At 45.1% G+C, this 288,358-nt stretch overlaps 4 protein-coding genes across 5 annotated transcripts; 2 read left to right on the forward strand and 2 right to left on the reverse strand.

Moving 5' to 3' along the window:
* The first annotated feature begins 401 nt into the window (after nt 1–401).
* MELTF (melanotransferrin) lies at nt 402–148,672 on the forward strand. 2 transcript variants are annotated; one of them, XM_029616069.1, is made up of 16 exons: nt 402–540; nt 34,101–34,249; nt 75,006–75,105; nt 91,299–91,481; nt 102,502–102,655; nt 103,448–103,515; nt 105,051–105,238; nt 107,795–107,975; nt 109,634–109,785; nt 119,739–119,835; nt 121,126–121,317; nt 130,414–130,570; nt 143,309–143,376; nt 143,479–143,666; nt 145,827–146,016; nt 146,918–148,672. In XM_029616069.1, exons 1-16 carry the CDS (start codon nt 492–494, stop codon nt 146,986–146,988), a joined length of 2,187 nt encoding a protein of 728 aa, XP_029471929.1. In that variant the 5' UTR covers nt 402–491; the 3' UTR covers nt 146,989–148,672. The 2 variants fall into 2 exon arrangements, with proteins under 2 accessions (XP_029471929.1, XP_029471930.1); XM_029616070.1 differs by lacking the exon at nt 402–540 and adding an exon at nt 4,178–4,336.
* Nucleotides 148,673–167,988: 19,316 nt separating this feature from the next.
* On the reverse strand, nt 167,989–169,440 carry NCBP2AS2 (NCBP2 antisense 2 (head to head)). Its single transcript, XM_029615319.1, has one exon. The coding sequence runs from the start codon at nt 169,273–169,275 to the stop codon at nt 168,955–168,957; it is 321 nt and encodes a 106-aa protein (XP_029471179.1). The 5' UTR covers nt 169,276–169,440; the 3' UTR covers nt 167,989–168,954.
* A 42,143-nt stretch (nt 169,441–211,583) lies between these two features.
* NCBP2 (nuclear cap binding protein subunit 2) lies at nt 211,584–243,047 on the forward strand. Its single transcript, XM_029615318.1, has 4 exons — nt 211,584–211,738; nt 213,237–213,418; nt 214,996–215,134; nt 241,491–243,047. Exons 1-4 carry the CDS (start codon nt 211,667–211,669, stop codon nt 241,560–241,562), a joined length of 465 nt encoding a protein of 154 aa, XP_029471178.1. The 5' UTR covers nt 211,584–211,666; the 3' UTR covers nt 241,563–243,047.
* A 36,196-nt stretch (nt 243,048–279,243) lies between these two features.
* On the reverse strand, nt 279,244–280,863 carry LOC115099486 (sentrin-specific protease 5-like). Its single transcript, XM_029617166.1, has 3 exons — nt 280,750–280,863; nt 280,078–280,128; nt 279,244–279,980 (listed from the first exon to the last, which is right to left on the reverse strand). The coding sequence occupies exons 1-3, from the start codon at nt 280,858–280,860 to the stop codon at nt 279,870–279,872; spliced, it is 273 nt and encodes a 90-aa protein (XP_029473026.1). The 5' UTR covers nt 280,861–280,863; the 3' UTR covers nt 279,244–279,869.
* Between the last annotated feature and the right edge of the window lie 7,495 nt (nt 280,864–288,358).

Below are 288,358 nucleotides of genomic sequence, written 5' to 3' on the forward strand. Positions count from 1 at the left end.
TCCTCAGCAACCACAGAATAACTGACCACAAATTAGCATACAGAAATGTGCAGACATAACCTGAATGGGAAACCCCACGAATCCAGACTCTGCCTGTAGTACAACACCAGAGAAGTAGAAACAGAAATGCATTTCCTCGGAGATGTACATTTACCAAAGCTGACAGAGAAAATCAGAGAATCCTGTGATGAACGGCAGCTGTAGCAGTAAAATATGTTGTATCCTGCCACATGACACGTGGACCAGCACCAGAACTGGGAATAGTCCTTCCCATGGCTTTCCGATATTTGCGCCAGTATGCTTAGCTCTTTCTTTCTCCCTTTTCTTTTAACGCGCTTTCAATTGCTTGGAAACCCACTTGCCGGTCTGTATGCCAATAAGCTTTCCTGAAGCTGACCCTTGTTCCTCTGGCTCCAGCAGGGGGCTGGAGGCGACACTGGCGATCTTATTAAAGCCACCCCAGGCAGAGTGAAGCCTTTAGCGCTCTCGCCATGAAGCTCTGCAGACGCCTGCTCCTCTTCCTGCTCTGCCTCCACATGGGTAAGTGCCCTCGCAATTTGGGGCTGCTCCTTTCATGGAGGTGTCCCTAGGACTTCCCTGCTCTAATATAGCAGGCAAACTCGGAGCCACGGGTCTACAGTTGTTCCTAATTATTAACACCTCACCCCTGGGATGCGAGCAAAGTCTAACCCTTTTTTTCATTTTCTTCTGTAAAGGCAGGGACTACTTATCAGAGTGATTTATCCAGCCTTGTACCGTTTTTGTTTATTTTTTTTTCCTCACTTGACCACAGTCTTGGAATCAGGATTTGATTTTTTTTCAAGTATTGTTTGCCCCTCGGTCAGTTTTGTCTGCTCCCCTCCCCCGCCTGTTCTTTTAAAGTTTGTGATTCTTTTTTTTCCCCAAGTAAAAATGTTCAGAGGTCTTCTGAAGCCCTGTGTGTGCTTGTATTAAGTCCCCGTCCCCTGTAGTGCAGCAGAGCTTGTGGAAGCTTATTTGGCGCCCTAGGCAAACCTTTGTTCATTCACCCCCCTCAACTTAGCTACCGGTGGCAGTGGCTCCAGCACAGTGCTCCCTTCTTTGACTATACTGGCTGTGGCAGTGCCTCTTTAGACATCACATTGGCAGGATTTTGCCACCCCCAAAATCTCGGCGTTCTAAGTGACTGCCTAGTTTCCTTAATGAAATCATCAGCCCTGCAGTGGAGAGTTTCATGGAACACTCAATCCTGTGCTTGGAGACTAAGTCACTGAGCAACACACTGAGGCGTGAGTAATGCTCACTTCTGCACTTAGGGCCTGAGTTTAAAAAGTATAATACTCTGTTCTGTACTTAGAAATGAAGGCACTACCTAACGCACATTAGTCCTGCACTTAGAGTGACTGTGCGTAACGCATTAGACACTCAGGGGTGAATTTTCAAAGAGTTACGAGCATAAAAATTAGCATGTACAGGCTAGTTACGTGCATATTTGAATAATAGCTATTTAATAAACATTGAAAGTATACGTGTACTTTATATGTGTGTGCACACGTACAAGCGAAAAAAAAGGGGCAGTCTAGGAGCAGGATGAATGGTTACACACGTAAGTTGCTATTTTGTAAGAGACTTGGGCGTGTATCTTTGGCAGTGTATTCGTGTACTTTTATACTTGCTAGTTATCTGGCATAATTGATATCAGACTTGTTTATTGTGTGGTACTGACTTGGGTGGGAGGTCTGGGTGACCTGGAGGAGTTAAGGCTGAAGAACCAGGAGGGTCTCGATGACCTGGAGAAGGACTGGGTCATTCCAATTATGTGCACGTACCGACTTCCACATGTAAAGTGGCTTTTATGCGAGCACGTCCTGCCTATTTTTCACATGGAAAATATGTGTGCACATATTTTTTAAATTGGTAGGAAACGTTTGTGCATTCAGTGCATTGAAATACTTGCTTTCGAAGCATTGCATGTATTCGTGTGTAAGCATACATAGGGGGGCAGACATACCCGTATTTTATGATGCGCATGGGTGGCCATATACATGTGCTCATGTGGCCGCGGGGAGTTGTTTGAAAGCTTTCCTCCCTATGTGAAATGCATGGAGATGTAATGCTCTGTCCTGAGACTAAGTCGCTGAGTAACACACTGAAGTGTAATGCTCAGACCTGCACTTAGAGAGACTCAGTCTGTAACACACAGAATTATAGCACTCTGTCCTGTGCTTAGAGACTGTCACTGTGTATCATATGCTTATTCCACTGGGCACAGAATGTCTTTGTGCTCAGAGATGGGAGATGTGGACGTGGTTAACTCCCAGTAACTCAAAAAGCCCCCTCTGTTCCTGAGTGGCCGCTAGCCAGATGCCAGGAGAAATGCTGTTTGTAGAGGTCTGGCAAAAGCTGGAAGCTTCCCCTGTGCCTGCTGAATGTATCGAGTTTAACCGGGCGAGGGAAAGCAGAGCATGATGTCACAGGACAGATGTTTAGGTAATTGATTACTAGGAAATAAATCAGCTAATTATGTCAAAATGGACTGAAATTAAAACAATCAACACTCCTTTTGAGAACTGAACGGAACAAGGCTAACTGAAGATGCAGTGTGAAAAGATTATAAAAAGTATGATCTAAAGCAGGGGCAAGCATTCCCGTCTTCAAATGCTGCAAGATATCCACAGTGAATACTCATGAGATGCATTTGCATGTACCTCCTCCTTTGCATGCAAATGCATCTCATGAATATTCATAGTGGATGTCCTGAAAAATCTACTGGTTTGTGGCACTTGAGGACTGGCGTTGTCTACCTCTGCTCTAAGGACATCCTATCTCTTTCTATTCTGACTTCAAAATGGTGAATAGATTTATGACATGTACAGACTAGCACTGCTTCCTTTGTATTTTGGGTATTTTAAAATCCTTTTTTGCTAAGAAATTCTAGGACTGTTTTACCAGGAAACATCTGTTAATACAGCTTCCAGCAGAACTATCTCTGTCTTGGTTGTTACCACCTGGTGTATGCCTTCCTGAGGCAGGACTGTTGATCATGTTACTCTGCGTTATCACCTGGTGTACGCCTTCCTGAGGCAGGACTGTTAATCGTGTTACTCTGCGTTGTTACCACCTGCTGTATGCCTTCCTGAGGCAGGACTGTTGATCATGTTACTCTGCGTTACCACCTGGTGTACGCCTTCCTGAGGCAGGACTGTTAATCGTGTTACTCTGCGTTGTTACCACCTGGTGTATGCCTTCCTGAGGCAGGACTGTTGATCATGTTACTCTGCGTTATCACCTGGTGTACGCCTTCCTGAGGCAGGACTGTTAATCGTGTTACTCTGCGTTGTTACCACCTGCTGTATGCCTTCCTGAGGCAGGACTGTTGATCATGTTACTCTGCGTTACCACCTGGTGTACGCCTTCCTGAGGCAGGACTGTTGATCGTGTTACACTGCTTTGTTACCACCTGGTGTACACCTTCCTGAGGCAGGACTGTTGATCGTGTTACACTGCTTTGTTACCACCTGGTGTATGCCTTCCTGAGGCAGGACTGTTGATCATGTTACACTGCGTTATTCCTACCTGGTGTATAGCTTCCTGAGGCAGGACTATTGATTGTGTTAGTCTGCATTGCCTGAAGCAGGCCCTTACATTTACTGTCACTTTGCAGATTGTGACATCTTTGATTGAATCAATATAAGAATAATCCCTCTGTGAGGTTCAAGAGCTGAGAGCAGCAAGAGCCCTTCTTCAGATGTCTAGAAGCTAAAATTAGCTTAAAAGGAATCAGCAAATTATTTGTGTGGCTGGTACTTTTACTAGGTAAATAAATGTTTAAAAAAAACAGATTCAGTACTGCTAAGCTAAGTTAGAAGATGACCAGTGATTGATTGATTTTTGGTGAATTTTTGTTTTGTGCATAGTTATTTATCTGCCAGGCTAGGTGGTCAGTCCTGCCACACTCAAGACCAGATCTCTGAAATGATCAGGCTCCTGTTGGATTTACTTCCTTTCCATCTTATGTGCCTGTTAACTGAGCTGCCAAGCTACCCAGTTCCTGGTGAGAGACCGCCCTGGGTTTGAACTTGCATCCCACATCATGGTGGTATTTGTAATCTCTGATTCTACCCCCATCTTATTCAAACTGCAGGTCCCACACTGCATGAGAATGGGGCTGTCAGAAATCCCAGGCTGTGCTGAAATCTCCCTCCTAGAACTGGGTAACTTGGCAGCTCTGCATTTATAGCAGAACATCTGGTTCCTGTCAGCTTGTACAGCGGAGCCTGAGCTGTGTTTGGCTTTTCCTTTATTAAATGGCACGTCTTAATCTTAATTGTGAGCGACATCGCAGACGGGATAGAAGGTAAGGTTTGTCTATTTGTGGATGATGCTAAGATCTGCAACAGAGTGGATACGCCGGAAGGAGTGGAGAGAATGAGAAGGGATTTAAGGAAGCTCGAAGACTGGTCAAAGTTATGGCACTGAGATTCAATGCCAAGAAGTGCAGAGTCATGCATATGGGGTGTGGAAATCCGAAAGAATTGTATTCGATGGGGGGGTGAAGGGCTGATGTGCACAGAGCAGGAGAGAGACCTTGGGGTGATAGTGTCTAATGATCTGAAGTCGGCGAAACAGTGTGACAAGGCGATAGCTAAAGCCAGAAGAATGCTGGGCTGCATAGAGAGAGGAATATTGAGTAAGAAAAGGGAAGTGATTATCCCCTTATACAGGTCCTTGGTGAGGCCTCACTTGGAGTACTGTGCTCAGTTCTGGAGACCGTATCTCCGAAGGGACAGAGACAGGATGGAGGTGGTCCAGAGAAGGGCAAGCAAAAAGGTGGATGGTCTTCATCGACCGACTTATGAGAAGAGATTGAAGATCCTCAATATGTATACCCTGGAGGAAAGAAGAAGCAGGGGTGATATGATACAGATGTTCAGATACTTGAAAGGTTTTAATGATCCAAAGTCAACAACAAACCTTTCCAAGATGGACCAAGGGTCCATCTTGGAAAAAAATCAGCAGAACCAGGGGTTACGATTTAAAACTCCAGGGAGGAAGACTCAGAACCAATGTCAGGAAGTATTTCTTCACGGAGAGGGTGGTGGATGCCTGGAACGCCCTTCCGGTGGAAGTGGTGAAGACCAAAACTGTGAAGGATTTCAAAGGGGCGTGGGATAAACACTGTGGATCCATAAAGCCTGGCGGATGGGAATGAAAAGAAGAGGTATGGGGAGGCTTGCGGGATTGACGGCTACCAACTGGTGATTAATACCCTTATTTAATAAACGGTCACACAGTTAATGCGACTCCAACATTGCTCTATGCTTCAACGGCAAGAGGAAATAAGGATAAGAGGATTTGCATTCGGGCAACAATCAACAAGGTAGCACAGACTGGGTAAACAAATAAGCATGGGAGTAGCTTGCTTGTTGCGGCGGTTAGTACCCCAAACCAATTAAGCCTGATACTTCACTTTCAATGCATATGCAGCATAGATCTATGCATCAATGGCAGGGGGGAATGAAGATAAGAGGTTTTACTTTTAGACAACAACCAAAGACAGAATTGCTCAGTCTGGGTAAACAAGTGTGGGATTAGCTTGCTTGTTGCGGAGGTTACTACCCCAAACCAATTAAGCCTGTTACTTCACTTGGAAAGCATATCCAGCGCAACTCACTGTTTCAACAGCAGGGAGAATGAAGAAAAGAGGTTTTACATTCAGACAACAACCAGCAAGGACAGAATTGCACAGTCTGGGTAAACAAATAAGCGCGGGAGTAGCTTGCTTATTGCGGCAGTTACTACCCCTAACAAATTAAGCCTGTTACTTCATTGGAAAGCATATCCAGTGCAGGGGGAAAATGAAGAAATAGGATTTACATCCAGACAACATCTAACAAGGCAGTATGAGTATACAAACATCTGGGTAACTTGCTCAATACGACGGTTACTACCTCAAACATTAAGCCTTATACTTCACTTAGATGCAGCTCTAACACTGCTCTCTGCATCAATGGCGGGGGTGGAAGGAAATTAGAATCTAAAGGTTACAATAGGGGCCCTGAACTCAGTGGTTGGAGTAACAGATAAGTATGAGAAAATAAGTATGAAAGCTTGCTAGGCAGACTGGATGGTCTTCTTCTACCATCATATCATTTCTATAATCTGAGCTACCTGCAAGTTCATCCTCCAAGTCGAAGTGGAATTGGTGGCTTTATAGCAAGCATCCTTCTTGTAATAAGGAATAGGCTTATCCAGTCCTGGTTTTATACTAGATCTGATTTTCTTGGGTAAATCAATGGGACCATCAGAACTACAAGCCTCTGCATGCAATAGGGTAAAGCCAGGATTGGATTAGCTTGTTCCTTATGACATAGAGCCAGGTGACAACCGTACTTTAAGAACATAAAAACATAAGAACGTGCCACCCTGGGTCAGACCAAGGGTCCATCAAGCCCAGCATCCTGTTTCCAACAGTGGCCAGTCCAGGCCATAAGAACCTGGCAAGTATCCAAAAACTAAATCTATCCCATGTTACTGTTGCTAATAATAGCAGTGGCTATTTTCTAAGTCAACTTAATTAATAGCAGGTAATGGACTTCTCCTCTAACAACTTATCCAATCCTTTTTTAAATGCACTAACTACATCCTCTGGCAACAAATTCCAGAGTTTAATTGTGCGTTGAGTGAAAAAGAACTTTCTCTGATTAGTCTTAAATGTGCCACATGCTAACTTTATGGAGTACCCCCTAGTCCTTTTATTATAGAAAGAGTAAATAACTGATTCACATTTACCCGTTCTAGACCTCTCATGATTTTAAACACCTCTATCATATCCCCTCTCAGCCGTTGTTATACTTAATCCCTGGGCCCGGGCCGGGCCCTCCTCCTGCGTGGAGTTCTGAGGTCGGAGGGCCTCCATTGCAGCTAAAGCAGGTGTGAGCCTGCCAGCGTGCAGGACACCACCGGCACCACCCCCGGCTGACTTTCTGTCTAGGTGCGCACACGTGCTTTCTGGGCAAATTGAAAGAGTCCGTGGCAGGAAGACGCTGCCAGCCCTTCCCCCTTGATGTCAGGGCTCTGCCTTGACATTTCCCCAGCGACTGGGCAACAGGTCTGCTTTACTATGCTTTGGTGCTGTTCTTGTCCTGCGTTCCTGCTTCCAGTGCTCCTGTTCCTCTCTCCCGAGTTCCTGTTCATCTCTCCCGAGTTCCTGTTCCGGTCTCCCTTTTGCCTGCTCCTGCCTCCTCGCCCGATTCCCGTTCCTGCTCCCTCTTCTCTTCCTCGGACAGATCTTCCTGGCTTTGACTTCGGATTGGACTTCACGCCTCTTGCTCGCCGCCTGCCCCGGACTTCGGATCGGACCTCACGCCTCTTGCTTGCTGCTGGCCCAGGACTTCTGATCATTGCTCATCGGAGCTTCCTCACAGGGGCCCACCTAAGTGAGGAACAGGGTTGGTAGTGGTGAAGTGTCCGCCTTTGGCCCCTGTCGCCCGTCAGCCTCACCTCCTGACGTTGGGAACCTGTGGTGGGACCTCCTCCCAGGTAGCGACAATCCGAACTCAGGCCAAGGGTCCACAACCCCCATCGGGATCGCAACAGATTGCCAAGTCCAAGGACCCGACAGAGGCCTCTGCCCGACAGGCCATACTAGGTCTCGCCCAGAAGATCCTAGAGCAGCAGAAAGTCCTTGAGTCCCTCGCCTCAGCCAGTGTCTGGAGTCCTCCATCCAACAGGGGGCCTCCGCCCCCCCCCCCCTGCTGGGCATCTCCTGTTCCCTCCACATGATTGGTCCTGCCGCTCCCGGCTCCTCCACACTTTCGCCGGGGACCCTCAGCTGTGTCTTGGCTTCATTAATCAGTGCCACATGCACTTTTGTCTGCAGTCCATTCTCTTTTCCACGGACCTCACCAAAACCACCTACATGCTCTCCCTTTTGGACGGTAAGGCCTTGGCCTGGGCCTCCCTGCTTTGGGAGTGAGCTGATCCAGTTTTGGAGGATCTTCAAGCCTTTCTTTCATTATTCTGAACTGTATTCGATGACCCCAGATGGCAAACAGTCTCCAGTGGAGCAAAAGTACACAATAAGCAACCAAATGTCCGATCTTGTACACCTTTATTATGTGGAAACAAATGTGTGCAAATGAGCCCGACTCCAACCGAGTTTCACCCTTTTTCAATAGGGCTGCATCAGGGGAAGAATTCGCTAGTCAATGCAGTGCAAGGACCATGCCACAGAACATCAACTTCGTCAGAGACAATACTCCGGACCTCAGTAGTGCACATTCGCAGTGGTCACTCTCAGAGCAATTTGGAAACGCAAATTGCGTTTCTAAATTGCTCTGAGAGTGACCACAGCGAATGTGGTCACGGGCACGTCTACCACAGGGTAGACGTGCCCACGGGCACGTCTATCCTCTCTCCCTTACAGAAACCAAAGCCATGTCTGACTACATACAGGAGAATTTGGCTAAGGGATTCATCTGACGGTCTACATCCTCCGCTGGAGTGGGATTCTTTTTAGTGGGAAAAAAGGATGGGTCTCTGCGACTCTGCATAGACTACAGGGGTTTGAACGCCATTACCCTAAAGGATCGCTATCCATTGCCGCTCATATTGGAGTTGTTTGACCGCCTGCAAGGAGCCAGAATTTTCTCGAAGCTTGATCTCCGCGGGGCCTACAACCTGATTCGTATACGAGAGGGCGACGAGTGTAAAACGGCATTCAATACTCGAGATGGGCACTAGGAGTACCTTGTAATGCCGTTTGGCTTATGTAATGCTCCTGCCACTTTTCAAAACATAATGAACGAGACCTTCTGCGATCTTTTATAAGGCTGTGTCGTTACCTACTTAGATGATATCCTGGTTTTCTCCAAGGACTTACAAACACATTGCCAAGATGTCGCCCTCATACTCCAGTGTCTCTGAAACAACCATCTGTTTGCCAAACTGAAGAAATGTTACTTTGAAGTAGAAAGTTTACTGTTTCTGGGTTACATTGTCTCTCCCATGGATTCCAGATGGACCCAGAAAAACTCAAAGCATTCTGAACTGGCCCCAGCCAGTCGGCCTGCAGGCCCTGCAGAACTTCTTAGGATTCACCAATTATTACCGGACTTTTATCCGTAATTATGCAAAACTAGTGGCGCCTCTCACTGCTTTGACCGCAAGGCAGCGAATCCAAAACAGTGGCCTGCTGCGGCCGTATTGGCTTTCCAACGCCTAAAATCTGCCTTCCTCCAGGAACCGTGTCTCCGGCATCCCAATCCATCGCGGCCCTTAGTAATCTAAGTGGACACCTCCTCGGTGGGTGTGGGGCAGTCCTGAGCCAGCATTCTCTGGGCACTCTTCATCCATACTCCTTCTATTCCAAACAATTTTCTCCTGCAGAACGCAATTACGGGATTGGCAGCAAGGAGCTCCTGGCAGTGAAACTTGCTTTAGAGGAATGGCGGCCTTGGCTCGAGGGGGCACAATTTCCCATCACTCTATACACGGACCACAAAAACCTAGAGTATCTACACCAAGCCCAGAGATTGAAACCTCGTCAGGCCCGCTGGGCCCTCTTCTTCGCCCGTTTCAATTTCTGTCTATGTTACCATCCTGCTACTAAAAACCTCAAGGCGGATGCCCTCTCTTGTTCCGGTCCAGGTGATTTACTACTCTTCAATTTTTCAATCAGGCCTTCTAGGTTAACCGTGATTTGATTCTGTCCATTTGAATCATTACCCATGAAAACCTTCTCCAAAACGGGTATCTCCCCAAAATCTTCTTCAGTAAACACCGAAGCAAAGAAATCGTTTAATCTTTCCACGATGGCCTTATCTTCTCTAAGTGCCCCTTTAAACCATCGATCATCTAACGGTCCAACTGACTCCCTCACAGGCTTTCTGCTTCGGATATATTTTTAAAAGTTTTTACTGTGAGTTTTTGCCTCTACGGCCAACTTCTTTTCAAATTCTTTCTTAGCCTGTCTTATCAATGTCTTACATTTAACTTGCCAACGTTTATGCATTATCCTATTTTCTTCTGTTGGCTCCTTCTTCCAATTTTTGAATGAAGATCTTTTGGCTAAAATAGCTTCTTTCACCTCCCCTTTTAACCATGCCGGTAATCGTTTTGCCTTCTTTCCACCTTTCTTAATGTGTGGAATACATCTGGACTGTGCTTCTAGGATGGTATTTTTTAACAATGGCCACACCTCTTGCACACTTTTTATTTTTGTAGCTGCTCCTTTCAGTTTTTTTCTATTTTTCTCATTTTATCAAAGTTTCTCTTTTGAAAGTTTAGCACCACAGGGCTTGTTTCTATTCAGCTCCCATTTTGTGAGGAGAAACATTTCCCCCTATCATGACATTTATTGTAGTAAGGAGGAGACATCCCCTATGAATATATCAAGATTCAAGAAGAGAGCTGAGAATCCAGGATTAGAGATGTTACCCAAGCCTTGATGATGATCATGTCGAGCATCATCTCTGAATATTAGGGGTGTGCATTCGTTTCCAACGTATTGGTAATCCGCAACGTATAGGGCCATATTCGTTGCATTCGTGGGGAAGCGAAACGTATTGCGATTCCCCACGAATACAATGAATCTTCACCGAATTATTCAGCCGTCTAAAGGAGCGAACCCCCCCACCCTCCTGACCCCCCCAAGACTTACCAAAACTCCCTGGTGTTCCAGCGGGGGGTCCAGGAGCCATCTCCTGCACGCATGCCATCTGCTGCCGGTATTCAAAATTGCGCCGATAGCCTTTGACCTTACTATGTCACAGGGGCTACCGGTGCCATTGGTCGGCCCCTGTCACATGGTAGGAGCAATGGATGGCCGGTAGCCTCTGTGACATAGTAAGGTCAAAGGCTATCAGTGCCATTTTGAATATCGGCAGCCAACAGCGTGAGTGCAGGAGATGGCTCCTAGACCCCCTGCTGGACCACCAGGGAGTTTTGGTAAGTCTTGGGGGAACAGGAGGGTGGGGGGTTGCAGTTAATTCAATTTTAGCCGGGAAATGAATAAGAATGAATGCATTAACGTATCGGGGTCCCCCTTGCCGAATGCAACGTATCTGCCCCCCGACCAATACGAATTACGAATGCAACGTATGCCGTCCCTCTGCACATCCCTACTGAATATTCCATTAAGACTGTATACCCAGTATAGTAGGTTTCTGCTTCATTTTCACTTTCCATAACATATTTTTGTAATTTGAGGAGTAGACTAGTGGTTACATCAGCGGGCTGAAAACCACGTGAGCCAGGTTCAAATCCCGCTGACGATCAGCTCATTGGGTAAGTCACTTCAATTTTCATTGTATCAGGAACAAATGTAGGGCCTGATTTGCTAAGGCTTTTCTCCCATCCTGTGAAAAATGCTTAGTAAATGAGGCCCTTGGATTGTAATCCCTCTGGGACAGGGACAATGCCTGAATGTAACTGACCTTGAGCTACCAATGAAAAGGCATGAGCTTAAATCTAAATAAATAATTTCACAATTCTGTCTCGAATCAGTCTTGGCCTAATGCTGGGCTGCAGTACTATTCTTGCTGTGTACGCAGTGGAATGAATAATGTGCATTTGGTTTATGTGATGCAGCTCATTTACAAACCAGGCTCACCGCAGTAACCTGAGTAATGGGCAGGCTGCCTTCCCCATGCACGTTCAGAGATCCTCAATCCTACAATGTACAGCAGAATGTGTGTTCCAGAAGAGAGCCAGCTTTACCTTTTGTACAGAAAAACAGAAGTGCTATGCTGGGTCAGACCAAGGTCCACCGAGCCCAGCATTCTGTCTCTGACAGTGCCCAACCCGGGTCCCATAAAATACATCCAATTCCTGTTACTCACTCCCAGGGATAGCAATAGCTTACTTTAGGTTAGCAGGCTAATAATCAGGGAACTTCATTTTCCGTTTTTATATTTTATTTTCCATGGGAGATTATCAGAGTTTATTATAACCACAAAAATGGCAGAAAATCAGTTGGGAAAAAAAGTCCTTATTTTCCCCAGCGAATCTCTTCCACTAGAGAGATAACGTTCCTGGATGGAATAAATGATAGCTTTATGGAGCAATTGGTTCAGGAACCGACGAGAGAGGGAGCAATTTTAGATCTAATTCTCAGTGGAGCACAGGACTTGGTGAGAGAGGTAATGGTGGTGGGGCCGCTTGGCAATAGTGATCATAATATGATCAAATTTGATTTAATGACTGGAAAAGGAACAGTGTGCAAATCCAAGGCTCTCGTGCTAAACTTTCAATAGGGAAACTTTGATAAAATGAGAAAAATTGTTAGAAAAAAACTGAAAGGAGCAGCTACAAAAGTAAAAAATGTCCAAGAGGCGTGGTCATTGTTAAAAAATACCATTCTAGAAGCACAGTCCAGATGTATTCCACACATTAAGAAAGGTGGAAAGAAGGCAAAACGATTACCGGCATGGTTAAAAGGGGAGGTGAAAGAAGCTATTTTAGCCAAAAGATCTTCATTCAAAAATTGGAAGAAGGATCCAACAGAAGAAAATAGGATAAAGCATAAAACATTGGCAAGTTAAATGTAAGACATTGATAAGACAGGCTAAGAGAGAATTTGAAAAGAAGTTGGCTGTAGAGGCAAAAACTCACAGTAAAAACTTTTTAAAATATATCCGAAGCAGAAAGCCTGTGAGGGAGTCAGTTGGACCGTTAGATGATCGAGGGGTTAAAGGGGCACTTAGAGAAGATAAGGCCATCGTGGAAAGATTAAATGATTTCTTTGTTTCGGTGTTTACTGAAGAGGATGTTGGGGAGGTACCCGTAATGGAGAAGGTTTTCATGGGTAATGATTCAGATGGACTGAATCAAATCATGGTGAACCTAGAAGATGTGGTAGGCCTGATTGACAAACTGAAGAGTAGTAAATCACCTGGACCGGATGGTATACACCCCAGAGTTCTGAAGGAACTAAAAAATGAAATTTCAGACCTATTAGTAAAAATTTTTAACTTATCATTAAAATCATCCATTGTACCTGAAGACTGGAGGATAGCAAATGTAACCCCAATATTTAAAAAGGGCTCCAGGGGCGATCCGGGAAACTACAGACCGGTTAGCCTGACTTCAGTGCCAGGAAAAATAGTGGAAAGTGTTCTAAACATCAAAATCACAGAACATATAGAAAGACATGGTTTAATGGAACAAAGTCAGCATGGCTTTACCCAGGGCAAGTCTTGCCTCACAAATCTGCTTCACTTTTTTATTTATTTATTTATTTATTTTTAATTTTTATATACCGGAATTCCTGTATGCAATACAAATCAATCCGGTTTACAAGTAACGAAAAGGTTGCCCTGGTCTGGGAGGTTAGACTGGGGTTTTTTACATAGAACATTGAACAATAACAATCAACCATTGAACGTTATTACAAGGAACAGTGAAAGTAACAATAGTATTTAACAAATAAATAATATTATTATAACGTTAACATTATTCGTGTTGTGAGCTGAGTGTGTGTGTTCACATTTTACAAGAACTTTAGTAGCGTATATAGTCTGCAAGTAATCGGTTAAATAATATGATATGAAAAGGATGACTGTTAAATAGATATTGCGAATAACCAAGTCCGTGTATGAAATTAAGTGTCAATGTGTTAGTGACACCTTGCAAAGGTTGGATCTGAAAGACAGGAGGAGGTGCCTAGTTACACTCCATGTTTTTTGAAGGAGTTAATAAACATGTGGATAAAGGTGAACCGGTAGATATAGTATACTTGGATTTTCAGAAGGCGTTTGACAAAGTTCCTCATGAGAGGCTTCTAGGAAAAGTAAAAAGTCATGGGATAGGTGGCGATGTCCTTTCGTGGATTGCAAACTGGCTAAAAGACAGGAAACAGAGAGTAGGATTGAATGGGCAATTTTCTCAGTGGAAGGGAGTGGACAGTGGAGTGCCTAAGGGATCTGTATTGGGACCCTTACTGTTCAATCTACCTTATAAATGGCCTGTGACCGACGGCCCGCAAATGCGCTGTAGAGCACAGCTCTACTGCGCATGTGCGGGCAAGGACGTCGGTCAGAAAAAAAAAAATGGCGGTGGGGCCGCAGGAGCGGGAGGAGAAGCAGCGGCGCGCGCGTGGCGTGCGGGTGCCGCTACTTCTCCTCCCCAGATCTGCCGGCAGATCTCGGGGGGGGTCCCTGCCGCGCGCGCGGGAAGTGACACACCCCCCCCCCCCCGAGATCTGCCGCAGGAGCGGGCGGAGTTAATGGAGCCGGGGAGGGTTGCGGGAAGTCGCGCTTACGGCGCCGGGAGGAAATTGAGGTGGGGTGTGGGCTGCGAGGATGTCCGCGAGTACGGCGTCGGAAGGAAATGGAGGCGGTGAAGGGAGGGACTGAGTGTGAGGGAGGGAGGGACCTGACGTGGGGAGGAGGGAGAGGGGGGACTGAGTGAGTGGGAGGAGGGAGAGGGGGGACTGAGTGGGAGGGAGTGAGGGAGAGGAGGGGAGTGAGGGAGAGGGGGGAGAAAGGGAGGGAGGGAGGGACTGAGTGAGAGGAGAGGGAGGGTGGGAGGAGGATGGGTGGGGGAGAGTGAGGGGAGAGAGAATTAGGGGGAGGTGAGAGACAGAGGGATGTAGCCCGTTTTAACGGGCTTAACGGCTTGTATATTTATAAATGATCTGGAAAGAAATACGACGAGTGAGATAATCAAATTTGCAGATGACACAAAATTGTTCAGAGTAGTTAAATCACAAGCAGATTGTGATAAATTGCAGGAAGACCTTGTGAGACTGGAAAATTGGGCATCCAAATGGCAGATGAAATTTAATGTGGATAAGTGCAAGGTGATGCATATAGGGAAAAATAACCCATGCTATAATTACACAATGTTGGGTTCCATATTAGGTGCTACAACCCAAGAAAGAGATCTAGGTGTCATAGTGGATAACACATTGAAATCGACGGTGCAGTGTGCTGCGGCAGTCAAAAAAGCAAACAGAATGTTGGGAATTATTAGAAAAGGAATGATGAATAAAACGGAAAATGTCATAATGCCTCTGTATCGCTCCATGGTGAGACCGCACCTTGAATACTGAGTACAATTCTGGTCGCCGCATCTCAAAAAAGATATAATTGCGATGGAGAAGGTACAGAGAAGGGCTACCAAAATGATAAGGGGAATGGAACAGCTCCCCTATGAGGAAAGACTAAAGAGGTTAGGACTTTTCAGCTTGGAGAAGAGACGACTGAGGGGGGATATGATAGAGGTGTTTAAAATCATGAGAGGTCTAGAACGGGTAGATGTGAATCGATTATTTACTCTTTCGGATAGTAGAAAGACTAGGGGGCACTCCATGAAGTTAGCATGGGGCACATTTAAAACTAATCGGAGAAAGTTCTTTTTTACTCAACGCACAATTAAACTCTGGAATTTGTTGCCAGAGAATGTGGTTCGTGCAGTTAGTATAGCTGTGTTTAAAAAAGGATTGGATAAGTTCTTGGAAGAGAAGTCCATTACCTGCTATTAAGTTCACGTAGAGAATAGCCACTGCCATTAGCAATGGTTACATGGAATAGACTTAGGGGCGGATTTTAAAAGGCGCGCGCGAATAGCCTACTTTTGTTTGCGCTCCAGGCGCAAACAAAAGTACGCTGGATTTTAGTAGATACGCACGGAGCCGCGCGTATCTGCTAAAAACCTGGATCGGTGCGCGCAAGGCTATCGATTTTGTATAGCCGGCGCGCGCCGAGCCGCGCAGCCTACCCCCGTTCCCTCCAAGGCCGCTCCGAAATCGGAGCGGCCTTGGAGGGAATCCTCTAACGCCCTCCCCTCACCTTCCCCTCCCTTCCTCTACCTAACCCACCCCCCGGCCCTGTCTACACCCCCCCTTACCTTTCTCCGGGGATTTACGCCTCCCGGAGGGAGAAGTAAATCCCCGCGCGCGAGCGGGCCTCCTGCGCGCCGGGCCGCGACCTGGGGGCGGGTACGGAGGGCGTGGCCACGCCCCCGGACCGCCCCGGGCCGTAGCCACGCCCCCATACCCGCCCCCAAAACGCTGCCGACACGCCCCCGAAACGCCGCGACGACCGGGCCCGCCCCCCCGACACGCCCCCGACACGCCCCCCCTCGGAGAACCCCGGGACTTACGCGAGTCCCGGGGCTCTGCGCGCGCCGGGAGGCCTATGTAAAATAGGCTTCCCGGCGCGCAGGGCCCTGCTCGCGTAAATCCGCCCAGTTTTGGGCGGATTTACGCGAGCAGGGCTCTGAAAATCCGCCCCTTAGTTTTTGGGTACTTGCCAGGTTCTTATGGCCTGGATTGGCCACTGTTGGAAACAGGATGCTGGGCTTGATGGACCCTTGGTCTGACCCAGTATGGCATTTTCTTATGTTCTTATGTTCTTATTTTTATTGGCAATAATTCGGGACCTTCATTTTCAGTTTTGTTTGTTTTTTTTTTATTTTCCCAGGAATTTATCAGGGTTTATTATGACAAGAAGAAAAAACAGGAGAAAATCAGTAGAAAAATGTAACATAATTTTTCTGGGAAAGTATCAGAGTTTATTTTGGTGGACAGAAACCAGGACAATAAAACAATATTAGGTAGATTCTCCCACCCACTCACTCAGCAGCATCCCTATCTCTACCCCCATCTCCTGCTTAGTATGTCTTTCTCTCTTCTCACACCGTCAAGAATCTCCCTCTTTCCCCCACGTCCCAATTGCAACAGAATTCATCCTTACTAATGCTGGCTTCAAATATCTCCTCTCTCCTTTGGCAGCATGCTTACTGAGGCTTCCGTGCTCTGCAACACTGCATTTCTACTTTTGTGAGAGGTCAGGGAGCCTGCCAGGAAGTGCTTCTGATGGGCGTGGCCATCTTCAAATGGTGCATTGACGGCACCATGGAGCAGGCGCTTTGGCTGCTTGGTGGGAGGGTGAAGGGAGTCTTGAAACAGCACATCAGTGTGCCAGCGCTTTTGCTGGTGGGGAGCAGGACTTAAAAAGTTGCAAGTGTTTTGGCCTGCAGTGGCTTCCAGCAGTTGCTGGAGCCCTTGAGATGCTGCATCTACAGCTCTGGAGCTGCTTTTTTTATCATCCTAAAATTATGATGGAAATCTTTTTAAACCAACTGTCACTTTTGGAAACATCTGGGAATTTATGGGTGAAAAATCTGCTTAAACTGAAAACCAATGTCCCTAGTTATAATAAACAGTGATAAATTAACGTAGTAACATGGTAAATGACAGCGGATAATGTCCAAATGGTCTTCCCAGTCTGTCCCGCAAGTTGCTCACAGTAGTAACTGCCGCACTCTGCAGGTTACCCCATGCCTTCTGTCAAGGGGAGTAACTGCCACCCCATGCAGGTTTCCCCCATGCAGAAATGTTACACCCAAAGTTAACGTAGGTCACACCATTTCTTAATTTCTAGCCTCTAGGGATCCACAGTATTTGTCCCATACCCTCTTGAATGCTGTTACTGTTATCGTCATCCACACTCCTCCGGGAGGGCTTTCCAGGCATCCACCACCCTCTTCGGGTAGAAATATTTCCTTATGATGGTTCTGAGTTGTCCCCTCTGGAGTTTTATATCATAACCCCTAGTTTTACAATTTCCTTTCCAACAGAAAAGGTTTGAAGTTCATGTATTATTAAAACCTTTCTTAAGAACATAAGAAATGCTATACTGGGTCAGACCAAGTGTTCTGGAACCGATGGAGGGAGCGCTAGGGGGCACTCCCGATTCCGAGAAGATGTACCCTTGGGCCACGATGCCCCTGCAGAGGGCTCCGGGAAGCACTGAGACAGGCAAGGAGTGCCCAAGCATGGGCGGACAGGCTGGAGACGAGTGGCCCTGGCCTCTGCCGAACCTGACGCATCAAAGAGACCCAGCAAGACAATGCTGGTCTCTGGAGTAGCCCTCCTGCTACTTGATAGCCCTTTTGTACCTGCCGCATGGGAGCAGCAAATGCGACAGGACGGACAGTGGCTAAAGGGCGAAGACATCAGACGAAGACTCAGATGAAGTTGTAGACGAAGACTCAGACGTGGATTCAGACATAGACTCAGACATGGATTCAGACATGGACTCAGACGTGGGCTCAGGAAGGAAGAAGGATTTGGAAGGAGTGCTGCCACGCCACGCATCCTACACAGCCAGTTAAAGCAGGTCACGGACCACATTGGAGGCGAAGAAGACACTGACATCGACTCAAATACATTAGAGTTCAAGATGGCGATGAGTACTGAAGGAAAGGAAGACGGACATCTAGAAAACTGGGACGAAGGACGTCAGGATAGATGGATGAAGGTAACCAGCCACGACTCCTGGTAGCCATGTCCTGGACTGAGCCTCGGGAACCCAGCGTGATCAACACACCTGACAGGTCAGTCGATGGAGGACGAAACCTCCGACCCGGTGTGGAAGATGCATCTGAAGGTATCCCAAGGTTGGACTGAAGACAGACCACAAGGAGGTAATATCTGGAAGCAGGAGCATGATGATGATCAGATGGAAGACATGGAGAATCCTTGGCTATGACAGATGGACTAGTTCCACCAAGCGCCGTACACATCCCAGCCGGAATGGTCGCAGACCACTCTGTCCTCTGCGCGCCCTATACAACCCAGCCGGGCTGGTTGCGGACCACACAGGGATGGGACAAGCGAAGCCTCGGAGACTTGGAGACATCAGGACATGAAGACATGGGAAGAGACAAGAGACCAGGTCGAAGACACAGGATCCCACGAAGAACAGAGTGCCAATGAGGAGCTGGGTTCGAGGAGTCCAAAGGTAGGACTGACTCCTTGCAAAGGCAAAGTTGGAATGACAACTGAGTCCTTTTGTAGGGCTGGACAGGAAACACCCATGTGATGTAATCCAGATGGAGCCAATCCCTTGCTGGCCCTTTAAAACAAGGAGAGAAGCGCGGCCCCGCACTTATGGAAGGAAGCAGGAAGTGCAGGACCACAGACAGCTGCCCTGCTGACGAGGCTGACGCAGGAGCCAAAGCAGGAAGCTGAACGGGCAGCAGACAGGCCCCGACGTGGAAGGCAGCATCTGAGCCGTGAAGAGAAGCTGGGAGCGGCTCCTGCCATGGAGGTGGAGCTTCAAAGCGGCCTCCAAGCCGCGACCAGGCCCAGGGATTTCGGTGGCTCCCTGCCACCATGGAGGAGGCGAAAGGCGGATCCTGCCACGGGACAGCCTGCCACGAGTGGCTCCATGCCGCAAAGAAGATGACGTCATTGGCTTCCTGGTCGGAAGTAGGAGCAGCGGCGGTGGCAGGCCTGCTGTGGAACACTGCGGCGGCTCCTGCCGCAAGAAGACAGCGACGGCGGCCTCCTGACTGCATTGGAGTACAGCGGACATCGGTGGCAAGATGGCGGCCTCCCGGCCGCGGAGGTAAGAGGCTGCCCGTAGCTCTGGCTGCGGGCAGCATCGTAACACCAAGGGTCCATCAAGCCCAGTATCCTGTTTCCAACAATCCAAGTCACAAGTACCTGGCAAGAACCCAAACATTAAATAAAACTCAAGCTACTATTGCTTATTAATTAATAGCAGTTTATGGATTTTTCCTCTAGGAACTTATCCAAACCTTTTTTAAACCCAGTTACACTAACTGCTGTAACCATATCCTCTGGCAATGAATTCCAGAGCTTAACTATGCGCTGAGGGAAAAATAATTTTCTTTGATTTGTTTTAAATGAGGTACTTGCTAACTTCATGGAGTGCACCCTAGTCCTTCTATTATCTGAGAGAGTAGCTAACCAATTTAAATGAACTTGTTCAAGTTATTTTATGATTTTGTAGACCTCTATCATATCCTCCAAACTGAACAGCCCTTACTTCCTTATCCTTTCCTCATAGGGCAGCCATTCTATGCCCCTTATCATCTTGGTCGCCCTTCTCTGAATGTTCTCTTTCCTGGGTGACATAGTGGATAATACATTGATAGATAATAGATAGAACCTAACATTGTTTAACTACAGTAAGGGTTATTTTTCCCTATATACATCACTTTGCACTTGTCCATGTTAAATTTCATCTGCCATTTGGAAGCCCAATCTTCCAGTCTCGCAAGATCCTCCTGCAATTCATTACAATCCGCTTGAGATTTATTTATTTACTTACTTACTTAATTGTTTTATATACCGCCATTCCATGTGAGAATCTCTAGTTTATAACGGTGTACAGTTTTAACACTCATAAATAAATGATGAAAAGCAAAGGTGGGCAGACATACAGGTAGTAAACTAGGTAAACATTTAGAGACAAAGGGTGCATTTCAAGGACTGATAGATTAAGGAAAGCATAACTGGTTTGGAGGGAGGTTAAGTGAAGGGAGGCATTGTTCAGAACCCATTAGGATATTTGAGTCATGGCGCTGAGTGAAGAAGAACTTTCTCTGATTAGTTTTAAATGTGCCACATGCTAACTTCATGGAGTGCCCCCTAGTCTTTCTATTATCTGAAAGACTAAATAACAAATTCACATCTACCCATTCTAAATCTCTCATGATTTTAAACACCTCTATCATATCCCCCCTCAGCCGTCTCTTCTCTAAGCTGAAAAGTCCTAACCTCTTTAGTCTTTCCTCATAGGGGAGCTGTTCCATTCCCCTTATCATTTTGGTCGCCCTTCTCTGTACCCTGTCCATCGCAACTATATCTTTTTTGAGATGCGGCGACCAGAATTGTACACAGTATTCAAGGTGTGGTCTCACCATGGAGCGATAGAGAGGCATTATGACATTTTCCGTTTTATTCACCATTCCCTTCCTAATAATTCCCAACATTCTGTTTGCTTTTTTGACTGCCGCAGCACACTGAACCGACGATTTCAATGTGTTATCCACTATGACACCTAGATTTCTTTCTTGGGTGGTAGCACCAAATATGGAACCTAACATTGTGTAACTATAGCATGGATTATTTTTCCCTATATGCATCACCTTGCACTTATCCACATTAAATTTCATCTGCCATTTAGATGCCCAATTTTCCAGTCTCACCAGGTCTTCCTGCAATTTATCACAATCTGCTTGTGAATTAACTTCTCTGAACAATTTTGTATCATCTGCAAATTTGATTACCTCACTCCTCATATTTCTTTCCAGATCATTTATAAATATATTGAAAAGTAAGGGTCCCAATACAGATCACTGAGGCCCTCCACTGCCCACTCCCTTCCACTGAGAAAATTGTCCATTTAAATCTTTGGACACATGTTTATTGACACCTTAAAAAAATGTAGGATATGTGTGAGGCAAGACTTCCCTTGGGTAAATACATGCTGGCTGTGCTCATTAAACCATGTCTATCTAAATGTTTTGTGATTTTATTCTTTATAACAGTTTGCACGATTTTTCCTGGCACTGAAATCAAGCTCACTGGTCTATAGTTTCCCAGATCACCCCTGGAGCCCTTTTTAAATATTGAGGTTATATTGGCCATCTTCCAATCTTCAAGTACAATAGATGATTTTAATGATAGGTTACAAATGAATTGAAATAGGTCTGAAATTTCATTTTTTAGTTCTTTCAGAACCCTGTGTACCATCTGGTCCAGGTGATTTACTACTCTTTTGTTTGTCAATCTGGCCTACCACATCTTCCAGGTTCACCGTCATTTGGTTCAATTCATCTGAAACATTACCCTTGGAAACCATCTCCGTAATGGGTATCTCCCCAACATCCTCTTCAGTAAACACCAAAGCAAAGAAATCATTTAATCATTCCGCGATAGCCTTATCTTCTCTAAGTGCCCCTTTTACCCCCTCACAGGCTTTCTGCTTTGGATATATTTTTAAAAGTTTTTATGTGAGTTTTTGTCTCTATGGCCAACTTCTTTTCCAGTTCTTTCTTAGCCTGTCTTATCAATGTCTTATATTTAACTTGCCAATGCTTATGCTTTATCCTATTTTCTTCTGATGGATCCTTCTTTCAGTTTTTGAATGAAGATCTTTTGGCTAAAATATTCTTTTTCACCTCACATTTTAGCCACGCTGGCAATCGTTTGACCTTCCTTCCACCTTTCTTAATGCGTGGAATACATCTGGACTGTGCTTCTAGGATGGTGTTTTTTTAACAATGCCCACACCTGTTGCACACTTTTACCTTTGTAGCTGCACCTTTCAGGGTTTTTTTTTAACTATATTTTTTTCATTTTGTGAAAGTTTTCCTCTTGAAAGTTTAGTGCTAGAGCTGTGGATTTACTTACTGTCCCCCTTCCAGTCATTAATTCAGGTATCTGAAGGTCTGCATCATATCTCCCTTGCACTTCCTCTCCTCCAGGGTATACATATTCAGATCCTTCATCCTCTCCTCATAAGTCTTTGGATACAGACACCACACCATTTAGTCATCTCTCTCTGGACTGCTTCCATCCTGTCTTTAACCCCTTCAGATACAGACTCCAGAACTGAACACGTTAATGCAACTGAAGCCTCACCAAAGACCCGTACAAGGGTATTATCACCTCCTTTTTCCTGCTGCTTATTCCTTTCTCTATACAACCCAGCATCTTTCTGGCTTTGGCTACAACCTTGTCATATTGCTATGCTGCCTTCAGATCATCAGGCACTATTGCCCCAAACTCCCTCTTCTAGTCCGTCTACATTAAGTTTTCAACCCCCATCGCATACGGTTCTTTTGGACTGCTGCATTGAATCCCAGTTGCCAAACCTTTGGCCACTCTTCAGGCTTTCTTAAATTGCTCTTCATTTTCCTGGAAAAAATAAAATAAAAACTGAAAGCAAGGGTCACTTGTGTTTTGAACTTTTTTGTCTTTTAAACCCTGTTATGCTAGTCATTTTGGTCACATCCGCTGGCAACAGATTCCACAGCTTGATTATGTACTGAGTGATAAAATACTTTTCTATGATTTATTATGAATCTGTTGGCTAATAGTTTCATGGACTGACCCCTTATTTTAATATTTTTTGTAAAGATAAACATCCTTTAGTTACCCATCCACCCCACTCATGATTTTATAAACTTCTGTCATGTCCCCTCCCAGTCATCTCTTTTCCAAGCTGAAGAGCCCTAACTTGTGTAGCCTCTCATCGTAGGAGAGATGGATGTCGTCATGTATCAGAACCAGGAAAGCGACATGTTTATCAACAAACAGACCAGCATTTGTGCATTACGGAAACTTTTCAGGAAGAAGCAGGGGAAAGAAATCTAAAGTGACCAGAGTGTTCCAGCCTCCGTCACTGGGAAGAATGAGTCTCCTTGTTCTTTGTCTGCTGGCGAATCTCTCACCTAAACATTTCTGATTCCGTTACTCTGTTCCTTATCTTTCATTTTAGTCAGGCCCCAACTCTCCATCTCTTTCTACCTCCATCTCCTCTCTGTCTTTCATGTTCCTTTTTTCTGTTTTCTTTCTTTCTCTCTCTGCTTTATAGGCTAAAGACTTGTCTCTTTGAAATTTATCTCTAACATTTTTTACTGGTTAAAAACTACTGGGGTCATTTTCTATTGATATCGCACGTGAAATGTCCCTTTTAACACGCGATAGCTTCATAGGAGTGGAGTCGGGGCGGCGGCGTCACTGGAAGAGGAGGAGTCAGGACGGCACCGGGGTGGACGCGGCGGAAACATCGCTGGTGGCGAAAAGGTAGGAACCCTTATCGCTGCCAGTAGCTCGCCCAATAGCACCACCTTTCACGGTGGCGCTATTGGGTGCGAAAGCCGGCAGCGATAACACCGCGGTGGTGCGATCGCTGCCGGCTTTCACAGGCTCACCTCCCGCTTCGCCCCCCTGCCCCCCGTTACCTCGAAATTCATAGAGCTCTGTGTCGTTAGAAAATCTAGCCCACTGTTTTTGATAAAGTTGTATATTCTATATAACATATGACCAAGTTTGCTGTTTCTAAATACTTGGCTTTTTCTAAATACTTTCTAAATACTTGGCTGTTTCTAAAAACTTGGCTTTTCAAAAAAGCATTTCCAAGCCCTGAATAAAACTTCACGCAACAGCACAATTGGATCCAAATTCTGTGTCATATTTATTCATATTCTGTGTCATACTTAGCCTTCTGGTTACATATGTTCCATCTCACAGTGATGTACCGCCACATTTATTCGCATAGTCTTATTTACTCATCTTGCTAATTTTTTACATTAATTGGCTGAAATGTAAATATTGCTCTGTTCTTTTCTCTCCCCCCTTCCAGTTCCAAGTTAATTTTTCCCTGTTTTATTGTAACTTTCTCACATCCTTTTTCTGATTCCCTGTATTTAAAGTTCAAGGTTTTTATTGAGAATATTGTTTACTACGCTACGTTATGCTTTTCACACTTTGTTAATTGTAAACCGGGTTGATGTGATGCCTGTCATGAAACTTGGTATAACAAAAAAAATAAATAAATAAATAAATAAATATTTATATATATATATATATGCAGCTATGAGACTTATTTTTAAGTGTGACCATATAAAAATATCTTAGGGCCCTACCAAAATTGTGGGCTGAACTTCAAATAATTTCAGCTAACAGGCAAAACAGACAAAATTGTGAAAAAGTAATGTTGATTTTTATAAATTTTTATTTTATAATTGAGTCCTTGCCTTTCCAAACCTAAGCTCAAGGTAAATTACAGTGAGGTACAGTAGGTATTTCCCTATTCCCAAAGGACTTACAATCTAAAGTGTAGAGCAAGTGACTTGCCTAAGGTCAGAGGGAGCGTGAGTGATAGAAGCAGGGTTTCAACCCTGCAGTCCAGCCCGCTGCTCTTATCAAGTGCTTCTCAAACTTTTTTTCCATTGTGACATACCTAATGGACGATTCTCACGTGCACAGTAGAATCGACTGAACTAAAAAAAATTAAAATACTAATTATTACTGTTTAAAAATGACTACAATTGATTCATGCCAACGCATGAGATTCATATCATACTGTGTTTGGTATCTGAATGGAAGTGAGGGATGTCACAGTGATACCAATGAGCATATACTCAAGAACCCCAGAAAAAGAGTGCAAGCCTCCGAAAGTGAGTTGCCTTAGGGGTAGATTTTCAAATAGCGCGATTTGGCGTACTTTTGTTAGCGCATCAGGCGCAAACAAAAGTACGCTGGATTTTAGTGGATACGCGCGTAGCCGCACGTATCCGCTAAAATCCGGGATCGGCGCGCGCAAGGCTATCGATTCCATATAGCCGGCGGGCGCCGAGCCGCGCAGCCTACCTCCGTTCCCTCCGAGGCCGCTCCGAAATCGGAGCGGCCTAGGAGGGAACTTTCTTTTGCCTTCCCCTCACCTTCCCCTCCCTAACCCACCCGCCCGGCCCTGTCTAAACCCCACCCTTACCTTTGTCGGGGGATTTACGCCTCCAGGAGGGAGGGAGACGTAAATCCCCGTGCGCCAGCGGGCCGCTAGCGCACCGGGACGCGACCTGGGGGCGGGTCCGGAGGGCGCGGCCACGCCCCGGTCCGCCCCGGGTCGTAACCACGCCCCTGGGCCCACCCCCGAAACGCTCCTGACACGCCCCGAAAACGCAGCGCGGATCGGGCCCGCCCCCGACACGCCCCCTCTGAAAACCCCAGGACTTACGCGAGTCCTGGGGCTCTGCGCGCGCCGGTAGGTCTATGTAAAATAGGCCTACCGGCGCGCAGGGCCCTGCTCGCCTAAATGCGCCCGGATTTAGGCGGATTTAGGCGAGCAAGGCTCTTAAAATCCGCCCCTAAAATTTTAAGATTTGTGCATATGAACCACATATTTAAGTATTATCAGTCTCTCTCTCTCTCTCTCTCTCACACACACACACACACCCCTGAGAAGGGAATCGCATCCTGCCTGCTGGTATAAATTTACCATGACTCGCCTCCTGGGTCCTCGTGACTGCATTGATTTATATTGTAAGAAATGTAGTTTATCAAGAAGAAGAATAGACGAAATAATAAACTAAAGAGTCTGAGAACAAAAGCACTGAGGCGACCTGCCTAGAGCGGTGGTTAAAACCTTAAACAGCACCGATATGACTGCATTGGGCTTCCAAGAAGGATGGAGGATTCATGGTTAAAACCCAAACTTCAATGAGTATGGGAGGGAGACCTGAATTTTTTTTTTTTTAACAGCCTCCTCACTATTTTAGTGGCTGTGAGGATTATTACAAAACTTGCTAATAAGATATAGGCGGAGGAGGGGTGCTGAGCATTGCATTATGTATTGGGCTTGTAACAAACAAAACTAAAGATGGGCAAAGCCTGAATGGCCTGCTAGCCAAGCTGGTGGAGGCCCAACACTTCTGACAGTTTTTGGACATGCGTGGGACAGATGTGGAGGGTACTGGGACGTAAAAGTTGGAGAAGTCAGGTAAAAGACTAGATTAGGCAAGGGGGGGAGGCAAGTTGGTGTTGGCTTGCATATGGAATTTCGTAAGCTCATCTGCCCAAAGCAGAATAATCTCAACTAGGCAGACTGGATGGGCCATGTTGGTCTTTATCTGCTGTCTTCTATTTTTTTTATTTATTGATTTGTTACCTGCCTTTTTGAATAAGAAATTCACTATATTATAGAACAATACATAGTAACATAGAAAAAAATGGTCCATCTAGTCTGTCCAGCATTCACACTAGAGTTCCATATTCCTCTTCCATACTTTTTCTGTCTCCATGGGTTGAGGCCAGTAACAGGTCGGTACCTTAGAAGGGGAGTCATCATGAAGCTTTTCCTTTGGAGAACAGCACCGGTAGGTGTAAGGGCAAAAGGACTGAACCCGGAAGAGTGGGCGATTCGACTCCGGCCCCTCCTCCCGACGTCATCAGGGAGTGACTTCTGTGCTATTTAAATCTGTGCACAGTGGCGTGAAGCCACCTGCACGCAGCCAAAGCCACGCGCCAAAGGGGTGAACCCCCTGGGAAAGATTTTGGAGAGAAAGATTTTTCATCGAATTCGATGGGGAAAAAGAGAAAAATGAAGATTACTGCATCTACACCAGTGGCAAAGGAAGTGAGAGGCCCTATGGATAATCATCTAGTAAGAAGGGTGAGTCACACCTCGAGAGAGGCTATCCCTGATACGTCTTTCTCATCGGGGGCGTCTGTGAGTCCCACCCAGAGCCATGTATCCAAAATGCCCACTAGAAGTAATGGGGTTAGTGGAACTGTAACTACTCCATCTATGTTGGATTTAACATCTTCTGACGTCAGAGGGAATACATTAATGGATCAGGTATCAGCTGTTAAGGAAGCCGGTGAAAGCAATACAGAATTGTGTGCAAGTAACACGCTTCCTGAATTAGAACTAGAAATGACTGAGCCTGAAAATATTTCCTTGGTCGATCTGTGGAGAGCTGTAATGAAAATGGAAAGGAGGTTAACCCAATCCATGTCTCATTCCACCAATTTTGCCTCTGAAACTAAGAAAACCCTAGAAAACCATGGAAAACGACTAGAGCAACTAGAGTCATCTAATACAGCTGCAGCTATGCAAATTACTTCTTTGCAGTCAACAGGGTCCGTGTTTATTTATTTATTTATTTATTTATTTATTTAGTATTTTTCTATACCGACCTTCATGGTTAAATACCATATCAGGTCGGTTTACATCGAACAAGGGGATAGTAACAGAGAATACATATTTAAATAAGTGGATAAACAGAAGAATCAAAGTTACATTCAACAGGGATGGTAAAAACTTGGAAGCTTAAGCAGCTGGAAAGAAAGGCCTAAGAAGGCATAAAGTTAAGTAAACATAAAAGCATAAAAACCAACACGGTAACATGGTTAGTGCTAGATTAAGTGGTTAGAAGAGACTTGTGCTTGTGGGAGTTAAAGGATGTCAAAGTCCATAGGTCTTGGGAAGTGTTAATCATCTATTGTGTGTCCGATGGATCTGGGAAGGCTTGTCGGAACAGCCAAGTCTTGAGTTTTTTCTTGAATGTAAGTAGGCAAGGTTCCAGCCTGAGGTCTGAAGGGATGTTGTTCCACATGGCTGGGCCTGCTATTGAGAAGGCTCGGTCTTTGGTCGAAATGAGGCGCGTGGCTTTGGTAGGAGGGGCTTGTAGAGTGCCTTTATGGTTTTCTCTAATCGGTCTGATTGACGTATGAGGTTTGAGTGGAATTTCGAGATCAAGTTGCAGGTGATTATGGATGGATTTGTGTATTATAGAGAGTGATTTATGTAGAACTCTGTAGTTAACTGGTAACCAGTGTAGATAACGGAGGATGGGAGTAATATGTTCTCCTCGCTTGGTATTGGTCAGAGTTCTGACTGCCGCGTTCTGTATCATCTGTAACGGCTTAATAGTTGAGTTGGGGAGGCCTGTGAAGAGAGCGCTGCAGTAATCTATTTTGGAAAATAGTAAGGCTTGTAGAACTGTCCTGAAGTCGTGGAAGTATAGTATAAGTATTTATAAAGGACATTTTGATTATATATAAACAAATAGAAAGTTTGGAAAATGTTATGAGAAGTAAGAATTTGTGTTTATTGAATTTTCCTGTTACAAGATTAATGTCAGCACAAGAGCTGTTCAAAAAATACGTGAAAGAAATTTTGTGTATTTCAAATGAATTGCTTATTTCAAATATATATTATGTATCTAATTTAAAGAGAACTATGGCTGCATTTGAGGGGGGTATGGATGTTTTATTACCTGAAAGCCCCAATTTAACATCCTTTTTGGAGGCTTCAGCAGATAATATTCAAACTAGATCCATCTTGATTATGGTTTTTAGTCTAGAACAGCAAACAAACTTAGTCCTACAGAAGTATTTTAAAAATAAGGGCTTTAGTTTTTGTGGTCAACCGGTGCAGTTATTTCCAGATGTTTCCAGGAGTTCACAACTAAGGAGAAAACTGTTCTTATTAATGAGACAGAGAGTATTGGCCCTAGGGGCCACTTTCTTTCTCAACTTTCCCTGTATATGCTTAATTACATACCAAAAGAATACATTTGTTTTCACTGACCCTGGGCATCTGGAAACGTTTCTTGTAGATAAAGTGGATAGGGCCATAACAGCTCTCTAACTGGATACTATAATTGGCAAAAAAAAAAAGTATATCTCCTAAGTATATTATTATTGATATTTTCCTGCATTTTGTTATGTTGTGTTTGTGGCATTGTGTGGACCCTTAGTCGCAGTGGAGGGGCCCTGTGGGAACCACAGAGAGCAGACACTTGTAGGTGGAAAGCTTTATTGTACTGCTGTAGATAGATGGTATGAGGCAGGAAAGAAAGGCACTGACGTCCGCAAGGTGCCAATACGTTCAGAAAGTCTCAGATGTAGATGTCTCACCCAGATGTTCAAAATAGCTAGGATCCCACAGGAACCCACCAGGCCGAGCCTGGTGGGTGGAGTTGGAGCACCGGATCGTAGAGGTACTCACAGGAATGTAGTGCGGCATCTTCCTGGTAATGAGGATGGTGGGACCAAAGGTCTATGTGCAGGATACACAGACTGGTAGGCCCTCGAGGAGCGAGTACCCGATAGTCCAGAAGATCCTGAAATAAATAGAGAGAGAGACCCCCAAGGAGCGGTTGTCTAGTTAGTAGAAACCCCGGAGAGTGATTGGAAGCGAGAGACCCCCGAGGAGCGGGTGCCTAGAGCTTTGTAAGGAGCGAGATCCCCGGAGGGTAGCGAGGCGTCTAAGCGTCCAGCTTAGAGCGGTCAGAGTACCTTAAACCGAAGTCCTTGCTAACTCAATGATGGTAGCGTAGTGGAGGCTTTAAATACCTGGAGGTATCGACGTCATGCGGTGGGGACGCCCCCGAGGTTCCCGCCATGATGTGTATTTGAGCGTAGGCAACGTGTGCGCGCGCCCTAGAACGCCACAGGAAGGAGCATGGCAGGACGCCCATGCTGAGTTGGAGATGCCGAGGGTTTCGGCACTCGGCACCGGATGCAGCCATCTTGCCCAAGGAGGAGGAAAAGGGAAGAAAAGAGGTAGGGCAGAGTGGTCGCAGCCATCTGTGACCGACGTACGCAACATGTTAATAATGGCTTCTCGTAAAGTGGACTGAATTTGTTGATAATATACTTAGTTTTTCTTCCTTTTATATTTTACGGATGTAAGTATGCCTAATGTATTTTTGCAATGTAATTCACAATATTCTTATTTTCTTATTTCATTTTTCATTGGAAAAATATTTAAGAAATTTAATAATTATAAATTTAAAAAAAAAAAAAAAGGGGGGAGTCATCATCTTGCTGCTGTTCCAGTTGGAGCAACTGTGAATACCTTTAGCAGATGCATAAAACTGAATAAGCCTAGATAGGTCAGATGAATCTGACCTATCTAGGCTTATTGTGTGACCAGAGAATTTGATTGGGTGGGTCCTGGATATGGTGTACCTAAATTTCAGAAAAAAGTTTGATACTCTCTCACATAAGAGGCTCTTAAATAACCTGTGTGGCCTAGGGTAGTAGGACAGAAGATGGCTGACTTGATTATAATATAAACTAGTAGAGGGATAGATAGAGCATGTGGTAAATGGAGTTCTCAGAAGAAAGAAAGTTGCTCAGTGGAGTGCCTGGGGCCAATTCTGTTCAGAAGAGCTAAGAGGAAAAGTTTTGTTTGCAGATGACGCTAAGACCTACAACAAACTGGACATGTCTAAAAGACCAGATGGTATAAAAACTAAGGGCCGGATTTTAAAAGGGTTACGCGCATAACTTATGCGCGTAACCCTTAAAACCCACCCCTGCGCGCGCCGAGCCTATTTTGCATAGTCTCGTCAGCGTACGCAAGCCCTGGGACGCGCTTAAGTCCCAGGGCTTGCAAAAAGGGGCAATCGGGGGTGTGGCCAGGTGGCGTGGTGTCGGCTTGGGGGCGTGTTCGGGTCGTGGGGGCGGTCCGGGGGCGTGGCCGAGTACCCAGACACAGCGGGCTGTGTTGGGGCCTGCTGCGGCAGCAGACAGCCGACGCGCATAAGTTACGACTGCCCGGAGGCAGGTGTAACTTCGTGGATAAAGGTTAGGAGGGGGATTTAGGTAGGGCTGGGGGTGGGTTAGATAGGGGAAGGGAGGGGAAGGTGGGGGGAGGCAGAAGGAAAGTTCCCTCCGAGGCCGCTCCGATTTCAGGAACGGGCAGCACACGCAGGGCTTGGCACGCGCAAGTTGCATAAATGTGCAACCCCTTATGCGCGCCGACCCCGGATTTTATAAGATATGTGCAGCTACGCGCGTATCTATAAAATCCAGCGTACTTTTGTTTGTGCCTGGTGCACGAACAAAAGTATGCGTGCACGCTGTTTTTTAAAATGTACCTCTAAGGGATGTTTAAGGCTAAGTCGTCCCCCACCCCCCCTGCCGCCATTAACATGGTGGAGGGAGGGGCATCGGTTCCTTATCCTCGTGGTTGTGTGGGTGGGGGGGTTGGGACACTACACCTCAGGACATTGCAGTATTTATAAATAATTTTGAAATGCTGAGTAGCCGTTGGTTTCCTGAGGGCAGTGCGAAGTTTCTTTTTGGTTATTGTAGGTTTTCTGGTGCAGTGGGGTGGAGACTGCCCGCATATCGGTGGTTTTCCCTCCCTCCATCTCTCCCTACGTTAGGTGTTATGTGATTGATTGTTTTCATGAGGGCGTAATGTCACAGTTTTGGAGTTGGAAACTCGAGTTATGTTGTTAAGGGGATGGGGAGGGGGTAGGACTCGAGTAGCCAGGGGGGGAAGGGGGGCTGCTTCGTGAGGCAGCTGGTGAGCAATGGGGGCTGATCAGGCTGTAGACTCACCCTCACCTGGATGTGGCGGGGTGAGGAATAATGAAGGACTGTATGTCACTGAGGGCATGCGGTCAGGGAGGGGCTAGGGTAATTATTGTTTATGTGATTGTTGTTTGGGCTCAGGTTATGTTTTATTTCACAATAAACTGTGGCCTTTTGTAAGGCTATACCTTGTGTATTGTGTTTTTGTGGGGGAAAGGGGAAAAGCAGACAATGCACAAGTCCCGCCTTGCACATGTTAGTGCCTTCATTTTATTTTCTTTTGTAAACAAAATTGTTTTAGTTTCCAAAAAAGCAGCAACCACCAGCACCGGCTCCAGCCATCCCCCCACCCTAAAAAAACACTGGCCCTGGTGCAATCAAAATGTAATTACTCCAGTCCTCCAGGCCTTCCTCTATTGAAATCCCTACCTCTCCTCTTGACTCATTTTACCCTAACTATGGGGTCTATATGCCCAAATCGGGCAGGAGCAATTCCTATCCAGATGGTGGACCAAGAGCAATCTTATCTAGATAAAGTTATCTGGATAACTTGGACTTTATCCTGCTTTATTTAGCAGAATGCAAAAACGATTGCACTGCAGAATGTGTGTGTGTAAAGTTAGCTGGCTCGCTTTACACAGATAATTTACCTGCTTGCCGGCTCTCTGAATATGGACCTTTAGAAGTCCTAGTGGAAATGCAGTCTGTTTGGTAGGCTACACATTCCTCATGTTGACTAGGTTAATGCGGCAGGTTGGTGGTGGGGGAGACTCTTTCTGGAAAGGCCATATGAACCTGGGAGACTGGTTGCTTGGGTAACAGCCTGTGGTGGTTGATTGGACATGGGAGGGGGAAAGGTACTGAGTGAAAACTAAAAAGGGGATCTTGCATGCAGAGCTACCCAGAAGATGGAGATACAACAGAGGAAAATGACAAAAAATGCCTTGAATAAGGAGTGATGATATGCAGGTAATCATGCTCTGTGATTGGCAACTGGGATGTATCTTTGGCAGTGCAGATAGGATAACTGGGCAGACTGGATGGATCAGTTGGCCCTTTTTCTGCTACCAATAACTGACAGCAGCTGGGCATGGTCACTACCTAACCAACAATTTTCAGATGGCCCTGGGTACCTCCTTCCCCTGTGAAAGTGGTGCCCCTTCACAGACATCTAATCATGTTGTTATGGAAGAACTAGTTTTCAACTGTTCTAGTAACATATCTCTGTTCAATGATCTGGCTTTATTCTGGTCCTTGTGAAATAGGACTGATTTTTCTGTAATATAAATATATATAATAAATATTTTCATATGTGTGTATGTAGCTAGATAGATAAATGATATGATAAAAATGATGGGAGAACCCACTAAGATCCCTCATCAAAGAAGAATATAGAGTCCTTGCCCAGGTGTGGCGCACAGGTTCCCTGGAGCTGTGGAAAGTGCAGGGTGATCTCTGGTATTACCTGAGAGTCGCTGGCAGTAGTGTGAAGTTCCATTTTCCATGGCTGCAATGAATTTCATAAGGCAGAAATGGAGGGTCAGGGCTGTCTTACTTTTTAAGTCTTACCTAAACGTGAACGGATATGCATGCAACAGATTCACCAACCCGTGCCCTAGACTGGGGAGTGCATTTCTCCGTTTATCTCGGACAGAACTGACCTTGATATTCTAGACTTGTTACTCTACATAAGAGAGACTGATTAGCAGCAACGTAATAACCCGAGTTCTCCTCAAAACATTTTCTGATCCCCCTGTATCATATTTGATGATGCTCAGAGCTGCCTCTTCCTTAATTTAACCCCACCCTACTTTAAAGCGTCTTAGGCATGGCCTGCTGCTCTCCTATCTTAAAGCCTCTTATTTGTTTTGGTGTATGTCTTGTTTGTTGGTCTTGACTAGATTGGAAGTTCCAAGTATGTCTATATAGCGCTGAGTATATCTGACTGATTAATAATAATGATGATAAAGTGCAGCTGGGGGATTTCACTTCTGAAGCTGTTAGTGACTGTCCCAGCCACCTCTATACTGCCATCATTAATTCTTGCAGAGCCTTCCCTGCCTTGTGTTGACTTACAAGGAAACATTTCTTGCCTTTTCTCCCAAGAATATTTTTGACTCCCTAACTCCAATCCCATTGTAGAATTCTGTTTCCATTTTGAAAATAAGGTGAACTTGACCAATAAACCTGAAGCATCGGTCAATGAACTCAAACTGCCACCTACTGGTGACTGTAGTGAAGTAACGCAAAAAGACTTCATCCTGTTATAAGAGGACCATCATGCACCTTGAACTGAAAGTGTGAGGAAACCTGGACTCTGGTCTGGTCAAAACGGGCCAATTATCAGGTTGATAACCTGACTTTGTGTCAGTCCTAGCAAGGGGTTTCAAACTGGGGTTGACCAAGTCTCTTGTTGTGATAAAGCTGCTTATATTTGGCGTTACACTAGAATCACCAGCATGCTCAGTACATCATCACCAGGTTCTAATGAATTTTCGTCTTTTATTGGCTGTAGGCATCGGTGAAGTCAGGTGGTGCACCACCTCCGAACAAGAGACCAAAAAATGCAGTGCTATGAAAACAGCCTTTGCAGGAGCCGGCATCACTCCCTCCTTGGCCTGTGTGCAGGGCAGCTCTGCCATAGACTGTGCCCAAATGGTTTCTGTAAGTGCGAAATTAGCCTATGTGTGCATGCAAAATGTATATTTGAAAATGAATGGTTTAAATAGAGGGCTGCACTTGGTTGAGAGATTTCTTTACTTGAAGGCAGGCTCACTTGTTGCTTCTCTCACTGTAATAGGGTCACACTCAGATATTGGAATCGCTTATGGCCCTTGGGATCTGAGCACTTTTTAAAATGCAGCAGTTTCTCCATTAGTTAAAACATATCCATCTCCTTTAACTATGAAATGGAATGAACAAGTATTTCAGGCACAGATTGTTTTATTAGGTTTATGAGACCCAGCTGCTGAGCGTGCCTGTGCTATTAGCCAGGATGCCCTTTCCTCACATAGCTAATGGCAGTAAAATTCCTCCCTTAGTGAACTGCAGTTTACATTAGGTATTTTATAGAAGGCAGAATGTGAATCAGACCTTAGACTTTGGCCAGGACACCTGATTCAACACCATGTCTCATGATTTATATGCTTGTTTGAAGGACGACAGCACCAGCATTGCTCAACTCCCTTAGTATTGCTCTGCAAGACTAGATTCCAGTGTCGAATTAGGTCCTTATCTTTCTGGCCCCGACAGGAGAGCTGAGAACCAACAGAATAGTAATACCCCATGCAACAAAGAGTAAGGTGACATAAGGTACAATGTTCTATTAGTACATCTTGTTTCTTTATTGAGTTTATCACCCAAAGAATTGAACCAAAATGTCATGCACAAGGAAATGACAAAAATATGTAAGTGTAGCCATGCTATGAGGCAAATAAGTGGAAAACAGACTCCCAGTATAGCCACATTAAAAAGAGAATAGCCTTACCATTATTGTAACCAGCTTAAGATGTTTGAAGGTTTCCCATTGCACAAGGCTTTTATATGCTCCGTGTCCTTGCTGGCTTAAAAAATTGCTTCACAATACAGATTTTTGCACTGTATTACAAGCATCCATCTTTCCGATCATTGACTACTACAACAGTTTGCATCTTGGAATTCCCTACTCTATCCTCCGTCCACTTCAGTTTTACTAAATGCTGCTGCACGAGTACTCTCGGGTTTAAAGAGGACTGATCATATTACGCCTACATTGATTGAACTGCACTGGCTATCAATCCAGGAAAGAATCAAATATAAGATTGCAATGTTGATTTTTAAACTATTAAACGACCAGACATGCCATTGGGCTAACTCAATGTTAAAAGTTTACCAGCCTACAAGAGTCCTGCGTTCCATTCAATGAGATCTACTTGAAATTCCATCCCCGAAATTAGCACGTTTACATACAACCTGTGAGTGCGCCTTTTCTATGGCTGGACCTGTTGCGCCAGGAGGTGAACCCTTGGCCTAGTGCAGGATTGGTAGGCTCCCTGGTCAGACCCAGAGAGCGCCTGCCACCAGGAGGCGGAGCACAGGAGGAGACAAAGGCTAGCTGGAGCTTCGCCACTAGCAACCCTAGATACCCCCGGGTTGAGCCTTTGGGTACCCGGGCCGCCTGGTCTTAAGTGGGCCTTGCAAGATCTCCTTGACAGGACGTTCAGGAGTGTGCCCACTATGATCAAGGGTGCACAGTCGATACTCAGACCAGAAGTCCTGGGTGCCTAAGAAGGCCAGAAGAGAGTCTCTGAATGTATGGCAAGGATCAAGGCCAGGTTCAAGGAAATGTGGTCATCCAATGCAAGGGTCAGAGCCAGTAATCAGTCCGTGGATAGTCAAGCAAAGCAGGGGTCAGTTACCAGTAGTCAGTCCGTGGGTAGTCAGCCAAAGCAGAGGTCAAGTTCCAGGAGACAGTAAGACATGGTCGAGTTCAGGCAGAGGTCAGTTCCGGCAGCATGCAGACGTGGTCGGTAATCAGGCAGAGGTCAGTTCCAGGCAGCGTGCAGATGTGGTTGGTAATCAGGCAGAGGTCAGTTCCAGTCAGCGTGCAGACGTGGTTGTAGAACAGGCAGAAGGTCAGAGGCAGGCAGCGATCAACGTAGTCAAAGGGAAGCCGAGGTCAGTACCGAGAAGGCAGTCCGAAAGGTACTACTTGGGGAGATGAGGAGACAGAAGGAAGCTGGAACAGGACTGGAATGAGACTGGAACAAAGGCTGGAACGAGACTGGAACACAGACTGGACCCGATTGCCAAGGCAAGGAAGTCAGGGCAGGAGCTTTCTTTTATAGGACGGTCAATCAGGGCGTGCCACGGAGCTCGGATCCGCCCCATGAGGCCTGGCTGGAAGACGAAGGCCCAGCGACTGCTGCCGCGGGATGCGGAGGCCTAGCTGTGCTTGCCACCACTGCCAGAGAGGACGACCCGGGGCCTTTGGGAGAGTTAGAGAGGTGAGCAGGCCCAGGCGTGGGCCGAGCGTGGACAGGACGTGCAACAGTATCCCCCATTCTAGGCCTCCCCCTCCTTGGGTGAGGTTTGTCTGGGTGCACCCCATGGAAAGCCCTGAGGAGGTCCTTGTCCAGCATGTTCTGTTAGGGTTCCCAAGAGTTCTCCTCGGCCCTGTACCCCTCCCAAAATAGTAAATACTCCCAACATCCTCGACGCCGACGGACATCGAGGACCTCTCTTACCTGGAGGGTATGATCTGGCTCGGTGGACACTTGAGGCAGAAGTGGAGCTTTGCGGGAAGGCCAAGATAGCACGAGTGGTTTCAGTAGAGAAACAAGGAAGGTATTGTGGATACCCATGGATCGCGGCAACGGTAATTGGTAGGTGACTGCTCCTACTCTCTGGAGGATGGGAAAAGGTCCAATGTACTTGGGTGCCAGGCGGTGAGGGGAGACGCAGCCTAATGTGCTTGGTATTTAGCCATATCTTTTGACCGGGTCTGAAGAGTGGGTCTGCTCTTTTATGGGTGTCAGTGAACTTCTTGGAACGTTCTGCGGCTTGGGTGAATCGTTCTTTTACTTGGTTCCATACATTACGGATACTTTGCGCCGTGATCTGCGCTACTGTCGAAGGCACAGAGAGTGGTACCGGCAATGGTAGTTGTGGATGGCGCCCGAATACCACAGAAAATGAGGAGACGTCTGTGGCGGCAGCAAGATGTGTATTATTTATTTATTTGTTTGTTTGTTTGCTTTTGTATACCTACTTATCAAAAAAACAAGAGAACATAAGTGTTCTGCTCACCTATTTATCTATCTATCCTTGTATACTGTATCATGAATGAATCTTTTATTTCAAAATCATATATAAAATTTCAGCTATATCAAACTTTTCTTCTGTTTAGATTGACACACCTGTACCTCACTCGTACTATTAAATATCCCTTGCTTACACTATCCCATCCCACTGAATATATTGATTTATTCAAAATCAAACTACACCCCTTATTCATACAATCCCGCCCCAGTAAAAATATACTCGTCTATTGAAAACCCACTTTAAAGACTTATGAAAGACTTATCAAATACCCCTAACTATTTGTCAATGTTTTTAACTTTTTATTTTAACATAAAAATCTTGCAAAAAAAACCAGTTGTTATTACAGAATACCTTCTTATTTTAAAAGACATCTTTTGTTATACAGTTCCCAATGATGAAAATATTAAGATGGTGTTCCAGAGAACCAGTTCTATTCCAGATAATGAAAATGAACAAATTTTATTTCAAAAACACTCTTTTTTCTCAAAAACCAATTCCCAATGGTGGAAATATCCAAACAGTATTCCAGAGAACCAGCTAGATTCCCAAAAAGTAAATGTGTCCAGGTTTTATTTCCAAAAGTCCACAGTATTCCAAAGACCCAGTTCGATTCCCAAATGGTGAATGTGTCCAGGTATTATTTCAAAAGCCCGACACCATGGCATTTCGGCAGAGTCCCGCCTGCATCAGGAGCACTTCAACCAGACGTAGACATATATATCCACCAAAGAAGATTTTTAAACCACCATTTCCACTCTTTTTAAACCACCATTTCCACTCTTGCTCAGAGTTATTGTAAAATCTTCTATTGCTGACTCTACACAGATGTGCATCCACTGTTTTTTTACAGTTGCATTAAAAATGATTTTACTTTTGTACCTTTTGTGTTCAATGTTCTCCTTTTGTATACCGACATTCATTGGGGTACATTACATCGGTTTACATGTTAGTGTGGAGAAATAGTAGGACAAGTGTGCCTTACTATTTTACATGGAACGGAGGCAAATCAACAGATAGTACAATTACATTTTAGCAGTGGTGAACATTGAAAAGGAATTGATTCAAACAGCTTAACAGGGCGATTTGATTCAACAGCTCAACAGGTCAATAACTATAGTTACATAGGGAGGTAGGCATCTCTAGTTATTTACAAAGGGGGGGAATCTGTACATGGGAGGCAGGATGGGGTTTATTGAGGTACGCAGGCATGTCTAAAGGTTAATTGGGATTGTGACGTTTCTCTTTTATTGTGAGGTTGGGGTGGGTATGAGGGGGGGGGGGGGAGTTAGGCTTGAGGGCTGAAAGGCTTTTTGGAATAGCCAGGTTTTTAGATTTTTTTGAAAGACTGGGTGGAAGTCTCCAGTCTGAGCTGTTCAGGGAGTGTGTTCCACAGAGAAGGGCCAGCTATTGATATGGTGTGATCTCTGATTGCGGTTAGGTGTGCTTGTTTTGCGGAGGGTATGTTTAGCAGGCCAGTGTTTTTAGATCTGAGGTTTCTTTGCGTGTGGTGGTGGTGGAGGGCATCTTTAAGCCATTCGGTGTTTTTATTGTGTATTGATTTGTGTAGTAGGGTAAGGGTTTTGTATTGAATTCTGTGGGATATTGGGAGCCAGTGAAGTTCTTTGAGGATGGGTGTGATGTGGGTGGAGCAACTGCTGTTTGTTAGGGATCTGGCTGCTGCATTTTGGAGTAATTGCAGGGGTTTGAGGGTGGATGAGGGGAGTCCAAGTAGTAGGGAGTTGCAGTAGTCCAGTTTGGAGAAAAGGAGGGATTGAAGTACTGTCCTGTAGTATTGGTTGAAGAGGAGGGGTTTGATTTTCTTGAGGACTTGTAGCTTGAAGTAGCCATCTTTTATTGTGGCGGTGATATGTTTTTTTAGGTTGAGCTCGGAGTCCAGTGTAATACCTAGGTCTTTTACTTCGGTAATGCATCGGCTGGGTGGGTGTGGTAATTTGGATGTTCTTTGTGCGGTGCTTGTTTACTATGTGTAGTATTTCGGGTTTTGAGTGATTGAGTGTGAGGGAACATTGCGTGCGGAGGTTATTTATTTGGGCTGAGTAGGTTTCCCATTGTAGTAGGGTGCATTGTAAGTTTTCTTTCATGGGGAGTAGTATTTGAACGCCATCTGCGTAGATGAAGTAGTGGAGGTTTAGGCTGGAGAGGAGTTTGCAGAGGGGGAGCATGTATATATTGAATAGGGTGGAGGATAGGGAGGAGCCTTGAGGGACGCCATGAGGGAGTGGGAAGAGTTTTGATTCACAGTTGTTTAGTCGCACTTTATATGATCTGTTAGATAAGTAGGATTTGAACCATTTCAGGGTTTTGTCGCCAAGTCTGATTTCTGTTAGCTGTGATAGTAGAGTGTTGTGGTTGATGGTGTCGAATGCAGCAGAGATGTCCAGTAGTATTAGGAGGTAGGAGTGTCCGGCATCAAGACCTCTCAGGGCGGTGTCTGTGAGGGATAGTAGTAGGGTTTCAGTGCTGAGTGATTTCCTGAATCCGTGTTGAGAGGGGAAGAGGATTTTGTGTGTTTCGAGGTGTTCCGAGAGTTGGCGGTTGACAATTTTTTCTAGGATCTTCTAAATGAAGGAGAGGTTTGAGATGGGTCTGTAGTTTGCAGGGTCGGAAGGATTCAGTTGTGGTTGTTTTTAGAATGGATTTAATTACGGCGCATTTGAGCGCATCCGGGTAGAGATCTTGGTTGAGGGATGTATTTATTATGTTGGTTATTGGTTTAGCGATAACTTCAGGGATTAGCTTGAGAGATTTTACTGGGATAGGATCAAGGGGGATGAGACAATTATGAGACAATTCAGCCAAGGGGGATGAGACAAATATGGGACAATTCGGCCCAAGGGAGCAAGTCGGCCCAATTATTTTGCTGGTCGTTTATGTAAGATCTGAGAAAGTCTTTCAGGGCCCAGTTAGTTCTTTCAGCTTGGCTGTTCGCCTGAGGATGGTATGCTGAGGTAAAGCTTAGCTGAATATTAAACTTTTGACATAAGGACCGCCAATACTTTGCAGTGAATTGTGGGCCTCTGTCTGATACAATTTCCTTAGGTAGCCCATGAAGTCGAAAATATGAGTCAAGAACAGCTTGGCAAGTTTGGCAGCCGATGGGAAGCTCTGGAATGGGATGAAATGTCCCATCTTGGAAAACGGTCAATGATGACCCAGATGAGTGTTGTTTGCAGAGGGTCGAAGATCGGTGATGAAATCTGTAGATATGCTGGCCCATGGTTCAGTGGGCACTGGTAGTGGCTGCAAGAGTCCCCATGGCCAGCCGGTGGGCGGCTTCTATTGTGCACATATTGGGCACATATTGGGCATGAATCCACATAGTTATGAGAGTCTATCACCACGCTGGGCCACCAGTAATAACACCTCAGCATTTCTAAGGTTCATGCTTGACCAGGATGTCCAGCTAGTTTCGAATCATGGGCCCAGCGGAGCACGCATTCAAGTAACCAATGTGGGACGACTGTTTTACCAGTCAATGATGTGCCTTGGGATGTCTGGGGTATCTTCAGACTTGAGAACATAAGAACATAAGAAGAACATAAGAAAATGCCATACTGGGTCAGACCAAGGGTCCATCAAGCCCAGCATCCTGTTTCCAACAGTGGCCAATCCAGGCCATAAGAACCTGGCAAGTACCCAAAAACTAAGTCTATTCCATGTTACCGTTGCTAATGGCAGTGGCTATTCTCTAAGAGAACTTAATAGCAGGTAATGGACTGCTCCTCCAAGAACTTATCCAATCCTTTTTTAAACACCACTATACTAACTGCACTAACCACATCCTCTGGCAACAAATTCCAGAGTTTAATTGTGCGTTGAGTAAAAAAGAACTTTCTCCGATTAGTTTTAAATGTGCCCCATACTAACTTCATGGAGTGCCCCCTAGTCTTTCTACTATCCGAAAGAGTAAATAACCGATTCACATCTACCTATTCTAGACCTCTCATAATTTTAAACATCTCTTAGGGATGTGAATCGTTTTTTGACGATTTAAAATATCGTCCGATATATTTTAAATCGTCAAAAATCGTTAGAGCCGCGATACAATAACAATTCCCCCGATTTATCGTCAAAAAATCGTAAATCGGGGGAAGGGGGAGGGGAAGGGGGAGGGCGGGAAAACCGGCACACTAAAACAACCCTAAAACCCACCCCGACCCTTTAAAATAAATCCCCCACCCTCCCGAACCCCCCCAAAATGCCTTAAATTACCTGGGGTCCAGAGGAAGGGTCCCGGTGTGATCTTTTACTCTTGGACCTCCGGTGCTTGTAGAAATGGCGCCGGCGCTACCTTTTGGTTTTTCCGTACGGAAAAACGATTCGCGGCAGGAGATCGCTCCCGGACCCCCACTGGACCCCCAGGGACTTTTGGCCAGCTTGGGGGGGCCTCCTGACCCCCACAAGACTTGCCAAAAGTCCAGCGGGGGTCCGGAACGACCTCCTGCAGTCGAATCGTGTTGTCTACGGCCGGCGCCATTTTGCGCAAAATGGCGGCGCAAAATGGCGCCGGCCGTAGACAACACGATTCGACTGCAGGAGGTCGTTCCGGACCCCCGCTGGACTTTTGGCAAGTCTTGTGGGGGTCAGGAGGCCCCCCCAAGCTGGCCAAAAGTCCCTGGGGGTCCAGCGGGGGTCCGGGAGCGATCTCCTGCCGCGAATCGTTTTTCCGTACGGAAAAACGATTTGCATGCAGGAAGTCGTTCCCGGACCCCCGCTGGACTTTTGGCAAGTCTTGTGGGGGTCCGGAGGCCCCCCCAAGCTGGCCAAAAGTCCCTGGGGGTCCAGCGGGGGTCCGGGAGCGATCTCCTACGCTCCTGACCTCGGGGGACAAAAAACAAAATGGCGCCGGCGCTACCTTTGACCTGTCATATGACAAGGCAAAGGTAGCGCCGGCGCCATTTCTACAAGCACCGGAGGTCCGAGAGTAAAAGATCACACTGGGACCCTTCCTCTGGACCCCAGGTAATTTAAGGCATTTTGGGGGGGGTTCGGGAGGGTGGGGGATTTATTTTAAAGGGTCGGGGTGGGTTTTAGGGATGTTTTAGTGTGCCGGTTTTCGATTTACACGATTTTCACGATATTTAAAAAACCCAAACGGCGACGATCCGATTCCCTCCCCCTCCCAGCCGAAATCGATCGTTAAGATGATCGATCACATGATTCACATCTCTAACATCTCTATCATATCCCTCCTCAGCCGTCTCTTCTCCAAGCTGAAAAGTCCTAACCTCTTTAGTCTTTCCTCATACGGGAGCTGTTCCATTCCCCTTATCATTTTGGTAGCCCTTCTCTGTACCTTCTCCATCGCAATTATATCTTTTTTTGAGATGCGGCGACCAGAATTGTACACAGTATTCAATGTGCGGTCTCACCATGGAGCGATACAGATGCATTATGACATTTTCCGTTTTATTCACCATTCCCTTTCTAATAATTCCCAACATTCTGTTTGCTTTTTTGACTGCCGCAGCACACTGAACCGACGATTTCAATGTGTTATCCACTATAATGCCTAGATCTCTTTCTTGGGTTGTAGCACCTAATATGGAACCCAACATTGTGTAATTATAGCATGGGTTATTTTTCCCTATATGCATCACCTTGCACTTATCCACATTAAATTTCATCTGCCATTTGGATGCCCAATTTTCCAGTCTCACAAGGTCTTCCTGCAATTTATCACAATCTGCTTGTGATTTAACTACTCTGAACAATTTTGTGTCATCTGCAAATTTGATTATCTCACTCGTCGAATTTCTTTCCAGATCATTTATAAATATATTGAAAAGTAAGGGTCCCAATACAGATCCCTGAGGCACTCCACTGTCCACTCCCTTCCACTGAGAAAATTGTCCATTTAATCCTACTCTCTGTTTCCTGTCTTTTAGCCAGTTTGCAATCCACGAAAGGACATCGCCACCTATCCCATGACTTTTTACTTTTCCTAGAAGCCTCTCATGAGGAACTTTGTCAAACGCCTTCTGAAAATCCAAGTATACTACATCTTCTGGTTCACCTTTATCCACATGTTTATTAACTTCTTCAAAAAAGTGAAGTAGATTTGTGAGGCAAGACTTGCCCTGGGTAAAGCCATGTTGACTTTGTTCCATTAAACCATGTCTTTCTATATGTTCTTTGATTTTGATGTTTAGAACACTTTCTACTATTTTTCCTGGCACTGAAGTCAGGCTAACCGGTCTGTAGTTTCCCGGAACGCCCCTGGAGCCCTTTTTAAATATTGGGGTTACATTTGCTATCCTCCAGTCTTCAGGTACAATGGATGATTTTAATGATAGGTTACAAATTTTTACTAATAGGTCTGAAATTTCATTTTTTAGTTCCTTCAGAACTCTGGGGTGTATACCATCCGGTCCAGGTGATTTACTACTCTTCAGTTTGTCAATCAGGCCTACCACATCTTCTAGGTTCACCATGATTTGATTTAGTCCATCTGAATCATTACCCATGAAAACCTTCTCCATTACAGGTATCTCCCCAACATCCTCTTCAGTAAACACCGAAGCAAAGAAATCATTTAATCTTTCCGCGATGGCCTTATCTTCTCTAAGAGCAAGAGAGTGCGTCAACACAAAGGTTTTTGGAGGCTGGTCGGTAACACAACTCAAAGTTGAATCATTCGATGAATAATGCCCAACAGGCTTGTCTCGGATTTAATAATTGCGCTTCCTTGAGGTGCTCCAGATTCTTGTGATCTGTAAATATAGTAAATCGGTGTTGGACACCCTCCAGCCAGAGGCACAACTCCTGGAGTGCAAGTTGAACAGCTAGGAGTTCGCAATCACCGATGGTGTAGTTCTACTCCGCAGGTGAAAATTTATGAGAATAAAAAGAGCACCTTACCAATGTACCCTTGGAGGAGTACTGGCTTAGTACTGCACCGGCTCCGATAGCGGATGCATCTACTTTGACGACAAATGGATGACTGGGATCAGGATATCGCAAACAGGGTCTGGAGCAGAATGCTTCCTTTAGGCATGGAATGCTGATTGAGCTTGAGGGCTCCAAACCCGGAGATTGGTCCCTTTCTTAGTCATTACGGTGAGTGGAGTGGCTAATGTTGAGAAGTTAGCTATAAAGCTTCTATAATAATTTGTGAATCCAAGAAATCTTTGCAAGGCCCGGAGGCTGACTGATTGGGGCCAGTTATGAATTCCCTGAAGTTTTTCGGGATCCATACTAAATCCTTGATTAGAAATAATGTAACCTAAGAATGGTAGATGATTCTGCTTGAAGATGCATTTCTCAAGATTTGCGTAAAGGTGATTTTCTCGGAGGCGTTGGAGAACAGTTCTGACATGAGAGTGATGGGATTTCAAGTCTTTTGAAAATATCAGGATGTCATCTAACTACACCACCACGAATGAATAAAGGAGATCTCTAAGAATTTCATTCATCAGGCGTTGGAACACCGCAGAGGCATTGCAAAGGCCGAAAGGCATCACTATGTACTGTAGTGGCCATCCCTGGTGTTAAACATAATTTTCCATATGTACTCAGGCTGGATGCGCATGAGGTTGTACACTCCTCGCAGATCGAGCTTCGTGAAGATCTGGTCTTGTAGACGATCGAATAATTCACTGATGAGAGGTAATGGGTAGCGATCTTTACAGGTGATGGCATTTAACCCTCGGTAATCGATGCAAGGACGAAGTCCTCCATCCTTCTTTTTAACAAAGAAGAAGCCTGCTCCTGCTGGAGAGTCAGAATGTCTAATGAATCCTGTCTCGGTTTTCCTTTATATATTCAGACATCGCCTGGGTCTCGGGGAACGAGAGTGGATAGGTCCTACCCTTGGGAGGAGTAGTACCAGGTAGAAGTTCGATAGGACAATTATATTTTCGGAGTGGAGGTAATGTGTCTGCTTTCTGTTTCGAGAAAACGTCCTCAAAGTCAGCATACTGAGCCAGTAGGCCGGCGAGGGTGGTGGTCTTCAGGACGGTCACTGCTGGGGATACTTGTTTCAAGCAGTGTTTCGACATTGTGGACGCCACTGAACTAGCTGGAGGGATTGCCAGTCAAATTGAGGTCCATGAGTCTGGAGCCAGGGGAGGCCCAGTATAACTGGGTGTGTGGAATGCTTTAGAATATAGAGGGATATCTCTTCTTCGTGTAGAGTTCCCACTGTGAGATAGAAGGCCACCGTGCGGTGCGTGATACGTCCGGGGAGATGTTCCCCTTGAATAGAGGTTATGCAGAGAGGAACTTCCAGGAGTTGTACTGGAATTTTCAGAAGGTTCACTATGTCATCCATTTTGAAGCTGCCACTAGCTCCTGTATCGATGAGAGCAGTGGTGGTAAAGGAGCGGGACTCCATGGATAGTGTAACAGTTAGTAGAAGTTGGGGGCTGGTGACAGTAGGCAGGCAGCGATCAACATAGTCAAAGGGAAGCCGAGGTCAGTACCGAGAAGACAGTCCGAAAGATGCTACCTGGGGAGACGAGGAGACAGAAGGACACTGGAACGAGACTGGAACAGGACTGGAATGAGACTGGAACAAAGGCTGGAACGAGACTGGAACGCAGAGGCAAACTAGAAATCACTAGGATCGACCCGATTGCCAAGGCAAGGAAGTCAGGGCAGGAACTTTCTGTTATAGGATGGTCAATCAGGGCGCGCCGCTGAGCTGGTATCCGCCCCTGGCCCTTTAAGGTGCCAGGCGGTCTGCGCGTGCCTAGGGGCGGGGCCGATGCCATGGAGGATGCCGAGCCCTGCCGTGAGGCCTAGCTATGAAGGCCCTTTGACCGCAGCCGCAGGACACTGAGGCCTAGCTGTGCTTGCCACCGCTGCTGGAGAGGATGACCCGGGGCCCTTGGGAGAGCTGGAGAGGTGAGCAGGCCCGGGTGGGGGCCGAGCGTGGACGGGACACGCAACAGGACCTAGCTTTTGGAACTTACTCCCTTCTGACCTGAGGCAATCAGATTCAATAAAACCTTTTAGGAAACAGGTCAAAACCTTTTTGTTTAATTTAGCTTATTTTTAATTATTTTTATTGTTGAATTTTATTTTGTTTTTAACTCATATATTATTTATTCTGTGATATCATTGTAATATGACTTTATTTCACGCTGAGGCTTAAGATATTTTATGATTTTATGTCTGTTTTTCTGTTTTAACTTTGTCTAATTTTGTTAATTTTATGATTGTATGCATGTTTCCTATGTTCATCGCTCAGGCCTATTTTGTGTTGAGTTATTCGTAAATCCAATAAATGTAAATGTAACCATTTTAATAATGAGACTATTGCCCTTGAGCAGGGCCGCCATCAGGAATTTTGAGGCCCCATACAGCCAAAATGTCTGGGCCACAAGCATTCAGTGGATAAAGTATATGCAACAATGTTTATACCTATGTGTAAACTCCACCATAGGTGTAAAAAAATAAAAACAAGTCAACAAACTCAAATCACTTAGATAAATGCACAGTATCTGAGAAATCCAGTGGGTTCTATCCAATAAAGCAGTTCAGTGTGAGTACTGAATTGTGTCCATCTCGACTCATAGTGGAAATAACAGCAAATTCAGGTTTATGAAGCAATCAGTCTTCTTACTTTCTGATTTGCAAAATCTTTAATTAAGTCTTTGTAACTGAGTTGTCTGGCAAGCTCATGCTCAATAGAGAGAATTGCCAGGCCGTTTAGACGTTGTTCACTCATTGTAGAACGCAGATAGTTCTTGATTGATGAAAGTTTGCTAAATGCCCTCTCTCCTTCCGCCACTGAAAGTGGGAGGGTGGTGAAAATCCGAAGAGCAATACACACCTCTCCGAATATTCCTTGAAGCTCTAGTTTGTAGATTGAGTTAAGCAAATCTAAGGGACCCATGTCTTCTGGAAATGTAGCTTCGTACACTTTCCGAAGATGTTGCAGCTCACTGAGTAAAGATGATGTAAAATCTTCAGGGTATGCTGAGATCAATTCCTCAGTCGATGCCATCAGATCTTCTTCACTCATTGTTCTCACTTTTAAGATTGGAGAAAATAGCTTGCAGACTTCCTCCATAGACTGGAAGCGTTGATGAAGATCATACACATTATGTGCTTGATTACGGAAGCCGAAAATTCAATGTAAACCCTCCCTCATGTGGCCATTCATTCAGCGGTTGACTTGTTAGGCCTAGTTCACCCTAATAAATAGATAATGCACCAGCCCCCCAGTAATAAATAGATAATACACCAGACGTCCCCCCAGTAATAAATAGATAATGCACCAGCTCCCCCCAGTAATAAATAGATAATGCACCAGACGTCCCCCCAGTAATAAATAGATAATGCACCGGCAAAACAAACTTGTTACTTACCCTTTGTGCTCCGGGGACTCCGCGGCTCCTCGGCCTCCAGCTAGCAAGCAGACAGCGACGGCCCGCGCGCTTTGCCGGCGCATACTGTCTGACGCGGCGGTGACGTCACAGCCGCGTCAGACAGTGAACGCTGGCAGGACAGAGCGCGCGGACGAGTCTCTGTCTGCGGTGCTCTGTAAATCAATGCTATGTGTGTCTAAAAGACACGCATAGCATTGATTCTCTCCCTTCTCTGGGGCCCGCACCCAGGGCCGGCTCCAGGTTTCAGTAGGCCCCTGGGCGACAGACTGTCGGAGAGAGCCTCAGTGGGCCTCTTTGCCATGAACTAATACATCCCCCAAGCGCACCTGCCGCCTGGCGGCTGCAGGCCCCCATATGTGGCAGTAGATCCTGGGGCCCCATACTGCAGGCCCAAGAATACTGCCCTGATGGCGGCCCTGCCCTTGAGTGCTGGTTGCCAGTATGGAAGAATCACTGTGGTGCACCCTACTAGTTGCACCTGATGCCTACTTTGTGCCTTGAAGAATTCCCGCACAGGAGAAGCAATCATTTCTGAACTTGTGCTGAAGAGTATTCTTCTTGTCTTACATGACCGGGTACAGAACTGGCACATTCTGCCCTGTATCTGCATAGTAATAGACTGAGGCCCTTGTCATGGAGAAGACGCATTGGAGGAAAGCGAACTAGTTTGAACTCCAAGCATTCTCCAAGTGCTTAAAACTTTAAGAAAAATGCAGGGGCTGGAGATAACCCACTGGTATTTGCTACCTGTAATATTTTTGCCATGGAAATACTTAGCTACAGCACTAGAACCAGGAATATTTAGAACTGCAAAACAAAAGGGAAAAATTGAGTACAAAAAAAAATTGAAAGACCTTCAGTTTAGTGGAAGGTAACAATGAACCATTATCTGCTCTCATTAACAGAACTGTGAATCTGTGAATCTTTAATTGGTTATCTCATTCCTCTCTGCTCACCTGTGCTTGGCGGTTTTATGAGAGAATGGCAGAACAGTAATGTCACGAGGACTGGATATTTTTCTCAGTACTACTGTTACAAATGAACAGAAAGTGTAGCTATACCTGCTTCTTACTTGTACATGAATGGTTTCTCAACGATCACATCCAATTTATCTTACCCTGCAAAACATATATACAACATGATTCTTACAAAAATACAAATGGGACCAGAATAAACAGTCAAATTATGTTTCAGTTATTATTTTTCATTTCTGATCATTTATTATTATTGGAATTAATTTCCTTACTTTTAATTTTGAAATATGGAAGAAATTTCAAAGAAAAAAAATCACTATTTTATGTTAAGTGCCTGACACTATAATTAACACAGAAATGTAATGGCAGAAAAAGATCATATGTGCCCATCCAGTCTTTCCATCCACACCAACTATTCCGCCCTACCTCTCTCACAGTTATCTCCTGTATTTATTCCATGCTTTCTTGACTCCAGATACTGTCCTTGTCTCCACCATCTTCTCTGTGAAGCTGTTCTATGCATCCACCAGCCTCTCTGTGAAGAAATTCCTTAGATTACTGATGTCTTCCCTCCATGACTCCTCATTCCAAAGTTTCCTTTCCACTGACTGGCTCATCTCCTGTGGATTGTACCTTGGAGGTATTTAAGTGTCTCTATCATATTACCCCTATTCCCTCTTTCCTCTAGGGTAAGCATGTTTGGATCTTTAAGCCTATCTCCATATGCTTTAGAACAAAGACCACTGACCATTTTAGTAGCCACCCTCTGGTCCGACTCCATCCTGTTTATATCCTTTTGAAGGTTCAGTCTCCAGAATTGTACCCGGTATTCCAAGTGAGATCTCACCAATGACCTATGCAGGGGAAATATCATCTCCCTTTTTCTGCTGACCATCTTTCTGGCTTTTACCGTCTGTTTATCCACCTGTTTGGCCACCTTTAGCTTTTCAGACATAACTGCCCAGATCCTGTGCTTGTTTTGTGCTTAGAATTTCACTCCATATACTGTACTTCTCCCTTGGGTTTTTGTAGTCCAAATGCATTTATCTGTATTTTTCAGTTTTAAATTTTAGCAGCCAGCTAAGGGTTTCATATGCAAATGCTTTTTTACTTGTGACTATGTCAAGTTATTTTACATAACACAGAGCAACAATATTTAAATCTGCCTCTGCCATTTAGATTTGCAAATCTGGAAGGCTGTTACCTAGATTATGAGCATTTGTGTTGATAGCCATCCAGATACTTCTCCTTGCCTTTTCTTCCCTTTATATAATCTCATACCTGTTATCCTTCTCTCTTGCTTATAGGTCACATTGTAAGGTCCTCACTTTTGAGGTTTTTCTGTTAACATCTTGATTTCTTTTTTTGGGCGGGCGCAGAGGTGACAGTTCAATTTAATTGGCTTCCATTCTCCACCCTCTCCCCCATCCATATCTAGTCTGAATGTCTGTCAGTGTATGATCTGACTCTCTTACCTAGGATCATAATTCTCCTCACAGATAAACATAGGCCATTTTTGCATTATAGTCTTTTGTTCTTCCATGTACAGCCCTAGCCTCCTGAGATATCCAAAACTCTCTTCTTTACATCAGTTCTTCCGCCATGTGATGCAGCTGCAGATGTGACAAGGCCTGACTTTCCTTTTGCCATAAACAAATAACACCTCACTGACTTGGTTTCTGGTCAGATCACTGGTCCCCCAAGTGAACTGTGGCATCAAATTTCAGTTCTTTTGAAATTGATCCATTGAACATATGTGGCTCAGGGTCAGAGAGGGCTGGTGTTAGCTTCATTGCTGCCCTGGGTGAACAATTACTGCGATGCCCCTGTTGCGACCGTCACTTCCTGACGGCTTCACTCTGCCTACCTTTCCTTTTTTGCGGCTCCTCCTACTCTTCACGGACACCTGGTTGCCGCGGCGTCCACCTGCCATCCTCTCCGGCGTTCCCGGACCGGCTTGGGCGCTACCTCCCGCCATGTTCTACAGGTACCTTAGGGCGTGCACGCCGTGCGGCTCTCATTCTTATTTCCTCATTGGCGCGTACCTCAGGAGCTTCCCCCTGTGATGACGTCATGCTGCCCGGATATTTAAGCCTACAGTTTATTGCTAGCCGTTGAGTTAGCAAGGGGATTCTTACGGATGGGATTCGCTCTCCGTACCCAGTTACTCTGCCTCTCCAACTTCTATTGGACTCTTTCTGCTAACAGGGTACCCGTTCCTTGAGGGCCTCTTTGCTTCTTTCAGGCCGCTATCAGGTAACCGGTACTCGCTCCTCGAGGGCCCATGTTCCCTGACCCGCTGCCTGCATCTATCTCCTCTTCTACTTGGAAGAGTTCGCTACAGACACCATCTGTGAGTACTACTATCATCCACTCCTCAGAGCTGTCTCCCTGGAACCAGGTACTCGCTCCTTGAGGCCCTGCCTCCGTTCCAGCGCCAGTGCCATCTCCTACATGGAACCACTGTGTGAGTACTTTGCCAATGAGTCTCTCTGCTCCCAGGGATCTGGTACTCGCTCCTCGAGGGCCAGCTCTCCCTATCCCGGGGCTTCTCCATATTTGGGACTCTGTGAATGTTCTATTGTACTCATTTTCTCAGTTCTCTCCACTACAGCACTGCTACCGGAGGAACCGCTGTTCCAGCGCCCTAGGGAATACTAGCCCAGCCGGGCTACATCTTCTACTCACTTCTGCCACCTCTGGTGGCTTCTCAAATTTCTAAATAAAGAAATATCTGTGTTTGTATGTCCAGAGATGAGCCTGACCTGTGGCCCCTCACGGGACGTCCCCCTGTGGGCGTGGTCAGCTGCCACATTGTCCAAGGGTCCACCCAAACCTCACTAATTATAACAGATTGCTAACTCCATGGATCCGGCACAGCTCAATGCCCTGCAGGCCATTCCGGGCCTGGCCCTGCGCATTGCTGAACAACAAGACGCATTGGAGAAACTCACTTCTGCGTTCCATCAGCTGCACGCACAGAAAAATCAAAGCGCTGCTTCCAGTTATGAAGGTCAGTTACCTGAAGTAACTATAAAGACTACGGTACCTCTGGCTGCTCCAGTTCGTTTCTCTGGAGAGATTCAAAGAACTAGAGGTTTCCTAAATCAGTGCTGCATGCATTTTGCATTATAGCCTTCTCACTTCCCCAAAGCTTACACCAAGACTACTTATATTCTATCTTGTCTTGATGGAAGGGCCTTGTCTTGGGCCTCAACGCTGTGGGAACGTAAGGATCCAATCCTGCAGGATATTGACGGATTTTTGGATTTGTTTAAATCCGTTTTTGATGATCCTGCTTGAGTGACTGTTGCTGGTTCTGCTCTGGTGGACCTGAAGCAAGGCAACCGACCACTGGCTGATTTTGCAATAGAGTTCAAGACTCTTGCTACGGAATTATGCTGGGATCCCAAATGTCTGAAAACCCTCTTCTTCAGAGGTCTGGATACTCGCTTGAAAGACGAGCTTGACCGCTCATGAGACACCTGACTCGCTGGATGAACTAGTGGCTTTGGCTACTAGAATTGACCACCGGCTTCGTGATAAGGTGAAAAAACTCAGAGGTAGGTTCGTGCTAAACCTGCACTTCGGATGGTTCCGGCAATACTTGTCGCCAGTGGAGAGGAACCGATGCAACTTGGTCGCAGTCACCTGACTTCAAAAGAGAGAAGACTTCGGAGGAGGCATGGTCTGTGTATGTACTGTGGACAAGTTGGTCATGATGTCCCAACATGCCCAATTCATCCGGAAAACGGACGGGCCTAGGTCCTGCGGGAGGACTGTTCTTAGGCCTTACTACGCCCTCTCCTCTGCTCTCTCTCCCAGTCTCCTTGATCTGTGGACCGTCCGAATTTCAAACTCTTGCCTGGTGGATTCAGGGGCAGGAGGCAACTTTATACTTCGACGCCTAGTGGAACATTTGAGGATTCCCCTCGTCACTTTGAAGATTCCACTGCTCTTATCATCTATCCATGGAGAGCCTTTGCCGGGTGATGTGACCTGTCGCACTGAACCGGTAACCCTCTGCACCGGAGCCCTCCGTACTGAGTCAATTCCCTTTTTTGTGTTAGAGAAGGCTATGCACCCTATCGTTCTGGGGTTACCCTGGTTGCAGTTGCATCAGCCTCAATTCGACTGGGCCACCTTGGAACTCTCCCGCTGGGGCCCAGTTTGTCATGGCAATTGCCTTAAGGAGGTTTCTCCTGTCCTCTGTATGCCTACAACTCCAGTGATGTCAGGACTGCCACTTCAATATGCATCATTCTGTGATGTGTTCTCCAAAGAAGCTGCTGACATCCTTCCTCCACATAGATCTTACGACTATGCCATAAGGCTGAAACCGAACACTGAACCTCCTAAAAGACATGTCTATCCACTCTCTATAATAGAGAATAAGGCTATGTCCGAGTACATCGAGGACAATTTACAGAAAGGATTCATTAGACCATCAAAGTCTCCAGCCGGCGCAGGCTTCTTCTTTGTGGGGAAGAAGGACGGTACTTTACGTCCTTGCATCGACTATCGAGGTCTGAACGAGATCACGATCAAAGACCGATATCCCCTGCCTTTAATCTCAGAGCTGTTCGACCAGCTTCAAGGTGCCAAGATATTCTTGAAACTTGACCTGAAGGGAGCCTATAACTTAGTTTGCATTCGCAGTGGCAACGAATGGAAAACAGCTTTCAACACTCGAGATGGTCATTGTGAGTACTTAGGAATGCCCTTCAGCCTATAGAAACATAGAAATGACGGCAGAAGAAGACCAAACGGCCCATCCAGTCTGCCCAGCAAGCTTCACACTTTTTTCTTCTTCTCATACTTATCTGTTTCTCTTGGCTCTTAGTAACCTTTTGGTTCTATTTCCCTTCCACCCACACCATTAATGTAGAGAGCAGTATTGGAACAGCGTCTAAGTGAAATATCTAGCTTAATTAGTTAGGGGTAGTAACAGCTGCAATAAGCAAGTTACACCCATGCTTATTTGTTTACCCAGACTATGTAATTCAGTCCTTGTTGGTTGTTCTCTGTATATAGATCCACTAATCTTCATTCCCCCTGCCGTTGAAGCAGAGAGCTAAGCTGGATATGCGTGAAGTATCGGTCTTCCTCCCCTGTCATTGAAGCAGAGAGCTATGCTGGATATGCATGAAGTATCGGTCTTCCTCCCCTGTCGTTGAAGCAGAGAGCTATGCTGGATAAGCGTGAAGTATCGGTCTTTCTCCCCTGCCGTTGAAGCAGAGAGCTATGCTGGATATGCGTGAAGTATCGGTCTTTCTCCCCTGCCGTTGAAGCAGAGAGCTATGCTGGATATGCGTGAAGTATCGGTCTTTCTCCCCTGCCGTTGAAGCAGAGAGCTATGCTGGATATGCGTGAAATATCGGTCTTTCTCCCCTACCGTTGAAGCTGGATATGCATTGAAAGTGAAGTATCGGTCTTTCTCCCCTGCCGTTGAAGCAGAGAGCTATGCTGGATATGCGTGAAGTATCGGTCTTTCTCCCCTGCCGTTGAAGCAGAGAGCTATGCTGGATATGCGTGAAGTATCGGTCTTTCTCCCCTGCCGTTGAAGCAGAGAGCTATACTGTCCTTCACAGTTCTGGTCTTCACCACTTCCTCCGGCAGGGCATTCCAGGCATCCACCACCCTTTCCGTGAAGAAATACTTCCTCATATTGGTTCTGAGTTTTCCTCCCTGGAGCTTCAAATCATGACCTCTGGTTCTGTTGATTTTTTTCCGACGGAAAAGGTTTGTGGTTGTCTTTGGATCATTAAAACTTTTCAAGTATCTGAAAGTCTGTATCATATCACCTCTGCTCCTCCTTTCCTCCAGGGTGTACATATTTAGATTCTTCAATCTTTCCTCATAAGTCATTCGATGAAGACCCTCCACCTTTTTGGTCGCCCTTCTCTGGACCGCCTCCATCTTGTCTCTGTCTCTTTGGAGATACGGTCTCCAGAACTGAACACAGTACTCCAGGTGAGGCCTCACCAAGGACCTGTACAAGGGAATAATCACTTCCCTTTTCTTACTCGATATTCCTCTCTCTATGCAGCCCAGCATTCTTCTGGCTTTAGCTATCGCCTTGTCACATTGTTTCCCCGACTTCAGATCATTAGACACTATCACCCCAAGGTCTCTCTCCTGCTCTGTGCTCATCAGCCTTTCTCCCTCCATCGAATACAGTTCATTCGGATTTCCACTCCCCATATGCATGACTCTGCACTTCTTGGCATTGAATCTCAGCTGCCATATCTTCGACCACTCTTCCAGCTTCCTTAAATCCCATCTCATTCTCTCCACTCCTTCCGGCGTGTCCACTCTGTTGCAGATCTTAGTGTCATCTGCAAAAAGACAAACCTTATCTTCTATCCCGTCCGCAATGTCGCTCACAAAGATATTGAACAGGACCGGTCCCAACACCGATCCTTCAGAGAGAGTTCCATTTACCATCACACATTGTCTTCTGTCCGTCAACCAGTTTGCAATCCAGGCCACCACCTCGGCACTCACTCCTAAGCTTCTCATTTTATTCACCAGTCTCCTCTGCGGGACCGTATCAAAAGCTTTTCTGAAATCCAAGTAGATGACATCGAGTGCTCTTCCTCGATCCAATTCCTTGATTACCCAGTCAAAAAAGTCAATCAGATTTGTCTGACAGGATCTTCCCGTGGTGAATCCATGCTGCCTCTGGTCCAGCAATTCTCCCGACTGTAGATAGTTCACTATTCTCTCTTTCAACAGTGACTCCATTACTTTTCCCACCACCGAAGTGAGGCTAACTGGTCTGTAGTTACCAGCCTCTTTTCTGTTACCACTCTTGTGAAGTGGGACCACCACCTCCAATCACTCGGCACCACTCCCGTTTCTAGGGATCTATTGAACAGGTCACACAGCGGACCCGCCAGCACATCTCTGAGCTCCCTCAGTACCCTGGGATGAACCTCATCAGGCCCCATAGCTTTCCACTTTCAGTTTCCCCAGCTCTTCCCATACATTGTCTACTGTAAATGGAGTTACATCTACTCCACTCCCCTCCAGTTTCTTGTTAACTAGCGACTGTCCTTCTCCAGGGTCCTCTTTAGCGAACACAGAACTGAAGTATTCGTTTAATATTTCTGCCATTTCTTCGTCTCTCTCCACACATTGATCCTTTCCACCTTTCAATTTCACTATACCACTTTGAACTTTTCTCTTTTCACTGATATATCTGAAAAATGTTTTGTCACCTCTCTTCACGTCCTTGGCAATCCTCACTTCCGCTTAATGGCAATCCTCTCACCCGCTGTGTTCCAGAACATGATGAACGACATCCTGTGGGACCTGTTGTACAAGAGTGTCGTAGTGTACCTAGATGACATCCTGATATTTTCTCAGGACTTGTCTACTCATCTAGAGGACGTCAGACAAGTACTACGAAGACTTTGAGAACATAGGCTCTACGCCAAGCTATCCAAGTGCGAATTCCATAAGGACTCTGTGCCTTTTCTTGACTATATTGTGTCTAAAGATGGCTTCCAGATGGATCCACAAAAATTAGAGAGTATTAAAAATTGGTCACAACCTACCAGCCTGAAGACCCTGAGATGATTTTCGGGGTTCACTAATTAGTATAGAAGCTTTATAAAGAATTACTCTTCTTTATCTGTGCCCTTAACTGCAATGACCCGGAAAGGGGTCAACGCTTCTAAATGGTCTGCAGAGGCCATTTCCGTGTTCGAGGATTTAAAGACTGCCTTTTCCACCAAACCATGCCTGCATCATCCAGACCCCAACAAGCCATTCATCGTGGAGGTTGATGCTTCTGATGTCGGCGTATAGGCTATATTGAGCCAAACCGGAGACTCCAAATCCTTACGTGCCTGCTCCTTCTTCTCGCAATGTTTCTCTCCGGCAGAGAAGAACTATGAGAACGTAGATAAAGAGCTCCTGGCTATTAAGTTGGCATTTGAGGAATGGCGGCCTTGGCTCGAAGGTGCTCAACATCAAATTACCGTGTTTATGGATCATAAGAATCTAGAGTATCTCCGCCATGCGCAACGTCTTAAACATAGACAAGCCAGATGGTCCTTATTTTTTAACTGTTTTGACTTCATGCTCAAATATCACCCTGCAGACAAGAATACCAGAGCTGATGCCTTATCACGTTCCTTTCTCTTGGAGGATGTTCTAGAAGAACCTCAGCATATTATCAACCCGAAGAAAACCGTCTTGGAGGCTACTCATACTGTGCCCTCTGGTAAAACCATCGTGCCTAAACACCTCAGGAAGAAAGTGCTCTTTTGGGCGCACAATTCTAAGCTGGCTGGCCATCATGGTCAACACTGTACCCTGCTGAAGCTACAGAATTATTATTGGTGGCCAACTATCAAGGAAGATACACTCTCCTACGTAGCATCTTGCGTCAACTGTGCCAAGCACAAACCTACTTCTGGCCAACCGTGGGGATTGCTGCAACTGCTTCTAGCTCCAGAACTGCCCTGGACGCATATTGCTACTGACTTTGTAGTCGATCTACCCCGTTCTGGAGGTATGAATACCATTTGGGTCACAGTCGACCGCTTCAGCAAGATGGCCCATTTCGTGGCGCTGCCTGGCTTACCTTCAGCCTTGGAGCTTGCGAAGCTCTTCATAGCCCACATCTTTTGCCTTCATGGCCTACCAAAGCACATAGTCTCGGATCGAGGATCACAGTTCACGGCAAGATTCTGGAGGGCTTTGTGCAAGCTTTTCGACATCTCTCTAGATTATACATCAGCCTATCATCCTCAATCAAATGGCCAAACAGAACGGATGAATAGGACCCTGAAATGGTTCATTCGGGCCTATGTGAGTTGCCGCCAGAATAACTGGGCCGAACTGTTACCATGGGCTGAATTCGCCATTAATTCTCATCCAGCATCATCCACTGGATCAACACCTTTTGAAGTGGTATATGGATGTTCACCATCACCGCCACTTCCACTGAAGCTCTCAGTGACGTCCCCAGCAGCTCAATCCACTGCTGATGATATCCATCAATTATGGACTCAGACGAAAGAAATGCTATTCAAAGCGAGTGATCGAGCCAAAAGGTTTTATGATGCTCACCATTCCAAAGCCACCTGTCTTTCAACCTGGTGACAAAGTCTGGCTATCCACTAAGCACCTTAGACTGAAGTTACCCTCCACTTGATTTGCTCCTTGCTACGTTGGACCATTTCCAATCCTCCGACGTCTTGGCAACATCACACAGTCTGAAGCTACCACCTGGATTAAACATCCACAACGCTTTCCATTTTTCACTTTTGAAACCACTCATTCTCAGTGAATTCTCTTCCAAGTCTCAGGAACCATCTCCCATCAATGCAGAAGATGACCTAGAATACAAGGTTGAAGCCGTCCTTGATGTCCGAAGACGAGGCAAGACTTGGGAATACCTTCTTTCATGGGAAGGTTTTGGTCCAGAAGAAAATTCTTGGGAGCCTCTGGCTAATATCCTTGACAAAGAGATGATCCATCAGTTTTATCTCTCACATCCTTGGAAACCAAAACCTGGTACCCGCAGAGGAGTCTGCCCTTTGAATGGAGGTACTGTTGCGACTGACATTTCCCGACGGCTTCACTCCGCCTACCTTTCCTTTTTTGCGGCTCCTCCTGCTCTTCACGGAAACCTGGCTGCTGCGGCATCCGCCGCCTGTCTTCTCCGGTGTCCCCGGACCGGCTTGGGCGCTGCCTCCCGCCATGTTCTACAGCTACCTTAGGGCACGCACACCGCGCAGCCCTCAGTCTTATTTCCTCATTGGTGCATACCTCAGGGGCGTCCCCCTGTGATGACGTCACGCTGCCCGGATATTTAAGCCTACAGTTTATTGCTAGCCGTTGAGTTAGCAAGGAGATTCTTACGGATGGAATTTGCTCTCCGTACCCAGCTATTCTGCCTCCCCAACTTCTATTGGACTCTTTCTGCTAACGGGGTGCCCGCTCCTCAGGGGCCTCTTTGCTTCTTTCAGGCAGCTATCAGGTAACCAGTACTCGCTCCTCGAGGGCCCATGTTCCCTGAGCCCCTGCCTGCATCTATCTCCTCTTCTACTTGAATTCGCTACAGACACCACCAGTGAGTACTATTATCATCCACTCCTCAGAGCTGTCTCCCTGGAACCAGGTACTCGCTCCTCGAGGCCCTGCCTCTGTTCCAGCGCCAGTGCCATCTCTTACGTGGAACTGCTGTGTGAGTACTTTACCAACGAGTCTCTCTGCTCCCAGGGATCTGGTACTCGCTCCTCGAGGGCCAGCTCTCCCTATCTGGGGCTTCTCCATATTTGGGACTCTGTGAATGTTCTATTGTACTCATTTTCTCAGTTCTCTCCACTACAGCACTGCTACTGGAGGAACCGCTGTTCCAGTGCCCTGGGGAATACTAGCCCAGCCGGGCTACATCTTCTACTCACTACTGCCACCTCTGGTGGCTTCTCAAACAGTCTAAATAAAGAAATATCTGTGTTTGTGTGTCCAGAGCTGAGCCTGACTTGTGGCCCCTCACGGGACTTCCCCCCGTGGGCGTGGTCAGCTGCCACAGTGTCCAAGGGTCCACCCAAACCTCACTAATTATAACAGCCCCCTCTATTTGTTTTCTTTGTAATGCTTAATTTGTATTTTTTTCCAATCAGGGCCTGTGCAAAAAGGTATTACACACCCTAAGTGAACCTTACAGCTTTGTGCTCAGCCCTCCTCCCCCCCCCCCCCCCCCAACCACCACGGTCCTCTCCACACACAATTTTAAATGATGCGTTTGTAATAAAAGATTTTACATGGATAAAGGACACAGTCTTTGAGGTACAAATATCACAGCAGCATATGTATTATATTTACATGCCCTACTGTGGTGCCAACCAGACAACCCTGCAAAAAAGCCAAAAAGACACTTGGAACACATATGACATTTGGCCTATTATAACACATGTTGGGTGTGGGTTTGCTCCTCAGAAAGCCGACACAAATAAACTGAATTACATTTACAATATAGTAAAACTTCTATACCAAAACAGCACTAACTGTCAGCATTCAACCAGTAACAATCCTACCTATGAAAAGGCAACCTTGCAAATATCACACCAGGCCTTAAAATAATACATCTTCTATTAGGAAAACAGGCTACTATAGAATAGAAACAGCACGTTAGCGTACTGGGTAGGAAAATTGGTGGATATTTTGTCATAGAATACTCAACATACTTATTTATAAATATAGAAGTTTTACTCTTAAGTCTGAGAATAAGCAATAAAAGCATACAAGATTAGAATTTGCATTAAAGAATATATATAAAGATACTTCCTCTCACAGTTTACAATGTGAGTCTTATATATCTTTGGAAAGATGGAAACACAGCACTGGAGATCAGGAACAGTTCATCAGGCACTTCATTAACCACTGTAATGTCCACCAAACGTTTCCTCTGATCTGATCTTTCTCTGATTTCAAACACTTAGAACATAAGAAATTGCCATACTGGGTCAGAGCAAGGGTCCATCAAGCCCAGCATCCTGTTTCCAATAGTGGCCAAACCAGGCTACAAAAACCTGGTGTTACGCGCACTGCCCCCTCACCTCTTTCAAAGTGATCCAGCACCTGGTCCCTGGTCTCTGGCGGCTGTGGACTGCCGGCTCCGTCCTCGAGCCGCCCCTGGGGCTTCCGGCTCTGCTACAGCTCCTGATGCTCTGCGTCGGGCCTCTCCACATGGTTCATGGAGAGATGCCGTCCCGACCAGCGCCTCGCCTCTCCCTAGGCACGTGCGTGCACACAGCTAATCCTTTAATAGGTCCCGCAGCGGGAACCTGGCCGCAGCCCCAGATAATGATGTTGGCTGAGCTCCAGTATATAAGGCTCCACTCTCTCAAATTGCCTTTGCAACTGGTCCCCTTGCTAGTTGAGTACTCGTTGCGTCTTCTGTTCCTGGTTCCCGATCCTGATTACCTTCGTTCTGGTTTCTATGTTTGTATTCCTTCGTCTCTCCTACGGATTGCTAACCTGCCTGACTACGTCATTGCTTCTCTCCAGCCCTGGACTTCTGCTTCATCTGACCATCCTTTGACTCTCTCCTCATCCAGACTTCAGCCTTGCTTGCCACTGCTTCCAGACTGCCACCAGCCCTGATCCCAGCTTGCTTCAAGATGCCTCTTCAGATTTTGTCCTGGATGTGGTCCATTCAGGCTTCGGCCTGCTCTTGCTTGGGCTCCCTCTGTCAGACTGTGTTCCTATTAGCACCTGAGTCTCCGGGACTCTGCCTCATACAGTACAGACTGATACACTTTGATCCACCCATCGACGACCACTGATGGAGGCCACCTAAGTCTAGCCGGCCCCGGCACCCAAAGGCTCAACCCGCGGGGAGCGAGGGCTGGTATTGGTGAAGCACCAGCTGGCCTCCGTCTGTCAGCCCTCTCTGCCTGCTGACGGTGGGGACCCTTGGAACCCTCCTTCGGGTAGCATCAACCCCACCTCGGCCCAAGGGTCCACCTCTGGTGCAACAGATTGCAAAGGCCATGGACTCGGCAGAGCTGCGTGCCCTCTAGGCTATTCCTGGCCTGCCCTAAAGGTACAAGAACAGCAACAGTTTCTCGAGGCCCTGGCCTCTTCCCTCGATTGTCTGCATACATGGCTAGATGCCATGTCCAGCAACTCAGTTCCAGCGATGGCTTCCTCTCCGCCACAGCCGTCTATTTCCTCCTCCAGAGTCCTACTGGCCCTGCCAGCCCCGCCTCATTTCAACGGTGACTCCAAACTGTGCAAAGGGTTTATTTTTTTTTCAATTTATAATTTTTTATTATCACAATAAACAAACAAACAGGGTTGTGAAAATACACACCACAGCATTGTAACAATTATAACATGAATAACAACATACCCTGTAACCCATATGTCCCCTCCTTCTCTCCCTCCCTCCCCCACCTGTCCATGAGCTCGTTCAATCGTCATACACTATGTGGTAAGTACACTATAAAAATAGTGATAAAGAGAAAAAGTCAACACATGACCCTTGAGGGGTCGGAGAGGTCAATGGATCACAATGTATAAATAAATTAAATTAAATTACTGGTTAGCCTGTTATTTCTCCCATTGTATATATGGTGTCCATATCGCTTGAAATTTTGATGAGGAATCATGTATCTCTGCCGTAATTGCTGCCATTTTACAATATAAATGCATCTTCTGTTGTATCATGCGAAGAGATGGCAATTCAGGCCGCTTCCAGTGGCTGGCTATTGCTATCCTTGTTGCAATAAATGCTTGTTGGCAAAACGATTTTTGTGGTTTATCCAGGGCTGGTTGTGGGTAGTGAAGCAGCATGAAGCCAATGTCCTGGATGCCTTGTACACCTAAGAGGCCTTCAGTCCATAACGTTACCTCTGACCAAAGTCTTTGCACTCGATCACAAGACCACTACATATGAAGAAATGTGCCTATCTGTCCACAGCCCCTCCAGCATAACTCACTGACATGCGGGTATCTGCAATGTAGAGTGTGCGGAGTAATGTACCACTGAGTGATCAACTTATAACAGTTCTCTTGTTGCGTGCTGACACTGAGCATTGATGAGCAGATATATAAATCTGTGTCCATTCAACCAGTTTGCAGCGTTCGGCCCAGATCTGCTTCCCGGTGCATAACATATGTGTAGGACTGATTCTTAGTACCAATCAGCAGGGTGTAAAGCTTGGAGATCATGCCCAGTTTTTTATCAAAATGCTCTAACAATGTCTTACCCTGATGTAAAGATGAGGAAATCAGAGGAGAGTGTAAAAAATGTGAGATCTGGTACCCAGCAAGAAAGTCCCCTCTTGACAGCTGATACGTTTGATGAAGTTCTGACCATGGCAAATAGAAAGTCCCAGGGTGCCTCCCCTCATGAGATGTTCTATATGATGAATGCCCCTTTCTTGCCATGCTCTAAATGAGTGATTTTCACGACCCGCTGCAAATAGAGCATTATAACACAGACGGGTGGAATGGAAATATACTCTAGTACCCACTAAATGTTCTTTCCATTTGGACCACAATGTCATAGTGGTTTCTAAAGCCATGGACAGTTTACCCCATATTATCCAAGTATCTCGTGGTTGCCACACCATCACCGTCAGAGGCATCCCCCCCACTATTTGTTCTTCAAAGTGCACCAATTGCTTCACATATTCCCGTCTATGCAGATCAGTGATTGCAGTCAGCTGTGCCGCTGCGTAGTACCATTCCAGATTAGGGACCACTAAACCCCCATCCCGTGATTGATACAGCAGCTGCCTAGCTACACGGGGAAATCGGCAGTGTATTAGAAAGGTACAGTAATCGGGGTAACTCATTAATTTTCACAGCCTAACCAGGAATAATGTTCTCTGTCCCATTTTTGAAAATTTCTTTTTATGGAGTGCAGTAGTGGGGTGTAGTTAAGATGAAAAAGGTCCTTCACATCTGGGCTGAGGTGTACCCCTAGATATTTAAGGGAAGAGTGTGCGACTTTGAAAGGGTATCGTCCCTTCAATTCCTGAATAGTTGTCTGATCGGCTGAGATATTCAATAATTCAGTTTTATCTAGATTGATTTTAAACCCAGATACAGCACTAAAAGCATGCAACTCTTCTGTCACACCTCTAATAGATTTAATAGGGTCAGTTAGGGTCAGCAGAATATCATCCGCAAAAATTGAGATTTTGAGGTGTAAATTCCCCAGTTTGAGTCCCTCAATCTTTTCCGTGTCCCGAATTGTGGTGGTAAGCGGCTCCAAATATAGAGCGAACAAGAGTGGTGACAGGGGGCAACTGTCGAGTTCCTCGTTGTACATGAAATAAGTCCCCATATCCACCATTAACCTTAATCCTAGCTACAGGCTCGTGATATAAACTTTTTATCCATCCCATAAACTTAGGCCCAAAATGCATTTTAAGTAATATAGCAAATAGAAAGTCCCAGTGTACTAAATCAAAAGCCTTCTCGGCGTCAATGGCTAAAAGGACTAATGGGATCTGTTCTGATTTAGCCCACCATAAGATACCTGTGTCTTTACGGACATTATTCACTGCCATTCTTTGTGGAATGAAACCAACTTGGTCCCTATGAATTAAGTGAGGTAAGATTGTATTCAGACACGCCGCCAGGACTTTTGCTAAAATCTTCAAATCAATATTAAGCAGCGATATCGGACAATAAGACCCACATTGAGTGGGGTCTCGCCCTGGTTTCGCCAGAATTGTAATGCCTGCTATGTTGGTGTGGAGAGGTAAAGGATCACCATTTCTAAGACTGTTAAAAAATTCTGTAAGTGGACCTAAAAGCTGTGCACTACATGTCTTGTAATAACCACCCGTGAAACCATCGAGCCCTGGGGACTTCCCAGCCTTAAGAACATAAGAACATGCCATACTGGGTCAGACCAAGGGTCCATCAAGCCCAGCATCTTGTTTCCAACAGTGGCCAATCCAGGCCATAAGAACCAGGCAAGTAACCAAAAATTAAGTCTATCTCATGCTACTGTTGCTAATAATAGCAGTGGCTATTCTCTAAGGGGTAGATTTTCAGAGCCCTGCTCGCCTAAATCCGCCCAAAACCGGGCGGATTTAGGCGAGCAGGGCCCTGCGCGCCGGGAAGCCTATTTTACATAGGCCTCCCGGCGCGCGCAGAGCCCCGGGACTCGCGTAAGTCCCGGGGTTCTCGGAGGGGGCGTGTCGGGGGCGTGTCGGGGGGCGGGCCCGGTCATCGCGGCGTTCCGGGGGCGTGTCGGCAGCGTTTTGGGGGCGGGTACGGGGCGTGGCCGCGCCCTCCGTACCCGCCCCCAGGTCGCGGCCCGGCGCGCAGCAGGCCCGCTGGCGCGCGGGGATTTACGTCTCCCTCCGGGAGGCGTAAATCCCCCGACAAAGGTAAGGGGGGGGTGTAGACAGGGCCGGGCGGGTGGGTTAGGTAGGGGAAGGGAGGGGAAGGTGAGGGGAGGGCAAAGGAAAGTTCCCTCCAAGGCCGCTCCGATTTCGGAGCGGCCTTGGAGGGAACGGGGGGAGGTAGCGCGGCTCGGCGCGCGCAGGCTATACAAAATCGATAGCCTTGCGCGCGCGGATCCAGGATTTTAGTGGATACGCGCGGCTCCGCGCGTATCTACTAAAATCCAGCGTACTTTTGTTTGCGCCTGGAGCGCAAACAAAAGTAGGCTGTTCGCGCTCGTCTGAAAATCTACCCCTAAGTCAACTTAATTAATAGCAGATAATGAACTTCTCCTCCAAGAACTTATCCAATCCTTTTTTAAACATAGCTACACTAACTGCACTAATCACATCCTCTGGCAACAAATTCCAGAGTTTAATTGTGCATTGAGTGAAAAAGAACTTTCTCCGATTAGTTTTAAATGTGCCACATGCTAACTTCAAGGAGTGCCCCCTAGTCTTTCTAATATCCGAAAGAGTATATAACTGATTCACATTAACCCGTTCTAGACCTCTCATGATTTTAAACACCTCTATCTTATCCCCCCCCTCAGCCGTCTCTTCTCCAAGCTGAAAAGTTCTAACCTCTTTAGTCTTTCCTCATAGGGGAGCTGTTCCATTCCCTTTATCATTTTGGTCGCCCTTCTCTGTACCTTCTCCATCGCAACTATATCTTTTTTGAGATGCGGTGACCAGAATTGTACACAGTGTTCAAGGTGTGGTCTATCGCTCTATGGAGCGATAGAGAGGCATTATGACATTTTCCGTTTTATTCACCATTTCCTTTCTTTTTTGTAATTGAAATATTTTTATTGAAAACCAAATAGGACAAATGGAAACATAAGTCAGTGCCCCATGTACATACAAATAAGTAAACAGTGTAACAGGCTCGAGGAAAAAAAACATCAACAAATAATAATATCGAAATGCGAATGGAACCTCAGCATCACCGAGCAAATAAAGATATTATCATATTCCATATGTCTCATAATACATCCATTGTTTACATTATACCCCCCCAAACCCCCCCCCCCCAAAGATGCTATTGGTGATAATGTCAATGTTAATGGTAGGACAGTGAGTATATCATACAATGACAGTTGATAAGATGGAGATACTTGGCAAGCAATACCCCTCACCAAAGACTAAAGAGCCAGCAGAATATACCTCAGCTTTCCCCTGCACAGCAGGATTGCAACTTCCATGTGGAGTAGCCTGACCAAATATCTTGAAATCGTTTAAGTTGTTTCCTCAACCTTGCAGTGATCTCTGACATAACATACAAATGATTCAATTTAACTTGTACTTCGGCCAATGACGGTGTATGAACTAATCTCCATTTTCTGGCAATTTCGATCCGAGTAGCTGTACAGACATATGTGATTAGTCTATTTGAACCAACCTTGCCTGGGATCATATCCATTCGCAGTAATGCATGTTGTGGTTTTAGCCCCACTGAGACCCCGCACATCTGTTGAATCCAAAGTTCAATGGCCGCCATTTCCTTTCTAATAATTCCCAGCATTCTGTTGGCTTTTTTGACTGCCATAGTACACTGAACCGACGATTTCAATGTGTTATCTACTATGACGCCTTGATCTCTTTCTTGGGTGGTAGCTCCTAATATGGAACCTAACATTGTGTAACTATAGCATGGGTTATTTTTCCCTATATGCATCACCTTGCACTTATCCACATTAAATTTCATCTGCCATTTGGATGCCCAGCTTTCCAGTCTTAGATGGTCTTCCCTCAATTTATCACAATCTGCTTGTGATTTAACTACTCTGAACAATTTTGTATCATCTGCAAATTTGATTACCTCACTTGTCGTATTTCTTTCCAGATCATTTATAAATATATTGAAAATTACGGGTCCCAATACAGATCCCTGAGGCACTCCACTGCCCACTCCCTTCCAATGAGAAAATTGTCCATTTAATCTTACTCTTTGTTTCCTGTCTTTTAGCCAGTTTGTAATCCACGAAAGGACATTGCCACCCTCCAGTCTTCAGGTACAATGGATTATTTTAATGATAGGTTACAAATTTTTACTAATAGGTCTGAAATTTCATTTTTGAGTTCCTTCAGAACCCTGGGGTGTATACCATCCAGTCCAGGTGATTTACTACTCTTCAGTTTGTCAATCAGGCCTACCACATCTTCTAGGTTCACCGTGATTTGGTTCAGTCCATCTGAATCATCACCCATGAAAACCTTCTCTGATACAGGTATCTCCCCAACATCCTCTTCAGTAAACACTGAAGCAAAAAAATAATTTAATCTTTCCGCGATGGCCTTATCTTCTCTAATTGCCCCTTTAACCCCTCGATCATCTAATGGTCCAACTGACTCCCTCACAGGCTTTCTGCTTCTGATATATTTTTAAAAGTTTTTACTGTGAGTTTTTGCCTCTATGGCCAACTTCTTTTCAAATTCTCTCTTAGCCTGTCTTATTAATGTCTTACATTTAACTTGCCAGTGCTTATGCATTATCCTATTTTCTTCTGTTGGATCCTTCTTCCAATTTTTGAATGAAGATCTTTTGGCTAAAATAGCTTCTTTCACCTCCCCTTTTAACCATGCCGGTGTTGCGTCCGTCGGTCTTCGACGGCTTCACCCCGCCTACCTCTCTCTACTTGCAGCTCACCTTGGACTGATGGCCACCGCAGCGTCTGCTTGCTATTCTCTCCGGCGTCCCCGGACCGGCTTTGGTGCTGCCTCCCGCCATTCTCCTTCAAGTACCTCTAGGGTGCGCGCGTGCACGCCGCCCTCATCTTTAACTTCTCATTGGCATGAACCTCAGGGGCGTCCCCCTGTTCTGATGCCTACAGTATTTGCTAGCTCGTTGAGTTAGCAACAGGATTCATACGGATGGGATTCGCTCTCCATTCCTAAAGCTACTCTGCCACTCCAGCTCTATCTGGAGCTCTTACTACCCTTCAGGGTCGCTAACGGGGTACCCGCTCCTCGGGGATCTCTCTGCTTCTTTCAGGTGCTATCAGGAAACTGGTACTCGCTCCTCAAGGGCCCATGTTCCCTGTGTCGCTGCCTGCAACCTCTACCCTTCTACTTGGAAGAACTACCTTACAGTCACCATCAATGAGTACAGAAGACATCTCTCTCCACAGTACTGCTTCGCTGGAATCAGGTACTCGCTCCTTGAGGGCCTGCTCTCTGCTCCGGTGCCAGACCTCTCGTCTAGTGGAATCTCTGCTAGTGCGTACAAACACCACTGAGTCTCTCTGCTCTAAGGGATCAATTACTCGCTCCTCGAGGGCCTGCTCTCCCTGTCTCGGAGCTCTCCTATTTCTATATGGGACTCTGAATGCTAATCTTATTGTGTGCTCATAACTCTCAGTCTCTTTCCACTACAGCACTGCTCTACAGAGGATCCGCTGTTCCAGCGTTCTGTGAGAGATGCGCCCAGCCGGGCTCTACAATCACTACTCACTACTACCACCTCTGGTGGTTCCATAAATTGTTTAATAAAAGATTCAAATCTGTGTTTGTCTGACTGGAGTTTAGCCTGACACTGTGGTCCCTCACGGGACTGCCCCCCGTGGCGAGGTCAGCTGCCACAGTGTCCAAGGATCCCCCCAAACACCATTAACCATAACAGCCGGTGATCATTTTGCCTTCTTTCCACCTTTCTTAATGTGTGGAATACATGTGGACTGTGCCTCTAGGATGGTATTTTTTAACAATGACCATGCCTCTTGCACACCTTTTACCCTTGTAGCTACTCCTTTCAGTTTTTTTCTAAATATTTTTATCGTTTTATCAAAGTTTCCCTTTAGAAAGTTTAGCACGAGAGCTGTGGATTTGCTTACTGTCCCCCTTCCAGTCATTAATTCAAATTTGATCACTATTGCCAAGCGGTTCCACCACCGTTTTGTCTATCACTAAATCCTGTGCTCCACTGAGAATTAGATCTAAAATGGCTCCCTCTATCGTTGGTTCCTGAACCAATTGCTCCATAAAGCTGTCATTTATTCCATCCAGCTGTCTACATTCCTAATAATCGAATCTCCAACTATGACGGCCGACCTAGCCCTTCCCTCCTTGGCAGTAGGCGTTGGAGACACATCCTTGGTCTTGTATTGCTGCTTGTACTTCCATTATGTTGATGGGGTTGTCTAGGTATTGTTGTTGGGTCTCCATAAGATTAGGTAGAGTAACCAATCTTAAATATTGGTCTATAGCTTCAGTAGTGATAGTCTGGGCCTTACTAAATAATAAGGAATAGAAATGCGTAAAGCATTCTCGTATGTCCTGCGTAGTAGTCAATATCTTGCCCATACTATTCTTAATCTTCGCAATATTGTTCTGGGCAAGACGTTGTTTCAATTGCCTGGCCAGAATACGGTCTGCTTTATTATGTCCCTCAAAGTACCTCTGGTGTGTACGATCTAAATCGTGAGCTATTTGAGATGAATCTAGCAGTTTCAACTCAGTGTGTGCTGCTCGTAAAATTTCAGAGTGATAGCACAAAGAGTGTGGGAGTGTTGTTGGGCCAATAAGCTTATGGGACGTGTTAACTCATTTCGGTTTTTTTCCCTCTGTTTTTGTAAAGCTGAGGCTAATGCGATAATTCTCCCTCTAATCACTAGTTTTGAGCATTCCCAATGTAATAATAATGAATTGCATATATCCTGCACATGTGTCACTAGCACTATGGAGCACTATGATAGCTAAACTTACCAGAGAATCAGCCAGCACAGATGACATCATTCCTGGGAAAACGGATGTTAACTTGGTCTTATTCTCTGCTAATGATAACAAGAGGCTCCTGCCCATAGTAAGAGCACACACACACACATGCTAAAATTTATTGATTGGCTATAAGGGAATGGGCGGGTTTTTGGAGACATCTGTTAATTGGTTGGATGAGACCCTTATATTGTTGAACACGCACGTCAGATCTTTGAGCAGGCTTAGAATTATATTCCACTTGTTTTGTGTTGCTTCTGCTCCTGGAGGAATCCCGCCTTCCTCCATGAATAAACCACTTACTTCTATGACCTTTTTAGAGCTGGTATTTATTGGGTCAATTAGTCAGGGGTTGCTGCCCTTTTTAACACCATATTAAGCTTAAAATAGTCCTTAAGTGAGGCAAAGATCACATTATGGTTAGCAGGGTTCCACAATAAATCTTCACAAAGCCGCCAATAAAGGAGGCCCAAATCCTGGGCAGTTACCATAACTGAGGATCATACCGGTGCATGATCAGACCAAGTAATGTCACGATGCCTACATCTGTGACCTGATTTTGCATACTTTTATCTATGAGTAGGAAATCTATCCTTGAATAAGAATTGTGAGGATTTGAAAAAAAGGTGTATGTCCGAGAAGTTGGATACCGCTGCCTCCATATATCTACAACACCCCAATTGCACATAAGAGTAGATAGTTGTAATGTAGCCTTCCAGGCTCCTGCGTTTCTATAATTAGATGTGTCGAGTCTTGGATTGCGTACCAGATTATGATTCCAACCCCCCCCCCCCAAATTAGGTTACCTTCTGCAAAAGTAGTGAGTACATCCGCTAAAGAGCGAAAAAATGTGCCCTGATCAATATTTGGGGTATATAAATTCACAATAGTGAGTACCTTTTTATCAAATTGTAATTTCAATAAAAGATAACGTCCTAACGGGTCTGCTAAATGGGACCTATACTCGAAAGTTACCTGTTGTGCAATGAAAATACCTACCCCAGCATATCTGGAGTTTTTTCTACTAAATAATAGTGGGGGTACTCTTTAAAATGTAATAATGTTTCATGGCGCTTGCGAACATGTGTTTCCTGGATCAATGCTATATCCACATGTTGACACTTGAGATCACGCAACAAATATTACCTTTTGGTATGCGAGTTAAGACCCTTAATGTTAAGGGACCATATTTTCAAAGCCATCTCATACTCCAAATATGCCGCAGAGTGGACGGCCGGCGCCATCTTTAAAAATGTCACCGGCTGTCCAGTGCTCCTACCATGTGACAGGGGCCAGCCAATGGCACAGTTACCCTGTCACATTGTAAAGGCAAAGGGCCATTGGCGCCATTTTTCTTAGTGGCAGCCAACGGCCCGAGAGCGGGAGATTGCTCCCGGGGCCCACTGGACCACCAGGTAATTTTTAAATGTTTTTGGGGGGGGTCGGGAGGGTGGTGGAGGCTAAGGGAGCGGTTTGAAAGGGTCGGGTTTTTTGTTTATTGGCCGAAAGCCTGAGCGCAAGAGAACGCTCCTGGGACCCCTGCTGGACCACCAGGTAATTTGAAAACGTTTTTGGGGGGGTCGGGAGGGTGGTGGAGGCTAAGGGAGCGGTTTTAAAGGGTTGGGGTGGGTTTTTAGGTTGTGTCCTAACTCCCATTAGTGTGCACTAACCCGATTAACGATTTTTTCACGATAAATCGGTGGAATTTCTATTGTATCGCACTCTTTAACGATTAATGACGATTTAAAAAATATCGAACGATATTTTAAATTGTCAAAAAACGATTCACATCCCTATTATACAGTAGTGTCTTTTCTTGATATGACTGTAAACAAACCAGCATGTCTCTAGGCTTCTCTGCTACTCTTGGCCCTAGTGTTCTGTGAGCCTGTTCAATATGAAATGCTGGCATTTCCGCCACGCTCTCCTTATCTTTGGGACTCTGCCTCGTCCAGTACAGACTGATACCTATACTAGTTGCTGCCTCTGGGCTGACTACGATCCACCCACTGACGGAGGCCACCTAAGTCCAACCGGCCCCGGCACCCAAAGGCTCAACCCGCGGGGAACGAGTGCTGGTATTGGTGAAACAACAGCCGGCCTCCGTCCGTCAGACCTCTCTGCCTGCCGACGGTGGGGACCCACAGGATTCCTCCTACGGGTAGCATCAACCCCACCTTGGCCCAAGGGTCCACCTCCGGCGCAACACCTAGCAAGTACCCAAACACTAAGAAGATCTCATGCTACTGATGCCAGTAATAGCAGAGGCCATTTCCTAAGTCAACTTGATTAATAGCAGTTAATGGACTTCTCCAAGAACTTCTCCAATGACTTAGGCCATTTTCTAATTCAACTTGATTAATAGCAGTTAATGGACTTCTCCAAGCACTAACCACATCCTCTGGCAACAAATTCCAGAGCTTAATTGTGCATTGAGTGAAAAAGAATTTGCTTCAATTAATTTTAAATGTGCTACTTGCTAACTTCATGGAGTGCCCACTAGTCCTTCTATTATCTGAAAGAGTAAACCGATTCACATCTACCCGTTCTAGACCTCTCATGATTTTAAAGACCTATTTCATATCCCCCACCTCTGCCGTCTCCAAGCTGAACAGCCCTAACCTCTTTAGCCTTTCCTCATAGGGGAGCTGTTCCATCCCCTTTATCATTTTGGTCGCCCTTCTCTGTATCTTCTCCAGTGCAACTATATCTTATTTTTTTGAGATATAGTCACCAGTACTCAAGGTGCGGTTTCATCATGGAGCGATACAGAGGATTTATGACATTTTCCGTTTTATTCACCATTCCCTTCCTAATAATTCCTAACATTCTGTTTGCTTTTTTGACTGCTGCAGCACACTGAGAATTTCAATGTATTATCCACTGTGATGCCTAGATCTTTTTCCTGGGTAGTAGCTCCTAATATGGAATCTAACACTGTGTAACTTCTGCATGGGTTATTTTTCCCTATATGCAACACCTTGAACTTGTCCACATTACATTTCATCTGCCATTTGGATGCCCAATTTTCCAGTCTCGCAAAGTCCTCCTGCAATTTATCATAATCCACTTGTGATTTAACTACTTTGAATAATTTTGTATCATGTGCACATTTGATAACCTCACTCATTGTATTCCTTTCCAGATCAAGTACAGATCCCTGAGGCACTACCCTTTTCCACTGAGAAAATTGCCATTTAATCCTCTCTGTTTCCTGTCTTTTAACCAGACGTATTAGGCTGAAGTTACTGTAACCGGTGCTAGGGCAGTTTGTATGTATGTTAACTGGTTAATTTGTGGTTTGCAATCCCTAAGGTTGGGAATGCTGAAGCCATGTAGCCAAAGTTCATTACTTTGGAGCCATGCTTGATCAGCTCTGTCCTCAAATGCTTTTGGGGAGTCTGTGATGTTTAGAAAACCGTGAACACTTAAGTTTGAAATCGGAGAAAATTCTTTTTCACTCAACGCACAATTAAGCTCTGGAATTTGTTACCAGAGGATGTGGTTAGTGCAGTTAGTCTAGCTGGGTTTATAAAAGGATTGAATACGTTCCTGGAGAAGAAGTCCAGTGACTGCTATTAATCAAGTTGACTTAAGGAATGGCCTCTGCTACTACTACTGGCATCAGTAGCATGGGATGATCTCAATGTCTGAGTACTTGCCAGGTTCTTGTGGCCTAGATTGGCCACTGTTGGAAACAGGATGCTGGGCTTGATGGACCCTTGGTCTGACCCAGTATGGCAATTTCTTATGTTGTTATGTATATACAGCTTAGTCTTTCTGCTGCCTCTTATATTGAGCTTGTCTCTCTCTCTCTCTCTCAAACTATGTTCTAGCCAATACCTTAAAGTAGAAAAAACATTCCTCTCCTTGTTTCATCTCTTTTCCTTTTAGAGCTGTCACTCTGACTTTCTCAGGAGTTATGCAATATCAGAGCTAGTGTGCCATAGTGACTTCTATTACAATGATGCAAAGTCAAACCATCTGCTGCTTCCTTAATATGTTCCAAAAATCCCTAATAAAATAGCCACAGTTTCTCTGCTGTTTTCTGGGCAAGGCTTAGAAATGGGAATCTCCATCTGGTTCTGTCTCCTCCTCATCAGCATTGTACTTCATTATTAGCCTGGTGCCCTTCTCTGTCTCTCTCTCTCTACCTCCTTCCTTAGTCTCCGTCTCTGCTTGCTGTTCCCTTCTGGTTCCTTGTCTTGGAACTAGTAGCCTATTGATAAGCTGAGGGAGCCTCCCTCTGACTCAGCCTCTTTTTCACACCACCTTTCTCAAACTAGGTGATTGGAATCCTGGGATTTGTAGTCCTAGCCCACTTAACCCCAGTTCTAAGCTGTTTCTGCCTTTTGTTAAAGGCTATCCTCTTGTGCAGAGATCTATACTAATATGACTATATCATCACAGAACACAAACACATAAGTGCTCCTTCTCTCTCAGGTGGGTGCAATGGGATCCCCAATCCCCTGGTGGCTGTAGCTGGGCCACTAGGTAGGATGAGATTACCCCAGTGATTGTGTATTCTTTCTTCTGCTGATTCAGTCTCCAGTGTGATGGGCTCGGATAGTGGTCCCCAGGTCACCGCTCCCTCAGAGCCGCCACTCTATGCAAGTGCACAGAGCTTGAAGTCAGGAAGCCATGGTCTGTGCTGACATGACACAGGGAGTCAAGTGTAGTCCCTGCTACTTTAGGTGTACAATGAATATCTGTACTTGAGGACTCTCTAAATCAGAAAATATGCCTCACAACTCTCTGCCTGACACTGTGTGCCCTTGCACCAAGCTAAATAATAATGCCCTAAGGAGATGTCCAGTTTTGTGAAATATAGTAATGAATAAAGTACAGAATGAAGTAAGAGTTCACATAGTGATTCTAGTATAATGTAGAAAATGCTTTTACTTGGTGGTAGCAACTCCCCAAACTTTAAACAGTGCCTTATAGATTCTTAGCAGGTCCCCCAACACGGAACCCGTGTTTTGCCGCGAGGCTGCGTTAGGAGGGACAGAGCAGTAAAAGCATTTTCTGCATTATACTAGAATCACTGTGTAGACTCTTACTTCGTTCTGCACTTTATTCATTACTGTGTATTATTCAAGTGCAGCACTTGCTCTCCTTTGTTGTTTGCAGTTTTGTGATATATACACCACATCCTGTTATTTGTTTTTCAAAAAGGGGCCAATATTTTAAACAAAAATGACAACACATTTTAAGGCAAAATAAATTAGAGATTTTTAAATGTTAAAAATTAAATTCGTTCACTGAATGCCTAGTGAGTGTAGCTTCTGCTCCTGCTCTGTGAACTGTTCACATTATTCATATTTATATATGGCTGGAGAGAACCAATTTAAACACTTGTCTTATAGTAGAAGTTTTAACTTGGTTTATAATCCAGTATGCCCTTCCACAAGTGCCTAAAACAGGCTCCCAGCATTGCTCTAAAAATTTGCCGCAGCCTGCAGATGTTCCCCATCATGTACATCAGTAACTATCCATTAAAAATGAAAGCTGCTTTCCAGTATCATGCAAGATGCTGTGCACAGAATTAATAGTCTGAAGAGTCTGCCCTTCTTAAGGAATCTCAATTGTGAAAGGACTGTTGTGGGTTGAGTAACGTTGTGTATACTTTATTTTCCTCCAGGATCACAAGGCAGATGCAGTGACGCTGGATGGGGGCATCATTTACCAAGCAGGGAAGGACTACAGCTTAAAGCCGGTAGTTGGAGAATCATATGGACAAGGTACTTGAAGATAAAACAGAAAAGTGAATAGATCATGTGTTCAGCTGATTCCTCATGTATTGGACCTGGAGAAAATAGGAATGCAATCACAACATGCTTTAGTTTAGATGTAACTGTGTCACAGTGCAGCCCTGCAAAAATTAACCAGAACCTGAGCTATGTAAAGAATTGCTTTACATGTGCTTACTTAATGAACCTTTGCTGATCTTTGAGCCTGGATAGTGATGTGCTGTTCACAATGATACGGTAATTGTAAAGGTCCTGTGGTGCTAAATGCAAGCAGAAAATGTGGAAAACCTGTAGTAATATAGGCAGAAGTCCTGAGAAGACTGGCAGAGATGCAGATGAAGCCCCAAGATGGAGGCACCATCCAATGATTTAACAGCAACAAACAGTGGGACAAAAAACATATTTTTCTAAAAGTGTTTTTAACACATCAGCGAAACCGTTGAGGAAAAGAGACCCTATAAATATTGGTGTGGCCCATGAAGTAGATTGGGACATATGTTCCAGAGAATCTAAAGTAGAGAGAGGAGCACGAACACCAAGAAAAAAAGGAGAGCCAAGAAGGAAAAAGTGGTACAACCAGTAAGCAAATAGCACAAGAAATAAAAATTCTAAATAAAATGCATCTATCAACCTCTATTTAATTGATACATGCATTGTATTTGTATTTTTATTTCTCTGCAGACAAGCAGGACAAAGATGCAGAAAAGCTCTCTCACCTTCTAGATTTTTCTGAGCATACACAGCCATTTCTACACAGTCGCAGCCACCCAAATTCCCCCATTGTTTTTCTTCTGCCTACTGTGCCTCAGGTACCACTGCTTAGCCTTTCATCTTGCACATTGTGCAAAGGTAAACACACAAAGAGAAAACCCCTAATGGGTGTATCTGGGGGATAAAGTGCTGGGAACGTTTACAGTGCTGGACAGTGTTAGACGTATGGATGACATGAACAAAATTTATAATCCAGTGCTGTGGGCCACTAACCAGATTTGATGAGAGGTACACAGAGCAGCAAAGATCTCACATGAATTCTCACTAGTGGCACTACTGTGGAAGAATTCAGCTCTGAAAATAAATGGTAAAAGTCTCCTTTGAAAGAGTGGGATCAGTTTGGAATCTTTATATTAAACAGCTTTTCCAATGAAAGGTCCTGAAATCATTTCTGGCGTTGCAAATTGAGTATGGCCTACATAAAAGTTTTTTTTAATTATTTTCAATTTCTAAAACAATTAAATAGGCCTTTCTGTTTGAGAGAATAGAGTAGAATAGAGTAGAATTAGCACTTTATGTTTCTATGTTTCTAGAGTAGAATTTCTAGAGTAGAATTAGCACTGTTTCTATGTTTCTAGAGTAGAATTAGCACTTTATGTTTCTATGTTTCTATGTTTCTATATTGTATGTTCATTAAGAGTCATCTTGAGAAATTGGAAGATTATCCATAATAATTTGTTTAGGGAATGGATGGATTTGATTTCTCTTATGGCATCTTATGAAGACATGATTGCCAAATTTTGGGAGGAATCCACAAGTTTTCAGAAATTGTGGGGCACATTTTTAAAGTTTATGAAAGTTAATTTTTTTTGGGTGTTAAGGAGGTATGCATGAAGGGTACTTATCTAAAGATAGGTCGATAAATGTTCTAATAAGTTTTCTCTTGAAAGTTGGGTGGGTAGGTGAAAGGGTTAAAAATGGATAGGAGAACTTTTGCATTTGTCAGAAATTATAATTTATTTTGTGATTACAAAAAATGTATTGAACCTCCAACACAAGTTGTAGCTGTACCAATACAACCGGAGTTTGACAAGAGCGTGGCAGCCAGAATTGTCATTGCTACCAATGTGAAACAAACCTAGATATTAAATATAAAGTTCAATCTTGTCCAAGTCATCAGAAATTCCAGCTGCCCAACCAACCAGTGGTCATGGAACCAGCCTGCAAAAAAATAAAAAACTCATTCTAATACTCCACTGCCTTGTGGATGCCACAACTAAAGATATTCCAATCAGCTATGTTAAGTTCCAGCAGGTGCTATCAACCCACCTCTTGACCAATGCAGTAGAACCTGTTCTGTCACAGGAAACCACATGCATTTCTCCTCCATGTACTTCCCAATTCCAAAAAAGAAAGAAGGACCTCATCCCATCTTGGACCTCTGAAACCATAACAATCATCTCAAGAAAGATAAGTTCAAGATGAACTCCTTAAGCATCATCCTCCCTCAATTGGAGATCAATGACTCTCTATCTACTTTAGGGGGTCATTTATCAAAATGCTATAAGGCGTTTTTGCATGTGTTAAGGGTTTATTGCATGCGAAAAGCGCTAACTCATGTAATAAGTTCTTAATGCGTGTGAAAACGCCTTTACTGCACGCGATTGCACCATAACGTATGGATGTGGTGCAAATCTGAAAAAGAGGAGGAGTTGGGGGTGGGCTTACTGTTTTGTGAAGCACTATTGCACAGCTTTAATGCTGATGTTAGCTACACCTTTTTCAGTAGTGTTAAGTTGTGTGATAGCTTATGTTACTCAGGTAGAGAGTCCATCAAGCTAGGTTGAGAGAACATTGCACAAATCTCATCTTTGGGTGAGTTTCCTCACTCCGAAGGTAATCAAATCTTCACAAGAGAGCACTGTTCTGTTCGTACGTCTCACTTTGAATGTCAAAGTTGCCCCTAACCCCTACACTAATACCTAAACCTCACGTCGAGTGACTAGGTGGGCCTCCCATAGAGATATAAATACCTATCTAGGGTGAGGGCATCATGGCTAGTCTCTCTCTCTCTCTCTCTCTCTCACAACATGGTCCCCCCAGTGACTATATGCAGGAAATACCACATTCTGGCACTTATCAAAAAGTAATCCAATTTGTAGTAACTTAGCTCTTTGCATAGGTATTAGCACAAAGTGCCTATTACCATAAAACATGCCCCTTTTTCTATCTCAGGTGATATTTAGTGCATTTTGATAAATACAGGCCTTAGATCTCAAAGATGCTTACATATGCATTCCAGTTCACAAGAATTACAAGAAATTTCAGCATTTCACCAGAGAAAATAATCACTGTCAGTATTGAGTTCTTCCTTTCGGTCTCTCATTGGCTTCCAAAATCTTCATGAAATGCTGCTCATTTAAGACTGCACAATGTATTTGTTTTCCCTAGACATCTGGCTCATGGGAGGCCAAATCCGTCTGCAGCCCTACTCTTTACTTTGTACAATGGAAATTAATCCCTAAATCTCCCAAAATCCAAGGTAGAACATTCTCAAGTAGTACAGAGAAGGGCGACCAAAATGATAAAGGGGATGGAACAACTGCTCTATGAGGAAAGGCTAAAGAAGTTAGGGCTGTTCAACTTGGAGAAGAGACAGCAGAGGGGGGGGGCGGGGTATGAAAGAAGTCTACAAAATCATGAAAGGACTTGAATAAGTTAATTTAAATTGATTATTTACTCTCTCGCATAATAGAAGGACCAGGGGGCACTCCATGAAGTTAGCAAGAAGCACATATAAAACAATTCAGAGAAAATTATTTTTCACTCAGTGCATAGATAAGCTCTGGAATTCATTGCCAGAGGATGTGGTTATGGCAGTTAGTATAGCTGAGTTTAAAAAAGCAGAAGTCCATAAACTGCTATTAATCAATAAGGATTAGTAGCTTGGGATCTATTCATTTAATGTTTGGTAGGTTCTTGTGACTTGGTTGGCCACTGTTGGACACAGGATACTGGGCTTGATGCTCACTTGGTCTGACACAGTATGGCATATCTTATGTTTTTAAGTAGTAGACTTTATAGGAGCTAATCTTGACACAACTTAAGAGAAAGATTTCTTTCTCAAGAAAGAATAAATATCTTGATGAGGATAATCTTGACAATCTTCAAATGGAGATAAGTCACCAACTGGCTGATTATGCAGATATTGAGACACATGGCAGCAACAGTCCATGTCACTCCTTTTTCTCACCTTGCCATTAGACATGCTCAATGGCACTTAAAATTCCAGTGGAACCAACATTTTCAACTGCTCTCTCACAAAGTGAAAATATCTATCACTCTTAATTCTCTGACATGGTGGTTAAATTCTTCCAAACTATGAAGAGGTAATTTTTTTTACCAACTCCAGTTTTAGGAAATAATAACCACAGATACTTCCAATCAAGACTGAGAAATTCATTTCAGCCACTTATATTCTCAAGGAACCTGGTCACCAATAGAACAATTACTTCACATGAACCATCTAGAACTGAGAACCTCAGTGCTCTCAAAATATTCAGTCCTTGGTTACAAAACAGAGTAGTCTTAATTCAAACAGGCAACCTAGTGGTCATGCTCTATATTAATAAACAGGGAGGGGATAGGATCCACCAACCTTTGTTTGGAAGTCTGCAAGATTTGGAAATGGGCAATTTCCCAAAGAATCTTCCTTCAAGCAGTCAGTCAGTTAGGGAAAGAAAATCATATAGCAGACAAATTAAATCTCCAAATGCTACCACGCAAATAGTCAGTAGACAGTTAAATAGCTCAGGAACAGCTTGCATCTCTGGTGTATCCTGATCACAAATTTATTTGCAACACCATTAAACAGACTTCCAATAAGCTTCTCTAGGATGACAGTGGAGGACAGTCTGGCAGCAGATGCCTTCTCAATTCCTGTTATGCTTCCGGGATGTGAACCCTTGGTCCAGCGAAGAACGAATGTTCAGTCGCTGATTGGCGAAACCTCGACTCGGACTGTCACGAAGATCTGGATGCAGGCACCTCCAGCAGGACGAGGTATAAAGCTGAGCTGGCGCCTCCAGCAGGTCGTGGACTCAAAGGTGGATGTCCTCAGCAGGTCGTGAAAAGTAAAGCTGAGCTGGCGCCTCCAGCAGGTCGTGGACTCGAAGGTGGATGTCCTCAGCAGGTCGTGGAAAGTAAAGCCGAGCTGGCGCCTCCAGCAGGTCGTGGACTCGAAGGTGGATGTCCTCAGCAGGTCGTGGAAAGTAAAGCCGAGCTGGCGCCTCCAGCAGGTCGTGGACTCGAAGGTGGATGTCCTCAGCAGGTCGTGGAAAGTAAAGCCGAGCTGGCGCCTCCAGCAGGTCGTGGACTCAAAGGTAAAATAGTTCAGGGAATGAGAGTTTGAGGGAGTTCCACAGCCAGTCCAAGGGTCGAGAGCCAAAGAGTACCTCGCAGCCGGTCCAGGGGTCAGATGCCAGAGAATACGCCAAAGCCAGTCCAGAGGTCGGAAGCCAGAGAAGATGCCGCAGCCGGTCCAGGGGTCAGATGCCAGAGAATACGCCAAAGCCAGTCCAGAGGTCGGAAGCCAGAGAAGATGCCGCAGCCGGTCCAGGGGTCAGATGCCAGAGAATACGCCAAAGCCAGTCCAGGAATCAGGAACCAGAGAATACGTGACAGCCGATCCAGGGGTCAGGAGCCAGAGAAGAAGCCACAGCCAGTCAGAAGTCACTACCGAAGATCAGGAACCACAACAGGAACAAGCCAGGAGCCGAGATGAAGTCAAGGCAGAGTCTGAGGTGCAGGACCTGCCTTTAAATAGCTCCCACCAGCTGGCACACCAGGGAAGAGCCAATCCTGATGCAGGAGGCATCCTGCAGCGAATCAGAGGCAGCGAAGTAAGCCCCTGAAAGGGGGCGGAGCCAGCAACCCGGAAGAGGAGCCGAAATGGCGCGGCCATGTTGTGCCGCGGTCCGCGGCCCCGGACCCAAGACCCAGCACCTTCTCAAAGTAAACGCGGCGGTCTGCCGCGCTGGTAAGTGGCGGTTTCCGGTCGCGGCTCGCCGCGAGCGCGGCTCCTAACAATTCCATGGAATCAAGGACTGTCGTACCCCACCCCCACCCCAATTCCTCTAATAACCAAAGCACTTCAGAAGTTAAGAAGGGAAAGTGTAAAATTCTGTATCTGATTTTATATTCCTCTTTTGCGTACTTCAAAACATATTACATTCAGGTACTATAGGTATTTCTCTGTTCCCCAATCTGAGGCAACAGAGGGTAAAGTGACTTGCCCAAAATCACAAGGAGCGGCAGTGGATTTGAACTTTGGTTACACTGGTTTATAGCCTGCTGCTCTAACCATTAGGCTACTCCTCCATTTTGGCCCCCTTTTGGCCTTGCCAAGTTTTGGTTTCTATGGCTACAGTGCTTAGTGGTGCATATTCCCATCCCTGATCACAAAGAACAATGGAAATTTCCTACATCTCAACCTTCAATTATTGAATCTGCAAGGATATTGAAAGCAAGTTAATATCATCTCTGAAGTTGTCTTCTGAAGTAGGCAAAGTTCTCCTAGCACCTAGAAAATGCTCAATGAGAACATCGTCAGCAACAACCCTTTACATGTCCTGTTCTCCTGTTACTTCCATACTTGTTAAGTCTTCAGTCCTGACTGAGAAAGGCTTAACGTTGTCAGAGTCCATCTGCATGTAATGAAAACTTAAAGGGTCTTCCTGTTTCTCATCAATTTACAGGTATCAGATTCATGAAAAACCTAAATCATTTTAAATCCTCCCATTCAATTTCCTCCTTATACCCTTGGATCTAAATGTAGTTCTAGCTCATCTCATGAAACCACCATTTGAACTTTTGGTGAAGGCAGAACTAAGGTTCTTTTCTTGGAAAATGTTATATTTAATAATAGTGGCATCTGCCCAAAGAGTAAGCGAGCTACAGGCCTTAATATTTTACTCTCTTTATACTCAAATTTTTAATTTTCCATAAAAGTAGAAACTCATCCTAACTTTCTGCCAAAAGCTCTCTCTCGCTTTCATTTAAATCAATCCATTGTCCTGCCAAAATATTTTCTAAGACTACACGCTAAGCCTTGTCATAGAGTGGACTGCAGAAGAGCTTCGTTGTTCTATTTGGAAATAAAAAAGTCCTACAAAGTCTTCACAATTGTTTGTCACCTTCAACTCAGTCAGACAAGGTTCTTCAGTTTCAAAAAGAACTCTTTCAACTTAGGTATCTGATTGCATTTCAGGACAACATCAAAGTAAAGTGAAAGCCCATCAAGTCAGGACTACAGCAGCTTCCTTGGCAAGGCTGGCACTTGGCCTTCCATCCAAACTTTTACTTCTCTCTACTGACTAGAAAAGGAAGTAGTTTTGGAGAGGCAGTTCTAAAGAGCTTTTTTGACTTTGGAAAATAGTTTATAGCAAGTGTTTGTGAACTAGTTATCTAACAAAGGAGAAAGCCTTTATTCCCAACCTGCTCACTTTCATTTATAGGGAATAATTATCATACTTTACCTCATCTGTAATCATAAATATACTTTTCATGTTGCCATTTCTGACCCTTGACTGTCACTTGTAGTCTTATTAATGTCAAAAGATCCCATACTGCCAGGAGTCTAATTAGAGCAATGGTGGTTAGAGCAGTAGCTTCACGCTCATGCATTCCAACTATCCCTGTATAACAAGGTAGCTCTTTGTAGCCTCATTGAAATAATGAAATGCTAAACCCAAGAAGTTATTGATGCCTTTAACCCAGTGAACAGAAACAAGAACTACTCAGAACAGCTTGTGGCATGGGCATTGTTCTCATTGGCTGTCTCGGTACAAACTACCTTCTCATTGGTTTCTCAGTAATCCATACAATAAGCAGTAGAATGTTATGTTTTCAAAACCATTTCTCTGGAATAGATACCCTTGATTCCTATTTAAGAACAAAGGACACAGGATACTATGATCACCTACTGGCAGAATTGGGCTGTATCTGAAAAAATTGTAGCCAATGCTGAGAACTGCATTAAGTAATTAATTACATTATTAGCAAAGTAAAGAATCGAATGTACTGAGGCTGATGAATACTAAATTGAGCTTCTACCCGAAAACAAGAACAGACACTTCTGCTGTTTAACTATTTTCAAAAAACACTCATGGGATGCTACAGCACGAAACTCTGAGGTTACCAACAACAAACTGTTCACTATTTCCTGAATGGGACTGAAATAGAGAAGGTGATGGAGGAAATGACCAGATGCTGGAAATCTGTGTATTGAAGCAGATAGGACACAACTGAGATGCATATAGGAGCAAATGAGGGAAGGGAGCAAGTCACACTAGGGCAGGGGGTCTCAACCCAGTGCCCCCTAATCAGTCAGATTTTCAGTATATTGTTCAGTATGCGTTCATTCAATACTGACTCAAAAATATTTGTGAAACAAAATCTTTATTATAACAAGAAAGGCAAGTAATGCAGTTTCTTGGGAGCAGCACACTTCACTAGCAAAGGGGGGAAGTCCCAAATCTACTGAGTTCTACCTCCACGTAGCCTTTACTTATATGTAACATATCTCTACAGTTCCTTTGTTTTGCACTCATCACGCCTTGGCTGGTTTCGACATCTCTCTCCAATCACAGGCTGCCAGCGTTCAACTCAGGGTTCTGTATATGTACAGCTTTCTTCACTTCAGCTCAGGTTAATGTGTATAGGGCAGCTCTCCTGGTTCTAGCTTGTATCATTCTTTATCATGATCAGTGTACAAAATCCAATACTTTGAGTGAGGTTATCAAATTTGCGGATGATACAAAATTATTCAGAGTAGTTAAATCACAAGCGGATTGTGATACATTACAGGAGGACCTTGCAAGACTGGAAGATTGGGCATCCAAATGGCAGATGAAATTTAATGTGGACAATTGCAAGGTGTTGCATATAGGGAAAAATAACCCTTGCTGTAGTTACACGATGTTAGGTTCCATATTAGGAGCTACCACCCAGGAAAAAGATCTAGGCATCATAGTGGATAATACTTTAAAATCGTCAGCTCAGTGTGCTGCAGCAGTCAAAAAAGCAAACAGAATGTTAGGAATTATTAGAAGGGAATGGTTAATAAAATAGAAAATGTCATAATGCCTCTATATCGCTCCATGGTGAGACCACACCTGGAATACTGTGTACAATTCTGGTCACCGCATCTCAAAAAAGATATAGTTGTGATGGAGAAGGTACAGAGAAGGGCAACCAAAATGATAAAGGGGATGGAACAGCTCCCCTATGAGGAAAGGCTGAAGAGGTTAGGGCTGTTCAGTTTGGAGAAGAGATGGCTGAGGGGGGATATGATAGAGGTCTTTAAGATCATGAGAGGTCTTGAACGAGTAGATGTGAATCGGTTATTTACACTTTCGAATAATAGAAGGACTAGGGGGCATTCCATGAAGTTAGCAAGTAGCACATTTAAGACTAATCGGAGAAAATTCGTTTTCACTTAACACACAATAAAGCTCTGGAATTTGTTGCCAGAGGATGTGGTTAGTGCAGTTAGTGTAGCTGGGCTCAAAAAAGGTTTGGATAAGTTCTTGGAGGAGAAATCCATTAACGGCTATTAATCAAATTTACTTAGGAAATAGCCACTGCTATTAATTGCATCAGTGGCATGGGATCTTCTTAGTGTTTGGGTAATTGCCATGTTCTTGTGGCCTGGTTTGGCCTCTGTTGGAAACAGGATGCTGGGCTTGATGGACCCTTGGTCTGACCCAGCATGGCAAATTCTTATGTTCTTATGTTCAGCAGTTCAGTGTCTTTCAGGTTTGCAGCATATACAGTTATATACATTCCCCTCTTGGAGGATTCTTGCCTAGAGATCCTTCACAAAAAGTCTTGGCCCGTATCTGGCTGTCTTAGGTTGTCCCCTGCAAATATTCTAATAATATTCCCAAGAGATCGTACCCGTCATAGCCTAGCATACTGTTTATACCGAGTCTTATATGACATAATAGGGGTCTGTATAAATCGCAATTTCATTTTCCAGACAGGGCTGCATAGGTTGAAGTGATCTGTGTTTCCACAGTGTTTGCATACATCACTTTACCAGGTGACACTGATGAAGTTAAACGATGTTGATATTGTGAAATAAATGACATATACATGGCGTACACAAACAGCCAAGCAACAAAAGTCCACCTAAGCCAATGGTGAAACTTACAAAGCCCTTTAGGCCAGAACCTAAACCTGCAAATCACGAAGTAACCGTGGACCACCAATTAATATCTAAACCACCCTGAAAATCTTCTACCTTCAATCTCGCCAAGTTTTGGATTTTTTCCATGGCATTCTTCACAATCTCTTAACGATTAACCACTACAGTGCAACATTATGTGCTAGTAAGCATAGTACATAATTCTCCTTCGTTGGCAAAAATATAATCTAGTCCTTGTCTATTATATTTGGTAACAATATTAAGCTCATCAATTTGTGACTGAAGAGCTATCATTGCCTTATTCATTTCAAAAGTCATAACATGGAATAATGATTGCAACCTTCGGATTGCCATTCCCAACTCAGCAGCTATTGCAGGAGGCTGAAAAATGGGAATCCAGGCTGTCCAAGATAATCCATCTAATCGGGCTTTAGTAAGAGGGTATGTGGAATTTAGATATATAAGAGACATTTCAATCGCCTCTCCTTCAGATATTGCTGATGGAATGCTCCTACGTATACGATGTTGAAGGTGAGCTGTGTTTGCAAAGTTATTATCCTAGTGAAATAGTTAAAAGTCACTAGAACACAGAAATAATAATCCTCAAGCAAAGAAAGATACACCGATTCGTCACATACCCATTAACTAATAGTGTCCTACAAACAAATTAGTAAAATTACTAATAAAAGTTGCATTACCACTATAAGGTCCATATATAAAAGGACTAGCAAGCCCATCTCGGTCTGCACGTTGTATAGAAGAGGTCAAAGTCAAATTGATTTCATTACTGTTCCTAAGAACGCTACAGGCTATATAACTAGATTTAAATCATACGGTCGCAAAGGTCTCTTTTGCTCTTTTAACAGTATTTGCAAGGCTAAGAACACACTGTAAACAACCATCAGAACCATTGGTATCATTTGCATTAATAACTACAATAGAGTTGGGATGCTGGGCTTGATGGACCCTTGGTCTGACCCAGTATGGCATGTTCTTATGAGTTGGAACAATTACACTGCTGTAATTGGGAATGGCCAATTGGGGGTCTGGACAGAACTGTACCTTCAGTTACCACCCATAAATTATTAGTTCTACAATATGTATAATTACATGGAATAGGATTAGACTCTGTATGACTGTTAGTACAGAGGTATCCTCTAGGTGGCAAACTAGCCGACAATGGTGGGAATTTCGTTCTCCCTACATATTCTGACCATAATTTACCTGCCAAAGGGTCCAATGACACATTTGCTTGACCGCACGCATTAAATCCTATAATCTGGCATAATCCTACAGGTGAGTCAACAGCTGGCAAATGATTCATAGCAATTGGAAAAGGGGTACAAATAATACAATTTGAAATATTCTCAGGTAAAGCTTTAGTCAATTCCTGGACTGTTTGAACCCACATTCCACGTCTTGTGTGTAAAATGTGTGCGCCAGACTAGATCACCAATCTTGATAGTAGTCTTCCCCTTCTCCTTAAGTGGGGATTCAGGAGCTGTTAGAACAGAAGAAATATATTTCAAAGCAGATAAAACATTTGGAATGGCCATGGGATATCATTCCCTGGCAAAGGGGCATTAACATACATCGCATGTTGTAAATCCTGTAAATTCCTTCCCTCCAGTAAATCTTGTTTAGCCACCGTAGCAGGAGACTGTAAAACCCCATTGTTTGCAATTTGTAAAGAACATAATTTAGTTTGCGATTTAACTAACTGATCTCCTGGTTTTGTAACCCCTTCTTCGTATTTCTGCAAATAATGAAGGAAATGACTATTCATAGTGGGCCAATCCATGTTCTGCAAACCTACAACATTTAAAAGAGGAGTCTGCATTTTCTCTGGTAATGATTGCACAAACATATGACAAAAAATTGGCAATTGATTAGTAGAGCTGAATGGCTCTCCCATTTCCTGCTGATAAATAGTTTGAAACCCATGCAAATGCTCATCAAATGTTTTTAACTTTGGATTCCAGCGTGCTGCTGTTAAACGGGCAAAATCACGCTGCTGTGGATATAACTGGTGCAGGCTCTGCCATAAGGCAGCTCAGTGCTAGTTAAACCCATCCCCATCATATAAATTAGAATCTATAACTCTCGACCTCCCAGCGGATGTCCACACAAGTGTCGGATTCAACCCAGGAGTCTGTGCCAAAACTGCCTTTAAATTTCCCACTGCCAATTAATATCCACTTGTATGTTTCTCAAATTCACTTACCCATGGCCCTGCACCTCGCAAAATACTGGGTAACTTATCTAACAATGTCTGCAAATCAGTAAAAGACCACAGGGAATATACATTCATAGTTGGCTGTACTGGAGAAGTTTTATCAAAATAGGTAAAACTTTAACAGATTCTGACACACCAATAGGACTAGTGGACGGATATTTACCCTCATATTTTTCCCAGACAACCAATCCCTTATGCATATATGATTGCAACTTATGCGACCAGCCAGGATTGGGCATGCCCCAGATAGCACTACGGGCAGTATTCATTCCTTCATGTGTTAAATCACCTTCTAAGGGGTACGTGGACATCTGGTGGGACAATTGTGATGTCCACATATTTAGGTGAGTAACCCATGGCACAACATAAAAGTTTGATGATTCTTCCCTAGCAAAATAATCATGGGGAAGGAGGGGCTCTCTCTGGGCACACGTAACTCCTATGAATTCCTTTTCAGAATCCTGCAAAAGAGGAACTGCTCTGGGTCCCATCCTATCTCACAGCTCTATAGAATGTGTTTTCAATGGCTTAGATTTTGATATTTTGGGTACAGCGCCAGAGGTAACAGGCGCTGCAGGAATATGCATCTGTGTTATAGGGGTATTCATCTGTGACTTTAAACAATGTTCCAGCAATTCTACCTGCTTTTCTAACTGCTGAAGCTCCAATGCATTACTCAAATGAATCCTTTCTACAGCAATTTGATCTTCCTTTATCTTATCCCAATCTTCTTTGGTAGGCATATTAATACTGCGATGGGATCTCTCTTGACCATGCCTTACATTAACATTAAAATTATTTATCCCCTTAATCTGCTCATCCAGCCCACAGTCTGGTTCCACAGGCATACATTTCACTCGTCCTACAATATCTGGGTAGCACTATCTTGCCCATATGTCATGATCACGTCGGGGTCACCAAAATGTTCAGTATGGGGCGGATTTTAAATGCCCTGTGCGCGTAAATCCGACCGGATTTACACTCGCAGGGCCCTCGCGCGCCGGCGCGCCTATTTTGCATAGGTCGCTGGCACACGCAGAGCCCCGGGACTTACACTCGCAGGGCCCTCGCGCGCCGGCGCGCCTATTTTGCATAGGTCGCCGGCACACGCAGAGCCCCGGGCTTCATAAAAGGGGCGTGTTGGGGCATTGCGGAATGACGCGGCATTTTGGGGGCGGGCCTGGGGGCGTGGTGCTGGCCCAGGGGCGTGGTCGAGGCCTCCGGACCAGCCCCCGGGTCGGGTGATGGCGCGCCAGCAGTCTGCTTTCAGCAGGCGTAAATCTGCCAACAAAGGTAAGGGGGGGTTTAGATAGGGCCGGGGGGGGGGGGGGTGGGTTAGGTAGGGGAAGGGAGGGAAAGGTGGGGGGAGGGCGAAGGAAAGTTCCCTCCGAGGCCGCTCCGAAATCGGAGCGGCCTCGGAGGGAACAGGCAGCGCGCGCTGGGCTCGGCGTGCGCAGGTTGCACAAATGTGCACCCCCTTGCGCGCGCCGACCCCGAATTTTATAAGATACGCGCGGCTACGCGCGTATCTTATAAAATCCAGCGTACTTTTGTTCGCGTGCGTGTATGTTTTTAAGATCTACCCCTATGTGTTCATTCAATACTGACTCAAAAATATCTGTGAAACAAAATCTTTATTATAACAAGAAAGGCAAGTAATGTAGTTTCTTGGGAGCAGCAGACTTCACTAGCAAAGGGGGGAAATCCCAAATCTACTCAGTTCTACCTCCACGTAGCCTTTACTTATATGTAACATATCTCTACAGTTTCTTTGTTTTGCACTCGTCACGCCTTGGCTGGTTTCGGCATCTCTCTCCAATCACAGGCTGCCAGCTTTCAACTCAGGGTTCTGTATACGTGCAACTTTCCTCACTTCAGCTCAATGTGTATAGGGCAGCTCTCCTGGTTCCCGCTTGTATCATTCTTTATCATGATCAGCGTACAAAGTCCAACAGTTCAGTGTCTTTCAGGTTTCCAGCATATACAGTTATATACAATATCCACAATGAATATGCATGAGATAAATTTGCATGCACTGCCTCTATTGTAATCATATTCATTTTGGATATCTTGCAAATCCAATTGGTTTGAATGCTCAAGGACTGCCCCTGTCCTACGGTGAGAGATCCTAATGTTACTGCCTTCTCTTTCATCCTGCAACAAGATGAATATTCAATGCTGGACCATGGCTGAGGTCTTCCACCTTGTTAGCTCTTTGGGCTGCAAAATTCTTGCTCCTTAACTGCACCTTGTATTTTATCTAGCAACAGCATGGAAAAATTACTTAAAGATGGTATAGAAATTGAATTACTTAAAGATGGTATAGAAAATGTATTTATTGTATTTATATACTGCTGTTCTGTAATCAATCACAACGGTTTACAAACTAAAATAAATAATATGATACAATAAATAACATCAGTATAAAACAAGCAATGGAAAGGTAAAACATTATGAATTCAAAGGTAAAAAATAAAATCAGATTTGGATAAAAGATTAAGATAAAAAACAAGATAAAATAAAAAGTAAAAGTTAGCCTCACTCAATAATCCATTTTCCAAGGCAACATGCCAGCCAGTGTCAAAAACTGCCTTATTTTAAACATTAGTCTCATGGGCTAGTTTAAAAAGCCAAATCTTCAATCCTTTCTTAAAAACAGAAAAGTCTTTTTGCAGCCTTAATTCCGCGGGCAGAGAATTCCACAGATTAGGACCAGCAATTGAAATAGCTCTCACTCTTACTTCACTCAGATGTGCAGTTCGAACTGAAGGAACTGTCAACAAGCCTTTATTTGCGGATCTTAAATTCCATTGAGGGGTTTGCAAATGATCGGCTGTATTTAGCCATTCAACCTTATTGTTATGCAATGATTTGTGGAATAAGCATAAGACTTTATAATCAATCCTAAATTTTATTAGTAACTGATGTAATTAATATGGGAATGATATGGTCATATTTTCTTCCACCTGTTAACTCTTGCTGTGGAATTTTGAAATAGTTGTAGTGATCTCGGAGAACTCACTGGAAGACCCATTAAAAGGGCATTGCGTAATCTAAATTAGAAAAAAGTTAATGTTTGGAGCACGGACCGAAAATCATTATGATTGTGAAGAGGCTTTAGTCATTTTAGCATGTGCAATATATTGTAACCTTCTCTGATTCTAAGGTTAATGTGCTTTTTCATATTAAGGTCAGAGTCAATTATTACTCCAAGATCCCACGCATAGGTAGAAGATTCAATTTGTGTCAAACCATAATTAAAAATAATAGGTGTATTCAAAGAGACTTTTCTGTTTAGTAATAAAATTTCAGTATTTTCAGTATGTGGTTTGAGTTGCTGAATAGTGGACATATATACCTCTGTGAGTTTCAAAGTTTTTTCTATAGCTTCATTAATCGGAATCAGTATTTGAATGTCATCCGCATATATATAATAAGTAATCCCCAATCCTTATAATAATTTACAAAGGGGTAGCATGTAGACATTGAAGAGTGTGGCTGACAAGGATGAATCCTGGGGCACCCCAGTCACCAGATCGATTTTTTCAGATACAGAATTACCAATAATAACCTGAAATGAGCGGTCCTTAAGGTAAGAGGCAAACCATCGAATGGTCTTACCACATAGTCCAATTTCAGATAATCTTTGAATCAATGGCCTGAGGAGGAGGCATGAACGTTTGTACAGTAACAGTGTAAATGTGCAGTAGGCAAATGTTTTATGTAATCTGCCATGCACACAATTATGCATCATCATTTTTACTTTCTATAAATAAAGTATATTTTGGATAGAATCCGACCCCAGCCCTTAAACAAGAAGTAATCCCCCTGTTCCCTCCTCCCCAGAAAAATTAACAAAAGAAACATATTCACCGAAAGTAAACTTTTTGTTAAATGTTTTTCCTTCTCAGCTTGGTTCCAGAAGTGCTGCGTTCACAGGGTTAAAGTGGAGGCCAAGCTTGTTAATGCTGTCCTTGACTGTTATATTATAAATGATGGATTTATTTGTGGGGTGTTTTTGTCTTAAAGAGCTCGGCACCTCATATTACGCAGTGGCCCTTGTCAGAAAAGATTCCACTATCACCATCAACAGCTTAAAGGGGGTGAAGTCCTGCCACACAGGCATGAGCAGGACGGCCGGATGGAATGTCCCGGTTGGTTATCTCATCGACAGTGGCCGAGTGTCTGCCATGGGCTGCAATATTTCTAAAGGTAAATAGCCTCCAAGGCTGGCACTTACACTTCAGCCTGTAAAACAGTTCATCCTACTTGGTAGATGCTGCTAGCCTATACCACCTTTCAAGGCATGGGGGACGTTGGCGTGGACACTGGATATTTGTTGTGGAACCAGCTCTTCGTGACATTTTCCATAATTTTCCCATCACGTGATATTTTCCCCATGATTCCTGCTATTTTGTATGATTTCTATGACCCCTCCAGCATAACCCATAAATTCTGGAGCAGCTCTGGAATTGAATTTAGATTTTTGCCATCCCCTTGTATATGGTTTATAAATGTTTGCATCCCTGAGCTGGATTTATCTGTAAGATATCCTCTAAAGAAAACAAGCTAGCAATAACATAGGACAGGGCATGCCTTGGTTTCCTATAGTCCCTGCTAAGTTAGGAAGCTGGAAGTCAGGAGAATCTGACCACTTGATTCATGCAGCTTTATGGCAACAGGACAGCATCCAGGACGTCTTTGTCATTAGCCAAAAGGTCTGTGGGGGGTGACATAGTCAAGCCTGAGGAAGGATGGAAGACTGATGGCTGTGTTGCAACTGCCCCTGCTGGCATAGAGTGGTACTGAAGATGATTCCTGGTGGTTACTTTCCTCCAACCATGGCAAGGGTACTTTAATGCTCTGGGCATATATCAAAAAGGGAAAAGTGGGTATAAAGAATAAAAATAAAGGGAAAAAAAAGGTTCTGGGTTGCAGTAACTGGTTTCTTACACCGTACCATTCGTAGGGGTCAGGCAATCCAGACGGGAGCTATATAAAAAACTATAAAATAAATAAATAAAATGGAGGAACGTAAAATAAAATATATATATTTTTATTGCATTTTTGTAAATGGCAAAAACTTCAGGCAGTGTGGTACAATCCCTTCACATAGTATGTAGAGAATTCCTTCTTAGCATTTGCAAATAATTTCTTGTGAAATGTGTTGCAAAGAAATATTCTTTCTTTTGAACAAACGAGTAAGAGTGAACCTTAACATGTGATAAAAATGAAAAAACTAGAGAGCTTTTTATTTTTATTTCCAATTATGCTGCTGGAAGATCGTACGTCCAAATGGCAGATGAAATTTAATGTGGATAAGTGCAAGGTGATGCATATAGGGAAAAATAACCCATGCTATAGTTACGCAATGTTAGGTTCCTTATTAGGAGCTACCACCCAGGAAAAAGATCTAGGCATGATAGTGGATAATACTTTGAAATCATCGGTTCAGTGTGCTGTGGCAGTCAAAAAAGCAAACAGAATGTTAGGAATTATTAGAAAGGAAATGGTGAATACAACGGAAAGTGTCATAATGCCTCTGATTCACTCCATGTTGAGACTGCACCTTGAATACTGTGTACAATTCTGGTCGCCGCATCTCAAAAAAGATATACTTGCGATGGAGAAGGTACAGAGTAGGGCGACCAAAATGATAAAGGGGCTGGAACAGCTTCCCTCTGAGGAAAGACTAAAGAGGTTAGGGCTGCTCAGCTTGGAGAAGAGATGGCTGAGGGAGATATGATAGAGGTGTTTAAAATCATGAGAGGTCTAGAATGGGTAAATGTGAATCGGTTATTTACTCTTTTGGATAATAGAAGGACTAGGGGGCACTCCATGAAGTTAGCAAGAAATACATTTAAAACAAATCAGAGAAAATTATTTTTCACTCAAACACAATTAAGCTCTGGAATTCATTGCTAGAGGATATGGTTAAGCAGACAGTGTAGCTGGGTTTATAAAAGGTTTGGACAAGTTCCTGGGGGGGTCCATAAACTGCTATTAATCAGATTGACTTAGGGAATAGCCACTGCTTATTACCAGTTTTGGTAGCATGGGATCTATTTAATGTTTGGGTATTTGCCAGGTACTTGTGACCTGGATTGACCACTGTTGGAAACTGGATGCCAGGCTTGATGGACCCTCGTTCTTATGTACCTCAGATACAACTGTAATCGCTTTCATTTCAGTTTTTAACTCTCTCGATTGCAGATTTTATAATTGCTGTCCACAGGCTCTTGTTCAGAGCTCTCAACCTGTCCTATGCACCCTAGAGTTAGTAAAGTTTTCAGGATATCTGCAGTGAATGTGCCTGAGAAGGTTTTGAAAAGCCCACTGCCTTGGAGAGGACATTGCTTTGATTCCATTCCCTGGACCAGCCAGGGCTGGGGATGCTATGTGTGTGTGTGTCAGGGGGGGGGGGGCCACAGTCATTGTGCAAGGGCGACACCTAGTGGCTGGATTTAGGAAGGACTGCCACTGCGATAACTGTACTAATTAAGAGAGGGAATAAGAAACAGGTGACACATACCCTGGGCACCAGTGAATGAAGGCTCATGCACTAAATCCCAACTCCATTCCAACTGAGCTGGAAGCTGAAAGGAGCATGAGGAAACTGCCTCCCTCCCCCCCCCCCCCAAAAAAAAAAAGAAATTGTAAAATCCATTCTACGTTTGCCTGGGGCGAGTGAATTTTCTGGCCTGGCAAAACATCATCTATAACCTGCGAGGAGGAAGTGTCTTCTTAGATGCTAACTGGCTCCCCTGGAGGAACAAGCAACATCTCTGGCCTCAGTCAGGGCCTGCGGGGAATGGGGAAGAAAGCATCTTCAGCCTTGGGAAGACAGAGAGAGCGGGTGGGGAAATACAGCAGAAGAGTGCAAGGGCTGTGGACAGGGAGGGGAAAAGGTGAAGATAGAGGTGAGGGGGCGGAGAAGAAGAAAATGAGGGAGTGGGGGTAGAGGAGAAAGAGAGTCCTACATGGGGATGGGATGAGGGGTGTGCATTCACTAGGAGCTAAATACATTAGAACATAAGAAGAAAATGCCATACTGGGTCAGACCAAGGGTCCATCAAGCCCAGCATCCTGTTTCCAACAGTGGCCAATCCAGGCCATAAGAACCTGGCAAGTACCCAAAAACTAAGTCTATTCCATGTTACCATTGCTAATGGCAGTGGCTATTCTCTAAGTGAACTTAATAGCAGGTAATGGACTTCTCCTCCAAGAATCTATCCAATCCTTTTTTAAACACAGCTATACTAACTTCACTAACAACAACCTCTGGCAACAAATTCCAGAGTTTAATTGTGCGTTGAGTAAAAAAGAACTTTCTCCGATTAGTTTTAAATGTGCCCCATGCTAACTTCATGGAGTGCCCACTAGTCTTTCTACTATCCGAAAGAGTAAATAACCATTCACTATGTACTGCTGTCACCAGGGGCGGATTGAGGGAAAACAGTGGCCCGAGGGATTTTTCTCCATACTGGCCCATGGGTATTCATTTACATATACAATATAATTTACATATATAATTTACATATATATGTACACACCCCTATATTTCGGCATGATCCTCCCGTATCAACACAGTACTATTTACCAAAACTCAAAGAATAACAACCCCACCTATGAAAAAGAATACCACAAATATTACACCAGAATCTAAAATATCAATACACCTCCAATCAGGAAAACAGAACAGGCCAAGCTACTACAGATACCTACAGACAAACCAGATGCTAAAAGAATGCTTCATCTCAGTCTTTGCATGCAGAACACAAACTCTCACCAAATACAGAATAAAGCAACATAAAGTATAAATACAAATGCGCAGACAAAACCTAAACTTTAAAACGTATCACGCCAGACTCTATACAGTGCAATAATGGGAAAACAAAATGTCACCATTCTTCATGAAACAATCAATAAAATCAAGATATATAAATCATGAATCATAATTATAAAATCATACTAATAAAATAATTTCAAAACAGCTGATGAATAGAATATCCAATAATTAAAGACTCAAGCAAATTTTGAAACCTTTACCAAACACCAATAAAATATTTCAACAGCAGACATCACATACTACCCAATAATTAAAATGGTAGTCAGTCAAGAAAAATGAACTTAAAAAGCCACCTTTACTTACCCTCTCCAGCAGTTCTCCTACTTCTTTCCCTTGCAGGCCACACCAGAAGCAGCAGTAGCTGCTGAAGCTGCCCTCATGGTCCTCTTCCTTAGGGACCACAACCAGTCTCTTCTCTCTCTCTCTCTCTCTCACACACACACACACACACCAGTCACACCCTCAAGACAAGTTTCTGTCTCTCTCACACACCAATCATCTCCCCAACCAGTATCTCTCTCTCACACATACAAGCACACACATACCACCAGTCATCTCCCTGATCAGTCTCACACATACACACGTCGCCTCTATGGCCAGTCTCTCTCAATCACACAATGCTCTCTCTCCCCTAACTTATACACAGGATTTCAATCACACACATGCTCTCTCTATTTCACTTAACACACAAGCTCTCAATCACACACATGTTCTATCTCTCACAGCCACAAGCCAGCCAAAAACATGCTCCATCTCCCTCTCGCACACATGCATTGACTCACACAAGCACCATTCCTTTCTCACACATACACACACTCACAGAAGCACCATTCCTTTCTCACACACACACACACACACACACACACAAGCACCATTCCTCTCTCTCTCACACACACACAAACTCACACACACACAGAAGCACCATTCCTTTCTCACATACACAGACAGAAGCACCATTCCTTTCTCACACACATACACACACACAGAAGCACCATTCCTTTCTCACACACACACACACACACACACACACAGAAGCACCATTCCTTTCTCACATATACAAACACACCCAGAAGCGCCATTCCTTTTTCACACACACACACACACACAAAGAAGCACCATTCCTTTCTCTCTCACACACACACACACACACACACACAGAAGCACCATTCCTTTCTCACACACACACACACACAAGCACCATTCCTTCACACACAAGCACCATTCCTTTCTCACACACACACACACACACACACGCACAAGCACCATTCCTTTCTCTCACACACACACACACACACACACACCATTCCTTTCTCTCACACACACACACACACACAAGCACCATTCCTTTCTCACACACACACACACAGAAGCACCATTCCTTTCTAACACACATACACACACACAGAAGCACCATTCCTTTCTCATACACACCCACACCCACACACACACACAAGCACCATTCCTTTCTCACACATACACACACTCACAGAAGCACCATTCCTTTCTCACACACACACACACACACACACACACAAGCACCATTCCTTTCTCACACACACACACACTAGCACCATTCTTTCACACACAAGCACCATTCCTTTCTCACACACACACACACACACACACACACACACCATTCCTTTCTCACACACACACACACAGAAGCACCATTCCTTTCTAACACACATACACACACACAGAAGCACCATTCCTTTCTCATACACACACACACACACACAAGCACCATTCCTTTCTCACACACACACACACACACACACACACACACACACAGAAGCACCATTCCTTTCTCACACACACACACACAGAAGCACTATTCCTTTCTCACACATACAAACACACCCAGAAGCGCCATTCCTTTCTCACACACACACACACACACACACACACACACACACCATTCCTTCACACACAAGCACCATTCCTTTCTCACACACACACCACACACAAGCACCATTCCTTCACACACAAGCACCATTCCTTTCTCACACACACACACACACACACACAAGCACCATTCCTTTCTCTCACACACACACACACACACACACACACACCATTCCTTTCTCTCACACACACACACACACACAAGCACCATTCCTTTCTCACACACACACACACAGAAGCACCATTCCTTTCTAACACACATACACACACACAGAAGCACCATTCCTTTCTCATACACACCCACACCCACACACACACACAAGCACCATTCCTTTCTCACACATACACACACTCACAGAAGCACCATTCCTTTCTCACACACACACACACACACACACACACAAGCACCATTCCTTTCTCACACACACACACACTAGCACCATTCTTTCACACACAAGCACCATTCCTTTCTCACACACACACACACACACACACACACACACACCATTCCTTTCTCACACACACACACAGAAGCACCATTCCTTTCTAACACACATACACACACACAGAAGCACCATTCCTTTCTCATACACACACACATACACACAAGCACCATTCCTTTCTCACACACACACACACACACACACACACACACAGAAGCACCATTCCTTTCTCACACACACACACACAGAAGCACTATTCCTTTCTCACACATACAAACACACCCAGAAGCGCCATTCCTTTCTCACACACACACACACACACACACACACACACACACACCATTCCTTCACACACAAGCACCATTCCTTTCTCACACACACACCACACACAAGCACCATTCCTTCACACACAAGCACCATTCCTTTCTCACACACACACACACACACACACAAGCACCATTCCTTTCTCTCACACACACACAAACACACACAGAAGCACCATTCCTTTCTCACACACACACACAAACACACACAGAAGTACCATTCCTTTCACACATACACACACACACACACACAAGCACCATTCCTTTCTCTCACACACACACACAAACACACACAGAAGCAACATTCCTTTCTCACACACACACACAAACACACACAGAAGTACCGATCCTTTCACACATACACACACACACACACAGAAGCACTCTGCCAATCTGAGGCCCTAAGCTGAACAGCTGTTCTCTGGCGGCGGCTAGCAGCATCGGTGTTCACTTGTTTGGCTCCTGCCGGCACCCATCTTCATTTTTTTGCCCCCGCTGGCCACGATTTTTATTTCTTCGGTCCCCGCCGGCCATGATTTTTATTTCTTCGGCCCCCGCCACTTGGTCTTCAGCGGGGGCTGGCTGGGGGGCGCCCATCTTCATTTTTTCGGCCCTCGTGGGCTTGGTCTCCCGCGTGGGCTGTCTGGGAGGCACCGGGCCGGCCCATCTTCTTTTCTTCAGCCTCCGCAGACCACGATTTTTATTTCTTCGGCCCCCGCCACTTGGTCTCCCATGGGGGCTGGCTGCGTGGCGCCAGCCCATCTTCTTTTCTTCGGCCTCCGCCGGCCACGATTTTTATTTCTTCGGCCCCCACCACTTGGTCTCCAGCGGGGGTTGGCTGGGCGGCGTCCATCTTCATTTTTTCGGCCGTCGCGGGCTTGGTCTCCTGCGAGGGCTGTCTGGGAGGCACCGGGCCGGCCCATCTTCATTTCTTTGGCCTCGGCCGGCCACGATTTTTATTTCTTCAGCCCCCGCCGTTTGTGGTCCAGCAGGGGCTGGCTGGGCGGCGCCGGCTCATCTTCTTTTCTTCGGCCTCGATTTTAATTTCTCCGGCAGGGGTTGGCTGCAGGGGCGGATTGAGGGAAAATAGTGGCCCGGGGGATTTTTCTCCATACTGGCCCATGGGTATCCATTTACATATACAATATAATTTACATATATAATTTACATATATATATACACACCCCTATATTTCAGCATGGTCCTCCCGTATCAACACAGTACCATTTACCAAAACTCAAAGAATAACAACCCCACCTATGAAAAAGAATACCACAAATATTACACCAGAATCTAAAATATCAATACACCTCCTATCAGGAAAACAGAACAGGCCAAGTTACTACAGATCCCTACAGAGAAACCACATGCTAAAAGAATGCTTCATCTCAGTCTTTGCATGCAGAACACAAACTCTCACCAAATACAGAATAAAGCCACATAAAGTATAAATACAAATGTGCAGACAAAACCTAAACTGTAAAACGTTTCACGCCAGACTCTATACAGTGCAACAATGGAAAAACAAAATGTCACCATTCTTCATGAAACAATCAATAAAATCAAGATATATAAATCATGAATCATAATTATAAAATCATACTAATAAAATAATTTCAAAACAGCTGATGAATAGAATATCCAATAATTAAAGACTCAAGCAAATTTTGAAACCTTTACCAAACACCAATAAAATATTTCAACAGCAGACATCACATACTACCCAATAATTAAAATGGTAGTCAGTCAAGAAAAATGAACTTAAAAAGCCATCTTTACTTAACCTCTCCAGCAGTTCTCCGACTTCTTTCCCTTGCAGGCCACACCAAAAGCAGCAGTAGCTGCTAAAGCTGTCCTCATGGTCCTCTTCCTTAGGGACCACAACCAGTCTCTTCTCTCTCTCTCTCTCACACACACACACCAGTCACATCCTCAAGACCAGTTTCTGTTTTTCACACACCAATCATCTCCCCAACCAGTATCTCTCTCTCACACACAAGCACACACATACCACCAGTCATCTCCCTGATCAGTCTCACACATACACACGTCGCCTCTCTGGCCAGTCTCTCTCAATCACACAATGCTCTCGCTCCCCTTACTTATACACAGGATTTCAATCACACACATGCTCTCTCTATTTCACTTAACACACAAGCTCTCAATCACATACATGTTCTATCCCACTTACATACAGGCTCAATCACACACATGCCCTTTTTCTCACAGCCACAAGCCAGCCAAAAACATGCTCCATCTCCCTCTCACACACACGCATTGACTCACACAAGCACCATTCCTTTCTCACACACACACACACACACACACACACAAACACACAAGCACCATTCCTCTCACACACACACACAGAAGCACCATTTCTTTCTCACACACACACACACAGAAGCACCATTCCTCTCACACACACACACAGAAACACCATTACTTTCTCACACACACACACACACACACACACACACACAAAAGCACCATTCCTTTCTCAAACACACACACACACACACACACACATAGAAGCACCATTCCTTTCTCACACACACACACTCACACACACACACACATAGAAGCACCATTCCTTTCTCACACACACACACACACACACATACACACACACACACAGAAGCACCATTCCTTTCTCACACACAAACACAAAAACACACACAGAAGCACTCTGCCGATCTGAGGCCCCCAGCTGAACAGCTGTTCGGCGGCGGCTAGCAGCATCGGTGTTCACTTGTTTGGCTCCTGCTGGCACCCATCTTCATTTTTTCGGCCCTCGCGGTCTTGGTCTCCCGCAGGGGCTGTCTGGGAGGCGCCGGGCTGGCCCATCTTCTTTTCTTCAGCCTCCTCCGGCCACGATTTTTATTTCTTCGGCCCCCGCCGCTTGGTCTCCAGCGGGGGCTGGCTGGGGGGGCGCCCATCTTCATTTTTTTCGGCCCTCGCGGGCTTGGTCTCCCGCAGGGGCTGTCTGGGAGGCACCGGGCTGGCCCATCTTCTTTTCTTCGGCCTCGGCCGGCCACGATTTTTATTTCTTCGGCCCCCGCTGCTTGGTCTCCAGCGGGGGCTGGCTGGGCGGCACCGGCCCATCTTCTTTTCTTCGGCCTCGATTTTAATTTCTCCGGCAGGGGCTGGCTGGGTACAGCTACTACCTGTGTCGGCCCTGCTTCGAGGGGGGAGTACTATACTATTAGCCACGCGGTCGAGACCACGTGACTAGCTAGACCGGCCCACCGGGGGAAGCCCGATCCCCCGATAGGTCAATCTGCCCCTGGCTGCCACCACCACTTTTCAAAAGAAATTGAGTGGGGGTAGCAGGAGATGGGAGCAGGAGATGGGAGCAGGAGATGGGAGCACATGGCAAGAGGGTAGCAGGAGATGGGAGCACATGGCAAGAGCATTTTGACCCTGGCGAGTAAGTCCTGCAAGAATTTTAGAGCCCCTGTGCATGAGATTAAATTTGCATACAGTGGGGCCGCTGCAAAAAAAAGCGCGGAAAGCGGGCGCTGAAAAGTCAGCACCTGCTTTCTTAATGTGCGCATGGCGCCCGCAAGGGAGGCGCCATGCTATATTGTAATTAGGGGGTTGCAACCCTGCGGTTACCAGCATTCTGCCGGTTATGAACACCGATGCCGATAAACCCGGCATCGGTTTTCATAATGCAGCTGCCGGTTATGAAAACCAACATGAGCATATCGGTGTTGGTCTTCAATGCAGCCAGCTGAGGTTTTTTGTTTTTTTTTAAACTTTTAAACAGTTTTTTCTGCTTTTCTGTACTTCTTTTTAATGCGCTCAGCTATTAACGTCTGTTCCAGGCAGGCATTAATAGCTGAGTGATAAATGTGCGTCTGAGACGCACATTTATTTTTTTGCATTGGAGTGAATGAGTAATAGCCTCATTCACATGCATTTGCATGCGATGAGCGCTATACCATTCACTCCGTGTCGGATGCATGTTAAATAGGTACTAATCCCCCTATTGCATTAGGGGATGGATTAGCGCCTATTTGACCCGTGTCCAACTGCGGGTTATACAGTACGCTCGGTTGAGCGCACTGTATTGCATCGGCCCCTGTATATGGAGTCTCTGCTGTATGCAAACATCTCATGCATATTCACTAGAAGTCTGATATAACATAACTTTATGGACATCCTGAAGATCAGGACAGTTCTGGGAAGGTGGCAGACTGGGTCATGCTGGGCTGTTTCTGGCAACAGCTGAGTTCGCCCTCTGGTATAAAATGCCAGATTGAACTTAAATAAAATTAATGCGGTGACTCAGACATCTGCTTCATAAAATCAGTGAGGAGAGAAACCAATTCCACTGTAGGTGAATGGTCACTCTGTGAGAGCCACGGGGCTGTAGATACACTGGGGCCGATGCAATACAGTGCGCACAGCCTAGCGCTCTGTTCAACCCACCGATATGCTTGGCGTCAGTTTTCATAACCTTGCGGGCGCCATGCATGCGTTAAGAAAGCGTGCGCTGAAAAGTCCGTGCCCGCTTTCCGCGAATAATATTGCATCGGCTCCATTGTGCTGCCAGCTCTGAGCTCTGTCTGAGACATTGCTCGATTTAATGCCCTTATTTAAGGAAAAATATAACACTTATCTTGCGCAATGGTTTTTTGTTTTTTTTTTCATTCCTAGAAACAGATACATTTTAACCAAGAGTTTTTCCTGCGTTTATACTTTAGCTGTCGGTGAATTTTTTTCCAAGAGCTGCGTCCCTGGTGCCCGGGGCACAAACATTACATCACTCTGTGAGCTCTGCGTAGGGGACGGACGCGGGCAAAGTAAATGCGAGCTGGGTCCTCAGGAGCTCTACTCAGACTATGGCGGGGCGTTCAGGTAACAAATTTTAAAAAATGGCATTCAGAGACACTGCAGCAAAGCAACGGGGCTTTCAATCAGAAAAGCTTTCAACATACATCAGCCAAAAAAAAAAAACAACTTCAAAAGGTCAGCCCTCTTAGAACAGGGCTTCCCAAATCTGTCCTGGGGGACCCCCCACCTCCTGTCTGATTTGCAGGATCTCCACAATAAATATGCATGAGATACGTTTGCATCCTTGGTGATCCAGCATATGCAAATTTATCTCATGCATATCCATTGCAAATATCCTGAAAAACAGGGACAGATCTGAGAATTAATGGGTTAGGGAAATGGAAAAGAAGAATCTCATTTTACCCCCAAACCTAAACTGTCAACACGTGATTCACAGAGATCTCAGACCTGCTTCACGGAGAACTGGCCCACATTTTGTGTCCTATCCATGAGGGTTTCCTACTTCCTTCTTTTAATCACCATCAGCATCAGCCTGCATGAAAACTAAAAAAAAATTGTTCTCTTAGAAACATTTCCTGCTCTTGCAGCAGAGGCCACACACACTGGCATGGGATGCACCAAAAACGTCAGCAGGTTTCCCCCGTCCTATGTCTGCATGTAAATTAGTGGCCCTTGCCAGATGTGCTCCAGGCTTAAGCTGCACCGAGCGACACATGGTGCTGAGAGCAGAAAATTACTCGGGATCACAGAGGCCAAGGTTGGAGGGAGATGGATGGGGCCTGCAGTTTTATTGGGAGCAGCACGGCGAGCTATGCTGGTTAACGAGGCAGGTGGCCACCATGTCATTTACTGCAGGTGTCTGGCCGAGGGAGCGGGAGATGTGGCTTTTGTGAAGCACAGCACAGTATTTGAAAACACAGACGGTAAGCGACCTCTGCTTTCTTCTCTCTACTGTGCATCCACCTAACATTTCTGGTTTACAAGAAGATATTGAATCAAAAAAAAAATTAAAAAATGGGTTCCTCACTAGGGACAGCGGAGGCTGACGGAAGGTTTTCTTGTGAGAACTGAAGCAATTGGTCCTTTTTATCCTAGTTCTGATTTTTGTATAACCGCCTTCAGCAGAACTAAGGTGGTGGGGAGAGCTGAACTGAATGATCTACCAATTTATTTATGTATTTACTTTCATATTTTACCCATCCCATCAAAAACATCCAGAAAGGGTTATATCATAACATTCATAATAAAACACATACTAAAATAAAAATCAGTCCCCTGCCGGAATAACCTACTGACTTCGCAACACAGAGGGCTGACTAGACTGACAGGCCACACAGCACACCCATAAAATCTGTCTTTTGATTATTTAGTCTCAACCTAGTTGCAGTTGTCCAGCTCTTAATGGCCTGCAGACAGCTCTCCCCCAACTTTCCTAACCAATCAGCTTGATTATCACCAAGAGGAATCATTCACAAATATGTGATATGAAACAAAGCAGAGATGACTGTCGCTAGAGGCTCTAAGTTTATGTTAAATAATAGTGTTGAAAGCAAAGCTCCCTATGAAACCCCTATCGACAGAGGTGGAAGATTTATTTCCCGCTACCCCCCCCCCCCCCCCCCCCCACCGCCATCTCACAAACTGTGATCTTTCCACTGAGAAAGAATCAAACCATAGCAGCACCAGTCTCCCCACCCCTGTTGCTTCCAGTCGATGGAGCAGTATAGAGCGGTTGATTGTATCGAATGAGTCCACCACCTTTATCAAGGTATTTCCATAGATCCTCTGAAACAGCGGTCAAGACTGTTTCACGACTATGGTACCGTCTAAATTCTGATTGCCCCTCTGTTAACATCCTTTTATCCTCTATAGATTTTTGAAACTGCCCCATGTCTGCTTTTTCAAAATGGTAATCGGGAAACTGGCTGATAATTTTCCCACTTCGATGGATCAATAGAAAACTTCTTAAGAATAGGGTGAATTGTGGCCATCTTTAACAATAACGGAAAAAACTTCAGTAATCAAAGAGTTTTATTTTCCATGTTTGGCAAAGTCTAATAACTGTATCTGTACACTTATATAAATCAAATAAATAAATAAATAGAATAATATACTGGAGAGGAGGGGACAGATTAGTGATTACAGAATTGAATGAGTCAGAAGAAAACCTTGGGCAGGACTATCAAACCCTACGCCATTATTAACTCTTTTGAGTGACCTTGACGATGCCCTTGCCTGTATCTTGCCAACTGTAACAGTAATAGGAGTAATAGGTTAATGGTTCTTCCCTGCCTACTCTGAAAGCTTCTGCATAGTGTAAACCTCAAAAATTTAATGACAGGCCATCGACCCTAGAAGTAGCTGCCAGTGTATCAAAGTGCAAAAACCATAAAGCATGTTGGGATACTGTTTGGATGAAAACTAGCATTACTGTTTTGTCCATTCGCTCTCCTTGAAGGACAAAACTCCGACATTTGGGCCCAGGACCTTCAGTCTCGAGATTTCCACCTCCTGTGCCGGGATGGTAGTCAAGCTGATGTTACTGAATGGAGAAGATGCAACTTGGCTCGTGTGCCAGGTCATGCTGTTGTGGCTAGGCCTGATGCCGATACATGGACGATCTTCCAGCTGCTCAATGAGGGGCAGGTTGGTTGGTATTTTTATTGTTACTGTAATTTTATAGGTTTCCAATGTAAAATAGTAACATTGTAACTCTTTATGTTTTTCGTATACTGATCCATTAAAAGTCATCACACCCTGCAATGAGAACCAAACCTCAAGTTTTCCGTACACAACTTTACATTTTTCTACTTTTCTACTATTCTTTTATTTTCCATATTAATTAATTGCATTTCCCTATGCATGTAAATGAATTAATAGTAATTATTAGTAGCCTTGAATTTTGGACTACACCTTAATAATTAATTTAAAGAAAAGCCTTCAAAAAACTTTCAGAATCTTTTCTGCAAATTGTATTTTATTTTTATGATTTATGTTTCTTATGAAGTTAACATCTCTTGCTGTGGAAAGATCACAAGGGAGAACCAAACGGGCTCAAATCATTCTGAGTGTTATACAGTGCCAAAACCCTTTACAGAAGCAGCACAAGCCCAACATCAATACAAACACTTTTAGTTGAGTTAGTGACAAATTGATGTACTAAAAGATTCCTCCCATTTTGTGTCCATCAGGAAAATGCTCTCTAGCCCTAAATCATTAAGAATCCTGGGGAGATGCCACTATTTAAAGATCATGATAGCTGCTTCCTGTTGATCATTTCCAACATTTTGAATCTAACTCCAGGACCCTGCCTCTAATTTCAGGGACCTGTGCCAGCAGGACTGGTGTTGGGGGAGGGGGGAGCATGTAAGGCAGTTGCCAGGGTTCCCTTGGTGAAGTTGAGTCACATTTCAGAGGCACAGTGAGATACAATCAGAGCTTGTAATTTTGCTGTCTTTAAACAGCTCCGATGTTCTATGAGGCGTGTTCTGATGGTACGTTTTGTACGTTCCACATAGTATAGGTTGCTTGGGCAAATAATTAAGTAAACCACATTACTGGAGGAGCAATCCAAATAATGATAAGCTTGGTATGTTTTTCCTTTAAGATCAGACCAACAAGGGCCTGTGATGGCTTGCTTACAAAGATCACATTTCAGACATGGCCAATGGCCTTACTTGCAAGTTATCTTCTGGCATCAGAATAGGTTTTAGAAAAGAATGGACCACAAAATCTCTGATGTTCCTGCCTCGGCTGTATGAAATCACCAGTCTTTCCTTGAAGACCTGATGGATTTTTAAAACTGGCCAGTGTTATAGAATTACTGCCGCAATTGCTGGCGCTTTTACAGAATATGTCAATATACATACTTATGGGATCGATGTCTGTGGCTCTTTCTCAAGTAATAACCATTGTCGTTCAGCGTTGTAAAGCCCTCTTGTAGGCTTTCTTGATGGTTGACATTGGGTAACCTCATTCCAAAAGTCTGCGGAACAGTACATCAGATTGAGTAATGAATTCTGTTTTATCGCTGCATAATCGACATAAGCGTAAAAATTGACCAACTGGTAAATTCTTGCGTAGGTGGAGAGGATGAAAACTAGTGAAATGTAGTAGAGTGTTTCTCTCTGTGGGTTTTCTATAGATGCTCATGGACATTGAAATTGACGGCTTCTAAAAAATAAGATGTGGATTTGAAATAACATGAAGTTTTTCAACATCCCCATTTGATATATTGTGCACAAAAAATTGGATATACAAAGGGTTGTTTATTCACATGAATGGGACACTGGCTCACCCCATAAAAAAAAAAAAAATGACCGATGATTAAATATAAGGCTGAGTTTTAAAGTTGAATCTCTATACTATATGATGAAGCCTATTATGAAGATCATAAATATTCACCATATGTTGTTTGACAATTGATAATGTGAATACTGGACTTTTTAGTATTTTTAAGGTAGTAGTACTAGTCATACATTTACCAGCTGTCCAATATTGCAATTTTTGAGGTTAATGTGGTTGGAAGCGTCATCTTTTATTATGGCCACATGTCCTGATCTTTTTTTCTATCTCCTCTTTTAATTGGTTCATGCTATATTTAGATCTTCCTCCTGCAAGGTATCCTGATAAGGATCAACACAGCCATGCCCTCTGTTACTCAAGAGTCCCAGCAATGGTCTTTGTAGCTGAGGAGGCACTTTCAAAACCTTTAAGCATTAATGATTTTGTATTGTCCTACCTGCTGACTGAAGCAGTTAAAACAAAGTTTTCACTAGCAGCAGGAGCTAAAAAAACAACTTATCTTGGGTCCAGTGTTCACCTTTTTGAAGGTTGACCTCAGTTGTCACGGTGACTTTTTAAGCATTGGGAAACATGAAGTCGTCCCCACTGTATTCTGTATTCCCAAAGCTTTACAGTTCCACAAAAAGCACCCCTTGCGTGAGAAGAAGCATATCTCCTACACATACACATTGCTGAATTCTCAACAATCCTTTATGTGTGGGTCCATAGACTCCTTCACTCCCTGCCTCAGAGAGCTTGCAGTCTGAGTAGGTATCTGAGGCAGTGGGAGAGAAAGTGACTTGCCAAGGTCACAGTGAGTATCACAGTGTCAAAGTCTAGATTTGAACCCCAGTCTCTTGGTTCCCCTGTCCATTATTCTGACCATAAGACTTATAACCTCCTTTCTTAAAATTGCAGCAAAGATTTGGAGCTGGAAGCTTGGACTTTAAGATGTTTGACTCAACAGCTTATGGCGGGAGCAACCTTCTGTTCAAGGACTCCACCACAGAGCTAATCCTGATTGCAGACCCAACCTACGAGGCTTGGCTGGGTCACGAGTACCTGCGTGCAGTGAGGGGCCTGAGCTGCGACCCTGGCAGTAAGTGGCTCCTTGCGTATTCATGCTAGGGACACTTTGAGACTATGTGCAATTAAAAAAAGAAAGCTCAGGTGGAGTATGGGTGAATTTCTAGAAATATGTAACTTGGTGCAATAAAACCGCCTTTGGAGCTCTTCCTTGCCCTGGTGCTTATCAGTAATCAGTCAGAAGGTGCAGTTTACCTGTCAGCGGTCATTAGTATGCTCTGAAATCTAAGGAGTACAGAGAGTGTCAGCAAACCAAGAAATAAAATTAGCTTAAAGAAATGATTACACTTGAGATTTTTAAAGTTTATTGCCTCAGGAAGAGACTTGAGGAAACTGTAAGCCGGCCTTTTCTTTTTTTAAATAAAGAACATCAGATAAAGAAAAGAACACATTTTCAGTCATAAAATACTTCTTAGCAGCATTGCAGTGGAATACATTACAAAAATATCTTTTGCGTCATTGATGTACTTGAGGTATTGTTTGGGGCTTCCTGGAATAACTTCCATGAAGTTCTGACTTTTTTCTGATTTTGGAAATGTAATTTTGGATTTTAAGTAGGAACTCTTTAAATATGCAGGTTTGAGCCTTCCAGCCCCAAGAGCCATGAGATGTGTCAAACGTAGTGAAAGATTCTTGGCCAATTGACTTACGCAGCTATTAATGTGTTGGCTATGATCAGGCTCCATAGACCAGCTTTTCTGATAGGTTCAGGGGGCAGTTTCTTAAAAATCCATTCTAAAGACCCCCAGGGACCAGACTGCTCCTTAGCACCCCAGGTTTGCAGAGACAAGTCTAGTAGCCTGCCCACTAATAGAGTTTTACATTTGGAATGGCCATAACCACTTTGTTTTTGGCCCACAATGGCCACCTGATCATTTTTTTTATTTCATGTAAATCAAGAAAGTGCACAGAATAAGGAATGTGTGAGCATGAGTATAAAATGCGCTTAAAAACATTCATTTTGAATAGGTTTATTCTCCCTACCCGGATCAGTAAAACTCGCGCCTTTAAATATTTCTTAGCTGTGTAATGATAGCGTCCCTTCTCAGATGCTTTGCTGGTTTGCTTTTCATTGATGTCTGCTGTTCGAAACCAGGCTTTTTGCCTTAATCTGACTTTATAGCTCAGCAAACTTAAATATATTGAAATAAATGAATTAGATGTTCATGGCAGAGTGATAGCTCTATTTAAAACAGGGTAAAAATGTTTGGTTGGAATATGTCAATGTGGCTTTCAGTTTTGTCAGATGGGAAGTTCTGTTCTGGTTGGTGATACTTGGGTCCTCTTTCTCGAGTTTTATAACGGTCCTCGGAGGCCCACACTGAAGCCAAAGCCTTAGATGGTAACATGTTATTGAAGGCTCAGAGCACTAAAAATGTGCACATACCACCCCCATGGCCCAAGGGTGTAGAGGGGACCACAAGCCCATGCGCACAGGAAGAACCCACACTGGGGCTTTTGTGGTCTGTGCGCCCTGGATCTGTGGGTTTGATATGGACCAATAATTTTACTTCTCACGAGCGGGCAATCGCTGTTGCAGTATAGACAGAGCTCCCATGTGCAAGCCACTGAATCACAGGCCTCAGCGGCTGAGTGCTGCCTTTTTCTCTGTGGTTAGATCTTCTTAACCCTCGCTGTTCGGTGACCTAATCTTCTGTTCTTCGTATGCAGGAGTGCCACAAAACCTGCGCTGGTGCACTCTGTCCACACCAGAAATCTGGAAGTGTAGTGACATGGCCGCAGCCTTTTTAAACCAGACGTTGACTCCATCCATCCAGTGTGTATCTGCGGACAGCACTGAAGCGTGCATGCAGATGATCCAGGTACTGTCGGCTGTGATGACGTTTTTCTAAATAAATAGTCCATTTCAAAATTGCTTCTTAGTTTTAGCCAGATTTTCTAGGGAAGACGACATGAGAGAGAGTGGCTGACTGACGCATCAAAGACACCAATACCCATACCTGTTTCTAGGATATAAAATGACTCCAAAGGCAGTCCTGGGGCGTGACGCTTAAAGAAATGACCCATCTGAAATTTTCCTTCCTTAAATGCAGCTAAAGGTCCAGGTTGCCCGTAGCTCTGTGATGCGGAGGTGGGTTGGGCGGGGGCGGTGACATGTAATTCCGGGCTGAGGAGGCGGAGCTGAGCGGGATGAGAGTGAAGAGGGGTATGCGGCAGTGGTGATTGGGGGGGGGGGGGAGGGAAGTGGGGGTAATGATAATAATGCTTGTTGCACCATCCACTTTTTTCCCCCCACCAGCCACCATGTGGGAAACGTGCCACACCCCTCCCCCTTTCCCCACCTTGCCTCCTCTTGGAGGGAGAGTGACGCAACTGCGGTGCCGCTCTGTGCCTGGATGCATGAGCAAGAGGAGGAAGCCAGCAACTGGATAGGGGTTGGGGGAAGTGGAGGAGGCCAGGAATGAAGGGGGCAGCAGCTGCTCATGTGGGTGAGGACCAGGGAAAAAAAAAAAGGGAAATAAGAGAGACTGAGAAAGAAAGAGGGGACGACATAATGAGGGGGTGAGAGTGAGGGAGGGAAGGGAAAAAGGGACACTGGAGGACTAGGGGAGGGAGAATGAAATGGAGAATATGGAAGGAGAGAAGCAGGTAGTAGTGAGGGAGAGCTGAGTAAGAGAAGAGAAGAAAGGACATGACGAAATGAGAAAGTAATGAAAAATAAAAGACACAAAACTGAAATACAAACGGAAAAAAATACATTTAAAGGTGAATTTTAAAAGCCCTACACACACCAAAGCCGAGAGATACACAAGTGTCTTGGGCCAGCGCACGCTGTGCAGATTTTAAGATGCACCCGAGTACACGCACAAATCACAAAGTTTTTTTTAAAAGGGGTGGGGCGGGGCGTGGTCTGGGCAGAGTGTGGGCAGGACATGGGTGTTCCGGGAAGGTCACTTGAAATGTGCGCGTATTTACGCCCATAACTGCACACCGGGGTCCCCTACAACATAACTTTACTTCTGCTATGGATGGTGGGTATGTTTTAAAATAAAAAATCAGGGACCACATGACCCGATGAGCCAGTGAGCAATGCAGATCACTTGCTCCTGGTGCTCCCTTCCAGAAAAGCCTTTCATACCCTCCGTTGTGATCCGAGGATGACACCAAATCAGACCCGTGGCTTCCCAGACCTCCATAGAGGGATATCTGCTCCGTGGCGCAGGCGATATGGCAGCAAAACTGCCGAGACAAAAAAAGGCACCCAGCAAGTCAGGGGAAAGCAAAATGGCCGATGGACCTCCCAGTCCCCGATCCTGCACGGTAAGCAACCACCACAGGGGCTTGGTGGAGGAAGGCAGCAGTGGTAGTTCAGGCCCTGGATGGAAAATTCCTTGAACTTTCAAATCCAATCGCTTCGGGTAATGAAACACTACAAACCATAAAGCAGCAAGTGAAGATATACAAAAGAGAGTATCTGACATGGAGGATGGTGCACAGGCTATGCAATGTAAACAAACAGCAATGGAACAGCAAGTGCAAGCCCTGGAACAAAAAGTAGATGACCTAGAAAATAGGTCTCGGTACAATAATTTATGCTTTTTGGGCTTTGCAGAACCATGGTCCCATAACAGCAATAATGTCAAGTCTGCTTTCAGCATTAGGGCTTACAAATCGGGGTCTTTATTGCCTAAACTAGGAGTGCTCAAACCGGCCCTCTAGGACCCCCAGCCAGTCAGGTTTTCAGGATATCCCTAATGAATATGTATAAGAAATATTTGCAAATACAGGAGGTAGTGCATGCAAATAAAACTCATGCAAATTCATTAGGGATATCCTGAAAACTGAACTGGCTGGGGGGGGGGGCCTGTAGGACCAGTTTGAGCACCCCTGGCCTAGACTAGGTGCATCCTTGTGATCTTGGGCAAGTCACTTTACCCTCTATTGCCTCAGGTACAAACTTAGGCCTAGATTTATCAAAATGTGGTAAGTATCGCATGTGATAGCAAAAGGGGCTTGGTTTATTGCAATTTGTGCTAATTACCTATGTGAAGAGCTAAGTATGATAACATTATCAGACTTTGTGATAGGTGCCAGACCAATTGTATTTCCTGCATACAACCATGAGAGAGAGAGAGAGAGAGACTAGACATAAAACTTTCCATCCTCAAACACCTCAAACCCTTACTCAACCACTCCGACTTCAGAACCATTCTCCAAACCCTCATATTTTCTGGCATCGACTACTGCAACTCCCTTTTATTAGGGCTACCAAAATCAGCCATACACCCGCTACAAATTCTACAAAACTCCACTGCACGAATTCTCACCGGCCTCAAAAGAACAGATCATATCACACCTGTACTGAAGGACCTACATTGGCTCCCCATTGAAAAAAGGATAGAGTACAAAACCCTGACGATCATCCACAACACTATCCACCACAACAACTCTGACTGCCCCGAATCCCTAATCCAAACTCACCAATCCCAACGATGCACTAGATCAACCAACAAATCTCAACTCGAAATCCCACCAATCAGCGCAGCCAAATTAACCACCACCAGAAATAGAGCATTCTCTATAGCCGGACCCCACTTCTGGAATTCCCTCCCATCCAACATCCGGACACAAAACACACATCTTTGTTCAAAAAATTACTCAAACATGGCTCTTCAAACGAGCATACAAAGATGGGATTGGAAAAACCACAACACCTCCCTCCCTCCCCCACCGCCCTCTCCTTCTCTCCCTCACCTCCATGTATACCCTTCATTCTCCTCCTTCTGTTCCCTTCCAGTCCACCCCTACACCCCTACTGACCCTCCGACATCACCTTACTCTCCAACTCAACCCTTTGTCTATACTCGTCTAACTACTCCCGCAGACGCTACCTGTAGATACACCTGTTCAATATTATATGTTAATGTTAACATCTGATTGTCTTAGTTAAAGTTATACGTTAAAGTTATCTTTTGATTGTTTCTTGTATCTCGTTGTTTAAAATGTAAACCAGAGTGAAGGCCTTCCCCAATACTTCGGTATATAAAAAACCTATAAATAAATAAATAAATAAATAATGTCATCTCCCTAGATAGGTATTTGTATCCCTATGGTAGGCCCACCTAGTAACGTGAGGTGAGGTTTAGGTATTAGTAGAGGGGGTTAGGGGCCACTTTGACATTCAAAGTGAGATGTACGAACAGAACAGTGCACTCTTGTAATGATTTGATGTCCTTCGGAGTGAGGAACCTCACTCCAAGATGAGATTTGGGCAATGTTCTCTCAACCTAGCTTGATGGACTCTCTACCTGGGTAACATCCCTGCACTAAGACGGCCAAATTTATGGGGGTTGGTATATTATTTTTGCAACATTTAGTGTTTGAAACTCAGAAGTGCATTAAGGATCCACTCGGCAGGTTCATTTTATTGCAAATCTAGGTTGATGGGAAGGACTATACATTGGTAAATGTGTATGCACCAAACCAGGAACAGGGCCGGTATTTCATGCAGTTACGCCACATCCTAATGAATCATTCTCAAGTTAATTTAGTTATTGGCGGGGATTTTAATTTAGTCAAAATTCCTACATTAGATTCCTCATGGGATTGTGTAGCTACACTCCCTTCCCATAGACATAAATTAAAGGATCTAATGGAACACTGGCAATTAATAGATGTGTGGAGGACACATTTCCCGAAGTCCAGGTCGTACACCTTCGATTCTGTTCCCCACCAAACTCATGCGAGGATAGACTCCTTCTTGGTTGATAAAGCAATGTTTAACTTTGTTTCCAAACCTGATATTTCACCAGTAGCATGGACAGACCATGCAGCAGTAACACTAGATATCACCTTTGCCCATTATGATAAAGGGATTTGATTTTGGAGATTAAATGATTTGCTATTAATGGATGAACAGTTCAATAAATCCCTTATTAATCATATTAAGGAATACATAGACTGCAATGATAGCGAAGAAGTGTCGCTGCCAACTGTATGGGACTCCCTAAAGGCATACCTGAGGGCGTTATTGATCTCCAGGGCTACCTATGTCAAGAAGAGGGATTCCATGGAAGCACACACACTCCGCCAGGAGATCACTAGACTTGCCCGAGAGCATCAAACACGGGGGGTCAAAGCATATTTAGAATAAAGTGACTAAAGTAAGAGAAGGCCTAAAGAGGTTATCTATTAAATTTAATGAAACAAGATCACTTCGAAGGGGGCAACAAAGCAGGCCGTAATCTAGCCCGCAAATTGAAGAAGGTAACCTTTCAAAATTCTATTGCTAAAATTAAAGATGAAGGGGACATTATTCTGACAAATAACACAGATATACGATGTAGATTCCTATCATTCTACAGTAAACTACATGCTCCTGAGACTTCTATTCAGTCTGAAACAATAGACATGTATCTAGAACCACTACTTCTTCCTTCATTGTCTGAGGAGGCGCAACAGGCTCTGGATGAGGAGATCACTACTATAGAAATCCTAACAGCGATCAAAGCGCTAAAACTAGGCAAATCTCCTGGTCCACTTGGCCTTAGGCAAAGTTCTATAAACGTTTTACACCATTTATAGTCATATATTTACAGAAAGTGTTTAATTATTTAAGGAAAGGGGGAGAGTTAACCCACAATTCTAATATAGCGGGTATATAACTGTACTTTTAAACCAGGCAGAGATCCCGCAGTTTGCGGATTATATTGTCCAATCTCGCTCTTAAACTTGAATCTTAAACTATTGGCGAAGATATTGGCAGGCCGACTGAATAGATATATAACCACCATAGTTCATCCAACATAGAAACATAGAAACATAGAAATGACGGCAGAAGAAGACCAAACACCCCATCCAGTCTGCCCAGCAAGCTATGCACTTTTTTTTTTTTTTTATTTCTCTCATACTTATGTTACTCTTGGCTCTTAGTAACCTTATGGTTCTATTTCCCTTCCACCCGCACCATTAATGTAGAGAGCAGTGTTGGAACTGCATCCAAGTGAATATCTACCATAATTAGGGATAGTAACCGCCGCAATAAGCAAGCTACACCCATGCCTTTGTTTACCCAGACTATGTAACTCAGTCCTTGTTGGTTATTGTCTGTATATAGATCCACCTTTCTAGGTTCCCCCTACGTTATCTCCTGCTAACCTTCCCGGCATGAAGCCAGCTTGATCTGGCTTCATGCCGGGAAGGTTAGCAGGAGATAACATTCGTAAATTAATTCATCTGATGTAGCGGGCTAAGGGGCAGTGGGCGGATGCCGAAAAGGCTTTCAACATGGTTCATTGGCCCTTCCTCTTCAGGGCATTACGGAAGATGGGGTTTGGTCCGGCTTTCTGTAAGTGGATAACTGCTCTATATACCAACCCCAAAGCATATCTGAAAATCAATGGGGGATATTCGGACTACTTCATGGTGGGCAGGGGTACTAGACAGGGGTGCCCTTTATCACCACTACTTTTTGCCATATTTCTTTAACCCTTAGCTACTATTATTCGAGGGGATGCAGGGGTATCAGGGTTTACTTTCTCCCAACATACCTTTAAATTATCCCTGTTCGCAGGCGATATCATGTTCACTTTAACTGAACCACATCAATCTTTAAATGTTATAGAAAAGAATATAAGGGAGTTCAGTGCGGTTTCAAGGTTTAAGGTGAATTGGAAGAAATCAGAGATCCTAAATCTTACGTGTAGCCCTGAGACAGTACTTACACTGAAAAAACAACACCCTTTTCGATGGGTTTCCCATAAAGTCAAATATTTGGGTGTTTACCTCTCCAATAATCCTAAGGAATTATTTAACTTGAACTACACCCCCCTCCTGAAGAAAGCATTCGCCGATTTGGATCAGTGGTACAGATTTCATATATCATGGCTAGACCGAATAGCGACTATTAAAATGAATTTCCTATCAAGGTTACTATATCTTTTTCAATCCCTGCCTATACCTAGCTCCAATGACATGCTTAAATACTGGCAAAGAAGAATTTTCAGCTTCATCTGGAAACGGAGGCCTCCTAGGGTCAATAGATTGGTTCTCTATCAAGGCAAGGCAGATAGGGGGCTGGGCGTTCCCAATCTTTCCTGGTATTATGTGGCGGCACAGCTAAAACCATTAGTGACATGGCACCAAGTAACGGACGTTAAACATTGGGTGATTATAGAACAATCTCTGATGCCTACGATGCCTCTGGCAGCCATACTGTGGCAAACCAGAAAAACCTGGAGCCCATGCCCAAATATGCTCCCTACCACAAGACACACACTAAATATGTGGGAAAAAATGGAAAACAAAATTAGTGGGGAATAAATCCTTCTATTTCCTAACCTATTTGTTCCATAATATAACCTTCCCACCATGCCAACCGCTTCCAGCCTTTTTAGGTTGGAAAAACAGGGATATTTGTCGAGCTGAGTATTTATGGGGGGGGGGTGTGAGAAGACATCGTATCTTTTTGATACTCTACGTCAGAAATACAAGTTAGTGCACTCGGACTACTTAGCATATCTCCAAATCCGACATTTCTGGAAGGGCAACCAGATAACACTTGCTCTGTCTCAGAGGGAGGTCTCTGTTCGAAGGTTACTGCTCAGCACCATTATCCATCAAAGGCCTCATATCCAAGATATACAAATTACTAAATGTAAAACTTACCAATAAGCTGGCATACCTACGGGCCTGGGACAGTGACTTACCTAGAGTTTATACACAAAATGATTAGGATAGGATATTTGAACAAATCACCTAAGATTTCCATATCATCTCTCCTGGTTGAAAATAGCTATAAACAATTGAATAGATGGAATGCTTAATGAAAATTCTACCCAATTTTGATGGAAAATGTTGGAGAGGCTGCGATGCCCTGGGCACATGTGTTTATATGTGGTGGTCAGGGGATTGTATAAGTACCTTGTGGAAACAGATTGAAGATAAGATTTCATATATTTTAAATGTAAAAATACAACTAATGATGGAATTATTCTTATTGAATGTATCTGACACATCCATTTGTTCTTCAAACATGTGCTGCCACGTGGCTAGAAATTACACAAATGTGGAAAGCACCATACTGCCCTTCAATCCATCTAATACTGAGGAGGTTAGACTGTGTCTGTACTATGAACAAGTTGACAGGTGAAAAGCAACATGCCATGAACAGATTTCACATGACTTGGGATGCCTACCTTCGATGGCAAGCCACAGGACTACCGGAGGTTAATATCATAAACTGATTGTGCTAGAAAGACTATACACTTAAAACTGTCGTACAACATTTCTGATTCAATGCATTCGTGTATCATATCTAAGGTCATGTGCAGTTGGGAATGAGGGGAGGGAGACAGGGGAATCAAAACTCGTGGTGAATAATGAGACTGAGACCATACAGTTGTTGTGCAATATTTATTTCGTGTTGTTCATCAATAAAATTGTTCATTCAAAAAAACCCAAAAAAAACCTTGAGGAAGAGCTAGAAGGCTGGGCAGAGATGGCTGAAATGGAATAACAGTGGACCAAACTAAGAGAAGCTATAATAAAGGTGGCTATATAAGAAAAGGAAATTACAGTAAGAAGAAAAGGAAACCGGTACAGTTCTCCAAAGAGGTGGCTGGAAAAATAAAGGCAAAAAGTTCAGCCTTCAAAATTATATAGGATTTCAAAAAGAAGAACACAGGGCGAATATGAAAGATATTAAGGAAAGAAATCAGGACAGCAAAGCACAAGTGGAAGAAAGGATTATTAAAGAAGAAAAAAGAGGTGATAAAACATTCTTCAGATATGTTGGAGGAAGGCCAGAGACAGCACTATAAGACTGAAGGGAAACAAGAGTCACTGTGTGGAGAACGCTGAGGGAAAAAAGCAGAAATATTAAACAAATACTTTTGTTTGGTGTTCACTAAAGAAGACCTGCTGGCTGACAAGAGAACAGATGGCGGTGGGGAAGATTCCACACCGCTTACAGAGGAGAGTGTTTGGATGGTGCTAGCAAAACTGAGAATGGGCAAGGCCATAGGGTGAGATGAGACACTAAGAAAGCTCAGCGAGTTGCTAGTGGGTCTGCTAGAGATGAGAGTGGTGCCGCAGGACTTGAGAAGAGCGGTGGTAGTCCTGCTTCACAAGGGGTGGTAGCAGAGAGGAGGCTGCAAGCTACAGGTTAGTTAGCCTCACCTCCATGGTGGGAAAATTAATGGACACCCTGCTGAAGGAAAGGATCATGACCCATCTACAGTCCAAAGGATTGCAGGATCCAAGGCAACATGATTTTACCAGAGGAAGGTTGTGTCAGACAAAGCTGATTTTTTTTCCCCCCTTTTTTTTGATTGGGTGATTAGAGAATTAGATTGAGGGTAAGCACTTGATTTGATTTACTGGATTTCAGCAAAGCTTTTGACACAGTCCTGCACTGGAGGTTCATGAAAAGAATGAGCAATCTAGAAGTGAGCCCCAAGGTTGTGAAATGGATTAGAAATCGGTTCACTGACAGATAAAAGCACATAATAGTAAATGGAGCTCACTCAGAGAAGTGATAAATGGAGTGCCTCGAGGACTGGTTCTGGGACCAGTCTTCTTCAATCTCTTTGTATCTGATATTGCGGAGCCGTTAGCAGGAAAGGTTTGTCTTTTTGTGGATGGCACTAAGATCTGCAACAGCGTGGGCACTCCTGAAGGAATAGAGAGAATGGGAAGAGATCTAAAAAAGCTTGAGGAGTGGTCAAAGGTGTGGCTACTAAGATTCAATGTCAAGAAGTGCAGGGTCATGCATTTCGGGTATGGTAATCCAAAGGAACCATACGTTTTTTGGGGGGCAAGCTAGCAGGAGAGAGACTTCAGGGTGATAGTGTGCAATGATCTGAAAGTAGCAAAGTGATGTGACAAGGCAGTGAATCAGGCTAGAGAGATGCTGGGTTGCACAGAGAGAGGCATAACCAGCAGGGAAAAGGAAGTTATAATGCCCCTGTACGGGTCATTAGTGAGGCCTGGAATACTGTGCTCAACTCTAGAGACTGTAACTCAAAAAGGATAGAGGTAGGACGGACGTGGTCCAGAGAAAGGCAACCACAATGGTGTGGGGTTTGTACTGAAAGACATACGGGGCCTGAGGAACTAAAGAGGGGAATGGGAGGCGCGGGCTCTATCCAATACAGACTTTTAAACTGAAAGGTATTAATGAATGCCACAACTTAAACCTCTTCTGATGGAAAAGAAGCTCTAAAACTAGGGGTCATGATATTGAAACTCCAGGAAGGTAGAATCAGGAGCAACATCAGGAAACATTTCTTCCTGGAATGCCTTCCTGGAAGAGGTGGTGAAGACAAGAACGGTACCGAATTCAAAAGGAAATGAAATAAACACAGTAACTAATGGATGGGAATGGAGACGTGAGATAACTATTGGAGTAATATTTCTGCATGGGGGTAGCCCACACGGAGCAGCGGTTATAACCCTAAACACCTTACCGGGCAGACTGGATGAGCCACGTTGGTCTTTAACTACCGTTATTTACTCTGTTACTTTAGTACCTGTTGTTTGTGCAGAGCATGCACTGTTTTTGCACCTCTGACCTAAACATGACCATGCAAAAGCTTTTTTTCAGTCTGGCAAAAGCGCATGTGAACTATGGGAACCTACAAACAGTTTTAGCTTGGCAGTGGAGAGCAGTTTTCTGACAGCAGTTTAGCCGGCTAAAAACCTTTGAAAGTTGTCCTTACTGTGATTGTTTTCACTGCAACACCACTGAGGATCAAAAAGTTTCTCTTTTTCATTTCTACAAAACCACCTCCCCCCTGATTCTTTGTCCTTGCAGAATAAGGAGGTCGATGCAGTAACGCTGGATGGAGGTGATGTATACAAGGCTGGGAAGGTGTATGGCTTAGTGCCAGCCGCTGGAGAAAGGTACGCAGGTAGGTATGCGCATCGATCTTCCTTTTTCTTAAGCGGTTAGAACTTTTAAGTTATCTGGTCAACCCCTGCCCCAAGATTTGAATTTCCTGCCCTCTTGCTAGGAAAGTCGTTACTTGGCTAGAATTTAGCCTGATAAAAAGAGGCAGAGTGGGAGCAGGGCTAAAATGTTTCCAGCTAGTTAGTGCCAATATTCCACATTAGCCAGATAAACGTATCTGGGTAAGTCTAACCGGGTACTTGAGCCAGCTACATGCAGTGATGCATTTATTCAACTGAGTGCCACTGAGTAAGTTGTTTTATTGGAATACAAGCAAATTAACTCTAAATGATCTTGACATGAGCTTTTGAGAGCATATTAGGGTTCCCTAAGAGTTCTCTTGAATTTTGCCTCCATGGTATCATCCGCTTTTCCTCTAGCATCATGGAGGCATGGCTGCTCTTTCTTGGCTATTCTCCATTGAGAGAAAGTGAGATCTGCAGCCTCAGCATATCTGCATCTCCAGTGCTTGCTTGACTTGACTGCCCCCTGCAGGTGGCTACAGAAATACGCTGCACCTTCCCTCGTCTGAAGGGCTGAGTGAGCAGAATCATGCAGCCATCCCCAATGTGAGCCACAGAGACTTTTGTGAGCTGTACAACTGTTAATCATTGCAGCAAAGGTGGCGTATTCCCTACTCGTTAATCTTAGAAACCTAGAATAAGTCAAACAATTTTCATTATAAGTCTGTGCAAGAAAAGAACATAAGAACATAAGAAATTGCCATGCTGGGTCAGACCAAGGGTCCATCAAGCTCAGCATCCTGTTTCCAACAGAGGCCAAACCAGGCCACAAGAACCTGGAAAGCACCCAAGCATCAAGAAGATCCCATGTTACTGATGCCAGTAATAGCAGAGGCCATTCCCTAAGTCAACTTGTTTAATAGCAGTTAATGGACTTCTCCTCCAAGAACTTATCCAAACCTTTTTTAAACTCAGCTACACTAACTGCACTAACCACATCCTCTCGCAACAAATTCCAGAACTTAATTGTGCGTTGAGTGAAAAAGAATTTTCTCCGATTAGTCTTAAATGTGCTACTTGCTAACTTCATTGAGTGCCCCCTAGTCCTTCTATTATCCGAAAGTGTAAATAACCAATTCACATCTACTCGTTGAAGACCTCTCATGATTTTAAAGACCTTAAAAAGATTATCCATATTTCTCCCCTGTAGCCTATGATGGCATCAGTGCTACTCGACCACATTGTTGATTCTTTTAACAAGTGTTATTTTTTTTATTTAAATCAATTAGATGAGCCAAATGCTAATTATTATGCTGTAGCAGTGGTGAAAAAAATCAGTTCTGAAGCCTTTACCATCAATGACTTGAAAGGGAAGAAATCCTGTCACACAGGCTACGAGCGGACAGCTGGATGGAACATCCCAGTCAGTGTCCTCATCAACAAGGGCTTCATTACCCCCAGGGGCTGCGATACAGCTACAGGTGAGGTGGGCAAGGAGGGCTTTCTGTGACCCTAGCAGGACATGGGTGCAAGGTGCTGATGCCTTGTGTGTGCTTTGGAAATCAGTAATATAATTCTTATACTTTATTATTATTACTAGGAGTAAAAGCCCATCCAAGGACAGGGAAAGGCTGTGAAGTGTAAGAAGTGCATAACTGAGATATGCAGTAGTACAGAGTGCGCACTGAACGCGGGAGTACCGTGTGGCAGCAGAAAGTGGATTGACAAATCAGAGAGAGAGAGAGGGGCGGAGCTTAGTTTCCATATGTGGTAGTAGAGAGTGGATTGGACAATACAGAGAGAGGGAGGGGCAGAGCTGGAGAGTATAGGCAGAGAGAGGGGTGGGGCTCAATTTGCATACCCACGATGCAGGTACGGGGCAACTTTATTCTAATTAGATATTGCAAAGAAAAATATAGTCAGGCTTGTCAAACATTGGTCTGGTGCCAACTGAGAGAGGAGGTGAAATTTTCAAAAGCTAATAGAAGGTTAGATGCCTGTTTAGCTATGTAAAAATGTGATTTGAGATGCAATGTTCTCTAGCATTATCTCATAGTGGGTACAAAGCACATGGGGGCAAAATTAGCCACTTACTCCTGTCGGCCTGCAATGTCAAAGGCAATCTCTGCAGGGAGGTCCCCTCTGAAAATGAGCTTGCAGACCCACGGGCAGTCTGAAGATTGCCCTTTTAAGAATCATATTTAGTCAAGAAAACTGGAGGATTTTGCAAACAGGAGAGCAATGCACATAAATTAAGTTCAGCAGCAACTTTTCTAATGTGAAATCCTCAATTGCTTGCCCTGCCAGCTGTAAGTTATATTCTATACAGAAAGTTTGCCTAGAACTGTGGCTGAAAACTTAAGGTAATCATTGTCAGACATCCATCTGGGTGAGTGTTCCACGCTGTGCCAGTTCTCTTTCCTTGGCACACTTATATGTGCTGCTTTGGTTTGGAAAATTCAGTTGTAGCTATATTTGATTATTTATATGTGCCATCAGCCATTGTACCCACCTTGACAGTATGCAAATAAATAGATCCACAAGATTCTTTTTTTTTCTCTTTATTGGTTTTTATTACACCGGAACATATTGATGTCTAACAATGACAAATATAACCGTAACAACAATGAGAACTGAGAGAACTCTCCCAGACCCTCCCACTCCTCCCCCCCTGCAAGAGCCAGAGTCTATCTTTCACCCTCTCAGGGTGTAGAGACACACGTTGCTGAGTTCTTGTATGTATATTTGGTAACGGTTGCAATGAAGACTTGTTTGGAGCATGGTAGGGATGTCCAAAATTTGTTCCATATGGCATAAGTGTCATGTCTGGCAGCCAGCGGCCCTAGCTGACATGTATTCATGCTGTAGAAGTTGAGTCAACCAGGCATGCCAGTGATCCCCTGTCGGTCGGTCACCTGTAATCCATAGATGCATTATCATTTGTAAGGCAACCAGCAGAACTTTCTTCAAAACATTTTGCTCATGAATCGATAGTTCATCCAACAGGACATGGATTAGTCGAAATAAACATAATTTTGGATCTCTAGGGATCGGCGTCCACAGTACGTGCCCCAGACTGCTCAATATCTCCTCCCATAATAGAACCAACTGGTTACATTCCCATAAACTGTGAAAGTAAGAACCTCTTTCCTTCTGGCATTTCAAACACAGATCGGAATCGCATAATCCAGCTGCAAACAGTCTAGTTCTAGGCATATACATACAGTGAAGGATCTTAAATCCTGTCTCTCGAATTGCTACATTTTCAGATACCCTATAACATTCCCCCAGAATTGTGACAATATCATCCAATGATAGATATAAATTGGCCTATATTACCCACTGATTTTGAATGACCCGCAAGGCGGACTTATCTGGGAGGCTCCGTAGGGCCTTTGAGAACATAGAACAGGAATTGCCCCTTCTGGGACTTGGATTAAAAATCTCCCTAAGCCCCTCCCATCATATTTCCAGTGGTTGCGTTCCAAATAAGGCCTGGATATAATGTCTCGCTTGTAAAAAAGCAAAGAAGTCTTTCGGGGGGAGATTATATAATACTTGGAGATCAGCAAAGCATCGGAACACTCCCTTACTAGGATCATAAAACTGACAGACTCTTTCCAATCCTTTGCTACTCCATTGTTGAAACACCTGATTGTCAAGACCCGCCGGAAATTGTGAGTTCCCCCTCAAGGCCAGCAGCGGCGTAACTTGGCTACGTAGGCGTAGTTTAGAAACGCATAAAAAACGCCATGCCCTTCTCCCCAATGTGAGTATCAAAAATCTGTGGAAGAATCAGGACCAAGGAACCTGGTAGTAGCATTATATTTTCTGGAGCACTCGGTTTCAGCCTTCAAGGATAAACTCGCGAGGTGTGAATTTTCCTGTCCTGTCCAGCCAATCTTGAATATGCCTTAAAAGGCAAGCTAAATTATAGTCTCGCCAATTTGGACAACCCAATCCCCCTTGGCTCTTATGCAGTTGTAGAGTCTACAATGTCAATCTGGCGGCACGTCCCCTCCATAAATATGTGCGGACTAGACTATTAATTTTAGTAATCTCCCTTTTGAATAGCCAAAACGACACTTGCTGCAAAATGTAAAGCCACCGAGGAAGCTCCATCATTTTCAGCAAGAATATCTTTCCCGTCAATGACAGTGGCAGAGCGCCCCTGGTTTTCAACTTTTTTTTTCCATATTCTTGAACAAAGGGCCTATATTTGCCGCATGTAACTTGGCAGTATCCCGGGTAAGCTGTATTCCTAAATAACGCATTTCCTGGGCTACCCACCATAGAGGAAAAACCCCCTCCCACCTCTCACGGACCGAATCTCCCAAATTCATAGATTCAGACTTATCGACATTTATTTTTAAACCTGCAAAAGCATCAAAAAGCATTTGGTGTTGCAGGATCTTCTCTAATAACCTTTGGGGTGTGGTTACAAAAACTAGGACATCATCAGCGAAAGCTGAGATCTTAAATTCCTGAGTCCCCATTGTGAATCCCTGGATTAGAGGGTCCGCCTCGATTTTCCGAAGAAGTGGATCTATAGATAGAATATAAAGGAGTGGGGATAAGGGGCAACCCTGCCTGGTCCCCCTAAAGAGCTGGAAATCTGCAGATATGTGCCCATTAGCCAGTATTGCTGTCTGTAGGGCCCAATACAGCAGAGAGATGGCGCATATAATATCCCCAGAAAAACCATAACGGTGCAGGGCAGAAAACATATAATCCCATAGGGATGTGCAGAGGGACGCCATACGTTGCATTCGGGATACGTATTCGTCGGGGGGCAAATACGTTGCATACGTCCTTATGGCGCCCCGATACGGTTTTACGTCTAATCCTATTCGGTACCCGGCTAAAATTAAATTTACTACAACCCCCCACCCTCCTGAACCCCCCAAGACTTACCAAAACTCCCTGGTGGTCCAGCGGGGGGTCCGGGACCCATCCCCTGCACTCTCACACCCTCGAACCAGTTTCAAAATGGCACCGATAGCCTTTGACCTACCATGTCACAGGGGCTACCGGTGCTATTGGTCAGCCGCTGTCACATGGCCATCGGCGCCATCTTGTGCTCCTACCATGTGACAGGGGCTGACCAATGGTACCGGTAGCCCCTGTGACATAGTAAGGGCAAGGCTATCGGCGCCATTTTGATTCCTGGCACCCGACGGCACGAGTGCAGGAGATCGCTTCCGGATACCTTTGCCCTCACTATGTCACAGAGGCCGACCGTCGGCCGCTGTGACATAGTGAGGGCGAAGGTAGCGCCGGCGCCATTTTGAATACTGGCAATACATACCAAGTGCAGGAGGTCGCTCCCGGACCCCTGCTGGACTTTTGGCAAGGCTTGTGGGGGTCAGGAGGCTCCCCCAAGCTGGCCAAAAGTCCCTGGGAGTCCAGCGGGGGTCCGGGAGCGATCGCCTGCATTCGTGCCGGTGGGTGCCAGGAATCAAAATGGCGCCGATAGCCTTGCCCTTACTATGTCACAGGGGCTACCGGCGCCATTTTGAAATGTAGCGAGGGTGTGAGCGTGCAGGGGATGGATCCCAGACCACCCCGCTGGACCACCAGGGAGTTTTGGTAAGTCTTGGGGGGATCAGGAGGGTGGGAGGGTTGTTTAAATTGGCGGCCGAATAATTCGGGGAAAATGCGTTGTATTCGTGGGGAATCGCGATACGTTTCGCTTCCCCACGAATACAACGAATATTGGCACATCCGTTGCGGATTGCCAATACGTAGGGACTGAATGCACACCCCTATAATCCCATGACACCCTGTCAAAGGCTTTTTCTGAGTCAAAGCCTACTATCAACGCTGGTGTGCCCCGTGACTGACATTCCTCCATGGCTGTCAATAGTTTGGTCAAATTGGTACTGATTCCTGGTTATGATGGTTGGGAACACTGTACTAAGTCTGTCTGCCAGAATCTTGGCATACAATTTAGCTTCAAAATTTAATAGGGAGATTGGTCTGTAAGATGCCGGAGGGGACAAGACCTTACCGGGTTTTTCAAGGACCATAATGTAAGCCCTAGTGACCCCCTCTGGAAAGTGACCATGACGGTGGGCTTCCTGATAAAAATTTAAAAGATCTCCAGTAGCCTGATTTATCAAACACTTGAAATATTCAGTGCTAAGACCATCGGGTCCAGGCGCCTAATTCGATTTACTTCCCCTAATCGCCCTTAATAGTTCGTCTAGCCGTATGGGCTGATTCAAAAGTTCTAACTGTGCTTTTGTAACCTGTGGGATCAGCAAATCTTGAAAAAACTCTGCCTCTTTTTGGGGTCCCCCTTTCCAGTCCTCAGTGTATAAACGCTCATAAAAGGAGTGAAATTCTGCGCAAATTTCCCCTCCCAGTCGCAGTATTTTACCAGACTTATCCTTCAGTTTATCTATGACCATTTTCCCCCTGGCTAGGCGCACCATGTTCGCAAGTAATCGGCCTGATTTATTTCCAAACCGAAATAGTTTATGTGCCCCCATGCAAAGCATTTGTGTGCCCGCTCATGGAGTAGTGAATTCAAGGCCTGAAGGGTGTATTTATAGTCTGTTTGTGTCACGCTAGTGTTACTCTGAGCCATCCTAGCTTTAGCCAATTCAAGTTTCTTTTCTAGCTCCAGTATATTTTTGGACATTGCTTTAGATCTCGCAATCATATATGATGTAATCTCCCCTCTCATGACCGCCTTACTGGCCTCCCAGTACAACCACGGGTCAGATTTATGTTCAAAATTGCATGTTTCGTAGGCTTTCCATTTTTCCTGTAGAAAGTCTGTGAATTTCTGATCTCCCATCATGTGACTGGGGAAGCGCCATAATCGCACTGATTGATGCCCGGACCCCCCACCGATATCTGTCCAGATCAGGGCATGATCCGAAATTTCTATCGGCCCAATTTTTACCTGCCCCACTTTCGTAAGTAGGGACTCCGAAACTAGTAAATAGTCGATGCGTGACATAGTGGAGTGGGCCCGGGAGACATGTGTGTAATCTCTTTCGGTCGGGTTTAAGGTACACCAAATGCCTAGTAACTGCAGCTCAGCGCAGAGATATGCCACGCCTTTACCGGTTAAATGAGGCAAGATGATAGGGGGGGGATCTGTCAAGATGGGGCTCATGAACACAGTTAAAGTCCCCCATCATAGTTAGCGGACCCCTTTGCACTTGGAGAATTTGTTGGACCAGACCTTGAAAAAAGGCATGAGTATATGAATTAGGGGCATAGAGATTACATACCATGATTTCCTTCCCTTGCAATGAGCCCACTACGATAATGTTTCTACCCTGGGCATCTGAAAGTTGTTGATGAATTTCAAACTTAAGGCTTTTATGAATTAAAAGTGCTACCCCCGCCTTATGGCCATTGGCTGGTGTGAAATAGCATTGGCCTACCCACTGTCTTTTTAATTTCTTACTTTCCTCCACTGACAGATGAGTCTCCTGAAGTCCCGCAATTCCAACCTTTCGTATCTGTAGGGCACTAAGCACTTTCTGTCATTTGATTGGAGTTCCTATTCCTCCCACGTTCCAAGATATAAATCTCACATTATCTATCCCGTTACCATCTGAGTGGTGTACCAATGTAAGTCCCCATACCACACCTGGCTCGATGACCTCCCAGCCTGGATCATCAGCCGTCCGTCACCCTGTGTCTCTACCCTGATCCCCTTTGCATCCGTCCAATCTAGTAGTTTCAAGCCCTGCAGTATCCCTCCCTCCCTTCCTCTCCCCAAAAACATAGTAAATACCACACCAAATCTCTCCCTATTGTGGGATAATCGCAAATACCCAAGGAAATGGGAGAGAAGTCAGTAATTGGTGCGCTCGGGTGCCAGCCCTCCCTTTTTGGATAGTGCACCCTCTGTCCAAAATCAGAACCTAAAAAGAAATATGTCCCGAAGCAGCAAGCCCCAGCATTAACCTGTGATCGCTCCCTCTGTGGATGCTTCAGTACATTCAAACCAGTCCCCTCCACATAGCAATGTCAGCAAAGTTCTCGCAGGCATCCTCTGAGCCCATGTCACACAGGCCCCTGCGAAAGAGAAACTTCAAAGCCATCCATCAGTATTCCAATATCAGGTAGAGCCAGCTGAATTGTCAAGCCATCTGGCCGCCTTTTCTGGCGTGTCAAAAGAATACACCTTGCCTTCTGTCCAGATTTTTAAGGTCGCAGGGTATTGCAGCGCGGACCTTATGTTCTTGTAATACAAATCATTACAGGTCGGGGAGAAAAGCATCTGTTTGGCTGCTACTGCAGCTGAAGAGTCTTGAAAAATCACAATTTTATGATCGTGATAGCGCAGCTCCCTGCTTTTCCTGTAAGCGGAGAGCACTTCCGACCTTTGTGCCCAGTTCAAAAACCGAGTGATCACCATCCTCGAGCGGCGGTCCGATTCCCTCCTGGGGCCCAATCTATGTGCACGCTCAATGGCGAGCTTACCTTCCAAGGCCTCCAGTTTCAGCGCTCCAGGGAGCCACTGCTCCACTAAAGTTTGCAGCTCACCCTCCTGCACTGCTTCTGGGACCCCAGGAACTTTAAATTGTTTCTTCTTGCCCTGTTTTCCAGGTCTTCGAATTTGTCTTCAGCCACTCTCACCTCCTTTTCCAAGGTGGAGACCCTGGTCACGAGGGCTTGCTGATCTTCTTCCACCACAGCGATTCTGCCCTCTGCGATCTCTATTCGCCTGCCTATATCTCCCAGCGTTTCTTTTACCACAGTGAAATTCTCAGTGATGCTGTCAAATTTATGCTCCAACGCCACCACTACCGCGGTAGTCAGGCGCGTGACCGCCGCTTCATCGAGGCCCACTCCGTCGGATGCTCTCCTGCCGTCGGCCATTTTGTAGTCACTACTGCCGGGTTTCACTTTCTCCTTCTCCTTCCGTTGCGGCTTTGCAGACATCGCCACTGCACTCCAGTCAGCTGGGAACTGAATCGGGGTTGTTTCGCAAGGCTGTCTTCCTTCCCCAAGGCTAGTTTTACAATTTGACTCTTTTGTTTGTCAGGTGTAGGAGGGCCGGCACCGGAGCTCTGCTGAGACAGGTCTCACCAGGCTCACCGCATCATATGACTTACCCCACAAGATTCTTTACATGTTGGTGTACCTACCCCAAAGAGCTTACAAGCAGAGTTTATACATGGGGCAGTTTTTTGAGTGGCGGAGGGGTCTCCAGGCACACAGCACGATGTGAGGTGGTCTTCCTGCATTGTTTCTACTGTCTCATGATGGATTTTCTTTCACTTTCTAGACACGAGAAGCCTCTGCTGTGTCTCCTTCATGCAATCCAGGGAACTTTCCATTTTGTTGAAAACTAGTGTAATGTAACTCAGTGAATGAAAAAGAAGCACAGAGCTGGTCCGATGGTTCAGTGGCAGTGCTGGGTGTATGCTATGCCACTGTCATGTGGGTGACCTCAGTTTGACTCCTGGGCCCAGAGGAGACTGAGAACACTAGAGAGGGAACAGTCATTGCTCCTGGCGAGGCAGGAGGTCCTATTACCAAGGTGCAAAAGTGGACTTTGATGACTGCATAAGAGCTCATTTATGCCAGGGTCTGCAGGGACCTGAAGGACATGCCTCTTGGTCAGAGGACTGTTGCTGCAGTAGTTGAGCTCGGCAGTGTTAAAAGTGAGGAGGAAACCCTCTCCCTCCCCACACGTAATTGCAAATAAAGGTTTGTATTATTTTTTTTTTATCAGCTTAGCAGTTTTCCTCTGCTCCTTTGGTCCTCCATTTCAGTTGGTAGCAGGGCTGGGATGTGGTGCCATGAGCCATTATTCACAACTATCTGGGGACTTCCCTCCTATTTTAATTCCCCTCCCTATTCATGCTCAATCCAGTGTTCGCAGTGCAAGCCCCTTAGCATCAGGGCCCCTTCCAGAACCCCACAATCATAGGCCCTGTATCCGGCCACTATTTGTCGCTGTTGTGTGATGATGGAGGCTCGCCTCCAGGAAGCAGGAGGGAACTGCTGGGCCAGAATAATATAGCCAGAACCAAAGTGTTTGCATCTTATACGTTACCCTCCTTTTTCATGCCTTTTTCCCTTATTTGCTAGTTTTCCCTTTTTTTTTTTGTTTCCATCGAGTGCTTCTTTCTTACAGCCTTCTCCATGTCATCCCAGTGTGTCACACACATGTAGCAGTTCTAGTGATGCAGTCATTTTTATAGTGGAAATGGATTTGTGTGAAGATATAATCGTTTCTTAGTTAGTAGGGGTGTTTGTGTGCATTTGTCATGAATTCAGTCTACTGTATTTAAATGTATTTTTTAATGTAAATGAATGTGCTGGCTTGTCTAATTATGGATGAATTCGGAAAAGGTGATGTTAACCTGATCCAGAATATACACAGTATGGGTAAATGCAGACTTCCCTTCTCCGCTCCCCAAACTCACGCTCTGTCAGTGCTTGGGTGCAAAATGATGTACGACTTAATCTATTCCAACAGCAATGGCCCTGGCTGGACTATTCAGACTCGCTGCAGCCTGTTTCATGTGTCTGTCTTTATTTTATATTTTGACTTTTGTTGGGGGGTGTGTGTGTGTTTTCTTTTGTTTTTCCTTCAGCTGTGAGTGAGTTTTTCTCCAAAAGCTGCATTCCTGGAGCCAATCAGAACGGTTTCCCAACTAACCTGTGTGAGCTCTGCAAGGGTGATGAGAAAGAAAAGAAGAAATGTGTCAAAGGGGTGGAGGAGCCATACTTTGACTACAGTGGTGCCTTCAGGTAACACAACTACGGAACCCTCTGGGCCAGATTTATCAGGACATGCACCACTGGCAGTCCCATTGGGGCACATCATTCACTGTGCTTGCCTAGAATATTCAGTTTGCGTATTGCCTTTCCTTGTGCATCTTTAATTCCTTTGAGATATTTAAAAGTCTGTATCATATCTCCTTTGAAAGTACTGGTGAGCCACCCCTGGATAATAAGACTGGTGCCGCCTTACAATAATTAGTCAGCAAACCTTCCAAAAATTAACTCACTTCAGTGGAAGTGTCAGATGCAGAATGGTATTGAGTTTGTCCCAACTGGCCATGAATTGCATTTGCATGGCTATCACCTCTTAAGGCCAACTAAACCCTTTAGCATAGGAACCTGTTAAGGTCTTTAAATCTTGCAAGGGGATGCAAAGAAGGCAGTAACAGATTATTTTTCAAGTGAAAAAGCTGTTTAACTCTTCAGTTCCAGTTTAGATTTAAAAATTCAGAAATACTTCTGCAAAGGCTGCTGGGAAATGACAGGGTGCACATGTCACTGGGATATGGGGTATTTTGGCCCAGCCAACCCAGAGTCCAGCTCAGCTAGGAATGTGTAGGATTATAAGCATAAAGGCTGCTGGTTCAGAGAAGATGGCCATTAATAGCCATTTATGATCAGAAATGACATTTTTGCTGTGTAATTGATGCAAGAAGTGTCATATTCTTATCATTTCCCATTGTTGTGAAGGAAGTTTGAGCCCAATCTAAAAAAAAAAATTGGCCATAAAAATAAGAACTTGTTTTAAAAGCATTGACCTATTTTTTGCCTAATTCTGTATGCACTGAGCATCCAGAATGTTCTGATAAGTTTTGATTTGATTCTCCATTTCATAATGCTTTATCAAAGCACAAAAGTTTGTATAAAGATTTTTAGAACAATAATAACAATTTACACATTGAAAGTTTATTCTGTTCATGAATCTATATATTGTATATACAGAGAGATTATGCATATGTATTTGTAGCATATTTTAGATTGCACCTTTAAAACATAATTATGGTTGCAGCTAGTATAGTGCAAGAAATGCATCAGTGAGGAGCAGCAGAAAGTGTAAATGCATGGCAATAAGTGGATAATGTAGGGCAGAAACTCTTTCACCTCTCCTCTCCCACCATTCCCTCTGTCACCTGGAGCAAATCCTGGGCCTTGAGCACATCTGGCTCTTAGATTTTTAGCTCTGTGCAAGGATCCTGTAACTGTATAATTTAAGCTCCATAAATAATAAGGGAGAGAAGGCTAGTGTCTGCTTGTATAGAAAAAGAAGATACTTCAGAAGAGAATAATCCCATGAGCATTTCTGGACAGGTGACGCAGGATTCAGCTTTGTGTGGGTGCGCAGTTATTACATGTCCTGCATTCTCAGCGTGGTGCACTGCTGTCAAGCTTTCAGCATGGCCCAGAAGAGCTGGAAACATACAGTTCTTGGTATGCACTAAATCTGACAAGCTTGGAAAGGATACACAATTTCTAATGGAATACTTTGCATTGAGCACAAATTTCAAAAATGGTGTCGACCTTGGGAAACCTCAGGAGTTCCTTCGTCGCGGGGTCCAAGAGGTAGAGAGCTTCTAGGGCTCGGCGGCCCCCCTTGAAGGTGGCCTCTGGGGCGTCCCATTCCAGGTCGATCAGTTGTTGTACGGCCTGTAGCATAGGGAAATGGCGTGAGGTTTGGCGGAGCCCGGCCAGGAAGGGGCTTGCCTTGGAGTCTGCTGTGTTGCATGTGTCCAGAATGACCAATGCCTTCAGACTCGTGGCTATGAGATCTGATAATTCGTCTTTTGGGAAGAAGCGAGTCATGGTGCGATGTGATTCCATTCCTGGAGGGAGTTCCCCCTCTTCCAGGGGTTCTGGTTCCTCCTGCAAATCATCTGTGTCCCCTAAGGGGAGGTATTTGTCCAGGGGCGGCTCATCTGGTGGAGGCTGGGAGGGCCCTGGGAGGTTCTGGGCCACTGGCGGGGGTTGTGGTTGTGCCGCTGGTGGTCCTGTCTATGCATGGATGTAGGATTGTAGTTCCGCGAAGAATCCCGCCCAGGTGAAGTTGCCTGAGACCGCATTGGGTCTGGCGGCGCTCCCTGAGGGGCCCCACTGAGGGGGGCCGAGTCGGGAATAGAGAGGTCCAGGGTAGTCTCGCTGGTAGATCCGTCTCCCCCCGAGCTTCTTTGCACAACAGGCATAGGGTGGAGGTCACCTCGGGCTGTGCCGCTCTCAAGTGGCATGCCTGGCAGAGGACTGGGCCTTTAGCTGTCTTGGACAGCGGTGCCATGATCTGCGCGTGTTCCGGGTGCACCTACGTTGTGCGCCTAGGAATGGAAGATGCGCGCGTGGCTGTGCACACGGGCCTAGTTGTGCGCGTCACTGTGTACCTGGCGTATATGCGCGCAGCACTGTGCGCACAAGTATTTTATGTGCCCGGCTCGCTGCTGTGCGCACGGCTCAGTTGTGCGGACAAGCGGCGACTAAGGGGGGAAATGGCGCCGGCAACCACACGGGCAAGATGGCGGCCCCCCCGGAGGGTCTCCACATGGGAGGACCCTCGAGCCAGATTGGGGAATAACCCAGACGGGGCTGCTCAACCCGATTAGACAGACACCGGAGGGGCGATCTGTGCGGTTATCCGAGCCTCGGAGACCAGAGACTTAGAGAGAGGTTTTCTACCTTACCTTGTCTCGGCGCTTCCCAGTCTCTTGCCGGGTGGTCTCCGGCTGCGGGGGGAGAGGGGAATACCTTCACCGTCGTGCTCAGTCTTGCATCCGCTGCCTCTCAGCCGCTCCCTTTTCAGGGGGCTAAGTCCATGCCGGGTCGGCGATCGGACCGAGGCTGCCTCTCAGCCACTCCACCGGGGGCTAAGTCCACGCCGGGACCGAGGCTCACCTCTGAGGGATCTCGGAAATCACCTCAGGAATTCTTGACTGGGGGAGGGACCCTTAAGAATCACCGCAGGAGAGCGGAGCTCGTCTGTAGGTAAGATTCTTTCTTTCTTTCTTCTTTGAATTTGGAATTTGGGTTTCTAATGCTGTGCAAGCGTGTGTGAAGTCCTGAACTGCTATGGAGATGGAAAAAAACTGAAGAACAGAGCCTCGTGCACGGGTATATGTAGTGCTGACGTCAGATTGAAATCTGACTCCATCTCCAATTGCTATCAGGATCACACCATACCCATTGGTCCTGAGTCCATCTGCTACACGCTAGGAAAGGGTTTGTATGTGTAAGAGACATGCGGGAAGGCTGCGATGGTGTATGTGAGCAAGAGTGAGATGATGTGGGTGGTTCTTGTGTGAGAGGGAGGCTTTGTTTGTTCAGATGAGAAAGGGAGACTGTGTATGTGTGTGAAATCAAAGCTGTTTGTGAGCGTATTTGAGAGAGAGCGCTCCCAAGGTGGTAGGATGGATTATAAATTGATTGACTGAGTGACGTCAATGAGCAGTGGTAATTGGAACCTATCCTGAAGAAAGAAGAGCAGAGTTCCTCAAGGTTCGGTTCTGAGACCGGTTCTGTTCTGTATCTTTGTGTGCGATGTTGCGGAGGGATCAGAAGGCAAAATTGTTCTCTTTGTGGATGATACAAAGATCTTCAACAGAGTGGACATGCCTGAAAGAGTAGAGAGAATGACCTAAGGAAACTTGAGAAGTGGTTGAAGGTTTGGCAGTTGAGATTCAATGCCAAGAAGTGCAGAGTCATGCATCTGATGTGTTGTGGGGTGGGGCTAAAGGCTGATGAGCACAAGCTGGGACAGAGACCTTGGGATGATAGTGTCTGATGATCTGAAGGTGGCAAAACAATGTGTCAAGGTGTTGGCTAAGGCCAGAAGGATGCATCGAAAGAGGCATAACCAGCAGAAAAACGAGGTGATAATGCCCCTGTACAGGCTCTTGGTGAGGCCTCACTTGTGTTCAGTTCTGCAGAGCTCATCTCAAAAAAGATAAGGATGGAGTTGAAGTGGTTCAGAGAAAAGCAACCAAAATGGTGTGGGGGTCTGTACAGCAAGCTGTGTGAGATGAAACTGAAGGAGCTGAATATGTATACCCTGGAGGAGAGGAGAGACGGGGAGATAGGATACAGACCTTCAAATACCTGAAAGGAATTAATGGTAAAATATTTTCCAGAGGAAAGGAAGTTGTAAAACTAGGAGTCATGATATGAAACTTCAAGGGGGAAGGCTTAGGAACAATGTCAGGAAATATTTCTTCATGGAAAGGGTTATGTGGAATTCTCTCCCGGAGAGGTAGTGAAGACAAAAACGGCATGTGACAAACACAGAAGATCCCTGCTGGCTAGAGAATCGAAATGAAGATATGGGATAAATTTTCTACTACACCTCGGGGGTAAGATGAACATGCCATACTCGGTGAAACCAAGGGTCCATCAAGCCCAGCATGCTGTTTCCAACAGTGGCCAATCCAGGCTATAAGTACCTGGCAAGTACCAAAACACTAAGCAAATCCCATGCTACTGATACCAGTAATAGCAGTTCTAAGTCAACTTGATTAATAGCAGGTAATGAACTTCTCCTCCAAGAACTTATCCAAACCTTTTTTAAACCCAACTGCACTAACCACATCCCCTGGCAACAAATTCCAGAATTTAATTGTGTGTTGAGTGAAAAAGAACTTTCTCCGATTAGTTTTAAATGTGCTACATGCTAACTTCATGGAGTGCCCCCTAGTCCTTCTATTATCCGAAAGAGTAAATAACGGATTCACATTTACCCATTCTAGAACTCTCATGATTTTAAACACCTCTATCATATAAGAACATAAGAAATTGCCATGCTGGGTCAGACCAAGGGTCCATCAAGCCCAGCATCCTGTTTCCAATAGAGGCCAAACCAGGCCACAAGAACCTGGCAATTACCCAAACACTAAGAAGATCCCATGCTACTGATGCAATTAATAGCAGTGGCTATTCCCTAAGTAAACTTGATTAATAGCAGTTAACGGACTTCTCCCTCTCATCCGTCTCTTCTCCAAGCTGAACAATCCTAACCTCTTTAGTCTTTCCTCATAGGGGAGCTGTCACATCCCCTTTACCATTTTGGTCGCACTTCTATGTACCTTCTCCATCGCAACTATATCTTTTTTGAGATGCGGGGACCAGAATTGTACACAGTATTCAAGGTGAGGTCTCACCATGGAGCAATACAGAGGCATTATGACATTTTCCATTTTATTCAGCATTCCCTTCCTAATAATTCCTAACATTCTGTTTGCTTTTTTGACTGCTGCAGCACTCTGAGCCGACGATTTTAAAGTATTATCCACTCTGATGTCTAGATCTTTTCCTGGGTGGTAGCTTCTAATATGGAACCTAACATTGTGTAACTACAGCAAGGGTTATTTTTCCCTATATGCAACACCTTGCACTTGTCCACATTAAATTTCATCTGCCATTTGGATGCCCAATCTTCCAGTTTTGCAAGGTCCTCCTGCAATTTATCACAATCCGCTTGTGATTTAACTACCCTGAATAATTTTGTATCATCTGCAAATTTGATTACCTCGCTTGTCGTATTCCTTTCCAGATCATTTATAAATATATTGAAAAGCATGGGTCCCAGTACAGATCTCTGAGGCACTCCAATGCCCACCTCCCTCCACTGAGAAAATTGTCCATTTAATCCTACTCTCTGTTTCCTGTCTTTTAACCAGTTTGTAATCCATGAAAGGACATCACTACCTATCTCATGGCTTTTTACTTTTCCTAGAAGCCTCTCATGAGAAACTTTGTCAAATGCCTTCTGAAAATCCAAATACACTACATCTACCAGTTCACCTTTATCTACAAGTTTATTAACCCCTTCAAAAAAGTGAAGCAAATTTGTGAGGCAAGACTTGCCTTGGGTAAAGCCATGCTGACTTTGTTCCATTAAACCATGCCTTTCTAGATGTTCTGTGATTTTGATCTTAAGAACATTTTCCACTATTTTTCCTGGCACTGAAGTCAGGCTAACTGGTCTGTAGTTTCACGGATCACCCCTGGAGCCCTTTTTAAATATTGGGTTTACATTGGCCACCCTCCAGTCTTCAGGTACAATGGATAATTTTAATGATAGGTTACAAATTTTTACTAATAGATCTGAAATTTTATTTTTGAGTTCCTTCAGAACCCTGGGTTGTATACCATCTGGTCCAGGTGATTTACTACTCTTCAGTTTGTCAATCAGGTCTACCACATCTTCTATTACTCCCTCTGTCTCTTCCACACAGTGGCTCAGCTTCCGCAAATCTGATCGCAAAGTTTCGATATTGGCCTGCATGTTCTCTTTCAAGGATCTAATCTCTGTCTTCAGCCCCTCAAACCATGCCTTGAAATCCTTTTTTGTCAGCGTCTCGGTCGGTGATGCAAGGGCCTGGTTTCCCTGAGGGCTCACCTCTGGCAGAGGCACCTGGCCTGCGGTATCAGGATCCTCCGATAAGGCCGCGAACCTGGATCCTCCTGCATCAAACGAGAATTTCGCTAGGTCGACGGCTTTTATTTTTGCCAGGCATAATCAGAAAGCTGTACTTCGACCGGCTCGTTAACTGAAAGAAATTTCCGCACGGAATGCTGGAGAGCGGTTTTAAGTGGTGTACCGCAATGATCGGTGTTGGGACCGGTCCTGTTCAATATCTTTGTGAGCGACATTGCGGACGGGATAGAAGGTAAGGTTTGTCTTTTTGCGGACGACACTAAGATCTGCAACAGAGTGGACACGCCGGAAGGAGTGGAGAGAATGAGACGGGATTTAAGGAAACTGGAAGAGTGGTCGAAGATATGGCAGCTGAGATTCAATGCCAAGAAGTGCAAAGTCATGCATATGGGGAGTGGAAATCCGAATGAACTGTATTTGATGGGGGGGGAAAGGCTGATGTGCACGGAGCAGGAGAGGGACCATGGGGTGATAGTGTCTAATGATATGAAGTCTGCGAAACAATGCGACAAGGCGATAGCAAAAGCCAGAAGAATGCTGGGCTGCATAGAGAGAGGAATATCGAGTAAGAAAAGGGAAGTGATTATCCCCTTGTACAGGTCCTTGGTGAGGCCTCACCTGGAGTACTGTGTTCAGTTCTGGAGACCGTATCTACAAAAAGACAAAGACAAGATGGAAGCGGTACAGAGAAGGGCGACCAGGAAGGTGGAGGATCTTCATTGGATGACGTACGAGGAGAGATTGAAGAATCTAAATATGTACACCCTGGAGGAAAGGAGGAGCAGAGGTGATATGATACAGACTTTCAGATACTTGAAAGGTTTTAATGATCCAAAGACAACAACAAACCTTTTCCGTGGGAAAAAAATCAGCAGAACCAGGGGTCACGATTTGAAGCTCCAGGGAGGAAGATTCAGAACCAATGTCAGGAAGTATTTCTTCACGGAGAGGGTGGTGGATGCCTGGAATGCCTTTCCGGAGGATGTGGTGAAGACCAGAACTGTGAAGGACTTCAAAGAGGCGTGGGATAAACACTGTGGATCCATAAAGTCAAGAGGCCGCCAATGAAGAGTGGGTGACTCGCCAGAATGATGGCTACTGCCTGGAGACAATACCCTTATTCAATAAACATATACATGCTTACTGTGACTCCAACATCGCTCTAAGCTTCAACAGCAAGAGGAAACGTGGAAAAAAGGATTCGCACTCACAAAGAGGGGAGTAGCTGGCTTGTAATGGCGGTTACTACCCCAAACCAAATAAGCCTGATACTTCACTTTCAATGCATATACAGCATAGTTCTCTGCTTCAACGGCATGGGAGAAAGGCTGATACATCACGCATTTCCAGCATAGCTCTCTGCTTCAACAGCAGGGGAAAAGAAAAACTGATGCTTCACGCATATCCAGCATAGCTTCAACGGCAGGGGAGAAGAAAAAAGGATTCGCACTCACAAAGCGGGGAGTAGCTGGCTTGTTACGGCGGTTACTACCCCAAACCAAATGTGCCTGATACTTCACTTTCAATGCATATCCAGCATGGCTCTCTGCTTCAACGGCATGGGAGAAGACTGATACATCACGCATTTCCAGCATAGCTCTCTGCTTCAACGGCAGGAGAGAAGAAAAACTGATTCTTCACGCATATCCAGCATATCTCTCTGCTTCAATGGCAGGGGAGAAAAAAAAACCTGATACTTCACGCATATCCAGCATAGCTCCCTGCTTCAACGGCAGGGGAGAAGAAAAACAACCAATAAGGGCTGTATAACATAGTCTGGGTAAAACAAGCATGGGTGTAGCTTGCTTATTGCGGTGGTTACTACCCCTACTACCCCTAACTAATCAAGCTAGATATTTCACTTGGATGCAGCTCCATCACTGCTCTCTACGTTAATGGTGGGGGTGGAAGGGAAATAGAACCAAGAGCTAAGAGAAACAGATAAGTATGAGAGAAAAGATGTGTGAAGCTTGCTGGGCAGACTGGATGGGCCGTTTGGTCTTCTTCTGCCGTCATTTCTATGTTTCTATGTTTCTATGTAAGTTGTGCTGCTTAGTCGTGGGGAGGGAGGAGAGGCAGGCTTAGGCGCCCATCCTGAATAATGACATCATTCCTCCTCAATAATTTTCCCTTTGGCTATTATTAATTGATGGGAACTTATTAAGCACTGTCCCCCGTTTGGGTTTGCCGCCTGCAGAAAGCGAAGGGGGGGGGGGGGGGGGAGAAGAAGAGGCTGCAGAAAAGGGATCCCAACCGGCAGCAACTCTCCCGGGTCACAAACAACAACCTCCCGAGTGCCTATTGCCTACTTTTTATCTTGTTTAAATGTTTATGGGTGCTTGGCTCACCTGATTCGAGGCTGTAGCGAGGTTCCAACTTCTGTGCTCCCTCTCCGCATCCCCGCTGATGTTTGCACGGCAAAATGGCATCAGGTGAAAAGCAGAGCCCAAGCTGTACGCCGCTCTCCGCGAACTGCTTGTCCAACATTTTGTGGATTTCCGGAGGCAACAACTCCTGCCCGATCAGACGGTGCAGCAGGAGTCGGGGTAGTAAGAATTTAGGGTGGCGAGATCGGTGGTCTGGGGGAGAGGCTGTGCACAAGTCTCAGATACCCCCAGCCATCCTGTGTCGCCCTGACTTTTTTTTTTTTTGTTTGTTTCTTTTCCCGCTGCAATATGGCGGTCGGGGAGAAGGCAGATTGGGGACTTCAATCTATTACAGCTCTCCCTTCCCGTGGTGAAACAGTGCTCCTGTGTTCCCCCTTTTATGTCCCAGTGACTCTGGCCCGATCTGGTGCTGCAGCCGAGTTCTTACTTGGAATTATATATTTTCTTTTCCCCGCAGCGAAAATGGCGGTCAGGGAGAAGCAGAGTGAGGATTTCAAACGCTATCTGCTCTCCCGTCCTGCGGCGATCAGCGCTCCTTTTCCCCTGATTTTGTCCACGATTCTTGCCCAATCTTATGCTGTGGGAGGATTTAGGTGTTTGTAAATTTTCAAGGTAAAAATGTTGTTTGGGAAAAAAGCTGAGTGGGAGCTTCAATCGCTAGCTGCCACCCCATCTCACACCAAACAGCGCCCCTCCTCCCCGCCTACCACATCTTCTAAGATTACTGTGACTTAGTTCAGTCCATGTGAATCATTACCCATGAAAACCTTCTCTGGAACGGGTATCACCCCAACATCCTCTTCAGTAAACACCAAAGCAAAGAAATAATTTAATCTTTCCGCAATGGCCTTATCTCCTCTAAGTGCCCCTTTAACCCCTCGATCATCTAACGGTCCAACTGACTCCCTCACAGGCTTTCTGCTTCGGATATATTTTAAAAGGTTTTTACTATGAGTTTTTGCCTCTACAGCCAACTTCTTTTCAAATTCTCTCTTAGCCTGTCTTATCAATGTCTTACATTTAACTTGCCAATGTTTATGCATTATCCTATTTTCTTCTGTTGGCTCCTTCTTACAATTTTTGAATGAAGAACTTTTGGCCAAAATAGCCTCTTTCACCTCCCCTTTTAACCATGCCGGTAATTGTTTTGCCTTCCTTAATCTGTGGAATACATCTGGACTGTGCTTCTAGGATGGCATTTTTTAACAATGTCCATGCCTCTTGTACACTTTTTACCTCTGTAGCTGCTCCTTTCAGTTTTTTTTCTATTTTTCTCATTTTATCAAAGTTTCCCTTTTGAAAGATTAGCACTAGAGCCATGGTCCCCCTTCCAGTCATTAATTCAAATTTGATCATATTATGATCACTATTGCCAAGTGGCCCCACCAATATTATTTCTCTCACCAAATCCTGTGCTCCACTGAGGATTAATCTAAAATTGATCCCTCTCTCGTTGGTTCCTGAACCAATTGCCCCATAAAAATGTCATTTATTCCACCCAGGAACTTTATCTCTCTAGCATGTCTTGATGTTACATTTACCCAGTCAATATTGGGGTAATTGAAATCTCCCATTATTATTGCACTACCAATTTGGTTAGCTTCCCTAATTTCTCTTAGCATTTCACTGGCTGTCTCACTATCTTGGCCAGGTCGATGGTAGTATACTCCTATCACTATAATCTTTCCCAACACACAAGGGATTTCTACCCATAAAGATTTCATTATATATTTAGTATCATGCAGGATCTTTATCCTGTTGGACTCTATGGCATCCCAGACATAAAGCGCCACACCGCCTCCCGGGTGCTCCTCTCTGTCATTGCGATATAATTTGTACCCCGGTATAGCACTGTCCCATTGGTTGTCCTCCTTCCACCATGTTTCTGAGATGCCAATTAAGTCTATGTCATCATTCATTGCTATATATTCTAATTCTCCCATCTTACTTCTTAGACTTCTGGCATACAAACATTTCAAAGTGTGTTTTTTGTTTGTATTTTCATTCTGCTTTTTAATGGATAGAGATAAATTGGAATTTTTTAGCTCAGGTGAGTTTTTAATTACAGGCACTTGGACTACTTTTCTTATTATTGGAACCTCTCTGTCGGGATGCCCTAATTCTAATGCATCAGTAGTATCCTTTGAAGATACCTCCCTCCGAACTAAGTGCTGATAAGCGACTGTCAGCTTTCCCCTTTGTTCTAGTTTAAAAGCTGCTCTATCTCCTTTTTAAAGGTTAGCGCCAGCAGTCTGGTTCCACCCTGGTTAAGGTAGAGCCCATCCCTTCAGAAAAGACTCCCCCTTCCACAAAAGGTTCCCCAGTTCCTTACAAAACCAAATCCCTCCTCCTTGCACCATCGTCTCATCCATGTATTGAGACTCCAGAGCTCTGCCTCCCTCTAGGGACCTGCGTATGGAACAGGGAGCATTTCAGAGAATGCTACCCTGGAGGTTCTGGATTTCAGCTTTCTATCCAAGAGCCTAAATTTGGCTTTCAGACCTTCCCTCCCACATTTTCCTATGCGTTGGTGCCAACATGTACCACAACAGCTGGCTCCTACCCATCACTGTCTAAAATCCTATCTAGGTGACGCATGAGGTCCGCAACCTTCGCACCAGGTAGGCAAGTTACCAGGTGATCTTCACGCCCACCAGCCACCCAGCTGTCTACATTCCTAATAATCGAATCACCAACTATGACGGCCGACCTAACCCTTCCCTCCTTGGCAGAAGCCCTGGGAGACATCCTCAGTACGAGAGGACAATTCACCACCTGGAGAGCAGGTCCTTGCTACAGGATCCTTTCCTGCTGCACCAGGTTGATGCTCTCCGATCATGAGACTTTCTTCCTCCAAGGCAGCACCAGGACTGCCAGTCTGAAGTTGGGACCTGGTTACTATGTCCCTGAAGGTCTCGTCTATATACCTTTCTGTCTACCTCAGCTCCTCCACGTCTGCCACTCTAGCCTCCGGAGATCTGACTCGTTCTCTGAGAAACAGGAGCTCTTTGCATCGGATGCACACGTACAACTTCTCACCCTCGGGTAAAATATCATACATGTGACACTCGATACAAAAGACTGGGAGCGGCAGTTACTACTACACAAAAAAAACCCCAAACAAAAACTTGCTGGGCAAACTAGATGGAGTTTATTTGCCATCATTCACTATGTGACTATGTTACTATTTGTTCACCTGTGTGTCGGTGACAACGATGCTGTCGTCATTTGCATGTGAGATACAAGATGTCTGTGAATGTGTATATCAGAAAGGAAGTGTGTTTGTGAGTTTGAGAAATGGAGTGTGTGAGTGTGTGCGACCCTTTGCCAATTTTATTCTCTGTGTGCTTTTACAACTTACGTGTGTAACTTTCCGTTACTGGTTGATTTACACATGTAAATTGTTTGGTATAGGGAAAGCAGGTACTTCTGTGGACTCGGATGCGGGAAGCAGGCTCTGCCTTGCTATATCCAATGTCATGGACCTGTTTTTCTGATGCCCCGGAACTTGTATGCAGAATTGTCCTAGCAATGGGAAGTTATACATACAAGCTGAAAAAGGACACAGTTGAAAATCAGTTTTGTCAAAAGGCATTCTCCAGCACTTCCTGTAAAGAACACCTAAAAAAGAAGTTTTCAGGGGCAGAAATGGGTTTTGGGTTGTGGCGTTTATTTGTATTTTTTTTTTTTTTTTTTACTATCAGTAAGCGCAAAATTCACAGGCAGGATAATGCAATACGATTAAAATGCAATGAACAGCAGCCCACGTTTCTGGCATGAGCTGAGTTTTGGGGTGGTGAATTTGGGTTGAATTCTGTTTTCACGGGGGATCATAATGTAAAAAACCGTTAGCTGTTCAAACCCAGCAGTAGATGCTAATAACTCGGTGCACTTCTTGTTTCTTCCCAGGTGTCTCGTGGAGGGTGCTGGAGATGTGGCCTTCGTCAAACACTCCACGGTCATTGAAAACACTAACGGTACTGTATACAGCAGGCATCGGTGGATATTACTAGTGATGGCTGTGAAGGAAAACAAAACCCCTCTTATCCACTAAATGGTAAAATCCTTCTCTGTTTCAGGCAAAAATCCTGCGTCCTGGGCTGCCGGTGTGAATTCCAGTGAATTCCAGTTGCTGTGTCCAAACGGAGCCCGAGCTGAAGTAGACCAGTATGCAGCATGTAACTGGGCCCCAGTACCTGCACATGCAGTCATGGTCCATCCCGACACCAACATTTTTGCTGTATTTGGCCTGCTGGATAAAGCTCAGGTACCATAATGAATATGTTATGGACTGGTCAGATCAATCCTCGAAACAAAAATGCACCTTCAGACTGCTTACAGGCAAGGAATCACAACCAGTGAATGGGTCGCCTTTTGGTCTTTTAGGCAAGGATTGGACAGCATAGGCAATGAACATCTCTAACGCCAAGCTGGGTTTGCTTTTGGCTCTACTGCCAACAGCTTTTATAATTAACAAAAGGGCGCCAATCCTATTTTCAAAAAGATTTTTTTACAAGCCCTTCCAGAAACAGGAGGCAGACAGCATCTGTTAAGCAAACGTGAGGTAGCGTAGGTCCTGAGGGGATCACTCTGCAAGAGCCTCACTTTGCAGAATGGTCACCAGCTGCAAATTCATCCCTGCCACAGGCTGAAGTGGATTGAGTCAAGCTAGACACTAAAATGCTCCTTTTAGGAGGAATTTGTGACCAAGGCGCTGATGTGGTCTTGATCAGTTGATGCTTCCCATTTCTGCCCCACTACTTTTTGATGACAAACTGTAGTCCAAAATGAATGATCACTAGTGGGCCAGTATGGGTGTATTCTCTAGCCAGAAAAGTCCACTGGAACACCTCTCTGGGATTTATGCTGAAGAAATAAATCATTCACTCCCCAGGGTGGCAAAGAATTTGATCGGGTGCAGATGATATTCTTAATATGCTGCCCAGGTTTGGCTGCACAAAATCATTCATTTCCAAACTCCCACTTCTAATGGATTTGGGGATTCTACAGGCAAAATTCTGTTACTTGCTATTTTTTAAAACTGTTTTGGTGATGCATCTTAGTCTGGAACTGAAGAAAGAAAATCTCTTCTCATAACTTAACAATCATTTATTTATTTTTGTACACTTGATAGGCTACAATTGTAAGATAGGCAAAGAGATGTACAATAAAGCAAAAATGCAATAAAAAAAACACGTTCCAAATGCAAACAACTATTATTTCAATAAAATGAGTAAAATAGAATAATAACTAAGCATACATCATTTGATCAAGACCAAACAAACAATTCAGACATCATTAAACTAAAAGGGGCGGATTTTAAGAGCCCTGCTCGCCGGTGAGCCTATTTTACATAGGCCTACCGGCGCGCGCAGAGCCCTGGGACTCGCGTAAGTCCCGGGGTTTTCTGAGGGGGGCGTGTCGGGGGCGGGCCCGAACCGCGCGGCGTTTTTGGGGCGGGCCCGGGGGCGTGGCTATGGCCCGGGGCGGTCCGGGGGCGTGGCCGTGCCCTCCGGACCCGCCCCCTGGTCGCGTCCCGGCGCGCGGGGATTTATGTCTCCCTCCGGGAGGCGTAAATCCCCCGACAAAGGTAAGGGGGGGGGGTTTTAGACAGGGCCGGGCGGGTGGGTTAGGTAGGGGAAGGTGAGGGGAGGGCAAAAGAAAGTTCCCTCCGAGGCCGCTCCGATTTCGGAGCGGCCTCGGAGGGAACGGGGGTAGGCTGCGCGGCTCGGCGCGCGCCGGCTATACGGAATTGATAGCCTTGCGCGCGCCGATCCAGGATTTTAGCGGCTACGCGCGTATCTACTAAAATCCCGCGTACTTTTGCTTGCGCCTGATGAGCCAGCAAAAGTACGCCAAATCGCGCGGTTTGAAAATCTACCCCAGCCTGAATAAAGTCAATTAAGAAAATTCCAGGTCTTAAAACTTACATCATTAATAGATTACTGTCCAGAAAAAATGAAAAACGTGTGTGGTGGACAGGGTCATGCAGGCTGATTTGCCCAGACCTCACACATCCTTTGACACATGGCAGTTCAGGTGCTTGTAGTTGCTTTACAAGATTGTACGATAGTTACTTTTCTAGTTGTGTGGCTCAGAGTGCAGGCTCACTTCCCAGATGATGTCACTGCACGTGGCATGGATGGTGCAGTTTCATGCATAGATCTTCTGTACAGGCTGGTAGCTGCAAGGACATTGCAGGAAAACCAAAACAGTCACAGAATTCAAGGATGGCTGGGACGAGCACAGGGGGTGTTGAGTTGCAAGGAAGTGAAGGAAAGCCAGGGATGGAGATCAACTGGGGCTAGAGTTATTGCAACAGAAAGGAAAGGAAATTGAGCAGAACCTTATCCACCGTCAGATTCTGTGCACTTTTGGAACAGGTTGCAGAAATGCATGCTTAATTATGCATAAATCCTCTTTCTAGGATATCTTTGGAAATGGAAATAATGAAGCATTTAATATGTTTAGTTCATCGAAATATCATGAGAAGGATCTGCTCTTTAAAGATTCGACAATTAAAATTATACCTGTCGAAGAAAAAACAACTTATTTGGAGTGGCTTGGTAAAGAATACATCGAAACGCTGAAAGGAGTGCACTGCCCTTCTGTGGCAGGTAAGGAATGCTGGAAGGAAAGCGTTGCCCTTCCATGGCAGGTAAGGAACGCTGGAAGGAGAGCGTTGCCCTTCCAAGGCTTGTAAGAAACGCTAGAAGGAGAGCGCTGCCCTTCCGTGGTAGGTAAGGAACGCTGAAAGGAGAGCGCTGCCCTTCCGTGGTAGGTAAGGAACGCTGGAAGGAGAGCGCTGCCCTTCCGTGGTAGGTAAGGAACGCTGGAAGGAGAGGTTTGCCCTTCCGTGGCAGGTAAGGAATGCTGGAAGGAGAGCGCTGCCCTTCCGTGGTAGGTAAGGAACACTGGAAGGAGAGCGCTGCCCTTCCGTGGCAAGAAAGGAACGCTGGAAGGAGAGCGCTGCCCTTCCCTAGCAGGTAAGGAATCTGGAAAAGGGCACTGACCACCTGGGGGTAGCAAAACCGTTGCTTCTTCCTGCATTGCTGTAATCGATCATCTACTTGAACTCCAGTAACTGTTTTGTAAATGTTCACACTTTGTAGACTGCTGGTATACTGTCCAGTCCTGGTGTGGTAACGCCTATCCCAGCGCTGCCTATTTCTTGCAATCTTTCTGAATACATTGGGATGGCAGCTAGAAAATCTCACAGTGACGTGGAGTTATTCTGGCAAAACCTGTGCAGTCTACTTGTAAGATACTTGTTGGGTCTTGATAAATCCAGACTCTCAAGTTGGCATGATAACTACTTGAACAGCATTTTAGGGATCCTGTTATAACTGAACTGATATATACAGGTGCTCCGTATAGAGAAATATAATTGCTCTGCTTGTATTTTCTACCAAAGGTATTATGGAGTTGCTCCTGTGACCCTACCTTCAGTTTGTCCCTCCCCCGTGCCCTTCCAAGATTTCTGTTCAGTAATTTGTTTATATTTTTTTCTCTCCGCAGTAGCTGTAAGTTCGTTGAACATTGTCCCACTGCTGCTCTCCAGCATCCTTCTGCTCAGCCTCCACATGTGAACTTCTGCCACAGGATGAGCCGAGCCAGTCCAGGATTAAAGAACGCTTAGTGACCACTGGTACTGATCACCAATCCTGCAAGCACTGGGGATGGAAGGGAACATGGGGCCCCCTCAGACCTGCAGCAGGAGTTTTTATATTGTACTAAACTAGTCTAGGTGATCATGCCATGAGACTTTCGGTCCTGCCTTCTCTAAAAGAGACTTGTAAAGGAAATCACGTTGCCGCTTGCGTCTTCCAGCAAAACATGTTGGGCCCCTAAAAGAGGCAATAATACCAGAAAAGAGTTGCCATTCCAGTCCTTGAGCCAGCATCTTCTAGTTAACGTCTCCAGGGCCAGTGCAGGCATTTTTGGCACCCTAGGCAAACCTTTAGTCATTCACCCTCCACCAACTTAACTACTGGCGGTAGTGGCTTCAGCCCAGTGCTCCCTTCCTTAGAGGTGTTGGCTCTGGTATAGCATCCCTCTGGACCTCACACTGGCAAGATTTTGCCACCCCCATAATCATTGCGGTCTAGGCAACTGCCTAGTTTGCCTAATGGCGCACTAGCCCTGCCCGTCTCCCAAGCAATCCAGTGTCATTGAAATATCATCTTTAAAATTGATAATTTGCTATATTTGTATATTGGTCTCTCTGTCTCTCTTCAAAAAGGTTATTTGCACTGCTTTTTCGGGGACATTGATGGGGCAGTTTTCAGCTTGGCCATAGGGCTTGCAGGCCTGTAGAAATATTATTCCTGCAGCCTCATTTTCTGAAAACGAACAGGGCTTCCACATTGCACACAAATGAAAGCTCTGCACGTACCTTTCTTCCCGCCCAACCTCTCTCTGCCCTGTCTCCACCCTGTACTGCAGATGAGCAGAAGAGCAGGTAGAGTTATGCCCACTCAAAGGGGGGTGCAGTTTTTAAAGGAGGGGTTTCCACAGGTAAACCCCCATTTACCCCTGAAAATTCCTAGCGAAAATTACCCTCTTGGAAAGTAATATTCAAAGTCATTTCCATGGGCCAAGCTGCTTTACCTGTGGAAAAATGCCTGCCCTGCAAGTGGCTAAAAGAACGTGTGCAGGGTCTCTACGCGCACGCTCCCTCCTGCAGTCACAAAAAGCATTCCTCAGTGAAGGGGTTTGGACCTGCACACGTCTCTGCAGGTTCGAAAGTCTGCCTGTCCTACTTTTCTGCATAAACTACTGCAAAAAGCGGCAGGTGGAACAGCGGGCGGGTGACTTTCCTGGCATCATTTTCAAAGTGAAAATCAGGGTAAAGTCTGCAAATTAAAAACTACCCATGGACCTTGCACTGACCTGGGCCAATTCCGACCGAGTTTGTTTCCTTACCTGTGTTTTCAGTATCCCTGCAAAAACTGTGCCTTAATAGCTTTAACTGAAAATGAAAAAGAATAAAAGCGATTTTCTCATCCGACACAAAGACGATAGTTTGTCTCCCGCAGGTGCGCATGTGCTTCAGAACATCATCCAGCCTGCATACGGGTAAAAGGACGCCGCAGAGTAATGGGTTGTGCATTTCACCTGCCTGGGGGAGTGACTTTTATGCATGTAAATGTCTTCTCGCAGCATCAGTTTTGCTTGGCCTTTACACTAGTACATACATAAAACCCAACAACTTTTTTTTTTCTGAAGTATCGTTAGCGCTAATAAACATTGGCCAAATCTCTTTATTCCTAACCTTGAACTTGCTGCTTATTAGATGACAAGCGACACTGTCCTCTCCAGGAGTCCTGGACTATTATTGGTGTGATAGATCCCAGGAGAAGTACTTTCCTTTCCACCTTAGAGCAGCAGGAAATGTCAGTGTATGCTTTGCAGTTACGTACATCACTGAACAAATCCAAAGTTCATTCCTGCAAACTGAAACAAAAAAACATAAAAGGAAAATGAGCTTGTGTTGCAGTTTTTACTACCCAGGCTAATAAGAAGCCCTGACTGCCTCTCTCCAGGGTGAGCAAGACATGCGGGACTGTGCACATTTGCTTAACTCGCTCTTTTTTGTGGCTTTAAGGCAGAGACTTATCAAATGGTGGAAGAGTAGGACTGAGTCCCTCACAGTTAAATCAAGCAAGGAGGTGGCATGTTGCACAGAGGGATGTTCTTCTTTCACACTGACCACTAGGTGGCGGAAGGGGAGGCATTACATGGAAGCATGACACTCAGACCTTAGGTAGGGTTATGCTTTCATTGAAACAAAATGGAAAATGTTAACTAGATTTCCCATTTCGATCTACTTTTTGGGATGTGCCAAGCTCTGGTTACCTGAACTGGCCGCTGTTGGAGCAGGATGCTGGGTTTAATGGACCTTGGTCTAACCTAGCATGGAACTTCTTATTGAATTGGGTGCAAATTTAGATGCTTTCAGGATCATTCATCAAAATGCATTATGGCGTTAACGCATGCAATAATGCGTTAACACATGCGATAATAGCAATATTGCACGGCGCAAATGCAAATTTTGAGAAGGGGCGGGATTAAGGAGGAGTTTGAGTGGGAGTTACGAAAATGAGGGGCAATATTGCACCGTATGATAGCATAGGAAAATGTGGGAGGGAGGTTCTGGAAGCCAAATTTAGGCTCTTAGGTAGAAAGCTTAAATCCAGAACCTCCAGGGTAGCATTCTCTGAAATGCTCCCTGTTCCACGTGCAGGTCACCAGAGGCAGGCAGAGCTCCGGAGTCTCAATGCGTGGATGAGACGATGGTGCAAGGAAGAGGGATTCAGTTTTGTTAGGAACTGGGGAACCTTTTGGGGAAGGGGGAGTCTCTTCCGAAGGGATGGGCTGCACCTTAACCAGGGTGGAACCAGACTGCTGTCGATAACCTTTAAAAAGGAGATAGAACAGCTTTTAAACTAGAACAAAGGGGAAAGCCGACAGTCGTTCAGCAGCGCATGGTTCGGAGAGAGGTATCTTCAAAGGATACTAATGATACATTACAATTAGGGCATCGTGACAGTGAGGTTCCAAAAATAAGAAAAGTAGTCCAAGTGCCTGTAACTAAAAACTCACCTGAGCTAAAAAATTCTAACTTATCCCTATCAATTAAAGCGCAGAATGAAAATACAAACAAAAAACAAACTTTGAAATGTTTGTATGCTAATGTCAGAAGTCTAAGAAGTAAGATGGGAGAATTAGAATGTATAGCAGTAAATGATGACATAGACTTAATTGGCATCTCAGAGACATGGTGGAAAGAGGATAACCAATGGGACAGTGTATACCGGGGTACAAATTATATCGCAATGACAGAGAGGAGCACTCGGGAGGGGGTGTGGCACTTTATGTCCGGGACGGCATAGAGTCCAACAGGATAAACATCCTGCATGAGACTAAATACAAAATTGAATCTTTATGGGTAGAAATCCCTTGTGTGTCGGGGAAGACTATAGTGATAGGGGTATACTACCGTCCACCTGGTCAAGATGCTGAGACGGACAGTGAAATGCTAAGAGAAATTAGGAAAGCTAACCAAATTGGTAGTGCAATAATAATGGGAGACTTCAATTACCCTAATATAGACTGGGTAAATGTATCATCGGGTCACGCTAGAGAGATAACGTTCCTGGATGGAATAAATGATAGCTTTATGGAGCAATTGGTTCAGGAACCGACGAGAGAGGGAGCATTTTTAGATCTAATTCTCAGTGGAGCACAGGACTTGGTGAGAGAGGTAACGGTGGTGGGGCAGCTTGGCAATAGTGATCATAATATAATCAAATTTGATTTAATGACTGGAAAAGGAACAGTGTGCAAATCCAAGACTCTCGTGCTAAACTTTCAAAAGGGGAACTTTGATAAAATGAGAAAAATTGTTAGAAAAAAATTGAAAGGAGCAGCTACAAAAGTAAAAAATGTCCAAGAGGCGAGGTCATTGTTAAAAAATACCATTCTAGAAGCACAGTCCAGATGTATTCCACACATTAAGAAAGGTGGAAAGAAGGCAAAACGATTACCGGCATGGTTAAAAGGGGAGGTGAAAGAAGCTATTTTAGCCAAAAGATCTTCATTCAAAAATTGGAAGAAGGATCCAACAGAAGAAAATAGAATGAACATTGGCAAGTTAAATGTAAGACATTGATAAGACAGGCTAAGAGAAAATTTGAAAAGAAGTTGGCTGTAGAGGCAAAAACTCACAGTAAAAACTTTTTTAAATATATCCGAAGCAGAAAGCCTGTGAGGGAGTCAGTTGGACCGTTAGATGATCGAGGGGTTAAAGGGGCACTTAGAGAAGATAAGGCCATCGCGGAAAGATTAAATGATTTCTTTGCTTCGGTGTTTACTGAAGAGGATGTTGGGGAGGTACCCGTAATGGAGAAGGTTTTCATGGGGGCAAATAGTGGATTAGACACCAAATGTTGTCCAAAAATTCTTTATTTGAATGGAGACACAAGATTCATACTATCGCCCGACTCAGGCCGAGTTTCGCCCCCCACGGGGCTGCCTCAGGGGCTGTATGTAGATTTATATAAATTCTATATTCAATATATTCTTATATCATGATTCGAGTGTCTGATAGCTGCCAAAAACGCGATGTTTGCTCGGGGCAAAATCACTCCTCTAAGCGCTACACGATCGTAGCTTTGGATTAAATGAACCTGAAAACTCCTGCAAAAATAGACGATCTCCGCTCAGTGCAGAATACTTGGCCAATGGGCAATGATTCAGATGGACTGAATCAAATCACGGTGAACCTAGAAGATGTGGTAGGCCTGATTGACAAACTGAAGAGTAGTAAATCACCTGGACCGGATGGTATACACCCCAGACTTCTGAAGGAACTAAAAAATGAAATTTCAGACCTATTAGTAAAAATTTGTAACATCATTAAAATCATCCATTGTACCTGATGACTGGAGGATAGCAAATGTAACCCCAATATTTAAAAAGGGCTCCAGGGGCGATCCGGGAAACTACAGACCGGTTAGCCTGACTTCAGTGCCAGGAAAAATAGTGGAAAGTGTTCTAAACATCAAAATCACAGAACATATAGAAAGACATGGTTTAATGGAACAAAGTCAGCATGGCTTTACCCAGGGCAAGTCTTGCCTCACAAATCTGCTTCACTTTTTTGAAGGAGTTAATAAACATGTGGATAAAGGTGAACCGGTAGATATAGTATACTTGGATTTTCAGAAGGCGTTTGACAAAGTTCCTCATGAGAGGCTTCTAGGAAAAGTAAAAAGTCATGGGATAGGTAGCGATGTCCTTTCGTGGATTGCAAACTGGCTAAAAGACAGGAAACAGAGAGTAGGATTAAATGGGCAATTTTCTCAGTGGAAGGGAGTGGACAGTGGAGTGCCTCAGGGATCTGTATTGAGACCCTTACTTTTCAATATATTTATAAATGATCTGGAAAGAAATACGACGAGTGAGATAATCAAATTTGCAGATGACACAAAAGTGTTCAGAGTAGTTAAATCACAAGCAGATTGTGATAAATTGCAGGAAGACCTTGTGAGACTGGAAAATTGGGCATCCAAATGGCAGATGAAATTTAATGTGGATAAGTGCAAGGTGATGCATATAGGGAAAAATAACCCATGCTATAATTACACAATGTTGGGTTCCATATTAGGTGCTACAACCCAAGAAAAAGATCTAGGTGTCATAGTGGATAACACATTGAAATCGTCGGTACAGTGTGCTGCAGCAGTCAAAAAAGCAAACAGAATTATTAGAAAGGGAATGGTGAATAAAACGGAAAATGTCATAATGCCTCTGTATCGCTCCATGGTGAGACCGCACCTTGAATACTGTGTACAATTCTGGTCGCTGCATCTCAAAAAAGATATAATTGCGATGGAGAAGGTACAGAGAAGGGCTACCAAAATGATAAGGGGAATGGAACAACTCCCCTATGAGGAAAGACTAAAGAGGTTAGGACTTTTCAGCTTGGAGAAGAGACGACTGAGGGGGGATATGATAGAGGTGTTTAAAATCATGAGAGGTCTAGAACGGGTAGACGTGAATCGATTAGTAGAAAGACTAGGGGGCACTCCATGAAGTTAGCATGGGGCACATTTAAAACTAATCGGAGAAAGTTCTTTTTTACTCAGCGCACAATTAAACTCTGGAATTTGTTGCCAGAGGATGTGGTTAGTGCAGTTAGTATAGCTGTGTTTAAAAAAGGATTGGATAAGTTCTTGGAGGAGAAGTCCATTACCTGCTATTAAGTTCACTTAGAGAATAGCCACTGCCATTAGCAATGGTAACATGGAATAGACTTAGTTTTTGGGTACTTGCCAGGTTCTTATGGCCTGGATTGGCCACTGTTGGAAACAGGATGCTGGGCTTGATGGACCCTTGGCCTGACCCAGTATGGCATTTTCTTATGTTCTTATGTTCTTAATGCATGCTATCGCACAGTTTTAACACCGGAAATAACTACACCTTTTTTCCTGGCATTAAGCTGTGCGATATGACCAAAATGAACATAACGCAATTCGCGATAATTTTCTCAAATTGCATTTCGGCCATTTCTGGACTGGGGAGAGGAGAGAGAAGAGTAGAGTGGGGTAGAGAGAGAGAAAGAGAGCCTCTGGGGAGGCCTTCACGGTATGCAACTATTTATTTATATTCCTATAGGAGGGGCAGCTAATAGCTCGAGGTGAGGTGTTAGTGGTGATTTAGGAGCCAGTTTTACATGCAGACTAAGACATACGAATAGCACAGTAAACCTCAGTGAAGATTTAATGTCATCTGGAGTGAGGAAAGTCTCACAAAGATGACATTTCTACTGTAATGACATCAAATCTTTACTGAGGTTTACTGTGCTATTCATACGTCTTAGTCTGCATGTAAAACTGTCTCCTAAATCCTAAACCACCAGCAACAGCTCACCTTGAACTATTAGCTGCCCCTCCTATACGCATATAAATAGTTGCACACTGTGAGGGCCTCCCCAGAGGTTCTCTCTCCCTCTCTCTCTCAGATGCAAAATAGGAAGCCTGCAGTGCCATTGTGATTAAGAGTGTCTAAAAGTACACAGTGTTCTTGTCTTGTGCATCATTGGTGCTTAATCCTACTGTCTACCCTCACTTCTCAACTCTTGAGTAGGGAAAGAGACAAGAGGTCGATTCAGGAGACTGTAATGCTTGGAAGCTGAATGTGCCTTGCCATGTGTTTTGGTCTCTTATCAAAGTTGTGCCTCGTGACGCAGCACTGCGTTGAGCACTCTGTGATTGTATGGTCTTACTGCCCGCCACTAAAATTATTACAGTGCCAAAGGACAATTCCAGTAAGCCAATGCCATGTAATTTTCCCTAGTATTTTCATGGGGAACAGTCAGCCCATCACTGGGAGGATGGAGCTGCCTGTTACACAATTTGCTTGGTAGCCTCTGTTGAATTAAACTTCCATGTTTTTGCCCAGACACAGTGGAGTTGGTTTTCAAAGGGTTTGGGAGTCAGGCACCTAAATTGGCCCCTTTGAAAATTGACTAGGGCTGAGCAGCTGCAATTTTCAGCACGAGGCACCTAACTTAGGAACCCTAGACATATGAATTGCAGTCCTAAATTTAGGGGCCTAATAAATTTTTAGTAAACTTTGACTGAAAATATTTCTAAATTTAGGCATCTAATTCAGATACTGAGCATTTTTTGAAAATTGATTTGCATCTTTCCATCTCATACTTCTCTTTCTGCTGCACAGAACTAAAAGGACTGCTTTACTGGGGGACCTCAAAATGCCTTCATCTACTGCATCATATTATCATCTACCAACTATGTTGTTGTCCCAAAAGTTATCTAAAAGTTTTTAAACAGATTTATATATTTTTAAAAATGTTATAAACACACATGAATGTGTAACTTTAATTCAAGTGACAAATAGCGATCTCATTAATACAAATGTCCTATGTAAAAATTGTTAAAAATGCACTCAGTACTTTTCCAAGTCCCAGTTGTTTTGTGGCTGCTGTATTAATGGAGCATTTCCTCAGGTTAAAACTACACTAAGGCAGTGATGGCGAACTCCAGTCCTTGAGTGCCACAAACAGGACAGGTTTTCAGGATATCCACAATGAATATACATGAGATAGATTTGCATACAGTGGAGGCAGTACATGCAAATTTTTCTCATGCATATTCATTGTGGATATCCTGAAAACCTGGCCTATTTGTGGCAATCGAGAACTGGAGTTCACCATCACTGCTCTAAGAGATATGTTTTTGTTTTTTTCATTTTTGGTGCACACTAACCCCATTGGTGTATATTAAAACACGTAGGGCCTGATTTTCAAAAGCATTTACACACTTAAACTGGGTTTTACACATAAGAACATGCCATACTGGGTCAGACCAAGGGTCCATCAAGCCCAGCATCCTGTTTCCAACAGTGGCCAATCCAGGCCATAAGAACCTGGCAAGTACCCAAAAGCAAAGTCTATTCCATGTTACCGTTGCTAGTAATAGCAGTGGCTATTCTCTAAGTCAACTCAATTAATAGCAGGTAATGGACTTCTCCTCCAAGATCTTATCTAATCCTTTTTTAAACCCAACTACACTAACTGCATTAACCACATCCTCTGGCAACAAATTCCAGAGCTTTATTGTGCGTTGAGTGAAAAAGAACATAAGAAATTTGCCATGCTGGGTCAGACCAAGGGTCCATCAAGCCCAGCATCCTGCTTCCAACAGTGGCCGATCCAGGCCACAAGAACCTGGCAAGTGGCAAGTACCCAAAAACTAAGTCTATTCCATGTTACCATTGCTAATGGCAGTGGTTATTCTCTAGGTGAACTTAATAGCAGGTAATGGACTTCTCCTCCAAGAACTTATTCAATCCTTTTTTAAACACAGCTACACTAACTGCACTAACCACATCCTCTGGCAACAAATTCCAGAGCTTTATTGTGCGTTGAGTGAAAAAGAACATTCTCCGATTATTTTTAAATGCGCCCCATGCTAACTTCATGGAGTGCCCCCTAGTCCATCTATTATCCGAAAGAGTAAATAACCGATTCACATCTACCCGTTCTAGACCTCTCATGATTTTTTTTTTTTATTTAAAATTTTTTATTATCCAGTATATTGTAAAGCTTACACAAGGATTAAATAGAGATGAGAATAGCAGTACAAAACATATAGGCAAATTCAGAACTTTTGTTTTGCTTCCTAAGTATAAAATACATAACAGTTCCAGTGTATTATCATTTCCTCAGGTGAACAGATATCCATATGTAGAATTGCAATTTCCCACTCTTCCCTAGTAATCCCCCCTACCCCCCTCTCCCCTTGCCATTTCTCAGCACTTCCTCATACTAACAGTTACGCTATTCCATCTGTGCTATGTACTGAATTAGCGGTGCAGCAACAACACAAAGAGCAAATATTCACGAACCTGTCGAAACTAGTGAGAAAATACAAAAGGTATCGCCAAAAATTGTGCAAATGAACACACCGTCTACTCAGAAAACGGACAAAAGTTATTTTAGAAAACAGGACTGCATCAGCAAGCCTTTTGACAACGTGCTCAGTATTGAGCCATCCGGTCTTATCAATCACTTGCAGCCTGTAGGTATTCAACTGTATTATTATGTTTTACAAAACATAATGTTTTACAAAACATAATAATAGTTTTACAAACATAAAACATAATAATACAGTTGAATACCTACAGGCTGCAAGTGATTGATAAGACCGGACGGCTCAATACTGAGCACGTTGTCAAAAGGCTTGCTGATGCAGTCTTGTTTTCTAAAATAACTTTTGTCCGTTTTCTGAGTAGACGGTGTGTTCATTTGCTGAATTAGCGGTGTCCACATCCTATAAAATTTGCGTATGGTGTCTCGTCTGTGGGCCGTTATTCTCTCCAAATAATGTATTTGTCTTACTTTGCTGTACAGCTGCATGAGTGTGGGTGGGTTTGTACATTTCCACTGAGTGGCGATCACCGATCTAGCAGCAGTAATAAGATAATAAAACATTTTTTTGTTTTTCATCATCTAGATCTGGATAGGGGAGGCCGAGTAGCCAGAACTCTGCTTGTAAGGGAACCTGAACTCCCCACACTTTATCCACCAATCTTTGACAAGCACTCCAAAACCCCTGCAGCTTAGGACATTGCCACCACATTTGCCAATAGGTACCCCTCTGGGAACACTGTCGCCAACAATTAGGTGAGCGGCCTGGGCACCATTTGGCCACTCTCTCTGGGGAATAATGCCAGCGATAAAAGAGTTTGTATCTATTCTCCATCATGGATGCGGACATGGAAAATTAGCCTAGAGGCTGAAAACATTCCTCCCAGTTGTTGCGATCCCAGTGAGGGCCCTGGTCCCGGTCCCGAGCCAACAGATGGGCAGCTCTCCCGTCCATGTTATGTATCAGTAACCGGTAAAGCTTAGAAATCCCTTTTCGGAAGTGACGTGCCTGGAGGCAATACCCTTCAAACATGGAACGTGGACTGCTTAAATCGGAACAAGGACCCTGAGATCCCAAAAAGTGTCACAGCTGGGCATATGCTAAAAAATCGGCAATAGGTATCTGAAACTTGTCCTGTAACTCTCTAAAGGGAACCATCCCTTGGCACCAAACCTGTCCTAAATGTATCAACCCCCAAGATTCCCAGCGCTTAAAAGTCGGGTTTTTCTGTCCCTCAATGAATTCCCGGAGGTGTCTGATTGGGGACAGGGCAGAGTTTTTGCTGCCTATCAATTTTTGTTTCCATTTTTCCCAGACCATCAGAGTTGTCTGGTGGTGCTAGTCATTGGCCAGAATAAAACTGGAATGGGCGTGCCCCCCCATCAATTGGCTCTCAATCCCGACCCATTGTTTAGGTGATTGTAAATCATGGCTATCGACAATAAATTTTAACTGAGCTGCGGCATAATAGTGTAGTAGGGAAGGCAGTCCCAACCCTCCATCTCTACGTGTTTGGCTGAGAATCAGACGGGAGACCCATGGGGGTCTTCTACACCATATAAAGGCAAATATTTTACGCTGAAGAGGTCTCATATCAGTGGCAGGAAAGGGGCATGGTAAAACCTGAAATAGATAGCTAATTTTCGGTAAAAGATTCATCTTAATCGCATGGTTTGGCATCTTAATTCTGCCAAACCATGAAAAAGGTAGTCGTTCCCATCTGTCTATCACCCATCAAGTTGCAAATCAGAGGTTTATAGTTTAGAGATATTAATTGAGAGGGATCCAAACTAAGATTAACCCCCAGATACCGTATAGGACCTGGGGTCCACCGAAATAGGAACTCACTCTTACCTTTCCACATCAAGTGCTCAGTAAAATGCGACCTCTCATGATTTTAAATGCCTCTATCATATCCTCCCTCATCGTCTCTTCTCCAAGCTGTGTAAGTGGACTTTTGAAAATTGCTACAATATAATGCCATTGAATTGTCCATAGGTTTTACGTGTTTAAGTGCACTTAAAGTGGGTAAATGGCTTTTGAAAAATGCTATAATAATACGATACATTTACATGTGTAACTCCTTTGAAAATTCAACTGATGGCATGCACTAAATCCAACTTTAAATGGGCTTTAATGTGCACTATAATTTAGTGCACATTCACTCAAACTGAAATGAAACAAAATATGATACTAATAGAAAAGCAAAAATGAAAAACAAAAGCAAAATATATATTTTTTTGGATGCAAAACCCTCATGGCTCTGACTTCTCATAGTGGCTGCACATCTCTGCATTATTAGCTGAGAATGGCCAAATGAGCCAGTCCTATTGCTGAGAAATATATCTGTGATTTGCAGTCACACACAGAAAAAGACACCCTTCTAAAAATGCCTCCAGATTAGAGCATTCAGGCTAGATCTTGAGCCCAGTGTTAGATTATCAAGGATGGTTATGCTTCAGTTGCAAGGGGAAAAGCATAAATTATGATCTGATAGGTAGTGAACAGTGAATCTGCCTAGATAAAAGCCTCTTCCAATTGAATGGGGTGGCCTGGCCTAAATGCTTATACAGACGTTTACTGCTTATAATTTTTCATTTTGGGAATGAAGAGTATTTTATTTTCAATCTGAGCTAATTTATCAGATAGTTAGTGAATGCAGACTGGTCAAATATGCCTTCAGTTCTAATTGAAGACCAGTGTATAATACCAACTGTAACTAGGTGATCTATTTATTAAACTGAACACTCCAATGCTGATACTGGGAATGTTTCAATTTGTATTTTTGTTAATGAAAAAATATACAGTGATACCTCGGTTCTCGAACATAATTCGTTCCAGGAGGACGGTCGAGAACCAAATTGTTCGAGAACCGAAGCAATGAAACCCAATAGGAAATAATGGAAACTGGATTAATTCGTTCCAAGCCCCAGAAAATGCCTATTTACTGGCCTAATTTGTATATAATATGTATGTCTGCATTACCACTTCTGGCTTTCTTTGGACCCATGTCTAAGGGTTAAATTCAGTGTAAAGCGTGACTCTCTCCACAAAGCGTGACTCTCTCTCTGCACTCACACTGATGACGCAAGCAAGGCGCGCTGGGCCGAATGAACGCCATTCGGCTCAACTCGGCTCATCTCGGAAGTTCGAGTTCCAAATATTTGTTCGGATTCCAAGACAAAAGTTTCTCGAATCTCCTGGTCGAATACCGATTTGGTCGAAAGTCAAGCGTTCGAGAACCGAGGTATCACTGTATATACCTAATTCAGCTGCCAGACAGCTGCACTGGATTAGCACTGGTGGGTGTTTAGCTACAGATATAACAGAAATGAATGCGGCAGTTTCTCCAGCCTGCAGATCCCTTTGTATAATTAATATTTAGTTGCTGGGCCAGGGTGCCTGCTTCTACCATGCACAGATGTCATAACTGACAGTGAAAATGGCTCTGCTCCTCTGCCCCTTAACAAATTATAGTTCAAAAGCACATGGTAGGAATTTGTTTCTGTTCTTCAGTCTGAAGTAATTCTTTGGATCTGCCTTAGCTTTTTAAGCCTCTTCAAATTGCTGAAGCCCGCATATAGTATTTGTATTGCTAGAAACAGCATCCAAGCGGTACAGAGAGATTTCCAGTCTCTCTGTGAAGCAAATTAGTCACATGGCAACAACCATCGCCTTTTCAGAAGCGTTACCTGTTCAGGGAAAGGAGAAGGAGAGGCTAAGCCATATTGATAACTTCAATGTATGGCTCAAATCCTGGTGTAAGGAACAAAGTTTTGGATTTATGGGGGCTGGGGCCGTGTATGGAACAATAAAAAGCTATATGTCAAAGATGGTTTGCATCTCTCTCTGGCAGGAAAAAGGATCCTAAGAGATAAATTCAAATCTTATGTCATAAGGCATTTAAACTAGAAGCCGGGGGTGGCAGAAAGAAATTAGAATGTCACCCCCCAAATACAAATGCAATGGAAAAGGGTGAAATGGATAACAAAACTCAACTAAATAAGTCACAAAAGGAGTCCAAGAAAAGCAGTAACCTGAACGAGAAAAGCTGGAAAGCTATGAGCACAAATGCTCATAGTTTGGGCAATAAAATCCCAGATCTGCAAGCCCTAATGGTAGAGACGGACTTGGACGTTGTTGCTGTCACGGAGATGTGGTTCACGGAATCTCATGACTGGTGTTATAGCCCTACCTGCGGTGAGCCGTGGGCAGCCCGTCCACCCACCTGCTTTTCTTCATGGCAGTCCGACACTGCCGCCGTCCCCCGCAGCCCAGAGGCCGCAGCAGTCTCCTGCCTTGTTCGGCAGGGCTGAACCCGCCGGGAATCATCCTTCGCGGCTGTGGCTGCTGATGCTGTTTCCTCTTCACGGCCGGAGCTGCTGTCGGGGGTCCTAGACGGCAGGGAAGCCGTCCCTGCTTCTGTCTCTGCTTCACCTTCTTCGTGGCTGGAACGCCGCCAGCAGTGCCTCCCATGCGGCAGGGATGCCGCCGAGGTACTTCTGCTTTTCTCCTGCTTCTCCATAGGCGCTGGTGAGCGCCTTTCCTTCTCTCTTAAAGGGCCAGAGGCTGGAAAAGCCCCGTGGCCCACTTTGATGACATCACCAGCCAGCTCCTGGACTAGCCCTATAAAAAGGCCCTGCCTCAGTTCATCAGGGCCTTCGGACTGAGTCTCACAGTCGTCTGTGTCTTCATCTTCAGTCCAGGTCCTCTGTGGTCTTCTCCTGCTTTGACGGCTCCGTCTTCATGTTCCTGATGTCTGATGTTCCTTCGTCCGTACCTCCAGATGTCTTCATGTTCCTGATGTCAGATGTTCCTTCATCCGTATTCCAGGTGTTTCCACATTCCTGATGTCCGATATCCTTGTTTCCTGATGCCTTGTCTTCGCCTTTGCTTCCAGAATACCTGGCTCCTTGATGGCACCCTTTCCTGGCATGCCATGTGGTGGTCTCGTCTTCTCGTGGCACATTGCATGTCTTCTCGTTCGCAGCTCAAGTCTCCAGAGGATCATCCTTGCCTGAAGCCAAGTCTCGTCTTGGTCCTGTTTCCTGTTTGAAGCCAAGTCCTGTCTTGGTCATCTGTCCTGACTCTCGTTCCGGCCCTTGGATGTTCTTGGGGCTGCTCTGTCCATGCCTAAGACTCTGACTGAACCTGTTCCGCTTCAGCGTGGTCCATGACCAGCCATGGGCGGCTGTGTAGGGCATGCCTCGGTACAGGCTTCTACTGAATCTTCATCATGTTACCAAATTCATCTTCCACGTATCCGTCTGGAGTCTGCCTATAAATTAAAGGCTGAGCTAGGGGTGGGAGGGTTGGGAAATACAGTCTAACTTCAGTTAGTCAGCCAGAGTGACTCACTGCTCTCTTGATTAACAAATGTTGGTATCTAATCAAACCAATCACACTACCTCAACACCTTTCCAAGGTGAGTAACTAAACTGAACTTTTCAACCTATTTACTTGGGAATACACTGCTCCTAGCTTATTTCTAGCTTCTGGGCACCAACGACATAGGAAAATGTGGGAAGGAGGTTCTGGAAGCAAATTTAGGATTTTAGGTAGAAAGCTGAAATCCAGAACCTCCAGGGTGGCATTCTCTGAAATGCTCCCTGTTCCACATGCAGGTCCCCAGAGGCAGGCAGGGCTCCGGAGTCTCAAGGTGTGGATGAGGGGATGGTGCAGGAAATAGGGATTCAGTTTTTAAAGGAAATGGACAACCTTTTGGGGAAGGGGGAGACTTTTCTGAAAGGATGGGCTCCACCTAAACCAGATTGGAACCAGGCACCAACTTTTAAAAAGGAGATAGAACAGCTTTTAAACCAGAGCAAGTGGGAAAGCAGACAGTCACTCAGCAGTGCATGGTTTGGAGGAATGTATCTTTAAAGGATACTAATGAAACAGGAGAGATAGGGCATCCCAACAGAGAGGTTCCAATAAAAGCAAATATAATCCATTTGCCTATAGTAAAGAAGCACCTGACCTAAAGAATTCCAAATTATCCCTATCAACTGAAAAGAAGGTTGTTAATACTTTGAAATGTCTGTATGCCAATGCCAGGTTGTTAATACTTTGAAATGTCTGTATGCCAATGCCAGAAGTCTAAGATGGGAAATTTAGAATATATAGTAGTGAATGATGAGAAAGACATAACTGGCATCTCAGAGACCTGGTAGGAGGAGGATAACCAGTGGAATAGTGCAATATCAGGGTACAAATTCTATCGCTATGATAGGGAGGATCAACTTGGTAGGGGTGTAGCACTTTATGTCCGGGAGGATTAAGAGTCCAACAGGATAAAGATCATACAAGAGACTAAATGCTCAGTAAAATCTATATGGGTAGAAATCCCCTGTGTGTTGGGTAAGAGTATCATCCACCTGGTCAAAATGGTCAGACAGATATGTAACATCAGGACATGCTAGAGCCATAAAATTCCATGATGGAATAAATGACTGCTTCATGGAGCAATTGGTTCAGGAACCAACAAGCGAGCAAGCTATTTTATATTTAATTCTTAATGGAACACAGGATTTGGTGAGAGAGTTAACAGTAGTGGGGCCACTTGGCAACAGTGATCATAATATGATCAAATTTGAACTAATGACTGGAAGGGGAACAATAAGTAAATCTACAGCTCTAACACTAAACTTTCAAAAGGGAAACTTTGATAAAATGAGGAAAATAGAAAAGACTGAAAGGTGCAGCTGGAAAGGTTAAAAGTGTGCAACAAGCATGGACACTGCTTAAAAATAATCTTAGAAGCACAGTCCAGATGTATTCCATGCATTAAGAAAGGTGGGAGGGGTGGGGGGGGGGGGGGGGGGGGAGTCAAAACATTTACTGGCATGGTTAAAAGGTGAGGTGAAAGAGGCTATTATAGCAAAAAAAAAAAAAAAAAAATCCTTCAAAAATTGGAAGAAGGATCCATCTGAAGAAAATAGGAAAAAGCATAGGCATTGTCAAATTAAGTGTAAAACATTGATAAGGCGGGCTAAGAGAACATTTGAAATGAAGTTGGCTGCAGAGGCAAAACCTAATAAAAACATTTTAAAATATATTTGAAGCAAGAAACCTGTGAGGGAGTTGGTTGGACCATTAGATGACCAAGGGGTTAAAGGGGCTCTTATGGAAGATAAGGCCATTGCAGAAAGACTAAATTAATTCTTTGCTCCTCTGTTTACAAATGAGGATGTTGGGGAGATACGGGTTCTGGAGATGGTTTTCAAGGGTGATTAATCAGATGAACTGAACCAAATCACTGTGAACTTGGAAGATGTAGAAGGCCAGATTGACAAAATAAGAGAGTAGCAAATCACCTGGGCTGGATGGTATGCACCCTAGGGTTCTGAAGGAACTCAAAAATGAAATTTCAGATTAGTTAAAATTTGTAACCTATCATTAAAATCATCCATTGTACCTGAAGCCTGGAGAGTGGCCAATGTAACCCCAATATTTAAAAAAGGCGCCAGGGGCAACCCTGGAAACTATATACCAGTGAGCCTGATTTCAGTGCAGGGAAAAATAGTGGAAACTATTCTAAAGATCAAAATCACAAAGCATATTGAAAGGCATGGTTTAATGGAACACAGCAGGATTTACCCAAGGCAAGTCTTGCCTCACAAATCTGCTTCATTTTTTTGAATGGGTTAATAAAATGTGGATAAAGGTGAACCAGTAGATGTAATGTATTTGGATTTTCAGAAGGCATTTGAGAAAGTCCCTCATGAGAAGCTTCTAAGAAAACTAAATAGTCATGGGATAGGATGCAATGTCCTTTCGTGGATTACAAACTGGTTAAAAGATGGGAAAGAGTAGGATTAAATGGTCAGATTTCTCAGTGGAAAAGGGTAAACAGTGGAGTGCCTCAGGGATTTATATTTGGACTGATGCCTCTGTATGGCTCCATGATGAGACCGCACCTTGAATACTGTGTACAATTCTGGTTGCCGCATCTCAAAAAAGATATAGTTGCAATGGAGAAGGTACAGAGAAGGGCAACCAAAATGATAAAGGGGATGGAACAGCTCCCCTATCAGGAAAGGCTAAAGAGTTAGGGCTGTTCAGCTTGGAGAAGAGACAGCTGAGGGGAGATATGATAGAGGTCTTTAAAATCATGAGAGGTCTCGAACAGGTATGTGTGAATCGATTATTTACACTTTCGGATAATAGAAAGGCTAGGGGTAATCCATGAAGTTAGCAAGTATCCTTTTTCACTCAACGCACAATTAAACCCCGTTGCCAGGGATGTGGTTGGTGCAGTTAGTGTAGCTGGGTTTAAAAAAAGGTTTGGATAAATTCTTGGAGACGTCCATTAACTGCTATTAATCAGGTTGACTTAGGGAATGGCTTCTGCTACTACTGGCATCAGTAGCATGGGATGATCTTATTGTTTGGGTACTTGCCAGGTTCTTATAGCCTGGTTTGGCCACTGTTGGAAACAGGATGCTGAGCTTGATGAACCCTTGGTCTGACCCAGTATGGCATGTTCTTATGTAAAGGGAAAATAAATTTAAGAGAAATTCAACAAGGCCTGGTGACTTTCTTTCATTCTACCACAACACACTGAAGTTTACTTTTTGTCTTTGCAGTAACTATCATGGCACTTAGGAGTGTTATGTCTTTGCAGTGTCTTTCATGGTACACAAGCATTTTGTGTCTTTATAGTGACTCATGTTTCACAGGGGTTTGTCCTCTTTAGTGCCATAGTGTCTGCTTGAGAGTTCTGGAGAATAGTTTTTGGTCCTAAGCATCCTTGCAATTTAATACACTCCTTTTTGACAGAAGTTTTGAAAACAGAAATGCTTTTAGCTTCAAAAATATCTTAGATAATAAAATCCTATTATGTGGTGGTATGGAAAAGGTGCAGAACAAAATGCTAAAGTGTTACAGCACGCGACCTGGCTTTTAATCCACCTCACTCAGTAAAACTGAGCTCTGAAAGGTTCTGAATATGTTGCACCTTGAGGCTAATGCAGTTATATCAGTGCTAAAGGTTCGGTATTACATTTGCTCTCCTATGAGTTGGGGGAGGCACACCAGTTATTAGTGTTACTGCTGAACGAGTCTGGGCATGACCAGCTCAGACTTTGTTGGGGATTTCTAGGGATGGTTCAGGTGACTATTAAGAATCAACTTCTGCTGGTCAGAAAGGAACAACTGCAACTTTCACACCTTGAAGTCACCTTAGCAATTTGAACAAACCAAGCCAGCTCTGTAGTTCACTGTCATGTGAAGGGACTTGGGCTTGCTTCTCAGCTCATGTGTGGAGGTGGTGTTAGTCACTGTGCAATGGTAACACATAAGTGGATGAATTTAGGGCTCATGAGTGCAGGACTCTGGCAAGAGCCCAGGTCCATGGCCCCCAACTGAGGACTGCTGGGAGGGGATATAAAATAATTCCTAAGCAGTTGTGAATGAAGGCTCCTGCTGCCAGATTTCAGTCCTGGTTCCATCACGAATGGGAAGATACAGCTGGCTCCAAAACCAAGATTGGAACTTTGAATGAATTAATTCACAAAGAACAGCTCAGCTGAAACAAATGTAGAACCACCACTGTAATGGTGGATATAGGACCTTAATGAAATCACTTTGCTATTGTGCTATTTTTTTTTTTGCCCATGTTTACATCTGAATTTTAAATATATGAAAGAAGATATGGCTAACAGTAATAAAGAAACAGGACCTGTTTGCAGCAAGTGAGAGCCAAAGCCTGTGCAAGCTCTAGTAAACAGTAGGGGTTTGGCTTGAACATGTAATACATAGCAATAGCTGTAGGAATTCACTGACCAGACAAGTGCTTTACATCATCCCTCACAGCAGATACTCCTTGAAAATGGCAAAACCATATCTGGACTCTTAGTTTCTGAGATTAATTTGAAGCTTGAGGAAACGGAGTCGAATTATCAGTTAATTATAAAGCATTTGTTTCAAGAAAAATATACTCCTAAGTTACTTGAACAAAGAAACTTGTCAGTTTTCCACAGGCACAATACTGTTGACAATTTATTAGCGGCTGCTTGAGCATTTTTCCATATTCTTTTGATTAGTCATCTTAAGCCTCCTACCAATCCCTGCTGTCTCCACCAAATGTTCAGGCCGTCGATCCTGGCTGTCTTCCTATTTTCCCCTCATATTTGCATGATTTCTGCTTTCCCTGGCACATGCAGAAGGTACTCAGTTTGCCAATCAGATGTGAATCTGAGTTGCTGCCACTGTTAATCTCAGAGCCCCAACCGCACTGTACTTATCTCCCACTTGCTTTTCTATAACAAATTCTAGACAGAGGCAAAGTCAGCTTTCACCCTATTATAGGAATCCCTTCTTGGAAAATTCCATTAGTTAGAAAGCTTTTCTTATCCCAAAATTAAATCTTACATGATTTGTGTCAGAAAGGTCAAATTCCATTGAAACTGATCCTGGTAGGCCCTTTTCAAAATAGACTGGGAGCTGTCATTTTAGCCAATTTACTACAATGCACTAACATTGACCGTTAATGTGCATAAATACAGTGTTTATTGTGCATACTCACTGCCAATGTTAATGATATGCAAATGAGGCAAATGCTAAGGTACATAATACTTTACTTAGTGCTAGTATTGCAAAAGCTTAACTACTCCTCCGTGGTGAGGTTCTGTCTTGATACATCTCAGAAGCAATTTACACACATTTTCAATATGCTAATAATTAAGTGAGAAGTTTTTCATCTTGTTACTTTTGTTCAAAGGTAATGAGATGAAAATTGTTTGTTACAATAGCATTTTTTGTGTTAAAACTCTTGCCAGTTTGTTTACATATGTTAAGGAGCTGTTAACACACAAACTGGTTTTGCCTGTGCTACAAGTGCCTTTAATTGCTTTAATGTACTTTTAGTACACTGAAAGAACGCAAGGGTATGATACTATATGGGTAAACACTTCACAAGTGTATGGAGATATACCTGCACTTTTAATGTCTACACTTCCTGTTTTAATTTCCTATTATCTCCACTTTGCTCTTTGATTTTGATAGATCCTGGAGCTGAATAAAGAGAAGAGCAGCAGACCTGCCATGGTGTTTTTCAAGAGATTAGTGTTTGACAAATGCCAATCTGGCTGCCTTGTTTAACATGGGCTTCTGATCTCTTACCAAGATTTTGCTTGTTTCTGTAAAATTGTCTAGTGCTACTTGCTATTTATTAAAATAAAATTGCAAAAAGTGATGTTTGCAAAGGCTTTAAAATACAAAAATTAATCTGTAGCCTGCTTGCATAAAACACAAACATTTTTATGTTACAGATGTAAAATCTGTAGCTTTAGCACGTTAATCTACTGCACCACCATGTGGCCAAACTAAAATGTAAGGAGAAAACAGTACTGCATAAATTACATTTTTGTTTGTTCGGCTGTAAACTAATATACAAGACTGGAAATGGCTTTCCTGTTATTTGGGATCCTCCCTTTGCAAGAATAGATGGTTTATAACCTAATGCTTCCAATAATGGTGTTTCTCCTGAACAGAATTCATCTGATTTAAAAAACAAAAAACATTTAAACCCACCCTTTAGGAAGTGGCTGAGGAAATGTAAAGCCCCCCCCCCTTTAATGGGCTGTCTAGGTTCCACTTAAATATTTGAACAAAAGGGAAGAAAGCCAGTACACAATAATGCCTTTTTTAATCAAATTAATAATATATCCATGACTCTCCTTTTTGGGAGTTCTCCCTTCATCAGGTCAGCAGAGGCATCAACATTATTTGCTCATTTTGCAGTGATTAACAAGAAATTCAACTTTTGAAACTGGTCACAAATGTATTAGGTTAGAGACGTTAGACCAATACATAAAAACCTGAAATGTGTTTGCTAATCATTAAATAAGCAAGTGAAAACTTTTAATTAGATCGCTCAACCTTGAACATTTCTAGTTTACTGCCCCTTGTCCTATGACAAAAGTTCAATTGATTTGTAAACATACAAATACCTTATTTGATAATCCAGTTGTTAAAACGAGCAAAATGATTAAACTTTGTTTTTGTTTCATTACAGTGGTGGTGGTGGTAGTAGTGTCAACATTTGAAGATAAAAATGTATATGAATTTACAAGACTTATTGGTCTTTTAGAAAGGTATCACAGCCTCTAAGAGCCGCAACAGAACCACTAAAACTGCATCTGAATGTCATTCATATACCCTCAAAAAACTGAAAGAAAGTATTTGCTCTGTCCGCTTTTTCCCCCGTGTCTCGAAGTCGGGTTTGAACAGGAGAAAGCGGGGCCTTCCAACGTATCTAGAGAGAAGTTTCCATTTTAAAACCGAGGCCACCAGTGAATTTATCACGGGAATAGCTCGTGGACTGCGAACAGCTGGTTCTGAATGTGAGGCGAGATACTGTACAAAGCCGTTTATGAAACTCTCGGTGGTGCAGCGCCTGAAGTTTCCGGAGAAACGCTCTTCTATGACACGGGAGCGAGAGTCGTGGAGCTTCCCGGAGAAGAAAGAATTATTTCTCCTAGGCCTTTCCGCTTGCAGCATTTGTTGGAGGGAGCTGCGCTTTCCGTCTCCCGGAGCCAAGTCGGCAGGGGTACAGCGGGAGACCCTGGGGCGATCAGCGGGCTCCTCCAGGCCTCACTTGTCGCCTCGCCCCTTGCCCTGTTGCCTCGCCGCCTCCAAGCCCTCCCGCAGCTCCCGGAGAAAGGCCCGTCGGACCCTATGCATCCTGTGGCCAAGCTCCGCCGCGCTGCCGGGCGCCCGGGCGGCTTCCTGCCGGATCTGGCGCAGCGTGTCGGAGGCCATGAGCCGCCGCGCCGCGTCTCTGCCCCTCAGCTGGGCCTTGGTGAGGGCGAAGGCGGTGATCTGTGCGGCCCACCGGATGGGCCGCGACTCGGCCAGCCTCTCGATCAGCCGCGGGTTATTGAGCAGAGTGAAGAGCAGCCGCCTCAGCACCATCTTCTGCAACTCTGCCTCGCGCGGCTCCAGGTCCCCGCTGTGCGCACGCCGACGACCCCCCTCGAGCCTCGCCGCCAGCGATCGCACGCGCTCGGCTTCAACCGTAGTGACAGAGCGATGACTCGGCAATCGATTCAGATTGCCGAGTCAGAGCGGAAAGCGGAAGTGGATATGCGGCCAATAAAATCGCTCAGTTGATTCCCCACTTCTCCGTTTCTCGTACGATTGTCATGGCCACCACCACCTCCACTCTATGAATTGTAAGAGGAAGCGTCTGAAAATCCGGAGTTTATAGGTGCTTTATAATACGTTCAGTTGTTTTTGCTTTAAGCGAGGAACTTCCTAATGTTTTTTTAAAATAAAAATCAACAAATGAACAGTAGGTGACTTCTTTTTATTGGACTAACGTAGGTTATGCAAGATGTATTTGTGTCGCAATGGAAGCACTCCATGCACTAACACAAAGCAAAGCAGCTTATTTGCCAAGTCAGATAAAAGCATTCCCCAGGCTGAAGGGTAGGTTTTACACCCCCAAGCAAATTGTGAGGTAACCTTGTTATGTCATGAGGAGCGTTGGAGGGTAAAATATTACAAGTTGTTTTTTGTTTTTACATTCATGCTTTTTCATTGGTAGCTCAAGGAGATTTACATTCAGATCCACTAAATATTTCCTGCACTCCAGAGAACTTACAATCAGGGATGGTAACTTTCAAATGAGGGTGTGGGTGCACATATACATGTGGCAATTTTATATCCTGCATGCACATACATACGCATGTTAGAAAATAGCCCTCTCATGTGATTGTGCACTCCTAATTTTAAGCTTGCGCGTGCACAGCAGCATAAGACAGCTTTGGGCGGCGCAAGTGAGGGAATTTTATAATAGATGTGTCCAGATCATGACCAGTTCACCAGTTCATCCAACAATTTTCCCAGTCTAGAGCTAGGTCCTCCACACCCCATTGGTTCTGTAGTCTGCACTCCTCCCAGACCTGTCAAACACTTCAGAGATGCCAGGAAATAGTTTTATAAAGACTTACACCTCCTCCGTAGCAAAAGTAAATTTGCGCCCAGGAGCGTAGCTACTTGTGCGCCTATCTCTTGGTTCCGCCATGTAACACCCACATTCTACCTCTTTTTTCCCAGGTGCGAGATATTCACATATCAGTAATTGTGCACACAGATGGGCAGCTTATAAAATCAGGTGGAAATGTGCATGTGCTATATGGGCGCCCGACTCTTGATTTTGGTGCGTGCCTGGTTTTTAAAATTTACCTTTAAGGTTTTACCCAAGGCAACGGAGGGTAAAGTGACTTGCCCAAAGTCATAAGGAGCAGCAGTGGGATTTGAATCTTGCCTTCCCAACTCCCTACTCCAATTAAAAGCTAAGGCCTGTGTATTTTGCTAACATAGATGCACAGAGTCAGAGAGCTGCTGCAGCAGATACAAACAAGATAATAGGCTACACTTGAGAATGGAGCTATCATTACACACTAGGCTAAAGTTTACTTGGAAGATGCTTGTTACTGCTGTTGAAATAATCAATTTTATGTCAGCAACAGAGCAATCAAAGATAACATAAAATTCCTTTTTCCCCCCCCAGTACTTTCTGATATCACTATTTTGATACTACTAGCACTAAATGGATGCAGGGCTGGAATTAAAATGTTGGCAACCATAGGCAAGAGGAGAGGAATGGGAGGATTGTTCTCTGCTCAGACATTGGATGGTGGTGCAGACAGAATGCCATGGGAGTAGGAACAGGCTTCTCTTTAGCCCAGCTATTTGCCACCTTCAAAATATTGGTGCCGTAAATTAGAACAAAATCCACATGATATTATTTCATGTCTTGCCTTATATTTCAGAACATCAAGGTGAGTTACATAAGAAAGGAAATATATACGGCATCAATCAACTACAACTAACTTTAAAACACCACTTCCTGTAACAATCGAAGACAAAAGGTAACAGAATTCAAAAGAGTATGGAGGGGAGGGAGGGAGAGAGAGAGAACCTAACCTAACCATAATGCCCTCACCCTAGATAGGTATTTATATCTCTATGGGAGGCCCAGCTAGTCACTCGAGGTGAGGTTTAGGTATTAGTGTAGGGGTTAGGGGCCACTTTGACATTCAAAGTGAGACGTACGAACAGAACAGTGCTCTCTTGTGAAGATTTGATTACCTTCAGAGTGAGGAAGCTCACCCAAAGATGTTGGGTGAGTTTTTAACATATAATGTTAAAAGCCTTGGTGTCACATTAGACAACCATCTTAATTTTAAAAATCACATCAATAATACTATTAAAGATGGTTATTTTAAATTACATACCCTAAAAAAACTAAGACCATTACTATATCAACATGATTTCTGTACAGTACTGCAATCCCTTATATTTGCAAAGGTTGATTACTGTAATGCCCTCCTGGGCCTCCCCAAAACTACCTCGCTGCCATTACAAATGCTGCAAAATGCAGCAGCACGCATACTCACCAACACTAAAAAATCCGAGCATATTACCTCCATACTCAGGGATCTACATTGGCTCCCCATTGCACAAAGAATCATGTTCAAAACCTTATCATTAATACACAAAACCCTGCACAATGAAAATATGACATGGCTCAAAAATTACCTTTACTTCCATAACCATTCTAGACCACCCAGAACGCAACATGCTTGAATCAACTAGAAAATGCGCAATAACTATAGCTGGCCCACTCTGTTGGAACAATATGACACCTGAGTTACGTCTTGAAACATGCCCAATAAAATTTAAGCAAAAACTTAAAACATGGCTATTTTCTCAAGCCTATACTTAATATACATGCTTTCTTCTCTCAATAGAATATTCCTAAAATCTCTACTGCAATTTCATGCAGTCTACCTTCCTCTTCTGTTTTATAATAGATCTTACAGTTATTCATCTGAATAACACATTATGCCAATCTTATCTGCCTCCCTCCCACTTATTATATCCCAGAGAGAGAGACTTGCTATAGTGCCTCCTCCCTAGACAGGTATTTGTATCCCTATGGGAGGCCCACTTAGTAACTCGAGGTGAGGGTTAAGTATTAGTGTAGGGGGTTAGGGGCCACTTTCACATTCAACATGAGACGTACGAACAGAACAACAAGCTAGGTGGAGAGAACATTGCACAAATCTCATCTTGGAGTGAGTTTCCTCACTCCGTAGGTCATCAAATCTTCACAAGAGACCACTGTTCTGTTCGTACGTCTCATGTTGAATGTGAAAGTGGCCCCTAACCCCCTACACTAATACTTAACCCTCACCTCGAGTTACTAGGTGGGCCTCCCATAGGGATACAAATACCTGTCTAGGGAGGAGGCACTATAGCAAGTCTCTCTCTCTCTCTTCCCCCCCCCCCCCCCCCAAATTGGGCTAATAGTGCACCATTATTCCCCCTCCCTTGGTTGAATCATTATTATTACTTGGTTAAACTCTTCATTTGTAATGCACTGTTGCTAATCTCCTGTTCGCTTTAGCACTGCTGCAGGTTTCTGTTGTCTGTAAACCGATGTGAGGTTACTAAACAAATGTCGGTATATAAAAATTGCAAATAAATAAAATAAGATTTGTGCAGTGTTCTCTCAACCTAGCTTGATGGACTCTCTACCTGGGTAACATCAAGCTAGGTTGAGAGAACATTGCACAAATCTCATCTTTGGGTGAGTTTCCTCACTCTGAAGGTCATCAAATCTTCACAAGAGAGCACTGTTCTGTTCATATGTCTCACTTTGAATGTCAAAGTGGCCCCTAATCCCTACACTAATACCTAAACTTCACCTTGAGTGACTAGCTGGGCCTCCCATAGAGATATAAATACCTACCTAGCATGAGGAAACCCACAGTGCTTTGAATTTTGCAGAAGAAATGCCCCTTCTTTGATTCATTATATCTATTTAGTTCATACTTTTTCAGTGGTAGTTCAAGGCAAGTTACATTCACAGTAAAGCAGGTAGTTCCCTGTCCCTAGAGAGTTTATAGTTTAAGCTTGTACTGAGTTAATAGAGGGTGAAGTGGCTTATCCAAGGTCACAAAGAGCATCAGCAGGATTTGAACCCTGGTATTCCTGTTTAGTAATCTGATGCCCTAACTACTTGGCTGCTCCTGCAGAGAAGTGGATTTTTAGAGGTTATAAGACCTTTTTTTGATCCCAGCCTAAGAATTTTTTTAAGCAGGAGGTTTAATCCTTTTGCTTTGGCAATGGTCATACAATCGTCATGTATCGAATGGGGTTGGGTAGCAGAGCATCAACACCTCTCCCATGGTGTACAGGTTCTCAATATCAGTTTAAAGGTCAAGAAGCAGTTACAAACATGTCACAGTAGTACATGAGCTTTAAAGATCTTACAGATTCTATCTTGAGATATCACATACATGAAAATATATACTTCTATCTTGGGGTCAGTGGGTTCAGGCAGCGCCTTGTGAGAAAGCTGCTCCCAAGAAGATTTAGTGATTCTTTGTTTCATAATTCATTTACCTTGAATTATAACTTTGGTGCTCCCTATTATTTTTGTTTTAACTTTTTATTGATCATTTTATATATTATACACAAGCATAACTTGCTACAGAAATAGCATTTGCATGTTGTAATTCTAACAGGAAAAATAAACAAAAGGGCAATAGTTACTGTCAATTGCTTGTAGACCACCACAAATTGGGGGGGCCCAGAAAAGGAGAAAATCGAAAGAAAAAGGTGAACAAACCCCCAAAGAAGGAAAAAAAAGATCTTCCAGCGAGGACAATACACACCGTCCCCATTATTTTGATTTGCGTCTCTCCATTCGGCATTTTAGAATTTGATGCTGTTTGAGATTCTGCTGATACAGATTAGCCACTTGACTTTCAGTCTTGAAGTTTATAATGTTGCCAGCCCACCACAACAAAATGACACCTTTATAAGATAAACATGGGCTTTCCTTTTCAGTTTATATTTTATCTGTCCTGTGAGTTTATTAGTATTTATTTCCATACTACCTTCAAGTTATTTCAAGTTATTTCCAAACTACCTTCAAGATCTCCATACTACCTTCAAGTTCTGAATAAGAGCCTCCCATGATTCTTACTGTTTATACTATTTAAACATTACGTTCCTTAGGCCTTTTCTTTCTAGCAGTTCAAGCTTCCAAGTTTACTAACCTTGTTATATGTAACTTTGTTCTTCCTGTTCTACTTATGGTTTTAGTTACAATTCCCCTATTCGATGTAAACCGATCTGATATGGTCTTCAACCATGAAGGTCGGTATAGAAAAGTGTTAAATAAATAAATAAAATAAATAAAATATTACAGCAAAAGCAGGAGAAATCAATGGAAAAAAAAGACAATTTTTCCAGGTAAATATCTTTTTTTAATAACTTTTTATTTTATAAGGCACAAAAATTACAATCAGTTTCAGGCAGAAAGGCACGAAAATAATATGAAACAAAACAAAGCAAAAGAAAACAAAACTCCGAGGCAAAAATAATCATGCAAATAACAATACCAGCAAAAGACCTTTGAGAATACCCAGCTTTCCATTAAAAGAAAAATAATATGTTAAGAAGTACAATTTATGTGTCACCAAGTCTAACAGCAACCCCAGATCTGATTATATCCCTTAAATGTAATTCCTCCATGGAGGAAATTTTGCTATTGTAGATTTCCAGTGATGCAGTTGAGAAGCTGAATTTCAGAAACAGGCAATTGTCAAGCATGTAGCATGTAAGAGGTAGGAAATAAGTTTTTTCACTCTGAAAGAAAGAACAATCAGATCCCATCTACCTAGAAGACAAAGTTTAGCAGTCATGGCAAAAGTGACAGTTTGCATTTCTCTGTGATCCGCGTCCCAAAAATTAAACACCACCTCACAATCTCGTCACATATAAAAATAGAAAGCAGCCTGCCCGCAACCATGCCAGCACAAAGGACTAGATTGACTACATCTGGCAAAAATGTAAAGGGTACCTATGCATACTGTAGGATGCAACAATCTAGGTCCAAAGAAACAGATCGGAAATTGATCCAATATTGCAGTAGCGACCAAAGAAAAGAGAGGATCAATGAATTTACCCGAGAAAGTTCACCCGATGCATGGAGATTTTTTGACAAGAATAGGTACAGTCCTTCCCATTTTTTGATAGCAAGCACTTTATATAACTAATATTTATATGTGAACATATATCAATTATATATATATAAAAATTGGCAAATCATGGTCAAATGACATTTGTTTGTTTTTTCTGTTGTTTGATTAAGTTTGTCAATATTCTTTTAATTGATATGATTTCATATGATTTATTTATGTATGGTGTATATGTTTTTATTTGTATTTATATGTATTTATATGTTTCTATACATGTTTTATTTTGCTAGCCCCTGAAGCAGCTCAATGAGCGAAACTCGGCCTGAGTCGGGCTTTTAATACGTTCTGTGCTCAATAAAAGAACTCGTGGTGTTCATTGATCCTCTCTTTGGATGCAAAAATCTATACAGTAACTCTCTAGTTACTGTATAGAGAGCACCAAATAACAAACCAATCATCAATTACTAAATCAGTGGAAAGGTCCTCATTCCAATTAGCAATTAAAGCATTGTTGGTCATACTAGCTCTGATGTCATTGCACAAATACATCTGAGAAATTATTTTGCCTGGCAATTTTTATTTATTTATTGATATTTAGCAACCACTTTACTGATTAAAAAAACACTCAAAGTAATGTACAATCTTAATACAATACAATACAGCATATAATAAAATACATTTTTTTAAAGAAATTTCTCCAATCCATCCTTTGTATAAAGTGTATCAGTTTCTCATTTGCACTTAAGAATATATTTGTGAAGTTGTAAAAATAAAAAAATGAGGTTATGCAGGGAAGCCACATTTTTCCTCTAAGTCCGAAAAAGCTTTAAGTTTATTACCCCTGCAGAGCTGGTCAAGATAGTTTAGCCCACAATCTGATCATAACTGAACATCTACTGAAAAAGTAGCATGAGAAAGATAAGGATTATTCAGCAAAGGAGAAAAGGGAGAAAGATTAATCAACCCCTTGCTTAGAAACCTAGCAACATTAGCATCATATTTTTAAAGTGTGCTATTTTTTTTATTTATTTATTTAGCATTTTTTATATACCGAGGTATAGCAGAGTTGCCTTCACTCCGGTTTACATTATAACAAACCAGTTACATTTAAATTTGACAGATTACATTAATCAGACTGAGAAACAGACATAAAAATTAGTCTAACAAACAGCAGGATATATTACAAGTAAGGTATACTGAAAAAACAGGGTTCATAGATAATAGGATATATCTGTAGTTAGAGGGCGGGATAAATTGTCCTATCGGTAGACTGATAGTTATGAGATCAAAAGTCCGAGCTGTCAGTAAGAGATTGGCTTAGTAGCCAAGATTTTAGTTCTTTTTAAAAGATTTAGGGTTTTCTTGACCAGCGAGGTACTGAGGGAGTGAGTTCCATAATTTTGGGCCGATGATGGAAATGGCTCTATTTCTGGTGGAAGAGAGTTTGGCGAGAGGGAGAGATGGAATCACAAGTTGTATTTTACTAGTTGTTCTTGTAGTGCGTAGGGATTGGTGGATATGTATGACGTCAACAAGAGCAGAGTAATCTGCTTTGTAAATTGCTTTCTGCAGTATTGAGAGGACTTTGAATTCGATTCTTTTCTCAATTGTGAGCCATTGTAGTTGGTTGAGAATGGGAGTGATGTGTTCAGATTTTCTTTTCCCCGTTAAGATTCTGGCAGCGGTATTCTGAAGAAGCTGTAGTGGTCTTAGGGATGACTTGGGTAGTCCAATTAGAAGAGAATTGCAGTAGTCCAAACAGGAGAATATTAGGGCTTGAAGGACTGTTTTGAAGTCATGGGGATGAAGCAGTGGTTTTAGGTGTTTGATTACCTGTAGTTTGTGGAATCCTTCTTTTGTTCTAGTAGAGATGTGTTTTTTAAAATTTAGATCATTGTCCACCCAGAAGCCTAAATCTTTAACATTGTCTTTAAGTTGGATGATGGAATTGTCAAATTGGAAGGGTGGAATAGTTTTAGGTCCGGAGTTTTTTCTGGCGATGAGTATGCATTCAGTTTTGTTCATATTTAAACATAATTTAAGTTGGATTAGTCTGTTTCTGATTGTGTCCAGGAGAGAGGCTGCACTAGACATTGTATCTTCTAACGAGGAGGAAATTGGAATCAAAATTTGTATATCATCGGCGTACATGTAATATGTTATGCCAAGACTGGATAAAAAATGGCAAAGGGGAGTAAGGTAAATGTTGAATAATATGGGTGAAAGTGCTGATCCTTGCGGTACACCTGTTTCAAGGGGGATGGCGTTTGATAAAATGTTGTTGTAGGTGACTTTAAAATATCTATTTTTGAGGAAGGATGAAAACCAGCTGAGGGTTTTTTCTGTGAGCCCGATGGATTCAAGACTAGAAATAAGCAATTTGTGGTCTACAGTGTCGAAGGCTGCAGAGAGGTCCAGAAGAATCAGAAGGTATCCTTTTTTGTTGTCGAGTCCTCTTAATATGGTATTGGAGAGGTTGAGTAAGAGTGTTTCGGTACTGAAGTTTTTCCTGAAACCGAATTGTGTGGGATAAAGTATTTTATTATCATCTAAATGGTCATTTAGTTGTTTCAACACCGCTTTCTCTGTCAATTTGGCAAAGAAGGGTAGGTTAGAAATTGGGCGGTAATTGTTTAGGTCATCTGGGTTAAGGTTTTTTTTCTTTAACAAAGGTGTGATTGTAGCGATTTTTAGCATGCTATAGTTAGGGAGCTTCATTTTCAGTTTTTATTTTTTTAATTTTCCAGGGAATTTATCAGGGTTTATTATGACCAGAAGAAAACAAGAGAAAATCAGTGGAAAAATGTGACTTACTACTTTTCTGGATAAATAAGAACATAAGAACATAAGAAAATGCCATACTGGGTCAGACCAAGGGTCCATCAAGCCCAGCATCCTGTTTCCAACAGTGGCCAATCCAGGCCATAAGAACCTGGCAAGTACCCAAAAACTAAGTCTATTCCATGTTACCATTGCTAATGGCAGTGGCTATTCTCTAAGTGAACTTAATAGCAGGTAATGGACTTCTCCTCCAAGAACTTATCCAATCCTTTTTTAAACACAGCTATACTAACTGCACTAACCACATCCTCTGGCAACAAATTCCAGAGTTTAATTGTGCGTTGAGTAAAAAAGAATTTTCTCCGATTAGTTTTAAATGTGCCCCATGCTAACTTCATGGAGTGCCCCCTAGTCTTTCTACTATCCGAAAGAGTAAATAACCGATTCACATCTACCCGTTCTAGTCTTCTCATGATTTTAAACACCTCTATCATATCCCCCCTCAGTCGTCTCTTCTCCAAGCTGAAAAGTCCTAACCTCTTTAGTCTTTCCTCATAGGGGAGTTGTTCCATTCCCCTTATCATATTGGTAGCCCTTCTCTGTACCTTCTCCATCACAATTATATCTTTTTTGAGATGCGGCGACCAGAATTGTACACAGTATTCAAGGTGCGGTCTCACCATGGAGCGATACAGAGGCATTATGACATTTTCCGTTTTATTCACCATTCCCTTTCTAATAATTCCCAACATTCTGTTTGCTTTTTTGACTGCCGCAGCACACTGTACCGATGATTTCAATGTGTTATCCACTATGACACCTAGATCTCTTTCTTGGGTTGTAGCACCTAATAAGGAACCCAACATTGTGTAATTATAGCATGGGTTATTTTTCCCTATATGCATCACCTTGCACTTATCCACATTAAATTTCATCTGCCATTTGGATGCCCAATTTTCCAATCTCACAAGGTCTTCCTGCAATTTATCACAATCTGCTTGTGATTTAACTATTCTGAACAATTTTGTGTCATCTACAAATTTGATTATCTCACTCGTCGTATTTCTTTCCAGATCATTTATAAATATATTGAAAACTAAGGGTCCCAATACAGATCCCTGAGGCACTCCACTGCCCACTCCCTTCCACTGAGAAAATTGCCCATTTAATCCTACTCTCTGTTTTATGTCTTTTGGTGTCAGAAGCCAGTACAATAAAACAATATTGGAGAAATTACTTACCTGATAATTTCGTTTTCCTTAGTGTAGTCAGATGGATTCAGGACCAGTGGGTTTATGCTCCCCTGCCAGCAGATGGAGACGGAGCAAGCTGACGTCACAGTAAATATATAAAATCCTGCAGTGACCCCAGCCTGCTAGTATTCTCTTCAAAAACAAATGTGAACAGACTATCAAAAAACTTGATTAAAAACATGATTAAAAACAGATAACCAACCATAAACACGGAACTCACATAAGATTCTAGGTACCCCCAAGCCAGGGACTGGATGAACACTTACCAGTAATCCCTTGGGACCCAGAGCCCCACAGGAGGACTATTGACATATTCATGTGGCAGCCGAGGGCGGGAAGCTGAGTCCATCTGTGTACACTAAGAAAAATGGACCAGTGGGATGTACCAAAGCTACTCCCCAACAGCTTTCGAGGCTGCCCGTAGTCTAGTCAGCACCACATGTGCAAAGGCTGAGTCCTCTTGGGCCTGCACATCTAGATGATAAAACCTGGAAAAAGTGTGTAAGGAGGACCATGTCGCAGCTCGGCAGATATCGACAGAAGACAAAAGACTAACCTCTACCCATGACACTGCCTGAGCCCTAGTGGAATGAGCCCTAACCTGAATAGGCAACGGCTTTCCATCATCCACATATGCAGCCGTGACCACATCTTTAATCCAATGAGCTATGGTAGCTCGCGAAGCCGGAGTGCCCTGCTTACTCCTGCCATGGAGAACAAACAGGCGATCCGTCTTTCAAAAAGACTCAAAGACCTCCAAATACTGCACATCAAGATGCTTTCATCCAAGGAGTGCAAAAGGCAAAACTCCTCCGCACCTCTGACTTTATCCAGGGTTGGCAAGGAGATAGACTGATTCACATCAAAGTCTGAGACTACCTTGGGCAAGAAAGATGGAACAGTACGCAGTACAGTATACCCCCGGAGTCACCTGAAGGAACGGCTCCCAGCAAGACAAGGCCTGCAGCTCAGAAATCCGATGCGCAGAACATATAGCCACCTGGAACACAGTCTTCAAAGTCAACAACCGTAAGGAAAAGTTACGCAGTGGTCAAAACATAGGGCCCACCAAAAAGTCCAGCACCAATTAAGACTCCACAATGGAGCCGGTAACCTCAAAGGGGGGGGGGGGCCTAAGGTGTTTCACTCCCTTCAAAAAATGGGCCACATCAGGATGAGAAAACAAGGAACCACCATTCACCTGGTCTCTGAAACAGGCAAGAGCCGCAACCTGAACCTTCAAGGAATTAAGGGCCAAGCCTTTATTCAATCCATCCTGCAAAAACTCCAGAATGAGTGAGATATTAACTGAATGAGGAAGAACACCCTGCTCCTCACACCAGGCCTCAAAAACTCTCCAAATCCACACATAAGCCATGGAAGTGGAGAACTTGTGAGCGCGGAGTAAAGTGGCAATCACCGCAGAGGAATAACCACGCTTTAACAGGCAAGCTCTCTCAAGGACCAAACTGTAAGAAAGAATCAAGTCAGATCCTTGTGAAGAACCAGTCCCTGCTGAAGCAGATCCATGTGCGGTGGAAGATGAAGGGGGACCTCCACAAGGAGTCGTCGCAAATCCACATTCTGCAGATGCCTGGGCCAGTCCGGCGCCACCAGGAGTACTAGCCCCCTATGTCCTTCGATCTTGCGAATTATCCTGCCCAGCAAGGGCCATGGAGGAAAGGCATAAAGCAATCTGTCTCCTGGCCAGACCTGTATGAGAGTGTCTGTTTCCAAGGACCATGGATCTCTCCTGTGACTGTATGTTAGGGATCTGTTGCTGAAGACTCCTGTTGGGGGAGGAGTCAGCAATCTGATTAGAATCTGCTCCTGTAGAAGGAGGAGTTAGCAATCTTGTTATGCTCAGCTCCTGAAGTGGGAGGAGTAGCCATCTGTAGTGACCTGCTAAGGAGTGAGCAATCTATTAGTGACCTGCTGCTGGATACTCCTGTAAGGGGAGGAGTTAGCAATCTGTTATGAGTCACAGTGCGGAGTTAGCAATCCGTTAGGGATCTGGCTCCCATGGAAGGAGGAGTTTAGCAATCTGATATGCTCCGAAGGCGGAACTAGCAATCTTGTTATGATATAGACTGCTGAGTTGGCAATCTGTACCAGCGGAGTGCTAGAGAGGGTACTCAGCTGGAAAGGAATGTAAATAGGTAAATTCTTGGGCCGATGGCAGATGACAGCGCCCCCAGGAGGATATCCTGAGAGGGACCACCGGCTAGGCTTGGGTATGGAGACAAACACAGATAGTTCTTTTATTAGACAGGTTAGTAGAACCACCAGAGGTGGCAGTAGTGAGCTGATGTGCCCAGCAGGGCTGAAGTCCCTCAGATACTGGAACAGCGATGCCAGGGTTGCTGAGCTGTAGAAAGACTATAGATAGTGAGTATACAAAGTATACTGTGTTCATAGCCAGAACTAGATGACAAATCTCACATAAGTTCTTAAGTAGGCTCAGTTGCTGGAAAGGGTTAGGCCCTCGAGGAGCGAGGACCTGGTTCCAGGGAAAGCTGGAAGAGAGCAATGGTAACTCACAATTGTCTCTATCTGTGATAGCTTCCAGGCAGTAGAGAATCTTCAGAGTATTCAGGAACATGGGCCCTTGAGGAGCGAGTACTGGTTCCTATCTGCAATCTGAAATAGTAACTCACAAATGTCTGTAACTGCAATCGCTTCCAGGCAGTAGAGAATCTTCAGAGTGTTCAGGAACATGGGCCCTCGAGGAGCGAGTAGCGGTTCCTATCTACAATCTGAAATAGTAACTCACAAATGTCTGTATCTGCGATGGCTTCCAGACAGTAGAGAATCTTCAGAGTGTTCAGGAACATGGGCACTCGAGGAGTGAGTACCGGTTCCCATCTGCAATCTGAAATAGAGAAAAGAGAGCGAGGCCCCCCGAGGAGCGGTAAGTCCGAGGAGTGGTAAGTCCGAGGAGGCAGAATAGCTTAGAGAGACTAGCGAGTAAAGGCAATTGTTACGGTTGTGGACCCTTGGGCTGGTTGGGACAGAGGATGGTATGCTATGGATGACCACAGCAAGCATCCCAGCCGGGAGGTGGCTCGGAAGAGACTCAGGGAAGGCTTCGTCGCTGGAAGTCCGAGGTCCCTCTCGGACTAGGTGGAGTCCTATGCGACCAAGGACCCTCGGCAGTGGCTGAAGAGACGGACGATGGTTGGGCCCGGGTGGCTGGAGGGTCTTCACCCTGGAAGCCGGTACTCCTCCAGGAGGAGCCCGTAGGAGTCCGGCCGCTGGGACCTAGGAGGTTCACCCTGGAAGCTGAAGCACCCCCGGGAGGAGCCCATAGGGGCCCGGCCGCTGGGACTTAGGCGAATCTTCTGGGCCAGGGAGCACTGAGTACCTGAGGTGCGGAGGAAGCCAAAGGTGGAGTCCAGGAACGAAGCTGGGTCGGAGGCCGGGAGTCAGAGATCCAAACCAAAGCCAGGGATGAAGCAGGAGACGGAGTCAAGGATGGAGCCGGAGACAGAACCAGAAGTCAGAAGTGAAGCCAAGCCAGGGACTGAAGCTGGAGACGAAGTCGTGGAATGAAGCCGGGTCGAAAGCCAAAGGTCAGAAGTAGATACCAGAACCAGGGGACGGAGGCAGGAGACGAGTCAGGAGGCAAGCCGGGTCGAAGACAGGAAGCAATCACCAATACGCAGCAACTAGCAGCCAGGAACCCTGAAGAACCTCTTTGCAAGGCACTGGAGTAATCTGGATGCAGGGTACTTATACCCTGAGGGCGTCTGACGTCACCTGCAGCAGGACTGAGGTCTTTCCCCTGCTGGCCCCTTTAAATGGAGCTCCTCCCCGCGTGCGCGCGTGTCAGGGGGCGGGGCCAGCCGCGCCAGAACGTCAGCGTCTCTCCCGAGGAGGGAGAGACGCGCTGGAGGGCCTGCAGGCCCGAGGAATCCCCGAAACGGCCCGGGCCAGCCCCGAGGTAGGTGGAGGGACCGGGGCACGGCCCGGGACCATAACAGTACCCCATCTCCTATGCCCCCTCCCTGGAGGCCTGGGTTTTCTTGGGTGATCCAGATGGAACTGGCGGAGGAGGTCTTGGGAAGAAGGCTCCCAGGAGTTTTCCTCCGGACCGAAGCCCTCCCACAAGAGGAGGTATTCCCACCGACGAGGTTGGAATCGTACGTCCAGAACTTCCTTCACCGTATAGGTGCCGTTGGTCTCAGCTTCGGCAGCGGTGGGTTCCGGAAGTTTATCATGAAAGGGGGAGAGCACCACAGGCTTAAGCAAAGACACGTGGAACACATCGTGAATGCGTAAAGTGGAGGGTAATCGCAGGCGGTAGGACACCGCCCCAACTCGTTCCGCTATGGGGAACGGACCAATATACCTGGGAGTCAGGCGCATAGAAGGGACCCTTAGACGAATATTTCTGGTGCTCAACCAGACTTTACTCCCTGGAAGGAGGACCGGGGCTGGTCGCCGTAAACGGTCGGCGTACATCTTCGCCTTAGCAGAGGCAGTTCGGAGCCTTTCCTGGGTAGACATCCACAGAGCACGCAACTGCTGGGCAGTAAGCTGAACCGCCGGTGAGGAGACAGTCAGAGGCAAAGGCAATGGAGGCCTGGGGCTCTTTCCGTAGACGAGCTGAAACGGGGACTGGTCAGTAGCGGAGTGCTTGTGGCAGTTATATGAAAACTCAGCCCATGGTAAGAGGGTGACCCAGTCATCCTGTAGATCCCCAACGAAAGCTTGGAGGAAGGCCTTCAGTGTTCGGATAGTCCACTCGGCCTGGCTGTTGGCTTGAGGGTGAAAGGTGGTAGTGAGATCCAGGCGCACCCCGAACTTCTTGCAGAGGGCCCTCCAATACTTTACCGTAAACTGCGGCCCAGGGTCAGAGGTAATGTGCGAAGGCAGGCCATGTAAACGGAAGACATGTTGTATGAAGAGGTTAGCCAGTTCTGGCGCTGAAGGTAGCTTGGCGAGAGGCACGAAGTGGGCCATCTTTGAAAAGCGGTCTACCGTGACCCAGATCACTGTCTTCCCATCGGAAACTGGCAGATCCACAATAAAATCGGTAGACAAGTGAGTCCAGGGCTCCGAGGGAGTGGGCAGCGGCTGTAGGAGCCCCCAGGGACGTCCAGGCAGAGGTTTCTGTTGGGCACAGGTAGGACATGACTTGACATAACGGTGCACGTCCTCCTTGACCCGCGGCCACCAATAGAACTGTCAGAAGTTCCAAAGTCCTGGCGATCCCTGGATGCCCAGCGGTCAGAGAATCATGGGCCCAGGCTAAAACCTTCTTGCGAGAACGGGTGGGCACCACCGTCTTACCCGCGGGAGCCACCTCGGAAGCTGCTAGCAGGACCTTGGCTGGGTCCAAGATGTACTGGGGCAGATTGGGTGCATCCTCAGGCTCCGTTGTATGGGAAAGCGCATCCGCCCGTATGTTCCTGGCTGCCGGTCGGTATCGGAGAGAGAAATTGAACCGACTGAAAAAGAGCGACCAGCGTGCCTGCCGGGGATTAAGGCACTGAGCCCGGCACAGGAATTCGAGGTTCTTGTGGTTGGTGTAGACAATGATCGGGTGTTGGGCCCCCTCAAGCCATTGACGCCTTTCTTTGAAAGCTAGCTTGATAGTCAATAGCTCCTTATCACTGATGCCGTAGTTCCTCTCCGCCGGTGTGAACTTCCGGGAGTAAAATGAACATGGCAGGAGTTTGCCTCCGGCAGACAGTTGGCTTAGTACTGCCCCCACGGCTATATCCGAGGCATCCACCTCTACGAAAAACTGGCGTTGGGGGTCTGGGTTGCGCAGGCAGGTGTCTTGGAGGAATGCGTCTTTCAACTCACGGAAGGCCCGCGTGGCCTCCGTCGGCCAATTCTTGGCATCGGCCCCTTTCCTGGTGAGGGCCATCAGAGGAGCCACCATCTGTGAGTAGTGGGGAATGAATTGCCGATAAAAATTGGCAAATCCCAGGAATCGTTGGAGTGCCTTCACTTCCTGAGGTTGCGGCCAGTCTCTGATCGCAGCCACCTTCTCGGGATCCATTAAAAAGCCGGTGGAAGACACAATGTACCCTAGGAAGGGTAACGACTCCTGTTCAAAAACGCACTTTTCCAATTTAGCGTAAAGTTGGTTGTCTCGCAGCTTCCGCAGTACTCGTCGGACATCTTGGCGGTGCGTTTCCAAGTTCTTGGAATATATAAGAACATCATCGAGGTAGACTATGACTGAGGAGTGTAGCATGTCTCTGAGAACCTCATTCATGAGGTTTTGAAAAACCACCGGGGCATTGCAGAGGCCAAAGGGCACGACCAAGTATTCGTAATGGCCATCCCTCGTATTGAATGCGGTTTTCCATTCATCGTCGGGACGAATCCGTACCAGGTTGTACGTTTCTCGAAGATCCAATTTAGTGAATACTTTGGCCCCTGTAACCTGTCCAGGAGTTCCGGTATCAGAGGCAGAGGGTACCGGTCTCGTCGAGTAATGCTGTTCAAGCCACGGTAATCTATGCAAGGGCGGAGGGACCCATCTTTCTTTGCCACGAAGAAGAAGCCTGCTCCTGCCGGGGACTTAGATGGTCGGACGAACCCTCTATCCAGGTTCTCCCGGATGTATGCAGACATGGCTTGGGTTTCTGGAAGAGACAATGGATATACCCGACCTCGAGGCGGTGTGGTACCGGGCAGCAGATTGATCGCACAATCGAAAGGGCGATGTTCTGGAAGAATCTCGGCTCTTTCTTTGGAGAAAACATCGTGGAACTCTTGGTAATGAGGAGGTAACGCCAAGGGAGTCGTCAGGAGCGGTATCGGGGCCTGAGGCAGTTTCGTCAGGCAGGAGCTAGAGCAGGCAGGACCCCAGGACGCCACCTGGAGGGAATCCCATGCGATGACTGGCGAGGGTTTACGGAGCCAGGGCAGCCCCAGGATGATTGGGTGCATAGACTTCTCTAAAATGAGGAAGGAGATCTCCTCCAGATGCAGGACTCCTGTATGTAAGATGAGCGGCTGGGTGCACGTGGAAATAGTGCCTGGAAGGAGTCTCCCCTGGATGGAGGATATGCGGAGTGGGGGCCTTTGGGGTTGTACTCCAATCTGGAGTTGCTGAGCTAGTTCCTGGAGGATGAAGTTTTCTCTGGCACCTGAGTCGATCAGGGCTTGTGTCTCAAACTCTCCTCCCGGGAGGAGTAAAGTCACAGGAACGAAGCATGGGGAGTCGGGAGCAGCGTGACCTAGGGCTAGCTCCCCAACTGTCCCTAGGTCTGAGTGTTTCCCGGGCGCTCGCTACAATGAGCAAGGAAATGACCTTTACCACCGCAATACAGGCATAGGCCCAGTGAACGGCGTCTCCTTCTTTCTTCTTGGGAGATGGGTCCTCGGCCCACCTGCATGGGTTCGATGTCCTGGGCCCCAGAGGAAACCGGCAGGGAACTCCCACTGCGGGAAGGAGCAGGTCCAAGGGTTCCAGACCTATGGGCTGTCCTCTTCTCTCAAAAGCGGCGCTGGATGCGACGGTCTACCCGGCCTGCCAAGTCAATAAGATCGTTCAGATCATCAGGGAGGTCTCTGGCCGCCAATTCATCCTGCAATCTCGGGGAGAGACTCTCCAGGAAGATACCGTGCAAGCTGTCATTCTCCCAGTTTAATTCAGCGGCGAGAGTCTGAAAATCCACGGCATGTTCTGCTAGGGGCCAGTTACCCTGCCGCAGCTGGAGCAGCTCAGAGGCAGCGGTGGGTTTGCGGGCGGCCTCGTCGAAGACCCGCCTAAATGTGGAGACGAAGTGTACCAGGTTGTCCAGGCAAGGGTCCTGGCGCTCCCAGAGGTTGGAGGCCCAGGCCAAAGGTTTCCCATCCAGCAGGGAAATAATAAAATTTGTCTTGACCCGGTCTGTTGGGAACTGAAGCGGGAGGAGGTTAAACCGAAAATAACACTGGTTTAAGAATCCCCGGCAGAGCTTCGCGTCTCCTGAAAACCACGAAGGTGCCGGCATCTGGATGGGGATTGTAGCTGCGAGATTGGCCCCAGCTTCGGGTGCCGTGGAGCTGGCAGCCGTGGCTCCGCCGATACGGTAGGCTAGCCCTTGTACTGTCGCCGTCAGGGCGTCGAGGCAAGTCTGCTGCTGTTGTGGCCTCTGGGCTATACCCGGAATGGCTTTCAGGCCTGCGAGGTCCGCCGGGTCCATGGCCTTGCAAACTGTTACGGTTGTGGACCCTTGGGCCGGTTGGGACAGAGGATGGTATGCTATGGATGACCATAGCAAGCGTCCCAGCCGGGAGGCGGCTCGGAAGAGACTCAGGGAAGGCTTCATGCTGGAAGTCAGAGGTCCCCCTCGGACTAGGTGGAGTCCTATGCGACCAAGGACCCTCGGCAGTGGCTGAAGAGATGGACGACGGTTGGGCCCGGGTGGCTGGAGAGTCTTCACCCTGGAAGCCGGTACTCCCTCAGGAGGAGCCCGTAGGAGTCCGGCCGCTGGGACTTAGTCGAATCTTCTGGGCCAGGGAGCACCGAGTACCTGAGGTGCGGAGGAAGCCGAAGGCGGAGTCCAGGAACAAAGCCGGGTCAGAGGCCGGGAGTCAGAGATCCAAACCAAAGCCAGGGATGAAGCAGGAGACGGAGTCAAGGATGGAGCCGGAGTCAGAACCAGAAGTCAGAAGTGAAGCCAAGCCAGGGACTGAAGCTGGAGACGAAGTCGTGGAACGAAGCCGGGTCGAAAGCCAAAGGTCAGAAGTAGATACCAGAACCAGGGGACGGAAGCAGGAGACGAGTCAGGAGGCAAGCCGGGTCGAAGACAGGAAGCAATCACCAATACGCAGCAACTAGCAGTCAGGAACCCTGAAGAACCTCGTTGCAAGGCACTGGAGTAGTCTGGATGAGGGTACTTGTATCCTGAGGGCGTCTGACGTCACCTGCAGCAAGACTGAGGTCTTTCCTGTGCTGGCCCCTTTAAATGGAGCTCCTCCCCCCGCGCGCGCATCAGGGGGCGGGGCCAGCCGCGCCGGACCGTCGGCGTCTCTCCCAAGGAGGGAGAGACGCACTGGAGGGCCTGCAGGCCCGAGGAACCCCTGAAATGGCCCGGGCCGTCCCTGAGGTAGGTGGAGGGACTGGGGCACGGCACGGGACCGTAACAGCAATCCCCGCTATTAATCCTTGCTAACTCGAATCGTAAGCAAAAGTGAAGACCTTTTTTTTTTTTTTATTTATTCTTTATTCAGTTTTACAAATTTAGTTCAAGCATACTTGAATTTGAAATATATATACTTCACTCATTAAGATTCAAACAAAAATAATCAATTCCTTAATTACAAAGAACAAAATAAATATCTATTTAACAATAAAATAATACACATTGTAACCTATTTTTTGAAAAACAGTGAAGTATAAATTTTTTAGCCCACAAACGGCTCGATCCAGTAAGGCCGCGGTAAAAACAGTGAGGTAGTGTCAGGCGCACCCTTCCTCCCCGCACGCACAGTTCTCTTCACTAACTCCCCGATACTCTCCTCTAATCGCATGCAAATGCATGCCGCGGCTGTGAAGCGTTAGGGAAGGGTTATGCCCGCGCAACCCATTTTACTGTATAGGCGCTGTAACAGCGCCTATACAGTAACCTGGGTGCGCTGGTACCTGTCATTTCAAATGACATTTGAAATGACAGGCACCAGGAAGTGTAAAAAAGTTTAAAAAGTGTAAAAAACAAAAAACCTGTGTGTTATATAAAAAAATAAAACAATTTTAAATACCTGTCGGAGGGCCGTGGGTCCAGGCGGCCGGTGGGCGGCGGGCAGCCCTCAGCGGCATCCGGTAGTCCCTTCTCCCTTCCTCCCTCCCTCCCCTGCCTGGATGAGCGCCAAAATCGCACGGGCGGGTCGGCAGCGGGGGGGGGGGCGGCAGCAGGATCCGGGAGCGGCGGGTAGGCAGCAGCGGGGGCCGGGGGGGCAGGGGCAGCGGCAGCGGGGGGGGGGGGCAGCAGCAGGGGGGCGGCAGCAGGATCCGGGAGCGGCGGGTAGGCAGCAGCGGGGTCCGGGGGTGGCAGCGAGATCCGGGGAGCCAGCAGCGGCAGCATGTTCGATCGCGCAGGCAGGTAGGTGGCAAAGTAAAGATGGCCGCCAGCACGGGAAAATCGTGCAATTGGCCGCTGAAGACGTGACGTCACACCCCGTGACGCCAAACGTCGTGACGTCACGTCTTCAGCGGCCAATTGCACGATTTTCCCGTGCAGGCGGCCATCTTTACTTTGCCACCTACCTGCCTGCGCGATCGAACATGCTGCCGCTGCTGGCTCCCCGGATCTCGCTGCCACCCCCGGACCCCGCTGCTGCCTACCCGCCGCTCCCGGATCCTGCTGCCGCCCCCCCGCTGCCGCCCCCCCCCCCCCCCGCTGCCGCTGCCCCGGACCCCCCGGACCCCGCTGCTGCCTACCCGCCGCTCCCGGATCCTGCTGCCGCCCCCCCCCCCCCCCCCCCCCGCTGCCGACCCGCCCGTGCGATTTTGGCGCTCATCCAGGCAGGGGAGGGAGGGAGGAAGGGAGAAGGGACTACCGGATGCCGCTGATGGCTGCCCGCCGCCCACCGGCCGCCTGGACCCACGGCCCTCCGACAGGTATTTAAAATTGTTTTATTTTTTTATATAACACACAGGTTTTTTGTTTTTTACACTTTTTACACTTACCATAGCAGGCCCGAGCCTTGCTACTTTTTCGTTTGTTTTTTTTTGCCCTGGTCCCGTCCGGTCTCCTGCAGCCCCGTCCGGTCCGGACGGGGCTGCAGGAGACCGGACGGGACCAGGGCGGGTAAGCAATGTTTTTACCCTACACTACACTACACTAACTCCTACTAGGGGGAGGCGGTAAACTAGCAGGTTAAGGCCGCGGCAGAACAGCGGGTTACGGAGGAGATAATATCAGCGCCCGTTACAGTATCGCAGGGGAATAGCTAATTCCTTCATTATACAGCTTTTTCGTTCATTTACATGCCGGGTGCGGAAAGGGTTATGCGTCTGTTTTCAGAAGCGATACGGACGCGTGAAACTGGACACTGTATCGCCGAACTGCCTTGCGCGCCCGAATTGTGCGCTACGAGCACGTTACAGACGGGCAATCCTCGAGCGGACGATACTGGATCGAGCTGAAAATTAGATCCAAGATTTCCACAACCTTAAGGAAATATATTTAAACAGTAAATTCAACTATAGGGGAGTCACATTTTATTTTATAGACCTTTTGAAATTGCCTTTAGAAGTATACATCAACTCACAGGGGAGGAGGACACCAAGGGGTCCCTTCTACTAGAAATAAAAGATGTTAGTTGCGAGGGGAGAAAAAACAGAAACGAATTTCCTTGAAATTTAACCAAGCACTTGCATGGGAACTTAAGCATAAACATCCCTCCCAATTCTAGCACTTGTGGTTTTAGCAAAAGAAATTGTTGACGACGCTTCTGCGTCGTTCTCGCGAGGTCAGGGAATATCTGAACTTTAATACCCAAAAAGTTTTCATGACGATGAGAAAAGTACTTTTTGAACACCCATTCTCTGTCTGATTGTAATAAGAAGACCACTATAAGTGTAGATGGAATCACTGTATTTTCTTCCGACTGCTCCAGCAGCTCTGAAATATTCATAGTTGGTGTTGTTGTTTCCCTTGGGGCTAATATCTGAAAATTGTCCAAATTGCTTTCAATAATTCTTTTTGGTGGTATATAAAAAACCTTAGATATTATTGGCAAAGTCTCCTCAGTAATCTTTAAATTTTCTATCATATATTTCCTCCAGAGATCTTTAGCAGTCATATATGGTAATTTAGGAAAATTAATACACCTCAAATGTCTAGCGCGTATCTGATTATCCAAATTTTCCACTTTTTGTTGTAAAATCTGATTTTCTTTAATTAAATTACTTTGAATATTATTTAAACTGTCCGTTTTTACTTCCATTAAATGCACCTTTTCCATATTTTCCCCAAGGTCTTTTTCAACAGTCAACATTCTAGTTTCTAAATTTTCTACTGCTTTTACTGTTGAAAGAATCTGTCTCTAAATGTTATTATTAGTGTCTTTTATCGCTTCCCATATCGTTTGCAGCGTAAAATTTTGTGGTCTTACCAGCTGACATACTTGGGCCACATTTTCAGAACTTTCCCCTTCGTTTAATAGTGGTATTCCTCCTCTTAAGTCTCGTGAGGGTCGCTCTGGCGTCTCTCCACTCCCTGCTTGCTGCGGCTCAGCTTCAGGCATTCCTCCCGTCCCAGGACCCGGATGTAGTGACATAGAAAGACTGACCTCCGTCAGCGTGGGCTCTAGAGAGGGTTCCCCTGAGGCACTTATGCCCTGTACCTCTGGTTCCTCTCGGCGCAGACTGGCGTGTCTTTCAGCAGGGTTCCCGGGTGGGCGTCTATCCTCCGGCGAAGATGGATAAAATTGCTCTGGGCTGCCCTCGGACACTTCTTCCCTCCGAGACTCAGCCAGCGAGCTCATGCCGGGGGTTTCAACTCCCCGACGAATGTGAGCGTCCATAGGTCCTAGGACCGCATGGGTCGAGGGGGGCTCTGGAGCTAGCCGCTCCCTCGCTCTCTTCTTGTGGCCCGAATGCGGCATCAGACTATGGTAAGGAAATTTTGGAGAGAGACGCTCACACCCGTCTTACCTCTCCGCCATCTTGGATCCTTTGGACGTTTCAAGTGAAGACCTTTTATGTTGGAAGCGGATGACGTCAATACAGGGGGGGGGACGCCCCCTGAGTTTCGCGCCCTTGCTGGTACATACTTCGGAACGCGCGCGCCCTACGTCATCAGGAACATGGCGGATCTGCAGCGTCGAGCCAGTCCAGGGATGCTGGAGAGAAGGGCATGGAGACGCAGTGGCAGCAAACCGGTCATCAGACCTGGAGGGAGTCGCCACAGAGGTAGAGAGGGCGGAGTGAGGGCGTAGAGCAGCCACGGACGCAACACTGTAGAAGCGAGGAACCTTCGCATTTCAGAAGTCACCAGCAGGTCTAGGAACAGAAGGCCCCAGTGATCCACAATCAGCTGAAATGAGTCGGCTGACAACACCCACTCTCCTGGGTCCAGACTCTCCTTGCTGAGAAAGTCTGCTCTTATGTCTTTTCCTGCAATGGGAGAGGCCGAGATCATCTGCAGATGACCTTCCATCCATTCCATCTGCTGGTCTATTTCCTGGGATGCTTGCTGGCTCTTCGTTCTTCCCTGGCGATTGATATTGGTCACTGTTGTCACGTTGTCCGACATCACGCGAACCGCTTGATTCTGCAGCCTGTGGCTGAAATGCAAGCATGCCAGTCATACCGCCCGGGCTTCCATACGATTGATATTCCAGCAGGACTCTTTGGCATTCAGCGCCCCTGGGCCATTAACTCCGGACAGTGAGCCCCCCCCCCCAACCATGGAGACTCGCGGCTGACGTGCTACTACGTCTTTTTTAGCTGACTGGCAGTCTTTCATAATTCAGAAACAATGTTGGTTAAAATCGCAGATCTACAATTTTCTCAGGACAGTCTGACAAATCTTATACCTTTTGATTTCTCTTGCTGATGTTTCAGGGGTATAAGTCTTATTCTACTTTGATATGGTTGGGTTTACTGTTGTTACAATTTACTTACACATGTGGTTTGTGGGGGATGTTTTTTTTTTGTTCATTCGACAGTTTCTTTAATAGTAAATTTAGTTCTACCCTGTTCTCCCAGTTCATTGTAACCCCTGTTCATTGTAATGCCTTTTGCAACGTTCTTTGTTTCACTGTAAACCGATATGATATGTAATTCCTCTACATGAATGTCCCTTCGTGCAGCCCTGTAGTGCAGCCTTTTTCAAACTGATTCTGCTTCTCTCGCCTTCCACCTCAACCACTGACCACACTGGAAACCATAACAGGCCAATTACTCCTTTTAGCTCTCCACACCACTTAAAGATGCACACCTTCACCATCCCCATCATCACCAAACACCTCAGAACTAGAGACAAACTCCCTCCAATTCACACCATTCAGCAAAAAAGGCTAATTCCGATCATAATCTCACCAGTCACACAACTTCTGGGCCTCTCGCTATTCACATTGACTCTGTTCAATGCCCAATCCCTCTCCAAAAAAACCCACATTCTTAATGATTATCTCTTGGAAACCAAACCAGACATCTGTGCTATCACAGAAACTTGGTTGAAACCCACGGACACAGTTCTAATAAATCAACTTCCCACTCAAACTTACGACATATTCTCGATCCCAAGACTCAAGAAAAGAGGAGGCGGACTCCTTCTGGCAGCAAAGAAAGGCCTAAATATTACCCTTCAACATTAAAATCCAATCTCCAACCTAGAATGTGCATACTTCAAATCCAAACAGCTCCAAATCTGCCTTATCCTGGAAATCTAGAAACAGATCCATCTCCCCTCATTGAATACATCGCCAAATACATCAACTATGACACCCCAGCAATAATAATGGGAGACTTCAACCTACACGTTGACTCAGCCCCACGCTCCACCAACTGTGATACTCTCCTATCTACGTTCCGACACCTGGGTTTCAAACAGATCGTCAACAGCCCCACTCACAAAGCGGGCCATACTTTGGACTTAATCTTCGTGAATGAAGGCATCTCACTCTCCTCTAATCCTACATGTACATCTGTACCTTGGTTGGACCACCAGGTCATCACTACGGTCCTCAAGACATAAGACACCCTCCCCCCTTCCTTCCCCAAAACCACTGTCCATTACAGGAAACCCTGTTCTTCAGACTCCCTAAGTAGCCAGCTCTCTAAGGAACTGTCACATCTCGACCTCTCAGACGCAAATGCGGCTATCACTCTTATTTATTTATTTATTTATTTATTTATAAGTTTTTATATACCGCCGCTCATCAAAGATATCACGTCGGTGTACAGTAAACAGGAACTTACGCCGGAGCATTTTACATTTAACAGGGTTATATAAGCGTTATACAAATAAAAAAGGTAAGTATATAAATATTTGAACATAAAACAAGTAGAATCTTTTTAAAAAAACAGAACTATCATTTAGTTGTAACTTAACTGAGCTGAATTAAAAACAATACTATAGAGTAAAAGGGTTCAAGGGGAATAGGTAAAAGCTAAGGGAGATGGTTAGAAGGTAATGGAGTTCTAAATTGGAAGTGGTAAGAGGGGAGAGATTGTGCTAATCTTAGATTAGGAGCAATTATATGGTAAGATCATTATAGTAGGAGTAGAAATAGGGAAGTTAGAGATGGTATATAGACAGGGGGTGTCGGGTAGAAAGGCAGGGCAGGTAAAGGAGGGGAGGACATATGTATTTCAAGTATAAGCATGTGTGAATAACCATGTCTTGAGTTTTTGCTTGAATGTTTTGGGAGATGGCTCAAGGCGCAGTTCGGTGGGAATGGTATTCCACAGCAAAGGGCCAGCAAAAGAAAGCGCTTGCGCTTTGGTAGAAGCATAGTTATATAGTTTGGGCGAGGGGGTCTGTAATGTGGCAAGGTATTGATTTCTGGTGGGTTTAATAGAATTTTGAAATTGTAGTGTATTATTAAACCATTTCATTTCAGGATTGTGGAGGGCTTTATGGATAAGTGTTAGTGTCTTATAGTGTATGCGAGATTGAATGGGGAGCCAGTGTAAATCCTTCAAAACTGGCGTAATATGTTCCTTTGAGTTTGTATTAGTAAGGATGCGGGCTGCAGTATTTTGCAGGATTTGTAAGGGGCGGATGGCATTTTTAGGTAGGCCTAGGAGGAGAGAATTACAATAATCTGTTTTGGAAAACAACATGGCTTGTAAAACTGTCCGGAAATCAGATGCGTGAAGTAAGGGTTTCAATTTTTTGAGTGTATGTAATTTGAAAAAACACTCTTTAAGGATTGCGCTGATAAATTTTTTGAGGGTCATTTGGTCGTCAATAATGACTCCTAGGTCTCGGACTTGGTGGGAGAATTGTATGTGCGTCGATGTTATTGGTGAGGTGGGAGAAGCATGTAGTGGGGTGGGAGGAGAAATGATCATGAGTTCTGTTTTTGTGGAGTTCAGGGCAAGTTGTAAGGAAGTTAGTAGATTATTGATAGAAGCGAGGGTAGTGTCCCAGATTTCAATGGCTTTGGGTATGGATTCCGTTACTGGAATAAGAATTTGTACATCATCAGCGTACAAAAAGTGTGGAAGTTTAAGATTGGCGAGGAGATGGCAGAGTGGTAGGAGATAGATGTTAAAAAGGGTAGATGAAAGTGAAGAGCCTTGCGGGACTCCTTGCTTCAGGGGGATTTCTTTTGAAAGGTGGTTGCCAATTTTGACTTTATAGTTACGGTTGGACAGGTAGGAAGTAAACCAGTTATGAGCAGTACCAGTTATTCCAATCTCGTGAAGGCGTTGGAGGAGAATTTGGTGGTTAACGGTATCAAAAGCCGCTGAGATATCAAGGATTACTAGAAGATGAGGAAGATTTTTATCTAGGCTTTTGAGAAGGTAATCAGACAGAGATAAAAGCAGGGTTTCAGTACTATGTAATTTGCGAAATCCGTATTGTGAGGGAGAGAGGATTTGGTGTTCTTCTAAGTAGTCACTAAGTTGACGGTTGATAGTTTTTTCTAGGATTTTCGCAATAAATGGGAGATTAGAAATTGGGCGGTAATTGGCAAGGTCTAATGGGTCAAGCTTAGGTTTTTTTAAAGTGGGTTTAAGGATAGCAAATTTGAGAGAGTTAGGCACTTGCCCAAGTTCAATGGAAGCATTGATAATGTTAGAGATAGGGCTGGCTATTAGATCAGGGACAGTGAGGAGAAGTTTTGTGGGGATGGTATCAGAGGGGTGAGAGGAGGGTCTAGCTTTTTTGAGTAGGGATACAATTTCAGTTGTTGCTGTGTTTTCAAAGATTGTTAGCTGAGGTGCGGAGTCTTTTGTGTGACAGAGATTATTGAATTGGGGCAAGTGGGAATTGTGGGAGAAGCATGTCATAATTTTGTTAATTTTGTCCTGAAAGAAAGAGGCCAGTTGTTCGCATTTGATTTTGGCTTCTTCTTCTGGGATGATATTTGGAGTGAGGTTTGTAAGTGAAGTGACATATTCAAACAGCACTTTTGGATTGAATTGAAATTGGTGTATTTTACCAGCGTAGTAATTTTTTTTAGCATTGTTGATCATCTCAGAATAATTTTGCAGCGAAGTTTTGTATCGTGCAAGTAGAGTAGGTGTGGGTTCTTTACGCCAATTTTTTTCGGCTTTTCTAAGGGCTTGTTTTAAATCTTTTAGTGTGGGAGTGTACCAGGGTTTTTTTGTGTTTTTCTGAGAGGATAGTTTTTTTGTAATGAGGGGGCAAATGTTATTCGCAACTGAGAGAGTGTATTCATTCCATGATGTTAGGGCAGTGTCAGCATTTGATAGATCAAGATTAAGCTGGGTATTGGATAGAGCTGTAGTAAGCTCGTCTCTATTGCATGTTTTTCGGTATTGTATAGTGGTAGTGCTGATTGGAAGGGGCGGAGGTCTTTGTATGGTGTTAGATGTTCTTAAGATATAGTGGTCAGACCATGGGATGGATGTGCATGATAGAGAATCAGTTATGATGTGACGGTTGGTAAAAATGAGGTCGAGTGAGTGACCAGCTTTATGTGTGGGCATATTTATGATTTGCTTGAATCCTAGTGATTTCATGGCTTCCATAAAGGAAGAGCAGCTAGGTGTAAGGGGTGTTGTGTTAACGTGGAGATTAAAATCTCCTAGGATAATAGCTGGGGAGCCGATGGAAATATTTTTAGCTATATATTCAATGAGAGAAGAAGGGTTATTGTTGAGAGTTCCCGGGGGAGCATAAATGAGGCAGATTTGTAGAGAGGGGGCTTTGAACAGGCCAATTTCTAATGTAGCTGGGGAGGGGATGGGTTGCAGTGTAAGTTTGAGTTGTTTGTTGGTGGCTAAAAGAATGCCTCCACCTTTCTTTTTTAAACGGGGGATGGAGACTATATCGTATATATTGTTGGGGAGCTGGTTGAGGAGAACATTGTCGGTGTCCTTCAACCATGTTTCTGTTATTGCACAGATGTCTGGTGTTTCGTCAGAGAGGATGTCGTTGAGTATAGAGGTTTTTTTGTTTAATGATTGTGCATTGAAGAGGATAAGCGTGAGTGCTGTGAGGCCGATGATTTGCGTGAGTGGTGGGGAGATCATGGTTGTGTGAATGTTTTTGAGATATGATCGTTGTCGTATGGCATGAGGTGCAGTAGGTCTATGTCTATAGTAGCTGAGCGTTGGGATGTTTAGCATTTTGAAGCTGCACAGGAAATATTATTATTATTATTATTTAACTTCTTTTACTATACCGACACTCAAGACCAGGTCTTATCGTACCGGTTTACATTAGAACAAGGGGAAAAAACCAGTTAACGTATAAGTGGAAATGAGAAGTTACATTAAAACAGGGAGAGTAAAAACATGGATGTCGGAAGATAGGACAGAATTAAGTAATCAAACAATAAGTTAACAAAAATTCCAAACTATAAATTAACATAAAACAATAAATTAGTAGTACAGAAACATGGATTATAGTCAGCGGAAATATACATGGAAATATATATATATGGAAATATATACAGCTGAAATATACAGCTGAAATATACATGGAGAGAAATAGTGAGAGTGTATTTATGTGTTTGTGTGTTGTGTAGAGTGAGGCTGTATTTTGTGATATATATAAATATATATGTGATATATATTTATATATATAAATATATATATATATATATATATATATATTTATATATATATATATATATATTATATATATATATATATAAATATATATAAATATATATGTGATATATATAAATATATATAAATATATATAAATATAAATATAAATATATATATAAATATACAGCTGAAATATACATGGAGAGAAATAGTGAGAGTGTATTCATGTGTTTGTGTGTTGTGTAGAGTGAGGCTGTATTTTGTGATGAGTGTGGCAGTCAGTAAGTTGTGGTGGATGAGGGCAAACGAAGTGGAGGATAGTAACAAGCAAAGTGGCTTACTTGTAAATAAGGGAGGAAGGGGGTGAGAAGAGAGGAGGATAGGGGAGGTTGCGTACGTGAAATTACAGTTAAGTTGGTGCATGTAGAAGCGTGCTTAACAGAGGGGCTTCAAACTTTAGGTTCTTTAGGCCTTAGGCGCTGTTGTATCCAATCAAGTCTAGGAAAAGACTTAACAGTAATCTAGGTAAGTACAGGTAAGCATGTAACATAGGTAAATGAGACAAGTAAGCTGCTTTAGGTACTGTTATTTCTAATAACATCTAGGTTAAAACACGTAAGCCCTTGCCTCTAAAAGGCTGCATCCAACGTGGGTCTTTTTTTTTTTTTGGTGATTGTTGTAACCACGTTTGATGGCAGAGCAGAACACAGAGCTTTATATTGGGTCAAAAGGGTCACAAAGGGCGCACGAAGGGGCGCTCAAAGGGGCAGGCCCCTTTGTCGCGCTCCTTCGTGCGCGCGACGCACGGCGCGCGGCGCCTGGAGTTGCCGTGGATTTAAAGGGCCCCTGTGCCCTTGGCGATTGGCTGGAGGTAGGTGCGGAGGCGGGCCTTCTTGGTATACTATCACCAATAAAGTAGCAGACCTAACCTGCCCCCTAATCACTAAAGTTCTACTCCAGTCCCCGGACAACAGAAAACCGTGGTTCACACCTGAACTGAAGGCTATCAAACTCGACCTCAGAAACAAAGAACATAAATGGCGCAGAAATCCTTCTCCTACGACTCAAGCAACTTATAAATCTACCCTCAACAAGTATAGGAACACCATTTTTAGAACAAAGAAAGACTTCTTCGCTAAAAAAATTCACCATTTCATCTTTGACTCCAAAGCTCTCTTCGCTTACATCTCTGCTCTCACCAAACCCACCCCACCGACCATTCCAGACGACCAAGCACTCTTCAAAGCTACAGAACTGGCTAACTACTTTGAGAATAAAATTATCAAACTCACCAGACCGTTCTCCTCCTCTAACCCTCCGCCCCCTCCCTCGGTCGCAACCTCACCTCAACTGGTCGCAAGGTTAGAAATTTTCGAGACCACCTCTTCACTCAAAATTGAAAACATTCTCAAGAAACTCAAACCCTCCTCCCACCCATTAGACACATTCCGTCGAACCTCCTCATCTCAATCCCAAACACCATTGTGAAACCCATCGCAGAAATCATTAACTGTTCGCTAACTCAAGGTCTAGTCCCAGACTCTTTAAAGCTGGCCATCCTGAAACCTCTCCTAAAAAAACCCAACCTGTCGACAGCGGACCCAGCGAACTTCCGTCCCATAGCCAACCTACCCATCATTGCCAAGCTTATGGAGAAAATAATTAATAAACAACTCGCAGAATACCTGGAGGAACACAAGATTCTAGCTCCTTCGCAATATGGATTTCGCAAATCACTAAACACGGAATCCCTTCTAATCTCTCTCACTGACTCCATTATCCTGAGCATGGACAAAAGACAACCTCACTTACTTGTTCTCCTAGATCTTTCTGCAGCCTTCGACACGGTCAACCATACAATCCTTTTAGACCGGCTCGTAGACATTGGTATCACAGGTACCGAACTTACCTGGTTCAAATCCTTTCTCAGCAACAGATCCTTCAAGGTAAAAATAAACAACCAAGCTCCTGCAATAAGGAGATCACCTTGTGTTTCACCAGGCGGCTCTCTTCTTGACACTTGGCTTGAATTAGCCAGTCGTCCAAATACAGGTGCACCGGGATTCCTTCTTTTTGTAAGGCCGTTGCTATCACCACCTTAATCTTGGAAAATGTTCTGGGAGTGGTGGCTAAGACCAAAAGGCAGCATCCCAAACTGATAATGGCACCCCAACACCGCAAAGCGTAGAAAACGTTGGTGTTCCAATCAGATGGAAATATGAAGGTAAGCCTCTGACAGATCCAAGGAGGTCAAAAAATCCCCTGACTGCACAGCCATTACTACAGAGCATAAGGTTTCCATTTGAAAATCTTCAAGTGACAGTTGACCTCTTGAGATCCAAGATGGGATGAAAGGAGCACTCCTTGGGCACAACAAAATAAATGGAATATTGTCCCATACTTTCTTGAGACGAGGGCACCAAAACCACAGCCCTCAGTCTAGGAGCCTTTGAAGCATGAACTCCACTGCCTGCTTCTTCTGCGGGGAGTGGCAAGGGGACACCATGAACACATCCTGAGGAAGACTGCGAAATTCCAATGCATACCCTTTGCATATCACCTCCATGACCCACTGGTCCGAGTAATCTCAACCCACCTCTGATAAAAGAGAGAGAGACATCCCCTATTTCCTGTTCCAGAAGGTGGGTCAGCAAACCTTCATTGGGAAGCTTGGGAAGGTCCACCAGCCAAGCCTGCCCCTCTCTTGGACTGCTGGGACGAAAGGACTGAGACTTACTGAAAGGCTGAGTCCACTGAATGGTCATCCTTCTGTAGGGACGAAAATAGCTGGGATCCTAGAAACGACCCCTCATACCAAAGGGGCACTGTAACTGCTTCTTATCCTCCAGCAACTGAGGCACCAGAGACTTGCCCCACTAACTGGCCAGTTTCTCCAACTCGCTTCCAAACAAGAGTGAGCCTTTAAAGGGCATCTTGATAAGATTGGTTTTGGAAGCTGGGTCTGCTGACGCATGGCCGCTATCACCGAATCCATTCCTCTGGCCAAGGTCCAAACCAAATCACATCCTGCCTGCTAAAAAGGTGGCAGCAGGCTCCATAACCACTCTGGAATTCCCTCCAGACTCATCAACTTCCAGAGAGAGAAGCAGACAAGATCTCACTACTAGGGTGCAACAGGAGGCAATCTGTAAATTCATCACCATTGTCTCAAAGGCTTGCTTAAGAATAGCCTCAATCCTTCTATCATGTACATCCTTCAATGCCACTCCTCCCGCTAGTGGGATAGTCATCCACTTAGACACGGCACATACCAGAGCATCCATTTTGAGAAAATGCAAACACTCTCTCACAGCTGGATCCAGGGGGTACACGCCTTCCAATGCCCAACCCCCTTTAAAATTTGCCTCTGGGGCATCCCTATCCAGATCAATCAATTTCTGGATGGCATCCATCCCCGGGAAAAAACAAGAGGCTTTATGTAAGGTTTAGGATTTGTGGGTTTCATGGACCCTTGGCCCGAGGTGAGGTTGTTACCATCTGCGGGGAGGAGCCCCACAGGTCCTCACCATCGGGAGGCGAGGTCAGGTGCAGTAGGATATGTAGTAGTGTATAGAACAGAGCATCCCGTGTCGCAGCCACGTGATCGCAGGAGCTAGTAGGGAGAATACTGTGGGGGATCCCGAGGAGCGGGGTGAGAGAAAGAGGGAACCCAGAACGTTTGGAATACAGATTATTATAAGATTCCCGTGTAAATGCATTATGAGGGTGGAAGGTATAAAATATGTGTATTATGACCCTTCAGATTTAGAAAGGTTCTTGGAAGAACGTAGAACTCAGGGTGGGGGTGCGGAACCCTCAAATTAGAATTAGTTGGAACTAGAAAAATATCTGTGCTCTTCTGTCTTTTCCTATGTTAGGATTTTCTTTTTGTATATTCCTGATTATGATGTATGGTTTGCTCTTCAGGCTCCCACAATAGTTTGGTAACTGGAAAACTAGGAAAGTTAAATTAATTATTATTATTGTATGTAAATGCTTATGAACCTTTATTTTCCTCAAAAATTCAATGTTCAATTGGATACAAAATATGTGAATTTTATTTTGTTGTGAAAATTCATAAATAAAGAATTAAAAAAAAAAAAAAGAAACAGGGAACCCACAGTATACAGGTGAGCTGGAGATGCAAGTGCCAGAGCAGGAACCTCTGAGAGAGAAGTGCTAGGTAGGCCCTGAAGAGTGGGGAGCGTGAGGCAGGAAAATGTCATAATGCCTCTGTATCGCTCCATGGTGAGACCGCACCTTGAATACTGTGTACAATTCTGGTCGCCGCATCTCAAAAAAGATATAATTGCGATGGAGAAGGTACAGAGAAGGGCTACCAAAATGATAAGGGGAATGGAACAACTCCCCTATGAGGGAAGACTAAAGAGGTTAGGACTTTTCAGCTTGGAGAAGAGACGACTGAGGGGGGATATGATAGAGGTGTTTAAAATCATGAGAGGTCTAGAACGGGTAGATGTGAATCGGTTATTTACTCTTTCGGATAGTAGTAAGACTAGGGGGCACGCCATGAAGTTAGCATGGGGCACATTTAAAACTAATCGGAGAAAGTTCTTTTTTACTCAACGCACAATTAAACTCTGGAATTTGTTGCCAGAGAATGTGGTTCGTGCAGTTAGTATAGCTGTGTTTAAAAAAGGATTGGATAAGTTCTTGGAGGAGAAGTCCATTACCTGCTATTAAGTTCACTTAGAGAATAGCCACTGCCATTAGCAATGGTTACATGGAATAGACTTAGTTTTTGGGTACTTGCCAGGTTCTTATGGCCTGGATTGGCCACTGTTGGAAACAGGATGCTGGGCTTGATGGACCCTTGGTCTGACCCAGTATGGCATTTTCTTATGTTCTTATGTTCAGGAGGTATGCCGCAGAGACAGCCCCGAGGGGCGGGGCTGCATAGTGAAGGAGGCTCTGATGTGATGATGTAGGCTGTCCTACAGAGCGGGGAAGCCCGAGTCGAATCTCCAAAGTAATGACGTAAGCAACCCCAAGGAGTGGGGCTTTGCACGATGGAACCTCTGGTAGAGGAATGGAGACACTACCCCGAGAAGCGGGGAGGTACCAAATATAGTCACTGGTGTTGAACGTAGGCACTGCCCCAAAGAGCGGGGAAGCACGGACACAGTCACTGGTGTAGAACGAAGGCACTGCCCCGAGGAGCGGGAAAGGCAGAGTACAGTCACTGGCGTAGGCACTGCCCCGAAGAGCGAGGAAGCACAGAGTCGAGTCTCCAAAGAGTAAGGCAGTTCTGGAAGGCAATCTCGAGGATCAGGGAGACCGGCAGGCAGGACCTCTGGAAGGTGCAGGGCGGGCTGTGTAGGGCGCTCCATGTTGCCAGTCTCGTACCTCGCCCTTGAGTCTCCTGTATGCATCATACCTCGTTCCTGACTCTACGTCTGCACCTTCAGTACCCTGCCTCTGATGTCTCTGCACCAGTCCTTGCTTCTGATGTCTCTGCACTAGCCTTTGTCTAAGATGTCTTCCGAGTACAAAGGACTCTGCCCTCGTTCTCGGTCCGGCCTGCCGCCCTTTGCCGTTACCCAGCGGCAGGTCCGAAAGGGCTTGGAACAGTCGGAGGACCGTTCATCAACCAACATTGCGTTGCTGGTTGTCATGGGCGTGCAGGTCTGGCTGAGGGTCAGACTCCGCTCCTTAACCCCTGCTTCAGTACACGCCTCGCTCACCATGCCAGCACCGGCTCACCTCCCACGGTGTGGCTGGGGCTCCTCCCTAGCTCTCACTGTGGCCCAAGGGCTCACACCACCCGCTTTAGAGACGGCCGTGCTCCTCGCATCTACGATATGTACCCGAGAGCGCCCAAACCCTCGGCCCGTCAGCGGCGTGGCGGATGCGCCCGCAACAAACCGCAACATGGTTTGATATGCTTTCAGCCCTGGAGGAATTTCCCCATCTTCCAGGGAATCAGGATAAACCTTATCATCAGTGCCACCCCGGATTCTTGTTGGGAACACCTGCACTTAAACATAGGACTGGAAGAGGGAGGAGCTATCGGCTGAGGATCCGACCAGACATAAATGGGGGAAGCGGAGGACTGCGTCTGAAGAAAGGCTTGTAAGCCTTGAAAAAATTCCACCCAAGAAAAAGCAGCTGAGTCCAGACCAAGCCCAGAAAGAACTGGAGCTGGTCCCACAGAATTGCCCTCACCAGTGGAGAAGCCAGTCAAGGGAGAACCAAGATCTGGCATCCCCCCAGTCAAGGCCGTGACCAACCCAGCAACAGAATGGGAAGAGCCAGGCTTAGCAAAATCCAAGAGACAACTCTCCATAAGCATCTGAGCAGCGCTGACACAAGTTAGAAGCCAGGTGAGGCTGAGAAGCCCTAATATGACAGGCAACACAAATAGGAAGACTTTAGGCTTCTTGCTTACTGGCACCATTGCTGCGGTAAACATATGTTGGAATGGCTCGCGCTCAAAAATGAAATGTGCCCAAAAAATAAGCACCTAGAAGAAAGTGCGGCAAAGCGCATGCACAACCTATGTGCCAAGTTAAGTGCGTAAAAATGTTTGTGTGCATAAAAAATGTGCCCAAAAACCGAGCACACAATGTATGCACAGAGCTGACATACTGCACACACCGACGGCCTAAAGAGGGCAGAACACACACAAGAGCACGTGAAAATGGCTGCCGCAGCCTACTATGCAGCGTGCAAGAAAAAAAGCTTAAGTGCAGAGCCTAGCCCACCAGTGGCTGCTCAACCTGCCAGGCTGTCTAGTTCCCCAACCCCAATAGGAGTGGGAACGAACGTCTATCTTTCCCATCCACCCAACTCCAGAGTGGCATTCTCTGAAATGCTCCCTATTCCATGTACAGGTCCACAGAGGCAGGCAGAGCTCCGGAGTCTCAATGCATGGATGAGATGATGGTACAGGGAAGAGGGATTCAGTTTTGTAAGGAATTGGGAAACGTTTTGGGGAAGGGGAGACTTTTCCAAAAGGTCGGGCTCCACTTTAATCAGAGTGGAACCAGACTGCTTAAAAAGTAGATAGAGCAGGTTTTAAACTAGAACAAGGGGGAAAGCCGACAGTCACTCAGCAGTGCATGGTTCGGAGGAATGTATCTTTAAAGGATACTAATGAAACAGAAGAGTTAGGGCATGCCAACAGAGAGGATCCATTAAAAACAAACGTAATCCATGTGCCTATAAGTAAAGAATCACCTGAGCTAAAGAATTCCAAATTATCCATATCAACTGAAAAGCAGATTTTTAATTAAAACAAAAAAAAAACACTTTGAAATGTCTATGCCAATGCCAGAAATATAAGAAGTAAGATGAGAGAATTAGAGTGTATTATTGGCATCTCAGAGACCTGGTGGAAGGAGGATGACCAATGGGACAGTGCTATAAAAGGGTACAAATTATATCACAATGATAGGATCAACTTGGTGAGGGTATGGCACTTTATGTCCGGGAGGGTATAGAGTCCAACAGGATAAAGTTCATACAAGAGACTAAATGGTCAGTAGAATCTATATGGTAGAAATCCCCTGTGTGTTGGGTAAGAGTATAGTGATAGGAGTATACTACCGTCCACCTGGCCAAAATGGTCAGACAGATGATAAAATGCTAAGAGAAATCAGGCAAACTAACAAATTTGTCAGTGCAGTAATAATGAGAGATTTCAAACATTTTAAAATATAACCGAAGCAAGAAACCCTTGAGGGAGTTGGTTGGACCATTAAATGACCAAGAGGTTAAAGGGGCTCTTAGGGAAGATAAGGCCATTGCAGAAAGACTAAATTAATTCTTTGCTTCTGTGTTTACAAATGAGGATGTTGGGGAGATATCGATTCCGAAGGTGGTTTTCAGGGGTGATGAGTCAGATGAACTGAAACAAATCACTGCAAACCTGGAAGATGTAGTAGGCCAGATCTGCAAACAAAAGAGTAGCAAATCACCTGGACCGGATGGTATGCATCCCAGGGTTCTGAAGGAAGTCAGAAATGAAATTTGAGATGTTTTAGTTAAAATTTGTAACCTGTCATTAAAATCATCCATTGTACCTGAAGCCTGGAGGGTGGCCAATGTAACCCCAATATTTAAAAAGGGCTTTGGGGCAATTCGGGAAACTATAGATCAGTGAGTCTGACTTTGGTGCTGGGAAAAATAGTGGAAACTATTCTAAAGATCAAAATCACAGAGCATATAGAAAAACATGATTTAATGGAACACAGTCAACACGGATTTACCCAAGGGAAGTCTTGCCTAACAAATCTGCTTCATTTTTTTTTGAAGGGGTTAATAAACATGTGGATAAAAGTGAACCGGTAGATGTATTTTGATTTTCAGAAGGTGTTTGACAAAGTCCCTCATGAGAGGCTTCTAAGAAAACTAAAAAGTCATGGGATAGGAGGCAATTGTTAGGATTTCCAGCTGCGGGCGGGCACGGCTGGCCCCTCCTACCTTCGTTCACGGCGTTGGGTCTGCCACCGACACTCTCGTGGCGGCAGGGAAGCGACCTCGACGCAGGCTGCTGGCCTCTTCCTGCCTGGCTGCTCCAGTGGCTGACTTCCTGCCGTGCTCCACAGGAGGAGAGACGACTCTCAGCCTCCTCTTCGTGGCATCGGGCCACACGCCAGCACTTCCTGCCACAAAGACAACTTACATCTTGTCTCTCTTCGATGGGAAGGCCCTAACCTGGGTGTCTCCCCCTGTGGGAGCGCGATGACCCCATTCTACGCAACTTGAGAGAGTTCTTGAATCTCTTCTGTATCGTCTTTGATGACTCCACCCACCTGGCAGCCTCCGGAGTGACTCTTCTACACCTACGCTAAGGTTCCCGGACTCTAGGCGAACATGTAATTGAGTTCTGAACCCTATCTTCAGAACTCCATTGGGATACCGCATGTCTGAGGACCATCTTCCTGGAGGGGTTCAATCTTAGGATCAAGGACGAACTCGCAGCCCGCAACTTATCATGGTCCCTGGACTCCCTCATTGACTTGACTGGGTGCATAGACAGACTCCTTCAAGAATGCTCCCGGGAGATTCAGCTCTCCAAGAAGGCTTCCAGTGCCTTCAGACGCCTGCGACGTGTCGAACCAAGCCCTTCAGGATCTTCAGCAGAGGAACCCATGCAACTGGGCCGAGGCAAACTCTCCTCTCAGGAACGCCGTAGACGCCTGCAAGGCGGCCTCTGCCTTTACTGTGGTGGTGCTGGGCATATCCTGTCAACATGCCCGGTGCATCCGGAAAACTCCCAGGCCTAGGATATGAAGGAGGACTCTTCCTAGGCCTGGCATCACCCATACCTCCATTGACTCTGCCGGTCAAGCTGACTACAGGAGATCGTGAATTCCATACCCTAGCCCTGGTGGAAGAACTCCTCGAGATTCCACTCATCTGCACCCAGGTTCCGTTGGTCCTCTCATCCATTCAAGGCGAACCCCTTCCAGGCCAGGTCACCCACGTTACCGCTCCTGTCCGGGTTCGCACTGGATTGCTTCATGTGGAACATCTTTCCTTCCATGTCCTTGACTGGTCTATACATCCCATCATGCTGGGGCTTTCCTGGCTCCAAGCGCATTGCTCCCAGTTCGACTGGAAAACACAATTGGTCCGCTGGGGACTTACCTGCCAAAACTCTTGTCTTGATACGGTGTCTCCCGGACACTGCCTAACTGCGACCACTCTTCCTCATGGCCTACCCTCACAATATGCCTCCTACACAGATGTTTTTTCCAAACGAGAAGCTGAGATACTATCACCCCAACTGGCCATTTGACTTCACGATCAACCTGCTACCAGGTACCGAGCCTCCTTGGGTGCGCACCTATGCTCTCTTGCCCTTCGAGACCCAGGCCATGTCATGTTACATCCAGAAGAACCTGGACCGAGGATTCATCTGCAAATCAACCTCGCCAGCAGGGGCTGGCTTCTTCTTCGTGGGAAAAAAGGATGAGATGCTCTGTCCCTGTATTGACTACCGGGGGTTGAATGCCATAACCCTTAAAGATCGCTATCTGCTCACCTTAATCTCAGAGCTCTTTGACCGTCTCCAGGGTGCGCAAATCTTTACCAAATTGGACCTGATTCCATTCGTCTTCCATTCGTCCCCCTCCTTAATTCGCATTAAGGAGGGGGACGAATGGAAGACAGCTTTTCTGGGCACTATGAGTACCTAGTTATGCCATTTGGTTTTTGTAATGCACCAGCCGTATTCCAAAACTTAATGAATGAAATCTTCTGAGATTTATTATATCGATGTGTAGTCATATACCTTGACGACATCATAGTCTTCTCCAAGTCCCTCTCTGCTCACTGCCAGCCCGTCTCCCAGGTGCTACAGCGGCTTAGAGAAAATCAACTTTATGCCAAGCTTGAAAAATGCCTCTTTGAACGAGAAGCTCTTCCGTTTCTGGGCTATATTGTCTTCAGTCAAGGGTTCTGCATGGATCCGCAGAAACTGAAGGCCATTCAAGAATGGCCCCAACCATCCGAACTGAAAACCCTACAGCGATTTTTAGGTTTCGCTAACTACTACCGCTCCTTCATCTCCAACTACGCCTCCATTGTGGCACCACTAACTGCTCTGACCCGTAAAGGTGCTGACCGCAAGCATTGGCCGCCTAATGCAATATCTGCTTTTCTTTGCCTCAAGGAAAAATTTCTCCTCGAGCCCTGCCTTCGCCACCCTGACTCATGATGTCCGTTTATCGTTGAAGTGGATGCTTCCTCTGAAGGGGTTGGAGCTATTCTCAGCCAATCCTCCGCCAATCATACACTACACCCCTGCTCTTCTTTCCCACCAATTCTCCGCAGCGGAACGTAATTATGCCATTGGCGACAAGGAGCTCCTCGCCATCAAAATCACCTTCGAAGAATGGTGCCCTTGGTTAGAGGGAGCCCAAAACCAGATCATGGTCTACACCGATCATAAAAATTTAGAATATCTGCATCGGACACAACGTCTCAATCCACGACAGGCCCGTTGGGCCCTGTTTTTCGCTAGATTCAACTTCATATTACGATACCATTCAGCTGCCAAGAATTTGAAAGCGGACACAATCTCTCGAGCCTTTGACACCAAGGATACCCCAGAATCTCCCAGGCCTAGAGTACTACTGGCTGCCATTACGCCCGTTCCACCTGGGAAGACCTTCGTGCTGCAATGCCTCTGAAATCAAGTCTTGACTTGGGCCCACGATTCCCGCAGCTCAGGACATCTGGGACAACACTGGACTCTGGTTGCCTGGAATGCCTAAGGATGCTCGATCATACGTTAAATCCTGCCACACGTCACACGTGCGCCCGACAGAACCCCTCCAGGGTTGCCTTGGGATCTGCTACAACCTCTGCTTGTCCTCACCGAACCATGGACACACATCTCAATGGATTTTGTCATTGATTTGCCCCCGTCCAAAGGCAACACCGCCATCTGGGTCATCGATCGATTCTCTAAAATGGCTCATTTTGTGCCGCTTCCGGGGTTACCCTCCGCACCTCAACTAGCCCAGTTATTCATACATCATATCTTCAGATTGCACGGCCTATCCAAGATCATCCTGGTGAACAGGGTAACAAACAGCAGGTGCAAACAGAAGACTTCAGGCACTGGTCTGAGAAGGAAAAGTTTTATTTGCTAGCAATTTAGATGCAGCTGAAATGGTTTTCAGTAAAACTGCACACCCCCCTTTGCAGGGAGAAACTTTTTATACATTTCACATTTCTTATCTCTTGCACATGCGTTCTACACATTGCTGAGCAAGCATATTCAGACTGAGGGGCTAGGTGACCCCCTCCTTCCTCCAGCGTGGAACTTTCCCGATTCTTCTCCTTTGTTCTGGCTTCAGGTCATGTGAATACTGATACGTCATTTGCCGGAGAGGCTGTCGGGAATTGCAGTTCTGTAAGTGCCTTTGTGAAAGGAATTGCAACAATAATACTGCCTTATACATAATGCGTCCCTTGTTATGGTCAGTTCTATATACTCAGCAAGGTCACTAATTTGGCAAGCATAAGTGAAATCTATCAGCATTACTAAAAGACAATGAGAACAGTGTGAAAGCTTCTCTATCCTATTCATAAGCTTTAGTGCAGGCAGCAGACCCTTTGTGAAGCAGGTGATTCTGGTACATGGAGTCCTGGTGTTAGAAGTTGCTGCAGTGTGTATTTCACTGTAAAGGTGTCATTGTCATTGCGATGATGTCAAACTCTATGTCTCCTCCTTCATTGGGAGCCCAATTCATCACCAAGTTTTGAAAATCACTCTGTCAAAAGTTCGATGTTACCCTTCAGCATATCACCCGCATACCAATGGTCTAGCGGAAAGAACTAATCAGACTCTTAAACAATTTCTACGCATCTATGTCAATAGCAAACAGGACAATTGGACGGACCTGCTTCTTTGGGCCGAATTTGCCCTCAATTCGCACCCTTCCGCCGCCACCAGTTCGTCACCATTCCAATTGGTCTATGGCAAGCAACCTCATCCACCTCTGCCTGTTCCTGGACGTTTCCTTTCCCAGCGGCCCAGCTCTCTGCCGAAGAACCTCATCATCTTTGGACCTCCATCCAGCAAGCCTTGCTCAAGGCCAGCCAAACAGCCAAAAAATGTTCTGACCGCCATCGGAGACCTAGTCAACCACTTAGACCTGATCAGAAGGTATGGCTAAGTACGCGGTTTATCCGCCTGACCCAGGTGTCATAGTGGATAATACATTGAAATTGTTGCGAAAAGATTTATAAAAGTCCAGAGGATATCCATCTGGCGTAAATATCTTTTTTGTTCTTGTAATAAACACTGACAAATTCCCAGAACAAATGAAATCAAAATGAAAATAAAGGTCCCTAAAGATAACCCTGTTTGTCATTTTTCAAATATTGAATGTGCTCTTTTCTGTTTTGGAATTTAAAGCAATTTTGACACTTCATGAGTTGGCTGCTGCAGAGACTTCCGATCAGGAATTTGCAGATTAGTCAAACATTACAGCAATGTCCTTTCATGGATTACAAACTGGTTAAAAGACAGGAAACAGAGAGTAGGATTAAATGGTCAATTTTCTCAGTGGATAAGTGTAAACTGTGGAGTGCAGGGATCTATACTTGGACCTGTGCTTTTCAATATATTTATAAATGATCTGGAGAGGAATACGACGAGTGAGGTAATCAGAGACTCATAAAATTGAGAAATCCTGACTTTAGCGGGTTACATCTATATTTTGAGTATATATAGACTAGTCCTATGTTTGTTTGGTTTTTGACCTGCCAAAATTACAATACGGTCCAGCACATGATTGACATTTGCATAGGAAATAAGAACAAGGGAACTCTAAAAAAAAACAAAACCAAAACAAAACTGCAGTAGATAAAACACAGTCCTGTCTTGATACCTGTCGCACGATAGTTGGGGGGGGTTTAATGTAGAAATTTCCAACTGGGAACTCTCTATAGAGGGGTTGCGTTTCACACCGGCTTACTTTGGAGAAACACGGCCTCTGGCACGTGGGGAGTAAACGTTCCTTCCATTGGCTTACGGTTGGAGGCAGGAGTTAGCTGATTGGCTTGTCAGAGATTTCTCCCCTGCGCGTTCGAGGGTTGCCGGAAACGTAGGGAGCTGGGCAGAGTGGAGTATGTGTTCGCTGAACCCTCTGCGAAGCGACTCCTACGTGGAGCTCAGTAGGTACCGGGACCAGCGTTTCCGGGTAAGCGCACCAGTCGCCTACTCTGCGAGCTGGAGCCTCGCACCGCCCTTTGTGGGAGCTTTGGCGGTGGCAGAATGCGGAGGAGCTCCGGAGGCTGTGTTGCAGTACAGCTAGCATGGAGGGGCGGAGGAGCTAGGACTTCGCTGTTTCAGGAGTCATAGAATGGGCAAGAAAATAATGGAAGGTGGGGGTCGAGGCGAGGGATTGGTGGTGTGAGCCCCAGTTGAACTTCTTGGAATATTAAATTTTCCCTTCACTTCATAGGTTAATAAGTGTTACGATGCATTTCTGTTGCTGTGTAATATAACTGATCTATAAGTCTAGAAACGTTTTAGTTCCATGGACAGAATATTAATATTAAGAAAATGTCCTGCCCATTTAGTTTTATTGCTAATCTCGTTTATTGTGCAATTTGCTGGGTATAGATAGGAGAGTTGTATGTATTGACCCAGAATACATAAGTGAGATAAAGGGCAGTTATCCTATGCTGAAAATGCATGGATATTTTTTTTGTGTGTGTGTGAAATATTGTTGGTAGTATAGTTCCTGTATGTTTTACTTTTGTGCAAATGTATAGTACAGCCTCTCAGCATTTAATAAAGAAGTACCTACTTTAATTGCTTACTAATTTCTAGACTGCGTTTGTAAATGTAACTGGGTTAGTCACCTAAAAATAAGTCTAAACTTGTTTGAATGCAGATAAATACCAGAACTCCCAAAATCACACTTAATTTTACTTATAAAGAAGCAATTTATGCAGCATTATTACTATTTATGACATCATATCACCCTTGCAAATGTGAGATCGTGCTGATCATCCAAAATCATTGGTCCCATTATTACTTTTTAGCATTTTTTTGTTGCAAATAAAATTTAGAAAGATTTTTAGTGACTTCCCTTAGACTTGGCACCAAGCCGACATGATAATCAATTTCCTAGGTTTGTACCAGATCCACTGCTTATTTTCAGGGCACGCAATATGCATTGTATTAAGAAAAACTGCAGCGGAATTTCCTTTTCTTAAATCAGAAAATGAACGGTCTAGTTTCACCTTAAGTGAATAAATGAGCCCCTGATGCAGTTGCTACGAAACACGATGATATGTTGGGTTGGTGTTTATGCTTGACCAATCCTAGTGCACTTTTTTTTTTTAATTTATTATAGCGAAATGATGAATCTAGGCCTCAGATTGTATGCCCTCTGGGGATAGGGAAGTACCTAAAAGTAATTTTCTTAAATAGAAACATAGAAACATGCCTGAAAAACAGCATATACATCAAATAAATAATCTGTAGTTTCCTACTCCTTGGGTTTTAATAAGCAAAAGTTATTGTAATTATTTTGTGTTCTACATTGCTGTGAGCCTTTGGGTTTTTTTTTTGGAAAGATGATTTGGAATTTGAAGATAGGATCAGGTTGGCCTAAACTATGGTGTGTTACAGAAAGGGAATTTGGATTAATTATGTTTTTCCCCCTTTGTGGACTGATGATATTCCAGGGCAAGATACAAGAGCAGGAGAAGCTGTTAAGATATAGTACCACGCTTTATGTGGGAAATCTTTCCTTTTATACAACAGAAGAACAAATTTATGAGCTGTTCAGCAAAAGTGGAGATGTAAAGAAAATCGTTATGGGCATTGACAAAATTAAGAAAACTGCATGTGGATTCTGTTTTGTAGAGTATCCTTTAGCTGGGGGACATTGTTGTGAGTTTGTTCTTATTAATATGTTGGTGACAGCTCACCAAAGACATCACTTGATGAAAGTACTGAAGACAAAATAACTTTGGGTATTGCCTGTGGAGAAATTTCATTGCAGTCTATGTAAAAATGTAATTTTTTTTTAAGTGTGTGCATATTCTTTCTTCATTTTAAGTTATCCTATGCAGTGTGAAAACTGGCACACATATTACTACCAACCGGAAGATAAAAGGATAAAAAGTTAAGAGATGGTTTTAAGCTTTTGATGTTATATCACCATAATCACTTTAAGATACTGTACAGATTAATATTTTGGTGGCAGTGGCAGAAGTGAAGAGGATAGCTCAGACCCAACACTTTTCCTTTTGTTTCTTGTTTTCTTTTTCTAAATTTCATTTTTTGTTTGAATAAATGAAACAAAAAGAGAGGAAAAATATAAAGAATGAAATAAAAAACAATATTAGTGCAACCTCTAGCTTATAGTTCAAGCCATCCCCCCTTTTGTCAGCTCTCCACCTTGTCAGTGTCTTTTTATAGATGTTGTTCCAGTTGTGAGCATATTACTCATGGTGGGGTATCACCAGAGACCTGTAAAGAAATATTGTTACTTCCCTCTTTCTACTAGCAGTACCTCTTATGCACCCAAGCATACAATTATCTTTCCCAACTCCTTTGTCACACTGACTGGCTACTTAGAGATTATTGAAACAATCCAAGCTCTCCTTCTTCTTCACCTCCAGAAAGGTATTTAGTGCTTGTATTTCTGTATTCCACATGTTTATGGATTTGCTTTTTTTTTGGAATAAAATGTAGTTGCCATATCTTTGACTATTTTCCCCAACTTTTTATAGTCATCTTTCAGATCTACTATGTTGCAAATTTTCATGTTATCTGAAAACAGGCATACTTTCCTTTCTATCCTTTTCCCACATTCCTTTTTTTTTTTTTTTTTTTTCAGGAGTGGGGTGGCGGTGGTGGAGTTATGGGTGGAGCACCTGCACTTTTTGGCTTCCAGCAAAGTTAGCACTGTGCTAGGATATGATTTTGTGAATTTTCATTCGCAGCTACATGGGGGATTTTCCATTGTTTTATAAACTGCTTCCCCCTAGCCCACCCATTGCAGCAATGGTCCTTGGCTGGGGGCCATACGCTAGGTCTCCTTCCAGAACTCTGTAATCAGTGGCCCTAAATCTGGCCATGATTGTGCAATGACCTCAGAAGATGTGAGCCCTGACTGTGCCCCATCTTCTGCCCCAACTGGCCTGGGGAGCAGAGGACCTGACCTGAGAATTAAAACACTTGCATTTAATACGAATGTATTTCTTTTAATGTATTATATTGCTTTATTGTATTTTGTTGTGTGTTCTTTTTTATGTATTTGTTTGACGTTTTTATTTTAAACCACATTGAACAGTTTTTTGTGGAAGTATATAAATGATGTAAAAAAATAATTAAAAAAAAATGTGAGATGGTTTTAAGCTTTTGGTATTACATGGCCATAATCAGTTTAGGCTACTGCACTATATGGATTCATCTTTTCCTTGACACCCCAATAAGATATTATACAAGAGGTGATGCCGAAAACGCGATGAGATATATCAATGGGACACGTCTAGATGACCGGATCATCAGGACGGACTGGGATGCAGGCTTTAAAGAGGGCAGACAGTATGGTCGTGGGAAATCTGGTGGTCAGGTAGGAACTTTCCATCCCTCTCCCCAGTATGGTCTAATTGCAATAGGAAATAGTAATTGTGTGTTTTTCCTTTAACATTAGAGATATTCCTTGAAGTATATTTTTGTGTATTTTAAAACATTAATTTTATAATTTTAGGTGTTGTATAGATTATTTAAATAAAGTGTAGCAAATTCTTCTACCCTCGGTGAAGGTGCTCATTCATGTTTTAGCAGTACACCAGTGATGCAACTGACCACAAATAATACATTCAACAACCATAGTTATATACTCCATAAAATCTGTATAAATGACCATTCATTTTTTTGAAAATGCTTTGCCATTTGCACTTAAGAAAATAATAAATTTCCATGCTGGGTCAGACCAAGGGTCCATCAAGTACATTTAATCCTATTCTGTTTCCTGCCTTTTAACCAGTTTGTAATCCACGAAAGGACATCGCCTCCTATCCCATGACTTTTTAAGTTTTCTTAGAAGCCTCTCATGAAGGACTTTGTCAAACGCCTTCAAAAAATGAAGCAGATTTGTTAGGCAAGACTTCCCTTGAGTAAATCCATGTTGACTGTGTTCCATTAAACCATGTCTTTCTATATGCGCTATGATTTTGATCTTTAGAATAGTTTCCACTATTTTTCCCGGCACTGAAGTCAGGCTTACTGGTCTATAGTTTCTCGGATCGCTCCTGGAGCCCTTTTTAAATATTGGGGTTACATTGGCCACCCTCCAGTCTTCAGGTACAATGGATGATTTTAATGATAGGTTACAAATTTTAACTAATAGATCAGAAATTTCATTTTTGAGTTCCTTCAGGACCCTGGGATGCATACCATCCGGTCCAGGTGATTTGCTACTCTTTAGTTTGTCAATCTGGCCTACTACATCTTCCAGGTTCACAGTGATTTGGTTCAGTTCCTGATGAGCAAATTTTTATATCAATATGATACTGATGAAAAGATCTAGTAACATAGTACATGATGGCATAAAAAGACGCATTGACCCATCTAGTCTGCCTGGTTATACCACACTTCAAGCATATACACCAGCTGTGGAAGATTGAGTATTTGCATATCATCATCTTTATGAAAGAAACCCAATATGGTTCTCCAAAGAAGTGGCTGAAAAAATAAAGGCAAAAAGATTAGTATTCAAAAATTACAAAGGATCTCAACAAGATACACACAGGGGAGAATATCTGGTGAAGCTGAGAGAGATCAGGAAAGAAATCAGGATGGTGAAAGCGCGAGTGGAAGAAAGGATCACCAAAGAGGTAAAGAAATATGATGACATTTTTGAGATATATCAGAGAAAGAAGGAAGACCAGAGGTGGTATTGTAAGATTGAAAAGAGTCACAGGTTATTGTGTGGAGAAAGACAAGTAAAAAGCAGAAATATTAAACCAATACTTCAGCTTAGTGCTCACCAAAGAAGACTTTGGAGGAGGGACTGTTGGAGGTAGGCAAGAAAATATGAATGGGAATGGAGTGGATAAAAGAGTGGTTAAAAAACAAGAAACAGAGTAGGATTAAATGTTCAGTTTCTCAGTGGAAAAGAGTAAACAATTGAGTGCCTCAGGGATCTGTAGTTGGATCGGTGCTTTTCAATTAATTTTTTCCTAGCGTGTAGCAGATGGACTCCTGCTAGCAGTTGGAGACGGATCAGATTTCAATCTGGTCAGCCCTTAGTACATATACCCCTGCAGGAAGTGCAGCTCTCCAATATTTTCCATCTCCATAGCAGTTAGAGACTATCTGCATGCTTTCACAGCGTTAGAACAAATTCAAAGAAGAAAATCCAAATTTTAAAGAAGAAACCTACCTGAAGACTAGCCCCGCTCTCCTGCGGTGATACCTTCGGGTCCCTCCCCCAGTTTATTTATTTATTTATTTAAATTCTTTTGATATACCGATGCTCAAGAACCAAGTCTTATCGTACCGGTTTACAATGAACTCGGGGTAAACCAATTAACACTGAAAGCGAAAGTTACATTACAACAGGGAAAGTCAAACAGGGCTGTTAGAAATCGTTAATCTATCCTTTTTTCTAACTGAAGAGCCGTGGCGGAAGCACGGAGAGATTGTTTACATGGTAAAAATAAAATACAATTTACACTTTATAATTTACACATGGAGAAGTTATATATGAATTACACAGAATTCAGTTGAGATTCCCAAGGTGATTTCTGTGGTCCCTCGGAGGTAAGCCTCGGTCTGGCGGCCGAATCGCGGTGAGGACCTAGCCCCTGATCCTCGGGCACGGCTGAGAGGCAGCGGGTGCACCCTCGAGCGTGGCGGTGAAGGTATTTGCCCTCTCCCTCGCAGCCGGAGACCGCCCAGGACGAAACCGGGAAGCGCCAAAGACAAGGTAAGGTAGAAATCTTCTGCTTGAATCTGGTCTCCGAGGATTGAGGAGGAGCACAGGTCGCCGACCAGGACCAGTGCCACCGGATTGATCCGCCCTAGCAGGGCCAGGCCCCAGTTATTTCCAAGGGTCTACCCACGTGGAGACTCTCCGAGGGGGTTGCCATATTGCCCGCGTGCTCGCCGTCACCATCTTGGCCCTATTCGCCGCGCCGTTCGCCCTGAGCGCACAATTCCGATGTAGGCGCACGAAGCACTTGTGCGCATAGTCTTACACGCACATCAGGTCTTGCGCACATAAGTTGCACGCACAGAGCTGGGCGCATATCTATGGCTGGGCGCACAGCTAAGCGCACAACTCACACGCTTATCTTAAGCGCACCGGAGCGCATAAGAGTTTACGTGCCGACAGTCATGGCGCCGACAGTCATGGCACCTCCCGAAACAGAAATAAAAGCTCAAGGTCTCTGCCCAGCATGCCACATCAGAGCCGCACAAAGCGAGGAGACCGCCCTGTTCACACAGTGCGAGGAGGCCCTAGGAGATCCAGCCTAGGTCCAGTCCCAGCCAGGGCCGAGTTCTAGCTCCTCAGGGGGTACCCCGGACCTAGCCAGGGGGATGTCCCCACAGAAGGGGACCCCCAAGGAACCAGCGCCTCTCAGCTTTGATCCAGCGTCGATCTCATGAGTGGAGTTCTTCAAGGGGATTCACACCTTTGTTCAAATGCAAACTGAACTTCTGGCTGACAGCCACATGCTCAACCGGAGGACCCTCATGCCCCAGGCCCTTCAAGACCTAGGCACAGGCTTCACTACCCAGAAGCCCCACCTGTGGGGACTCTGACATCTCTGAGGAGGAAGCCGAACCCCTAGAAGAGGGGGAGCTCTCCTCGGGGGCAGAGCCTCACCAAACCATGAGACGCTTCTTCACAAAGGACGAGCTCCTGGACCTGGTTAACCAATGCCTGATGGAGCTCGCTATCCCGGGCCCAGGGACTTTGGGGGAACCTAAACCGAACCCCCTGCTGGAGGGTCTTCGACAGACTTCTCGCCATTTCCCTCTGTTACAAGCAGCACAACAGCTGATTGACCTGGAATGGAGTGCTCCGGAGTCCACATTCAAAGGGGGACGAGCCTTGTCAGCCCTGTACCCCCTGTACCCGGCAACCAAATATCTTCGTGCATGCCCCAAGAGTTGATGCCATGGTCCGCGTGGTCTCTAAACGCACCACTATCCCAGTGGAGGGGGGAGCTGCGCTCAAGGATGCACATGACCGGAGTCTGGAGTCCATCCTCAAACAGTCATTTGATGTAGCCGCTATGTCTCTACAAATTGCGGCCTGCTGCACTGTGGTGACACGTGCCTGCTTATCACAAGCCAGGAACAACACCCCGGGAGAAGACATGGAACCAGCAGTATCATTCCTCGCGGACGCTGCTTCCGACCTAGTGCGCACAGCGGCCAGAGGAGTGTCATCTGCGGTGGCGGCCAGGAGGCAACTCTGGCTCCGAAGCTGGTCGGCCAACGCATCTTCCAAAACGCGCCTCACAAAGATGCCCTTCAAAGGATCCCTCCTGTTCGGCAGCGAACTAGAGAAACTGGCCGACAAATGGGGCGGGTCCCCATTGCCGCGCCTGCCGGAGGATAAGATAAAGAGAAACCAGCGACCCCCCCCCCCCCCTCCCCGGGTCCTCCAGGGGCAGAGGTTCCCAGTGCTTCAATCCTTACAGGAGCAACTATCAAGCCCCCTGCCCTACGGGCAGGAACCAATCCTTTCGGACCAAGCACAACAAGAGGGGAACCAGCTTGGGTGCAGGCCCCAGCCGCACTCCACAATGAGATTCAGCTGACCCATCCAAGGGAAAAGCCATAGGGGGCAGACTAGCCCTATTCTACCGCGGGTGGGTCCTAGCCATCATTTGGGAGGGGTCCTACCTGGATTTCCTACGAACACCTCCGGACAAGTTCGTGGAGTCCCCCTGCCATGACCCCTTCAAGAGGGCGGCAGTGGAAGCTACACGGTCCAGACTACTGGCCCTCGAGGCCATAACCCCAGTGCCTCCACGAGAAATAATTATTTTATCGTCCCCAAGAAAGAGGGAACATTCAGGCCCATCCTGGACCTCGTCGGTCAACCGCCACCTCAGGATTCCCCGATTCCGCATGGAAACCCTACGATCCGTCATAAGAGCGATACAACCGGGAGAGTTTCTCACATCCCTGGATCTTTCGGAAGCCTACCTACACATTCCAATTCATCAGGAACACCAGCGCTACCTACGCTTCAAAGTCCTGAACCGTCACTACCAGTTCCGGGCACTACCCTTCGGGTTAGCCACAGCACCCCGGACGTTCACCAAGGTAATAGTAGTGGTGGCGGCAACACTGAGGAAGGAAGGAATCCCTGTTCACCCTTACCTGGACGATTGAAGCTTTCCATGCACACAAACAATGGCACCGCCGTCCAAGAAGGCCAAGGGACACTCCCTTTGCACAGCCTGCCGCATGAGAGCCACACAACCTGAATTGGAGTCTTTCCTGTGCCAGCAGTGCGAAGAGGCCCAAGAGGAACCAAAGCCTGGCCCCCACAGCCGGGAGAGGGGTCTGGAACCACTGATGACTGTACCCTGAACCTATGTATCTCCGACTCGGCTCCCCCACAGGAAGGCACCTCTGGAGTCCCTACTATAACCCCTCCTGGGATCAACATGGACCCAGGGACTTTCTCTTGGGTGGAATTTTTTAAAGGGCTGCAAACCTTTGTTCAGGCACAACCAGCCCCTGCTTCGCACCAGGCTCACCCTCTGCCGGAAGCACAGGGGGTGAGCCTCCCCCTTCCTGCACCTTTTGGGTTCTTCGAGACATGCCTCACCTAACCAAGAACCTCCTTAATAGGGATCCAGACACCTCAAATGATGAGAGCGACTCCCTGGAAGAAAGAGAAATCCCTCCAGGGATGGAACCATATAGAACCATGCTTCGATTCTTCCACAAAGACGAATTACCAGCCCTTGTTTCCCAGACTCTGAAGACAATGGGCATTCTGGGCACTGACCCTATAATGGAACCAAGGAAGAACCCCATTTTGGTGTCCCTTCTTAAAGCCTCATGCTACTTTCCTATGATGGAGGCCATCCAGGAACTGATTGACCTAGAATGGAATGCCCCGGAGGCCAGCTTCAAAGGGGGCGGGCCTTGGAAGCCATATATCCTCTGGAACCCGAAGCCAAGGAACGCCTGCGTTTCCCGAAGGTGGACGCTATGGTCTGTGCAGTCTCAAAGTGAACAACGATTCCCATTGAGGGAGGAGTGGCACTGAAGGATATGCAGGACAGACGATTGGAGTCCATCTTTAAGCAGGCCTTTGATGCAACAGCAATGACACTGCAGATTGCTTCCTGCTGCGCTCTGGTGGCACATTCCTGTTTGCTCCTCTCGAGAGACACAACTACGTCCTGAGAAACAATGGAACCTGCGGCCTCTTTCCTCACTGATGCTACCTCAGATCTAGTGCGCACCTCAGCCATGGGCGTTGCCTCAGTAATGGCAGCCAGAAGACAACTATGGCTACGGAATTGGTCAGCAGAAGCAACATCCAAAGCGAACCTCACGAGTGTTGCGTTCGGGCCTATTCTCACCTTCGCTCCACCCTCTCTACCTTTGTGGCAACTCCTTTCAGGACTGACTGACAGATGCTGCCGCAGCTTCTCCCTGCCTCTGAGTCCCGGAGTCCCTGGGCTGGCTTGACGCTATGGATCCGCCATGTTCTTGATGACGTAAGGGCGAGCGTGCGCACTTCAGACTTGTACCGGTAAGGGCGCGAATCTCGGGGGCGTCCCCCCGTAGTGACGTCATCTGCTTCCAACATAAAAGGTCTTTCCTCCTTGCTAACTCGATTCATAGTTGCAAGCAATCTTTCTCCGCTGCTCTGCCTCTACAAACTTACCTAAGGGTACCCGCTCCTCGGGGGCCCCGCTCTCTCTCTCTTCTTGATTTCAGATACAGGACGGAATCCGGTACTTGCTCCACGAGGGCCTACATTCCTGAAGACTCAGAAGACTCCTATTGCCTGGAAGCGATCGCAGAAGTGAACACTGTGAGTTCTATTCAGATAGGAACCGGTACTCGCTCCACGAGGGCCTACGCTCCTAATCCCAAAGACTCCTTTCTGTCTAAGACGTTATCGCAGGTACGGAGATCGTGAGTTATTGCTGATAGGAACCGGTACTCGCTCCACGAGGGCCTATGTTCCTCAACTCTCTTCTATTCCAGAAGCCATCTCATACACAGTTATTGTGAGTTACTATTTCAGACTGCTTACAGGAACCAGTACTCGCCTGTGGCTCCTGTTCCTGAATACTGAAGAACATAAGAAATTGCCATGCTGGGTCAGACCAAGGGTCCATCAAGCCCAGCATCCTGTTTCCAACAGAGGCCAAAACCAGGCCACAAGAACCTGGCATCCTCTGGCAACAAATTCCAGAGCTTTATTGTGCGTTGAGTGAGAGAGAATTTTTTCCGATTTAGTCTTAAATGTGCTACTTGCTAACTTCATGGAATGCCCCCTAGTCCTTCTATTATTCGAAAGTGTAAATAACCGAGTCACATCTACTTGTTCAAAACCTCTATCATATCCCCCCTCAGCCATCTCTTCTCCAAGCTGAACAGCCCTAACCTCTTCAGCCTTTCCTCATAGGGAAGCTGTTCCATCCCCTTTATCATTTTGGTTGCCCTTCTCTGTACCTTCTCCATCGCAACTATATCTTTTTTTAGATGCGGCGACCAGAATTGTACACAGTATTCAAGGTGTGGTCTCACCATGGAGCGATATAGAGGCATTATGACATTTTTCCGTTCTATTAACCATTCCCTTCCTAATAATTCCTTGTTATCATGTAATTTCCAAGCTTAATTTGTTTAATTTGTTGTATGTAAACCGGTATGATGTCCCAACTAATACCGGTATATAAAAAATTTTAAATAAATAAATAATTCCTAACATTCTATTTGCTTCTTCTATTTGCACTGTCTGTTGCATAAGAGGACCTTACACTCACAATGGTAGATGTCTGTATCTTCCACTACTGGTTATGTATCCAGCATACCCTGTCTACTCACTACCTATAGTCTCTCTCTACAGCTCAGCAACTCAAAGATCGCTATTCCAGTATCTGAAGGACTTTAGCCCTGCCGAGCACATCAGCTCACTACTGCCACCTCTGGTGGTTCTACTTCCAGTCTAATAAAGAACTATCTGTGTTTATCTCAATACTCCAGTCTAGCCGGTGGTTCCTCTCAGGATCTCTTCTTGGGGGCGCTGTCATCTGCTTTCTGCCCAGGGATTCATCATGTCTACTAAGTGTTCATTCCTTACACCAATAGAGCGGTATTATATCATCTACCACTCTGTGGGAGCCAATCCACATTAGTTCACTAATTCTGCCTACGGAGTATCATCACTGTTACTCCTTTTTCAAGGGAACAGATCCATAATAGATTGCTACTTCAGTACAGAGATTGTGCTAACTCCCTAGCGGATCTGGCTGATTGCTCAACTCCAAAGCAGAATTATAACAGAGTGCTAACTCTTTCATTCTACAGGAACCAGCGCTTACCAGGTTGCCAACTCTGCCCTCCTGGCGGGGTTAGCCATATCAGACTACCAACGCCTCCCCCCGAGCTGGTCGATACAGATTGCTAACTCCACCCTCCTGGCAGGTTGAGCCACAACAGTTTGCTAACTCCTCCTCCCAGAGGAGCTGGAACCTAATAGATTGCTAACTCTGCCCTCCTGGTGGGGTGAACAATAACAACGAGAATGCCTTTTAAAGGATCTCTCTTGTTCGGAAGTGAATTGGAGAAGTTAGCCAACAAATGGGGCGAATCTCCAGTGCCACGACTACCGGAATAAAAGACCTCAGCGTTCCTCCCCCAGAAGAACCAAGGGCAGAGGATCGCAGCGCTTTAGACCTTACAAGAACACACAGTTCCAGGCACCTCGCCCCTCCGGAAGGTCTCAGTCCTTTCAGAACAGACACACCAAGAGAGAAGCAGGCTCAGGGGCAGGCTCCAGCCGTACTCCACAATGAGAAGAGGCAGACCCACAGGAAGAAGATGTAGGGGGTCGACTTGCCCTCTTCTACCAAAGATGGGTCGAGATAACATCTGACAAGTGGGTCCTAACCATCATTCGAGAAAGGTACTCTCTAGAATTCCGCAGCATCCCTCAAGACAAATTTATGAGATCACCCTGCCTCTCCCACTCCAAGAGACTAGCAGTAGAAATCACACTAGCAAGACTACTCAGTCTGAAGACAATAACCCCTGGTGCCCACGCTGCAACAAAATACTGGCCACTATGCCATCTGTTTTATTGTTCCCAAGAAGGAAGGATCATTCTGGCCCATCTTGGACACACTTCCACATGGAAACCCTACACTCCGTTATAATGGCAGTACAACCGGGAGAATTCTTAACCTCCCTGGACCTTTCTGAAGCCTACCTTCACATCCCAGTCCATCAGGACCACCAGCGCTTCCTGCGCTTTGCAATACTGGGTCACCATTACCAGTTCCGGGTGCTACCCTTCGGCCTAGCAACCGCCCCCAGGACCTTCACCAAAATTATGGTGGTCGTGGCGGCAACACTGAAGAAAGAAGGGATCTTGGTACATCCTTACTCGGACGATTGGCTGATCAGGGCAATGTCTCCACAGGAGAGTCGACAGGTGACCCCCAGAGTCAAGAATCTACTGCAGGAGCTCGGGTGGTCGTGAACACAGCCAGGAGCTGTCTACAGCCCCTTCAGGCACTAGAGTACCTGGGAGCCCGGTTCAACACCAAACAGAACAAAGTGTTCCTCCCTCCTCCAAGGAGAAGGAAACTGATGGGACAATTGCAAAGATTGATGACCAATCCACGTCCCAAGGTATGGGACTACCTTCAAGTCCTCGGCCTCATGGCATCAACCCTAGAAGTTGTTCCGTGGGCAAGGGCCCATATGTGACCCCTCCAGCGCTCTCTACTGTCACGATGGAACCCAGTGTCCAAGAACTACTCAGTTCACCTCCAACTACTAGCAGAAGTTCGGGATCAGCTCCAATGATGGCTTAAGGAAGACCACCTAAGCAGAGGAGTAAACCTATCCCCACCAAACTGGATCTTGCTCACCACGGATGCGAGGGTAGGGAGCACACTGTCAGGAACTGATGGCCCAGGGACAATGGAATAAGAAAGAGACAGAATGGAACATAAACTGCTTAGAAGCTCGAGCAGTCAGACTATCGTGCCTGCAATTCAGCCACAGACTCCGGGGCAAGTCAATCAGAGTAAAGTCAGACAACGCGAAACAGTTGCCTACATCACCGCCAGGGAGGAACCAAGAGCCAGCAGGTGTCTCTGGAAATAGGACCCTCTCATGTCATGGGCGGAAATAAACCTGCAAGAGATCTCTGCCTACCACATCGCGGGAAAAGAGAACTTCTCAGTGGATTACCTCAGCAGAGAGAGCCTAGATCCGGGGGAATGGACGCTGTCTAACACGGCCTTCCAACTGATATTAAATTGCTGGGATCTCCCAGCCATGGATCTACTGGCAACCTGTCTCAATACCCAAGTTCCCAGGTTCTTCAGCCGCAATCCCAGGGAATCGATACTCTCGTCCAGAACTGGCCAGAGGAAGATCTCCTGTATGCCTTCCCACCCTGGCCACTACTGAGCAGGGTCATTCTCAAGATAGTACATCACAGGGGGCTAGTTCTTCTACTAGTCACCCCAGACTGGCCAAGATGACCATAGTATGCAGACATGCGACCTTCTCCGGCAGGGCCCGATCTTCCACCAAGATCCGTCTCGATTCTCTCTTACGGTATGGCCCTTGAGAGGACTAGCCTGAAGAAGCGTGGTTACTCAAAGACCGTGATTGACACCCTGCTCCGAGCGCGCAAGTTCTCCACATCCCTGTCTTACATAAGGACCTGGAGAGTATTCGAAGCCTGGTGTGAAGACCGTGGGATCCCCCCACGGACAGCCAAAATTCCCATGATCCTGGAATTACTGCAGGATGTGATGAAGAAGGGGTTGTCACTCAACTCCCTCAAGGTCCAAGTCGCAGCACTGGCCTGCTTCAGATCCGCTCATCCAGATGTGTCCTGCTTCCTGAAAGGGGTTAAACAACTCCAACCACTCCTAAAGTATTCGATATCTCTGTGGAACCTCAATCTAGTATTAGACTTCCTAGCAGGGGTTTCCTTCAGACCGACACGCGGTCTGTCACTATGCCTCTTAACCTTAAAGACAGCATTCTTGGTGGCAATATGTTCAGCTCGTCGCATCTCCAAACTTCAGGCACTATCCTGTCTGGAACCGTTCCTTAGGTTCACGCCTGGCACCATACAGCGGCGCACTGTACACTCCTTACCGAAAGTGGTTTCCCAGTTTCACATAAACCAAAACATTTCGCTACCATCTCCAGATGAGCATAAAGACTCTGAAGACTCGCGCCTTCTTCGCCATCTGAATGTCAGCAGACTCCTGGTCCGATACCTGCAAAGATCTGAACCTGTGCGTAAAACGGATCATCTGTTCGTCCTTCCCCTTGTTTCTTCCCGCTGTGAAGTGGCATCATAGGCGACTGTTGGATCAAAGAAGTCATCAAGGCATGTTAGGAGCTACCACCCAGGAAAAAGATCTAGGCATCATAGTGGATAATACTTTAAAATTGTCGGCTCAGTGTGCTGCAGCAGTCAAAAAAGCAAATAGAATGTTGGGAATTATTAGGAAGGGAATGGTTAATAGAACGGAAAATGTCATAATGCCTCTGTATCGCTCCATGGTGAGACCGCACCTTGAATACTGTGTACAATTCTGGTCGCCGCATCTCAAAAAAGATATAGTTGCGATGGAGAAGGTACAGAGAAGGGCAACCAAAATGATAAAGGGGATGGAACAGCTCCCCTATGAGGAAAGGCTGAAGAGGTTAGGGCTGTTCAGCTTGGAGAAGAGACGGCTGAGGGGGGATATGATAGAGGTCTTTAAGATCATGAGAGGTCTTGAACGAGTAGATGTGACTCTGTTATTTACACTTTCGAATAATAGAAGGACTAGGGGGCATTCCATGAAGTTAGCAAGTAACACATTTAAGACTAATCGGAGAAAATTATTTTTCACTCAACGCACAATAAAGCTCTGGAATTTGTTGCCAGAGAAGGTAGTTAGTGCAGTTAGTGTAGCTGGGTTCAAAAAAGGTTTGGATAAGTTCTTGGAGGAGAAGTCCATTAATGGCTATTAATCAATTATACTTAGGGAATAGCCACTGCTATTAATTGCATCAGTAGCATGGGTTCTTCTTAGTGTTTGGGTAATTGCCAGGTTCTTGTGGCCTGGTTTTTGGCCTCTGTTGGAAACAGGATGCTGGGCTTGATGGACCCTTGGTCTGTCCCAGCATGGCAATTTCTTATGTTCTTATGTTCTTAAGGCAGCATACATAGAGGCAGGAAAACCCTTACCGCTACAGGTTAAGGCTCATTCTACGAGGGCCCAGGCAGTCTGCTCGGTGGAAACCAAGCTACTGTCGCCCGCCGAGATCTGTCTGGCGGCATCGTGGTCCTCCATACACACCTTTTCCAGGTTCTACCGCCTGGATGTTCAGGCTAGGGAGGACACAACCTTTGCAAGGGCAGTATTAAGTGGGCCACGGGCAGCCTCCCGCCCTGCTCGGGAGTAGATTTTGTACATCCCATTTGTCCTGAGTTCACCTGGCTACACGCTAGGAAATGGAGAAATTACTTACCTGATAATTTAGTTTTCCTTAGTGTAGACAGATGGACTCAGCATCTCGCCCATGGCTGCCCCAGAAAACGAGAACCTCGGATAACAAACCTTGAGACTAAGCTAGTACAGGTAAGCCATGGCCTACCTCTAGTTCAAGACACCCACAGTTTGTCTGGTGTCGGTGTTGATTGATTGAGTGCACTGGCGGTCTCCAGTTTAAAAAAAAAAAAATTCAGTTGAACCAGTTCGAGTTCAAACAAGTTTAATCAAGTTATTTAAGCAAACATATATCCACAATGGCTTTTCAAGGAGAATACTGAAGAACTAAGCTTCCTGCATGGGTATATGTAGAGTGACGTCAGCTTTGAAATCTGACTCCCATCTGCTAGCAGAAGAGCACAATACCCATTGGTCCTGAGTCCATCTGTCTACACTAAGGTAAACTAAACTATCAGGTAAGTAATTTCTCCATTCCCCGCCGCCGGCGCCCCCCCCCTCCCAAATGGCTTAAGCTTTGTAATAATCTAGAGAGTTACCAAAATCTAGTGAGACTGTTGCTCAAACAGCCAGTCTCCTAGGTCCCTATGGCATTGTTGGATGGTTACCCATCCATCAAAAACCTCCTGGCACCAACCCAGTTGGTTTCTGGAGAATTATAAATATTTAATTAGGGAGGTTGTTTCTAGACCTAAGTGACTGTTTTATGAAACTACTGTGTGTGTGTGTGTGTGTGTGTGGAGGTGCACTTTAGATCTGACTGACTGAAATGCAGGATCTGTTGCAAGGGATAATGGTGACCATAATGCAATCAAATTTGAGATGATCATCACTGGAGGGAAAAAAAAAAAAAACCTCCTGCAATAACTTGTTCTTTAAAAACGGAGACTATAATAAGATGAGGAAACTAGTTAGAAGGAAATTAAAAGGAGCAATTACAAAGGTTAAGTCTTCATGAAGTATGGAGTCAGTTTAGAAACACCATCTTGGAAGCCCAGATAAAATATATTCCCCAAATTAAAAAAGATATAAAGAACAGGTGTCTTCCAATATGTTTAAATGGTGCTGTGAAAGAGGCTATGAAAGCCAAAAAGGCATCTTAAAAAAAAAAAAAAAAAAAAAAAAGGGGAAAGTAGAACTTAATGAGGAAAATAGAGCTAAGAGAGAATTTGAGATTTGTCAGAGGCAAAAGTTAAGCCATTAGTTGACTGGAGTGGGAAATAAAAGGGGTGCTAAGGGAGGATAAGGCCATAGTGGAAAAATTAAATTAATTTTTTGCTTCAGTCTTTATGGAGGAGGATGTTAGAGATTTTGGGGAGATACCCATACCTGAACCATTTTTTTTTTTTAAGTGAAAATTCAGAGGAAATGAAGTGCTAGAGCAAATTGACAAACTAAATACAGTGGACCCTTGACTTATGAACTCAGTTCATTCCAGAGGGTTGGTTGTAAGTCAAGACTATTTTTTTCCATGAAATAATGGAAATACCCATAATGTGTTCCGAACCTCCCAAAGCACCCCTTATCTAACATTTTCATAAGAAAAAGGGTTGTATAATGTGCATAATTACCAGAAACACCTAAAATTTTCCTACTGTACTCACCAAAAAGTTATATGTGCCTAGCCTACCAGAAGCAACAATTTCATACTGTACTCACCGTTCAAGTTGACATCTTTTGGCTTGCAGGAAGGGAGGAGGGGGAGGATTCCTCCCTCCCCACCCCCTCAGAGCACATCTCTGGCCCTCAAACACTCATTTCCCCCTCCCAGCATACTCCTTCCTCCCCTCCTGATACCTTGCTGAAGCCAGCAGAGTGCTACACTCCTTTGCTGCTGCTGCTGCTGCTGCTGCACAGAAGCTTCCTTGGTCACCAGTGATGCTGTTGCTTGCTGCAATGCCATGCCAGGTCTGCCTATGTGCTCCTGTGAACATTTGCAGAGCTAGGTGCGCCTGAGATGGACAGGCCTCCTCATCAGCAGCCAGTCACTGCAACAGCAGAGCAGAAGTCGCACCCACCAAGCCAGACAAACCTCGATTGACAGAAAAAAAAACGCCCAATTAGAAGCAACCGCACGCACGAGCGGATACACATGGACTTGGCTGGCATTCAGGTTGTAACTCAAAGTTTGCTTGTGACCCAAGTTGTTCGTATGTCAAGCTGGTTGTAACTCGAGGGTCCACTGTAGTAGCAAACCAAGGGAACTTGCTACTAGTGATTTGTAACCTCTCATTCAAATCTGCCTCTTTTCCTGAGGACTGAAGTCCAGCAAATATAACACCAATTTTCAGAAATTGCTCCGGGGTGACCCAAATAACAATGGATTAGTGAGCCTGATCTGAATGCTAAGGTAAAATTACTAGTCATATGTAGCCTTGTAAAAGTCTTCACAATTTTGTACATTTTTCACATTCTCTCTAAAATATAAAAATCAAAACGCATTAAAGTAATTTGCTTCACTGATCTACATGAAGTATTCTGCATGAAAGAACAATTATAGAAATATCCCAAAAGTAAGTGAGAACATGTAAACCCCCCAAATGTCGATAGCGTGGGTCTTCACACCCTTTGCCATAGCAAACCCAAATTAGCTGCGGTTCAAAAATTACCTTAAGGCCCATCGTAAGTTAAATAGAGCCCACTTATGTCCAGTCATAGTAATTGAGCTGATTTGAATACTTTTGGATGAAGAAAAGAACTGTTTCTGTTGTAAAAAGTGATTTTAAGCAAAAGTCAAAACATTTCAAACAAGGAACTGCAGCAAGAGCTGTGGAATAATGTTTTTCAAAGGTGCAGATTGGGCTATAAGAAAATGTCAGTGTTTTTGAATATCTTTTGGGGCACTTTCAGGGCCATCTTGTAGAGTGGAAACTATTTGGCACCACTAAGACACTGGCATGATCAGGCTGTCTCTCCAAAGTTAGGAGCCGTGGGGTAAGGAAACTGCTGCAGACTGGGGAAAATATTGACTGTTCAAGCAATTTCAAGATTACCCCACAAACATGGCCTCTGTGGTAGGGTGATGATAAAGCCACTGCTGAAGAAAAGCTGTATAATGTGCAGCACAGCATTTAAGAATAAATACTTAGGAGAATGCATGAATGTGGGAGGAAGATTTGTGGTGCGATGAGACCAAAGTGGAACTGTTTGGTCTCAGTGCTAAGCAAAATATGGTGTAAAACAAACACAGTATGAAATCCTGCTAACACCATCCCTACTGTAGAGCATGGTGATGGTGAGACTTGTGAAGATCGAGGGATACATGGATAATAAAGTACAGGCATATCCTGGAGGAAAACCTGTTCCAGTCTCCCACAGACTTAGGACTGGGGAAAAGATTCACATTTCAGTAGAGCAATATTGTAAGCACAAAGCAAAACCAACAATGGAATGGCTCAGCAAGAAAAAAGTGAATGTTTTCGAGTGGCCAAGTCAAAGCTCAGACCTGAATCCAATAGAAAATCTGTGGCAAGACTTGAAGAATGCAGTCCACACAGGATCCCCAGCCAACTTGAAAGACCTTGAGCTCTTCTGCCAAGAAGAATGTGCAAAAACTGTGCCAACCCTCTGTACAAAGTTTGTAGATACTCATCGTAAACTAATTATGGCTGCTATTGCTGCAGAAGTGTCTTCCACCAAGTATTGAGACAAGTGGGGAGAAGACTTGTGCAATCAAGACCTGGGTGTTTTATTCTTGATAACTTTTGGTATATTTCTATAATTGTTTTTTCACGATTAAAGTGTGACGTATGTTGTGTAGATCAGTGAAACAAACGCCTACATTAATGTACTTTGATTTGTATTTTTCAGATAGAATGTGAATAATATACAAGTGTGTGAAGACTTTTACAAAGCACTGTAGATAAACATAGCATGGCTTTAGCAAAGGGAAGTTCCCTATACGTACAAGGATCAGTCCAGAGAAGTAGGTTGTGTATCCCTACCAGCAGGTGGAGTCAGAGAACAATTAGAACTTTGGGCACTGCTATATAATGAGTGCCACCTGCAGTCCCTCCGTATTTCTGACTCCAGCAGCTGGAAGACAGGCACCTGCAGTCTTAGTTAATTTTTCAGTTTAGTTAGATTTTTTTTCTCCGGGTTTTTTTCTTCAGGATTGCTTCCTGAGGTGTTAGGCACCTTTGTGGGCCATCCCTCAGTCGAAGCCGGATGTTCGGGGGGTTGGTTACCTCCGTCTGGTTTTCGTCCGTCACCACTCGGAGTGTGAAGAACAGGGGCTCCTGGTTACCTCCGTGGCTGCTCCCTCAAAGCTGCTCCTTCGACCCTCTCTGCTCTACAGGACTCAGTAAAGTTTAAAAAAAAAAAAAAAGTAAAACTGAGTGAGACTTCCTCTGTGGTTTCGAGCTGAGGTGAGGAGTCGGGTTGGGACAGCCAGCCTTGCAGGCACTCCGGGGTGTTTGGCAGCCCTTTGGCCCCCTTTCCCTCTACTCCCGGGGCTCCGGGTTGCTCTGAAGAGACAGGGTAAGTGTTTTCTTCACTGGCCAGTTTTTGGCGTGGCTCACCGCGCTCGGCAGTTCGACCCGTTGCAGTGGGCCTGTTGGTATTTTTTTCTATTTTTTCCGTTCCTCCCCCCAGCTCCTGGGCCGCGTGGCTGTGCGGTTTTTTTCAAGGGGCCTTTGCTTTCTCTCCGCGCTCTGTCAGGCATGTGGGCGTGAAGGCAGAATTTAGTTTTGTTTTTTTCCCTCCATTATCCTTCCTAGGGATGGAGAGTTCGTCGGGCCCTGGGCCCAGAGCCCTTCCCCCGGGACGGGGGGTCTTCATGCCGAGGCTCAAGGGAGGAGGGATCCCCTCCAGTCTTAGCCCTTGTGGCGGAGGACAGCGCTGGGGGACTGGGTGAACCGGCTCCTCAGGATCCCATTCCGGCAGATAGAGACCCGGAGGGGTTTACGCTGGAGTTTGTCTTGTTAATGCACCAGGCTTTCCTGGCCAGAAAGCAGGCGGGCTTCAGGAGGCAAATTCAGTCAGTGGGTCTTTCCGAGCTGCTGCTCAAGAAGGGTCGACTCGAGGAACAGCAGGCCTGCGGGGGAAGTGATGGTCCCCAGGGGCCGCAGACTCTGCCCCCACCCTCTGGAGTTCCAGATCCGGGTTCAGCTCAGGTTCTGGATTTGGTTCCTGATCTTGGGGACCCTGATCAAGATGCTGCAGATGATGATGATTTGCCACCCACAGAAGGGGATGATGCCAGCGTGGTCCACCTTTTTAAGTGGGAGGAACTACGACCCCTTATTCCCCAGGTGTTGGAAGTTCTGGGGCTTAAGATCTCTCAGGAAGAATCAGATAGTGATGGAGTTAATCCGGTTTTTGACGGAATACGGGGGCCCACTTCGTCCTTTCCACTGCCTAAAAAGGTTCGCAAGCTGGTGACCCGTGAGTGGGATGCACCAGACGCTGGGCTCAAGGTGGGCAGAGCTATGGCCAAGCTCTATCCTCTTTGAACAGATGTCTTGGATCTTCTGAAAATTCCGAAGGTGGATGCGGCGGTTTCGGCTGTGACAAAGAAGACCACTATTCCAATAGCGGGTGCTACCGCTTTAAAAGATATGCAGGACTGTAAGCTGGAGATCCAGTTGAAGCGAGTCTTTGAAGTGGCTGCATTGAGTCTTCAGGCCACGATCTGCGCCAGCCTCATGCAGAGGGCATGTTTGTGCTGGGTTCAGGCCTCTAACGCCTCTACAGGAGCTGGCAGTGGTGCCGCCTTGGAGGGCGCTCGTTTGGAGGTGGCCATCGCATATGTAGCAGATGCGCTTTTCGACCTAGTGCGAACTTCAGCGTGTAGCATGGTTTCTGTAGTGACTGCGCGCCGACTGCTGTGGCTGCGCAATTGGTCAGCGGATTTGTCTTCAAAATCTCAGCTGTGTAACCTCCCGTTTAAGGGTAAGCTCCTGTTCGGTGAGGAACTGGAGCAGTTGGTAAAGCTACTCGGAGAATCTAGGGGCATAAGTTGGCGGAAGATAAAAGGCCCACCAGAAAAGTGTTTCCTTCATGGCCGCGTTTTCGGGATTCATGCCGATTTCATTCCGGCAGGTATTCCTTGCCTTCCATGTCTAAGCAGAACTCAGGACAGCAACAGTCCTTTCGAGGGGGGGTCGTCGTCCGGCCAGGATTCTGGACACCTCGGGACAGGAGGTTGTAAACCCTCCCAATGAAGCCACGAGTCCCCATTCTGTCATCGAAGCTGTCAGGGGCAGATTGTCCAGCTTTTACACGGAATGGGCAAGGATCACCTCAAACCGTTGGGTCCTGGAGGTGATCAGAGAAGGCTACGCTCTAGAGTTTTCACGTCCCGTGCAGGAGGTGTTCGTGGAGTCCCGCGTGGCGTCGCGCAGCAGGCAGGAAATGGTACGGGAGACCCTGCAGCGTCTGATCCAGCTACAGGCCATTGTCCCGGTTCCGGAGGCAGAAGAGGGTCGGGGATGTTACTCGGTTTACTTTGTGGTTCCCAAAAAGGAGGGCACGTTACGTCCCATCCTAGAACTACAGAAGGTGAACCGTTGTCTCCGAATCTCTCGTTTTCGCATGGAAACCCTGCGGACGGAATTTCCTTGCGTCCCTGGATCTTATGGAGGCTTATCTGCATATTGCGATACGGCTATGTCACCAGAGGTTTCTACGCTTCAAGGTCTTGGGACAACACTTCCAGTTTCAGGCCCTTCAGTTTGGTCTGGCGACGACTCAAACTTTCACCAAAGTCATGGTGGTGGTAGCAGCCTTCCTTCGCAAGCAGGGGATCCTGGTCCATCCATACCTGGACGACTGGCTGATTTGCGCCAAGACCAGGGAGGACTGCGAAAGATCAGTTCGCATGGTGATGTTCACCTTGAGATCGCTTGGATGGGTCATCAATCTTCAGAAGAGTCACCTGGAACCCACCCAAGAGCTGACCTATTTGGGAGCCCGTTTCGATAACTTGCGAGGCAGTCTTTCTGGCGTCAGACCGGGTAGCCAGGTTGCAGAGCCAGACACAGGTGCTTCTTCTCAGACAAACACCCATTGTGTGGCATCATCTGCAAGTGCTGGGATCCATGGCGTCCACCTTAGACTTGGTTCCGTGGGCGTTCACCCACTTACGTTCGCTACAGCGTGCGCTGTTGTCACGGTGGATTCCGGTGTCGGAGCAGTTCCACCTACCCTTGTCTCTGCTTCCAGAGTTCAAAGCCAGTTTGTCATGGTGGCTTTCGCGCGACAATCTGGAGAAGGTGGTGGATTTGAACCCACCGAATTGGCTGATAGTCTCCACCGATGCGAGTCTGTCAGGTTGGGGAGCTGTGTGCGACACCAGATCCGCCCAAGGGCTTTGGTCTCCAACAGAGGACTCATGGTCCATCAGTCGTCTCAAGACAAGAGCGGTACATCTTGCCCTACAAGCGTTTCTACCCTGGATTCAGGGACGCATGGTTTGAGTGTTCTCTGACAATGCGATGACGGTGGCCTACATCAACCGACAGGGCGGGACAAGAAATCCCGCGGTGGCGCTCGAAGCATGTCTTCTGTTCGCTTGGGCAGAGCATCATCTCGGGGGAATTGCCATGTCGCAGGCGTGGACAACGTGCAGGCGGATTTTCTCAGCAGGTGACAACTCGACCTGGGAGAGTGGGAACTGTCTCCCGAAGCATGGAACCGCATTTGTGCCAGATTGGGGGGGGGGAGGGGTCCCACAGTTGGATCTGATGGCAACGCGGGAGAATGCGAAGACAGAATGCTTCTTCAGCCGTCGAAAAGAACAAGGCTCAGTCACTCAACGCTCTGGTGTGCCCCTGGCCTACGGGGATTCTGTTATATCCCTTTCCCCCCGGCCTCTCATCGGTTGGCTTCTCCGTCGCATAGAACTCCACCCCGGAAGGGTGGTGCTGGTGGCTCCAGTGTGGCCACGCTGCCCATGGTTCACGGATTTGATTCACTTGACCCTAGAGGGTCCTTTGCAGCTGGCTCATCTATCGCATCTACTTTCGTCAAGGTCCCATCTTTTTGGCTCGGGGGGATCACTTCTCTCTCGCGGCTTGGCTTTTGAGAGGCGACGTTTACGATTGAATAGTTATTCTGAACAAGTTATTTCCACTCTATTGCAGGCAAGACGTCCGTCCACTTCCTTGGCCTATGTGAGGGTATGGAGGCTCTTTGAGACCTGGTGTCATCAGCTCTTGCGATCCTTTAACGGTCGGTCTCTCTGGTACTGGATTTTCTGCAACAGAGGCTCAAGAAGGGTTTGGCGTTCAATTCTCTTCGGGTCCAGGTAGCGGCCTTGGGAGCCTTGCAGGGAAAGTTTGCAGCACACCCTGACATTGTTCGATTTCTCAAGGGGGGGTCAAACATTTACGAACTCCTGTCCGTGCGGTGTGTCCAGATTGGAATTTAAATCTTGTATTGCATGTGCTCTGTGGCGCTCCTTTCGAACCTCTACGCACTGCTTCCCTGAAAGATCTAACCTTGAAGACAGTGTTCTTGATGGCCATTTGCTCGGCGCTTCAGATTTCTGAATTGCAGGCCCTGTCGTGCCGTGACCCTTTTTTGCGGATTCACGATGATAGGGTGATGTTACGCACGGTTCCTTCCTTTGTTCCTAAAGTGGTTTCGGCCTTTCATGTTAATCAAACAGTGGGGCTTCCAGGGTTCCCGCAGGGTTCCAGGGGGTTGCCTCAGGACAAGGATCTTCTTCTTTTGGATGTGCATCGGGTCTTATTGCGTTATCTAAAGGTTACCAATGACTTCAGATGCTCCGATCATTTGTTCATTCTTTTCGGGGGTGCAAAGAAAGGGGACAAGGAGTCTAAAGCGACCATTTCTTGATGGATTAGACTGTTACTTCAGCATACTTGGTCTGCGGCCGCCAAGTGCCTTTGGGTCTCTGAGCTCATTCCACCAGGGATCAGATGGAAGAACTAGACAGAGATCTGGTCGAAGATATCCAAAAGGTAGGAAAGAAGGGAGAACTGTTGATTGTTGGAGATTTTACTCTGCCGGACGTAAACTGGAGAATCCCTTCTGCGGAATCTACCAAGAGTAGAGAGATAATGGATGCTCTTCAAAGGGCTTTGTTCAAACAAATGGTAATGGAACCCACAAGGGAAGGAGTTATACTTGACCTAGTGCTCACTAACAGGGATAATGTCTCTAATGTCTGGGTGGGTGCCCACCTGAGCACCAGTGATTATCAAACAGTATGATTTGATATTGGAAATAGGATACAGAGAGGTCACAGAAAGATCCGAGTTTTGAATTTCAAAAATACGAACTTTGTTGAAATGGTGATGTATCTGGAGGTAGAACTAGAAGATTGGGAAAAAATGAGAAAGGTGGAACAACAGTGGGCCAAACTAAAAGGAGCAATTACAAAGGCAACAACTCTATATGTTAGAAAAGAAATAAAAAGTAAAAAATTAAAAAAAAAAACGATCTGGTTCTCAAAGGAAATGGCTGATAAAATAAAGGCAAAAAAAAAAAAAAAATAGCATTCAAGAAATATAATGTTTAAATAAATAAAATAAAGGATCCCAAAAAGAGGAACATAGGGTGAAACTGAGGGAGACAAAGAAATCAAGAAAGCAAAATGTCAGGCAGAACAAATGATTGCCAAAGAGGTAAAGCGAGGTGATTAAAACATTTTTTAGATATATCCGAGCAATGTCCGAAGTGGTATAGTGAAATTGAAAGGTGACAAAGAACAAGGTGAGGAGAGAGATGAAGAAATGGCCGGAATATTAAACAAATACTTCAGTTCAGTGTTCACTAAAGAAGACCCTGGAGAAGGACTGTCGCTAGTTGACAAGACTGTGGATGGGGGTGGCGTAGACAAAACTCAGTTTACAGAAGAGAATGTATGGGAAGAGCTAGGAAAACTGAATGTGGACAAGGCCATGGAGCTGGATGAGGTATGTCCCAGGATACTGAGGGAGCTCAGAGATGTGGTGGTGGGTTCGCTGAAGGACCTGTTCAATAGATCCCTGGAAAAGGGAGTGGTGCCGCAAGATTGGAGAAGAGCGGTGGTGGTCCAGCTTCTCAAGAGTGGGAGCAGAGAGGAGACTGGTGGTGGGAAAATTAATGGAGACTTTACAATCCAGTGGATTGCTCGACCCGAGGCAGCATGGATTCACCAGGAGAAGTTCCTGTCAGACAAATCTGATTTTTTTTTTTTGATTGGGTGACTAGAGAATTGGATCGGGAAGAACGCTGGATATGATTTACTTGGATATTAGTAAAGTTTTTGATACGGTCCCAAATAGGAGACTTATCAACAAAATGAGAAAATTAGTCAAATGCCTCAGGGATCTGTTTTGGGACCTGTACTCTTCAATACCTTTGTGAGTGACCTGATGGAAGGGATAGAAGGTAAAGTTTTGTCTATTTGTGGATGATACTAAAATCTCTAAGAGTGGACGCGCCTGAAGGAGTAGAGAGAATGAAAAGTGATTTAAGAAAGCTTGAAGAATGGTCGAAGATTTGGCAGCTGAGATTCAATGCTAAGAAATGCAGAGTCATGCATTTGGGGTGTGGAAATCCAAAAGAGCTGTACGTGATGGGCGGTGAAAGACTAATGTGCATGGACTGGGAGGGGGACCTTGGTGTGGTAGTGTCTGATGATCTAGAGGCTGCGAAGCAATGTGACAAGGTGATAGCTAAAACAAGAATGCTGAGCTGCATGGAAAGAGGAATAACCGGTAAGAAAAAAGAGGTGATAATCCCCTTGAATGGGTCCTTGGTGAGGCCTCACCTGGAGCTCTGCATTCAGGACTGGTGCCCGAATCTCAAAAAGGATAAAGACAGGATAGAGACAGTCCAAAGAAGAACGACAAAAATGGTGAGGGGGTCAGCATAGGTAGACTTATGAGGCGAGGATGAAGGATCTGAATATGTATACCTTGGAAGAGAGGAAGTGCAGAGGAGATACGATACAGACCTTTAGATACCTGAAAGGTTTTATTGATGCACAATCGTCAAAACATTTCCGTCAGAAAGAAATAAATAGAACTAAGTGTCATGAAATTAAATTCTAGGGAGGACAACTTGGAACCGATGTCAGGAAATATTTCTTCCCCGAGAGGGTGGTGAATGCCTGGAATGCCCTTCCGAAGGTGGTGGTGAAGACGAAAACAGTGAAGGAATTCAAAGGGGCATGGGGTAAACCCTGCTCTCTGCTTCAACGGCAGTGGGAAAAGGGGAATTGGATTCATACAGCAACCAATGAGGGCCTCGACTTTTACGGTTTGGGGAACAAATAAACCAGGGGGTAACTTGCTGATGTGGCTTTTACTACCCTTAATCACTAAGCCTGATACTTTTGATGCAGCTCCATCATTGCTATCTGCTTCCACAGCAATGGTTAATGGAAATTGGATTCAAACAGTATCTAAGAGCCCTGACTTTTACGGTCTGGGAAACTGATAAGCACGGGGGTAACCTGCACAGTCCAGTAGGTACTGGTATAAGCTTGCTGGGCAGGCTGGGTGGATCATTTGGTCCTGTCATTTCTTTGTTTCTGTTATCTCATTGTGGATTGGTAACTGGTTAAATGATAGGAAACCAAAGAATAGGACTAAATGGTTAGTTTTCCCAATGAAGAAAGGTAGATAGTGGAGTTCCTCAGAAATCTGTACTAGGACTAGTGTTTTAACTAGAAAAAGGAAATTGGGTGAAGTAATAATTTGCACCTGACACACAAATTTTCAAAGTAGTTAAAACATAGCAGACTGAGGCACTGTAGAAGGATCTTGCAAGACTGGGGAACTGGGCATCTAAATACCAGATTAAATTGAATTGAACAAGTGCAAAGTGATGCTCATAGGGAAAAATAATCCTAGATAGGATGGACAGACTAGATAGGCCATATGGTCTTTTTCTGCTGTCATGTTTCTGTGTTACAGGTCCATAATTCTGGGTTCCATATTAAGAGTCACTACCGAAGAAAAGGATCTTGGAGTTATTGTGCACAGTGCATTGAAATCTTAAGCTTAATGTGTGATGATGGTCAAAAATGCAATATTGGAAATTATTCCCGAAAAGAATGGAGAATAAAACCGAGAATATAATAGTGCCTCTGTATCAATCCATGGTGCGACCTACCTTGACTAGTATGCTAGTGGAACTAGAAAAGGTACAAAGAAGAGCAATAAAAATAACTGGGATGGTATTGCCCCTTTATGAAGAAAGGATAAACAGGTTAGAGCTGTTCATCTTGGAGAAGAGATGATTAAGAGAGGAAATGATAGATCTATACAGTCATGAGTAGGGTGGAACAGGTAAATGGGAAACAGTTATTTACCCTTTCATATAGGACTAGGGACATTCCATAAAACTAGCAGGTAGCAGATTTAAAACAAATTGGCAAAATAATTTTTCACTTGAAGCACAGTTAAGCCATGGAATGTCTTGCCAGAAGATGTGGTCAAGGCCTGTAACATAGCTGGGTTTAAAAAGGTTGGGATGAGTTCCTAGAGGATAAATGTATCAGCAGTTATAAGCCAAGTGGACTTGGGGAAGCCTCCACTGATCCTTGGGAGTGAGCAACAAGGAATGGATCTTCTTTTTGGGATCTGCCAGGTATTTCCTAATGGCCTGCTTTAGCCTCTATCGGAGATAGGAAACTGAGCTCAATGAGCTTTTGGTCTGACCAGCATGGCACATTTTACGTTCTTATGTAGTCTGTTGGTAGTTTATTTTATTTATTTAACTTATTTATTGGGTTTTTTTTATACCGGTGTTTGGAAAATACCTTCACATTGGTTTACAATAGTAAAAATACATATAAAGAACAAAACAGAATAATACAATACTAAAATTCAATACAACTAAAATTATAATAAAACTCAATTTAACATAAAACTCAATTCCTAATACAGTGTTAAAACTAATAAATAGATACTACAATTAAAAGAAAATTCTAGAGCCAAAGAGAAGCATTATCCTGTTTGTTTCTGTCTATAAAAGAAAACAAAATCATTTACAATTAGCCTGTGCCGTCATTATAAATTTGGGTAAAAAGCCATGTTTTGAGCATTTTCCTGAAATCTTTAAGTTTGGTTTCCAACCTTAGTCTGTTGATAGTATCGCCAGGTCGTGTTTCCTTTTTCCATCCCCATCACGTCTTCCCTCTATTTCTGCCTTATCTCTCTCTATCTATCTATCTATCTATCTCAGACAGCCTTATCATGAGAAGCATATCCAGTCATAGAAAAAGGACCTTGGTTACTTAACCTACTGAAAAGCTTGGTTTGACAGCCATTAGAGTCCATTCCTTGCATGCACCACTCTTTCCGTGAAGGCATTTTTTTGTGATGTTGCTCCTAAATCTAATGCCCTGGAGCTTCATAGTGTGAGATCTTGTTCTAGAGCATTCTCTTCTCTGAAAAAGGTTTGCTTTTTTGTTCCAGATAATAAATCTTTTGAGGTACTTGAATGTCTCCATCATCCCCCATGTCTTTCCTCTCCCTTAGTGTATGTATTTTTAGGTTTTTTTTCAGTCTCATGGTACAGATCTTGTGCTGTTTTGATATCTTTTATCCAGCACCACCTCCACCCTGTCTAAGTACTTCTAGAGATATGGAACCTGAATTGGACATAGTATTCTAGATGAGGTCTTGATGACAACCTGTGCAATGTTGCGGGTGACGTGAATCCTTAGTGGCAAACAGGCTTACCTAGCCAAATGATGAGTCCTCAGAGGCTGGAGGTGATAGAGAAGTCCAGACAAAGTCCAATCCGGGTCATAGACAGGCAGCAAGCAGGAATCCAGGAACGAGGCAGGCAGCGGGCAAGAGAAGTCAAAGTCCAATCCGAGTCAGCACAAGATCAGGGCACAGAAACACTCCGGAGCACCAGCACAAGCAAGCCTGTAGCAGAGGCCATGCTGTGCTGGGCTCAGGAGTTTAAATACTGAAAGTTCCCGCACAAAATGCAGGGCTTCCGGGAACTGATGCGCTAAGGGGGGGGCGGGGCTTGAGCCCGACGGACGTTGAACGCTGCTGCCGGTTGCCGCCGCCTCGCAATGAAGGAGAGGAGGTCCCGAAGCTCCCCTGCCGAATGGTAACATACAGAGGATGATGGTCCAAGACCTGATTCACCAAAGCAAAAAACTGCCAACATATTAAAGAAAAGCATTTTAGTAACCTGTTACATATGATATGAAATCTATGAATGCACTGCAACCGGATTCTTAAGTTGTATTCTAGGTTAACATAACCAGTTTTTCTGCTGGTAACAGATCTGCTCTTGGTTCTTTTACAGGTCAGAGATGAGTATCGACAGGACTATGATGCTGGAAGAGGTGGTTATGGCAAAATTGTTCAGCTGTCGTGAATACAAACAGAATTGCCCTATTGTGCAGGACAGCTGTGAGTGGAATATGTGAACAAGTAACCAAGATGTTATGAAACTGGCCCCTGTCAAAACTGATTTCCTTCTATCCCTCATCAGAACAGTTGAATGAAGAGTCTATATCACACCTTCTCTTCTAAGGACCATCTATGACTGGGAGCAAGCAGAAAAATTCAGCACCAACTGTTTCACAGCCTGTGGTGTAGTGTAGTTGTATATTAGCTAAAATTCAAAGATGGCACAAGTATTTTTTCAGATACACAAGATTATAAAGCACCAGGTGCTGCTTAGCCAATGATGTCATCATCCTGAGTGTTATTTCAGTGCTGCTGCCTTTAGTGGCATGGCAGCTAAATTCTTAGCCTGGGAGGGTGCTTACCTTTGTTAGAATGACAAGGAAGGAAGTACATGAAATTTCCAATGCCTTTCAGTCTGTCACTATTGAAAATGACTTCTGCTTACATTGGGCTAAGCTCATTTTTAATAGGGTAAATTTCAGATTAATGGTTGGCCTTCACTCCAGATTTGACCATAACGCTTCATGAGGAAAATTTTGTGCTTTTGCCAGGAAGGACAGACTGAATCGCTGCATACGCGCTTGTCGACTGCATGTTGAAAAGTGCTAAAATTTTTTTACATATTAAATGATGGCAGATAAAGATCAAAATGGTCCATCCAGCCTACCCGGCAAGGTGTTCAGGCTTGTATCTGCTGCTTCATGTGAGTTCCCCCCCCCCCCCCCCCCATACAGAAAAGTTACCACAGATTACCCTGGTGCTACAAACCATCTATGAATGTAAAATTCGTAACTGCTTTATAATACAGTGCTGTATTAGATACACACAGAGTGAGAGATTTTCAACAAGACTTAGAGCTGGCCCTGGAGAAAGCATTGCAGCACAGAATCTACAGAACTGTGTGGGCTGTATTCAGAAGTGTATTCTTTAATTTGAACAAGTTGTGGAGCATAACTAAAACATTTTCGAAGCTGATGTGATACACTATAAGATCCTGTACCTGGAGGTAGTGACTGGAAGATCATTTCCTTCATCGTGATTTGCATCAGCTGTCACAAAATAGTCATGTAGTTTTAATTAATACCTTTATTTCTTTGTGTGTGAGATGGCATTGTGCTAGAAAGTCTTTAGCAGAAGTGGAATTCAGAGTTTTGTTTAGCAGAATTTAACCCTACTAATTAATTTTATATTTTACTGTATGTAATTTTATTTTTTTGTATCAACCAAAGTTGTATGCAGCGTTCCCAGTAGTGTTTAGGCAGGATAACAAATGTAGAAGGTGCATACTTTTGACTTTGATTTATATCAGTGCAGATGAGTTCATGTAATTTATTTTAAGGGACTAGACATTATGTTTTGGTATGAATGGTACTGAAATGACTTGTCTCTGAAACTGTATTCTTGAATCTAATTCTGTACCTTTTTAAATAAAGCTGTCAGTGGGGATAAACAGTGTCTAGTTACTCCAAGACAGGACAAGTTGCACTAATGTTGCAAAAAACGGTTGAATTAATTAAAATGTCTTATGTTCCACCTATGCTAGGTGGATTACAAAATAACAAACATCAGCGTTTTTCTGCAGATTTTAACCTTCACAATTGCTCCTTTTGTTATACTTGTATAATACATTCATTTTATCATAGTAACCCTTTTTAAACACTACTGCAGTAGTTTTATTTTCCCTCCAGTTAATTCAAATTTGACTGCGATATGATCAAAATGTTGACTTTGTATTTTAATATTACCCTTTCTTTACATACGTCTTGGAGGCACTATACCATTTCCTAACTCAACGGGGTTTATAACTTTAATATGAAATGCCAATGCTATTTTTAAATGATTCAAAAAATCACAAACTACATGTCTAAAAAATCTGTAATCTGGGGACATAACCAATCTCCAATACCAAAAGAAAAAACAAGTCACCTAATTTTTATATTTCACAGCAGTATTTTTTCTTTTTATATATTTTTTCTATTTCCTTGTGGGACCTTCAAGAGTACAGTTTGTAATATTTGCAAACTGCATTCCCTGTAAGTCCAACTTTACCTTGTGAAACTGGAAAATTGGGCATTGAAATGGCAGATGAAATTTAATGTGGATAAGTGCAAGGTGATGCATATAGGGAAAAATAACCCATGCTATAGTTACACAATGTTAGGTTCCATATTAGGTGCTAGCACCCAAGAAGATCTAGGCGTTGTAGTGGATAACACATTGAAATTGTCGGTTCAGTGTGCTGCGGCAGTCAAAAAAGCAAACAATGTTGGGAATTATTAGAAAGGGAATGGTGAATAAAACGGAAAATGTCATAATGCCTCTGTATCGCTCCATGGTGAGACCACACCTTGAATACTGTGTACAATTCTGGTCGCCGCATCTAAAAAAAGATATAATTGCGATGGAGAAGGTACAGAGAAGGGCTACCAAAATGATAAAAGGAATGGAACAGCTCCCCTATGAGGAAAGACTAGAGGTTAGAACAGAGGAGGGGGGGGGAGGGATATGATAGAGGTGTTTAAAATCATGAGAGGTCTAGAACGGGTAGATGTTAATCGGTTATTTACTCTTTCAGATAATAGAAGGACTAGGGGCACTCCATGAAGTTAGCATGGGGCACATTTAAAACTAATCGGAGAAAGTTCTTTTTCACTCAACGCACAATTAAACTCTGGAATTTGTTGCCAGAGGATGTAGTTAGTGCAGTTAGTATAGCTGTGTTTAAAAAAGGATTGGATAAGTTCTTGGAGGAGAAGTCCATTACCTGCTATTAATTGAGTTGACTTAGAAAATAACCACTACTATTACTAGCAACGGTAACATGGAATAGACTTAGGGGTAGATTTTCAAAGGGTTAAGTGTGTAACCCCTGAAAACCTACCCCAAACCCCCCTGCGCACGCCAGCAGCCTATCTTGCATAGGCTGCTGGCGTGCGCAAAGCCCCAGGACGCGCGCAAGTCCCAGAGCTTTACTGGGGGGGGGGGGGGGCCTGTCGGGGCCGGTGCGCCATCGGGGCGTGTCACGTCATCAGGGGTGTTCCGGGGGCATGGCCGCAGCCTCCAGACCAGCCCCCGGACTGGACCATGGCGCGCCGGCGGCCGGCAGGCTGCGTGGCTCGGCACGTGCAGGCTGCCTATTTTGGGCAGCCTTGTGCGCGCTGACCCCGGATTTTAACGGCTACACGCATATCTATTGAAATCCAGCGTACTTTTGTTTGCACTTGGTGTGCGAACAAAAGTATGCGCGCGCATACTTTTATAAAATCTGCCCCTTAGTTTTTTGGGACCTTGCCAGGTTCTTATGGCCTGGATTGGCCTCTGTTGGAAACAGGATGCTGGGCTTGATGGACCCTTGGTCTGACCCAGTATGGCATTTTCTTATTGTTTCATTTAACTTCTCTCTTCATATTAAAACTATGGCTATAAGTAGTGGTGGTTGACGCCATGTTTCATTAAAGTTTTATGAAGAGGTTCTGAAAATGAAAGCTGTTATTTGGGAGTGGAGCTGTGGACTGAAGGTATGAGAGAATGTATCATGATATAGAGAAGCCCCCTGATGCAGATGGGACATTGTCAGGGCAATGATTAAAATGTTAAGTGTGGATTCTTTTGCTCTCCATGATAAAATAAGACGCTTCCAAGACAGCTCCTGATGGGGATCTTTATTATGGGTAAGTGATTCGGAGATCCGGTAAAAAGTTTTAATATGAAGAGAGAAGTTAAATGAACAAATAATAAAGTAAAGTTGGACTTACAGGGTACGCAGTTTGCGAATATTACAAACTACTCTTGAAGGTCTCACAAAGAAATAGAAAAATATATAAAAAGGAAAAATAATACTGCTGTGAAATATACAACTGGGTGATGGTTTTGCTTTTTTTTGTATTGGAGATTTTTCAATGTTTTACAAAACCATCTCCTGATGTAGTGAATACAAATCTTACATAACAAAAGCAGTTTTGGCACCAAAAAGCATGACTTACGTAGTCTCCCAGATCTGCCCATAGTAGCAGTCTGCTTCCAGGCTGTGCTTCCGCACCTGGACTCCCTTTGCTGCTGTTTCCTGCAGCTGCCATTGTGCTCAATTGTTCTCAAAATGCTTTACCCAATACATAAGGACTAAGTGAGAAAAATGACCAATTTATAAAGCCATCTCTTTATTTCTTAAAAATATTTTGCTAAATTTTAAACATTTCACTTTGAATGACTTTTAACATTACATATTCAGAGCCTGTGGTCAAATACTGATCGAGCAGTTCCTTCAAGTTTTATTTGCAAAAGTCCATCCCTTCTCCAACCAAACAAGCAGCTAAAATGCAATCTTGGCCCCATTTCTAGAATAGTTACTCCTACATATTAAAACCTGACATTGTATGGTCTTTTGTTACTGAATACCCTTTTTCTTTTTTTATTGATATGCATGACTTTTATTTGAAATCTGTTTTATTGTGTTTGTTCAAAACAGTACAGGTCAAGTTAAATTACTTGCAAGGAAGGAAAGGAATGAGACATTATTCTGGTGTCTCATGAGACAAATTAGACAAGAGACTTCACATTATAATGTAAATAATGTAATCCTTACTGTCCAGCTCTCTTATTCTTTTCTCTCCTCCCACTTTAAGACCCTTGTTGTAATGTAACTTTTGATTTCCTGGCACTTGTTTATGTTCCATTTTTTGTTCTCACCCCTTGTTGCATGTAAACCGGCATGATGTGGTTTCTAATCATGAATGCCGGTATAGAAAAACGCAAAATAAATAAAATAAATAAATTATAGAGGGCTGTATACGGGGCACAGAGCAAGGACAAACATGTCTGGATCACAAGTGTGGCAGCTGAGAGTCTGACTGCCCATCGTAAAACATGATGATCTAATTTTTAGGAGACTTTAACTAACAATAAGAATATATAAGGATGAACATTGATTAAAGCAGGGGTTCCGACATTTTAAGAGATGTGCCACATGAGACATTTCAAATCCCTGAGAGGGCCAGGGTGGAGAGAAGTGGTATACCTGGATTTTCCTTTTTAGAGCAGTTCGGGAGGGGGGGGGGGAAGATGTCCCCCCCTTTGAAATGCTGAAGGGAGAGAGGGTCAGGGTTCCCAGAGCTGTGGCAGATTCTGTCAGTAATAGTGTTTCTAAGAAATTAAAAACCCTACCTCCATCCCAGCATGCCCCCCTAGGGGACTGGGTGAATGGTAGGAGTACATGGTTTGTGTGGCATACTATTCCACTCACATCCTATACAACCTGGCTCCCTCTTGCCCTTCCCTTTCATTTCCTCACCATCTTGACTCTCCATCCCCCTCTTCTGCTGGAGGATATCATGCCAGTACTTCAGCAGTCACTGCACTGCTAGGCACATTTTCCTCTGCCAACAGAGTGTAGGATGAGTGCTGCTACTTCAGTCATTGGTTGTTGGGTGGCTCTCCTTCCTCTTCTGTTGGCGGGTGGGAAAGAAAACACCTACATTGGTTGCACTCCTGGACAGGTCTCATTCCTCTTTTGCCAGCTGGGGGGAGGGCACACCACCACCACCACTACAGAATTGATCACACTATAAGCCCATAGGTCAAAATGAGCCAATTCAGATGCAGGGAGGGAAACTTGACAGGCCAGAGCTTTGTGGCCCTTGGCTGAACATAGCTCATGGGTTGTAGGTTGCAAGGCCTCTGCTTTTTGCATCCTCATTGATTAAGAACAGAATAATTCTTTGGAGTATAAGTAGTGGGGTTGCCCTGTTAATGCACTTGCATGCATATTCAAATTCTGACCTGAAGACAGTTTTAGTTCTCAAAAGCTAGTCACAATATATATTAAATTAGTCCAAAGAAAAGATAGTACCTGCTTTATATTTGTTGTTTTTGTTAACCTTTATTTCTTTGTATTCTTGAATTGCAAGGACATTTCTGGTTCATGTTTAGGGATCAGCGCTGCTTCATTGTAAAATCATTTTCATAACTATTTCCACATTTGCCTTATGAAAGAAGTCCACAAATTACTACTATTTCTATTTACCATTTCTAAAGCACTACTCGACATATACAGCTGTACAGATATACATAAGAGAAAGTCCCTGCTCCTTAGAGCTTACAATCTAGTCAAGACAAACATACAAGAATCTGTGTTGATTGTAGGGAAGTATTTAGGATTTTAAAGCAGCCTCAAAAAGGTGAATTTTTAAACTGGATTTGAATATGGCCAGAACAGTCATTAGACAGGAAGTCTATGCAAGCTATGTGGAAAGCATGGAGTCAGGCATTGGAGGAGGCAGAAAAGGGCACAGATAAGAGAAACTTGCTGGATAAATGAAGTTGATGAGAAAAGGTGTAGGGTGAGAGAAGAGAAGATATATAATGAGCTGAGGAGCTGCAGAGCAAAGTTTGAACTGTATACAGAAGCAGACAGCAAGCTACTGTAGCAACTTGAAAGTGGAATTGCATGGTCAGTCATAACAAGGTTTAAGATAGAGAAGTCAAGCAGCTGAATTTTGAATAGCTCAAGTAGTACTAAAGCCTGCAAAACATTTTAGGTTTCTTGGCTAAACATCTTAAGTATTCAAATTCTGCTGTGTCACTATCCATCCTCAAAAGTAATGTGACTGGAACAGCACACTTAATTCCTGCAGCAATAAAGCTGACAAATATATTGAGATAGTATAATGAAAAAAGTATTGCCTACAACGTGGCTGTTGACGTTAGAGCATGGACTAAACACACACCTCATTTCTGTAGCCATTCAGAACAGAAAACGGATCATGCCTGAAACTGTAGAAGAGAACATTGCCTGTGTTTTATGAATTCTACAGATTTGGCCACTTTAGAAAAATTAAGTGTAGAAGAATTAGCAAGACATCTAAGAGAAATAAGTGTCCTGCTGGTATACCATATGCAAGTGTCATAATTTCATAAACCTAGGAATGTGAAAAAAAAAAAAAGGGAAGTCCTCTGCCGTGGTCAACAAATTGCTGTTCACTGAATACAGCAAAGAAGACATCACTATCACTAATGCAAACGGCTTAAAAATCCTTTATTTTAAGAAAACAAAACAAGGATGCAGGTGTTTACTGAAGACTGGGAAGCCCGACTGCCTATCAATCACAGCTACACATCTTTGTGTAAAACATGAACCAATTTCATAGGTAGCAACCAGTCACAGGAGGGTAAGAGCACTATCTAATCTTACACTAGGATTCTCCTTTACATTTTCATCAATAGATTCAGAAAGCCCACCCAAATTCCACTGTAAGTTTATAGGTAAACCCAGCTTTGTAGGAAAGCACAAATTTTAACTTGTGATGCTGCCTCAGCAAAAAAAAAAAAAACAGTGGGGGACTAGTACAGGCTGCTAATTTCTCGCAGTTCTGGACAATCTTTATACATAGTTCTTCACTTTTGTTCTGATCCAAGAACGGAGAAAGTGTTAAATTAACTATACAAGTTAAAAGGGGTGTGTGTGCATGGGGCAGTGTGTAAAAGAGATGGGGTGGAAGTGAGATGGAAACAAAACAGTAATGGAATTCAAAAAGGTATGGCATAAGCACGGAGGATTCCTAGTGTTACATTTAGAACTTGGGTGGACATTAGAACTTAAGGACAAGATGGGGAGCATGATAAATGGAACTTTCTGGTCAAGGCCTTGACCTAACTTTGAACTGAATGGGCCTAAGTAACTCACAATCAACTCTCTCTGCACCAACAACTTGTATAACTCACCAGAAGGAAGCCAGATAACTGCCACTAGCAAACAACTGTCATACCAGGGGATATCCAAAGACACTGTTATGCAACCATGGCTCCAGTGTCATATAAAAATCAATGAATGTGAAGCTAGACCAAGAGTCAAAAGTTCCAGCTGACCAGTACCTCTTCATACCACTATTCATCTGAGCAGGTAAGAGATATCCTTTTCTGTGAGTAATAGTTAATAGTGCACATTTATATGGGTCAGGTTACAGCACCATTTCCAATAGTGTAAGCTGTAACTGTATGAGCTATAATAAATCAATAGTCACATAATTCTCCAAGTCCTTGTTGGCATATACAGCATGCACCTATTCCATCTGGTGTAACAGATGGTAGCAGAGCATGGTTGGTGCTACACCAAGCAGGGACACACAAGTTAGCACCAAGTAGAATACTGGTAGAAAAGCATGCCGGCCCTTAATTTTCTTCTACGGCCAGAATCACATGGTTGCATATAGAGCAGTCAGGATTTTGATCCTAGTCTTTACAAGGGAACAAGATAGTCATTTCACTTTTAATTCTATGGTAATCATGGGCTCTTTTAGAGTGACTGGGACTATCTAGCAGAAGTCAGTATTCAATTAGACTGCTGCATACATTTTATCTGAAAATTGCATAGTTGAGCCATTCTCAAAACTCATTGGCTAGGGGTACATCAGCACTATGACAGTAAAATGAAGGTAGCATCACTCATGAAATTATAAAATGCAAATTATCAACATTAGTTGATTATAAAAAGAAGTATACAAATGAGCTTTTATTTTAAAAAATGATTTAATGGAACTAGCTCTTTACCTCTTTGTTTCTATTATTTTCTTTTCTTAGCATGCCTTCTTGAATGCAAGTTATTATAGACTATTACTCAATGGAAGTACAAATATGAGGGGGGGAGGGGTCTGGGGTGTTGCACCATGAGGGAAGGAGAAGCTGGATGGGCCTGATATTTATTTGCAGTTATATTCTATAAGAGTAGAAAAACAGAGGTCAAAGATAGGAAAATTAGTCCTTACCTGCTAATTTTCGTTCCTGTAATACCACAGATCAGTCCAGACTCCTGGGTTTTGCCTCTCCTCCAGCAGATGGAGACTGGGAAAGTTTTACTGACACTGCCACATAACCTGGTGCGCCACCTGCAGACGGTCAGTATTGACCTGTAGCCAAGCTAAGATGGGAAATACCAAAACTCAACTTAACCTACACTCTCCATCCTCCGCCAAATGAGCAGGAGGAGAAAAACACCGATTCTGAACAAGCCTTATAACCAAATAAAACAGCATGTATAGCCAGAAATCCAATTGAAAATACTTCAGAATATATGCCAACAGCACAAAACGAGCGGAATCTCCAAACCCAGGCGGGACCCTGGACTGATCTGTGGTACTACAGGAACGAAAATTAGCAGGTAAGAACCAATTTTCCTTTCCCTGATCGTACCCAAATCAGTCCAGACTCCTAGGATGTACCAAAGCTTCCCTAAATTGGGTGGGACTGTGAGAGTCCCGCTCAAAGTGCACTCTCTCCAAAACTGCTAGCCTCTGGTGCCTGGACATCCAGGCGATAATGCCTGGAGAAAGTGTGCAAAGATTTCCAAGTAGCCACCCTACAAATCTCTTGCGGCAACTCTGACATTCAGCCCAGGATGCCGCTTGCGATTGTGTCAAGTGAGCTCTCAGACCCTGAGGCACCGAACGGTCCATAAAAACGTACACCGAAACTATGGCCTCTTTCAGCCATCGTGCTGTGGTCACTTTTGAAGCTTTTTGTCCCTTTTTCGCACCACTCCAAAGAACGAAAAGATGATTGGAAACTCTGAAACTTAGTGACTTCCAGATACCGTAATAGTGCTCGCCTCACATCCAGACACCTTAACTCCTTATTCAATGCAACCGTCCTATCCAAATTCAGGAAGGCCAGTAACTCCACTGTCTGATTCAAGTGAAAATAGGAAACAACTTTTGGAAGGAAAGAAGGTACTGTATGCAGAGACACACCAGAATCTGAAAACCTGAGGAAAGGTTCTCTACATGACAGGGCCTGTAGCTCAGAAATCCACCTAGCCGAACAAATTGCCACCAGAAAAATGGCTTTTAAAGTAAGATCCTTCACAGCTGCCCTGCGCAGCGGTTCAAACAGTGCCCCACACAAAGCTTTAAGAACCAAGTTTAGGCACCATGGAGGACAAGCTTTCTGCATCGGGGGATGTAAATGTTTGACCCCTCGTAAAAAAAGTACCACATCCGGAAGCACAGCTAGACACACCATGCCTCTTGCCCCTAAGGCACTCCAAGGCAGCCCCCTGGACTCTTAATGAGTTGAAAGCCAAACCCTTTGCCAACCCTTGCTGCAAAAAGGACAAAATGTGGGCCACCGAAGCCCGAAAAGGATCTACACTTTGCTCCCTGCACCAAATCTCAACCACCTTCCATACCCGCATGTAAGCTAGGGAGGTGGACTTCTTTCTTGCTTGTAACAGAGTGGTAACATCATCCTCCGGATAACCTTTCTCTCTTAGGCGCCTCCTCTCAAATGCCAAGCTGTGAGAGAGAAGAGAGTCGCCTGATCAAAAAATATAGGATCCTGGTTGGAAGATGAGCCAGATGGAGTGGGCCGTCCACTTTGAGATTGACTAGATCCATGAACCACGGCCGGCAAGGCCATTCTGGTGCTACCAAAATCACCTGCCCAGGATGAAGCTCTATCCTTTGCAAAACTTTGCCCACCAGCGGTCATGGCAGAAACACATACAGGAGAATTCCTTGTGGCCATGGGAGGAGCAAGGCATCGACCTCTTCTGTCCTATGGTCTCTCCTTCGGCTGAAGAATCTTGAAGCCTTGGCACTGTTGCACATTGCAATGAGGTCCATGCATGGTACTCCCCACCTGCAACGAATTAGGAGCATGACCTCCTCTGACAACTCCCACTCCCCAGGATCCAACTGTTGGCAATTGAGGAAATCTGCCTGGATATTGTCTGGCCCTGCTATGTGGGAAGCTGCCAGCATCTCCAGATGGAGCTCTGCCCAGTGGACTGTGCGCCTCCTGCGCCACCTCCAAACTCTTGGTACCAACCTGCTGGTTGATGTAAGCCACCATCATTGCATTGTCTGATAATACTCTCACTGACTTGCCCTGAACAAGAGGAAAGGCGGCCTGTAATGCCAGATGCACTGCTCTCTTCTCCAGATGGTTGATGGACCAAGACGTCTCCACCGGAGACCAGAGTCCCTGCACCACTTGCGCCTGACACACAGTCCCCCAACCAGGAGAGGCTGGCGTTGGTTATGACCACTATTCAATTCAGAACCTCCAAGGGTATCCCATGGTTCAAATTGTCCCAACACTGCCACTAATCCAGACTCGCCCTGATGCACTCCATAAGAGGCAGCGGTATATGAAATTGCTCCCAGACAGGATTCCACCTGGAGAGCAAGGCTAACTGAAGAGGCTGCATATGGAATTGGCCCAAGGGACCACTTCCATATGCACTCTAGGAGTCGGATTGTTTAGCAATCTGTCCCTGGATCTTGATAATCTGCTCCTCGGTGAGAGAAACTTTCCCAAGTCTGGTGTCGAAGCATGCTCCCAGGAACTCGAGATGGCACCAGCAGGCTCTTGGGAAAATTTACAACCCAGCCAAGGGACTGTAAGTGCTGCAAAACTACTGCCACTGACCGATGACAGAGGTCCTTCGACTTCGCTCAAATCAACCAGTTATCCAAATACGGGTGGACCAGGACACCCTCCTGCTGAAGAGCTGCAGCTACCACCACCATCACCTTTGTAAAGGTCCTTGGTGCTGTTGCCAAACCGAATGGCAGGGCACAAAACTGAAAATGATTCTGAGGATCATAAACCTGAGAAACCTTTGATGGTCCGGATGAACAAGAATGTGGAGATAGAACTCGGTCAAATCTAGAGAAGCCAAAAATTCCCTCTTGTGCACTGCAGCAATTACCAACCTCAGTGTTTTCATCTGTAAATGGTGTACCTTGAGCACCAGATTCACCTTCTTTAAATCTAGAATCGGATGAAAGGTGCTGTCCTTCTTTTGAACCACAAAAAAAAAAAAAATGGAATATCTTCCTAAACCTCTTTCCTTGACCGTCACTGGCACTATGGCCCCAACAGACATAGGCGATTGACGGTTTCCTGAACCACTTGCTTTTTCTGTTCATAAGTGCAAGGGGACTTCATGAACAAATCATTTAGTGGCCGAGCAAATTCTAAAGTGTAACTGTGTTCTATCCCACTTAGGACCCATTGGCTGACGTGATCTTGGCCCACTCCTCAAGAAAAGATGTTAACCAACTTCTGATGCATAGAACCGAGGAGTTGGCCAGCCCCGCTTCACTGGGAGGACTTGGCTCCAGGGGTTCCTTGACTGGAACCATTTCTGACTGATCTCCGGCCTCAAAAGGATTGGGTCCAAGACTGCTGCCTTCTGGTTCCTTGTCTCTGACCTTCACCCAAAGGACAAGACTGATGGGAATGCTGGCTCGACCGGAAATGAGATCATGTTGAAGAGAAGCTTCTGCTGAGACTCGGCTTGACCTCTGGCAGCTTGTGTCCTTTAGTCTCTCCGAGAAGCTTCACCAAATGCTCCAAATCCTCTCCAAAAAGCAACTTCCCCTTAAAGGGAAGCGATCCCAGCTGAGACTTAGAGCAAACATCCGCAGACCAGTTCCTTAACCACAGAAGCTTTCTGGTGGAAACTGCAGGCATCATTGAAAGAGAGGGAGTGCGTATAAGATCATACAAGGCATCTGCCCCGTAGGCCATAATGGCCTCTAGCCGTTTGGCCTGCTGCGTGTCCTCCAGAGATAACTTGTCGGACTGAAATTGCTGCACCCAGCGCAATCCGGCCTGGAGCATAAAACTGCTACACACAGCAGCGCGAATGCCCAATGCTGACACCTCAGAGACCTTCTTGAGATGCACTTCTAACTTCCTATCCTGTATATCCTTAAGTGTGGCTGAACCGGCTACCGGAATCTTGGTCTTCTTCATCACGGCCGACACTGAAGCATCCACCTTCGGCATCCGCAAAAGATCCAATGTGTCTTCAGGCAAAAGATACAACTTCTCCATGGCTCTACCAACCTTCAAGCCTGTATCTGGAGTCTCCCACTCCCGAAGCACTAAGTCCTTCACCAACTTGTGGAAAGAAAACATTTTGGTCGGCCCCCTCAGACTCCACATGACTGGATCCACTCCCTCGTGGTCCAAATCCACTTGGGGCTCTTTAATAGCTAGTTCAGTAAGAACACACGGTATTAAGGGCCACAATTCCTCCCAGTGAAAAAGGTAGACCACATTTGGATCATCCCCCTCCACCAAAGGAACTTGCCTCATCTGGGTCTGAAAGAGGATCTACCCGACGGATCAGCCACTGGAGAGTCCTTGGCTTCCGAGCACTCTGAGCTATCTCCAGCCTTCTCCTGGGGCAACTGATGAGCCAGAACTCTCCTAACTCTGGTTGCTCCACCAGGAGGAAACTATCGGAGCCTCTTGTCCACTGCTGGCTCCTGCAGGTCCAGCCGCCCTTTTTGCCAAAAAAAGCCTTGGGCATTATAAAAACAAAATCTGGGGAAAAATCCCCTGCTTCCTCAGGATCCTGTTCCAGGATGTCCTCTGCTCCTCTTCACCCAACAGAGAATCCCAGGGCCTGCAGGGGCCTTTGATCAGCTGGCGACAGTGGTGGGGGCAGGGCAGCAACCCTGCAAGCCCTGTCAGATGTGGCTGAGAAGGAGGACAAAATGGCTGCTGTTCCCGCCAAAACCGGGATGGCACCGTCAGGCTGCTCTGATCCTCCCACAGTAAACATGAAGGATCGCAGCCACCTTGCGGGCCCCCAGCACGCTCCTCGAGCTGCCTTCTCCTCCGGAGATGCAGCAGGAGCAAATGCCGACATGAGAGAGGTGCGCGCGAGTGTCCCCACATGTTGCCCACTCTACGCCACGAGGAATCGCAGTAGAAAAGTCTTGGGGACCGGTAAACAATCCCTGCGGAACTCCGAAAAGGAGAGGTACCCGACCAACAAACAGTTTTTGTTTTTTTGTTTAAAACGTTATACTTGCTGTTTCAGGCTCCAGCTGTCCACCTGAAGAAGGGGGGAGAGGGAAATGGTCCCACCAGATATCTCCCCCTCAGCGCATAAAGGCACCGGGCAGACTCAAGGATTTCCAACCCCTCTCATACATGAGCTCCTCCACCTGAAAGGATGGCCCCACAAGGAACTACTGACCTTCTGAGAGGAATAAGAAACAAATCACCTCTAATCTCTTTTCTTTCTTTTTTTTTTTTATTCCCTTCAGATTGCAGGATTTGCATCACCTTCCATCTGCTGGAGACAGGTTATGTTACTGTGAAACTTTCTCTGTCTCCATCTGCTGGAAGGGAAGAAAAACCCAGGAGTCTGGACTGACCTGGGTATGTACAGGGAATGCAGTTTTGCAAATAACTCATCTTTCACTCCTTCAAGAACAGAAGTGATAAGCATGAAAAAAGTTGGTAAAAAGAAGCATGAGCAAATCATAGGTGATACTGCAGGCCACGGGGAAGCCAGGTTGGAACTAGCATTGACTAGGTTAGGTTCAGCAAGGCTGTAGAGAACATAGAAGGCCAAATGTTCAGGCAACAATCCTTCTAGTTTTGGTAGTTTAAATGATTACAAGGCTTGGCTGTAAGACATGATTAGCAGATTGAGGGGAAATAGATTCATACTAAATTCAACTTCTAGTCCAGCATGGCATTTATATGAAAATTATTTCTTACCTGCTAATTTTCGTTCCTGTAGTACCATGGATCATTCCAGACGGTGGGTTATGTCCCCCGTCCAGCAGATGGAGTCAGAACGAAAAACTCTCAGGGGAGCGCCTTATAGCCACGCCTCCCCTGCTTCAGCTTTCAGTAAATAGAATATCCAAGCCAAATAAAGACTTGTAAACTAGAGGGATCAAGTTCTTCAAGAACTGTCGACCCAACAGGGGCCCAAACAACAAATTTAGTAACTAACAAAATGCAAAATTGTGCCAAAAAAAAAAACTTGTAAACAGAACTGCGAGGAAGAAAAACAGGCCCGCAGTATAAGAAGTACAGATAAAGAGAGAATTAGAGACAGGATTAGCAGGGATGTCCCACATAGAAAAAACCCCCCAAAACAAGGGAGGGTGTCTGGAATGATCCATGGTACTACAGGAACGAAAATTAGCAGGTAAGAAATAATTTTCATTTCCCTGTACGTACCAGGATCATTCCAGACGGTGGGATGTACCAAAGCTTTCCCATCATGAGTGGGCTACGGACAGCCCTGCCCGGATAACCCTGTCTCCCAGTTGTCCTTCCGAGGACGTCTGAACGTCTAGACGATAATGTCTAGTGAAGGTGTGAATAGACTTCCAAGTGGCAGCCCTACAGATTTCTTGAGTGGATACAAAAGAACTTTCCGCCCAAGAGGTTGCCTGAGCACGAAGAGAGTGCGCCTTGACTACTAGTGGCGGAGACTTACCTGATCCCGGATATGCCGCTACAATAACTCCCTTCAGCCAACGAGCAATGGATTGCTTGGAGGCCATGCATCCTTTGCGGGGACCCGACCATAGGATAAAAAGATGGTCAGAAAGACGAAACTCATTCGTGACATCCAGATAGTGCATTAGAGAACGTCGCACATCTAACTTATGTAAATCACCCGACTCTGAAGAGGAGAAGGATGGAAGTTCAACCGTCTGGTTGAGGTGAAAGCCTGAAACTACCTTGGGTAGAAAAGAAGGCACCGTACGCAAAGAAGCTCCAGAAGAAGTGAATCAAAGATATGGCTCCCGACATGAGAGCGCTTGCAACTCCGAGATCCGTCGTGCAGAAGTAATAGCAACTAGAAAAATAGTCTTGAAAGTGATATCCTTGATGGAAGCAGAACGCAAAGGTTCAAAAGGCGAAACACAGAGAGCCTTAAGCACCAAGTTCAAATTCCAAGACGGACAAGGAGGACGTATTGGAGGTTTAATATGCTTCACTCCCTTGAGGAATCGTAGAATATCTGGATGAGTAGACAGAAGGGTATCATCTATCCCCTGGCGCAAAGCCCCCAGAGCCGCTACCTGAACTCGGAGGGAATTATATGCCAAACCCAAATCCAGACCAGCTTGTAGAAAAGAGAGAATCTGACCCACCGATGCCTGTGGAGCCTGAATATCTTGGGAAACACACCACTCCTCAAAAACCTTCCAAACTCGAACATAAGTGATCGAAGTGGACGGCTTACGCGCCCGAAGCAGGGTGGATATAACTGGTTCCGGATAACCACGACGTCTCATCTTACGCCTTTCAAAAGCCAAGCCGCAAGACAGAAGCGATCTGCCGCTGGCAAAAATATTGGCCCTTGACGCAGAAGTCGGGGGAGATGACCTAGTCGGAGAGGGTCGTCTACTGCTAGATGGAGAAGATCCGCGAACCACAGCCGACGGGGCCACTCTGGTGCCACGAGAATCACCAGACCCTGATGATCCTCTATTCTTCGAATGACTTTGCCCACTAGTGGCCACGGTGGAAACACATACAGAAGACACTGACGTGGCCATGGAAGAACTAGGGCGTCGACTCCTTCCGCTCCATGCTCTCTTCTTCGACTGAAAAAGCGAACGGCTTTGGCATTTCTGGCCGTCGCCATTAGATCTAGACGGGGAGTTCCCCAACGTCTGATTATCAGAGACATCGCTTCTTCTGAGAGTTCCCATTCTCCGGGATCCAGACGCTGTCGGCTGAGGAAGTCTGCTTGTATATTGTCGACGCCCGCTATGTGAGAGGCTGCCAGTCGGAGAAGATGAAGTTCCGCCCATTGCATCAACCTGTCGATTTCCAATGAAACCAGTCTGCTCCTTGTGCCTCCTTGACGATTGATATACGCGACTGTGGTGGCGTTGTCCGATAGAACTCTTACCGCTCTGTGGTGCAACAGGTGTAGAAATCCTTGTAGGGCGAGTCTCACAGCTCTGGCCTCCAGTTGGTTTATTGGCCAAGTTGATTGGTGTGTTGACCAACGCCCCTGAATCGAGCTGTCTTGACAGACCGCTCCCCAGCCGGACAGACTGGCGTCCGTGGTCACTATCACCCAGTTTGGTGATTCCAAGGACACTCCTTGAGCTAAGTGCTGTGGATTTAGCCACCAATCGAGGCTTAGTCTTGCATATTCTGGAACTGGTAGAATAACCTGATAATCCTGAGAGATCGGTTTCCATCGAGATAGCAAGGCTCGCTGAAGAGGTCGTAGGTGAGCAAAAGCCCAGGGCACCAAATCGATGGTGGAGGCCATGGTTCCCAGAACCTGTAGATAGTCCCTCGCCGTGGTGACCTCGAGAGACAAAACCTGAGGATCTGCTCGCGTAGAGCCTGTGCTCTCTCCTGAGTAAGGAACACCATTGCCGCATTCGTGTCGAAATGTGCTCCTAAGAAATCCAGAGTCTGTGAAGGACATAGTCTGCTCTTTGAGTAATTGACAATCCAACCCAGTGAGTGGAGAAATTGAAGGACCCTGTTTACTGCTTGAATCCCTTGACTTCTGGATTTTGCTCGAATGAGCCAATCGTCCAGGTAAGGATGTACTAATATCCCTTCCCTTCTGAGAGCCGCCGCCACCACTACCATAATCTTTGTAAAGACACGAGGGGCCGTGGCCAACCCAAAAGGTAGAGCCCGGAATTGAAAATGTTGTTCCAGAATCTTGAAGCGAAGGAATCGTTGGTGGTCTCGAAGGATCGGAATATGTAGGTATGCCTCCGTAAGATCCAAGGAGGCTAAAAACTCCCCTGGGTGTACCGCAGCTAGTACAGAACGGAGGGTTTCCATGCGGAACCGAGGGACCCTGAGGGAGTTGTTTAAGGTTTTGAGATCCAGAATGGGCCGGAAGGTCCCTTCCTTTTTGGGTACCACAAAGTAAATGGAATAATGGCCCCGACCCAGTTCGGAGATTGGAACAGGAACTATCGCCCCCAAGGTAAGAAGACGAACCAGTGTTTGCCGAACAGCATGGCGTTTGAGTAAGGACCCGCATGGAGAGAATAGGAACCTGTCTGGAGGAGGACGGACAAAATCCAACGCGTAACCGTGTTTTAAGATATTTAGTACCCACTGGTCTGAGGTTATGTGGACCCATGCTTCGTAAAAAAGCATAAGCCGTCCCCCCAAATGGGGAACTGGCTCGTGGGTCCACCTGGCATCATTGAGATGATTTCTGAGCGGTACTCGTTCCATGTCCGTCCTTACCAGAACGCCGGCCTCGAAAGGACCGGTTCCAAGTATGGGAACGAGCAGAAGGAGGTCGAGGTGGCTGTTGTTTCATGGGCCGAGATTTGCGCTGACTTCGAAACCTATTTCTGCCAGTGTTGAAGGATCTATAAGAGCGGGGTCGATCCTCTGGTAGCTTATGAACTGCATTTTCGTTAAGCGACTTAATAATCTGATCCAGATCTTCCCCAAAAAGGAATCTACCTTTAAAGGGAAGAGATCCTAGGCGGGTTTTGGAAGAGGCATCAGCTGCCCAATTCCTTAACCAGAGGAGACGGCGTGCTGATACCGCAGCTACCATGGCACGAGCCTGTACTCTGATAAGATCGTAAAAGGCATCTGCTCCGTAAGCCACCACGGCCTCTAATCTGTCTGCTAGCTGAGCCTCGCCGTCCGGCAAAGACTGAGAGGTAAGAAGCTGTTGGATCCAACGAAGTCCCGCACGCTGAGCTAATGAACTGCAAATAGCAGCTCTCATACCCAAAGCCGAGACCTCAAAAATCCGTTTGAGGTAAGCTTCCAACTTTCTGTCTTGAGTATCCTTCAATGCAGTTCCTCCTGTAACAGGAATAGTCGTATGTTTTGTCACTGCAGAAACTGCCGAATCTACCGCTGGGACACGGAGAAGCTCTAAGAAATCCGTCGGTAGAGGATACAATTTATCCATAGCCCTTCCAACTCTAAGGTTGGATTCAGGAGTATCCCATTCTCTTGAAATCAGCTGTAAAATATTGTAATGAGTGGGGAATGCTTTAGTCATAGGACGAAGTCCCGCTAAAAGTGGATCCCCTTTCTTGACAGTTGGATCCTGTGTGACTGGATCTGGAGGAGGGTCAATGTCCATCTCCTGGAGGATGTGTGGAATAAGATCATCAAGTTCTCCCAGCTGAAAAATGCGGAGAACTCTAGGGTCATCCCCCTCTACTTGTGCTGCAAGAGAGGGATCGTCAGCCAGCGGGTCACCTCCTCCCGCTGATGTCTGAGGTGCTGTCATGGCAGATGGAGTTCCTCGGGAAGTTCCCGGTGTTCCCAGAACAGGAGTAATCTGGGGAGGAAGCCCTCCCAAGGAAATAGGCATACATGGTATCTTAGATGGGGGAGGCCCCCCTCCACCGGCAAGAGAATCCCTGCTATGTATAAAAGCCTTATGCATTAAAACAAACTCTGGAGAGAAAAATCCCTCAGAGTTTCCAATATGTTGTGCCAACGGAGCAATTCCGCTAGTAGAAAGCGGCAGGGAAGAGGAAAACTGAGCCCCTGTGTCAACAGCTGAAACGCCGGTGCTTGGCTCCTGATTCAAAATGGCCACCGTTCCTGCGCTCGACGGGAACGGAGCCTGACGTTTTTTGTGCGCTCGCTCCTGAGGAAAGTCGTTTTCGTCTGGAGAAGGGCTATCCTCCCCTCCCGAAGAGACGGTAAAACGGCGACTTTCACGGGACAGAGATTCCCTCTGTACCGCGTCTTCATCAGCCAAGTCCCGCTGCATTTCGGCGCGAAAACGGAGGCTGCTCGAGCGCGCAGAGTAAAAAACAGGCAGCCTAAAAAGGCTGAGGGTCCAAGCCGGTTCTACCCCCAACAATCTCACAAGAACCGTCAGGGAATGGGACTTCCCAACGATTAGCGGCCCCGGGGAATATAACTTCGCGGGGCCGCGGGTAAAAATTCTTCCTCACACCACCGGGAAGGGGGGAGGGGAGGGGGTGAATGGCCACGAACACGGGCGGGAGGGGAGTGAACGGCACCACCGATATACCCCTCGGACCCTAAACAATTTTTAAGTTCCTCTGTACCTAAAAATAAAAAGGAACTTACCTCTAAACCTGAGGAAGAAAACAACCGACAGGAAGAGGTAGCAATAAGAGAAAAAAGGACAGTGAGAAAACAGTCTGTCAGCAAGTCCAAGGAGTCAGCAACCTGACTAAATTATTGAAATAGAAAATTTAATATAATAAACCTTTCCTTAAAACAAAACTTGATCCCTCAAACAAATAAAAAGGTTACTTTCACAAATAGAAAAACCTAAGTCTAAATGCTGGGAACGTCAGTGTTCCCTGCTCGCATCTCCTGGAGTCAGAACTTTACTGAAAGCTGAAGCAGGGGAGGCGTGGCTATAAGGCGCTCCCCTGAGAGTTTTTCGTTCTGACTCCATCTGCTGGACGGGGGACATAACCCACCGTCTGGAATGATCCTGGTACGTACAGGGAAATTATCTTATATGCTCACCTATCTAGGACTGGTTCAGCTGGTGCTCCTATACATTAAGCCCTATGATCTCTCTCACTTATGATAAATCCCATGTTACTTGCAAAACTCTTGGACAAGAGACAGAAAATAGGAAAATTGTTTTTTACCTGCTAATTTTCATTCCTGAAGAACCACAGATCAGTCCAGACAAGTGGGTTTTGCATCCCTACCAGCAGATGGAGGCAGAGAACTAAAATCTATGAGGCACTGCTACATAACCAAGAGTGCCACCTGCAGATCTCTCAGTATTGATCTGTACCCAAGCCAACTATAGAACAACAACTCCTCAACAACCCATAAATGAGGGCGAACGCCAAACTCAAAGGTTGGAGCTCCCTCAAACAGAAAAACCACAAATCAACCCAAGGGGCTAACAACAACCTAGCAAACTTCCTTAGGTTCTGTATATATACATTTTGACAGTTCTTCACAATAAGCATGCCAGAACACAAACTTGCCATAATGGTCTTGTGAACATTAAGGAGCTGGGTCTCTGGACTGATCTGTGGTACCCAACGAAATAAAGGGATATAGCTAGTATACAATCAAAACAAAAAATTACCTAGCTATGCAATGTGTAAGCTGCAAGAAAACAATTACTAAAACTGTATTATTTAAACATGGAATATACTGTAGAGATAAGACCTCAGTATTGGCAAGAGATCTGAATTAACAGAAACTTCTGATGGCCAATTGGTTCAATCATCGGTCTTGTAATCTCTAAATTTAATTTTATTAGCAACCTTGCGTATTATTTTGTTAATTTAAATTTTTAAATTTTTTTGATAATTTAAACTTTTTTTAAAATTAATATCTGTTGGCACTAGTAAAGCAACATTGTGAATTTCAGCAATAGATTATTCTGGATTTGCTTGAAATCTAACTTAATTCACATTATATGTTTTAGAAAAATTCTTGAAATCTATATTTGTCACTCTTAATTGATATCTTTATGCTTTGTTGCCTCTTGATCAATATCCTTGTTACTTTGTTGTAACTGATTTTAATGAAGTAAAGTGGCAAATTGTTTGCTCCACTGAACAAGCAACTAAATAGTGCTAATGGTTGGACTGACACTTCTCAAAAAAGTAACAAAGTGTTGCTATTCAGCAACTTGATGACATGGATGAAATAAAGTGACAAATCTTTCACTCAACCGAGCAATTAGCTATAATATGCTGATGGACTCAATCGTCTGATCATCTAAATGGTAATGGCAAGATAAAGTGTGAAGAGAAGACTATGTCACCGCTCTACAAACCTCCTGCAGCGACACTAACATTGCATGCAACCCCTCTGGAATTCTTCTCCCCTTATAAAGGTAGGCTGAAACAATAGCTTCCCTTCAGCCAATGCACTATCACGCCCTTGGAAGCTTTGCATCCATTTCTGGCACCTCCAAACAATACAAATGATCTGACCGCAGAAAAGTTTGTGACCTTTGCCTCTGGAAACTCAGCAGACCATTTCAGGTCTGATTTAGGTGAAACAAAGATACCACCCTTAGATAGGAACGAGGGTACTGTGCACAAAGACACCCCCTTGTCCAAAATCTTCAGAAATGGCTCTACAGGACAAAGCCTGCAGCTCCAAGATCCTTCTGAACAAACAAATCGCCACCAAAAATACCACCTTCAACATGAGGTCTTATCAAACCAGAAACAGCCTGAGCAGTTGTTGCTGAAAGAAAAATATAACTTTTTTTTTTTTTTTTAAAGAAACAGCAGCCACAGCAAAGGAAGAAATTCAAGCAAAAAAAGGAAGACTTCCCTGCTGCTGGCAACACCTCTGGGAAGGAGCCTTCAGGGGATAAGAGGGAACCAGGACCTCTGGCTGTCAGACCCCCTAGATCTGCTGTGGGCTAAAGCTGATCAGGGATTACCAACCCCCCACTCGCCTGGCTCAACCTGAGGGATGGCCCACGAAGGAACCTAACACCTCAGGGAGCGTCTTCTAACCTCTTCTTCTGTCTTTTCTTTTTTCTTAACTTCAGGTTTGCACCTCTACCATCTGCTGGAGACAGAGAAATACTGAGGGACTGCAGGGGTTCCTCTCGGTTATGCAGCAGTGCCTCAGTTTTTAGTTCTCTGCCCATATTTAAAAAGGTCTCCAGGGGTGATCCGGGAAACTACAGACCTGTTAGCCTGACTTCAGTACCAGGAAAAATAGTGGAAAGTATTCTAAACATCAAAATCACAGAACATATAGAAACACATGGTTTAATGGAACAAAGTCAGCATGGCTTTACCCAAGGCAAGTCTTGCCTCACAAATCTGCTTCACTTTTTTGAAGGAGTTAATAAACATGTGGATAAAGGTGAACCTGTAGATGTAGTGTACTTGGATTTTCAGAAGGCATTTGACAAAGTTCCTCATGAGAGGATTCTAGGAAAAATAAAAAGTCATGGGATAGGTGGCGATGTCCTTTCGTGGATTACAAACTGGCTAAAAGACAGGAAACAGGGAGTAGGATTAATGGACAATTTTCTCAGTGGAAGGGTGTGGGCAGTGGAGTGCCTCAGGGATCTGTATTGGAACCCTTACTTTTCAATATATTTATAAATGATCTGGAAAGAAATACGACAAGTGAGGTAATCAGATTTGCAGATGATACAAAATTGTTCAGAGTAGTTAAATCACAAGCAGATTGTGATAAATTGCAGTAAGACCTTGTGAGGCTGGAAAATTGGGCATCAAAATGGCAGATGAAATTTAATGTGGACAAGTGCAAGGTGATGCATATAGGGAAAAATAACCCATGCTATAGTTACACAATGTTAGGTTCCATATGAGGTGCTACTACCCAAGAAAGATCTAGGCATCATAGTGGATAACTCATTGAAATCTTCGGTTCAGTGTGCTCTGGCAGTCAAAAAAGCAAACAGAATGTTGGGAATTATTAGAAAGGGAATGGTGAATAAAACGGAAAATGTCATAATGCCTCTATCGCTCCACAGTGAGACCGCACCTTGAATACTGTGTACAATTCTGGTCGCCGCATCTCAAAAAAGATATAGTTGCGATGGAGAAGGTACAGAGAAGGGAAACCAAAATGATAAAGGGGATGGAACAGCTCCCCTATGAGGAAAGACTAAAGAGGTTAGGACTTTTCAGCTTGGAGAAGAGACGGCTGAGGGGGGTTATGATAGAGGTGTTTAAAATCATGAGAGGTCTAGAATGGGAAGATGTGAATCGGTTTTTTACTCTTTCGGATAATAGAAAGACTAGGGGGCACTCCATGAAGTTAGCATGTGGCACATTTAAAGCTAATCGGAGAAAGTTCTTTTTCACTCAATGCACAATTGAACTCTGGAATTTGTTGCCAGAAGATGTAGTTTGTGCAGTTAGTATAGCTGTGTTTAAAAAAGGAGTGGATAAGTTCTTGGAGAAGTCCATTACCTGCTATTAATTAAGTTGACTTAGATAAAAACCACCGCTATTACTAGCAACGGTAACATGGAATAGACCTATTTTTTGGGTACTTGCCAGGTTCTTATGGCCTGGATTGGCCACTGTTGGAAACAGGATGCTGGGCTTGATGGACCGTTGGTCTGACCCAGTATGGCATGTTCTTATGCCTCCATCTGCTGGCAGGGATGCAAAATCCACTCGTCTGGACTTATCTGGGGTATGAACAGGAAATGTCAATTCATATTCCCCAGCCAGGTGTCTAGAGTAAGAAAACATGCAGCTAAACAAGCAGACTGATTCTGCTTTCCCAGGCTTACACCTCTCCTCAATATAAGAGAAATGTACCACTGCTGAATTCAGAGCCACACTTAGAATACCACTGAATGAGATATTAACGGAGAAATTACTTACCTGATAATTTCGTTTTCCTTAGTGTAGACAGATGGACTCAGGACCAATGGGTATAGTGTGCTCCTGATAGCAGTTGGAGACGGAGTCAGATTTCAATCTGACATCAGCACTACATATACCCCTGCAGGAAGCTCTGCTTGTCAGTATTCTCCTCGAAACGCAATTGTGGATATATGTGTGTTTGAATAACTTGATTAACTTGAACTGGTTGACGTGAATTTTAGCTGGAGACAGCCAGTGCAGTCAACCAAGAAATGCTGACACCTGGTAACTATGGGTATCCTAACTAGAGGTAAAGCGTGGCTTACCCATGCTTGTCTTGCTCTCGGGGATTATCACCCGAGGTTTCTGTATTCTGAGGCAGCCGTGGGCAGGATACTGAGTCCATCTGTCTACACTAAGGAAAACGAAATTATCAGGTAAGTAATTTCTCCATTTCCTAGCGTGTAGCAGATGGGCTCAGGACCAATGGGATGTACAAAAGCTACTCCTGAACTGGGCGGGAAGCTGCCCGTGGCCCACTTAGTACTGCCCTTGCAAATGCTGTGTCCTCCCAGGTCTGAACATCCAGGCGGTAGAACCTCGAGAAGGTGTGAATGGAGGACCATGTCACCACCCTACAGCATCTTGGTTTCTGCCCAGGACACTGCCTGGGCTCTGGTGGAATGGGTCTTGACTTATAGAGGTGGAGGCTTGCCTGTCTCTATGATCCAGCAGGCTATGGTTGCCCGCGAGGCCGCTTCCCCTTGTTTCTTCCCACTGTGAAGGACGAATAGGTGGTCCGTCTTTCGTACGGATTCCAATCTTTCCAGGTATTGGACTAGGAGTCTGCCGACGTTAAGATGGCGAAGGAGGCGCGAGTCTTCCGAGTCCTTATGCTTGTCTGGAGATGGCAGCGAGATGATTTGGTTTAGATGGAAATGAGAAACCACCTTTGGAAGGAAGGAGGGGACAGTGCGTAGCTGTATGGATCCTGGTGTGAATCTGAGGAACGGTTCCCGACAGGATAGTGCTTGAAGTTCGGAGATGTGACGGGCTGAACATAATGCCACTAGGAATGCAGTCTTCAAGGTCAGGAGCAGTAGGGACAGACCGCTTGAAGGTCTGAAAGAAGCTCCCACTAGGAAGTAGAGTACTAGATTGAGATTCCATAGGGGTATGGCCACTTTAGAGGTGGTCGGATTTGCTTGACCCCTCTCAGGAAGCGGGAGACATCTGGATGGGAAGATATTCTGATGCCGTCCACTTTAGCTCTGAAGCAGGCCAGTTGAACCTTGATGGAGTTGAGAGACAACCTCTTCTTCAAGCAGTCCTGCAGAAATTCCAGGATCATGGGAATTTTGACTGTCCGCGGAAGGATGTCACGGTCTTCACACCAGGCTTCGAATATTCTCCATATTCGTATGTAGGTGAAAGATGTGGAAAACTTGCGTGCTCGGAGCAAGGTGTCAATCACTGCCCCCGAGTACCTGCTCTTCTTCAGGTGAGTCCTCTCAACGGCCAGACCGTAAGCGAGAATAGAGTTGGGTCTTCATGGAGGATCGGTCCTTGCTGGAGCAGGTCCCAGTGTGGAGGTAGACACAGAGGGTTCTGGGGCCACTAGAAGTACTAGCCCTCTGTGGTGTTCTAACTTGTGGTGATCCCGCCCAGTAATGTCCATGGAGGAAAGGCGTTCAGCAGGTCTTCCTGTGGCCAGGTCTGGACCAGGGCATCGATCCCCTGGGATTGTGGTTCTCATTTGCGGCTGAAGAACTTGGGGACTTGGGCGTTGGTATGGGTTGCCAGAAGATCCATGGTTGGAGTTCCCCAGCAGTCTATTATTAACTGGAAGGCTGTGGTTGACAGTCTCCACTCCCCTGGGTCTAGACTTTCCCTGCTGAGGTAATCCGCAGCGACACTGTCTTTTCCCGCGATGTGGGCGGCCGAGATCCCTTGTAGGTTTGCTTCCGCTCATGCCATTAAGGGGGGGGGGGGGGGGGGGTCTATTTCCAGGGACACCTGTTGGCATCTGGTTCCTCCCTGTCAATTGATGTAGGCCACTGTTGTGGCGTTGTCCGACATGACTCTGACAGATTCGCCCTGGAGTCTGTGATTGAAGGGTAGGCAGGCTAGTCTGAATGCCTGGGCTTCCAGATGGTTGATGTTCCATCCCGACTCTTCCTTGTCCCATTGTCCCTGGGCCATCAGTTCCTGACAGTAGGTTCCCCACCCTTGTAAGCTCGCATCCATGGTGAGCAAGACTCAGGTCGGTGGGGATAGCCTTACTCCCTTGCTCAGGTGGTCTTCTTGTAGCCACCATAGGAGCTGGATCTGTACCTTCGCCGGAAACTGGAGGCGGACGGTGTAGTCCTGGAACATCGTGATAGTAGGGAACATTGTAGTGATCGCATGTGGGCCCTTGCCCATGGTACGATTTCTAGGGTTGATGTCATGAGTCCGAGGACTTGGAGGTAATCCCATACCATGGGGCAAGCACCGTTCAACAGTTTTCTCAACTGGTCCATCAATTTCCTTCTCCTTGTAGGGGGAAGAATGACCTTGTCCTGTTGGGTGTCGAACCGGACTCCCAGGTATTCCAGAGATTGGGAGGGCTGCAGACAGCTTTTGGTTGTGTTGACGACCCATCCGAGGTTCTCCAGGAGATTCTTGAATCTGGTGGTCGTCTGATGACTTTCCGCTGGAGATTTTGCCCTGATCAGCCAATCGTCCACATATGGGTGAACGAAGATTCCTTCTTTCCTCAGTGTCGCCGCCACTACGACCATGATTTTGGTGAACGTCCGAGGAGCTGTAGCTAGCCCGAAGGGTAGCGCTCGGAACTGGTAGTGATGGTCCAGGATCGTGAAGCATAGGAAGTGCTGATGATCATAATGGACTGGGATGTGCAGATAGGCTTCTGACAGGTCCAGGGAGGTCAGAAATTCTCCGGGCTATACCGTTCTTATGACCGAGCGTAAGGTTTCCATGCAGAAGTGTGGTACCCTCAGGTAGCGGTTGACCGACTTGAGGTTCAGTATGGGCTGGTACGTACCCTCTTTCTTGGGAACGATAAAATAGATGGAATAGTGTCCAGTATTTCGTTGATGCGCGGGCACTGGTGTTATAGCCTTTAAGGTGAGCAATTTGGTTAGTGTGGTTTCCACTGCCATCCTCTTGGAGGGGGAATGGCAGGGAGATTTCACAAATTTGTCTGGAGGGATGCTGTGGAAGTCCAGAAAGTATCCCTCTCGGATGATGGTCAGGTCCCACTTGTCTGACGTTATCGCGACCCATCTTTGGTAGAATCGGGCAAGCCTGCCCCCTATGGCTTCTTCCTGTGGATGGGTCTGTTGATTCTCATTGTGGGGTGCAGCTGGGGCCTGGGCCTGCTCCCTTCTTGTTATGTTTGTTCTGAAAGGACTGGCCCCTGCCTGCAGGGCGAGATGCTTGGTATGTATTCTTGTACAGTCTGAAACACTGTGATCCTCTGCCCCTGGATGTTCGGGGAGAGCGGCGTTGGCTTCTCTTGATCTTGTCCTCTGGTAACCGAGGTACTGGAGATTCGCCCCATTTGTCGGCTAACTTCTCCAGTTCGCTTCCGAACAGGAGGATTCCTTTAAACAGCATTCTCGTGAGTTTCATCTTAGAAGTCGCGTCGGCTGACCAGCTTTGGAGCCAGAGTTGCCTTCTGGCTGCCACAATGGATGAGACGTCCCTGGCTGAAGTGCGCACCAGGTCGGAGGTCACATCCGTAAGGAAGGATATTGCTGGTTCTAATGTTTCGACGGGCGTGGTTGTGTTCCTGGCCTGTGACAAGCATGCGCGTGGCACCACAGCGCAGCAGGCAGCGATCTGCAATGACATAGCTGCTGCCTCAAATGACTGTTTAAAGATGGACTCCTGACGTCTGTCTTGAGCATCTTTGAGTGCCGTTCCTCCTTCGACTGGAATGGTGGTGCGCTTTGTGGCAGCGCAGACCATGGCGTCCACTTTGGGAAACACCAGGAGGTCTTTGGCTAAGGGTTCCAGTGGATATAGAGCTACTAGGGCCCATCCTCCCTTGAAACTGGCCTCCGGGGCATTCCATTCCAGGTCGATCAGCTGTTGTATGGCTTGCAGCAATGGGAAATGGCGTGAGGCCTGGCGGAACTCGACCAGAAGAGGGTTCGTCTTTGGTTCCGCTGAGGCATTTGTGTCTGGGATGGCCAGCTCCCTCAGGCTCCCGGACACGAGGTCTGGTAGTTCGTCTTTGGAGAAGAAACGCATCATGGTTCGGTATGGTTCCGTTCCTGGAGGGATTTCCCCTTCCTCCAGGGAGTCTTTGTCTTCCTCCGAGGTGTCCATGTCCCCTAAGGTTAGGCTTTTGTCTGGGGGAGGCACATCTCTGGGAGGCCGAGAAGGGCCTGGGAGGTTTGGGTCCTCTAGTGAAGGCTGGGGCATCGGTGGCACCAATTGCGCCTGGACGAAGGTTTGCAGACCTTTAAAGAATTCCACCCAGGAAAAGGTTCCTGGGACTATATTGATCCCAGCGGCGTTCCCAGAGGGCCCTGTCTGGAGGGCCGAACTGGGGATAGAGAGGTCCGGGGTACTATCAGTGGATCCCCCTCAGCCAGTATCAGTGGATACTGGCTGAGGGGGACCTTGCCCTGGTTCTCCCAGAGCCGTCTTGCACTGTAGGCACAGGGCAGTAGCTTCTTCATGCTGCGCAGCTCTTATGTGGCAAGCTGGGCAGAGGGCTTGTGCTTTGGCTTTCTTGTCCGGTGGTGCCTTGGTTTGTGGGTGTAGGAGCTTTAAAACCCGGTCTGTGTGTTTATATGCGCACGCCGGGAGGCTTAGATATGCGTTCTGGGTGTGCGTGAAGGCTGCGAAGATATGCGTGCAGGCCGGTCTGTGCTCTTATGGGGATGTGCGCACCGCTGTTTGCACATGTATGTTATGTGCCCAGCTCGCTGATGTGTGCACGGCTCAGTTAGGCGGACAGTACGGTGATCAAGGGGGGGGGGGGGGGGGGGGGGCTCGTCTGTAGGTAAGATTCTTTCTTTCTTCTTTGAATTTGGAGTTTGGATTTCCTAACGCTGAGCAAGCATGTGTAGAGTCCCAAACTGCTAAGGAGACGGAGAAATACTGAAGAGCAGAGCTTCCTGCAGAGGTATATGTAGTGCTGATGTCAGACTGAGATCTGACTCAGTCTCCAACTACTTTCAGGAGCACACTATACCCATTGGTTCTGAGTCCATCTGCTACACGCTAGGAAAAGTATATCTATACAAATATTTTAATATCTGAATTTTTTATTTTTACATAATTTTACACTGAATATCTTCTGATTTATCTAAAAATAGTTAGGTTTAATATTCAGCTTTATAGATAATTTTTTGCTTCCTAAAAGCAAATTTCATTATAAACCTTTAACAGAATAATGCAGATTAGCCAACTAACAAAATGCTTTTAAATAGATATAACTATGTTTAAATATTCAGCTCACAACTCTGCTTCATTTTTTTTTGAAGGAGTTAATAAACATGTGGACAAAGGTGAACTGGTAGATGTAGTGTATTTGGTTTTCAGATGGCGTTTGACAAAGTTCCTCATGAGAAGCTTCTAAGAAAACTAAAAAAGTCATGAGATAGGAGGTGATGTCCTTTCGTGGATTACATACTGCTTAAAAGACAGGAAACAGAGAGTGATATTAAATGGTCCATTCTCTTAGTGGAAAAGGATAAACAGTGGAGTGCCTCAGGGATCTGAACTTGGACCGGTGCTTTTCAATATATATATAAATGATCTGGAAAGGAATGCGATGAGTGAGGTTATCAAATTTTGCAGATGATACAAAATTATTCAGAGTAGTTAAATCACAAGTGGATTGTGATAAACTGCAGGAGGACCTTGCAAGACTGGAAATCCAAATGGCAGATGAAATTTAATGTGGATTAGTGCAAGGTGATGCATTTAGTAGCCCTGGTGGATTTCTGCGCTACTGGCGAAAATGGAAGGCCCCCCATGTACTGTGAACAGAGTATGTCCACTCATGGCGAAGATAAAGGCCCCGGTGATAGAGAATGTGTGTGTGTGTGAGAGAGGAGAGGGAGAGGGGTGTGAGAAAAGGGAGGGAGGGTGTGAGAGAGGGGAGGGTAGGGTGAGAGCAGAGAGAGGGGTGTAAGAGAGGGGAAGGTGGGAGGTAAGCATGGGAGGGAGCATGGGAGGTAAGAGAGGGTGGGTGGGTGGGGGGATGCTTGAGTGTGGGTTACAGAGAGAGGGAGCCTATATGAGGAGATTGTGAAGGAGTGTGTGTGTGTGTGTGTGTGTGTGTGTGTGTGAGAGAGAGAGAGATTGGGAGCTTGTGTGTATGAAAAAGGGATTGTGTGCATGTGAGGGTGCTAGCCTGTGTGAAGCAATTGTGTATGTGTGAGACAGAGCCTGTGTGAAGGGGTGTGTAAGAGAGACATAATTAGCCAGTGTGAGGATGTATGTGTGAGAGAGAAAGGGAGCTTGTGTGGGTGTGTATGCAAGAGAGAGGGCCCTGTATGAGGGGATGTGTGTGTGTGCATGAGAGTGAGGGAGCCTGTAAAAGGGTGTGTGTATGTGTACTAGAGAGAAGGAGCATGTGCATGAGAGAGGGAGGGACAAAGGGAGCCTGTTTGAGGGACAGTACTGAGAATCAAGTCAAACTTCTGGGACTGGCGATAGAGCGGAAGGGGTTGAGCTTAGAGATGGAGGGGAGAGATACTGGTAGGTGGAGGAGTTGGGGCCTGAGAGCAAAAGTGGCCAGGGGAGTAGAGAGAGCGAGTGCAAGGGACACTCTTACAGTGAATTTCTAGGGAAATTCTGCTCAAAATATTTAAAATTCTGCATCTTTAATAACTTTTTTCTGTATTAATTTAAAATGTAATTATTTAAAGACTGTCATGTAAATTGTGTTATTTTGACCAATATAAAGTTGCAGAATTTTAAGTTTTTATGTGCAGAATTTTAAATTTTTTTGCACAGAATTCCCCCAGGAGTAATATAGGGAAAAATAATCCATGCTGTAGTTACACATTTAGGAGCTACCACCCAGTAAAAAGATCTAGATGCCAGTGGATAATACATTGAAATTGTCAGCTCAGTATGCTGCGGCAGTCAAAAAAGCAAACAGAATGTTAGGAATTATTAGGAAGGGAATGGCGAATAAATTGGAAAATGTCATAATGCCTCTGTATCACTCCATGAGTACTGTGTACAATTTTGGCAGACGCATCTCAAAAAAGATATAGGTGCAATGGAGAAGATACAGAGAAGGGCATAAAAAATGATAAAGGGGATGGAACAGATCCCCTATGAGGAAAGGCTCAAGAGGTTAGGGCTGCTCAGCTTGGAGAAGAGATGGCTAAGGTGGGGATATGATAGAGGTCTTTAAAAACTTGTGAGGTCTAGAATAGGTAGATGTGAATCGGTTATTTACTCTTTCGGATAATAGAAGTTAGCATGAAGTTAGCATGTAGAACATTTAAAACTAATCCGAGAAAATTCTTTCACACTCAACGCACAATTAAGCTCTGGAATTTGTTGCCAGAGGATGTGGTTAGTGCAATTAGTGTAGCTGGGTTTAAAAAAGGTTTGGATAAGTTCTTGGAGGACATGTCCACTAACTGCTATTAATCAAGTTGACTTAGGGAAAGGCCTCCGTGTTTGGTTACTTGCCAGGAAACAGGAAGCTGGGCTTGATGGACCCTTGGTCTGACCCTGTATGGCAATTTCTTATGTTCTTACAGATATTCAATATACTTTTGGGTAAAAATAAAAAGAGGAAGATTTTAAAGCACTCTAGGATTTGGGTGCCTTTTTTTCCCAGCAAGAGCGCCATTGATGAGGTCACCGAAACAGCATGGCTAATTCAGTCTGCTCATCGACAGAAAAAAACATTTACATCTCATCTCAGATCTCACCTCCATTCAATGCATCTGGCAGTTTTTAAGATTTGTAATTTAATCTATATAAAATATATATTTTTTCTCTTCAACTTTGGAAATTCAACTAGACAAATTCAAGTAGAAACTGGAGTAGCTAGAAATTTCTGTACAAGTATCTAGTTGGATATCTAGATAAAAATAATGAATGTAAACATTTCATTTTTCTTCCAAAATAATCTGACAAATTGGATATGTGTTACTAACCATGCAGCAAACCTTTTCCATTTTTCTTGTAAGACAGTCATATAAAGACAATGTTGAAGATGCAGCAGTTTATATCATAAAATTACAAATCAAGCATTTGTTTCAGAAATAAAAAGTAATTATAGTGACTGTCTGGACCCCTTTTAGTCAATGAATTTTCCCCCCCAAATACATATCAGAGAAATAGGGAATAGAGAGCACATATTATTCTTGACATCTTGCATAATTTCCTAAAGGTTTGTCTGTCAAAAATGTATAGTGACTTTGTCACTATTTACCATTCATAGCCAAAAATATCTTTAATAAAAAGGCTGTTTTCCTCCATCTTTTCAGCAACACCGCCTTCCGTTCCCAGCAGCTCTAACACTTACTTATGCTATGCCCCATCATTAGCTTGCATTTCACAATAAACTGCTAATGGGATCCTGGGACTGGAATACCGAGGAAAAGAATTATGAAAAAAGATATCCTAAGAGGTCAATATTTAAAAGGATTTGTCAGCTATGTGCAAAACGTAGCTTGTCAAACCTGGACTTGAAATATATCCCTCTACTGATTGGACAAGTCATTATCCACTTAAAACTTGGCTGGATAAAAGAGAGGCAGAGCAAAGTTATCTTGCTAACTTATCCTACATTCATTAGTATCTGGTTAAGTTAGCAAAATAACTTTAGTACTGACTGCCCCAGAGAACTCCTAAAGTTCAGGCCATGTGTAACTGGACAACTTCCTCTTTAACCAGCTATACTCAAAATATAACTACTTAAAAGGAAGCAAAATAAAACTTGAAAAAACATTAAAATCTTTTAGGGCTTCAGCCCCAATCTCTCGCCCAAGAAAACAGTTTAAACCAGGGGTCGGGAACCTATGGCTTGCGAGCCAGATGTGGCTCTTTTGATGGCTGCATCTGGCTCGCAGACAAATCTTTAATAAAAAAGTAAAAATCTAACAAAACCCCCCACCCTCCTGACGCCCCCCAAGACCTTCAAAATTAATTTACTACAACCCCCCACCCTCCTGACGCCCCCAAGACCTGCCAAAAGTCCCTGGGGGGTCCAGGGCTCGCAGACAAATCTTTAATAAAAAAAGTAAAAATCTAACAAAAACCCCCACCCTCCTGACGCCCCCCAAGACCTCCAAAATTAATTTACTACAACCCCCCCACGACCTGCCAAAAGTCCCTGGTGGTCCAGCGGGGGTCCAGGAGCGGTCCGGGAGCGATCTCCTGGACTTGGGCTGTCGGCTGCCAGTAGTCAAAATGGCGCCGACTGCCCTTGACATAGTAAGGGCAAAGGGCCGTCGGCGCCATTTTGACTACTGGCAGCCGACAGCCCAAGTCCAGGAGATCGCTCCCGGACCACTCCTGGACCCCCGCTGGACCACCAGGGACTTTTGGCAGGTCTTGGGGGGTCAGGAGGGTGGGGGGGTTGTAGTAAATTAATTTTGGAGGTCTTGGGGAGCGTCAGGAGGGTGGGGGTTTTTGTTAGATTTTTACTTTTTTATTAAAGATTTGTCTGTGAGCCCTGGACCCCCAGGGACTTTTGGCAGGTCTTGGGGGCGTCAGGAGGGTGGGGGGTTGTAGTAAATTAATTTTGCAGGTCTTGGGGGGCGTCAGGAGGGTGGGGGATTTTGTTAGATTTTTACTTTTTTTATTAAAGATTTGTCTGCGAGCCCTGGACCCCCGCTGGACCACCAGGGACTTTTGGCAGGTCTTGGGGGGCGTCAGGAGAGTAGGGGTTGTAGTAAATTAATTTGGTAGGTCTTGGGGAGGTCAGGAGGGTGGGGGGTTGTAGTTAGTATGGCTCTCACGGAATTACATTTTAAAATATGTGGCGTTCATGGCTCTCTCAGCCAAAAAGGTTCCCGACCCCTGGTTTAAACTATGTTCAGGAGTAGCACCCAATCCCCCCAACCAAAAAAAAAAAAAAAAAAGAGGCAGCAGGCACTCATCAGAGGCTGGCCTCCCTCTTTCCCCAGTGTTTTCTGAAAAATCCCAATCCCTTCCTGCCCCCTCCGCACCATCCTAACCCACCCACAATCTGTATTCCACTCTCCCCATTCCCCTCTGGGCTTCTGAAACCCCAGCCCGGAGTGTGGTAGTTTCTTACCCACTCCTGGCTGCTTCCAATGGTGCTGCAACAGCAATACTGGAAGCATAAGATATTAATGTTGCACAGAATAATGCAGAAGTGGCTGGGAGCAGGTAAGCTCCCAGCTGGGAGTCTGGAGGAAGGCTAAAGTTGCAAGTGGGCAGAAAAGGGGGCAGGAGAGGCTCGTGATTGTCCAGAAAATATGTGGGAGGGGCAGCATCAAGGTGTTACGTGCCCACTGCTGCTTTTCTTTCCCCATTTGGTGGACTCAGACGCTCATAAGATGTCCTATGCTTCTGCTAATAGTTCCCCCCCCCCCCCCCCCCCCCATGTGTTGACTGGAAATTGTAATGGCTAGGGCAGTCAGGCAGCATGCTTACTGGGATGAAGGGGTTCTGCGATGAAAAAAAAAGTGACCTTAAAATGCACTAGGGGCCAAGTGCTTTTCATGGCTGCCTATAAATGGGATAAAAGACATCATAAGACCTATACACACAAATAAAATGTACACCTCCCTTTTAAAGGTGCTTCCCCAGGCTGTCAGTGCTGTAAAAGTTAAGTTGTAAAGAATAACTTGTTCTCCATTACAATCACTAGTTATTCACTTACAAAGTTAGCAGCAACAAACCAACTCTGGGCATCCAGGATAAGAGAAGGACTAAAAAACTACTACACCTAGTTAAGTCAGAAGTCTTTACAAAATGTTAACAAAAGCACATCTGTCTTGCATCGTTATACTTTCAGATGAGAGCACAAGGCGAAAATCTGTCTCTTTACCCAAGACCTCCTCCTCAGCTGCTGCTGCTGCCTCCTACTCCTGGGGCTTCTGGCCCATTTGGAACTGCCCCCCCAACTGTGGCTACAGCACACTAGGCCTTCATTCATGACTATCCAGAGTTTTTACCCCTCGCTTTTAATTTCGTTCAACCACCGCAGTGACAGTCTGCTAGCTGAGAGCCATGGACAGCAGCTCCCATAAGAACCTGGTGCCAGTGTATCCTTGAACCAGCGGGTAGACATCCTTATATAGAGTGATAACTCAGAATTCCTCTGTCTCAGGGGATAGGGGAAGAGCTGGGAATATAAGTCACTTTTTTTTTTTTCACTTACACACTTACAAACCAATTTTCAAAAAATGCTCGAGCGCCTAACCTGGCCAACTATATTAAGCCGATTTCCAGCCTTATCTAGCTGTTCAGATCTTTGGCTGAAAATCAACCTGAATTCAAGAGACCAAAAGCTGCCTAGAAACAGGGTTCCTAATCTTAGCTGGCTAGTACTGAAAATCAGTGCTAGCTTGTTAACTCCAGCCCAAAGTGGCGATCCTTCCCTCCCATGCCAAATTAAAAAAGTTGTGGCCCGATCCCTCCTCCCAGACTGCAAGTCCAACTGCTATCAGTGGGGGGGGGGGGGGGGGGGGGGGGGGGGGGAAAGCTGGCAATAGTCCTTCGGCTCAAACGTTAAACAAGATGCTGCCCCATCCTCCTTCCCACTGCAGTTTTAAAAGAAAAACTTAGGACCTGACCCGCACACCTACTTAAAAACATCTCCCTTCCTCCCACTGCTAACAATAACACTGAAACCAACCTGCAGGAGATAAGACTTTGGTGTCTTCCTGGCTGGGGTGTGGTGTGTGTGTGTGTGTGTGTGGGGGGGGGGGGTGACGAGGGAATCCGAAAGAAATGTTAGCAAAACAGGGTAATGGGGATTCTGGCCCTAAATTTTTAAAACTCCAGTGGGAGGGGAGATCTTGAGGATGAGGCAGCAAATTTAAAAAAAAAAAATTTTAAGTTCAAGCCAGAGGAGAAGGAGTGGTATCACTGTTTCTTCCCTCCCATCGCCCTCTGAACTTTGAGTTTGGGTAGGTGGAGTGGGAGGAAAATCAGGCCACTTTTTTAAAAAATAAAATAAGTTAGGGCAGAGAGGGAGGGAGGATTTGGCTGGGCAACTTTCTTCCTCTTACCTAACTCCATCCACTTTAAACATCTTAGGCACTCAGCTCAATTTTGTTTTCATAGTTACCAATTTAGATGCCTTACTCCAAAGTCACCAACAACAATAAGCACAATGTTTCCTTAAATATCAAAAAAACAAGGTATCACCTCACTGCAATATTTTGAAAAACTTGTTATAGACTTTGTGCTGAGAAAAAATCTCTAGAACCATTCTAATGAGTGTAATATAAATGCATGTTATCCACCATCACAGTGGAAAAATTTATGGGAAGGGTGAGGAAGGTTTCATACAACTTTGTAACATCGCATCCAGCGACGTGTAGTGGTTTTAATCACGAACCAACCTGTGAATTATTTTATGTTTTTTGCGTGATAATTTTCATAAAGTGAAGTGACTTAAGACGAATTCTTTTTAATTTAATTGCAATTACTCAACCCCAACGGGGTAAATGTTACGCAAGTCCCAGAACAAGTTTGCATGAACGCCGAGAAAAACTTATCAGCTGATTTAACCACTTGTGCTTCTTTATGACTCATTCGCTGTTATTCACCATGAAGCTGGTTCCTTGATTTTTTTAAAAAACAACTCCCACCAGCTGTTCATGTAACTTCAGAAAAATTTCCTGCATTCACCAATGAAAAGTTCCAGACGAGCATGTGGTGAATGCAGGAAATTTTTCTGAAGTTACATGAACAGCTGGTGGGAGTTGTTTTTAAAAAAAATCAAGGAACCAGTTTCATGGTGAATAACAGCGAATGAGTCATAAAGAAGCACAAGTGGTTAAATCAGCTGATAAGTTTTTCTCGGCGTTCATGCAAACTTGTTCTGGGACTTGCATAACATTTACCCCGTTGGGGTTGAGTAATTGCAATTAAATTAAAAAGAATTTGTCTTTTAAGTCACTTCACTTTATGAAAATTATCACGCAAAAAACATAAAATAATTCACAGGTTGGTGGAGGTTGGTTCGTGATTAAAACCACTACACGTCGCTGGATGCGATGTTACAAAGTTGTATGAAACCTTCCTCACCCTTCCCATAAATGTTTCCACTGTGATGGTGGATAACATGCATTTATATTACACTCATTAGAATGGTTCTAGAGATTTTTTCTCAGCACAAAGTCTATAACAAGTTTTTCAAAATATTGCAGTGAGGTGATACCTTGTTTTTTTGTTACTCCAAAGTCAGGCACATAAACCCTTTGAAAATTGATCCTTTAAGTTTCCTGGACAAACAAAATACTTGGTTGCATTATAGTTACTCAGAAAAATAACCAACCACTAGTAACACTTTTTACAATGTTGGCCATGCTTTTTTTTACTTTGCTTTTACGGGAAAAGGGGGAAAACAAGAAGTTTTTCACAGGGACGTCATGCTATAAAAATAAAACAGATCCTAGCTCCATTTATGATTTTAGAATTTTTTTTTTTTTTTTTTTAGCATAGATCAGTCCCTCGGGGCTTCCAGGCCCGAGGGACTGGAATTGCCACAATAGCAATCCACGGGACGTGTCCCTTGCCAATACAGTGAGTGGAAAGCAGAATTCATAGCATAAACCCCCATGTCATCAAAAACTAAGATGTTGCATTCAGCCATAACTCAAACCCTCTTTGCATTAATACATCAGAAAAGAAAAAGTTTGGCATCTTTTATATTTAGACAAATTTACACCTGCAGGTCATAATTTCTATCTACATGTCAGAAGGTGCACCAAGTCTAATATAAACTTTTCCCCTTTATTGCATGCTTTTTGCTTAGATGCATGCTTACATAATAAATATTAAATACCAGAAAAACACAAAAAAACTAAGAAAAGGTAAGCAGACACGGGGAACATAGCTGGTTCCAGCTGTTGCAGCAGCATGGCCCAAAAAATAAGAAAGCTGAGGTAAACCTTATAAGCTGCACCTAGCAAATTGAACATGAAAGCAATGGAAGCATTCAGAAATTCAAGTATGCGACGACGAGCTTGAATTCTTTCACAAGTCCAGGAGGGTTAGTCTGTTAGTCGGCATTCACACAGCTCCTTGTAAATCCTCTTCCTTACTCGGGGCATATCATCTTGGGAGAACTGAAAAGGCTGGTCTAAGGCGAGGCACTTGCAGTACTAAGAAACAAGAAGGTGATGGTGGGAACCCAATTTATAAAAGCAGTTTCATCTATCACTCATTACTGAAGATGAAGTGAGTTCTGTAAAATCTTACCTGGAGCACAAATACTCCACAGTCACTGTCATTTTTCTGTTGTGGAATGCACTTGAAGAAAAGGGAAAAAAGAAGAGAGAGGGGGAAGTGCTCAGTACAGATTCATAACTGCAGTTTCAGTAAGGATTTTCTGATGTGCTGCCATTTTTGGAAACTCACTGAATGAAAAATCATTAGCTCATTAATCACTAATTAACAGAGGCTGTTACTCAAGTTTTATGTTTACATAGTACAATAAAAATATCCTTTATTTCATGGTTTATATTGCGTACTAAACACACTACTGGGGAGACCTTCACACATTAGCAGGTACCTGGCTTCTAAGTCCACAAGTCAAACATATCATATCATATATTTATAGTCAACTGTCGACAGCATAGGTTAGAGTGGAGATAAAGCTTTCAAGAGGATTCAGCAGAGCCTGAAACTGCAGTACTCAACCTCAGTGCCACTCACACAGCTACTTCTACTGCAGCAATTATACCAGTGCCACACAAGGCCTCTAGTCTTCCAACATTACTTCAAAATTTCTACACAATTTTTAAGGTCTTAAAGAGCAATATTGAGGGCTTAACATCAGTGAGCTGCAATGTTTAGTCACAAATTAACCCTCATTTCTTCTGTCATAATGCATGAATGATGTGTGCAAGGAATGTAAAGCATTAGTGTTACCTTTGTAACAGCAGTCTGCCAACCCTGAAGGAACTCTGGATGGTTCTTCTCTCTAGCTTCGGTGAGTAAATACTTTCGGATGTTCTGAATGAAAGAAATAAGTAATTTCATGAATTTTCCAGGCCATGTACTAATGTCACAAACACTCTCCTGAAGTAGTGGCAGATGGCCCATTTGATTGCTTTCTATTGCTCCCTGATAAGAGAAGAGATCAAATTCAAATAGGAAAATTGGTTCTTTCCTGCTAATTTTTGTTCCTGTAGTACCATAGATCAGTCCAGACTCCTGGGTTTTGCCTCCCCTCCAGCAGATGGAGACAGAGAAAGTTTTACTGACACTGCCACATAACACGAGGTGCCACCTGCAGTCCCTCGGTATTGATCTGTACCCAAGCCAAAAAATAGAACAAATACCAATACAAAAACTAACACACACCACCTGAACGAGCAGTGGGAAGTGGAAACCTGGAACAGATAACGGCACCCACACAAAAACCCGTGTAGGACTAAGAAAAACCTATGCCATTCTTCAGAGTAATTACAACAACAGATTGAGCGGACTCTCCAAATTTCCCTTTCCTCCAGTGGGCGAGACTCTGGACTGATCTGTGATACTACAGGAATAAAAATTAGCAGGTAAGAACCAATTTTCCTTTCCCTGTATGTACCCAGATCAGTCTAGACTCCTGGGGTATACCAAAGCTTCCCTAAACAGGGCAGGACCTTGAGAGTCCCGCTCGAAGCACACTCTCACCAAAAGCCATGGTCTCTGGGGCCTGGACATCCAGTGCGCAAAGATTTTCAAGTAGCTGCTCTACAGATTTCTTGCAGCAAAACTTGCTGACACTCAGCCCAGGAGGCTGCCTGAGAACAGGTAGAATGAGCCCTTAAACCCTCTGGGACAGGGTGACCCTGGCAAAATATACGTGGAGCAAATAGCCTGTTTCAACCACTGGACAATTGTGGCTGATGCCTTATGACCCTTTTTTGTATCACTCCATAGCATAAAAAGATGATCCGATAAAGTGGAAGTTGTTATTAATATCAAGGTATTGCAACAATGCACGCTTCACATCCAAACGTCGCAAACCTTTGGCCTGAGGCGTAGTAGGATCCAAGTTGGGGAAGGACCAGAGCTCCACTGACTGATTTAAGTGGAATGATGGGACTACCTTCGGCAGAAAGGAAGGAACCATCTTCAAGGATACCCCGGAATCCGAAAACCTCAAAAAAGGCTCTCTGCATAACAAGGCCTGAAGCTCCGAAATCCTATGAACCGAACAAATTGCCACCAAGAAACCACCTTCAAAGTGAGATCTTTTATTGTAGCCTGTTTTAAAGGTTCAAACAGAGTTGTACACATGCTTTTAAGGACTATGGTAAGGCTCCAGGAGGGACAAGGATTCTTAACCAGAGGACACGAATGCTTTGCTCCCCGGAGACAGTGCACCACATCTGGATGTGCAGCTAGAGACCCTCCTCGAACCTTCCCTCGAAGATAGCCCAAAGTCGCCACCTGAACCCTGAGGGAATTAAAGGATAAACTCTTGACCAGGCCATTTTACAGAGGCTTGCATAGGCTCAACACCTTGCTCTGTACACCAGGGCTCAAAAACTCTCCATACCCTCACATAGGCTAAAGGAGGTGGAAGTCTTCCTAGACTGCAAAAGAATAGCCATGACTCCTTCAGAATAACCCTTATTCCATATTCACTCCCTCTCAAAAGCCAAGCCGCTAGACAAAAGTGGCCAGCCTGATCTGAAAATATGGGGCCTTGACGTAGAAGATTTGGCAGATGAGCTAGCTGCTAGTTTTATCAAGTCGGCAAACCAAGGTCTCCTCGGCCACTCCGGCGCTACAAGGATCACGTCGCCTGGATGGACCTCTATGTGTCATAAGACTTTCCCACTAGAGGCCAAGGTGGAAACACATTCAGAAGGACGTATTTTTCGGATAAGGCAGAACTAAGGCATCCATCCCTTCTGATCCCTGTTCCCTTCTTTGAAGAACTGTGAGGCCTTGGCATTGTGGAAAGTTGCCATCAGATCCATGTGAGGCCTGCCCCATCTTAGACTGAGGTGGTATATCGCTTCCTCTTGACAGCTCCCACTTTCTGGGGTCCAGTTGTTGTCAGCTCAGAAAATCTGCTTGCTAGTTGTCCATGCCCCCTATGTGAGAGGCCACTAACAGCGCTAGATGTTGCTCTGCCCAGCTGAGCAGTTCCCGGGCTTCCTGGGCCACCACTCAACTTTTGTGCCACCCTGGCAGTTGATGTAAGCCATCATCATCGCATTGTCCGACAAGACTCTCACCGGTTTCCCCCTCAACAGGGGCAGAAAAGCCTGTAGTGTCAAACGCACCGCTCTCGTCTCTCCATTGATCACTGCCCCTGTACGGACTGGTCCTGAGACACTGCTCCCCATCCAGAGACACTGGCATTGGTGGTAATGATCATCCAAACCGGAACTTCCAGATCCACACCCTGCCTCAACTTGTCAGGAACGAGCCTGGCCGTGACAAACTCCGTAAGAGGAAGCGGCAGGTGAAACTGCTCCGAAAACAAGTCCCAGCGGGATAGTAAAGCCGAATGTAGAGGCCTCATATGATCAAATGCCCATGGAACCAACTCCAAAGTAGAAGCCATAGACCTGAGAACCTGCAAGTAATCCCAAACCTTGGGCACCTGTTTCTCCAACAATCCACAAACTTGAGCTTGTAATCTGGAAATCCGCTCTTCGGTGAGAAAAGCCTTCCCCTACCTTGGTATTGAAATGTGCCCCCCCCCAGAAATTCCAAAACCTGTTGGACTATCCATCCCAATGATAGGTTCCGGAGGAGTAAGTCCACTGCCTTCACTTGAATCATCCAGTCGTCCAGATAGAGATGAACCAGGACACTGTCCCTCTGGTGAGCCACAGCCATCACCTTGGTGAAGGTCCTCAGCACCATTGCCAGACTGAATGGAAGGGTGCAAAACTGAAAATGTTCTCCCAGAACCATGAACCTTAGATATCTTTGATGGTACGCTTTGGTCAAATCCAGAGACACCAGGTACTCCCTCCCTTGTGCATAGACACAATCACTGAAAGCAGAGGAACCTTTAGAGTCATGTTCACCCTTTTTAAAACCAGGATTGGGTGAAATGTGCCCTCTTTCTTGGGGACTATGAAGTCCCCAAGAAAGAGGGGACTTTGTATGCTTTTAGTCGTCTTTTATATGCTTTTTACTTTGTATGCCTCTTGTTTTTTTATTTATTCTTTTTATCATTTTTATATTGCAACTGTAATGTTTATTGTTATAACTTTGTACACTGTTAAGATTGTCCCCACAGATTGATGGTTTATAAATCAATGAATAAATAAAATAAATGGAATAGCGGGCTGTCCCTTATTCCTCCAGGGGAACTGGAACAATGGGCTCCCAGCATGCAGAGATGATAGATGGTTTCCTGCACTGTTAACTTCTTTTCCTTGTAAATACACTGGGAGACCATGAACAAGTCTCTTAGTGGGTGAGCAAATTCTAAAGCGTAACCTTGTTCTATCACACTTAAGACCCACTGGTCTGACATGATCTTGACCAACTCCTCGTAGAAAAGAGCCACCAATCCCCTATCACTGGAACCGAGGAATGGACCGGCATCGCCTCACTGAGCAGATTTAGCTCCACCGCCACCCTGGGAGGAGCCAGCTCTCGCCCACGAAAGGACCAATTCCAGGATGTTTGCTTTCCCGAGGATTGCCTTTAGGCACCACCTGAAACTCTTGAGGCCGAAACCGCCTATTCCCTCTAAAGTGAGAGTGTGAAGGAAAAGACACTTTTTCCTTTCGGCTTATCTTCAGGCAGTTTATGTCCCTTATTCTCCCTGAGAAGCTTGATCATCTCCTCCATCCTGACCAAAGAGCAACTTCCCTTAAAGGATAACGCTCCCAACTGAGACTTGGATGAAACAATCAACCAATTCCTCAACCAGAGGAGTCTTTGGGCCAAAACCACCAACATCATGGTCCTGGACGAAGTCCTGACAAGGTCATACAACGCATCAGCTCCACAGGCCACCATAGCTTCCAACTGCTCTGCCTCAGAGTCAGATAAGGACTTGTCTGCTTGCAACTGCTGCACCCAGCGCAGGCCCGCCCTTACCATAAAACTGCTATACACAGCCACCTCAAAGATCTTCTGGAGGTGTACTTCCAGCTTCCTATCCTGAAGGTCCTTCAGAGCTGTAGAATAGTCGTTTTCTTAGTAACAGCTGAAATCAATGCATCCACTTTATTTATTTGTATGCTTTTATATACCGAAGTTTGGCGCAGGCCTTCACTCTGGTTTACAGGTATAACAACAGTTTACATGAACAGGCAAACGGTTTACAATAATAACTATGGAAGAATGATTTAGTAACTATAACAGCTACGTTTTAGAGGGTTAACAGTGATGTAATGTAACAGATTGATTATATTTTACAAGTGAAAAACAACTGAGTACAATGAAAACAACTGATTACAATGAAAAATAGCCAATGTATAATGATAAATAGCCAATGTATATTGAAACCAACACTCAAACTAACCTCCTTCCCCTTCTTTGTAACCAACTAAATATGGCCCTTAGCGACCTTGGGCAAGTCACTTTACCCTCCACAGTCCCAGGTATAAAACTTAGATTGTAAGCCCTTAGGGGATAGGGAAATACCTACAGTACCTGAATGTAAACCGGTGTGATATTTCTAATTGAATGTCCGTATATAAAAATAATAAAATAAGTAAATATATAAATAAATATATAGGGGAGGTAAAGAAATTGGGTAATGTTAAGATTACTTACCTGGTAATCTCCTTTTCCTTAGTGTAGACAGATGGATTCAAAACAAATGGGTATAGTGTGCTCATGCTAGCAGTTGGAGACGGATCTGACGTCAGCACGGGTACATATACCCCCACAGGAAGTGAAGCAATTCAGTAATCTTCCTTGCAAAGCTGTTATAGCTATATGTGTACTGACCGATCGATTAATCAACAGGATTACCCTGACCAATTGATGGTAGCTGGAGACCGCCAGAGTTCTCAACCGGAAGGCGTCGACACCCGGCAGGGTGGAAGCCCTATTATAAGCAAAACATGGCTTATCGTGAGTCAGCGAATCCCCATGTATACCGGCAGCCGGGCGGGATGCTGAGTCCATCTGCATACACTAAGTAAAAGGAGATTACCAGGTAAGTAATCTTAACATTTCCTAGCGTGTAGCAGATGGACTCAAAACAAATGGGATGTACAAAAGCTACTCCCGGACTGGGCGGGAGGCTGCCCGAGGACCGTGTAGGATCGCCCTCGCAAATGCGGCGCCTTCCCTGGCCTGAACGTCCAGACGGTAGAATCTGGAGAAGGTATGGGGGGGGAGGACCACGTCGCCGCTTTGCATATCTCTGCAGGCGACAGCAGCTTAGCTTCTGCCCAAGAGGCTGATTGTGCTCTGGTAGAATGAGCCTTGACCTGTAGAGGTGGTGGTTTTCCTGCCTCTACGTAGGCTGCCTTGATAACTTCTTTAATCCAGCGGGCGATGGTCGGCCGCTGGGCCGCTTCTCCTTGCTTCTTCCTGTTGTGCAGGACAAACAGGTGGTCTGTCTTTCGTACTGCTTCTGACATTTCCAGGTATCTGGACAACAGTCTGCTGATGTCGAGATGACGTAGGATTCGACCTTCTTCCGATTTCTTCAAACCTTCCATGGTAGGCAAGGATATGGTTTGGTTGAGGTGAAAGTGTGAGACCACTTTGGGTAAAAAGGATGGAACTGTACGAAGATGGATGGCCTCTGGAGTGATTCTGAGGAATGGATCACGACAGGATAGTGCTTGTAGCTCTGAGATGCGGTGTGCTGAACACACAGCCAGCAAGAACACCATCTTCAAGGTCAATAAACGGAGCGACAGGCCTCAAAGGGGCCTGAAGGCTGATCCCGTTAGAAATTCCAACACTAGGTTGAGGTTCCACAAGGGCACTGGCCACTTCAGTGGTGGGCGAATGTGCTTGACTCCTTTCAGGAAACGTGAAACGTCTGGGTGCTTGGCAATGGTAGTGCCATCCCTCCTGGGACCGTAGCAAGACAGTGCTGCTACCTGAACCTTGATGGAGCTGAGGGACAAACCCTTCTGAAGTCCCTCCTGCAGGAAGTCCAAAATGATAGGAATCTTTGCGGTATGCGAATTGGTGCTGTGAGAATCGCACCAGGCTTCAAAAATTCTCCAGATTCTGATATATGTTAGTGATGTGGAGAACTTGCATGCTCGGAGGAGTGTATCACTGGCTCCGAGTATCCTCTTTTCTTCAATCTAGCCCTCTCAATGGCCAGACCGTAAGAGAGAATTGAGCTGGATCCTCGTGGAGAATGGGGCCTTGCCGTAGCAGGTCCCGGTATGGAGGCAGAGGAAGAGGATTCCCTGCCAGTAGTCTTCTCATGTCTGCGTACCAGGGTCTTCTTAGCCAGTCCGGGGCCACTAGAAGAACTAGACCTCTGTGTCGCTGAATCCTGTGAACAATGGCGCCCAACAGGGGACATGGAGGAAATGCATATAGTAGGATCCCCTGAGGCCACGGCTGTACCAGGGCATCGATCCCCTGAGCTCGAGGAGCCCGCCTGCGGCTGAAATATCTGGGAACTTGAGCATTGGACCTGTCTGCTAATAGGTCCATGGCTGGCGTCCCCCAGTGATCCACAATTATCTGAAAGGCTGTGGGTGACAGCTGCCATTCTCCCGGGTTTAGGCTTTCTCTGCTGAGGAAGTCTGCTGCAGTGTTGTCCTTCCCGGCGATGTGTACGGCGGAGATGTCCTGAAGATTGGCCTCTGCCCAAATCATCAGGGGAGTTATTTCTAGGGACACCTGTTGGCTTCTGGTGCCGCCCTGTCGATTGATGTATGCCACTGTGGTGGCGTTGTCTGACATCACTCTGACCGCTCTGTTGCTAAGTCTGTGGGCAAATCGCAGGCATGCTAGCCTGACTGCCCGTGCCTCTAGTCGGTTGATATTCCACCTTGACTCTTCTCTGGTCCACCGTCCTTGGGCGGTGAGCTCCTCGCAGTGCGCATCCGTTCAGGCTGGCATCTGTGGGTGAGCAGAATCCAGGTTGGGGAGGACATTCTTGACCCCCGGCTCAAGTGGCCGGGCCGTAACCACCAGCGTAGTTGATTCTGCACTCTGGCTGGTAGAGGCAGGCGTATGGTGTAGTCCTGTGATCGTGGACTCCATCGAGATAGAAGGGCGCGTTGCAATGGTCTCATATGAGCCTGCGCCCATGGCACCACCTCCAGAGTGGATGCCATGAGGCCGAGGACTTGTAGATAATCCCGAGCTGTGGGTTGGCTGGCGCTCAGTAGGACCTGCAGATGATTCCGGGGTTTTGACTGTCTCTTGGAGGACAGACTGACCTTGTCTTCTTGGGTGTCGAATTGGACCCCTAGGTATTCCAGCAACTGGGATGGCTGTAGGGAACTCTTCTTTATGTTGACTACCCATCCTAGGCTTTCCAGAAGAGCTATAACTCTGTTGGTTGCCCGGTGACTCTCCTCCGATGACTTTGCCCTGATCAGCCAATCGTCCAGGTAGGGATGGACGA

The sequence above is a fragment of the Rhinatrema bivittatum genome, chromosome 9, assembly GCF_901001135.1.
Source record: "Rhinatrema bivittatum chromosome 9, aRhiBiv1.1, whole genome shotgun sequence".
NCBI lineage: Eukaryota > Metazoa > Chordata > Amphibia > Gymnophiona > Rhinatrematidae > Rhinatrema > Rhinatrema bivittatum.

Excerpts from the sequence above, each read along its gene's own strand:
- LOC115099486 (XM_029617166.1), bottom strand. The coding sequence starts at position 280,860 with ATGAAATTACTTATTTCTTTCATTCAGAACATCCGAAAGTATTTACTC. Across the intron at positions 280,129-280,749 it reads GGCAGACTGCTGTTACAAAG|TGCATTCCACAACAGAAAAA; the intron begins GTAACACTAATG and ends CTTTTCTTCAAG. Across the intron at positions 279,981-280,077 it reads GTGGAGTATTTGTGCTCCAG|TACTGCAAGTGCCTCGCCTT; the intron begins GTAAGATTTTAC and ends CTTGTTTCTTAG.
- NCBP2AS2 (XM_029615319.1), bottom strand. The coding sequence starts at position 169,275 with ATGGTGCTGAGGCGGCTGCTCTTCACTCTGCTCAATAACCCGCGGCTG.
- MELTF (XM_029616069.1), top strand. The coding sequence starts at position 492 with ATGAAGCTCTGCAGACGCCTGCTCCTCTTCCTGCTCTGCCTCCACATG. Across the intron at positions 119,836-121,125 it reads CGCTGGAGAAAGGTACGCAG|ATGAGCCAAATGCTAATTAT; the intron begins GTAGGTATGCGC and ends TAAATCAATTAG. Across the intron at positions 121,318-130,413 it reads GGGCTGCGATACAGCTACAG|CTGTGAGTGAGTTTTTCTCC; the intron begins GTGAGGTGGGCA and ends TTTTTCCTTCAG.
- NCBP2 (XM_029615318.1), top strand. The coding sequence starts at position 211,667 with ATGTGTTCGCTGAACCCTCTGCGAAGCGACTCCTACGTGGAGCTCAGT. Across the intron at positions 211,739-213,236 it reads ACCGGGACCAGCGTTTCCGG|GGCAAGATACAAGAGCAGGA; the intron begins GTAAGCGCACCA and ends ATGATATTCCAG. Across the intron at positions 213,419-214,995 it reads TGTGGATTCTGTTTTGTAGA|ATATTATACAAGAGGTGATG; the intron begins GTATCCTTTAGC and ends CACCCCAATAAG.